Below are 230,079 nucleotides of genomic sequence, written 5' to 3' on the forward strand. Positions count from 1 at the left end.
ATGTGCTTTTTGCGCCAATAAGCCTTAATTAAGCTGAACAATTCAAGCCCATATAGAATCCGAAATTGAGTGCAACGATGTGTCATTCATCAGACCATAATTTCCACGAGAAGTGCCACTCCTCAAGGTAATCCAGCAGCATCGTCCGAGATGACAGCTCTGATTAGGCAAACTTGTAAAAGGTTCACCCCGACGCCAAAAAAATACGCAGGGTGAAGGGTGTTTTTACACAGTGGGAAGAAAGCTTGGACCAAGAAGTCTCTTCACTACTATAAGATAAGAATATTAGAATAAATGGGAATGATATTGTCAAGTGTGGTTTTGAAATATATTAGGCGCTTCAATAGGTTGAGTAAGATATTTTAGATGTCAGAGGAATTTAAAAAAATATTTATCTAATCGTTTGACTTATAATCGTGTATCAAACATGAAGCTGTAAGGATGATAGCTTGCCAAGGACTAGGTTTTTTGGCCATTCATCTGGGGCCAAACGAAGAGCGGGTTGTTCCCAAATAGACTGGGAAGAAAACATTAGAAATGATTCCAAGGAAGTTGGGACTTCATGGGAAGAGGTGAAGAGTGAAGCTTTGAGTATATTAGGGCACAGGAGGAGGGTGTCCATCTGTGTTGACCTTAGGCGGCTTGGAGCTGCAACCAGTTGCTACTAGTAGTAGTATAAATCGCTGGGAAAGCCCTTTTGTGAGATAAAATCACACTAGATTTTTACTTTATGTATCTGTCGAATAGGTCACAATTTATCTCTAATACCAAAAATGTCATATATCCTACTGCTCCTACAAACGTGTACTTCCCACTGTCTCATAACGATCTCATAACGTTCTTCATTACTAAGGACTGAAAGAAGTAGAGATTTGGGAATGGTTGGGTGACGGCAGGGATTACACGGTAATGCCCTCTTTCCACAGATTTTGTCGTTCATTGATTAAAAAAAAAACAACCTTAAATGACTTAAGAAATATCATCCAGATAACCCTAATAAATACCTCAGCTCATCTCTTCTTCTCAGTATCGCAAACGTAACATTACCGACGCAGAGTTGGCTTTCTTTTGGCCATGAATTGTAATATTTCAGTAAATCAAACTCTTTCGTAACTGATAAATATCCCAACTTGTCATATTTGGTATTAAATTGAACTAATTATCATCTAATTACTTCTGATTATACGGACTTAATTAGCTCGCTGAAAGTCGCCTATTGTCAGTGGAATGCGAACCCGATAGACTAATCTCAGAGAATTTTGAATCCAATTCCAATCAAGGTCTTGTTTCGCGAAAACCCCAGTCATGGTTTTATTGGCCAAATATCTAATCACCCAGTTTAAATTACAGTCATAAATTAGTGAATGCAAGAAGTGGTCTAATAGAATTTAATTGAACTTTAGGTGCGGCATTTAGTGCACGTAATTAGTTTCTATGTGTAACAATGTTAACATAGGCAAAAGGGGCGGAGTCAAAGAAAGGTAGGTTAGTATCGTATGGCAGCCAAAAAAACGTAAGGCTTGATGCCAAAAGCATCTTCAGAAACCGTAGTTACTTAGATTGGATCACATAGATGTTATAAGGATATACCAGAAGCGACTTCTTTTTCCAAACATGACACATATTTATTACCGCACGTATAGACCCTCAGCATACACGTCAGAACCTTAGTTCAGTTGCTACCACATAATAATCATACAGAAAACACCAATAAAACAGGTTTTCCATAAGCTCGTCGTGATGTGTACATCGGAATCGCGCGTGCACGAAGGAGAGGTATGAATCTTGTGTGGTTTTAGATCTGTGTCACATATTTTTAATGGAAAGTATAGCCTTTGTCACTACTGTATATTCTCTTTACTGTGTATTGAACCGTTTCAGCCAATAGTTTCATAGAACAACTACTACTACTACTACTACTAATAACTCACTGCAGCACCAAGCCGCCTGAGGCCAACACAGCTACGCACGCTCCTCCTCCAACCTAATCTATTTAAAGCCTCCCTCTTTACACCCTCCCAGGAAGTTCCCATTTCCTTTAAATCCTTATTTATGACATCCTCCCAACCCAGACAAGGACGACCTGCTTTCCGTGTAGCCCCAGACGGTTGGCCAAAAAGGACAATCTTCGGTAATCTGTCATCCTTCATCCGTAGAACGTGGCCTAGCCATCTCAACCTTTCTTTCATTATAGCCCCAGAAAGCGGGATTGAACCACACTTTTCGTACAACCTACTGTTTGAAATACGGTCAGTCAGCCGGGTACCCAGAACAATCCGTAGGCAATTTCTCTGGAAAACATCTAGTAAATTTTCATCTGCTTTTCGGAGTGTCCATGCTTCAGAGCCATATTTGACCACTGTCATCACTGTAGCTTCCAATATTCTAATCTTGGTTTGTAGGCTTATCTTTCATAGAACAAACGCTTAATTAACAGCCGTTAATTAACATACGTTAACAAAAGTAACAGCAACTTACAGGGTTCTGTTTTTTTCATGGAATAAAAAGAGTCCATCTACATAACAAAATAGCACAGGTCCTAGTCCCCTGATGGAGGTCATAATTATTTCTGAGGATGAGCAGAAAATGTATTTAATTTTATAGTTCTATTGGGACAATGTACCGTCAGTGATGCAAGCAGTTTGTTCTTGCTATGAAATCCTTACTAAAAAAAAAGGTCCCTTCACTATTACCAGTTTCCATGATATCTGTGACATTTTTTGTAATCCAAGGATGATTATTTAGTCACTAGACAAAAACTGATTGCCCTCCATTCACTTTTGACTCTTAAAAAGGGCATTGAAATTTCCGAATTCCAATCAAATGAATTACATCCGATTCAAAGTTTATACGACCACACATAGAAATTTTGAATGCCCCCCCAGCATAACTTGCAACCCTTTCCCACGGGCTCTAGAGGATTGTGTCCACCCTAAAAACATTGTTATATGATTTTTGGACTATTGGTAATAACTAACAAATGACTATCTTTTAACGAACAGGCATAGACGTTACCACGGTCTTAATGATTCAACAATTTTAGTTTCTGTGAGGAATATTCAGTTCTAAATGGATAAAAACGTGTCACTTACAGAAAACGTGCAATATCTGCAAAAATTTTAAAGTACGAAATACTTAAATAAGACAAACATAGTAAGACGTCCTTATAATAAGTTTATACTGGTGGGGCTGTCCAGTAGATACGATACTCAGTTATACAGATAGTTAGGTTTTCAGAGATTTAAACCAAGTGAACGACCCAATATATCAACAGAGTCATATAATTAGCTAATGAGTTTTTACAATTAGCTTTAAAATATTGGATGACGAAGATTTAAGCAATAATCATGAAGTTTCGAACACTTCAATTAGCGACAAAAATTCTGCCATGAAAGAAAAATAGACAAACATTTTTTGGGGGGTGCTAGTACCCTCATATATACAATAGTTTCGGTTGGTTTTAAGTTTTAACGTCACTTTTCTTCCGCTTCATAAAACTTATTTTTTCATTCGTCTAGAGGATGCTGTATTCGTCTTCCAGGCTGTACCCAGTAGGGCGGGAGGTTTGGTACCGGCTTTGCACTCCTCCCCCGTGAAATTTTCGCCCAACTCGTAAAATAGTAACAAAAATGCATATAAAGAAATTTTAGGTACAATCTGTAAAATTCCCTTATACCACTCCAACAAAACACCAGATATGCTATTTCGTGATTTAATAAATATAAAAGTAATAAAACAAAATAAAACATAAGTAAAAGTCATAAATCAGAGCAGTAACAAAGCACACGCTTTGGCGATTTGATTTGATTGATGCATCGGAAGTGATCTTCAACGCTTCAATGCAATTCGATGACACTGCCCGGCTTATTGATATCCTTCCACTGACGTCAATGCGATCAAAATAGTGAGAGTGGGTCTATTTATTAGACATCTATTTAAATATTTCTTTGTAAGATTCTACTAAATTTTCATCGAAATGAAGATTTATTACTGTCACGAGGCTTACTACTTGGTGGTCGAACGATGACTTGCAATTTTTGAAAAATTTGTTTTATTGACATTCGTTTAATCGAGTCGATTAATTTTAAAAAAAGACCCTTTTTTTAGCTCCCAAAATATCACTTTGCGTTATTGTTTTCACTATGATAACCAACGAATTTGGGGAGATATATACCCCTACCCTCATTCGTCTATTAAGTATGATCTACTAATTTTGGATTAGAACTTTGACATAATATCAGATCAGACATAGAAATTGTTCAAAAACATCATTGCAATTAGCTGCATAGCCTGTTGGATGACATGTATAAAAAAGAATCGTTGCGTACACTATTTTTTCAGGATCAGTGGAAAAATTTTCGATCCCTTCTACCAGCATAAAATTTGAGGTCCCCTTACACAATATATGAATTATATCAATGTATCGGTGTGATATTTAATATCTGATACTTGTTTCTTTGGTTGTAAACAAACTTTGCTGCGTTGCTGCAACAACATTTTTCGTTAGTCTGAAAGCGCTTTAGAGCGAGGTTGAGATTGAGATTGGAGGTTGGAAGCAACCGCTTCGATTGGAGGTCAACCGCTTTAGAGGTTGAGATTGGAAGCAACCATCAAATAGTGTATATAAACAATTTTTATGCATGTTTTATAGCTTTTTTTTACAAAACACCCCCCCCCACGAACCCCCCTCGAAAAGAATCCTGGATACACCCTTGGTTACAATAAAAAAAAAACATATGTTTACCGGCTAGTGTGCATCCAGGTGTCTTGCAGACTTCATTATCAGCATTATCAATCTGAATTTCTCGCCCTTTCATCTGATGGAAGCGAGCAGAGCGGGGCGATGGCAACTCTGAAATAAGGGCTTCTTCCTTTGCAACATCGGCTGTAAAATAAATAGATTTTTACAGTCTTACAATGTAAGTGGAAGGCTACCAAAACAACGTATTAGTTTTTTAACGAGTTGCAGATTTCGGAACTAACATATTTTGGAGCAGATACGCAAGATTCTGTATCGGTGGGGGATGCAAAACATAGAAAGAACTGCCAAGATATTCAAATTATCAGGGGGATACAAGGAATTATATAACTATCCATAAAAAATAAGATCGGGAGATCGGGGAATAAAAGTCCCCTTCTCTGCGTAGATGACTGTTCCGAGAACAAATTATTTTGATATATATAAACAGAGAAAAGTGGTTCTCTATCAATTTTTTTATGGGGGGGGGGCAGAGGCTACTTTGGCATTTACCTCCTCCGTAGGTCCACAACTGTTGTTACTTAGCAATTCACCTTGGGAGAAATTCCGTAATTCCATAAAGACAGCAAAAACAAGGTGACTAGTATTTAAGTTAAAGTAAAGCTTATGGCACAGCTAAGTCATAGGCTATTGCGTATGTATATCTGTATAAACTTATTACCCATCATTAATTTAAAAATCCAACGCTGATGGAGCAATAAAGAAATTTAAGAAAACTTAAGTTAGAGTCTATTTATATCTAATTAAATCTTAAAAACGGAAGATATTTCAAGAAAGTGGGCTCATTGCCCAAAATACGCGCCTATTCCTTGGCAATTATTAGCCCCTACAGGGTTACGCCCGTCCAACTTCATGTTTCTGGTTTTGATAATTATGCTTCAATACCCATTGCATTATCAATTAGTCATACTAATTTAAATTCACCGTCAGTCGTGAAGTCGCTACTATAAAGCCCAATTAGAGGATGAATTCGGCGATTGTCTAACCGCACATGACATTTAGTGGAATTAGTGATTGATAACTTTTATTGGAATCAGCAATTTCACAAAAATACTTTCCTTTTGCAGCTAATCTGGTTTAAGCAGACAACTAGAGTTTTTAAGCCCGCTCTGGAACTATAATTATCTTCTGTGTCTAGGGAGCATATTTCAGGCACCAAGGGCACCCCGTGGCGACAAATCCTGTTACAGTTGGGACAAAAGTGTGGCATAGGCAATGATGCCAAATGTTTTCGGCCGAGTATCACTTTTTTGGCCAAAAACTGTTTTTTTGTGCCATTGAAAAACTCAAAAGGGTCATATTCGACATTCCTTTAACCATGATTATGCAAAGGGGTACTGCCGTAGAGATAAAATAAGGCACAACTTTATGTTATACTCTCTTTCAGAGTTAGTTCTAGTTTAAATACACCCCAACAACCCTCTTATTCAGGGATACAGCCTTAGGCTCTATACGAAAGTTTACCAATTTTGTTGATTTTCCTCTTTCTTGAACCTATATAATAAGTTACATAAATAATATAAGTTATATATATATATATATATATATATATATATATATATATATATATATATATATATATATATATATATCTATATATATAAAAATAAGTTGTCTGTGGATCTGTGGATCTGTGGATCAGGTGACGTCATGTTTCGGCTGACGTCATGAAATTAGTTGCCATCATTTTTGTTATGACGATGCTTAGTATATTGTAAAACACATTAATTTGGTTAATAATGTACCATTTAAAACACCAAAATGAACATGCTGGAGTAGTCACTCGGTGAGAGAGGGTGTCAGAACGGAGAATGAAGGTCCCAGGTTCAAATCCTGGTTAGGCTAAAAAAGGTAAAAAACTAAAAACTAAAAAAAAAAAACTGAAAAAACTAAAAAAAGGCAAAAACTACAAAAAAAAACTAAAATCTAATAAAAAAATAAAAAAGCCGAAAAACTAAAAAAACTAAAGAAACTAAAAAAAGGAAAAAACTTAAAAAACTAAAAACTAAAAAAAAACTAAAAAAAAGGAAAAATGAAAAATAGAAGAGAAAAAGAATACTAATAAAATTAAAAATAAAAATAAAAAAAAATAAAAAAGATAAAAAGCTAAAAAAAGGTAAAAACCAATAAAAACTAAAAAGAAAAAAAGGTAAAAAACTAAAAAAAAAATTCATCTAAAAAACTAAAAAAAACTAAAAAACGTAAAAACTAAAAGAACTAAAAAAGTAAAAAAAAACTAAAAAAAGGAAAAAACTGAAAAATAAGCGGGATATAAAACAGGGGGATATAAATGACGACCGGGACATAAGGAATATAAATGAATCAGAAAATACAACTCATGTTTCCAAATGACGTCGTTTGGAGCCCAAATTGAAAATCCAGATCAATTTATGTCTACTTTCAAAGTAAAAGGGCAAATTTATCATAGAGCAGGGTCTCTTCTACCATTCTCAGGCGAGAATCATAAATTTTTACAATTGTACTTCATCAGTGATAGAAATTCTGAATTGAATGCACGTTGCGAAATTTCTCCCAACATTGAAAGGACAATCGTTTCCCAATTACAACATCTTTTCCACGAAAATAATAATTTAGTGCGTCTGTTCAAAACAGCCATCGATTTGATGCCTACTTATACGCATAAAATTGTTATTTCCGCTGACAAAACGCCTCCTGGCCAACATATGCGTAGATACAACGCTCCAACTATCGACGAAGTGGCCATCGTTATGGTCGGTGATCAGTTTTTACCTCGAGATATTATTCTCAGGGTTTCCACCACACGTGCTACAACTAAAAATAGGCCTACCAATAATACTTTTAAGAAATATAAACCCACCAAAGCTTTGCTATGGCACTCGACCTGCCGTAAAAAAAACAATGGAAAACCTAATAGAGGCCACAATCTTGACAGGGCCTTTTGAGGGTGAGGCTGTTCTTATTCCTCGCATTCCCAAGATTCCAACGGATCTGACTTTTCAATTTAAAAGATTGCAATTCCCAATTCGATTAGCATTTGCAATCACCATTAACAAAGCTCAAGGTCAATCATTAGAAAAATGTGGTATAGATCTTAATACTGATTGTTTTTACCATTGACAATTGTACGTTGCATGTTCGAGGGTCGGTAAACCTGACAATCTATTTATATGCAGCGACAATTGGACAGCGAAGAATGTTGTATATTCGCAAGTTTTACGCAGTTAATTTGTATTTTATCTATCTATCTATCTATATAAAAACGAGTTGTATGTATGCATGTTTGTTTGTTTGTAAAAAGAGCGTTTGCATATGATGTCATTATTAGTACATACGGCTTTGTATATGCAGAGACAATGGGAAAGCCAAGAATGTTGTATATTCGCAATTTTTACGTAGTTTAACTCCTGCAGACGAAATGAATGCTTGCCTAAAAAATTCTAATTTATAGGCAAACGTAAAAATATTAAAATTAACTACAAATATGCGTGTCCGATTGCAAAACGATGACTCTGGTCAAACAGTAGACTCAATTTCAGGACGTATACAACTACCTGCTGATTTCTGTAATTTAGTGACGTCCAAAAATGAATTGATTGAAAAAGTATTTCCGAATATTCTAAAAAATTATAAAAATAATAAATGGCTAAGTGAAAGAGCGATTCTCGCACCCAAAAATATAGACGTCCACGAAATCAACAATATTGTTTTGAACAAGATTCGAGACCAGGCAGTCCTTTACAAGTCAGTCGACACAGTTTTGGAACCAAGTGAAGCGGTTAATTATCCATCTGAATTTTTAAATTCCATAGATCCTTCAGGGTTTCCACCACACGTGCTACAACTAAAAATAGGCGTACCAATAATACTTTTAAGAAATATCAACCCACCAAAGCTTTGCAATGGCACGCGACTTGCCGTAAAAAAAAACAATGGAAAACCTAATTGAGGCCACAATCTTGACAGGGCCTTATGAGGGTGAGGCTGTTCTTATTCCTCGCATTCCCATGATTCCAACGGATCTGCTTTTTCAATTTAAAAGATTGCAATTCCCAATTCGATTAGTATTTGCAATCACCATTAACAAAGCTCAAGGTCAATCATTAGAAAAATGTGGTATAGATCTTAATCCTGATTGTTTTTCCCATGGACAATTGTACGTTGCATGTTCGCGGGTCGGTAAACCTGACAATGTATTTATATGCAGCGACAATTGGACAGCGAAGAATGTTGTTTATTCGCAAGTTTTACGCAGTTAATTTGTATTGTATCTATCTATACAAAAACGAGTTATGTGGATGCATGTTTGTTTGTTTGTAAAAAGAGCGTTTGTATATGACGTCATTATTAGTACATACGGCTTTGCATATGCACAGACAATGGGAAAGCCAAGAATGTTGTTTATTCGCAATTTTTGCGTAGTTTGAAACACATATATAAATCTATCTATATTCACAGGTGGGACACAGGGACACAACTACAATGGCGCATAACTAATATGGCGCGTAACGACTTACGCGCGCGGGGGGGCTTGGGGTGGCGCGAAGCGCCACCCCAACAGCTAGTATATATATATATATATATATATATATATATATATATATATATATATATATATATATATATATATATATATATATATATATATATATATATATATATATATATATATATATATATATATATATATATATATATATATATATATATATATATATATATATATATATATATATATATATATATATCTATATATATGAAAATAAGTTGTCTGTGTGTGGATCTGTGGATCAGGTGACGTCACCTGAAAAAAACTGGATCAGGTGACGTCAAAACTGAAAAAACTAAAAAAAGGCAAAAACTACAAAAAAAACTAAAAACTAATAAAAAAAATAAAAAAGCTAAAAAACTAAAAAAACTAAAAAAAGGCAAAAACTACAAAAAAACTAAAAACTAATAAAAAAGCTAAAAAACTAAAAAACTAAAAAAGGCAAAAACTACAAAAAAAACTAAAAACTAATAAAAAAAATAAAAAAGCTAAAAAACTAAAAAAACTAAAAAAAGGTAAAAAACTAAAAAAAACTAAAAACTAAAAAAAACTAAAAAAAAGGAAAAAACTGAAAAATAAGCTAAAATAAAGGTAAAAACCAATAAAAAACTAAAAAAAAAACTGATAAAACTAAAAAAAGGCAAAAACTACAAAAAAAACTAAAAACTAATAAAAAAAGTAAAAAAGCTAAAAAACTAAAAAACTAAAAAAACTAAAAAAAGATAAAAAACTAAAAAAAAATAAAAAATAAAAAAAAAATAAAAAAAGGAAAAAACTGAAAAATAAGCTAAAATAAAGGTAAAAACCAATAAAAACTAAAAAGAAAAAAAGGAAAAAACTAAAAAAAAATTTCATCTAAAAAACTAAAAAAAAAATAAAAAAGGTAAAAACTAAAAGAACTAAAAAAGAAAAAAATAAATGACGACACTCAAAGAGAAAGCGACCAGGACAAAAGGAATGTTCGATTAGCAATCAACAAAGCACCGGGACACAGGGAGTATAAATGACGACCAGGACATAAGTAAAAAAAAAACTAACAAAACTAAAAAGAAGGTAAAAACTACAATAAAACTAAAAAGAAAAAAACTAAAAAAAGGCAAAAACTACAAAAAAAAAACTAAAAACTAATAAAAAAGCTAAAAAACTAAAAAAACTAAAAAAAGGCAAAAACTACAAAAAAAAACTAAAAACTAATAAAAAAAATAAAAAAGCTAAAAAACTAAAAAAAACTAAAAAAACTAAAAAAAGGTAAAAAACTAAAAAAACTAAAAAGTAAAAAAAACTAAAAAAAGGAAAAAACTGAAAAATAAGCTAAAATAAAGGTAAAAACCAATAAAAAACTAAAAAAAAAACTGAAAAAACTAAAAAAAGGCAAAAACTACAAAAAAACTAAAAACTAATAAAAAAAGTAAAAAAGCTAAAAAACTAAAAAAAATGAAAAAACTAAAAAAAGGTAAAAAACTAAAAAAAATAAAAAATAAAAAAAAAACTAAAAAAAAGGAAAAAACTGAAAAATAAGCTAAAATAAAGGTAAAAACCAATAAAAAACTAAAAAGAAAAAAAGGAAAAAACTAAAAAAAATTTTCATCTAAAAAACTAAAAAAAACTAAAAAAGGCAAAAATTAAAAGAACTAAAAAAGAAAAAAAATAAATGACGACACTCAAAGAGAAAGCGACCAGGACAAAAGGAGAAGTAATACAGGTCTTGGCGAATTTACGAACAAACAAATAAAGGGAAAGAAAATTGTGGAGCCTTACCATCAATAAATTGTGGTGAGTTTGTCGAGTTGGCGAGTACAGCTGCTAGACTAATCGCAAGTGCAATTACAACACAGACAGCAGCCGTGGCAAAAAGTGATAAAAATTTCTCCGTGCTCGTCACTGGCTTCCACCATTGTTTCCTGGAATTATATTTCAAATTGAAAAACAAATTCTTTGAATCAATATAAATTGAAAATTTATCTCCTTAGACAATGAAAAATAGTAATTTTCTTACTCCTAAAATGAGCAGACACAACAGGTTTAAATTGCCACTGGTGCGCATAGCCGACAATTTGGGGAAAGAAGGGGCATCATTAGGTTTTAAAATTAGGGGGGACTCAAGATGGAATCAATAAATATACTCCGTGTCTGAATGGCTCAATGCTTCCTGGAAGATTAACGGTAAATTAGCGGCGTTAAACAAAATTGACCAATTCAAATTTTTGAAATTTTACTCAAGAACTATTTTTCTCTAACTGTAGGTACCCATAGATGCAATTTTGTGCAAAGTATTGCATAAAATAAACTGGATCTGACAGTTATTGCGGATATCATAATAGGGGTTCAACTAAACAATCATTATTGTCTAGATTGAAGTAACAAGAATTTTAAAAGAGCAAAATGGCGTTTTTAAGTTCTAGAAAAGCAAATCTTCAGGTGCAATTGACCCATATTCTGCCTCTAAATTGGGGTTCCTGGTTATGACCAGTACCCTATTCCTGCGGCCTCTCTAAACTCTGTAGCTGAAAGTCAAATAGTTTCTCAAAATCAACAGTTCCATCTGTTCAAGACACCCTATTTACGACATAACTTGTACGTCTTTTTTTTTCAAAGAATCTCAGATTCATGAACTTGAACGATGATTCAAAAATTGGGATCCATTTAATAAACAAAAGCTAAGAGCTCATATGGCACTTGTAACGAGGCAATAAGAGCTAAGAGCCAAGAGCTCATATGGTATGAGCTCTAACAAAATTCTAAGAATAATCTATCTATATTCATAGTTCATATAATCATCTATTCATCTATCTATATTCATCTATCTATATAATTCAGTAAAACAGAAAGCTCAAAAACTTTCTGTTTTACTAAATTTAAAATATTCTGAAATTTTTTGAATTTTATAAAATTATCATTTGAACAATCCTTTAAATAATTCACATAAAGTTTGTTTGGGCTATAAAGGCGACATCATTACGAAAATTGTAAGCAACTTGTGGCTTCGGGGAGGGATGGATACGAAGCCTTATTCTCGTATATGAGTGATTAGGAAATAAGAAACTCCAGAGTGACCTTTTAGAAGTTATACTATTGCAAACGCTTTCAGGAGTTACCAAGCTTTTATTTTTCAAGTTATTATTAAACAATTTTTATTCCGTCCTAATAGAAAATTCAGCTTAAATCTGTGTTTTCTTGAGCTAACAAAAAAAAAGAAGAAAAAAAGGCATCTACCTATGTTGTAGAACTTTAATTGTAATATTAAACATGGACAATGCAGCAAAGCAGGATGACTAGCTTTTACTACTACTGGTGCTACTCAAACAAATCACTGCAAAACACCTGCACCCGCTCCGTTTCCACCAATATCTACTCAAAACTTCACTTTTTCTCCCCCCCCCCCCGTCCATCAAGTTCAAGTTTGCTTTAAATCCTTCATCACGACCTATTCCCAGCCCGTTCAGCGAAAACCTGCTTTTCACTTAGCGCCAGAAAAATAACCATAAAGTGGAAAATTTGGCCATCTGTCATCCTTCATCCGCAAAAATCGACCTAGCCTACGCTTGAAGTATTGATAAAGAATAATAATAATAATTTATTTGTAACCCACTGTACTAGTTTAAGATAGTGGAATATGAAAGAAAAAGAAATAAAGAAAATACAACAAACAACAACTGAAAATCACTCAATGAAACAAGAGCTAAGAGCTCATGGCACTTGTGACGAGGCAAGAAGAGCTAAGAGCCAAGAGCTCATATGATATGAACTCTAACAAAATTCTAAGAATCAATAGATTGATTTAAAAGGAAAATCAGAGGCTTAATGCCGGTCGGGATTTAAAATAAGAACTCTGAGTCACGATGTCCTTCTAAATATCAAAATTCATTAAGATCCGATCACCGACTCGTAAGTTATAGATACCTCATTTTTTTCTAATTTTTCCTCTCCCTTTAGCCCCCAAATGGTCGAATCTGGGAAAACGACTTTATCAAGTCAATTTGTGCAGCTCCCTGACACACCTACCAATTTTCATCGTCCTAGCACGTCCAGAAGCACCAAACTCGCCAAATCACTGAATCCCTCCCCCAACTTCCCCAGAGAGAGCAAATCCAGTACGGTTACGTCAATCACGTATCAAGGACATTTGCTAATTCTATCCACCAAGCTTCATCCCGATTCCTCCGCTCCAAGTGCTTTCCAAGATTTCCCCCTCAACTCCCGCCAATGCCAAAAGATCTGGTCGGGATTTGAAATTAGAGCTCTGAGACATGAATTCCTTCTAAATATCAAGTTTCAGTAAGATCCGATCACCTATTCGTAAGATAAAAATACCCCAATTTTCACGTTTTCAAAGAATTCTGATTTCCCCCTCCGACTACCCCCAATGTCACAGGATCTGGTCGGAATTTAAAATTAGAGCTTTAAAGCAGAAGATCCTTCTAAATATCAAATTTCATTAATATCTTGTCACCCTTCCGTAAGTTACAAATACCTCAATTTTCAAAATCACCCCCCCCCAACTCCACCAAAGAGAGCAGATACGGTCCGGTTATGTCAGTCACGTATCTTAGACAGGTTTTTATTCTTCCCATCCAGTTTCATCCTGATCTCTCCGCTTTAAATATTTTCCAAGATTTCCGATCGCCCTCAACTGCCCCCCCCCCAATGACGCTGGATTCGGTTGAGTTTTAAAATCAGAGATATGAGTTACGAGGTCCTTCTAAATATGAAGTTTCATGAAGATTCGATCACTCCTTCGTAAGTTAAAAATACATCATTTTTTTCTAATTTTTCAGAATTAACCCCCCAATTGAGCGGATCCGTTCCAATTATGTAAATCGCGTATCTAAGACTTCCGCTTATTTTTACCAGCAATTTTCATCCCGATCCCTCCAATCTAAGCGTTTTTCATGATTTTAGCATCCCCACCCCAAACTACCCCCAATGTCACCAGATCCGGTCGGGATTTAAAATAAGAGCTTTGAGACACGATATCCTTCTAAATATCAAATTTCATTGAGATTCGATCACCCGTTCGTAAGTTAAAAATACCCCGTTTTTCTAATTTTTCAGAATTACCCCCCCCTCAACTACCACAAAGAGAGCGGATCCATTCCGATTATGTCAATCATGTATCTAGGACTTGTGCTTATTTTTCCCACCAAGTTTCATCCCAATCCCTCCACTCTAAGTGTTTTCCAAGATTTTAGTTTTCCCCCTCCCCCCCAATGTCACCAGATCCGGTCAGGATTTGAAATAACAGCTCTGAGACATGATATTCTTCTAAATATCAAATTTCATTGAGATCCGATCACCCGTTCGTAAGTTAAAAATACTTCAATTTTTCTATTTTTTCCGAATTAACGGGCCCACCCCTCCCCTCCCAGATAGTCAAACCAGGAAAACGACTATTTCTAATTTAATCTGGTCCGGTCCCTGATTTCACCAAATTTCACCGTCCTAGCTTACCTGGAAGTGCCTAAAGTAGCAAAACCGGAACCGACAGACAGACAGACCGACAGAATTTGCGATTGCTATATGTCACTTGGTTAATACTAAGTGCCATAAAAACCGGATGAGACCACGGTGCGCACCAAGGCGGGAACAACGTATCAGCGCCAATATTGGCCTGGACATTCTCCAGCGAACACAAAATTTCGGTAGCTCCGTAACGATCTACAAGGCGTCTGTTTTGAACCGATCTGGGTAAATACAAAAGGAACTTACAATAACGAAAATAATTAACCCTCATTTGCTTAAGATCAATCTTTGTAAAAAAAAGGATACACTCCGGACGCAGACAAGACGGCATGGTCACAAAAACTAAAATACAGCTTAGCCAGTCCACGTCCTTGGCTGTAAATATTTTCTAGACGGTTTGCAAATCTTTTGTTGGTTTCATAAAAATTCTTCCGAGGTAGCCTGGCCTAGAAGCTTATTTTATTTTTCAAGCTCGTTCTTGTTTGTTTAGCCTCCTTCGTTGCTGATCAGTTTTTTAGTTGACACTTGTGCTCCAACCATCTAATGAAAAATTGTCAAAATACATTGCTGGTTAACAATCGGACACCGGTCAAAATTGTTTGAGCGATCCATCCTTCATTCTCTCTCAGAACTCCAAATTCCGATTTTAGCCTTTTTAATTATATTAATCTATGTTTAAAGATATTCAACATTAATTTATATTTTATTTGCAGCGGGGATAAAAGGTTTACCACTATAAAGTAGCATTAGCATGCCTACATACTGTTGAATTTCATTCTTTTCACAAGACTTCAAATTGGCAAATTAATAGCATCATTGCGTGAAAAAGTGAGGCAGGGTGGTTAAAAGCATTTTTCAAGATCAAGGGGGAGGCATTTTTTTTTTCAATGAAAAAGACCAAAAGGGGTATTTTTGAATCAAAATATGAAAAATTTATTATTCGAATCCCCTCCCCGTTGACGCCCCTGTGATACATCATGGCCGGGTTTTCGCTGGATTAGTTTTGCGACTTGCGTATTACGGCGACTACACTAAAGAAGTGAAGTTAGGTTAACGATAATAAAATATACCGATTTGTGATGAAAATACAGCACTTTAGTAGCAAAATTATGGAAACTACAACAGAAAATTATGGAAAGCAGGCTGCCAAGAACGCTTGATATTAAATACCTAACATAACCACCTCTATATATTAAATATTTAATTAATATATACCTTAATAGATACCGTTTATCTCACTCAGGCTAAGCTGATTATATCCGATTGGACACAAAAAACCGGTTTCATTAGAGATCAAGAGCAAAGTGTGGTCGTTATAATACCTAAGTACCTTAGTTTTTTCCAATGACCCACGACGGCATATTTTTAAGGGAAGAAAATGTTTTACACAATACCTATCAACTCAACTAGCATAGTGCAGGTTAAAATCCTGTCATGGAGTTGCTATTGGTGTTATCACAGATAACAAGAGCTAAGAGCTCATATGGCACTTGTGACGAGGCGAGAAGAGCTAAGAGCCAAGAGATCATATGGTATGAGCTCTAACAAAATTCTCTGAATCAATAGATTGGTTTAAAAAGGAAAAATAAGAGGCTTAATGCCGGTCAGGATTTAAAATAAGAGCTCTGAGTCACGATGTCCTTCTAAATATCAAAATTCATTAAGATCCGATCACCCACTCGTAAGTTATAAATACCTAATTTTTTCTAATTTTTCCTCTCCCTTTAGCCCCCCAGATGGTCGAATCTGGGAAAACGACTTTATCAAGTCAAATTGTGCAGCTCCCTGACACGCCTACCAATTTTCATCGTCCTAGCACGCCAAGAAGCACCAAACTCGCCAAATCACTGAGCCCCTCCCTCCAACTCCCCGAAAGAGAGCGAATCCAGTACGATTCTGTCAATCACGTATCAAGGATATTTGTTTATTCTATCCACCAAGCTTCATCACGATTCCTCCACTCCAAGTGTTTTTCCAAGATTTCCCCCTCCAACTCCCCCCAATGTCAAAAGATCTGGTCGGGATTTGAAATAAGATCTCTGAGACATGAATTCCTTCTAAAAATAAAATTTCATTAAGATCCGATCATCTATTCGTAAGATAAAAATACCCCAATTTTCACGTTTTCCAAAAATTCCGGTTTCCCCCTCCAACTCCCCCCAATGTAACAGGATCTGGTCGGAATTTAAAATTAGAACTTTAAAGCACAAGATCCTTCTAAATATCAAATTTCATTAAGATCTGGTCACCCTTTCGTAAGTTACAAATACCTCAATTTTCAAAATTACCCCCCCCCCCCCAATTCCACCAAAGAGAATAGATCCGGTCCGGTTATGTCAGTCACCTATCTTAGACAGGTTTCTATTCTTCCCATCCAGTTTCATCCTGATCTCACCGCTTTAAGTATTTTCTAAGATTTCCAGTCCCCCCAACTGCCCTCCCCCCAATTACGCTTGATCCGGTTGAGATTTAAAATAAGAGATCTGAGTTACGAGGTCCTTCTAAATATGAAGTTTCATGAAGATCGGATCACTCCTTCGTAAGTTAAAAATACGTCATTTTTTCTTATTTTTCAGAATTAACCCCCCCCCAATAGAGCGGATCCGTTCCAATTACGTAAATCACGTATGTAAGACTTCTGATTATTTTCCCCACCAAGTTTCATCCCGATCCCTCCAATCTAAGCGTTTTCCATGGTTTTAGGTTCCCCCACCCCAAACTTCCCCCAATGTCACCAGATCCGGTCAGGATTTAAAACAATTGCTTTGAGACACGATATCCTTCTAAATATCAAATTTCATTGAGATCCGATCACCCGTTCGTAGGTTAAAAATACCTCTTTTTTCTAATTTTTCAGAATTAACCCCTCCCCCAACTACCCCAAAGAGAGCGGATCCGTTCCGTTTATGTCAATCATGTATCCAGGACTTGTGCTTATTTTTCCCACCAAGTTTCATCCCGATCCCTCCACTCTAAGTGTTTTCCAAGTTTTAGGTTTCCTCCTCCCAAACCCCCCCCCCAATGTCACCAGATCCGGTCGGGTTTTCAATAAGAGCTCTGAGCCACGATATCCTTCTAAAGATCAAATTTCATTGAGATCCGATCACTCGTTCGTAAGTTAAAAATACCTCATTTTTTCTAATTTTTCAGAAATAACCCCCCCCCCCAACTATCCCAAAGAGAGCGGATCCGTTTCGTTTATGTCAATCATGTATCTAGGACTTGTGTTTATCTTTCCCACCAAGTTTCAACCCGATCCCTCCACTCTAAGTGTTTTCCAAGTTTTAGGTTTCCCCCTCCCAACTCCCCCCCCCACTGTCACCAGATCCGGTCAAGCTTTAAAATAAGAGCTCTAAAACACGATATCCTTCTAAACATCAAATTTCATTGAGATCCAATCACCCATTCGTAGGTTAAAAACACCTCATTTTTCCTAATTTTTCAGAATTACCCCCCCCCCCCCAAATACCCCAAAGTGAGCGGATCCCTTCCGATTATGTCAATCATGTATCTGGGACTTGTGCTTATTTTTCTTATCAAGTTTCATCCCGACCCCTCCACTCTAAGTGTTTTCCAAGATTTTAGGTTCCCCCCCCCCCTCCAACTCCCCCTCCCAATGTCATTAGATCCGGTCGAGATTTAAAATAAGAGCTCTGAGACACAATATCATTCCAACATCAAATTTCATTAAAATCCCATCCCCCACTCATAAGTTAAAAATACTTCATTTTTTCTATTTTTTTCGAATTAACCGGCCCTCCACTCCCCTCCAGATGGTCAAATTGGGAAAACAACTATTTCTTATTTAAGCTGGTCATGTCCCTGATACGCCTGCCAAATTTCATCGTCCTAGCTTACCTGGAAGTGCCTAAAGTAGCAAAACCGGGACCGACAGACCGACAGAATTGGCGATTGCTATATGTCACTTGGTTAATAACAAGTGCCATAAAAAACCACACTGCTCGAACTTGAGATTGTATTCAGGAAAGCGCAAATAACGCCATGGTCTTGAAGCCTGGTCCTAGGTCCTGTCCTGGTCCTGGGCTCGGGAGGGCAGAAGCTATGCTCTTGTTTGCGGCAATTTCTGTTCGTTTTAATCTTCACATGATTAATCCTTTCAATTTTTGTCCGTTTTAGGATTCATCTATAAATCGGTAACGGCATGTTTGGTACAATTGTCTAATTTAATTTCTGTTCGTTTTGGGTTATTTTATCGATTGATAAAAACTTTTCTTCGTTTTAAGTTTAGATAACTTTATTTCTACTTGTCTTAGTTTTCAATATGACTCTTTTCTTTTCCAAGAAAAACTTTTTGCATAACAAGAGGTACTAAAATAGTATAAAAATAGTACAAACGTACTACAGGTGGTAATACCTCGTGCACACCTGGTATCTATGAAAGGAGAAAAATATCAACTTTTAAGGAGAAGGAAAAAACTAATTTTAGAACCTTTTTTGCTTGCAATAAATATGAATAATAAACAAAAAACCCAGGACGTTACTATAAATATATCATTATAAGAAGAAAAGAGATAGTTCGTAATTAACGCGATATAACACGGGCAATTGCTTCCAAAATTTCAAGGAAAACGTGAAACAGTCGATTTTTTTTATGAATTTATAATATGACCACACACTTGGGATTACAAGGACAAATATAGGGAGGAAGGGATTAGAAGGATCACTGAATTTCAGGAATTGACGGACGCTTCATCCTATGCATACGAGTCTCCCTGTGGTTACTGCTACAAGCTCATTAAAGCTCCAAGCCACCTAAGACCAGATCATTGGCGAACAGTTATTACACCGCAGGGTTGTAATAATTAAAAGGGCGATATACACCATTTTTGTATCTTTTCAGGAGAGTCAAAAACAGAAAAAAGTTTGTCAACTGTGTGATCACTCTGAAGAATGAAGCTAATGGAGGTAAAGGAAACGTACTCTAAACCAACTTTTTGTGCTCTTTTCATTGGCATACATTAGATTTGAATACTCCGAGCGAATTTCAAGTTATTCCATTTTGTTTTGTATGTTACCCTTTTCCTACAGATAAGATAATCCCCTTCTGTCAGAAATATTTTGAGGGAATTCAAAATTAAGCCATTTTTTGCGTATGACTCCTTTTTCTTTGACAAAAAAGGAGAAAAATACAAGGTCCCCATATTATAGCTCCATAAGATAATCCTCTTTTGTCAGAATAGGCGTATGTCTCTTCTTTATCTTCATAACAGTACACCATAAGACATAACATAATAACGTAACATAAGACATAATAAGACATAACATAAGACATAAGACTGCATCGTTTGACTCCTCGTTCTAATTTTACCCACGACACACACATAACTCATTTTCGACCAAAATTGCATACATCGTGCTTTTAATTATCACAACCACGCAGTTTTCAAAACATTTCCTTTTACAACTTTCCAAAAAAATCACTAAGTTATAGGGCAGTATAAACGTAATGTGGGGGCTATTCTAGGTAAGCTGCATTAAGACATACCCAACACAGCTAAGCTGCTTTTCATTGCTTCCTTTCAACGGAGAATAAGGAATAACATGTCTGAGAATCTCTGCAAGAAAACTTCGTGGAAAATCTGCATATATAAAAACTAATATCTGCATTCCTCCAACAAGCCAAACATAAAATTAATTCAATTCGTTTTAAATTAACGATATCTGAGTAATTAAATTCAATTGTTGCCCAGAAAATCATGAATATTCTCGTATATTAAAAAAAACAAGTTCAAAACTGGAAAAGAAAGACATTTGGACGGAAACATACTCCGTTTTGGAATACTGAACAATTAACTGTTGCCTAGAAAATCATGAGCCTCCTCGTATATAAAAAAACTGTTCAGTGCTCCTATATGTCGCTAAAAAATGTTCAAAAACAGAAAAAGAAAGATATTCGGACGTAAAAATACCCCATTGTCAGTTATTGCACGGTCAATGTACAGAAAATCATGAACATCTTCGTATATTAAGAAAAGATTATTCAATGCTCCTATATGTCGCTATAAAACGTTCAAAAACAGAAAAAGAAAGACATTTGGACGGAAACATACCCCATTTTGGAATACTGAACAATTAACTGTTGCCTAGAAAATCATGAGCCTCCTCGTATATAAAAAATTGTTCAATGCTCCTATATGTCGCTAAAAAACGTTCAAAAACAGAAAAAGAAAGATATTCGGACGTAAAAATACCCCATTGTCAGTTATTGCACGGTCAATGTACAGAAAATCATGAACATCTTTGTATATTAAGAAAAAATTATTCAGTGCTCCTACAAGTAGTTAAAACACTTTGAAAAACTGAAAAACAAAGACATTTGGGCGAGAATAAACACTATTTTGAATTACTGTGCCATCAATTGATGCCCAGAAAATCATAAACATCACCATGTATTAAAAAAAAAAATGCTATATTTCTCTACGTAGCTAAATAAACGTTCAAAAACCGTAAACGAAAGATATTTGGACGAAAACATACTCTAGTATGAAGTATTGCAAATCAACTGTTGCCCAGAAATCATGCATACTCGTATATTAAAAAAAATGGTACTTGTTAATTATTCAGAACACACTGAAGAATTTCGCTCTGGAAGATCTGACACAAACCTGCAGTCCTTACAAATCTGTTACTAAACTATTATATTTCCATCATATTTTGGTACATTTCATTAGGATTAACCTAACTTCTTGGGTTTACTCTGAATAATTAACAAGTACCAAAAAAACATTGGTACTTTTTGGTTATTAGAAACACACCCAAAAAGTGAAATTAGGTTAATCCTGATGAAAAATAACGAAAACGTGGGCATACGTAGCTTCTTGTCTAGAGGGGAGGGCAGCCATACTTACCCTTCTGAAAAACGTTCCGGATATTAATTGGTTAAAAAACACTGTCAAACTCGTTAAACATTTAGGTTGCTTCTTTTCATCAAATTTATTTGACATAACACGAGATAGTAGTTTGTACAGGGTTGCCACAACGGTTAGTTCATAAAGTGTTAAAACTGCCCAATTTTGCACGCTAGGCAGCGATTTTTGGTGCTACAGTAAAAACAAATTTTGCGCATGTCGCTGTACGATATCGATATCAGAATCGATACTTGGACATTTCTGTTTATTTCGAACTTTTTCAACCATTTACGTTTTGTCAACTGCTTTTTTAGCCATCTGCTTTTTCATACATATCTAGCGTAAATTTGAAGATCTAGGAGGAAGCTGTCCCCCTGCCCCTCCCCCCCCTCCGTACGCCCATGAACAAAACATGATAATAAAATATCACTTTAGAAACAAAATTATGGAAACCTAACGTAACTAACCTGAAGTAACCTAAACCTAATCCCCGCCCCTGATGTGCAAATATACAGCCCAAATTATACAAGTTCAATGTATTCTGTCAAGTCCAATGCATTGTATCATCCATTACTTGTTTTTGTAGCTATGAAACCGGTTTTCTGAGATGTAACTTAAGCGTAGCCTAATTCTTGAATGTGTTACCAAGAACTGACAAGAACCGAAACATTTACTGCTCTTACATGTATCTAAAAAACGTTGAAAAACAGAAAAAAGATTGATGTTTGGACGTAAGCATACCCTCTTTTGAGGCATTTCTCCCCCTCCATTTTTATGGCAGTTGATATTAACCAAGTGACACATAGCGATCGCAAATTCTGTTGGTCTGTCGGTCTGTCTGTCGCTCTTTCCCAGTTTTGCTACTTTAGGCACTTCCAGGTATGCTAGGACGATGAGATTTGACAGGCGTATCAGGGACTGGACCATATTAAATTAGAAATAGTCTTTTCCCGATTTGACTATCTGGGAGGGAGAGGGGGGCTGGTTAATTCGGAAAAAATAGAAAAAATGAAGTATTTTTAACTTACGAACGGGTGATGGGATCTTATGAAATTTGATGTTTGGAAGGATGTCGTGTCTCAGAGCTCTTATTTTAAATCCCGACCAGATCCGGTGACATTGAGGGAGTTAGAGGGGGGACCTAAAATCTTGGAAAACGCTTAGGGTGGAGGGATCGGGATGAAACTTGGTGGGAAAATAAACAGAAGCCATAGATACGTGATTGACATAACCGGAGCGGATCTGCTCGGTTTGGGGGAGTTGGGGGGTGGGTTAATTCTGAAAAAATAGAAAAATGATGTATTTTTAGCTTACGAAGGAGTGATCAGACCTTCATGAAACTTTATATTTAGAAAGACTTTGTAACGCAGATCTCTCATTTTAAATCCCAACCGGGTCCGATGTCATTGGGGGGGGGGGCATTTGGGAGGGGGCGGAAATCTTAGAAAATACTTAAAGCGGAGAGATCAGGATGAAACTGGGTGGGAAGAATAAAAACAAGTAAAAGATATGTTACTGACATAACCGGATCGGATCCGCTCTCTTTGGTGGAGTTGGGGGGGGGGAATAATTCGGATAAATTAGAAAAAAATGAGGCATTTGGAATTTGCGAACGGGTGATCAGATCTTAATGAAATTTGATATTTAGAAGGATCTTGTGCTTTAGAGCTCTTATTTTAAATTACGATCAGATCCCCAGACATTGGGGGGGGGGAGTTGGAGGGAGAAACCGGAATTCTTGGAAAACGTGAAAATTGGGGTATCTTTTTCTTACAAATAGGTGATCAGATCTTAATGAAACTTGATATCTAGAAGGATCACGCTTCATTTTCGACTCAAATTGAATCCGGGGACATAGGGGGAAACAGAAATCTTGGAAAACGCTTAGAGTGGAAAGATCGGGATGAAACTTGATGGGAAGAATAAGCACAAGTTCTAGATACGTGATTGGTATAATTGGAACGGATCCGTTCTCTTTGGAGGAGCTAGGGGATGTTAATTTTGAAAAATTATAAAAATTGAGGTAAACTTAAGAACGGGTGACCGTTCAAATCCCGACCTTATCTTATTTCAAATCCCGATCAGATCTGTTGACATCGGGGGGATTTGGAGGGGGAATTCAGAAATCTTGGAAAACGCTTAGAGTGGTGGAATCGGGATGAAGCTTGGTGGGTAGAATAAGGAAATGTCGTAGATACGTGATTGACGTAATCGTACTGGATTCGCTCTCTTTGCGGGATTTAGGGGTGAGGTTCAGTGCTTTGGCGAGTTTGGTGCTTCTGGACGTGCTAAGACGATGAAAGTTTGGTAGGCGTGTCAGGGAGCTGCATAAATTGACTTGATAAAGTCGTTTTCCCTGATTCAACCATCTGGGGGCTGAAGGGTGTTTTTATTTTATATCCCGACCGGCATAAAGCCTCTGATTTTCCTTTTAAATCAATCTATCGATTCTTAGAACTTTGCTAGAGCTCATACCATATTAGCTCTTGGCTCTTCCAGCCTCGTCACAAGTGCCATATGAGCTCTTAGCTCTTGTTTTTTTTTTATCTTGCCCGCATAATATTGGAAGTTTCTGTGTCGTTACTTGTGCTAGCCACTGGATGCATAGTCTTGGAAGGAAGGATAGTTTTACTATTCTAATTACGTGGACATATTTTTCACACGTCAAGTAATTCAATCTTTTTCTTCGTTTTTTTTAGAACAACATTAAAGAAAAATAACCGATGAAACTTTCACTTTCTTTTTCAGATTCATCTAAGAGGCAGAACCTGTTTCTTATAAAATCCTGATATTGTTGACCTTTGTAGCATCAATTTTGTTTTTACAGCAAAGAACAGTTAAACGAGCATCCTGTACACAGCAAAACGCTATTTCGGAAGTAATAATTGTACCTACTGTAAATTTAGGCTTACAATTAAACTTAGGCTTACAGAGGGAACTTCGTAACGTTTGGACTTTTTGGTACTTATGTGGTAGCCACCCAACACTCAAGAAATCAAGTTAGGTTGATCATAATGAAATATGCTAAAATATGATAAAATATAATACTATAGTAACTAAATTATGGAAACTACAACAAACAACTAAGTAAAACAGGCCGCCCAGAACGGATTATATTAAATACCTAAAACAACGTAGCCAAAATAGCAACTCTATACATTAAATATTTAATTAAAGTTTTGCTACTACGTAGTTTATTTCAATGAGCCTAAGCTATTCGCCTCCCAATATATAATAGTAAACCGGTTTGTAGCTGATTCAACTATGAAAAATTCTTGAGTGTTGCCGGGCTAGCACGTAAGTACCATTTTCTTTTTTTGTTTTTTTTACCCCTTACATTATCCCAGGACTTATGGGAACTTGGACAGGCCCAAGGGCAAATACATTTCCTTATTCTTGATGAAGTGTGTTTTTCCTTTGAGTCCAGAGCCAATTTTACAGGATTCCCCAAGACTTGTATGACACTAGTACCACATTACGTAACTAGGTTACCCCAAGGAAACCTCTTTAATTGTTCAATATCAAGATTACGAGCCAACTGGTATTTCGTAAAGTTCGTAGTGGTTGCTGCACCTAAACGAAATATGCAAACAAAATAAAAGTAGCGCCATTACTTCCGTACTAGCCGGTACACACTCGAGAAGTGAAGTTAGGTTAATCATAATCATAATTGCCCCAAGGAAACCTCTTTAATTGCTCAATAACGAGATTACGAGCCATCTAGTTTTTCGTTAATTGTGTTGCGGAGCAACACTACTGCTTTCGTAGTTTTTTTTTTGTTTTTTTTTTTTTTTCACCGTGATCAGCGACCTGTAGCTCCGAAGTGGTAAGAGTTAAAAATTTGAGATTTTTCAGAGGGAAGGGAAACGTGGAACAGAGTATTAAAGTTCCAGAGAAGTTCCTAAAATTTCTAACAGTTTTCCATAAAAAAAAACCGTTTTTTTCTTAGAAACTCTGCGTTCGATGTTTGGCGTCAAGTTAAGACGACCCTAGCTTCGGAAATATACTTGTTAGAAATACAGTTATGCTGAACTCATGTAGAACTTTCATTTGTCTCTTCGAGAACCGGAGCACAAAATTCCGTAGCTCTTACAGATTTCCCGGAAATAATTCCGGAAAAGTCCATCTCGTTCCGATTTTTTTGGAATTTTCTCAAATTTTCGATTTTGATGTTTCTTATATTTTTATCGAGTAGTGCTATGAAAAGTATGCAAGAAGAAGTGAAGTGTTCTATATACCAAGTTGCTTCGTTCTCTAAGAAATAATTTCCGAAGTTTCGACGTTCTAGAGGTAACTTCTGTTCTGGACCAGCTAGAATTTTTTTCCCAACGCGGTTCGACAGGTCTCGATCTCCTAACAACTGGAGCTTACAATAGTTTCTCCGAAATAAAATTCCTTCTTTGGGTTTTTCTATTTGGAAGTTTTGTCATACCCTCGGGGCAATTTAAATTTTTTGGTGAATTTGGTTTGTTTTATATTTTCCTAGCTTAGACCATCAAAAGTTAAGCAGAAAACTATAAGACGTTATTTCCGTATCTCTTTCAGATTTCCCAGAAATAATTCCCGAAATGTGCGTCTCGTAACATAATACTTCGAATTGGCGTCAAGTTAAGACGGCCCTAGTTTCCGAAGTAAACGTTTTAGAGATAAAATAATTATGAACTCATATAGAACTTTTATTGATGTTTTCGAGAACTGAAGCATGAAATTCCGTAGCTCTTACAGATCTCCTGGAAATAATTCTGGAAAAGTCAATCTCGTTCCGATTTTTTGAAATTTTCTTAAATTTTCGATTTTGATGTCTATTTTATTTTTATAACGTAAAATGGATTAAAAAGTTCCTCAGAAAGTGTGTAAAAATTCCTAATAGTTTTCCAGATAAAAAATAAAAACCGTTTTTTTATCGCGTATCATTTCCAATACACTCCAGAAGTACCAGTACGAGTTGTCGGATCTCAATCAAACTTCACAGAAAGTAAGTCTGACGGGCCTAGTTATCCTTTTGGAGTCCAAACTTGACCTTATCTCTGTGGGCGGAGGGGGGTCCAGTTATATGATATCGACATTAGTTGAACAGCGGTATTTTAGTTGTTACCGTTATAACTGTAATGAATTGAATTAAGTGTGATTTTTGATGTCATGGCCATAAAATTTGATTTCTAGTTTCAATTATTTAAAGAAATTCTGGTTTATCTTGAAATTGTAATTATCCATCCTATAAATATTCAGAATTGTCAACTGTGTTATTGTGTTATTCTCGTTTATTTCTGGACCAGCTAAACATTTTACCAAACTCAGTTTAGTAGAAGCTCGAAATAAAACCATATCAAAGATGCTTCAAGATAACAATCGAAGCCGCATTAGAAAAATGTCCTCTGAAGGACATAATGGAGACTGTTGCTCCGCAACTGTGTCCCGTAGGGCACAGTTGCAAGTGTTGCTCCGCAACTGTGCCCTAAGGAACAGGGCACAGTTGCTGCAACACTTCCCGTTGCACAGGCAACGGAGGTCTAGTTTCGTAGTAGTAACTGCACATAAACGATATATGCAAACAAAATAAAAGTAGCGCCATTACTTCCGTACTTGCCAGTACACACTCGAGGAGTGAAGTTAGGTTAATAATAATCACAGTCATAATCATAATTGCCCCAAGGAAACCTCTTTAATTGTTCAATAATGAGATTACGAGCCAGTTGGTCTTTCGTTAAGTTCGTAGTGGTTGCTGTAAGCCTACCTAAACAAAATATGCAAACAAAATAAAAGCAGTGCCATTACTTCCGTACTAGCCAGTACACACTGGAGAAGTGAAGTTAGGGTAATTAAAATGGAATATACCGACCGATGATGAAATAAATAATATTTTAGTAATAAAATTGCGGCAGTTACAACAAAGAATTATGGAAGAGGGGCTGCTCAGGATACCTTATATTAAAAACCTAGCCCAACCGAAATAACAACTATATATATTAAATATTTAATTAAAATATACCTACAACGTAAATTTCAACTGAGCCTAAGCTAATTATCTTCGAATACAGAGAGCTATTAACCGGTTATTGTCTGATCTTGCTGGTCCAAATTCTCAAGTGTGTACTGGCTAATGCGGAAGTACCGTAGTGCAATTAGGTTTCCTTATTATACGACCTTTTCGTGGTCAATTGTCTTAAAATGCACCCCACCCCCCCTGATGGTTCCAGATATAGTCCTAGGTTATATACAAAATTAAAAGAAAACACTAAAACAATGAAATTCTTCTTTTCGTTCAGTATGTTCCTATTGATCAGATTATCATCTTTCATTCCATCGTTATTCACATTTTAGGTCATTTTCAAATGTTTTTATCTGACGACTATATTGTAATGACTCAGGTGAAACCGGTTTTCACCCGGTTAAGAATGCAAGAAGACCAGTTTACAAAGACAGCATAACTTATCACGAGATGCAAAATAACGGAAAAATAAATTATTAGGGCTATATCTAGGGCCCCATCAGGAGCTCGGGGGTGGGATGCATTGTCAGAAAAGTGACCATAATGTTTGGAAAGGATATGAAATGAAAAATCTAATTCAGTGTTCCCTAAAGTGTAGTACGTGGACCCTCAGGGATACGAGAAGAAATTGGTGGGAGCACGCTATGCACCAGCGTTTGGTTGGAGATATGCACACAAGGAACAAGCTATTGGACCCGAGACTGTGTCTCAGATTAAAATTAACAGCCAGAAAACCGAAGCATAACGATCAGCCTTCTCAGCACAAACAATTTCATTTCTTTCATCGATTCAAATAATTGTTATTCATAATATGACTTTTGTGTATATATTTTTATTATAATTTCGTATATATTCCAAACAAAGAGAATTTGAACGTATTTTAATGTTATTAATACGCATCCATTTCTTTTTCAAGGGGGGTTATTCGGTATTATAAAAATTATTGAAAGGGGTACACACATGTTCAAAGTTCTGTAATAAGACCATAACGGGGAGGGGGGAGAGCCTAAGTCATAATTGTGACTTTGCATTTGGGAAGAGTTTTGAATAGGAAATCGAGTGATATTACTGTTTAGCCCTCCAGCTGGAAACAAAATTACGTAATATTCTTGAAAAAATATTAGACTTTTCGATAAAAAACCTTTACCCCTACTCAGGGCTGTATTCAGGATTTTTTTTCGGTGGGATTACAAAAGACGCATAAAAAAATATTTATTTCATTATATTTTTACGGGTCGGACAAACATTTCAGGGAGGATGGTTCAAAGTCACCTAGGTACGGTCTTGACCCTGCCACACCTAGAAAAATTTATGCGGGCGTAGGCCTACATATTAGCCCCAAAAATGATATCTTAATCTAACATGAACAAACTTATGCTATGTATTCCCAAGTCTTTACTCCCACTAGTTTGGCCAAGTCCATAGTACAAAACTGCAATTTACTAACCTTTCATTTTCTCTAGTAGAAGCCAATGTAAGCTGACTTTCCAAAACTGGGTTGGTCGGCATCCTAAGTATACACCAACCTCAGAGTATCACTTCCTAACTGATACTAACGAAGACTTTAAGTTACATCGGGTAATACTTTTCCTTTTGTCAGGGACGCGCATGCCACAGCCACAACCGAGAATAAATTACGTATTACAAATTATAACTTATTTAATTAGTATATAGTTAGTTCTGGCATACAAAAAAACCTTTGGAGAAACAATTAATTCATGCTTGGAGGATTCAATCCAAAGCAAGAAAATTAACCTGGCCCCTCGTAAGTACCCGTGTCAATTTTCAGACATTGGGGTAAAAGCAAAAATGTGTCCAAGCAAAGCATCATGCTGTTTCTAAGTGTTACAACATCTGCTAATTGTTTGTGATTTGGGCCTCCTGGAAGGAAGAAGAGGTAAGCAAATGGCTGGTTTGATCCCCCTTGTAGGCGCTCACATATTTTTTCTGTTACCCCTTTCCAGCAAAGCCGAATTGATTGGTAATTTTTCGATAACGTAGCACTTCAAGGGCTAATCTCTATCAGTTACACTTTTCATAACTCTCATGACTAGCTAAGCCTTCCAGTTTCGAGGGAACTATCTCTTTCAGCGAAAAATTTATGTTTTACGTGAAACTTTTTTTTTCTTGGAGAGAGATATACGATAAGTCTTCAGAGATAATTAGAATCTCTACATAATTTTCTTGATTTTTGGCGCTTGTGGACTCGATATTAGGCCTACAGGGACTTGAAGAAAGCATTCATTTCGGTACTTTATTCTTCAATGGTGACATGCTCACGAAAATCAAGATACGATTCAATTTTGAACATATTTATACACGCACACACACACACACACATGTGCTGCAGGCTTCTATATATGGATTCTCATTGTTGCTTACCTTCTAAGTGCAGAGAATTTGAGCCTTTTCTTGACATGATGTCACCACAGGTACGATACAACCCCCTTGTGAAAGCTACGAATTCTTTCATAAAATCCTGACTTATTTAGATCATTTTTGTGGCCAGTCATCGCTGTTCCTTGTTTTCCAACCGTAGATTTCATTGTCCATTTTGTTCATATTTATCTCAGAAAGTTATTTCATGCCGTTTGCTTTAGCGGTTTAGATTCATATAGTATCTCATTTAATTTCGTAATGAGTTATAGATAACAAACGCGTCTTTTCCAGTTTCCAACCACACATCACTGTTCAAAATTTCGTTTACAATCCAATGTGATTCTCACTGTTGTTCGTTCTATGCCTTATTCTTTAGCTGTTGCGATTCTCACTTTCACTAGTTTTCTAATCACATTCATCCGTGCTTCATTTTCGTCAATCAACCCCTTAAACATTTTAAACGACCCTAAATTAAAAATTACGATTTGATTTTTGCTATTTGACCTTTAACTTTTGCCTTGGCTTGTCTTTTGTCATTATGAAAAACATAACGCTGAACCTTTGTATTTTAACAGAGGTTGATGCAGTATCAGGTTCTTGGCTAACGTCCTTATAAACTCTAATGTTGCTATTTATAGCTATTTCGTTGCTTGGAGCTTTTATAGAATGTTGAACGTCAACTTTTGCCCCGGCTTGTCTTTTGTCACTATGAAATACATTTTGCAAAAACTTAATTTTTTAACAAAGGCTAGGTAAGCATTGATGACCTTATCCATGTCAAAATCCCAAACCCAATTTCCATAACTATCATTTTCAATTTTTGCGCGTTTTGACTCCGATGTCGCTTATCTTCTAATCCCATATTTCTTTCTTCTTTATTTTGGATTTTTGTTACTTCAGACAATTTGCCAATGCCCTTTACTTTAGCTGCCCTTATTGGTCTAGTTTTACGTGACGGTCCAGGTTATAGATTTGTTAATTGTTCAGATGGTGGGACAAAAACTTCTTTTTCTTCAAACGAATTATCGTTTGTAACGCTTGTAGATTTTCGATTTTTGGGTCTTATCTCATTTGATAAGCCAGGTTAGTGATTTCCACTCGTTGTAAATTCAATTTGTTCGGGGTGTTCTCTTGGTCTTATTACGTTTGAAATTTCAGGTGATTCCAATAAATCATCATTTTGATTCTCAAAAATACTTGATTATTCAAGCAATTTCGATTTCTAACAACGATTTCTATTAAAGTTCTGAATTGTTGTAAGGTTTCTAGTGTTTCTTTTTAATGTTTTTGAATTGGTGTAATCCCTTGTCAAAATACATATAAATATTTTTTCAATTACTAGTTTTTGCTCTTTAAGCAATTTAGTGGAAACTTCTCCATGCATTCCAAGACAAGTATGACATCGTCATTGCAATACTGCAATGATGTATACAAAAATAACGTCACTGAAATGAATTTTTTCCAAAATTAAGGCTCTTAACGAATTTTCTCAAACTTCCGGCTTCTCTACATCTTTTCTTAGGCGAGAATATCCCGGGATACCAATTTTCCCAAAAAAATATGGAGCCGTTTTCAAGGAAAAACATACAATTATTGCATTATTTTATTAACTTCTTTGTTAATTGAAGCTAGAATAACTCGATTTTTCGTTAGATTGGAACTTTGTTTGGAGAAAAATTCTCCAAATACATCTTCAAACGATGATCAGTATGACAAGATTTTTGCCACGTTGTTTTGCAACCATTTTATTTGGTGGAAAACTATGGTCAGCATTAAAAGTAGGCACAGCGCATATTTCATTAAATGCAGGGGGTTTGAACCGTCTATAATTGACATCATCTGGCACAGTGAAAATGAGCTGCACGTTTGGAAGCTGTTGTCCCAGTGAAGAAGCAAGTCGATTTGCATCATTCTCCACATCTCGCATTTTTTTTCGTAACCTTTGGCATAGACCAACGTCTAGTGTCTCGCTTTATTTCTTCCACGAAATTCATTAGATTGCGAGAGATCACATAATTTAAAGGATGTGCAGGGCACATTTTTTTGTCACTGAAAAAGGGCAATACAACTTTTCATTTCCGTTAGAATGAGCCCTCTCGCAAGATTCTAGGACCACTGGGCGATACGATCACCCATGGGGAAAAAACAACAAAAAAACAAACAAATAAACACGCATCCGTGATCTGCCTTCTGGCAAAAAATACAAAATTCCACATTTTTGTAGATAGGAGCTTGAAACTTCTACAGTAGGGTTCTCTGATACATTGAATGTGATGGTGCGATTTTCGTTAAGATTCTATGAAAATAAGGCAAAGTTTCGCAGGCTCGTTACTTTTGATGGGTAAGACTAAACTTGATGAAACTTATATATTTAAAATCAGCATTAAAATGCGATTCTTTTGATGTAACTATTGTTATAAAAATTCCGTTTTTTAGAGTTTTGGTTACTATTGAGCCAGGTCGCTCCTTACTACAGTTCGTTACCACGAACTGTTTGACTGGTTAAGGAGCTGAAAGTTTGGTCATCTTATATCGCTTAGCCTGCAGACGCGCTTATTCTTAATAAATAATGTACAGCATATGTAGCAACTAAGCTGTCCCGATCCTGGGGACTCCATGTGCATGCGTTCTTCCACCTGTTGGGGGGGGGGGTATGTACCAAGTGGTTAAAAAGTAAAGATAGACCATGCCTTCCTTAAGTCTTCAATAGGACATTTTTCTTCATTCTATTATAAAGAAAAGTTACTGTTTAGCAAAGACATTACTCGGTTAAATTAAAAAAAAAGGATAAACAATACACACGCATGAGACAAACACAAACTGAGTAGTGGGCCGAATTTTTACTAAGGCCATCTTACTAAGGCTCAAGCTCCTTTTTACTTTTACCTATGAGTTGCTGCATAATGCAGTAGTGTTACAGCAGTACAAAAGCTTTCGGGTGGATGATGGTAAGTTTAATAATCCAGGCTTATTTACCAGACTTACTTATCACAGGAGATATTAAAGACTCCCAGACCCATCACAGGAGACTAATTCTCCCAGTTAAAATACGCACTATTCCAACTGCCCCGTGCATCGCGTTATTCGGTTGCGTTTGATTTGAAAATGACCTCTTAGCAAATCATACACTCTTTAAATTGCCATTCTTGGAACCTTATACAAAAAAATTACAGCCTCTCTCGTTCAATAGCAGAACGAATCATTTTTTTACATGGGCAACAGTCAAATGTCCTCTTATTTTTCTTCGTTGCTATGGGGCACTGGAACATCATAGAGAGCTGTTTAAGAACTCATAAAAGCTAATTCTGATAACGGAAAGACTAGTCCGGACATATGGACATCATAGAGAGCTAATTACGGGCTCATTTATAAGCTAATCTTTGTATTTAATTGCTCTTTATAAATTTGACTTAATAAAGCAACCATAAAGTGCCACATGGCATCTAAAAAGTGCACTTTAGGTTGTTTATCATTTAAAAAGAAATAAAAGCGAAAAAAAATGGTGATGTCCAATGAAGAAACTCGGGGGACAAATTTCTCCCCCACCCCTGTGGGAATTCTCCTTCATGGTAAGTCCCCCTGGAAATTTTGTTATATTTGAAATAGCTTCAATATTTTTAATTTAAAGTGTTCGATAAAATGCTCGATTTATTAAATTCTTGTTGAGTATCGTTTGATAAGAATATCCAGAAAATCTGAACAATTCGGTTGAAACCTTAGATTAATTAAAGCTTGTCAGTGATGGTAATGGGATGGAAAATATTGACACCTAGAGTTTGAAAATTAGCTTCCTCTATGAATCTTTGTTTAAAAAAAAATGAAATGCAGCAAATTATTCAAAAGTTTAAATTAGGATATAGGGGATATACATTTTTGAAAGGGGGGCTGAATATTTTCTTAGATCTAAAATTCCTTTCAACAAGCGAAGCTCGGTCTCCTAGTGCTGCATGTTAAAACTGATATCAATAGATAAAAAAGTATAGGTTTCTACTATTCGGATGTGAGGATCAAACTTCTAAATTACGAGAAAAATATACATATATTGTTTTGATTCACTTTGTCCTACTTGAAGCAGACATTTTGTGCAGAATGCTGATGCAGATATAAATTTCATACAAGTAACGCTGGTGTTACGTGAAATACCGATAATAACAATAATAACCCTCGGTACATATATGTCAATTAATTTTTGGAGCTGGTTAAAAGAAATATTTAGTAAAATAAAAATAGCGAGAAGTCAGCATGGCACATAGAGGCAGTTCTATATTTATGAGTAGTATCTGAATCTAAAACGTAAGGAATAGGACATTATAAGCGCTTATTAGGTGTTTTAATTACAAATAAGAGAATTATTAACTTGGAGCTATACCGGAGTTTTAAATTACTGTAAATATTGGAAGTCAAAAATTAAAATAATTAAATGACTCCCGGAGCTGATCTCCGTACCCCCATAATTTTTATGACTAAACTACAACCGATTTGACCTATCCAGCTGCAGTATGAATATTATCATAGTAAGACATGTTTTCTTTTTCGAAGACTTCTTTTTATGTTTTTGATGAAAATTTTTCACTGTCTTAAAATGATTTTTTTTTCAATGATTCTATTTGTGTCCTGTTTGCAGATGTAGCATTTCCGTTTTTCAAGGTTTAAAAAAAATCGTATTTTGAACTGTAGATTTTCATATCTGTTTTTCAAGGTTAAAAAAAAAATCGTATTTTGAACTGTAGATTTTAGGAAGTAAAAGATCCTTAACTATAAAAAAAAATTATCGAGCAAGCGTGGCGAAAGAGGAAGCAAAGAACTTTTTCGCAATTTTTTCATTAAACTAGGCTTACCTATTTACTACTACTACTACTACTAATAACTCACTGCAGCACCAAGCCGCCTGAGGCCAACACAGCTACGCACGCTCCTCCTCCAACCTAATGTATTTAAAGCCTCCCTCTTTACACCCTCCCAGGAAGTTCCCATTTCCTTTAAATCTTTATTTATGACATCCTCCCAACCCAGACAAGGACGACCTGCTTTCCGTGTAGCCCCAGACGGTTGGCCAAAAAGGACAATCTTCGGTAATCTGTCATATTTCATCCGTAGAACGTGGCCTAGCCATCTCAACCTTTCTTTCATTATAGCCCCAGAAAGCGGGATTGAACCACACTTTTCGTACAACCTACTGTTTGAAATACGGTCAGTCAGCCGGGTACCCAGAACAATCCGTAGGCAATTTCTCTGGAAAACATCTAGTAAATTTTCATCTGCTTTTCGGAGTGCCCATGCTTCAGAGCCATATTTGACCACTGTCATCACTGTAGCTTCCAATATTCTAATCTTGGTTTGTAGGCTTATCTTTCTATACTTCCAAACTTTTTTTAACTGTGAAAAAACACCCTGAGCTTTAGCTATTCTACTTTTAACATCTTCACTGCTCCCACCATCTTTACTAATAATACTACCAAGGTAAATGAAGCTCCCAACCTGATCAATCTTTTCGTTACCTAATGTCACCTGTTCATCTTCACTTATTCCTAGCCTTAGTGACTTAGTCTTCTTAACATTAATTTTCAAGCCTATTTTAGCACCCTGAACTCGTAAAACCTCTAAAAATTCATTCATTTTGCTCACACTTTCATCTAATATGCTTAAATCATCAGCATAATCTAAGTCCAGGAGCGTTCTTCCTCCCCATTTGATTCCATGGTCTCCAATTGCCTTTCCTGTGCTCCTTAAGACGAAGTCCATCAAAATGATCCATATAAAGGGGGATAGAACACAACCCTGATTAACTCCTGATTTAATACAAAACCAGTTGCTAACCTCATTCCCTACCTTAACCACAACAGTATTATTCTCGTACATAGCGCAAATCACTTTAATGTATTTTTCTGGTATACCATATAAGGAAAAGACCTTTACTAACGCTCTTCTATCGACAGAATCAAAACCTTGCTCATAATCGATAAAACTAAGGACCAAAGGTGTTTGACAACGAAGGGACTTCTCAATTATTAACCTAAGAGTGAAAACATGGTCGACACATCCTCTACCTTTTCTAAAACCGCATTGTTCTTCCCTTAAAACTTTGTCTACAGCATGTCTCAGTCTAAAAAGTATCATATTACTCAGTAATTTGCTACCTACAGAGACCAGACTAATGCCTCGATAATTCGGACACTCACTCTTGTCACCTTTCTTATACAGTGGTTTAATTAAGGTTTTCCTAAAATCATTGGGTACTTCCCCCTTTTCAAAAATCATGTTCATAATCTTCAGTAGCTTATTCCTAACCTCAGAGCCACCATATTTAAGGAATTCATTAATCATACTATCAGCACCTGGGGCCTTATTATTTTTTAATCCTTCTAGTACTGTCGCTAATTCTTGCTCACTAAACAAATCTTCCTTCACATCCAAGGTATCACAAACATTTTCATTTTCATCTATAGCTTTTCCTGCAACTGTATCTCGGTTTAGCACATTCTCAAAATGTTTCACCCATATTTCTTTAACTTTTTCCTTATCACTAATTGTGGCCCCATTTCTATCTTTAACTGGGTCTAGTCCGGATTGGCTACTCCCTTTCAATTTATTAACATGCCAGTATAATATTTTACTATTTTGCCGTCTAGCCGCATCTTCCAGATCCTCAGCAATTTTATCCATCGCCTCCATTTCACATCTCCTTAGTTCATACTTTGATGCTTTCTCCACTTTCTTTACAATCCTTTTGTTTTCATACGACCTATCAATCAGATAATTCTTATACAAACCCCTTCTACTCTCTATTAAACCTAAAGCTTTTTTCACTATTATTCCTTGTTGCTGTCTTAGCACTCTTCCCTAGGACACCATCAGCAACTTCACAAATTGTTTTTCTGAAATTATTCCATCCATCTTCCACATTGTCAAATTTTAAACCCTCAAGTTTAGTACCCAACTGTTCCTGGAATTTTTTTTCTCAAATTTTCATCCTGAAGTCAACCAACATCATAACTTTCCGGGAGGGAGTTACCCTTCCGAAATTTCAGCTTTAAATTAACCTTAGACACTACTAGATGGTGATCTTTACTTTTAACATCAATAACGGCACTCCTATACACCCTAGTATCTTGTATTGATCCTGCTAGTCTTCTGTTTACAATAACATAATCAATATGGTTTGCTGTATTACTATCACGTGAATACCATGTCAACTTATGGGCCATTTTGTGACCAAACACCGTATTGGTTATAACTAGGTTGTTATACCTACAAAATTGCAAAAGCCTATGGCCATTACTGTTTTCTTTTCCTACACCAAATTTACCTAGGCTAGGATACCATCTATCCCTATTTCTACCAACCTGGGCATTAAAATCTCCTAGCAAAAACATCATATTTCTACCTGGTACCCTGTCTATTTGCTCCTGTAACTGTAAGTAAAATTCATCTGAGTCACTAGTATCTCCATCAGTTGGTTCAATGGGGGCATATACTACTATAACTGATACCATAAACTTTTTAGTCATAAAATGAGCAATTAGTATTCTATTATTAATACCTTCCCAGCCTAAACAAGACTTAGCAGCTTCCTTATTCATCATGAGCCCTACTCCCTGTCTATGTACCCCATCCTTCCTGCCTGAGTAAACGAATTCTATGTCACCTAATTTCATGCTTCCTACCCCTGGGATATGAGTTTCTGAAACTCCTAATAAATCCAGTTCAAACCGTCTGAATTCGTCAGTTAAAATGTCGATGCGATAGTCATTTTTTAACGTCGTAACATTCCAAGTTCCAATTTTCATGTTCTTTAAATCTTTAAAATTATTTTGGCCTCAAGAAAAGCAGTGATTCCGGATACCAGTGCAGGATGGGGACCAACATATCTTCTCAAGTCTACACCGAAGCGCTTAAGCCAGCTTAGAACCGGACAGCAAGAAGTCCCTGGGACCTCCAGTAAGTTGGAGGCTTTGTGCAATCCTGGGCCCATCTTGGTCACAACATGGTTTTCAGCACTTGGCGATGCTCTTCTATCAACAAGAGTCGAAATCCTGCACAGACAGTCTCAAGCCTATTACCTCCGATTCATTATATATTCATGCCTACAAATATTATGCTACTACGAGGAGGCAGCCCATAGTAGGTAAATTAGCTAGGAAGAGGTTTTTCAGCCCGAAAACGCCCATCAAAACAAACCGAGCCCAGAAAATTATCCAATAATCAGAATCCCGTACGAGTGCTGTGTTGTTTACTAGGCTATAATTTCCTCGAGGGGCGCCACTCCTCAAGTGGGAAAAATTGACCGCAAATTTCCCAGTAGGGCGTCTTTTTATATTAAATCTAAGGTGGATCACTTAAAAGGAAATGTCTGCTCAAAGTAAAGAACGAAGTTGAAACTTAAAACGAGCAACAATTTTAAAGTTGCTTAATAGCTTGTTCTCCCCTTTCCCCTAAACGACGTCATTGCATTTCATAACCAAAAAATATGCCAAGTAAAATATATTAAAGTTTCCCATTTCGTCTTTATATTTACTTCGTATTTGTTTTGTTTCTTTTTTGGGGGAGGATGTTCTTATATAGTCCTCTATTGACTATATTTCAGATATTCACTCGACTAATAAATCTTGGTGTATATATGCTTATTGCATTTTGCATGAAAAATATCTGGGATTAATGTGACTAGGGCTGTTAACCCTCATGGCTTTTTAAGACCAGAACATAATTTACACTTTATTGAAAAAATATACTTTTTAAATGTTTTAGCGTTTTGAACTTTAATAAATCGAAGATTATTAAAACTTCAGAAAGTTATTGGAATTAATGCATATTTCTTTTCAGTAAAATGCACATTATGTTCTGGTCTAGAGAAGGCGTAGGGGTTGTTAGAAGGGGAGAATTTCCAGCATTTTTAATAGGGGAGGGGAAAGAGGGGTCCATATCCGGTTTTTTCCTTACTACTGGGGGGGTAACTTCTCCCCCTCCCCCATCGGAGCCCCTGGTTGTCTGCCCTATTCATGTTAATTTCTGTTCATTTTGGGTTTCATTTCTTTACTGATGGTGATTTGTGACAGTTTTACGCACGGTAAAAAAAGGTAAAGGATACGGCATTAGACTTTACAGTCCCTACCGGCGGTGCTGATCTCCGTTTCTTGGCCCTTCAGCCAGGAAGTGCAATGGGGGGTTGGGGGCCAACCATCCTGTGCTTTCGCACACCCTTCCTGTTTACCTTCCTCAGATTTCTCCAGGTACCCATTTAAGCTGGGTCGACTCTGGCTAAGCTTACAGAGTCACGCCACTGACTCCCGTCCCAAACTGAACAATTGGGTACTTTATTGGGTAAGGTTTTTAAATTAATGATCTGAAAAGGTGCAGGTTCGCAGACCTGAACCTAAGGGATATATTCATAGACCTAATACAAAATGAATAAAACCTGCTTACAATACATCCATTTTTATGATTAGTGTTTTATTTTGACTCAATAAAATTTTTATGATAAAAATTAAAATTGATAAAATTAATTTTTTTATAGTGTTTAATTATGACTCATCCATTTTTATGACTCAATGTTTTTTCTTGAATGCTGTAGATTGCCTGAAAACAGAAATTTCCATTAGAGATAAACACAAATCAGAGTAAAAATTCAATAATAAGGGTTGTGGCAGAGAGGGCAATGATGAAAACATGCGCTAAACAGCCTTCTGTATCAGCACCATCAGCTACGTATTCCATTGTTCCTTTTAAGTGCCAAGAGAAGATTTCTCCAGTATTCCTTTCTCCTGTCCCAAGAGAAGAAGGAATTAAGAAAAAATAAACGTAAAAAAAATCAGATCGAAAAATGTATTATTATCATTATAAATTATTAGAAACTATATATTATTATAATATTTGCTGAGGGAAACACGTATTTATGTATTGTTACTCTTTAAAGAGTAACTTAACTAGGAAAATGTTTTGTCACCAGGCAGCCAATGCCTTTTTTTAATCTAGTTGAAAAAAATATCGATTTCCCTAGACGGTGTTTATCCTATATTGTCAATCCTACCAAAATCTTAAAACAGAATAAGGAGGACTTAAATAATTTTTGACCGACTAGCATGTAAGAAAAAGGTTGAATCTTTAAAAATGGTACGAGTTAGCATGAAATATTAATAATAAAAAATTAGAAAATGGTGGGGAACATAATAAAAATCTTGAGGTCTCAGGGCCTTACTCCCCACATATAATTCTCATATACGTCAACATTGCCCTTCCATGCCTCACTTTTTGTCGATTTTTAACTTGCTCTGACGGTATAATCTCAGAAAAGCATCCGAGTAGCTCTAGCACAAGTCCGACAAAGCAAAACTTATGGCCGCAAATACTCTTGTAGGGTGACCCTTAGGAGTGGCACCTCATGAATAAATTATAGCCTAGTCAACGACATAGCATCGCATTGGATTTGATTAAATTTTCATGGGTCTCACTGGTTTTCTAAGCTTTTTTTGACCGTTAAACTTCCTCCACTGTCCATCCTATGTTATTTAACTATAGACTGACTCCCAGTAGTTGTATAGAATAAGCAGAGATGAATATATTAGGATTCAGAGGAGACCGGTCAAGGAATGCGGACTCTCATTAATAAAATTTCCTCACTAAGTGAAAAAAACAAACCTGCATTGACCAAGATGGGTCTTGGATTGCACAAAGCCTCTATTCAACTGAAAGTGTCAGGGATCTTTTGCTGTCTGGTTCTAAGCTAACTTTAGCACTTTTCATAGACTTGAGGAGGACTTATTGGTCCCTAGGATCACTGGCGGGACCATTTGCTTTCCTTAAGACCCAATCACTTTCAAGGACTTTTACAATACGGGAATTGCGACATGGAACGTTGCGACGTTATAAGACAAAACGGTCTTGAAATTCTTACTGATGAATTGATATATTGCCAACTGAACTTATTAGGAATTCCAGAAAGTCATCTCCAAGTTGACAAGCATGAAATTAGGCGACAAAGAATCTATTTATCAAAAATTTCGTGACAAAACACTATAAGTACAGAGAAGTCGTGTTCAAAATAACAAAACTCGGAAAAAAGGAAATGTCACTGAGAATAGGCATATCCAAAGAATTTTTTTTTCATTGTGATTCCGAATATTTAATTCATTAAGTTTAAAGTTACCAATCTAAACTTATTAGCATAAAAAATTGGCGTAGCTAAGAGGAATGGGATCAACATCCCCAAGATGGTTATGATCTTAAAATAACTTTAATCCTTTGATATCTAAGTTAACTTGGACATATACATACATATTGCACAGCAGATATTCGTTCTTTATGGTTTGCTTATTGCTATGTGGATTTTGCCGGCCCCTCCTTTGGCCCTATTTGTTAATCTTAAGATAATGTAAAAATAATATAGAGTTTGAGCTAAATTACTTATTAAATTGGAAAAAAAGGATTTTAAACTGAAATTGAGAGCAACAATTAAAATTTAAAACAGCCAGAAATTAACTGATGTGTAAAGGGGGCTGCTCCGTCTTTTACTCCTTAAAGGTTTTTCCATAGTTAAACTTCAAAAAAGTTCTGTTTTTTGTACTGCGTTGATGTTTTTCGTTTGTCAATTTTTTCATGCTTTGTTTAAGATGGATTTTTTTCTTTATATTTTTTCCCTAATTTAAAAAGGCTTCAGGGATGTGAAGCCAAAATCAACGGACTTTTATTATTATTTTTTCCTGTCTAAAATTATTTGACGCATATTAATAGATTTTCGTTTGAATTGTAAATAGAAAGGCAATGTGGAATAAAAAATTATTTTATCAGACCTTTGCATGACACTGATTTTCCATGAAACTATGGCAAAAAAATTCAGAAAATTGAGGACTGAAAAAATTATATATACGTCAAAAACTGTATTCTGGTGGTTAGTAGCGTGTCGACACAAGAGTACTGTGTCGACTTACAATACTGTACTACTTACAAGAGTAAGCGGCGATGAAACTGAATGCCCTATTTATGCTGTAAATACTGTTAGTTGGCTAGTTTTGTTTCTCTGTAAAATTGGTAATCTATGGTGAACATCAAGAATATATATAAAAAAAAAAATGCTTTAGTCCATGCCAACGTCCTATATATTTCACTTAATATTTTTTTTTCGGTTATGATGAAAACGCAGTTTCGTTACAGCAATTATCGACAGGACCCATAAATTGAATTTAAACATCAGAAACAGTGCAAATAAATTCAGTGTTAGGTGAAAGAGACTATGTAAAAGATAATAAAAAAATATTCAGCACAAACAAAAAAGTGGCAGTAGTTAAATCAAATGAGACATCAGGATACTTTATTCCAAGACCAGCCATTCAGATGGAAAACACCAATACCCCGTATTAATTGAATGCAATTTTAGCCCAAAGACACTTAAACATAATGTTAGTTCTCAAAAATGACAAAGAAAAACAGCACAAGATCCCCAAAACTAAAGACAATATTTTCACCAGTTGACTGGTACACTACAAAATTAGATTCTTTATGTGCGTTCTTAAGTGTTTTACGGACCTCCTCAATTTGGCTTCTGAAACCATAGATCACATCAAAGTGTTACGATTCTTCAAGAACTCGAAGTTCTTCAATTACTCCATTTCTTCTTGATACCTTCTTCAATTGGTCTGGATCAGGATTCACCAGTTCTCCACTTTTTATTTTCTGATCAAGATTTTCAATTTCTTTTAATTTCTTCCTTAAGTTCCTTATCTTTTTCAATTTATCTGTATTTCTATCATCGATGTCCAGCTTATTCACACTGTTTGTAACATCCTCAACTGTTTCAGTGGGAGTTGTTGGTTTTGTCTTGTTTACCGAGGTTTTTGGTATAAGAATCCGATCAGCAGCCAATACTCCCTCTGATGCTACACATTTACTTTTTGAAGCCTTCCTAATTTCTGGAAAAGAAAACAAAAAGTATACAGCAAAATTAAAACCTATAACAGTCAGATGTCCTTAAATCCTTGGGCACTTGACCCAAGGATTTAAGGCTAACTATCAATCCAATCAAAAGAAAAATTTTAAGTCCTTTCTAAGGACTCTTTTCCTTTTTCCTTTTTTTTTGGGGGGGGGGGGGTCCAACCTAAATTTTGTTCGTAAGCAATCTCCTTGAACTAGGGACACACGAATGTAACTTTCAAACCGTACAAAACTCTTTATAACCACTTTCAGAAAGGGGAGGTGGGGAGACTATACTCACAAGTTAAGTTTCTCAGAGCATTGTGTATCCCTTGGCGAAAGTCAATGAGAAAAACACTTTCGGGCCATTTTCATTGGCCCTTGGCCCCAACCATAAGTTTCCGTTAAATTTTATTCCAAATCTCAAAATTTCATTTAAAGCCATTAGAAAAACAAAATCTTTGGTTTAATTAAAAAAACAAAATCTATTAAGGCCCCCATGGCCAAGTAATATGAGGATAAAACTTTCAGATTGACCAAAAAAAAGTTTTATTAGTCTTTGTAGGGACTAAAAATACCCAATTCACCACCCTAAAATTAATTTCCTGGACCTGATGACTTAAGGATACGATTTTAAGCAGATCAAAGGCAAAAAGTATTTTCACAGGTGTTTGTTCATCCTAACATCCTCCTTAAGAAAATTTGAGGTCCCTTGGGCCTGGGGAGCAATCCCCGTAAGTTTTAGTCTAAATGTACAGCAAAAAAAAAATATAGCCACCTTTAGTCTACTATGAAATCTATCTGTGAACAATCTGCAACTTTTCAATTGAGGGGTCTTGCCCCTAAGACTGCACGGGTCGTGTCATCCCCAAAAGCATATTTATTGGATTGTTCAATTATTAGCAAAATGACTATCTGAAAATTTGCCATTTTATGAAGGGTTACGGCAAGCCCAGGGGGCAAAAACGGTTAGAGAGAGGGCAGGGGGGGGCTGTTGCCCTCCGATTACTTTCAACGCTGAAAATGGGGCTAGCATTTCTAATATCTGATTGACTGAGCTCTTATCCAGGTTTCTAAGACTACTTTTTCCATACCAAATGGCAGGGGAAAAATAATATACTGGAGATACATCACTCTTTAAGCAAAGCCGTACAAAATAAAGAGGGGTAGCTAGTGGGAATATTTGTGGGTCATGAAGAAGTCGTCTTAACTATATTGCAAATGCAAAAGCTGTACAAAAAATATTGTGCCAAATCCTATTTCCATAGGATCTAATAGAGGTCTTAAACAGGCTATTAAAAGACCATCTTTTCTAGGTCAAAGAAAATGGAAAAATTTACAAGCAAACTCCAATAAATAGTGGAGTTCTACAAGGATCACCCTTGAATCCTGTATTTTTTCCCTGTCAGGTGCTTCAGCTATCAAAGGTGAATTTTCAGACACCTTTACAATATTGGGAGCTGGATTAACACAAATGAAAATACAGTATATGGTAAATATCCTCATAGAAGAACTAGAAAATGTTCAAGAAAACCTACTGCTTCAGTATCTAGCTTTAACACACAAGGAAGAATTCACCTGTAAGAAAGTAATATCACAAATAGTAATACTAAACAATAAGAAGATAGAAGTTGTTAGGTTTTCAAACTATTGAGATCAACGAGTGACAACAGGTTCAGTAGGGAAAAGCACCTTGAGGACCTAAGAAACACATATCAGTTCTAAGACTCAAAAGATTAGTTAGTACGAAATAAGATCGATCAATAAAGTTGATTTTCATTTAATCAAAAGGTGCGTCATTTAACAACTCCTGCATGGCATTGAAGCTTTAGACTCTTCCTGTAAAATATACCTAGCGCCATTAGAAGAAATTTATAATATATAATTGTGAATTACAATGGGCCTATGTCAGCACACATGAAGACAAAACACGCCGGGTCCTTCACAATTACAAAAGGGCTAAAGAGCAAGCAATAAAATAATTTAAAAAACACAATTTTTAGCGGCATCCAGTATGAGTGTATGAGGCATCCAGTACACAAGATTCCTTTTGGAAAGCATTAAAGAGAGGAAAGATACGCGTAGAAGCATGGAAGAAATCTACGTCAAATATGGTGTAATGATGATTATACATCTCAAAAATTAGATGAACGCTACCTTGGACAATCAAGCCCCCAGAAGTATGCTTATAGATGCTAGATGGCAAGAAAGACGAATGCTAGTTACACTAAATTGCAAACATATTTGCAGAAATAAGATCTATGAGAGCTAACTAGGACCCTCACCATTTCATGAACAACAGAATATAACTCAAAATCAGTAATGATAAAATTAACTTTACGCACATTGTTTTACGCTCCATCCTTTGTTTTGTTCAGTACTTTGCTTATTCTATTGGTGTTTAGTGTGTGTGCTTTTACCCTGTTAAACTGTTAAAATGCCATTAGAAAAAAAAAGACCAAGAAATATTTTTCAAATAGAAGTAAAGAATCACATTGAAACCTGAAACGAGTGATATAGAGCTATTTTATAAGCTGCAATAAAACGTAAAAAAAAAAAAAATACTATAAATGGATTAATACAATCCAAAAAAAAAAATAAAATGAACAGATGAAACCTAAAAGTGCAGAAATCACCCAAAATAAGAGCAGGGCTAACACTCCCTTAAACTATCTAGAGGCTAGAGCAGCATTTGCGCTTTACCGAGATTAACTTGTGTTTCAAACATGAAACATTTGTGTTTTTAGTTTGTTAAAAAAATATCTTAAATTAAAGACCCGATAAATTGTTCATAACCAATAAATATTTATAACGAATAAAAATTGGTTTATAACCAATTATACTACAATTTATAACCAATAAGCGTTCAATTATTATAGAACGTTCTGTGCGCTTGAAAGGAACGCGTTCAACACGAGGAAATGTATGAATACAAATTTACTGCAACTCAGAGTAAAGCAGCAAACTTTTGTTTGTTGTATTCTTGAAAGTCTTTGTTTTATTAATTCTTGAAAGTCTTTGTTTTATTAATTCTTGATAGTCTCAGCACTTTATAATGCTAAAATAATAATTATGTTATAAAATATATTATGACAATGTTATAACAAAAGAGAGTGTTCAGAATACATTGTATTTTTAGCAAAGCGCAAAGGGCACCCTGGCCTCTGGACAGTTTGTGGTAATTTCTCATCCTTTGTTTCATTAGTAGTAATTTTTTGACTTACTACATAACTTTATTTCTGTTTTTTTTTAAGTTTTAATTTGACCTTTACTTTTCTTTTAGAAAGTTTTTTTGGAAAACTTTTTTAAGCTAACTTCAGTTCGTTTTAGTTTTATTACGGGATTTCAGGGATATTTATGAAAAAAAGAAGAAATTCAATATTTCTGCTTAAGAACAAAAACATTGGATTGCAATATAAATTTAAGTAAAATTTGACTATTCAGTTAAAACGTTCGATCAGTCATAATTTTGTGCAACAGTTTTAAATAATGTTTTCAAAATGAAATTCAGGGAGGATGAGGAGGGGGATTTTTAGTAATCTAGATTGAGAAACTGCATAATTGTTGGTCTACTATAGGGCAGAACCCATTCCAACCACCATTCTGAAGACAACACTCGAGTACACACGTGTCTCAATTAACCATTTTATTAAAAGAATCTTTATACGGGCTGTTTACTGAATTCATTCATTTTTTCGATGCATGCTTGTGAAGATTATTTATCATGTTTTGTTGTCCTGAAAGAAAGGCATTTTGGAGACGCAAAATTTATGGTCCCATATAAGGGATTCACAAATTCTTTAGTCTGTTGTTCTGGGCTAAACAAAAATATTATATAGCTACAGTCGTTATACAAAAATAGTCCTAGCCAATTCGAAAAAACAAGTTTTGGCCTATTCTTAGTCATTGCAATTTTTTTTAAGTTTTTATGGGAATTCGCACCCCCTTGATCCAATCACTTACAAATACAAGTTTCAAGCTATTCAGAAAAGACTGTTGACCCATTTTTGTGGAAACCAATCTTTCGGAGATATCATTTCTAGCCCTTTTATCCTCTCCTCAAACACAAAATTTGAGGTCCTTCCCCCTTCTCACTAAAACTCTTTTGAAGTTTCATCTCAATCCCCAAGCCAGTCCTGAGATATTACAGATAAGCCATTTTGATCGCCAAGGTATGCAAAGGTCTTTCGAATCACCTTGGTGATTCATGCTCAAAAGACATAGCATAGGGCCTCATACCCCAATTTTTTTTTTTTAGACAGAATAGAGATGAGATTTTGTTTTGCATCCCATCTGTCCATCCCAAAAAAGGTAAGATTTCAAGTTTTAATTGCCCACCCCAACACTCCCTAGAAGTCTCAACCCAATTCCACAAGCCATTTGGAGATATTGTAGATACATTCACCATGTCAATAATCTAAGTTCCATAGGGCCTAATAATGCAAGATGTTTAGATGAATAAAGAGACAAAAACGCCTAAAGCCCCATCTTCCCCCTTCCTCTATGTCTAAAGTTGTAATCTGCTAGGACTCTCAAACAATCTCAGAAGTCTCAACTTGATCCAATATTTCCACACCGACCAATTTACTGTGAGATCCCATGATTTTTAAAAATCTGACAACAAAAAATTAGGTCTACCGATAAATATCGATATCCCAGTTATTACCGAATTTAAAGAATTCTTGTTTTATCAAGTTCAGAAAACTTCAAGTTATTTTATTTTAATTTGAAGAAAATAGCCCCGGCTCATTTGGCTCAAATTGCAAACCCTGAATGATTTCAAATAAAAACAGTAGTTTTTCAGGTAAAACATCACAATTTCAATAGGGCTGTACAACACAGAACAAAGCTATTGAGAAAACCAAAAATGGGATACAACAGCACATTCTGCTTATTAATACTGACGAGAACAAGGTTTAACTTGGCACCCAAAATACATTCAAGGAAAACTATAGAAAAACGTTTACCGACTTTCTTCTACTGATATCTTACTGAAATCTGCCAATTTTAGGCGACCTTTTGCCTGACTTGGAAAAAGAGAAAACAAAAGCACTGATTTAATTCCCAAGATCTTGCCGATATACTACTTTGATAGCCTGGGCATACGTAGAATTTTCTGATTGATCTTACTAATTCAACATGGTTAGAGGATAAGTTCTACAGGAACTCATAAAGCAAAAATTTTAGGCAGGCTGACAACAAACATTTTCCTAATCCCCTCTCCCATATGCTACGTTTCAAGTCACTTTTACCCCCATCCTGATGCTCTAAAAATTCCAAACAAATCTCGCAAGCTTCTCCAAGACATTGCAGATATGATATTCTGACAACACAGGTACAGATATTGTCTTCCAATTTACATCATTACGTCACTATGAATAGATTCTAACCCAAAATGGATTATAGCAACAAAGCTTTTAGGTAACTAAAGACACAAAATGTTTAGCCCTTTTAACATTTTGGATGCTCCACCCATCAATACAAAATTTTGAGTCCTCTTGCCCATACTTTCCCCAGTGCTCCCTAAAAGTTTCTACTCCATCCCTTCAGTTATTCCCGAGATATTACAACCCCCAGGTAAAAATTTAAGGTCCACTTGCCCCCCCTCATATTATTCCAAGATATTACAGACAACATATTTTGGAATTCCAGGTACACATGGTGTCTTCTGATGTACTCTGAAACAAGTGTTGTTTCAGGAGTATAACTCTTGGATTTGGAATATCGTAGCCTAACAGACAATCCCAAAGAGTTCCAAACTGAATAAATAATTAAGAGCGAACATTCATGCCTTTTCTACTAAAATCTATCAGTAAACAAGAGGCAATTACCCTGGGACTGCAGGGTCCTTGTTGACCCCAAAAGCGTACTTATTAGACCTTTTGAGTATTCTGGGCAAAAAGGCTATGACATAATTTAATTTGATACCATAGGAATTTACAGGGGTACATAGGGGAAAATGGGCGTAGAAGTGATTCTGGTTGCCCCCAAGTCCTTTTTGACCCATAAGGGCTTTAAAACTTTACAAGTCCAACTGAGCAAGACCCTCCCAAGATTCTAGCCACTTTTTATCTTTATGGTGGAAGTAGGAGCAGTTTTACTACTATACTGACAATTTACCGCAGCAACAAGCCACCTGAGGCCAACACAGCTACACGCGCTCCTTCTCCATCCTAATCTATTCAAAACCTCCTTCTTGCAACCTCCCAGGAAGTTCCCATTCCTTTAAATCTTTCTTTATGACGTCTTTCCACTCCAACCGTGGACAGTCTGTTTTCCGTTTAGCCCTAGACGATTGGCCAAAAAGGACAATCTTTGGCAATATGTCAGTTTTCATCCGCAGAACGTGCCCAGGTCATCTCAACCTTTCTCTCATTATGGCCCTAGAAAGCGATATTGAACTACACTTCTCGTACACCCTACTATTTGAAATACGTTCATTCAGCTGGGTACCAAGAACAATCCGTAGGCAATTTTTCTGGAAAACATATAGCAAATATTCATCCGCTTTTCGGAGCGCCCATGCTTCAGAGCCATATTATCACTGCAGCTTCCAATATTCTAATCTTGGTTTGCAGACTTATCTTTCTATTCTTCAAAACTTTTTTGACTGTGAAAAAACATCCTGAGTCTTTTTTGCTTGCTACTATTCACTGCTCCTACCGTCATTACTAATAATACTACCAAGGTAAGTGAATCTGTCTACCTAATCAATCTTTTCATCTTCACTTATTCCTAGCCTTAATGAATTTGTCTTCTTAATATTTATTTCAATCCCATTCTAGCATCTTGAACTCTAGAGTTTTCTCCCCATTTGATTCCCTGGTCTTCCTTTGCCTTTCTTGTGATTCATAAGACAAAATCCATCAAAATGATCCATATACAGGGGGATAGAACATAACCCTGCTTAACTCCTGATTTAATACGAAGCCAGCTACTAACCTCATTTCCTACCTTAACTGCAGCAGTTTTATTCTCGTACATAGCACTAACCACTTTAATGTATTTGTCTGGTATACCATACAAGGATAAGAGTTTTGCTAAAGCTCTTCTAATAGCAGAATCGAACGCTTGCTCATAATCTATAAAACTGAGGACCAAAGGTGTTTGATAACTCGGGCACTTCTCAATTATTAACCTAAAAGTGAAAATTTGATCAAAACATCCTCTACCTTTTCTAAAACCCTACTGTTCTTCTCTTAAAACTTTGTCTACAGCATATCTCAGTCCAAAAAGTTATCATATTACTAAGTAATTTGCAGCCTATAGAGACAATACTAATGCCTAGATAATTACAACACTACAGTACTAAAAGGATTTTTAATCTTTTTAGTACTGTCACAAATTCTTCCTCACAAAACAGATCTTCCTTCACATCCACGGTATAACAAACTGTTTCATTTTCCTCTATATCTATTCCTGCAACTTATCTCAGTTTAGCATATTCTCAAAATGTTCTGCCTATGTCTCTTTAATGCTTTCCTTATCACTAATTGTGGCCCTGTTCCTATCTTGAACTGGGATCACCCTGAATAAGTCCAATAGACATGATAAAACAATAGGATTGAGGTTGTTTTCAGCAAATCTCTTTCAACTCAGGAAATTGTAAAATACTCACAAGAAGACAGTGGATTTGAGTTACTAAAGCATGATTTAAAAGCGTTGAGTAAAAACCCCACTGGCAGTTACAAAAACATAAAAGATTCGAAAAGATGCCATTATACCTTTGCCATAGATCAAGTAAAATTCATCAGACTAAGAGCAACTGAAATAGAATGTAAGCTGCTACCTTTCATCAATGGACATGCTACAGCATGCAAAAAATGTTCTGGCTGCTTGACTAAGCACTTTGACAACCTGATAAAGAACTACTAGCAACATTAAATTATAGGAGCAATTAGCCTAAGATAGTGAGAAGGTCAGTCAGAAACCATCTGGAAAAATAAAGCCTACAATCAAGAAGAAAAGATTCTATAACATTTCATCTTCAAATGCACGACATGAGTAGCTCTCATCCCAAAGGTACAAAACACAACATTCAGACCTAGGAGTCTGAATGACATTGAAATGCTTCTCTGGGTAGATCTACGACACAATGGCCGCAATCTGCCACACATTCGGGAGACAATGAATGGAATCAGTGAGTTTAATCTTTATGAGGGTTTAAGATATGAATATTTCCCCTGGTTAAATAGTGAGAGCTTTTTTTTAGATTCTGTAAAGTGAGTGTATTTGGCGGATGTAAAGTGCAGTTCGCAAATAGTATTGAATGATTTACTGAAACAAATGGGAGCCTGAAGTATAGTTGTTAGTGCATTAATACAATGGTGAATAGCTTTTTCTATGTTGTATTTTGCATTAGCTGTGATCTATGTGTAGTAATTACTTTCAATAGTATATCATTTGGTGAATTTTAGATATTAACTGTTAAAAAAAAATTAAGGAAGTGAAAAGAGTGGAGACAAGCAGTGACAATGAAAAATGAGAAGGGCCAAGTGACAAAACTATAGAAGTTTCTAGAGGAAGGTCCATTAACACCTTTGACATAGATCAAGCTAAAATCCATCATATGTAACTCGACTTCTTTTTTATTTGGTTTGTGGTTTCAACAAGTTTATTTGTTTTACTTAAACTGTAAATTTTAACAAGGAGATTAGCTACCACCTATTCTAACCTGTAAAGAGGCTTCTAATTTAAAAACTATTTGGCCCCTACAAAACATTTGTATAATTGACTAAGTTTCAAAATTTTTTCTGAGGATACATACCAGCATTTGTTGTTTTTTTCTCTTGTTTAGCCTTTATTTGAGCTTGTAGATGAGGAGGTAAGCCAACTGGTCCAACTGGTTTTTGGGACCATTGTTTTCCCTTGCTCTCGTATCTAAAATGCAAAGATTCTGAACCTAGCAACAAAAAAAGACTACAGAAAAATACATACACTAGGAGGGATCTAGGTGTCCCCCCGGAATACTCTCCTATGGAAAGTCAGGCTTTCCAAATTTGAGAATTTTATTTTAGATTTTTTTTTCTTTTTTTATTTCTGTAGGGGGAAGGAATTTCAGTACTTATGTATTATGCGCCACTCATTCAAGTTTATGCTGCATAGAACTTGAGAACAAACCAGTTTCTTCTTTAGTTTCTTTCAGCTTAGCACAAGACAAGACAAAGACATGTGACAGAATATATGGGAAATATATAATTTGGGCTATATATTTGCATACAAGGGGGGGGGGGGGTAGAGTATTTGGACAGTTTGAAGTCAGAGAACAATTCTTACTTTATAATCTGCAGGATAATTCTACCTAAAACATTTTGCATGCAGACCTGGTATACTTGACCCCCCCTAATTTGCAAATCTATAGCCCAAATTTGTTTCTAAAGAAACAGAGAAACTAACAGAAAACCGGTTTGTTCACAAGTTTTACACACAGCATAGACTTGAGCAAGTGGCGCATAATACACAAGTACCAAAATCTCTTCCCGCCACAGAAACTAAAAAAACGAACTCCCGCCATCTGCTAGGAGAGAGAAAGTATTAACAAATGAAAAGTTCTGTCTTAGGAGATGAGCAAGTAGATGGATATTAAAACTAATCAAAAAGAACATACATTAGGAGAGAGGGGCTCTTGCACAGCATAAGAAGATGTTTCAGTTTTTCAGAAGGCTGTTACTTGTCTTGACATAGATTGTAATTTCTTATTGAAATACATTTTATGAAACATATTACAGTTTTTGGAATGTTCTCTTTTGCATAATTTATATTCAGTTTGTTTTATCCTGTAACATGTAGCCAACTCATCTACTTTGCTCATAGACAATATTTTTTTGCCTTATACATGCGAGGCTACATTTGTGATTATGAATGAATCATTAGATCATTGTTTAATTATGTCAGATTGTAAGGTTCAAAAGACTTTGATCAAGGAGATGATTACAAGAAACAGAAATTGTTGTCTTAAAAACATATATAATTTAAAAGTAGCCCTTGGTGACATAGATTGGAGTGAAGTTTTAGAAGAGAGAAATTCTAATAGATCACTAGATTTTATTTATAGAGTTTTAAATGAACATTAAGATCATCATCATCCTTATAAAAAAATACTTCGTAAAAAATTTTTATCATGAAAACTATGGAACAATGAGTCATTCCTGAGATCTGCAACCTCATAATATTATATGATTTAAAAATTATAAAAATTTGTTGGTGAAAACTCTTAGAATGAGTGAGAAAATATATTTTGAAAATTCTTTTAGGAATGCCAATTCACCTAAAAATACATGGGATCTAATTAAACACAATATTGGAAACAATTGTAATAATTTTTAACCAGAATTATTAATAGATAAAAATGGTCTTTAGTTAAAGGGACATGAAGCTATTGCAGAATCTTTTAGTGCTCATTTTGCTAGTATTGGTTCTGATGTTACTTGTGATCTTTGCTTGGCTTCAGCTCATTCATATAAAGAGTACTTTCCTCAATCAGAGGATAGAAGTATGTTTTTGGTCCCAGTTAATTTTCATGAGTTCCAAAAAAAATTAATAGATTTAAAAAAGGCAATTCATTAAGTTTGAATGGATTTTCAAATATGATAATCCTTTAGAACACCTTGGATCTGTACCTTATATATCTCTTCTTTATATTTTGAATTTGTGTTTATCTTCTGGGGTATTCACAACTAAATGGAAAAATGCCTGGTTATCCCATGGTATAAAAAAGGTGATAAAACTAATGTTAATAATTATCAACCTATTGCAATACTTTCTCCTTTGTCAAAGATTTTAGAAAAGTTATTTCAAAAAAGAATTTGATCTTATTTGGATAAAAAAATCTTTTAGCCAAAAGCCAGTTTTGTTTTAGATTGGTTTGTTCTATTGAAGAAGCAGTTGCAGCCCTTTTACTTAAAATTAATGGTTCACTGAATGATGGTAATTATGTATGATGCATTTTTTACAATATAAAAAATGCATTTGATACTCTAAATCATTCCATCTTGTTTGAAAAATTCGAATAGCTTCAAGGAAGACCATTTAATTTAATAAAGTCATATCTGCAAAATAGCAGATTCCAAGTAGAAGTCCAAGGCCATCTGTCTCAGCCTAACTCCCTGGATGATACTAGAGTGCTCTGGGGGTTTATGCTTGGACTGTTACTATTTTTTTGATATATATATATATATATATATATATATATATATATATATATATATATATATATATATATAAATGATTTCCCAAATTGTCTATCCTATAAGGATAGCCTACCAGTTATGTTTGCAGATGATATAGTGGTACCTGTTGAAGCTCAAACCCCTTCATTATTTGATCAAGAATATGGCATCTGGAATGAATTCAGTTATCTAGTGGTTTCTTGTAATGGCTTAGTCCTGAATTTGTCTAAGACATAATTTATGGTTTTTGGGGGATCTAAGCAAGGAGCTGCTAAAGATGGAATTGGTGAGTTAGTTGGTTCTGGGATTAGAATTAAAAGGGTTAAAACATATAGATATTTGGGGATCCTTCTTGATGAGCTTTTATGTTTTCATAGTCATTTTGACCATCCCCATTTAAAATTAACCCAGAATTTAGGATGGTTACATTGATTATATTAAGTTTTTCCTTTTTCAATTATTAAAATTTGGTATTATTCTTTAATAGAGTCAAACCTAAATATTGTCCCATTATCTACCTGAATACAAGTACTAATCATTTTAAGCCCCTCCAGACATTGCAAAATAAAGCTGTAAGAATCCTTGGTACTTCCTTTCATCATCCTGCACAGCTTCAAAGTCTTTCTGAAACAAAACTTTATTTTTGTTATCACTGTCCCTCTGCCATTAAATCTAATTGTAGAAAGAGCATATATATATAAATATATTTGCATATTAGAGGAAAGGGTGAAGCGAAATGATGCACTATAATAAATAATGTGTTTTAGGATTTTTAAACTTACTTATATACATATTCTGTTTTTGAGTAGGCCTAACTTTACACCAATACCTAGTTTCTTAATATGGGCTTGCTTACACACAGCATTACCTATACAGCAAAGCAAATTAGTCTATGAGCCCCGCAGGCAGCAGGGCAAGGTCTGTATTCTATATTTATTTCATAAGCCATGTTTGAGGTTTTTTAGTTTTATCACTCTTTGTTGAATAAATATAGACTACAGACCTTGCCCTGCTGCCCACAGGGCTCATTGACTAATATGCTTTGCTCTATAGGTCATGTTACCTGTAAGCAAGCCTACTTTACACATTTTTGGGCTGATTGGAGGGGAATCTAGAAAGATAGAAAATGGATGTGCTTCTCTAATAATGAGAAAGAAACAATATGCAATCATCATAATCTTGCTATAGGCAGTAATACATACTTTAGACAGCTTCTGATGAAACTAGACATCTACCCAGACAATTCATTCTCCTGATTCAACTGCTTTTTAAAATGGTAAACAGTTTCATCCAGACCTTTCCCTGATTTGGAAGCATAAAAGCCATCCACTAGCAAAACCAGGCACTTTGCTATAAAAAAGAAAATGAACCTGCACTTACAATGCTACTTCTTCTTGAGGTACATAGCCTGTCTTAACTTTCCGCTCCTTTCTCCAGGTCCCATCTGGTCGTTGAGTTGCAGGGATGATTGACATTGATGATAATGGACAAGTATTTCCAGGATTTTATCGAATCTCGGGCTCTGATTTTGAATATAGCTGCGAAGCAGCGCACAGGGTTGCCGAAACTTTTTTGACTAAAGTGTAAAATTCAGCAAATAGGGAAACTTTTAGTTTCCTATAAAATTAGCCACTATACTTTAAAAGCTGACAAAAAAGGCTTTAAATGGTTTTCTCGCAACTCCAGGGCCAGATTTATGTTCTTCTTTTCAAGTAAAAGCAAAGTGATTTTTCAAATAAGTAAAATCCCATGTAAAACCTTAAATCGCCTAATACGAGAAGAAGTAAAAGAATTCGGTACAATTTCTCGGGTTCTCTCGGAACTCGCAGTGGACTTGACCTTAACTTGGTAATACGGGACCCAGAGATCGAATCACGCTGCAGGAATGCACTGCAGGGCCGACGCAGGGACCATAGTAGTCACGAAGCATCGTTAATTCTTAAACGAAAACTGCAAAAGATACTGAATCATTTGTGCTGTGTTTGCGGTGTTACAGGAACGTAAAGAAATGCCTGACTACAACTAAGATGAATGACAAAATGTGTTGTTTAATTTTTACGTTTTCAGCCAAAATATCTACTGCTGAGTTTACACGGAGAGGAAAACTTGACAGGAATCCTGTCTCGGAGACAGGATTTATGTTTACACACAGAGGGAAAAGTGGGAAAAGATTCTTTTCCCACAAAACATCATTTTACCATAATTTTCAGTTACTTGTTCCTTTTTCGCTGTCTTTAGTTCTGAAAATGCAATTCCTGTTATTTGAGTAGAATTTGGAGCCGTATCAATGTTTTTTTGTTTTTTTTTTTAAAATTTAGGAATTGTATTTGCATATCTTTAAAACCTTATAAAATGAAATTGAGCAAAGTTATGAAGCTGAAAACAATTTTGTTGAACTTCAATTAAGCAGAAGATCTATTTTGCAAGGTTTCACTTTTATAACACACACATTTTTAAAGGTCAGGGCCCTCTAGAGGGAGAAGGAGTGGATGTAGTTGCTTGAAAATACCTTCCCAAGACATACTTTAGTCTGTAGATTCATCCCTGACCTGGTTCATTCAGCTGTTCTGAAGTCTCAGCCCAAAGCAAGTCTTTTAGCTTTGTTTTCTTGTAGTCTTGGTGAGCAGTGTCATAAATACAAGGCTTGTCCTGCACCAAACAGATTAAATCAGTAATTTTGGGATGATTCTTTACTGACATGTTATTTGTTTCTCGGCCAAAATCAACAAAACTGTAAATATTCTCGTTCTTCTTGCCTACACATCAAGCAGAATTGGTCAAAAACGGTCTCGGTGAAAGGAATCCTTGCTGGTCGCTAGACTTTTTTTCTACTCGGATTCACGAACGGAATCCTTTCAAGTGGACCAGAATTCCTCTGTCCGCGACGGGAATTCTCGTCCGTGTAAACGCCCTATACTCTGTACGGCGAGAAAACGCAAACAGCAATAAAACCTGTCTTCACTTTGAGCAATCCCAGGCGTCTCGGCCGGAAAACACCATAATGAAGACAGGACTTAAAAGTTTTGCGCCATCAGACAACAGATACGATGTCTGTCACTGCCAACGCGGCTTAATTGCCCTCGCTCCCTTTTTTTCTTCAGTAGCATATCAGATCTTCTGCAAAATTTTGTCAACCATTCCCCGCAGACTGATATCGAAAAGTAAATGAAACTTGCTTGGCTTGGAACGTGCTTCACATCCTTTTTACCTGGCTTCCGCCAACGCGTTTGGTAACGCTGCTCTCGCAAAAATACATAACCACAGCATTATTTCATCCAAACATTAATGTATTCATCAGATCATGAGATCAATTAATTAAGAGATCAAACTTGATAATGAGAGAAATAATGACAAGACAAATATCACTCGTTCTGTATAAAGCTAATTTATTCTTCAAAAAACAAAGAAATGTCAAATTCTTTGAAAATAGTGACAAGACAAATATCACATGTGCTCAATCAAATGTTGAAATAAAAAGAAAAAGCACGGAAAACCAAAGAAAAAGGCTTTTTGGTGTTAAGAATAACCATAGTTTTTCGAGGAAAATCCGTCTCTGCCCGCTCTCTTTCTACTGAGAAGAGGTCGACGGCATCTGTAAAAGACAATGGAAAGGCTAATTTAATCGCAATCCTTTTCACCAAAAGCAAAACTGGTGCAAAACAAATGTCTAAGCAAATCCGAAATATTTTGCACTAGGCTTTTGCCATCTTCGCGGCTCAAGATGGACCGAACCGAAAAACCTAGACAGCATGGAGACCTTTATAAGGGAAAGACTGTGCTGGATTTCACATACGGTGCATTCCATGTTATGAAGGCTTACGAAAAGTCAGCAGATACAGAATGAATCGGATTCTTTTCAGAAGCGTTATGCAAAGGTCCAGCCACACCCTGGGTTCAGAAAAGGCTACGTTTTTCAAGAAAGAAAGAAGAAAATTACAATAATGAGAGAATATGAAGGGAAACTTTAATGCAGAATTCCTGTACAAGAAATTTGTTCAAAGCTTCAGCTTGTGTTTAAAAAAAAGAAAAAAAAAATTCTAGTGTTTAACCCTTTTGCAGAAAAAAATTCTGCTACTGCAATATAATTTCATTTATTTGGTTGTCTGATTGGTCAGTCAAATAGGTCAGGTTCAGATTCATTCTCTATTTGCTCATCCTTGTCGTTAGCCTTGCAGTACCACGTCGAAAAGTTGTTAAGTAATATTGGCGGAATCTGCCACCAATCCACCGACGCAGCGCTACAAGTAGCCATTTGTTTTATATACATGAGGGAATCCACAGTGTTCACTTCCAACCGATTTCGCAACTTAGTTTTAATGTTTGTTAGTTGAGAAAACTGTCTTTCGGCACCAGCACTTGAGTGAGGTAAAGCGTATAAGTTCAACATAAAGTTTGATAGTTCAAAGAATTTGGAAGTGGCGTCGGGATTCTTCACATCTAACAAGAGCTTCCAAAATAAGATGGTGAGGAGACTAGCTCTTCACCACCAGACTTCAGTATCATTTCTTCTTTGCAATCTGGCAGGCTCAGCCATTGGTTTTCGAGAGTGTCTCTAGCAGACTCTATCTCGCTCTGACTTTTCCCCAAGAGTTTGCTAAATCTGCTGACCAAAGGACTAATCGTTTCAACAGTTCCATTCACGGCAACTTTCGGGTCTAAGCACTCGAGAGTAATCTTTATGATTGACCCGCTTTCCCACCTGCTTCTCCGGTTCAACGTAGATTTCCAAGCACGTCAGTTTGAACTGTTCAACAGCTTTCCCTGATGCTCCTTCTTCATTCAGATAAGCTTCTGTGTTGGGACCACACAACACATCTTTCAGATCTTTGCAGTTTCGGGGCTCAAGAGGCAACTCAAAAGCATCACTTCTGTTCAGGATTTCTAGTTTTACGAAGCATCTCATGATCGCTTTCAATGTTGATCTGAAGCTTGTTATCAAAGTGTGGATCATTGTGTCCCCATACTGAAACTGGACGTTCAATGTATTTACCTTACCAAGCACAAAAGCCGGAATGCACAGATGTGCCTTCGTTGTAGGTTCTTTCATGTCTTAGATTCGATTAGAACATGTCTTTTATGTTCTTTCGAATCTTGGATGCCTTATCTTTTGAATCCTTGTCTGCAGAGGGTTCCTTTGACTGTTTCACAAAAAAGGTAACCAGGGGAGACCACACTTCCAAAACTCGTTTGATAGCTGCCCCTAGAGAAAGCCACCGGGTATGGGTAATCTACAATAATTTGTAATGTGTAGACTGGAGGAATTCCTGTATCTGGTTAAGCTCTGTGATTTTTTTTTAAGGCTCCCTGTAACACAGTTTGTACGATCTTTCAGGAAGAGCACCAATCCGTCCGGAAGAAACTTGGATGCATAGCTAGCACATAACGCAAGTGAATGGCTTGTGCATCCAAGCATAAAAAGGTGTAGTAAAGATTCCTGAAACAACGCACCTAATCCACCATGAACCCCGGTGTTTACAGATGCATTATCATATGCAATCCCTATCAGATTAGAGACGGGAACTCCAATATCTTTGAGGTAAGTTTGTATTAACTGCGGTCCCTGGCCACCCAAAAAGGTCCTAGACCATTCTCAGGGCGATCTAAGACAACCTAGAGCGATCGTAGGGGCCCAAAAAGTATCCAGAGGACGCTCCAAGAAGCTCCAAGGCGCGGCAACCCGGGTCATTTTGCTAGCTTGAGAGCTTGCTCATATCTCTAGTATTTTTGCAAATTTGGATAGGTCCCCCCAAGCCATACGGCGTGAGAACATTATTTTCAAAGTATATTTGAAAGTTCAGATAGGTCCCCCGGTCAAACAACGTGAGAACTTGAGTGGGATTTTCAAGTATACTTGAACATTTTCAAGCATGCTTGAAAATTTCGAGAAGTTGACCTATAAAACACACAAAAAAGCCGCATAGTTTTTTTTATTGCGAGTTTGGATCGGGTCCCTTGTCAACCCCCCAAAAAACACGCAAAAAATGAAAATCGTGTGTCCATTAGGTTGACTGTGGGAAGAACCTGTTGAGGTTCACCCTCGTCCAAAAAATGATTAAGCAGAAGTAAATCAGATCAGGATCAGATAATTTGCTACTAACTACTATCCAGGCCGCACTTCTGCATATTCCTGTAGACTACAAGACATAACACACCTTAAGCTTTTACTTACCAGCAGTTATATGCTTGCTTCACTTTTTTTATCAAAAAAACTTTTTCTAAACTCTCAAGCAAGTCACATGTTTTACCACGTTTGAATTTTTCCGCTTTTGAAAAGGAAAATAGTACGGATACAATAAAAAAAAAAAAAAAAAAAAAGATCCCTAAAACGAAAACGAATCTGAAAAGCAAAAAGCACAAATTAAAAGCAGTTGTAGTTAAGAAAAACTGAAAATAAATGCATATGGTATTGATTTTGAAAAAATGCCAAAAAGTGTCCTTTTTTTTCAAAAAGTTGCCTTTTTTTCCCCCCAACAGTGGCACGGTGTCACCCAGAGTGAAAAAGTGTCAAAAAGGCACTAAAAGTGTCCTTTTGGCAACCCTGGCAGTTCTAACTATCCAAGCATAAGAAAAAATGCTTGAAAAAAAGTTAAACAAGAAAACACCACTCGTGCGTTTGAAAAAGTTTTGAATTCCACGTGTTTTTTTTTTAATTTTATTTTAACGTCATACTTATACTAAGGAAGGTGAAACTGAAGTGGCATGAAATCGGTTTATATGAACTATTCAGAGTAAATAATTCCAAACTATTCCTTTCTAATTTGTCACTGGGCCAAAGAAGAAAGTTTATTGGGAGGGAAAAGTCAAACACCGTTCCAAATTTGTGTCCTATGTGTAGAGATTTGAATGAAAATACAAGTCACTTGATGGGTGAATGTGAAGATCTGAATGATCGGTGAATTGAAGTGTTGGTAGGGAAGATTTTGAGCAGTTGGTGGGAGTGTGCGCGGATGAGTGCTTTATGGTTGTAAGAACTTGGGCACGATTCCTCCATCTTGCAATGGATCATAGAATTAGGTTTCTGTAGGACTACATTAGAATTTTTTTAATTTCTGGGTAACTGTTGTTTGCTTTAAATGTTTTGCCATGGTCTTTAGACTTTTAGCGCAAATAATTTCTATTCTTTACTAATTCCCCATAGAAATGCTCTAAATCTCGATTCTATTCTATAATTTTCCCAGATCCATCTTACAAATACGGAAGTGATCTTCCAAACTAAAGAGGTACACATTTTATTCTAATTAAAAAAAAATCATTGTTTTAAATCCTTTATTCTTACCCATTACCCTGATTCATCAAATATTGATACATCTACAATTAATACATCATACACGAACAAGAAACGTAATTGAGGCTATGAATGTGCCTAATTTGATTCTATTTCATCAATTTGACGTCGTGTTTTAAAAAGTTTAAGATAAGCTGGCAAAAACCTTCCCTGACCTTATTCCCTGTGATTTTATAATTGCAAGTCAAGGACTAGGAGAATTCATAAGGAACACTAGGGCATATAATAGACCCCGGCACCACATCGGTTTTCTTTTCGGCGACGAATAGCTGATTTTTAGGAAAAACGGCGGCGTGCCATGGAGCACCTTCGATTCTCCTCCAATTTCATGCCGCCAATTTTTATTATTAGGAAGGAGTTTCAAATCTAAAGTATTATTCGAATCCGAATAAACAGACGACTCTGTAAAACCCATTTCGAACTTCGATAGCACGTACTACATAACAACACACGTAAATTCGAGGGAAACACGACACAAGCAACAACACGCTGGGTTAAGAATCTTTTTCAGACTTTTAAATTTCTTGCTATTCAGTAAACGGTATTGTTCGCTTCCTCAGTGTCTGTATTTTCATGACACCTTTCATTATACTCAATGAAACCTAGAAATCACAGCACCACGCCTCTCAGCTCAGTTCATGTCACAATAGTGAAATGTTTTGTGTTCTTCACTTTGATCAAAATTCATAAGAAGCTAAGGTGGAGGGGGGGGGGGGAGGTCAGCATCCAAAACCTTTTGATATTCGGTAAAACTGAATCCGAGAAAAAAAAAGCAATACCCATGATCCGATAGAGAAGGTCTAAAATTCAGTAGCGCAATTTCAAAATACTGCGAAGGGAGTCTAGTAGCTATATATATATATATATATATATATATATATATATATATATATATATATATATATATATATATATATATATATATATATATATAGTTATTAAATACGGTTAAAAGTACAATCAAAATGTAAAATCATCCCGCAAAGTTGAAAAAAATTGAGGATTTTGCAGAAATTTTAATCTTATTCCTCTTTTCTTTCAGTAGTCCAACTAAATTTTCTGGAATGGATATGATAAAATACGAAATTCTTTAACTTCATGTTTTCGTAGTTTCGCCAAATCGCCCCAATTAAAAAAAAAAAAAAAAAAAAAAAAGGTATAATATATCCTCAGTTTTCAGTAGCAAAATTTGAAACAAATCAAAACTGCTAAAACTTTTTCCATACTATCATACTATTTTTTCATACTATCATGGATCCAAGCAGTTAAAATCTTTTGTTAATACACGACATTGTGAGGTTACTTTATGAAGGAAGATAATTTTTGCGGAAAAGGACCCTTTGTAATCCTCTTAATTCCAAATATTTTGCCGTTTTGCGGCATACTAATTCACTTGAATGACGGAAACTGATAACCGTTAATCCCAAGATTTATAAAACAGAAAGAATACCAAAGAAAAACGTTGTAAACGAACGCGGTAATGACAAGTTGCAGCTCAGGAATTGAGATAAATCTTAAAAGTGAGTAGGCTAATCTTAATAAATGTATAAAATCAAAATAAGATCTGCATAGAGAAATTTTTTTTTATCGCTGTGAGCCATTTAAAAAAAAGATCAAGCTATATTGCAAGAAATCAGGACGGCTGCTAAAGTGAGAGGATAAGCTCTTTAAAGGCATCTAGTGAAATTTCTAGGGTGCCGAAGCTCCACTTAAATACGACACTGCCTATTCTGTCTGTAAACTCTTATTCCCGTTTTCTGGTTAGAAACCAATATTGATAGACTTTTACAGTTACTTAGCACGCTTCCTTACTTACCACACCGAATTCAACAAATCACTGCAAAAGGATAAATATAGACAGACCGGCGGAGCGCCGATGATACCGGCGGTACGCCGAAGCGCCTTCGAAATTTTCCTCCACGCCAGCACGGCGTCTTGTATATAGAAATACTGTTAGTGATGTCAAAGTAAACATTCTTGTTGGGTTTAGAGTCACTCCAAAGCTGCAATTTAGGAAGGATACCTACCCTCCGGGTAATTAAGACGTTGATAGACTCGATGATGAGAATTTGAGAAGAACCTTCAACGAAAAATTGGATGTGAAACTGAAGAGCTTAGAATTTGAGGATATAAAAGAGATGGAATAATTTTTGGAAAATATTTTGCGAAGTACCGTTTGCGATTATTGGAAAATCTTTTTGTAAAGTACCAGATAATGTAAAAGTTAGAAAGCTTGATTTCAGTAGGAAGTAAACTACTTAACAAAATGGTGCACGTCACATTAAGAGATATCACAGAAGAAATTTTAAGATAAGAAGAGTGCGGTTTAAAGAAGGAAAGAATATGCGGCGACCTAATTATTACTCTTAGATTAACAATTGAGAAGTAACTGAATCATCAATAATTTTTAGTGCTCAGTTTTACAGATTAGGAGCGGGCATTTCATTCGGCTAAAAGAAAAGCCTCAGTGAAGGTCCTCGCCCAGTATATGATTCCAGACAATTACATTAGACTGTTAGCGTTATGTAGAAGAATAATATTGCTGTGGCTAAGGCACGAAGTGAGGTTAGTAGTTGGTTTTCTGAGGAATCAGAGGTGAAGAATAATTCTGTCCTATCCTCATTTATATGAATTGTTTTGATAGACTTTATGTTAATAAACACGACAAAGGCTAAAGAAGAAGATTGTATCAAATAGGAAGATGAAATTTTCCTAGATTTAGATTATACAAATAACTTAAGGATTGCCGATAAAAATGTTAGCGAACTAAATTAGTTCTTGGATAATTGAGAGTGAAAGAATAGGTTTGGAATTCAATGTTGAAAGGACTCAGTCGGACTGACTATGAATAAGTACGGCTGCTGAGGGGATCTTAAGAAAGAGAAAAGATCAAGTGGATAGGTTTCCTTGCCAAGCTATCAAAGAACTAAATTAGTTCTTGGATAATTGAGACTGAAAGAATAGGTTTGGAATTCAATGTTGAAAGGATTCAAGTGGATTGAAAAGATCAAGTGGATTTCCTTGCCATGATTGTATTACTAGCACAGACAGTGGATACAGTGAAGATGTAAAAAGGAGAATAGCCAAGGCGCACGGTTTTTCCGCAATTGAAAAAAGTTTTAAAGAATAGAAAGAAAAGTCTGTGAACTTGAAATAGAATAGTGGAAGCCATGGTCTTCAAAGTGGTTAAGTATGATTTTGAAACATGGCTGCTTGCCTAACCGTTGATTAGTAAGATGCACATAACAAATGGTTTGATCCCAGTTTCTACGGCTATAATGAAAAGAATGTTGAGGTGGCTAGGCCGCATTTAACAGATGAATGATGACACATTGCCAAAGGCTGTGCTTTTTGTCCGAATAAAAAGCTGGTCGTCCCCAAATGCACTACAAAGAGATCATGAGAGATGATCTCTCATGAAGAAACAGGAACTACATGAGAAGGGATAAAGAGTGAGGCTCCGAGTAAATAGAAGTACAGAGCGACCGTGTCCAGCTATGATGACCTGAGATGGTTAGATACTGTAGTGAGTTATTAATAAAGGGAAATTTTTGTTGGCATGAACTTCCAGAAAAAATTAAACACATTTAAAAAAAATTAAAATTTTCAAAAAAATTTTAATTTTTAATCTCTTAATCTTTTTTTTTTAAATAAAGCCTTTTTAAAATTATTTTTGCAGGCGAGAAAACATGAGGAATAGTATTCTCGCTGCAGGAGAGAATACTTTAGGAATAAAACAACTTAGGAGCAAAAGATTACGCCAAACAGCAAGACTTGTGTTAAATAGGGAAAGCAAATCGAACTTTTCCAAAAATTCCAAAAAGTGCCTTTTGAATCAGCACTGCTAAGCGAGAATGATGGAGGTAAACCTTATCGGTTTCGTTATAAAAAGTCCAAGCCATCCCAAATTAATTTTCCTGTCAAAAACTAAGAGCATTTCATTAAATCTTTTCATATCTGCAGCAAAAAAATTTTGACCTGCACTGCTACCTATTTACAGCTTTGGCATGTAAACATAGACGGTTCTTTACTTAGCAAAAATGAAATTCGTAGCTGCATCTGTGTTCAGAGGCAGAGGGGTCGAAAGGTTAGGTTCAATCGGGTTTCATTAAAAAAAGGAAAAAATTAACTTAAAATACACTTCTCTGTACAAAAATCACGTTTAGACCCAGAAATAAGTGTGTTCCATAATATTTTAGCCTCAATTGAAGGGGCACAACATACCGTAAAGCAAATGAATACAATCAAAACTAGTACTATCACTGTTTGACTTAGTCCAGACTGAATTTTTAGCTATACCCATTTTAGGAGCATTGTTTTAATCTTCTTAATACTATCAAATAGTAAGCAGAATGAGAACTATACTGAATTTCGGACAAATCAGTCAAAGGAAAGAGGTGTAAATATCAATGAAAATACGCATAGCACTGGAGTAACTTTAAATACTCATCATTTCCATTATTTAGTTATAAAGCTGGGGTGTTAGTTGACTAAGATAGATAGTTAATTAATGTTAATCATTAATGTTAATAGTTAATTAATTGTTTAATCATTTGGATTGTAAGAAACAGTATTTGACAACTTTAGTAGCTGAATTGAAACAATGAATTAAAAGCACTCGAATATTCTCCAACCACTCAAAACTGCAATCAAATTTCCTACGTTAAGCCCACAGTTTATAATATGTACAAATTTTAAAACAAACATTTATTATGTTGTATGAAAATTACTGAATAGTGCATCCAATAAACTTACAAACACTCAAATGCATTTTGACACTCATATTTAACGTCAACTATAATTAATAGGTACAAAAGGGGAAGTTGAAAGCCCAAAATTCGTTCAGTATGTTAACTTGGGGAGGAAAGGCTTAGTACTGATCTGAATTAAAAATGCTAACACGTAAAAGAATTGACCATTATCTTCGAGTATCTTCGCGTACCATTATCTAGCGCGTATCTTCGAAAGAAGCGGGCGAAAATCCCAGTAAATATATCGCCATCTTCTTGGGACAAGAAATTGTCAAGGGCGAAGTCAAAATAAATTTATTTTAGAAAAGGGAATAGAAACATACAGATTCCTTTATTTTAGCTCATTCCAAGAGATGATCAACATAGCAAAAAAAAGAGGTCAGGATAAATAATGTTGGAGAAAGAACGGGTATATTTGCACACAGTTGGAGAGTAGATGGATGCCCCCCTGAAGTGTCCAAGGATGAATATTCTAGGATTAAAAAAAAAAGTAAAGTTGGCCTACACCAGTGGCCAACTCAAATTAGCAAAGTTTGTCACGAGGGGACCTCTTTGAATTGTCCCAAAAATACGACCGTCAATTTTTTTTTTTCAAAAACCCAACAGTAATGTGCGATGTTATCTCTGAGCCTTAGAAATTGAAGAAAGCATCTCAAGAATCTTATCAAATTTCTTGTTTTGAATAGTCTCTACTCGAATTCGCCTTTCTTTTTCCATCCTAATTTCAGTTTGTATCGCCTCGAAAAACTTTTCAGTTTTCTCTTCTAACCTACATTGCCTTTCCTCTAGTCTGTCTAGCCTATCCAAACATTCACTTACTAGGCAACTGTCTATACTTTTCTCACTTGTCAAAGTCGAAATTTGTCGAGTAGATAGTCTAGTGGAAGTCCTGTCTATTTTACATTTCTTGAAGGACGGGTATCTCTCTTCTTCTTCTTCTACAGTGGGCGATTGATCTCTAGCTATCATTTGAGTACGAGATTGAGCTATTTGCCGTTGCTTCTGAGCCAAAGAAAGAGTTGAAGCATCAATATCACTAAAAGAAAAGTTTACCGAGCCTGAAGGATCAGGGATCTCCGTTTCTCGGGGCTCATAGCTATCAGAAATAGAAACATCACAGAAATCTGACGCTTCGTTAACACTTACTTCTGGAGAATCAGTGAAGTAAAAACCAGTGTGATCATCATCATCACTTTCTTCTTCATTCACCACAGGAAGGTCTACATCCTCGAATAATCCTTTAGGTTTTTTCTGCTGAATCTCCCATATATCCTTCATGAATGGTGGAGCATCACTAACAGACCCACCCGATGATACTCTGGTCAAAAATTTTTTGAACTTCTTCACAAGATTCTGATATTTACCATGTACTTTATCGTTAGGATTTTTACCAGCATTAAAGCCAACTTCCTGCATAGTTTGACTTATCACCACAAAACGATGTTTAACCCTATGAGTTGCTTTCAAAAGCCTCATTAGAACAATAGTCGCCATTTTATCATTTACAGGATTTAAAAGTCCATGCTTAGCATGAGTCCATATTTCACCTAGAAAAAAGAAAAATATTGATAATAATTGAAGAAAGAGATTAACGCTAATAAGATACATACGATAAGAAACAAGAATGTTTTTTATTCCTTCCGTTAGATAGTCTTGTTAATCTTTAAATGAACTCTTGATCTATTTCTTTGTATCCCACAAGATCTTAGCAGTCTGACTAACAAAAACTAAGTCTTGCATTATCCAGTTTTTTAATATTTGGATTAGCAAGCTCCCTAAATAAAGGAAAACTAAGAAAAATGTTTAATAGTTAGAAAGCTATATTAATTTATTAGGTCATTTTATAGTTTTGTTTGTTCTTAAAGTTTTTTCTTTTTTTTCAATCTTTACCAGCTTCAAAAATCAAGATTTACTGAAGAGTGATTCCAGTGGTCAACACCCGAAAAATACGAAAATTCGAAAAAAAATCTCCAAATCTTCGACTGATTATTTTTAATCTTCTAAGAACTAATAATTTCTAGAATGCAAAAAAATGGTTGTAGTAAGTAATACATAATTACGTTAAATGTAATTTATATACCATGAATCAAATAAAGATAGGCAACGGACTCACACTTCCTTAGACGTTTGTAGATTTTCAATCTATACAATTGAAGAAGCTCAGAAGGATTTTTGGCTGATTACAAATCGTAAAAAGAAGAAAAACGATATAAGAATAAAGATGATAAGATTTTACAAATATGTCAAATCTTGCTGAAATCAAGGGTTATGTGATGATTTTTCATCTGCATGATTAGAAAGCTTTAAGTACGGTCTTTGGGTCCGTACCCCCACCTCTCCAACACAAGTGAACTTGTTATACCTTTCTGACTTACCGATTCCGTTTTATTATTCAATTTAAGTTCATTCCATTTTTTTCTGGTAGTTTTAGGTTGTAAATTTGACCATTACTTTTTACTGAAAACTTTCTTATTTTTAATTTGATTGGACAAAAGAAAAGAAAAAATAGCAAAGAATTTAAAAAAAGAAAAAATAATTTAACTCCCTTTATTAGTTACAAAGAATGTGGTATCTCAGGTGGACCAGATGAGAAATTTTCACTCTTGAAAGATGATTTTTCATGCTAAATATAATTTTTGTTTCTATTCGTATCCTTAGAACCAATGTTGTGCCAAGTACTTCTTTTTTTTTTACTTAAGTACAAGTACCAAATACTCAGAGAAATTTTTACTTAAGTACAAGTATTAAGTACTTCTCTAAAAATATACTTAACTAATAAGTACTTTTGAAAAGTACTTCAGTACTCAAGTATTTCGATTTTGTTTCAGTATTTAAGTACTAATTTTTTACCTACAGTAAATAGCACGCAAAACACTTCTTTAATATTCGTCTCCTTTCCAAGTAGACAAGATAAGCAAGATTCTGACGAAAAATCGACCGCTTTTCAGAAACACCGATAGTTTTCATGAAAAAAATCAACTGATTTCACAAATAATCAAATTTTACTGCAGTTAAGATATAAAAAAAGATTTTGTAAAGAACATTAATTACGGCTTCATCATAACTTAGCTTAATTTCTTAATTGCTCCTTAACAGAAGAAGCCTTTCAAACATACTATCTCCAAGCATGTTTCTTTTTCAAGTAAAAATTCCACCACCTACCAAAAAAAGTCGTTTTGCAGGTGCAGATGAAGCAATAATACAGTTGTTCTTCCTGAAAACTTTCATTACCCTTGGGTATACCTTGAGCACATATGTTTCCTGTCGCCTCTCATTCATATATGACAAAACCTCCACCCTCACAGAATTGATTTCATGGTCACGGTTGCCAGAATTATCACAAGTAGTTTCTTCACCACTAAGATCAAAGTATTCTTCTTCAGACAAAAAGCTACCTTTATCAGCGTCGTAAGTAATTCTGAAATCTTTGACATTTTTCACTTCGTCAAACAAGAGTTGAACTGGTACATCCTTCTGGTTATCAGGAAACCACTTCAATTTGAAGAAAGAATGACTTGCCATGGCAATAACATAGTCTCTTGCATCTAGAACCCTTTGTCCACGATCGTGGGGAATCTTTTTTCAAGACCCACAAGTAAAGCATGTATCAAAGGCTGGTTGACTTTCGCTAAATTTTTCAGCTTTTTGAGCTTACTTTCAAGCGTTATGATTGTAGGATAAATAGCACCGAAGTAGCATTTATCCTCCCCCTGAAGAATGTCTAATGCCACTGATACTGGCTCCATGATTTTCATGTATTCTTCAAGAATTTCCATATCACGAGAAGTTAGTCTTGGTTTTTGCAAAGCATCACATACGTCAGTAAACTTTCCAATTTTGTGACAATCCCTCAAACGTTACCACCTGGCTACCATAGGTCTTATAAGCTGTTTGTTGTCATATACCTCTTTCACAGTATCAGCAGCTTTTGAAGTCTTATTCACGGCATCCCAGAGAGCAATACACTTCAAAAAAGCGGTATGGTACTACCTCTTAAATGCAATATCAATATCACACAGGACTTAATCAGCATCGGTGAATTCAAGCAGGTTAAGTGTGTGGGGGAAGTTAGAAATACTCAGGGTTGTCATGAAAATCGAGTATCTTTCCAACGTTTGTAAAAGAGAATGAGCCATTCTAGCCTGCTTAATCTTCATTTTCTTCATCACTGACTTGAACATCTTCATCGGAAATCATCGGATATTCCCTGAACACCTTACTAAGGTTAGAGGCATCATTGGTCAAAATCCCTCACATCTTTTTATCGGCTGCAATTTTGGACCTGGCAAATTCACCATTCAGTTTTTAATTAAGTGAGTGAGCCCTTGAACCAGGAACAAGCAACGGCACAAGATTCCTTTTCCAATCCTCATTGAGCAAGTGTGCAGTCATTCCCAAGTAGCTTTTGTTGTTGGCAGACCAAATGTCTGTTGTCAACAACATGTAGTTTTTGAGTTCAAAATCATGAACCATATCTTTCTAGACTTCAACAAACTTAGCTTCAATTTGCTCAGCTAAAGCTTTTCTTCCTGAAACTTTTGCATATGGTACAAGACCTGTTATCAAATTTTTAAACGACAGCTTCTCAATAGTGTACAGGGGTCATGTATCATCCACAATATAGTCCAGTACCAAAGAATTCACTTTTGACTGTGTCAGTTTCAACAGTCTTGCAGCAAAGAAATTTCCATTAACTTTTTAGAAGGTGAGCTATAATCAGGGCCAGTATTATCTTCATTATCTTCAGCTTCAGATGACCTCAAAAGTAAGCCTAAAAAGTTCGCTAGCCTCTTTGCTACTTGATTTCCTTTTGTTCTTACTGTTCTTGTTGAGCTCAGTAAGCTCCTGGTAAACAGAAGGATGAGCAAACCCCCCTTGAGATGTTTGTGGAAATTTGTTGTTGCATCCATGTGACTCTTCAGAATTTCGTTTGGGCAGTTTTTATATGTGGCAGATGCTTTACCATCCTTTCCCATAATGGGAAGGATGGTGCAAAAATTCCCATAAATGGTAATTTTTTCATTTATCACAAAAAACTTTCTGTTTAATATATATGGTACTTCCGCCATGATAGCATCCTTTTTTGAAACTTTAGGGCCACTTTTCCCAAAGACTAAAATCCATTCATCCACTAATATATAGACAGTTCATTTTGTCACATTGCCCTGCATCATGCCGGTATAATTTTTCTGTGCCATGAAGAAAGTACTTGAGTACTTAAGTACGCTTAAGTACTTCAATTTTGTGCTTAAGTATAAGTATTAAGTACTTTAGAAGTTTTTTACTTAAGTAGAGTACAAGTACTCAAATTTTTTACTTAAGTAATTACTTAAGTACTTTTACTTAAGTATTTCCCAACACTGCTTAGAACCCAGCAAATATCACAGCTTATCCTGTCCTTCCTTAATTTTCAGCTTTAAAAGAGGAGACTATTCTATGAGAAATCAAAAAGATTTACATATAAAAGCGAATAAAAGAAAAAACTATCTGACCCTTGACCATCTACCAATATAATCGGTAATGTCAATAGCTCTAAACATAATCGACGGTCATAAAGATTAAGACGACTTCAAAATTTATCCGAGGGGAAAGAGGAAACAATATTTATCTAATCCTGACAAGATTATACGCTAATTTTTTTTTTATACCGGTCGTCTGATATGCTTTGTTGGTAGTATTTTATAACTGTTTCTCTAGATGGGAGTCCTCACCTGTTCCGCAGCCTTAGTCAAGTAGGTACGTAGGTGAGGAGATGTCAAGAGGATCCAAAACCCTCCTCAACCGATATTACAATTTTTTTTATACAAAGAAAATTATTCCTAGCGAAAATAGTGCATAATGGTCCATATTACTATCAAAGTGTCCTCAGCCTTAATCCCTAATTCAGAATTACAAGCTATATAATTCAAACCTTTGTAAGACGAACAAGCGGCTGTCACAAATGTCTTATATTTTACGAGTTCATATTAAAAAAATGTGTTTACTTATAAAATATGCACCTAAGGGTTAAAGAGGAGGGGGAGGGAGAGGGAGTTAAAGTAAATTGACCAGTTTCCCAATTGGAGAGCAATATGCCATAGGATAGTGAGACAAAATTACCGTGGATTCCAGAAAAAATATTAAGTTTTACAATAAAAATAATATTCCTAACGTTGGATTCCCATTTACAAAATACAGTTATAACCAACCACTGCCGCATCGCGAGACTTTTGTACTGTGACAACTCGTAGTTTTGACTTCATAGTTTTAAAAGTAATAGATAATATTTACATTTTGCCGGTTCATATCCAGCTAAAGTTTTTTGGGCTATATCAACAAGATCCTCGCTCTCTACATTGTTAGCGCTTCTCAATTCGATGGAAACTTCATCATCTTCTTCTGAGTCTCTTGAAATTTGATGCATATCCCAAAAATAAGCAGGTAAATCTTTTCCTAGTTTCTCGGGTTCCATCAACTGTTTTTTATTCATTTGATACATTCGTGACAAGTTTTTAAACTTCCATTTACACTTATCTACTGACTTCAATGTCATATTGAAACCAAGAGTTGTGAGAACCCAAGCGGCTCGACTAAATCTATCTGCTTTTTTCGTTTTCTTCAGTACATTCAGAAGAATCTTTGTCGCCATTTCATCATTCTTCCACTGATTTTGGCTCTTGGGAAGTGGCGCCCATACTTCTTCTGCAAAAAGGAAAGCATACATAGTGTTTGATCACTGGATCCAAAGCGATGGGTTCAAATCTAATCACGTTCTACAACCAGGATCTACAATGGACATATCACTAGAGTAATATTTTTCTAAAATGCTTCCACGAGAGATACACGTAACAACCCAGACTAAGATGGGACGATATTTGGCGAAGATTAGCTGAAATGCTCCTACAATTTCCCTGCATGTTTTTATCTAATATTCGCATTTGCAGAGACTTCTTTTTTGGCCAATGGGGGAACACCCGTTAACCTCATATGAAGAGAGAAGAGCAGCTCTGGGGTAAAAAAAAAACACAAAATATTCTAATACCACTAGCTCAAAGACTACCAGACATAGTCTTACATAATATAGAAAAATGACAGATGAAGCCATGTGTTCAGGTAACATATTGTTGATTCCACATGTTTTCCTTATTTCAGTCCTTCAAATCCCAAGGAATGCATAAAACCTCAGTGAATTCAGCTTTTTTTTCCCTTACTTAGCTATATAGAGAATGAACATACCGTCCATAGCGCCTTTGTATACTCTTTCCGAATATACTAATCGTTTCCATTATTATTTTTATATTGAAACCTAAAAGGTTCCTTTAAGTGACACCTTGTTCCTGATTCGAAAATGTTTTCCAGAAATCGTAAAAACTACCTTAAAACAGTCATAAATACTTACTAAATACACATATAAACACATATACTAATATATAAATACTAAATACTAAAATAAAAGTACTAATATAATATAAAATACTAAATACTAATAAAAATATAATATAAATTATAAAATATGAATTATTTTATTTTAATTATTATATTATATTTTAAATAATTATTAATTAAATTATATTATATTTTAAATTATTATATAAAATATAAAATAAAAAATGTAAATTATAAATGATAAAATACTAATAATATAAAAACACTAAAATAAAAACTAACTACTATAAACAGATACATAAATACTTGCTCATTTCACCCTAAAAGCGCATTGCTTCACTTTACTTCACCACCCCCTCTACTGATAGATAAATACAACTCTGTATATTCCAACGGAATTTTTCGAAAAGGCGCAATTCTTTTCTCCTTCATTATTTTACGACTTGAATTACCAGTGAAAAAGCACATACCCCAAAAAAAACATATGGAAAAGCTCAACGCCGTGATTTGTTAATGTAAAAAATAATGGATTTTTATATGATTCCCAGTGAAAAACGGGTAAAATTCACAGATACACGCTATTCATAAAGACGTCTAATATCGCACCGTACAATTTGCAATAAAAGGCAAACAACATTATTGCCATTACGCGAAAGCCTTTACATTGCCATCACATTCAATTTGTACCATTACATGCGAAAGGGATAAATTTAAACAGTAAACTTTTGAACAGGTATTGAGTTTTTGGGTAAGATTGATTGGGGTGTAAAAAAGGGACGTTTTTCATGCATACAAACAGAAAAGCGATTATGAAGAATATACTTCACTTTTAGTTTGACGACAAGAGAAAGACATTTTAAAATGAAAAAAGGAATAGCCATAAGAACCATTATGGAAAACTTAGATCTTTTATTGGCGCGGGGAGAGCTGAGAAGGGAGGGAGGGCTATGACTTGTAAAGGGACAGTGCTTTTTATATGGTAGGTCATCGATATTTTACGACGAATGCTAATCGATTGGAGGGAGGAAAAAGAGTTGCATTTATTCTAAAAATATATTTAGAAGCTATGGGCTATCTTATTTTTTACCATAGGAAGTGATTGCACTTTCGGTACTGATATAAGTAAGTATTCATGATTGTTTTAAAGTAGTTTCTAGAATTCTTGGTAACCGTTTCCACTTGGCAAATATTAAGGAACAAGGTGTCAATTTAAGGACCTTCTTAAAGGCTAAACATAAAATTTGCAACGGAAGCAATTTGTATGTTTGAAAAGAGCATTTAAGGACCCATCGAGTAGTGTATTCACATTCTAAGAAATAGAAATAGAAAGTAGCTAAGAAATAGAATGGAAAGTAGCTAAATTGAGTAGCTAGGTGATGGAGACAACTCATAATTTACCAAAAACTTATACTTTTACACTGGACAAGACCGCCTTGTGAATAACGGCGGGAAGCAGGGTGGAGTGAAGAAGTAGTACTAGCCAGTGTGTTAGTCTCTGCTAGTAGTGTTCCGGTCAAAATTCGACTTTCTCTGTAATAAAAAACTGTTTTTTAAATAAAACAGAAATTAACATCAAGTACATCAATTTTCACAGTTGCAAAAAAAGGCATACCAAATATCAAGTAGATAAATAAACTGCTCAGAATTCAAATCGACCAAGTTAACAATACACAAAAAAAACCTCGTGAAGACACGTTCAAGCTAATTATCTAGAAAAACTGATATTACATACGTTTAAAAAATATCCATAAGCTTTTTGTATTTACTTATTACTTGTTTGTAGCAAATATATTTAAGCACATTTTAGCATGGGCTTGTGGCAATTAAGCCTAATCCTAGTTTTAGAGAATATCCTTCAAGTCACTGGTCTAAGAAGTGGCACAAAACTTTCACGATATATAAGAGGTAGACCAAATAAAAATGGCATCTGAATGGTTCAAATGGAACAAGTATTCCTTAGACTGGGGAAAACATCACACATATTGCTCCATTTTCTTTATAAATTCTAAATAAAAGCTGTAGTAATTTTAAGACTCATAAATTGGGGGGGGGGAGTATGCCATAGGAGTGGAAATACAAGAGATTTGGGGGGGGGGCAGCTGCCTCTTGACTTTCCCAGGCCTAGAACCACAACTGAATGAAAGATTGCAGTGCTGCCTGTTTTAATGTATCAAATTAAATTTGGTATATCAAGAAATATCTCAGTTTTTTCTGACAAAGAGTTTCCCTAAGTGTGAAACTAAACTGATGGAAACTTTCAAAAATAGAATATAGGGTACAAGTTCAGCTCTTAATTGACACATGGGTGTTTACACTTAATTCTTCACAGCTGTCTCAAATATTCTTTACAACAGATTCCACAAAGTTGCATAATCGACAATGAGGGTCTGCTGATTAACAATGGTAAACCATGTTTTCTTACTTTGTGTTTTAATATATTATTTATGCTACTTAGTGGAATAGTCTTTTTTTTTGTGGTGCTCTTTTATTTTTATTTTATATCCTTTTTTAACTTCTTATAGTAGTTATTTTGATAGCCATAATAGTTTGATACCAGATTCCCCAATCCTTAAGAAGTGTCATTACCATTGTGCTGTGGTCAACAGCCTATCTACAGAAAAGGTGTGGGTGGTATATAGAGCGGTTGGGAGCAGAGAACACGTTTAAATGCAGGACAACCAGACTATTATTACCTAAAATGCTGAAATTTTTTAGTGTCAACCTACCCCCTTTCCGAGGAATTATCCTTGCATGCAACATAATTCTAAGCAATGATGCAGCAATTATGAATTTGTTTTCCACATACATCCCCCAAACACTTAAACAGATGAATTATTGAAAAATTTCGGCGAACCTTGCCACACAACAAAGCATACACAATTAAAGAATAGCATTAAAGAGAAAAAGCTTTACCATCAATCGGAGTATACCCGTCGAGGATAACTTTGCACTCCTCGAGATCTTGATCATCTGTATTCTGGTCAGCAGTCACTTCAGGAGCATCAGATACATAGCCATCGCTAGCATTATCCTCATCACCAGTTCCTTTCATCTCTTCCAATAGTGGAAAATAAATCGGCAAGTCGGAAAAATGTTTTTCATTCCGCTTCAGTTTCTCTTTTAGCATTCGATAAGCCTTCATCAAAGAACTGTATTTAGCAGATGCTTTTTCAGCGGGTTTGCTGCCAAGATTGAAACCACGATTAACCATCTCTTGAGAAACCAATCCATTTTTGACCCGGGAATTGATGTGCTTCAATGAAAGCTTCAAAAATATAAGGACTGCCATGTAATCATTCTTTATTTGTTGTAGGCTTCTACTCTTTTTCAGTGACCACACTTCAACTGAAACACAAGAAACAATAAAAGTTCAATAGCTGTAAATTAGATTTATATGAGCCTACAAACACAAACAGCATGCAGAAAGACAGGGGAACTCAGAACTTAAATGAACATTTCGAGCATATGTCCAAGGGTCGTCCTCAGCAAAACAACAAATAAAAAAAAAACATAACAAAACAACATTCAAAACGACCATTAAAACTAATTTTTTAAAAACAGTTCTATCACCCTTACTTCAGGGAAGTTCAACCAGGACTGGTAAATAAAGAGAGATAAAAAGAGGGAATTCATTCAAGTGGAATAACAAGCAACTAAAAGCACGGTTCCAATGCTAATCTTACCTTTTGAGCAGCTAACCTACTTCAAACAATTCCTAGTAACAAATTCTCACTTAAGAACAACCCCCAGGCAACGGTAAACAAATCTTCTAGGCCAAAATAATGGTAATAAACAAATAAAATTCATTAAGTTTCAAGCTAAATATTATACACATGTCAAAAGTAACCAACATGAGAAGACTTGCATAGCTTTACAAGAGCCACAAAAAGGGAGAAATACTGATGAAAATTATACCATTAAATTCAGCATCTTCAAGAACTCCATATGGGATTTTTCAAGTTTCAACTAGTTTAGCACTATTGGAAATGTATGTACCTGCCTATCGAACATTCAATTTTCAAGGCTATTCTGCCACACAGTGCTGCAGTTGTTCCTAGCCTACATACAAAATATTCACACAATTGAACTGCAATTATACAGAATACAGCTATAGTGTTACTAATGGTTACACAGATTACTGTAAAAACATTGTTAGTTTGAAATATAAGACCAAATCCATCTGCTTACCAGCACCAAGGCAGAAAGGGAGACATCCCTTGCTAAGAAAATTTTGTCAAATCAATCCGCCCCTGTCAAGAAATATAGACATCACAGAATGAAAAATCATTTATGCCCCCCCCCCTGAATAAACAACAGTAAATTGACATTGCTCTTTCGGGCCCAATTTTAAATCATTATTTAGCAAAAGTAAAACTTTAGGGCAAAGATGGAAATTTGAGGGAGGCAGCAAATCCCTTAGTTTTGGCATAACCCTTGATGATATTTAAAATGAAAAATAAAACCTTTTCAAATTATCAAAGTATAAAGCTATGTTAAAGCTTCAAATGAATAGAGATTACCCCAAATATCGGATCCTACCACCCCCAACCGCCCTAAATGCATGGCTCTTTTTGACACTTTGGTATGCAACCCCAAATTCATGTCAATCAGATCGAGGAAACAAATAGTAAATAAGGAGCAACTTTCGGCAATAGCAACCAGAAATCTGAAACGACCACTTTTGATAATTAAATAAACGTAAAAGAGCCTGATTTTCATGACGATTCAAAATGCGTAAGATTAATCGTCAATAGTTATAAGCGCGGATAAGTTTGCATGAGTTCAGAACAAAGAGTACCCTTACTACAACCCCACATTACCACCACCACCATCAACACTAAAAGTGATCCAATACCGATGAAAATGTAATAGAAAAATTCTGGTAGTAGGAATTTATAGCTTCCTTGTGATCGGTGCAATATCGAAAACTGCATTCGAAAAATGTTGCTATAGTCATCGAACTAAGCTATATAAACAGTTACATCCTTCGTGATTCAGATAGATCGACACCTGTTAAAATTGCTTCCTGCTATATATCAAATCACGGACAAAAATCAATCGTTTACGCATAGTCATCATAGACGACAGGCCAAATCAGGCATAGAGGCCTGATTTTGATCATGTGATCAAATCACATTATATGCATTGTTTATCGACTGAGTTATCAACATTGTTGAATAAAAAATTAATGATGATAGTCCAATGACACACAAAGTATTCCGTCTAATGACAGTTCAATGTCTTCCATCTAAGTCTAAGCTGACCAATAATTATAACTGGAAATGTGTTGATATTCCATTGTACATTGCCACTCTTAATCCATTGCTATCTTCAACAGAAGGTCCTTACCATTTCCAGTTGCTAAGGACTTCTGATTCTGTTCAAACAAGCCGCATTGTACTAAACTCTTATTATTACAAGATATTTGACAGTTTAAAAGCTGTCATCAAAGCCACTGTGCCTGTTGAAAGATTTTGGTATGCTACCTTATCTTTCTTCTGTTAGAAATTAAGGGCTTTTTAGTCAAGACTATTTAACCGTCTTCTGTTTACTTCGTCATGATGCAGCGTGTAAGACAATTCCAGGCTCCAGCAATTTATGCATTCCTTATTAGCTCCTTGGTTCCCAGGCACTAGATTATTCCGAAATATATTTCAAGCTCAATACTCTTTGTGAGGGTTTCGCCAACCAGATATTTAGCTGAAGCTGGTAGTTGGTGGTATTTGAAGCACTTTAAAAAATTCTTCTGAAGAATTTATTTTTAATAATTTATGATTAACCTACAATAAACAACCAGACAAAAGTGGAGTAACGAATTACAAAAAAGAGGCCAAAACAAAACAATCAACAAGAACAAAAACATGGGGTAAGAACATGAAATGGCTGAAACTTTGAAATAGCAGACTTGGACAACTCCTTATGAAATAGGGACAATTTTGCCGTCATATCTGGAGCATTACAATTCTGCAAAATATTTCTATTCTTATACCATGGCAAATAAAGTGAAAATCTCAAATACCAAAAATACGCTGAGAAGAGAGCTCGGGTATCTTTTTGAGGGAAATTTGAAACGAATCAGATAAAGATAAGACGGATGGGTCATAATGGGTCGAGCACAGTTCCACTAGTGCTTTACTGCTATATTTACTCATGCTAGCAACAAATTTTGAATATCTAATCTGGATGCGTCGGAAACTGAACGCGAGCAATATGACCATAAATTATTTGCAATCAAGATTCCCTACCCTGTGATGGATTCAACGAAAGGTATAGAAAATTTTGACAACTAAATGTTGATCTAGAAGAAGCCCTAACATAGAAAGAGAGGAACTCAACCTTATCAATATTCAGAGTAAGTCCAATAGTGGTAAAAGAAGATGCAACCAAATAATTAGAACACAAGTTCGGGACATTCCAGGAACAAATCTCTATTTGTATTTATCACACGAGCCTCTGATAATCTCCGTCAGAATATATATTTTATGAGGATTAGTCTCCTACTAAGCTCATCCATGTCTAGGATTTTTTTTTTTTTACCAATTTAATCTACCCGATGATTACCCATAATACCTGACTATCTAGGAATGTACCGATGAAAAATTTTTATATAGTGTATTTGCAAGTGTTCGACAGTGACAAGGATCCGCGTCCAACTACTATTGTGAGGCCAATCCTGGAAATCAAGACTTGACAGTGAAACTGAAGAAATTATAATGCTGTTCAAATTGGATCTGAGCAGAAAATTATTAATGACATATTATAGGGTCGTATTTATGGTATTTCTTTCAGCTAACATAATACACAGGTTATCAAAAAGTCTCTCACCAATCACAATTTTAAAGGCGGGAATAACACCTTTTTGTCCATTTCTTGACCTATCAAAAAATAGAGAAATATTTTTAAAATGTAATTTTATTGGCATGCGTGTAATTGAACTGAATTAACTGAACCCATTTCGCTGAACCACCGTTTAACTCAACACCCGTTCAACAAAGCCTCATTCAACTCAACCCCGTGCAAATCACTCCTCATTCAACTGAACCTTCTTTAACTTAACCACATTTACCTGAACTCACACTCACCCTTCCCCCCCATTTAAATCCAGTCCTGTTTGACTCAACTCAGCCCAAGATATAAGAATAAGTTTGAACTAGGGCTGACTAGAAGCCCAAAAATGTCTTTCTTGCTTCGGTTGCTGATCAAATAATATAATAAACTTGTCTTAAAATGTGTAAATGGGAAGGAGGTAGAGTTGTTGAATTTAAAGTCTTAGCTTCAAAATTAGAAATGTTTTTTTTTTCTGGCCAGGTTTAAATTTTAATAGGATGTATTCTCTAATCTGAAAATGCAAAATAGCAAGAAAAACCAAAATTTAGAGGCATTGGGAAGAAACCTTTTAACAGGATGTATTCTCAAATCTATGAATGCAAAATAGCACGAAAAAATTAATATTTATAGCCATAGGGAAGAAACCAAAGTTTTACAAGCTTAAAAGTGACAGTTGCACAAAAAAGTCCTAAAAGCAGAATGCGACGGTAGCGATTATTATACTTAGAAACAGCTTTGAATAGTGAATCACTCGTCCTTTGTATTTAGAACTTTCGAGTGAAGCATGCTATATCACAAGTAACCAGTGAGTTAATGAGTGGCTTTATTGGGTGGGGAAATAAAACCATAAATCTAAAAACCTTGGAATGTTACCTTACACCCCTACGATGTTTCTGTGGATCTGCTAATGCCGGGGAAACAACGAAAGGAAAAGAACACATGCTTTTGGTGTTGAGGTAACAATAAATAACACGTATAATCAACGAATCAGCTTTGTATTTTAATTAGGGCCGATCAATATTATTGGGCTAATATGGAGGCCATACTAACCAATATTGCCTTATCAGGAGGCCATATTAGCATTATTGGATATCGGTCTTTTTTTATGCGTAACTTATCCAGAAGATGGCGCCAGATTTTCTCAAGTAATTTTTGCTTGTCTAGTCCTTGGGGGCGGAGCCACCAGCTAATCTGACCATGGCGGAGAGGACAGTAGAAGTGAGTTACATGAAGTCAAAGTGTGTTTGTTGTCAATACTTGTCAATACACTTTTGGTGCTGCTAGGTATGGAAAAAGTTCCAAAGCTACCAGTAGCAGACTGACAGAATTCCAAAAGCTGCTAACACTTTCGCAGCACAACTTGTGTTTTGACATCTTTTCTTTCAAAAAAAGTATTTTTATATGTAAAAATTATATTTTCAAACAATATCTACCAACAAATTTAAAAACTGTCAAGATGTATTGCTTCTTTTTTACCCAACTTTTTGCACGGCGGGGTGCAGCAATGTTCCATATATATGGTGAGTTGGAGACGTACAACCAGAGAAGCTATTCTTGCTTGTCTCCTAAATCCCAGATACAAGCACCAATCCCTAGACCCACAGGTACTCAGTAACACTAAAAGGTGGCTACAAGAAGAATCAAAGAGTCCATTGGAAGAAACAAAAGTTGCTACTGGAACAGAAGAGGAGGAACACCCAAAACGGAGGAGAGTAGGCACAGCGCATGTTTGATTGATTGCCTATTTGACACATGGTTGCAGCTTCAACAAGTGAGGAAGAAGAGTCAGCACATAATATTCATCAGAAAACCGAAGTATACGAGTGAGACTGTCATTGAAAGGGAAAAAAGCTGTCCCTTAAAGAGCGGTGGCGAAATAAAAGCAGTCGTTTCAAGAGCTAGCACAACTTCCTCGGAAGTATCTCTGCTGTCTACCCACTTCTATCCCAAGCAAACGAGTTTTCAGCACAGTTGGGAATATTTGTAATGACAAATGAGGGTCTCTGGAAGGGGATAATGCTGAAAAGTTGTGCTTTCTGCATTACAACTTGCTCCGGTTGGACTGGACAAGCACTGTCCAGACTAGAACTTTATTTAATTTAATCGTTTTTCTAAATCTTTCCTGGGCCTTCACACTTAAATCTTTTCTGGGCCTTTACACTCCAGATTTAACACTAAAATCACATTTTGGTGCCATAAGGCGTTTCATGATGGTGTTACTATTAAGAAAGTATAAAAAGCATGTAAATATGAGTATTAACTTTCAAATAATCTTAATTATTAGTACTGGGGAAATAAACAGGAGCTAAGAGCTCATATAGCACTTGTGAAAAAAGATCTGGTCCAGTTATGTCAATCATGCATCTAGAACTTGCGCTTATTCTCGAACTCGCCAAAGCACTAGAAATCACCCCGACTACCCCAAAGAGATCGGAACTGGCCCAGTTATGTCCATCACTTAGTTGGAACTTGTGCTTATTCTTCCCATCAAGTTTCAACCCGATCTCTCCACTCTAGGCGTTTTCCAAGATTTCTGGTTTCCAAGAGTTTCCTTTTCCCCCTCCACCCCCCAATGTTCCCGGATCCAATCCGAATTGAAAATGGAGCATGTGAGACATGACATCTTTCTATATATCAAGTTTCATTAAGATGCGATCACCCATTCGTGAGATAAACATAGCTCCATTTTCAAAAGTTCCCTTCCCTCCATCTCCCCCCAGATGGTCAAATCAGGACAACGACTGTTATCAAGTCAATTTGTGCGGGTTCCTGACACGCCTACCAATTTTCATCGTCCTAGCACGTCCAGAAGCACCAAAATCGCCAAAACATTGGAAATCCCCCCCCCGATTCCCCCAAAGAGAGCAGATCCGGTCCGGTTATGTCAATCACATATTTAAGACTTGTGCTTATTCTTCCCACCAAGTTTCTTTTCATCCCGATCTCTCCACTCTAAGTGTTTTTCAAGATTTCCGGTTTTCCCCTCCAACTCTCCCCATTATCACCGGATCCGGTCGGGATTCAAAATAAGTTCCTATCACCCGTTCGTAATTCAAAATTACCTCCTTTTTTCTATTTTTTCCGAATAAACCGTCCTTCCACCCCTCCCCCAGATCGTTGGATCGGGGAAGCGACTATTTCTAATTTAATCTGGTCTGGTCCCTGATACGCCTGCCAACTTTCAGCAATCGCTATACTGATCACGTATCTAGTTCCGGATCTTCTTCATGTAAAAATTGAGTGGTCTGGGATTCGAGCCCAAGACCTCTCGCACCCAAGCGAGAATCATACAACTAGACCAGCAAGCCACAATTGAGAACAGCAATCATTTGTTTTATCGGCAAATAGAACTCTTCTCAACTATCTCGTTCACTCACTCCCCCCCCCCAGATGGTCAAATCAGGGAAGTGACTATTTCTAATTTAATCTGGTCTGGTCCCTGATATGCCTATCAACTTTCATCGTCCTACCTTATCTGGAAGTGCCCGAACTAGCAAAACCGGGAGCGATGGACAAAAATTGCGATCGCTATATGTCACTTGGTAAATACCAAGTGCCATAAAAAGGAAAAACAAGAGCTAAGAACTCATACGACACTTGTGACGAGGCAAGAAGAGCTAAGAGCCAAGAGCTCATATGGTATGAGCTCTAACAAAATTCTAAGAATCAATACATTGATTTAAAAGGAAAATCAGAGGCTTAATGCCGGTCAGGATTTAAAATAAGAGCTCTGAGTCACGATATCCTTCTAAATATCAAAATTCATTAAGATCTGATCATCCACTCGTAAGTTATAAATACCTCATTTTTTCTAATTTTTCCTCACCCTTTAGCCCCAAAGATGGTCGAGTCTGGGAAAACGACTTTATCAAGTCAATTTGTGCAGGTCCCTGACATGCCTACCAATTTTCATTGTCCTCGTATGTCCAGAAGCACCAAACTCGCCAAATAACTGAACGCCCCCCCTAACTACCCCAAAGAGAGCGAATCCAGTACGGTTACGTCAATCACGTATCAAGGACATTTTCTTATTCTATCCACCAAGCTTCATCCCGATTCCTCCACTACAAGTGTTTTCCAAGATTTCCCCATCCAACTCCCCCCAATGTCAAAAGATCTGGTCGGGATTTGAAATAAGAGCTCTGAGACATGAATTCCTTCTAAATATCAAATTTCATTAAGATCCGATCACCTATTCGTAAGATAAAATACCCCAATGTTCACGTTTTCCAAGAATTTCGGTTTCCCCCTTCAAACTCCCCCAATGTCATAGGATCTGGTAGGAATTTAAAATTAGAGTTTTAAAGCACAAAATCCTTCTAAATATCAAATTTCATTAAGATCTGGTCACCCCTTCGTAAGTTACAAATACCTAATTTTTCCAAATTACCCCCCCCCCCCAACTCCACCAAAGAGAGCAGATCCGGTCCGGTTATGTCAGTTACGTATCTTAGACAAGTTTTTATTCTTCCCATCCAGTTTCATCCCGATCTCTCCGCTTTAAGTATTTTCTAAGATTTCCGGTCCCCCCCTCCATCCCCCCCAATGACACTGGATCCGGTTGAGATTTAAAATAAGAGATGTGAGTTACGAGGTACTTCTAAATATGAAGTTTCATGAAGATTCGATCACTTCTTCTTAAGTTAAAAATACGTCATTTTTTCTAATTTTTCAGTTTTCAGAATTAGCCCCCCCCCCGGACAGAGCGGATCCGTTCCAATTATGTAAATCACGTATCTAAGACTTCTGCTTATTTTTCCCACCAAGTTTCATCCCGATCCCTCCAATCTAAGCGTTTTCCATGATTTTAGGTCCCCCCAAACTCCCCCAATGTCAGCAGATCCGGTCGGGATTTAAAATAAGAGCTTTGAGACACGATATCCTTGTAAATATCAAATTTCATTGAGATCCGATCACCCATTCGCAAGTTAAAAATACCTCATTTTTTCTAATTTTTCAGAATTAACACCCTCCCCCCCCTTCAACTACCCCAAAGAGAGCGGATCCGTTCCGGTTAGGTCAATCATATATCTTGGACTTGTGCTTATTTTTTTCACCAAGTTTCATCCCGATCCCTCCACTAAGTGTTTTCCAAGATTTCCCCCTCCCAACTCCCCCCCCCTAATGTCACCATATCCGGTCAGGATTTAAAATAACAGCTCTGAGACACGATATCCTTCCAAACATCAAATTTCATTAAGATCTGATCAACCATTCGTAAGTTAAAAATACTTAATTTTTTCTATTTTATTCCGAATTAACGGGCCCCCCACTCCCCCCTCCAGATGGTCAAACCGGGAAAACGACTATTTCTAATTTAATCTGGTCCGGTCCATGATAGGCCTGCCAAATTTCATCGTCCTAGCTTACCTGGAAGTGCCTAAAGTAGCAAAACCGGGATGGACATACAGACCAACATAATTTGCGATTGCTATATATCCAAGTAATTTGGTAATTTGTTAATACCAAGTGCCATAAAAAACACTTATATAAGAATTAAACAATAAATAAAGATCATTTCATTCAAAACGTTAGTCACTTCCAACAAAATGGGCTGAATTACATTTTCTAGATGTAATATTAATTTGAGGATGATTGAGGTGGATAGGGTTTAGTCAGACAGTGCTCGGTTAAATGGCGGTTCAGTTACATGAGGATCGAAATGCACAGGAGTTGAGCTGCACGAGGGTTCAGTTATATGGGTTCAATTGCATAGGGGTAGAACTGAAAGAGGGTTGAGTTAAAAAGGATGGGTTGCACGAGCATTGAGTTACTCGAGGGTTCAGTTGCATGGGAACCAATTTAACCAAATTCAGTAATATTTTTTTTTGGATATACTGGAGGGACGTGAGTTATTTCTCCTGACATGGAAAATTAATTTTTATTAAAGGGATTATCCAATCTATAGGAGTGTCTGGGAGAATATGGGGGCAATCGACCCGGCTGGAAATGGGAATTTTATTTGAAAATCTCAAAATTGATGAGGAAGGCCTCTAAACATGGATGGATTTCATAGCCAATTGTGTAATGTAAATTTTTTATTAGATATTAACTTTTATTTTTGAAAAATATTTAATTAATACGACATTTCTTTTGTGGATTATGATCTAAAGCCCACTATCACTATGCAGGAGCTTATTAGTGTGGATCCCCTAAGACTGAATATAAGGTGAATTATCTAATTTTTGTAGTTCTAATTTTCTGCAAATACAATAAGCCTATAGTCAGTTTGATGTCTAAGATGGCATCTGTGAAACTACGCCCCAAGGTGTAGTCAATAGTCTTTCTATTATTCTCACTTTGCTATATTATCTCCTTAGTGTGTATTTAAAGCACTGGTGAAAATTAAGTAAGAATCTCGTATATAAGAAAGTTTATGCCATCTATGTACTTTTCACAGTGCTACTCGATTAAAATACAAGAGATATCAAATCAAAACTTTCAGGAAGCAAACGAAAAAGTACGAATTTGCCACTCTTGATTTGGTTTTCCAGGAAATCTAAACAAGATTCGAATCTTTTTTCTCTTGTTATCAGAGATATACTGCAATGTTCTGCATAATTTAATGTGCAATACACATTTTTTCTGAAAGTTTTCTTTCCCCACTAGGATAGTTTTGTTTTGAATCACATGCAACATGAGAAAAAAGTCTTTTTCTTCTGGAAAACTACTATAAATTTTACAAATTTCACAAGAGCTTTTCTGGCCTATTTCGCAATAACCATACCAATGAAAACTTTTTAGATTGCTTATTTACCACATGAAAAAAAACAAACAAACAACAAAACTTGCTGTATGAGATGAAAATTTTTCGATGATTCACAAAAAACCCTTCACAAAGGTTACTTTTTACTAGGATGAATGTATTGAGTCAGTAGTTGTAGAATAATAGGAGAGAACTCATTTGGATGGAAATAAAAATGTCTAGATAGGTCTTAGTAACAAAAAAGTTACACCATACCAGTGCTGTTTTCTGCAAATGTGTGCAGCTAACCCTAAATCCTACCGCAAACTGGGCTGAATTAACAGATAACTCATACTTCAAGATAAACCAACTGAGTTTTCATGATCTAGAAGTTTTAACTGGGGTCTACAGTTCCTCAGCTTGAAAACCAGCCCCAGATCTAAATGGGTAGCTGGAGAAACCTAAAGAAGGTAAGCAGGAAGGGTGTGCAAAAGCACAGGATGGCTGGCCCCTAGACCCCCACCATTACAATTCCTGACCAAAGGGCTACAAAATGGAGGCCAGCCCTGCCGGTTTGGACCTTAAGGGTCTAGTGCTGTCATACTTGCTTTCAGCTTGAAAACCAAGGAAAATCACATTTTAGCTAGGGTAGTACATCTGCTGTGTTTCCTGTATATTTTTTCATTAAAACACAATAGAAAAGACAGACCCTGCATGCAGGAATACCTGGTATAGGTTCATATGCTTCAGCATTATCCATTTCTTCTTTTAATTGTTTCATCATCCATGTTTTCTTTAGTTCTTCTACCTCCAGCCCATGGCTTAAGACATCTGCCTTGGTCCATTCAGATATTTGTCCTGATTCTACAAAAGCAATTTCAAATAAAAATCTGATGTACTGTAGGGTCTTACTGATCCATCATGGATTGAATTGCATACCTTTTTTCCTACAGTAAAACGTGCATATAACATAAATGCACTAGTTCTTATAAAAAAAGAAGAAGAAATATAAACAACAAAGTTGTAAAGAATCCCAAAAAATTGAACTATTATCGTGAACAAAAAAAGGAAATGATCATTTTATCTAAGCATAAATAAACTATTGACAACAGGTTGCTAATAGATGATGGAAGTTAATTTGTGTATAGCAGAGGGGGCACCAATTAACTAAAATGCAGGAACGGGTAGGGTAGAAAAGATTCCTTTTTTTGTTAATTAAGATACAATAAGTGATAATTTTCGAAATATAAATAGGAGGGAGGATTTTGGATATTTTCAGGTTTCTCAATGAAAATACCAAAAAAACTATTTTCAAAGTCTAGGGGGGCAATTGCCCTGACAGGCAATTGGCACCCCTGTATAGTGAGGTAGTTTGTTTACTCTGTCTGTAATATCTGTTTAGCATATTGATTTGTCTGTTTTTAATTCTAACCACTCCAATTTTTCCCAGTACTATCAACTGTAGTTGTCATGTTTATGACACATGATTTTTACCAACGTTCATCAAATAGTGCAAAAAGCTTTTCCCCTTATTTTCACTAGACCTTAATATGAATAATTTTTGCAAGTAAAGATTTACCACTTAGGATCATGTTGTGTAATTTGATACGCATTAGAAGTGTTTATTTTTCATTAGTGTCAATTACAGATCTGCATCACACTTCACAGACCTCACTTTTCGATAAAGTAATTTTCAACGTATTGAAACTTGTTTCATCCATAGTAAAAATGTATAGTTAAATTGTATAAATAGAAAAAATGAATATAAAGAAATGAATTTATTTTCAACCTACGTAAAATACTGTAGGGGCAATTCATGAAAGTTTGGGGGTAAATGAGGATGTAAGTATATCTTTCCAGAAAAACTCACAAATATCGAAATAACTCCACAGCCGTGGAGTAATTTGGGTGTGCATGAGTTTTGGACTTGGAGTTTTGGCCAATCAAGTTAAAAAAAAACATTAATTATATTTTACAAGTTCCTGGGGCCCATGTATACTAGAAAAAAATACTAGAAAAAAGATGTCAGCATAAAAAAATACATTGGTTTCTCAATATTCTTTGCATGTTGTTTTAATTTGTTAAATCAGCAGCATAAAAACATTTCTATGATAGGTTAAGGATTTGATGGTGCAAGGGTAATGAGCAGAATTATTGAGGGATTTTGAGTGCCTATACAGAAAACGCGTTCTAAAGTCATTTATATGCATTGCGAAAGTCTAATTAAATCTGTGTAATTCTGAAAGATGCTCTGTTCATGGTGTGCAAGATTGTATGGGCACAAATGAAAGTGTATAAAATATTTTTAACACTCCAAAAAGCCAAGCCGTTCTTACTACAAAATTGAAAGAAGAGAAAACGACAACAGAAGAAAAGAAAAGATAAAGAGAATGAACACACTAATGCCTCAAATGCCATGACTCTGAGCAGTCTTTTGCCTCACTAAATACTATCAGCTGTAGATGAAACCAAATTCTGGATTGACAACAAAGCTGCCATTGATGCTTGCTTCTCCAAAGTGTGATTGAAAAATGCAACTTTCTAGACAGCCTCTTTATAACCCAGTATGTGTTTTCTGTGACTTTGCCCATTAGGTTTTGTACTTGCAGAGAAACATCTTGACTTTTATGACACTGTAAAGTCTATAATAACTGTGAAAAAGAAGCTAGACAAGAGGCCTAAAATTAGCTGGGTTTTGTATTTTCAGTATTTTTTTTTTTTAGAAAAGCTAGTGACCTATATGGACTTAGAGGTCTCTGTTTTCAGACCACAAACAATTAAACGCAATGTTCCAGCAATTTCAGTTGAGGAATAATTCAGGAGGTCACTATTAATTCCTTTCATTGAAAACACTGTCTAAGCTTTTGCCCAAAAATTTGAAATGCACCAGAACCTACTATCCAGTGTCTGCTACAAGCCAGTCTAGAAGAAGCAAGAATCAAAACACTTTTAGAATTACCAAGTTAGCAGAATTCTACAGCATTGAAACATCAGGGGTGTATGGTGAGATGATCCTGTGGCAACAAATTATGAATAAAAAAAAAAATGCAGCATGCAATGCTTTGCAGCATTGCAATGCTGATCTCTTGCCTATGGCAAATACAATACTTTGTATTATAGCAACAATCCCCCTGTCACTAATTGCATGCTTGAAAGGTCACTGTGAAACGAAAAAGATTTCAAGCTGCTGTAATGTTTCTAGATCTAATGAAGGTTTTTGATACAGTTGATCATGGCCTAGTCCTGGAAACGTAAGGTGTACTGGATCCATGGTAAGGTTTCCAATTTTATAGAGAGTTTTTAGTAAACTTTGTGAGCTACAGAGATGGATTGCACACAAGCAAAAGTGTGCCCAGTTGTTTGTGGGATCCCACATGAATTTGTTCTTGGTCCGAATTTTTTCCTGTTCTTCATTAATGATACGTCTAAATATTTCTCCAATTGTTGTTTTAGTGCGAGTTTTATGACTAATAATGCCCACAATGATATAATGTTATCATTTGCTGATGACACTATAGCTATCAACACTGCAAAACAAAGTATTTTACTCTGGGTATCAATGAAAGATTATGTCAATATGTTACACTCTTAGATGAGGGTAAATAGGTTTAAAGTTAATACAGATAACTCAAATTCTGTCATTTTTCTTGTTCTCCTGTCGTTAGCTTTGGATTCAGGAGACTGTAGCACAGCAGAGTTTTTTAAAACAAGTTTCTTTAACTAAATATTTGGTTGCTCATATTCATGGAACTTATCATTCAAGCATCATGTACGGCCTGTTTGCAAAATTTTATCTTGTAGTTTAAGCATAATGAGAGCCTCTGTTTGTCCAATGCCTTCTTTATTTTCCCCTTATGCATCTATATATAATATACAGAGGTTGCATTTGGCTTCATACATTTCTTCTAATGTCCAGATTAAATTCCTAAGGATCAAGTGACCAAATATAGCATACCCATACATCAAAGTGAAGAAAAAAAAAAAAAAATCAGACTTTACCCTGAAAGTAGGCTACTGTTAAGCAATATTGGCCTCTTTTTATATAGAAATATTTACCAGATAGATATCAACCTTTTCTGGCCTGTATTGCTCTTTTCGTCTTGTGGTGCTACCCACTGAACTTGAAAATCCTAAATTTGGCATGTGTTGTTTGTGCCAAAAAATACAGAGAGAATAGAAAAAATAATGTTGTTGCTTATAATATACAACCCTCCCAGGATGACAGCACAGCTATTCTTTCGATCCTAGAGAATGATTTTGGAATAAAATGCAACTCAGTAACCAATGTATAAAGACTCTTGCCTTGCACCAGAGAGGGATCCACAGTGTAGCCATTGGGTAGCTGCCTACCACAAGTCATTTTCACAGTTGGTTCCTTTGCACTAAAAAAGCAAATTCTGTAGAAATCTATAGAGAAGAAAGGTGAAATACAATTTAGAAAAGACATGTCAAGGGAAGACCATGCCTGCCATAAAAGCTTGTAGAAGAGCTTATAGCCAGAACTGCCACAGGGAATATAAAACTAGCCACCTGTGACTTTCAAATTGTGTAAAAACAAAACAAAAAATAGACCAAGCCAAAGGGAAGCACCCCAATCCTAGTCGGTGCCCATGCAGCAATAAACCTGCATAATAGGGAACTTGTATATAGCGTTGTAAATAAAGTGTCCAGTTGTAGTGATCATAGTATAGGACTAAGTGAAAGTATCCAAGACCTATGGCAAAGTTCTTGTGTATTCTCGCGTGATGATGAGTTATCCCTGACTGCAGCAAATACATTCTTGACACTCACAACCACTGGTTCTGGTATCGTGTCTCAAGACTCTCAGTCGGATGCTACCCCCTTTGAGCTTATCAAAGAGGGTCAGCTGGTACCAGGTATAAACAGCAGTCAGCATATAAGTCCAGACTTTTCTTTTTTCCTATCTAACGTTGACCAACTAACAAACTATTACATGAACTTAGGAGTCTGGTATACCAAAAAGACTATGACCTGGTTTTATTAACAGAGGTGTGTCCTAAGAATTCAAGAACAAGGCTAGAAGATTCTCATATTAATATGCCTGGTTACCCAGTTGTTTCTAACCTTTCTTATACTGGATGCAAATGCAGTGTTCTGGCTCTGATCCCAGCACCAACAATATCTCAGAATTGGTTGTATATATTGAAGTCTGTCTTCACCCTCAGCCATTGAGACTGATAACACTCTCTCATTAATGTTCTGTCAAGCTATTGAAAACTTTAAAGGCAATTTTATTATTCAAGGTGACTTCAATTTCCCAGTACTGATCTGGAAAGACAGGTACCTTTACTACCCTACTGCCAAGAGCCAAATTAAAAGCTATACCATTCATTGAGATTGTATACAACCTTTCTGCCTACCAACCAATTGATCAACCCACTCGGTTTTTACCTTCCCAACAACTCATGGTATTAGGCCGGTGTTTGTAAACAGAATTGAGGTGATTCAGAAGGTAAATTATCTCCATCCAGTCAGTAAAGGCCACCATCTTGCCATATAAATAATCATCCCTAGTAGACCAGTGAAAAGTAAATGCAAAAGACATATTTACACTGAGTACAAGACAATTAGAAGGGAGCTAATACTTATTGACTGGGATGAGCTACTTCAGGGCAATGTTGATGGACAGTGGGAGAAAATCCTGACAGCTGTCACCAAGATTCAGAGTAGAAACATGATATAAAGGCTGGTTCCCATGCTGAAGACATTGCCAAACATGACCCCTAGCATTAAAAGACAAAGAAATTGCAAACTACGCCAACAGAAGAAAAGAGATAAGCCTAGTCATTATGAAAATTACATCCAAGCTCAGAACAGACTACGAAATTTAACTAAACAACCACACAAAAATTTTAAGCTTAGACTTGTCAATGAATGCAAGAGTAACCCAATTAAGTTTTGGAATTATGTGTCCAGTAAAGACCCTGCTAGAAGCTGTGTTAAACACCTCATTACTGATGATGGAAGAGAAGTGACTGACACCCAGAAACAAGCAAACTTACTAAACAACCAGTCTTCACAACATAACCAGCTAGTGAGCCTCCACCCCTCCTAAATATGACATACCATCTCCTGTGAACACAGTTGTTATCATAGTACCTATGGTGAAAAAGAGGCTAAAAAACCTTGATGCCGACAAATCAGCCAGTCCTGATGGAATCCACCCAAGGTGGCTCAAAGAAACAGCCACTGAGATTCCCCTACTTTGTGCCATCTGTTTCGGTTTTCTCTTGACAGCAGAGTTGTTCCCTCATAATGGAAGACTCCTTATATTACACCCATATTAAAAAAGGGGGCCAATCTAAAGCTGAAAACTACAGACCTATAAGCCTGACATCTGCTGTTGCTAAGGTCTTTGAGAGAATTGTCAACAACTCACTTCCCAAGCACCTTGTTTCCAACAGCATTATCTTGGACAAACAACATGGTTTTCTTCCTGGGAAGTCAATTAAAACCAACTTACTCAAAACTTACAAGATAATTACTCAGCTTCTTCACAGAGGATTTCCTGTCAACCTTATTCTACTAGATATTGCCAAAGCCTTTGACAAATTCCCTCATAGTCATTTTCACCCCAAACTTACAACCATGGGCATTAACAAAGAGCTAGCAAACTGGCTAATGGACTTCCTTGGTGGCAGAACACAAAAGGTTTGGCTCTTTACCACAAACAGAGAGAAGGTCTATTCAGCACCTTGCCAAGTTCTGAGTGGTGTCCCTCAAGGAACTGTCCTCAGATCAACCTTATTCCTCATCAACATCAATGATCTGGTAGCTGAAACAAAAAACCACCTGACTCTTTAGACTGACAATTCCAATCTATTTGGTACCACAGACAACAGTAGCCTACAAGCCAACCTTAAAACAGCGCAAATGCCTAATGGCATACTTAAGCACATGAAAAAAAAAATGAATAAATAAACACAAACAAAAGAAAAAACCGTCATTACTTTGGCTTAAACTAATTTGCACTTCATTCGGAAATCAAACTTCAACACTTACAACAGAAAATATTATGGGAGACTAGCAACATGATTTCTTGATAACTTCAGAAATTTATTTCTATCATTACAATATCTCACAGCTATTGGGATTAAATTCCAAACTTTTGGACCAATATGATGCAAACTAAATCCCAATCGCACCATTGGCCTATTTTCAAAAGAGAAATCAGAACTATGAGATGTTGGGTAATTGTGGAATTGTGAATTTGTCAGGAATAATCTTGGGAAATTTAGTGAAAGTTGTCCTTCAACATCTCAAAGTGCATCACTCTTCATTTTGGCTGTGGCACAGCACCAGTACACTATGTACAATGGCAAAACATCATCGACACTCTTGCTTCCTACTTCTAGTAGTGGAAGAGACCTAGGAGTCCTATTGGACTCCCAGTTCCTTAGCCTACTTGACACCATCAGTAGTCAATCCTACACAGTTTTTCTGAAACTATACAAAGCTCTGGTCAGGCCAATCCTGGATTTTGGAACATGTCTTGCTGGTCCTTTCTACAAGAGCAAAATCCAGCTTGTTTAGGATGTCCAAAGGAGAGCTAGCAAATGCATTGATGGTGTACACAGTCAGCCCTACTGCAGTAGATTATAATCTGCTAACCTCCCAACAATTGTTTTTTGGCATAGGTGTAATGAAATAATGCTCAACTACAGGTACCTCCAGCAAGCAGGCGACGAGCTGTTCAGCTTCTATCCCCACCAAAGATAAACACAAGGACTTTCCAAAAAGCTGTTCAAATCCACTGTTAACACTAAGGTCTGACTAGATTTTTCCAACCAGCAAGTGGTGAGTGGTTGGAACCAACTAAGCCAAGAGACAATCTCTGCAAACTTGCCTGAGGAATTCAAAACAAGGCTTGACAAGGAATGGGAGGCCACAGTAGGAAAAACCCCTCCCAGCCCTCACTACCATAACACTCTAGGAACACAATAGAGAGTCAGCTTGGAGGATGAAATAGCTTATCATACCCAACCATCTTGAACACTCAATCTGAAGTTGCTGTTGTGTGGTGGTGCCAACTCTAAATTGCTGGAGAATGTTTTTTGAACCACACTCACCATGTGATCACCATTACCAAGTGGGCTTAAATTGAATCTCTCCAGCACTCTCAAGTCCTGATGGTTTGTTGCTTGATCTTAACACAACAACAAGATCTATTGCCATTATCAACTAAGGAGCATCATAGTTCTTGCAATTAATTTGCTCTGAAGTGCAAATTAAGGTAACTAGGGTAATATGAGTTCTATAAAAAAAACTGGTTGATTGTTGGTTGCACTACAACCCTGGTATTTGGTATACAATGCCTATGAGCAGGAATAGATACTACTAGCTTCTGGATTAAGACAGTTTCATACACTTTTGTTCATTTAATGACTACAACACTATATAAATTGTTTCATTTTTGACAGTTTAACAAATTTGAGATTCTTGGTCCATGATCACAACACTCAATCTTCTGCAGAGATGATTACTTAGCTGGTTGTTTAGACCTGATCAATGTTTTCTATGCTTCATAGGGTGAATAGGGGATAGAAACATCTTGACCAGAATATAAGAAATATTTCTTTGTACATGAGTGTAATTAAAGAAATGGTTTTTAATAGCTAGGAATTTTAGTGTTTGTTTAAATAAATAAATTAATAATTATGGTCTATTAGGGTATGAGTAAACTATTACTTTTGATAATATTGTCTGTTATAACATCTGTGAAGCCAATTAGGTATTGTGTTTGCTGGCAGACACTAAATTGTCTGGCAGTCGCATACATATACAAAAGTAGTCTAGTTCCTGAGGACAAAGCACTCAAGGAACTTTCTAAAAAGTCATGAAGCTCAACATTCCTTATACAAAAAAGAAGAAGAAAATACCTGTAGAAAAAAAACTTTTGTCAACCTACTCACAATATGTCTACACTTAAAACTGCCTATTCACAATATGCTATAGATTAAAACTACATGCAAGATTCCTTAACATGGCTCATTGTCTGCATAATACATCTGTTGAGAAAAAGACATAGGTACACATGCAATAGACCCAAAATATTCTGTATTTGCCCACCCTAAAATCCCCCCAGAAGACACTTTTTGCCATAATAACAAAATAGTAGTACTGTTCAATTCCCTAATTGACACTATTTTTGAATGTGGTGGTTCTTATATAGCCCTAAACAATCTCATGATACATCATAGGTTCTTTGCTAAAATATATTTCTTCATTCAACACCAGATGATATCCAGTTTTGACTGTCACTGACTGTATAAAATTGAATAATAATATTGTTTGGAATGATTTTAAAAAAAGGATAATATTGCAAGGAAACATCAGTGGTGTAATTTCATCAAAATCCAGGGGGTGGGGCAAATTTCAAACCAATTTTTCTGAATCAAGTGAAAATGACAATAAAAACTAAAAAATAAGACACTTGGTACAATAAAAAAATATTTAGTGCTATGAAAGTACTATGAAGGAACTTTATAGCACTAAAAACTATAATCTGGGGGAGCAAACCAAGGTCTGGGAGGGGCAGTTGCCCCATGCCTCATAGCAAACTAGATCCCTGGCAAGCATGATAATCTGATTAATTGACAAATCCTGTATATTACAAAAGTAAGAATTCTATTGTTGCAGTTTTTTATATATACTAATTCCAGTAAAATTATAGCAATTCATATGACTGGCTTACCAATGAAGTGAATATACCACTTGATGCCTTTGTTTATATTCTTTATTAATATAATAGTTGCTTCTACCATAATTTCAAATTTAAGCACTTTTTGAGCAAAAAATGATTAATTTTCAAAAAATTATGACAGTTCATATTATGGACTTAATTATAAACTTACCAATAAAGTGAACATACCACTTGATGCCTTTTTTTATGTTCTTTACAAATATAATAATTGCTTCTGCTGCAAATTCAAGTCTAAGCACTTTTTGAGCTCTTAAAAATGACAAATTTTCAATTAAAGTATGAGTTATTGCTTGTTTTCTACAAAATAATACTATGTTATCTCAGTGCCATCTTTTTCCATTGTTTCCAAAAAAAAAAATGCTACATTTTCTCTATGCTAAAATTATTTATAATAATGTTAGTTTAGGTTAAGTTAAAAAGTGTTTAAATTTGAATTTATGGTAGATGCAATTATTATATGCATAAAGAACATAAAAAAGGCATTGAGTGGTATATTCACTTTATTGATAAGCCAGTTATATGAACTGCTATAATTTTTCCCTAATTCCTATGACTATATCTGGGATCATAAGAAGGGGGGGGGGATTCATTTACAGAAAAAGTGAGCATTACATTTGGAAAGTTTACAACACAGAATCTATGTATTTTATGCCATTGTACTATGCCTACTTTTATCTGTTTATCATATTTCCTTTGGAAGTGGTTAACCACTAAATATTTGCCCAATACACTTTTAGGAATGAGATAAGTGAGTGTCTAAGATTGTTGGTAAATATTTAGTGGTTCTACTTTCCGTAAAGAAATTATATACAATCCTAAAAACTGCTTTAAAACATTAAATATTTATATCAATAGGCCTATGTAGTTTTCAACATTATTTAGCCAGGACAAAAGTTAATACATCAATTGAGGTCTTCTTTTATGCTCTTCCATAATTCAATTAAACTCTAAAGGAAATTACATATTAAGCCTTTAAAGGGCTCAAGACAGCCCATAGTAACCATAAGCTCAAAAACATATTTATATAAATAAATAGCTAGTAAGAAAAATTGTCATTTGTAGCTTTTTCAGGAATGGTGATGATTTCAGTAAAATTCTAGTTAATTGACTTCTTGCTATCTCAGAAAGGGTTTAGGTTAGGAAAATGAAACTTTCAGGGATGAATCTATAGACTAAAGTATGTCCCAGGAAGATATTTTGAATTACCCACCTCTACTCCTTCTCCCTCTAGAGGGCCCTGACCTTTGATGACCTTCAAAAATATGTGTATTATAAAAGTGAAACCTTGCAAAATAGATCTTCTGCTTAATTGAAGTACAACAAAATTGTTTTCAGCTTCATAACTTTGCTCATTTCCATTTTATAAGGTTTTAAAGATATGCAAATATATTTCCTAAATTTTGAAAAAAAAAAAAATTGATGTGGCTCAAAATTCCAGCCTACTCAAATAACAGGAATTACATTTTCAGAATTAAAGGCAGAGAAAAAGCAACTAGTAACTGAAAATTAAGGTAAAATTTTGTCTTGTCAAAATTTCAATAGGTATAGACCTGAAATTTTTTAATAGTCAGAAACCCTTAAAAATGGTATCAATTTTGGTGATCAAATTTCTGAGAGGTTTAGAGATATTTTAAAAGATTACAGCAAATTTGCTTTCAAAATAACATTTTAATAGGCTATTAAGGCTAAATTTAGTTAACAAGAACTTTGAGAGATATGAGAATTCTACTGTGATAGAATCATGCCAAACCTTATTTTTTAGTCCAGGCCTAAACTAGACAAACATCAGAGGCTAAGCAAGCTTTGAAAAAATTGCTTAATCCTTCTTCCTTACCATTGACAACAGTGAATATCCCAGATTTGTATCCAATAATGTCCCAGTAGATAACCTCTACCTCTGACATGATAGCAGGCTATATAGGGCTTAACCCAGAAGGAAAATAGGCCTAAGACTGACCTTTCTATCCTCGCAAATAAAATCCAAATTAGAATGAATTTTTTGTTTTTAAAAAGTTTGCTTAAAGCTGAAGTTATAAAAAAAAACTCGATTTTAATGGTTCAGTTACTGGGTTAGACAGTGACATGAACCGAACTCTCTTGGATCAATACACAGATTAAGATATTGGCCATTGAATATCGTGCCAAAGCAAGAAGAAGAAGGATCGACATTTTAATTTACAGTCCAGATGGTGCTCTGTTTAGAAATCTAGACAATACCTGACAGATATTTTCCAATGGCGAAATCATCCCAAACAAAAGATATTTTCCCCCCTCTTAAAACCTATCTTGAGTAAAACCACCAAAGCTCCGTTTTCAACTGATGTTGAAAACATATATTTCGACAATACATGTCGAAATGTATTTTTGTCATCGAATAATGTTTTGAAAACTCCTAACACATCTTTATGATAATATTTATTTATATCAAGAGGATTTTTTCCACTTCATCCAGCTTGTCAGCAGGGGTATCTAAAATGCTTAAATCTTCCATAATTCAAACTCAGCAAAAATTTCACAACTTATCTCAGTGAGCCAATATAAATAAACAGAAAGAAATGAAAAGTAAAGAAAAAAATCAACATAAGAAGAAAACAATTAAATGAGAGTAAAAAAGAACGTAATTCTCATTTACTTTGACTATTGCCATTATCACCATCCGAAGGCGAGCACAATCTGACACGGATACTTGAGTAAAGTCACAACTTAATGGCAATCCTGAATCCAGTCAAAAAAGATAAATAATAAATCACAAATCCACACAAAAAAACTAAACGAACACTTTAATTTACTTCCGATATATTTCTCATTCATATGACTTACAAGACATTATACCAATTAAGCTTTACTTTTTTCTGATTCTAAATCAATCATACTACAGGTGGGACCACAAGAGGGATCCAGGCACTTAATCCCTTTTCTTTCAATTCTTTTTGTTTAATTTTCAGGGAATGGCGAACTCCTTTTGTCATATCTTCTGTTATATAAACAGTGGGGGATTCGTGTACTGTTCTGAACGGATTTTCACGCAATTTTTGTTTCTATATAAGCTAAAAAAGTATTGGTCCCAATACAGACCCCTGAGATACCCCCCAAAGTCCCTAGAGGAAAAATATGAGACGATTCCTCGCCAACTTGGACTTTAAATCTTCTTTCAGATAAATAGATCTCACTAAGTCGAGAGCTATTCCACAAATTCCTATGTTTTCCATCTTGTGAAGAAGAATCACATGGTCTGTTGTATCAAAACCTGTCTAATGTCAAAAAATATCGTTGCCGCTAGTTAATTATCATAAATGATGATGTGATATGATTCTAAAATTTTGATATTATTTCCACTGAAGAAACCAAACTGATTGGGAAAAAAGTTACTATTTGCCAGAAATGAAGTAAACCTACTATTTACTATCTTTTTAAAAAATTTAGAAGCAGGGGATGAAATTGTTATAGGCCTATAACTGCTTAGATTACCTTTATCACCTTTTTAAACAAAGGTATAATTTTTCACAATTCAAGACAAATTGGGAAAAATGTATTTTTATGCAAAATTAAAAATATATAAAAGTTGATTGAGAAAGTACATCAGATTAATATTTATACAAAGAAGTCGACAGACCATCCCATCCTGTCCTAAATCTGTAGAATCCCAACAATACATATTTCCATGCATTGTTTTAAGTATTAAAATAAATGATCTAATATTTTTCTCTTGTAAGTGTTTTTTCTTTTACTTTCTTTCTTTTCCTTTTTATTTATTCCGCTTGTGATGTTTATTTTTAAAGTAGAAAATAAAATTTCATTCGTTCATAAATATGATCTATCTAAGTCTAAAGCTATTCAACGAATTCTTATGTTTTCCATCTCATCAGGAAGAATTGCTTGGTCTATTTCTTCATAAGCTTTTAATATCATAAAATGTTATATATATATATATATATATATATATATATATATATATATATATATATATATATATATATATATATATATATATATAAAGAGGGAAGGGAGAGGGCATTTTTAACGGGGTACTTTCTGGGGGAACATAAATGCCGGTCACCATATATTTAATAGGCTGCGAAGTCCTAATTTTGTTTGTTTTATGTTTCACCTTCGCTCTTTACTTCCCTCTGAAAACTTTGTTTTTTAAATTAATATCCTGTAAACACAATCGTCTACTTCAAAGAACTTCAGTAGATCAGCGCCAAAACGGCACTGAGAAAACGCAGTATTATTTTGTCAAAAAAGACCGATAAATCTCATTTTAATTGAAAAACTGCCATTTTTAAGAGCTAAAAAGTTCTTAAATTTGAATTTGCGATAGAAGCGATTTTCATATTCGTAAAGAGCATAAAAGAAGGCAACGAGTGGTATGTTCACTTATTGGTAACTCAATTATATGAGCTGTGATACATTTACCAAAAACTGTGTAGTAAGTATTCAGAAAGCATTCAAAAGTATTCTGAGAATTAATCCATTTTTGGTGTATGTCTCCTTTTCCTTAAAAAAGGCCATTACAACTTCACAAGATAATCTTATTCTGTCAAAACTGGTGTATGTCTCTTTTTGTCCTCGTAACGGTACAAGACAGGACAATTGTAACTCCTCCTTCAATTCCTCGTGCTGAGTTTATCCAAGATACATACATAATTCATTTTTGACCATAATGACTTATGTCAAACTTTTAATTATCGCTAATGAAGTTCTTTAACCATGCTAAACAGCATTGTTTGTCCACAGACACTTTCAAACAGTTTGTGGTAACGAACTGTAGTAAGGAGCGACACGGCTCAATAGTAAACAAAACTCTAAAAAACGGAATTTTGAGGCTAAAATATACATAAAAAAAATAAGATTTTTATGCTGATTTTAAATATATAAGTTTCATCAAATTTAGTCTTTGCCATGAAAAGTCACGAGGCTGAAAAAATCTACCTTATTTTAGAGAATAGGGGAAAACACCCCCTAAAAGTCACAGAGTCCTAACGAAAATCACTCCATCGCATTCGGCTTATCAGAGAACCCTAGAGCAAAATTTTCAAGCTCCTATCTACAAAAATGTGGAATTTCGTATTTTTTGCCAGAAGACAAATCACTGGTGCGTTTTTATTTGTTTGTTTTTTTCCCAGGGGTCACCGTATCGACCAAGTGGTCCTAGAATGTCGCAAGAGAGCTCATTCTAACGGAAACGAAAAGTTCTAGTGCCCTTTTTAAGTGACCAAAAAAATTAGAGGGCACCTAGGCCCCCTCCCACGCTCATTTTTTCTCCAAAGTTGACAGATCAAAATTTTGAGATAGCCATTTTGTTCCGCATAGTCAAAAACATTAATAACTATGTCTTTGGGAATGACTTACTCTCCCACAGTCCCTGGGGGAGGGGCTGCAAGTTACAAACTTCGACCAGTGTTTACATATAGTAATGGTTATTGGGAAGTGTACAGTCGTTTTCCGGGGATTTTTTTTGGTTTTGGGGGTGGGGTTGAGGGGAGGGGGCTATGTGGGAGGGTCTTTCCTTGGAGAAATATCTCATGGGGGAAGATAAATTCAATGAAAAGGGCGCAGGATTTTCTAAAATTACTATAAAAAAAAACAAAGAAAAAATAAACATGGAACAGTTTTTTCAATTGAAAGAAAAGATTAGCATTGAAAATTAAAACGAACAGAGATTATTACGCATATGAGGGGTTCTAAAAGTACTTTAGCATAAAGAGCGAGGTATTTAGGAGGAGATAAATACCTCGCTCTTTATGCTATAACATTTTTAGTAATTTCAACTATTTATTCTATGGCCTTTCTGATTCAGGGGCCATTCTTAAGGAATTGGGACAAAACTTACGATTTAGTGTAAAGAACGAGGTATTAACGAGGGTACAAACCCCCTCATATACATAATAAAAATTAAAGAATATAAAAGTTTGTTACGTAAGTTAATTCTAAAGTTACGTATATTTTTTACTAATAACAAAAATTCGTTAAAAATTAAAATTAATAGTTGCCTTTTTATGTAACCGAAAAATTGCATGGCAACTGGGCCTCCTTCCCCATCCCTTATTTCTCAAAATTGTCTGATCAAAACTAAGAGAAATCCATTTAGCCAAAAAAGGAATTAATATGCAAAGTTCATTTTAATAATTTACGTGTGGAGAGTCAAAATCAAACATGCATTAATTCAAAAACGTTCAGAAATTACATAAAAAACTAGTTTTTTTAACTGAAAGTAAGGAGCGACATTAAAACTTAAAACGAACAGAAATTACTCCGTATATGAAATGGATTGTCCCCTCCGCAATCTCTCGCTCTTTACGCTAAAGTTTGACTCTTTACCACAATTTTGCTTTCTAAAAAAATTAAAAGCTTTAGCGTAAAGAGCGAGGGATTGCGGAGGGGACAATCCATTTCATATACGGAGTAATTTCTGTTCGTTTTAAGTTTTAATGTCACTCCTTACTCTCAGTTAAAAAAAACTAGTTTTTTTATGTAATCGTATTTAAAAACGGCTTTCGCTTCTTTCTGACTGTTGTCGTTATCATTCGTTTCTGGAAGAACCTTAAAATTTCTGGAGCAAGATCAATTAACAGGAAAGGTTCCCATGACAGGTCTTGTCAAGTTCTAGAGGATTTAAGACTCCATCAAAGATAGCCTGGCTGTGGTACCAATTGTGAGTACGCATTCTGTTAGACGCATCATGCCATGTAGAATATTTGTGCTTGTTACATAGAATTAAACATACCATTTAGTTCTTCATTAATCTTATCTCCAAATATAATAATTGCTGCGGTTATAGTTGCTTCCCAGGCCTCACCCCCTAAGGGGATAAATATAGTTCTAAACTAACCTTCTTACAATAGTTGTTTATTTCTTTCATCTTGGCTTTATTTGGCATTATGAACTGACTGTCAATGAGGTAACAGGGTTACATACAGTTTAGTTGACTTAATCTAAAGGAAACCTATTAATAGAAAGCCAAATTTCTAGATATTGGGCTTTGCATAGCCTACCTTGGAAAGTTGTTGAGGAATTTGAATAAACTCTCAAGCTTCAATGATCCTCAAGGGAGATATTTTGAAGTACCTGTGTCCACCAATTATCTCTTGCCATATTTAATTCCTATCTTGGAAAGTAGGCTAGTTGGTATACCTTAGATGACATTAAATTGCAGCTTAGAGCTATCTAAAGGCTTCTCCTTGTAGAGCTCCAGAGTGGACAATTTGAGTTGAATTCAGGGTTCTTTAGTGACCAGGTGTACTATGCTGATCCATAGCTTCCCAGTTGATTTTGCACTCCCTAGAGGACCACCTAGCAACTTGTCTATATAGCCAAGTAAAATTTCCAGGAATGAATCCAGGGCCAAGAATAGGCCTATAGGCCCATCCTATGTAGAGTTTGCCAAGTTGTTATATTTTACCTTTGGTTATTTGGTAAAATTCTAGTTTAGTGACTTTTGGCTATCTCAGAAAGGGGTTAGGTTAGGAAAATAAAACATTCAGGGATGGGTCTAATGGCTAAAGTATGTCCCAGGAAGGTATTTGAAGTACCTACCTCTACTCCCTCCCCCTTTAGAGGGTCCTAACCTTTGATGTCCTTTAAAAATATGTGTTTTATAAAAGTGAAACCTTACAAAATTGATCTTCTTCTTGAATGAAGTACAAAAAAATTGTTTTCAGCTTCACATGTTGTTTTGTCAAAATTTCAATAGGTATAGACCTGTCATGTAGGCAAATTTCAGGACCCTCTAGAGCAAGAAGAAGTGGATGTGGGTACTTTAAAATACCTTCCCAGGACATACTTTAGCCTATAAACCTATCCCTGAAAGTTTCATTTTCCTAGCCTAAGCCCTTGCTGAGATAGCAAGAAGTCAATTAACTAGAATTTTACCAAAGCAGCTGGTAACTGAAAATTAAGGTAATATGTTGTTTTTTCAAAATTTCAATAGGTCATGTAGACAAATTTCAGGGCCCTCTAGAGGGAGAAGGAGTAGAGGTGGGTACTTTAAAATACTTTCCCAGGATATACTTTAGCCTGTAGACCCATCCCTGAAAGTTTCATTTTCCTAACTGAACCCCTTTCCAAGATAGCCATAAGTCACTAAACTAGAATTTTACCAGTTATTTTTTACTTTCATCACAAGTTGTCAAAACTGATGACTATGCTGCAAAGCAGCATAGTCTCTATACTAAAGCACTTAGAAATGCTAATTCTAGAAGCACAACCATTTCTGGTTGTTACTACTAATAACTCACTGCAGCACCAAGCTGCCTGAGGCCAACACAGCTACACATGCTCATCCTCCAACCTAATTTATTCAAGGCACCCTCTTTACACAGTCCCAGGAAGTTCCTATTTCCTTTGAATCTTTATTTATGACATCCTCCCAACCCAGACAAGGACAACCTGCTTTCTGTTTAGCCCCAGATAGTTGGCCATAAAGGACAATCTTCAGCAATCTGTCATCCTTCATCTGCAGAATGTGGCCAAGCCATCTCAACCTTTCTTTCATTATAGCCCTAGAAAATAGAATTGACCCACATTTTTCATACAACCTACTGGAAAATAAGGCAATTTCTCTGGAAAACATCTAGTAAATTTTTGTCTGCTTTTTGAAGCACCCATGTTTCAGAGCCATATTTGACCACTGTCATCACTATAGCTTCCAATATTCTAATCTTGGTTTACAGACTTATCTTCCTATTCTTCCGAACTTTTTTTAACTGTGAAAAAAACACCCTGAGCCTAGGCTATTCTACTTTTAACATCTTCACTGCTCCCACCATCTTTACTAATAATACTCCAAGGTAAGTGAAGCTGCCAACCTGATCAATCTTTTTGTTACCCAACATCACCTTTTCTTCTTCACTTATTCCTAGCCTTAGTGACTCCTAACCTTTGATGTCCTTTAAAAATATGTGTTTTATAAAAGTGAAACCTTACAAAATTGATCTTCTTCTTGAATGAAGTACAAAAAAATTGTTTTCAGCTTCACATGTTGTTTTGTCAAAATTTCAATAGGTATAGACCTGTCATGTAGGCAAATTTCAGGACCCTCTAGAGCAAGAAGAAGTGGATGTGGGTACTTTAAAATACCTTCCCAGGACATACTTTAGCCTATAAACCTATCCCTGAAAGTTTCATTTTCCTAGCCTAAGCCCTTGCTGAGATAGCAAGAAGTCAATTAACTAGAATTTTACCAAAGCAGCTGGTAACTGAAAATTAAGGTAATATGTTGTTTTTTCAAAATTTCAATAGGTCATGTAGACAAATTTCAGGGCCCTCTAGAGGGAGAAGGAGTAGAGGTGGGTACTTTAAAATACTTTCCCAGGATATACTTTAGCCTGTAGACCCATCCCTGAAAGTTTCATTTTCCTAACTGAACCCCTTTCCAAGATAGCCATAAGTCACTAAACTAGAATTTTACCAGTTATTTTTTACTTTCATCACAAGTTGTCAAAACTGATGACTATGCTGCAAAGCAGCATAGTCTCTATACTAAAGCACTTAGAAATGCTAATTCTAGAAGCACAACCATTTCTGGTTGTTACTACTAATAACTCACTGCAGCACCAAGCTGCCTGAGGCCAACACAGCTACACATGCTCATCCTCCAACCTAATTTATTCAAGGCACCCTCTTTACACAGTCCCAGGAAGTTCCTATTTCCTTTGAATCTTTATTTATGACATCCTCCCAACCCAGACAAGGACAACCTGCTTTCTGTTTAGCCCCAGATAGTTGGCCATAAAGGACAATCTTCAGCAATCTGTCATCCTTCATCTGCAGAATGTGGCCAAGCCATCTCAACCTTTCTTTCATTATAGCCCTAGAAAATAGAATTGACCCACATTTTTCATACAACCTACTGGAAAATAAGGCAATTTCTCTGGAAAACATCTAGTAAATTTTTGTCTGCTTTTTGAAGCACCCATGTTTCAGAGCCATATTTGACCACTGTCATCACTATAGCTTCCAATATTCTAATCTTGGTTTACAGACTTATCTTCCTATTCTTCCGAACTTTTTTTAACTGTGAAAAAAACACCCTGAGCCTAGGCTATTCTACTTTTAACATCTTCACTGCTCCCACCATCTTTACTAATAATACTCCAAGGTAAGTGAAGCTGCCAACCTGATCAATCTTTTTGTTACCCAACATCACCTTTTCTTCTTCACTTATTCCTAGCCTTAGTGACTTAGTCTTCTTAACATTAATTTTCAAGTCTATTCTAGCACCCTGAACTTGCAAAACCTCTAAAAATTCATTCATTTTGCTCACACTTTTGTCTAATATGCCAAAATCATCAGCATAATCTAAGTCCAGGTGCATTTTGCCAGTAAATTTATGACTGTTCATAAAACTGACTTACTAATAAAGTGAACATACCACTTGATGCCTTTTTTTATGCTCTTCATGAATAAAATAATTGCTTCTACTGTAGACTCAAATTATGTACTTTTTAACCTAACCTTAAGTAACTTATTATAATTAATTTTAGCACTGACAAAATGAAGTATTATTTTTTCAAAAACAACTGAGAAAAGATGGTGCTGAGAAAACAGTATTATTTTGTTGAAAATGAGCAATAACTAATACTTTAATTGAAAATTTGTCATTTTTAACAGCTCAAAAAGTGCTTAAATTTGGGTTTGTGGTAGAAGCAAGATTATATTCATAAAGAACATAAAACAAAGGCATCAAGTGGTATGTTCACTTTAATGGTAAGTCAGTTATATGAACTGTCATAATTTTACTAACTTTCCTCCTCCATGGGGCAAACTAACAATGTGCAAAGTGGGCAGAGTTTTGAAGCCAAGGGAAAAGTTGGGGCTTTACAATATGAATAAAATTATATTTTAAATACTAATTCTAGTCATCACTGGTAATTTCTGTATAGTAGGAAGTTGAAAGATAATTAAAAAATTCATGGATCCATTAACACTAATATCCAATATGGTTACCTTTCACTTTTGAGTTTAAACTAGTCAGCTGTTTTTTAACAGTTGCAATAATAGCTGTTGTGACATTGGCCTGTGACAAAATTTCTTACCAGTGGCAAAGAAAGACTCAAAGTGGAGAATAGATGATAGTCTGAAATCTGGAAATAGCTGGTATTTATTTAGAAAGGTAGGCAGTACAACATCCAATTTTGCTTGCAGAAAACATTACCTATAGAATGAAGCATTTCAGTGCATGATCCCTGTGGGTAGCAGGGCAAGACCTATATTCTATATTTATTCAGTAATTATTTGGCCTTGAGCCTTGTAGAGTAAAATGGAGAAAAAGGAGCTTTTTAAACCTAGCCTAACATTGTCTACACTAACTTCAAGTTTATGTTGTCTGTGATTGGTTGATTTTGACATCACTTTTGTTGCTTATTGGTTGAACTGTTAGTTGATGTTTATGACATACTTTTTGCTGATTGGTTAAGCCTTGTTTTTTATGGTCATGATCTTTCATCATTGCAACCCTATTTTCCCCATAAACTGTGGTTAGTCAAGGGCAACCTTCTATGGTATTAAAAGTTTGAAGGGAGGATATTTTAGATTTTTGTGAGTTTTTTTTTTTTTTTGAATTGCTCAATATAGCTAGATTCTGATGACTGCATATTGTTTTTATATCATTATTCATTTATATTGCCTAGCCCCAACGTTTCCCTTGGCTTCAAAACCCCACCTGCTTTATGCATTTTTAGTTTAATTGAAGGGGGATTTTAGTAAGCTAAAAAATGGACATTTTCTCTAATAATGACAAAGAAACAATATGTAATCATGAGAACCTTGCTATATGCAGTTATACACATTTTCAAAACCTTGTGATGAAAGTAAAGTTTTACCTACTTTTTTGGTAAATTTGGTAATGTTTCTGTTACTGAGCTACAAGTTAGGCAAATACACCATTTGATGTCTTTTATTATGCTCTTTCCAATTATTATAATTACATTACTTAGAATCCAATTTTAAGCACTTAATGGAGATTTAATGGTGATACATTTTCTTTTATTTTTGGCTATTTAAAAGAGTTAAAAACAGAGATTCTTACTTTCATTATGTGAAGAATAACTGTAGTTAGCACATATCAGATGCAGCCCTACTATACTTTACCCTCTCCTCTCCTAATATTCAAATAGCCTATATATCTCAATATGTTTCTTATGTGTTTTTTGGTTCTGAGTTTTGCCACAGTCAATTCAGTTTATGGGCACATGGGTTTAAACAAGAGTCATAGTAATGGCTAAAAGTAAACACAGCAATTTTTAAAAGATTTATTCAATCAGACCATGATATATCAATGCCTGTGAATTATAGGCCTATAACATTAAGGAAATAGAATTATAATCAAAGAATAAGTTTAACCAATATTTTAACCCTTTTACATAGTAAAAATAAGAGAATAAGGTGTTGTCTTTAAGGGTCCATTAATGGCTCAAAATTGAATTTCTGATTAAAGTGATTATTATATTTGGAAACAGGCATTGAATGGTATGTTCCTCTGCTTCACTGCTCAGTAATGAGAATATTGCCAAATTTGTTTTTTTTATGGCACTTGGTATTTACCAAGTGACATATAGCAATCACAGTTTCTGTTGGTCTGTCAGTCTGTCCTGGTTTTGCTAGTTTGGGCATTTCCAGATAAGCTAAGAAGATGAAAATTGGCAGGTTTATCAGGGACCAGACCAGATTAAATTAGAAATAGTCGTTTCCCCGATTTGACCATCTGGGGGAGGGGGGGGGGGTGGGGGATGGTTAATTTGGAAAAATTAGAAAAAATGAGGTATCTTTAACTTACAAACAGTTGATCAGATCTTAATGAAATTTGATATTTAGAAGGATATCGTGTCTCAGAGCTCTTATTTTAAATCTCGACTTGATCTGGTGACATTGGGGGGAGTTGGAGGGGGAAACCTGAAATCTTGGAAAACACTTAGAGTGGAGGGATCAAGATAAATCTTGGTGGGAAAAATAAGCACAAGTCCTAGATACGTGATAAAAATTTCTGGAATGAATCCGCTCTCTTTGGGGGAGTTGGGGGGGGGTAATTTGGAAAAATTAGAAAAAAACGAGATATTTTTAATTTACAAATGAGTGATTGGATCTTAATGAAATTCGATGTTTAGAAGGATACTGTGTCTCAGAGCTTTTATTTAAAATCCCGACAAGATCTGGTGACATTGGGGGGAGTTGGAGAGGGAAACCTGAAATCTTGGAAAACGCTTATAGTGGAGGGATCAGGATGAAAGTTAGTGGGAAAATTAAGCACCAGTCTTAGATACATGAATGACATAACCGGAACAGATCTGCTCTCTTTGGGGGAGTTGGGGGGGGGGTTAATTTGGAAAAATTAAAAAAATGAGGTATTTTTAACTTATGAACAAGTGATTGGATCCTAATAAAATTTGATATTTAGAAGGATCTCTTAGCTTGGACCTCTTATCTTATATCCCGACCTGATCCAGTGTCATTGGGGGAAGCTGGTGGGGGCAGGAAATCTTGGAATATGCTTAGAGTGGAGAGATCAGGGTGAAACTTGGTGGGGAGAATAAGCACAAGTCCTAGATATGTGATTGACATAACCGGACTATATCCGCTCTCTTTGGGGGAGTTGGGGGGGGGGTGTGTTAATTCAGAAAAATAGAGGTATTTTTAACTTATGAACAGGTGACTGGATCTTAATGAAATTTGATATTTAGAAGGAATTCATGTCTCAGAGCTCTTTTTTTAAATACCGACCAGATCCGGTTACATTGCGGGGAGTTGGAGGGGGAAACCAGAAATCTTGGAAAATGCATATAGTGAAGAGATCAGGGTGAACCTTTGTGGGTAGAATCAGCAAATGTCATAGATGCATGTTTGAAATAACTGGATCTGCTCTCTTTGGGGGAGCTAGGGGGGTCCAGTACTTTTGCGAGTTTGGTGATTCTGGACACGCTAGGACAACAAAATTGGTAGGTATGTCAGGTACCTGCACAAATTGACTTGATAAAGTCGTTTTCTCCAATTTGACCATCTGGGGGGTAAAGGGAGAGGAAAAAATGAGGTATCAATGTATGAATGGGTGATTGGATCTTAATGAATTTTTATATTTAAAAGGACCTCATGTTTCAGAGCTCTGTTTAATTTCTGACCAGCATTAAGCCTCTGATTTTTCTTTTAAATCAGTCTATTGATTCTTAGAATTTTGCTAGAACTCATGCCATATGAGCTCTTGGCTCTTCTAGCCTTGTCACTAGTGCCATATGAACTCTTAGCTCTTGTTTCTTTCTAAGGCCTAGAAAATGTGTACATGACAGGTCTAGACCCATCTGAACTCTGACAAAAAAAAAATGTTTTACCTGAATTTTGAATCTCTTTTTCATAGTCTTTTGTTTTGAAAATGTGGCTCCTGCTATTTCACTAAAATGTTAAACCCTATCAAAGGCTTTTCCTAAATTAAAAATATAATTTTACATTTTGAAAAGAAAAAAACCCTGCAAATATTGGTCTCTACCATCTAAAATACTTCAAAGAAGTTGAAAGAACAATAACAAAAAGAAAAGACCATTAGCCCAAAAAATAAAAGATATATGTGAATACCACCCTGAGAGGTTCAAGAAACATAGAAAGAGACTTAGAAATTTCAATTGGAAGGTGGATAGGGACCCTGATGAGGTGATTGAAGCTGACTCAAAACTAGATCCCAAGATATTTTGATGACATGTTTTAGTAGCTAACTTATTCTGACGAGACATTGCAGACCTATTTAGGGAAAATGGTACAAAAGCTTCAGATAGCAAAGAAAAGCACTTTTCTTGAACTACAGCTTTAGTACCACTTGCTCTGCCCTATCCACAACCATCACACCACCCCTTCTGTCAGAGCAATTATTCCCAGAGCCAGTGGCCATACCAGTTAATTTTAAAGATGAAATAAAAAGGGCTTCAAAGGTTTGTGATAGCAAGAACATAGAAAGAGATTAATAAATTTTACTTAGGAGTTTGCTAAGAACCATAAAGAGGTGAATGCAGCTGACTCAAAACTAGACACAAACACATTTTGGTGCCATGTCTCAGTAGCTAACCAATCCTGAAGAGATATTTGTTTTAAGCAAAAAATATGGAATAAGCACTAGTCTTGTCCCATTACAAACTGACTATAAACAAACAACAAGTAGCAAAAAGGCAATAAGCAAGTATTGGGCCCCTGGGCATTGATTGGTACCACAATAACAAATAAACTCCAAGGCTGAGCACACAACAAAAAAAGCAAATACACCAAAATGTGCAATGAGACAAATTCATGAAACATCCCAGATCCCAATGGAATTCATATTCCCAGACCTAATGAGAGAAGATGGCAAAAAAAGCTTCAGATACACAAGAAAAGTAATTTTTTTTTTGAACTCCAGCTTTAGTACCACTTTCTCTGCACTAACCACAATCAACACACCACCCCTTCTGCCAGAGCAATTAATTCCAGTGCCAGTGACCATGCAAGTTACATTTAAAGAGGATATAAAAAATGGCTTGAAAGGCTTGTAATAACATTAAAGGAAATTGAAGGATTTTGAAATTAAAGTCATATGAATTGCACAAAGATATAGTAGCTTGGATAGAAGCCTTTCTAACTGGCAGGGGGAGGATGTTGGTGTACAACTGTAATTGTAATGCTGTCTTTTCTGAATTGCAACCAGTCAAGAGTGGAGTAGCTCAGTGGGCCATCCTAGTTCCTACATTATTGAGTATGTTAATTAACAACTCTACAACCATCCTGAAGACTCCTTTGGTACTTTATGCAGATGCTTTCAAACTTCTAGGACTGGCCCAAGACAATATAAACCAGATGAACATACAAGAAAATTGAACCACCTATTCAACTGGTCGTTGGATTGGTGCCTACAGTTCCATGCTGCAAATGCAAAGTCATACCTCTTGGGCATAACAATCCCAAACATCCATATTGTTCAGTTAATGCCCAGCCCAAGGTAGTTGGTAAGGAGAAGGTCCTGAGGCTAGTTTTGACTAAATTGAAGTTTTGTGATAATATACAAGCTCAGGTTGCAAAAGAAAATGGAACCACTGAGTTCATGAGACAAATATTTACCACCAGGAAGCTGTATGTGATAATTTTTTTTGTAAAACCATGATCTGCCCTCATTTGGACTTTGACATGAACCTAGCCTCTTTCAGCTATAAAATGAATGTGAATGCACCGGAGTGTTCAAAGAAGAGCAACATTGTCCCTCTCAAATACCACAAGAGGACAAACTAGCAAGCTGCTGCCAGGAGTGCAGCTGGGGTTTTAAGTTTAGAGGGGGATATAAAGATTGTGCCAACAAAATCATCCAGTGTGCCAACAAATACAGACACCTAAGCTAAATTTCCAAGGTAAATAGTTAGGACTTCCAGGGTGTTGACAATGCACACCAACACCTTGGAACTTAGGTGAGGGAGTACCCCCACCCCTTAGGTGCAGGTCCTTATTGCACCAAGCAAGAGCAAAATCTTTTCTCAGTCCATTCTGTCTCACTCTGGAAAAACCTGTCAGAAGCCATCTAGTCTCAATCCAGAGAAGCCTTCAAGAAAGAAGTTGATCAAGACTCGGTGAATATTGAATGCTAAACTTGGATGTTACATCATACCCTCAAAACACCACTAGCAAGATTTTGTTGATGCTCAGCACCACCTTATATTGTTGGACTTGTGACTTAAGATAAGTTTTAAACTCAAATGAAGGTATTTTTTCGTCAGAATTGACACATTTCCTCTATGCAATCTTTTAAATCCTTGAAATAAGAAAAGTGTACAGATAGTAGCTTGGCAACCCCTTCCTTGGGTACATCTTAGACCCTGGATTCAGTCCTACATGTTCTATTACCTTAATTTTATTTTATTCTAGTAGAAATTTGATTATGAGGCTAAGTGTAGTCAGCATACATCCAGATAATTAAATGCACAGAAAAGGTATTTTTTTTGTACGTATTTTAGCATAATTCTTAATGCCAGGTTATTATTATAAATGTCTAAAATAAATTAATGACAAAACATAATGTTGTAAAAAAAATGATCAAAACAATACATCATTTTAATATGTTTGGTAATCAATATTTAATATGTTTAAAATCATTTTAATATGTTTGGTAATCATAATTTGGTGTTTGGTAATCAAGAGCTTCTTTTGCACCTTTTTTTTTTACCATTTGATGATGTTTACTCCTATCCTCACTATCTAATTTGCTAATGTACTTTAAAATTGACTTGGTATTCTTCTTAATATTGGTTACTTGTAGATGTACCTAAACCATGCTTATCAGGTAACTTATGACTAGTTTCTCCTTCTTTTAGTAAATCAATAATATTTATTTTGCCTCAAAGCAATAACACCACTTTCTTATGTTTCAATGCTTTTAAGTACAGACATGATATGACAATTGAACTTATAATGTATAACTAACAATAACAAAAAAAAAAATGGATTGAAATTTCATAGTAACATGTCAAACAGGATCATTGTTTGGGGGGGCAGTTGCCCCTCCCCAATAATATGGAGAATAAAATATTATATATCCTATGCCCCTTGGCTATCGAGATATGGATCCCTCTTACCCCCTCCCCCTGACAAAAATGCTGGAGTTTTGCTCCTGATGTTACAGTAGAGTTCAATAGGCAACTAAAAAAATACAGTAACAAAGTATGTAGAGCAAGTAACAGCAGGTTTTGGGTAGGTAATAGTAGTTTGAACTTTTCCATGTATCATAGATATGACTTAAAAATGTAGTCATTTGATTAGGGCTGGTAGTCAGGATAATCATGAATTCAGACAGGATAATCCAGTTTGTACTATAGTTTGATTCCTTCTATATAGCTATTCAAATTCCCTGTTGATAAATTTGATGTGTTTGACCATATCTAAAGGAATATGCTAATAATATTAAAGTAATACCCACTGTTTATGCTATTTCTGAACGTCATGGTTCCTTTTCTGATGATGCAACCCTCACAATTGCACCTACCTGCCTTAATTTCTAATCTCCAATAAGGTGCCAAATGAGCCTTTTACACTTCAACTTCTATATTTTACCAATTTCTAAATTGATCATTTTACATATACTACATTTTTAGATTTCAATCAGCTCTAAGCTTTGTTTTTTTTGTCATTTATGTTATTTCTGGTTTTTAATATTGCACACTTTTCTGTAAGATAAAATATGGGTAGTTGCAGTGTTTTATACCTGTAATTTTCAGAGTATTAATGTGTTTTCCCCCAACAATTAAATACTTAATTTAAATTGCGCTTTTGCACAACTTGCAGCATGTGAGAACTTGGGCTGCAGTCATCAAATTCTCATTTCTGGAAAATTCTTGCACAAAGAATGCAGGATCTGCTCACAAAAAGTGCCGTATATTAGCTGAATTCCTAAAGGTCAAGTAAGCAGTGACCATAATGTTCATTCTCCTCCAATTTGTTGAGCATGTGCTGATAGCTCTTTAAATGTAACCTTTCTTTTGAGACACCTTTTGTAAGAGAAATATAAAACGAAGGAAGCAGAGAGGGTCCTTTAGACATATTTCGATGGAGGACTACCCCTTGTGAGCTATTATATTTAAAAAAAATTGTTATATTTTAAAGGAGGTGCTCTGACTCCCAAGCCCTCTCCCTCCCTATTTCACTGCTCAAAAACTAATTGTCTGCCAACCCAGAAAAAATGTCTTGAGGTATGTTTTTGTTCATAGACCTTCCTTATCTTAGAAGGTTTTGGTGGTTCTAGGGTAATTTCTCTTGCTAACAGTTGTCCCCAGGAAACCCTCCCCACATTTTTAAAAAAGGAAAAGGTAAAGGGAAGTTATGACATATATATATATATATATATATATATATATATATATATATATGCAGAATACTTGGTGTAGAATATACTTTTATTTTCTGTTCCTTTTAATTCCTTTTTTGTGTGTTTTTGTGGGCTCAGTTATTATAGCTGCAAAAGATAAAGGCTAAAAAAAATAATTTATAAATATGAAATTAGTTTGCAGAAGGGTTGGTCTGATGGAAGTGCACAGAGATACAGGCTGTGACAAAGAAGTATGAGTATGTACTTCCATTGGACTTGGTCTGGTACTAACATCTATAGTACATAATACCAGTTCCCCTTTGCAATCAAGAACATGTCCACTAGGTATACATCAGAAAGTTTTTGTGTCTGAATTACCTTAAGGGGCATTTTTTGCACTATTTAACTTCAATAACATAGAGCTGAACTCTTAAAGTCAGAACAAAGAAAATTTAAGCTGAACAGAACTCTTTGTTTCAAATAAGCAAGTAAATTATTTTCTAAAGCCTTTACCTTTATCTGCTATCATAACTCAACCCGCAGTCCATAAAAACACAAAAAAAAATGAAAAGAAACAAAAATATAAAAGCACATTATACACTATATATTCAGCTTGTATCTTGGGTTATTGGTAGCCTAGAGTATTCCTGAATCCTTCCTTTATTATTTTTATTTATCACCTTCCTTTTTGTCTGCCCAAATTTACATTTGGGAGAATTTTTCAGGGATGATTGTCTATGGGGTCTAATTGTCTGCATGGGAGGGGAATATCCAGGGTGGAGAATTTTCATGGTCGAGAATTTTCAGGGGGCGGGAGGGATTCTGCAAGGGGTTATTGACAAACAATGTTTTCGCCACTCTTTAGTTGAATCAGTGTTCATTCAATTTTGCTCATGTTGTCTCTTTCTTTTAGCTGCCAGTGACAGAATGGTTTCATTAGATACAGTACTGCTAACTGTCGCTGGAATTGTTTTGATTCCCTTTGTCCTGGTTATTTCGTTTTTGGTCTTAATTACCTCCTTTGGATGGACTACAGGATTCCGTAGAAGATATATCGAATTTTTGTTGTGGCTTTTTGAGGTAAGTTTATAGATTGAGCTAAGGGACCCTCACAAAGGGCTTGACAATATTAATTTCTAAGGATGGTAAAATAATTATTGATGTTTATTTTTTTGTAGACCTTAGATTTTTTTGCGTAAGTCTATCAAAGATTTCAGCTTCAGCTCCTCTACGAAGCAAAAATTAATTTCTTTTTTTTCTGAGTGGGGATCTTAAGAGTACGGCTTGTAGATGTGAAGCTGGGGAGCATTTTATTTTAAAGGGATCTTTTCTGACCAATTTTGCACTAAAACCGCAGTTTGGGTTTAGGTTGTGCTTCCAAGAGCACCGCATACAACCTCCCCCCATATTGTAGGTATGGACCTTATTCTTTTGGGCGTGTAAAGGAGGTTCAATGACAAATTAGAATGTTCATGTACTGTTGGCTAAGGGAAGTAAAATGGTACAGTACTCAGGCGTGGAGGCGCAACTAAACAGGGCTTTGTCATTGCATACTCTTCCAATTGCTGATATAAGAAGAAACTAATTTGTTTTACTGTTGATTATGGGCTCCTATTTGTTTTGCTTCTTCAATCCTTTGCTTATTCGTACTAAAACATAGGAAGTACTGACAAAATTGAACATCCAAAAGGCTAGCTTTTGTGGGTCTTATGTAGTTAAAGATTACCAAAGAGAGGAAAAGAAAAAGAATAGAAAAAAATACAATCCCCCCAAAAAATCCTATTTTTCAAATTGGTATTGATGTATGCTGATATTTATTGAAAGCATGAGAAAACAACATACTGTCAGTTCTGTGAAATGCAACATTAGGTATGAGTCAACACATGGTAAATTTGAAACAACATTAAATTTTAACATATTTTGAAAATGAAATTTTGTTCTGTCGTTTTATGGCACTTTAATGGCTTAAGTACTTGCTACAATTTCAAAGACTCATAATAATCAGGTATTTTTTGAAAAGAGTTTCTTTGTGCAAAGTCTTCCTTTTTTGACTGCTCACTGTTCCTCTAAAAAACTCCTTTTGGATTCTTAAAGATTCTATTTTCCTTCGAAGTCTAAGTAGCAAATTGTCTTGTCCTCTTTATATTCCCTAATATCCTCTGCATTGGCGAATATAGGTGAGAGAGTAGAGGATTTCTCCAAATAAGCCAGAGTTCTATTTTGAATTTTTAAAATTCTCTGGGTGTCCATCTAATTATCTTTATGTACCCATTAGATGACAGAACTTTTGTTTGCAACATTTTGCTGTTGCTGGAGAAAGGGTGTTAAATCCGAATTTCAAATACTGTTCTTTAGGGACATTGGCAAAATTTATGTGTACGTATTACCTAAAGAACTGCTCTCTTTTTGCGAAGCACGGTTCTTTGTACCTATATATAATTATTCTGTTTTTTCACTTCAAGCTTGCGAAAAGGAAGAGACTGGTGAGGAATATTGAGTATCCTTTGCCCGTTTAGGATTTCCACTTATCGTTAAATTTGCTTCTTCGTGTATTTGTGTTTTTTTTTGGCTTTCGTATTTTGCTTAAATATTCTTGATTTTTTCTAAAATACTCGTTGCGTCTTTGAAAATTTTTTTAATACTTTCTACGCTCTACTGAAAAAATAAAAACATTCACATGTTACCAGGATTGCCACCACGTTCACTTCCATTAGTACTAAAATTGCCCAAATTTGTGTGCTACACAACCATTTTCAGTGCTACAGTCAAAAAATTAACTGCAATAGTGCTAAAATAACACCTTCGCACAGCAGATGCCAACCCTGAACACGTGCTACTGTGCTATACATAATCTAATAGTGCAAAAATAGTACTTTTATGCTACCAGTGGCAGCCCTGCGTGTTATTTGCAATGTCTTTGGGTTGGCTTTTAAAAAGTTATTAACAAAGACTGTAGGCCGATATGTTCTGGCCCTCATATAATAATAATCTGATAAGAACCCTTCAGAATTGAAGTAAAAAAGGTAATGCGTAAATTCAATGCTTCCTGTTTTGAAGAGTCATTTTACTTTGATCCTTATAGTGAGGTAATTAGATTGACTCTTCTAGTTTGTTCTCATTGTTTGCTTACACGATAAACGATTAGAAAGATAAAGGAGCTATATTTGGACTCTTTGGCTAGAACTAGTTTCGTTAATATAATATTTAAAATATTAGTAAACCATTCCCGTGGTTTGTAAGTAAAGAGCGATTCTAGGCAGTTGGTAAAACGGGAACTCTAAAAAATTGAATTTTGAAAACAATACATACATCAGAGTTGCCTGCTATGATACGGATTCCATTTGTTTAAAATTAATCTATATAAATTTATCCATCAAGAGTATTAACATAAGAAAATACCAACAATTTTGAGAAAGGGGTCAAACAGCCCCCAGGAAAGGCTGTGATCTTGATTGGAATTGCACCATCAATTTCAATTATCACTACCTTGGTGTGTATTTATACAGATACGAAATAACGTTTTTTACAGAAAAGGATTGTCACGTATGTTCTATTTTTTTGTCCTTTTTTATCCTTTTTTATTATTTGGAGCATTTATTTGTTATTGTTTGTTTGCTTTTTTCCCTAGGGATGACTATTGAACCAGTAGTCATAGAATACTGGGAAAGGAGCTAATCAAGGAGAAATCAAAAGTTTTAGTGATCTCTGTAAGTATAAAAGAAAAATCTGCCACAACCGTATCCTAATCTCTGGCATTTTGTGCCACGATGTAATAATTTTGGACGCAAAAAGGGCTGAAATTTCGAGCGAACAGTCTGAAATAGTCAATATATTTCAACTATTAAAAAATAGTTGACCCCCCGCTTTTAAAGACTCTTTTGTACAGGTTTTTTGTTGTTGGGGGCTGCCGCCCCCCTAACCCCCCGCTCTTGGCTTCGGAAAGGCCCTCTTTTAATTAACAAAACAAAAAACCTGTACAAAAGAGTCTTTAAAAGCGGGGGGTTTGGGGGGCGGCAGCCCCCCTACTGCCTCTCCTAATTCCTCTACGTTTTAAGGTTCGACTTTGGGACGCAGCCCCTTTAACTCTTTAAGAAAACGAAGTTTTTTTCATATTATTTCTGTACGTTTTTCTGCAATCCATGGTGGATGTAATTTAATAATTCCTGTACTCCTCGTACAGGAATTAGGACTGCCTCTCCTAATTCCTGTACGTTTTAAGGTTCGACTTTGGGACGCAGCCTCTTTAACTCTTTAAGAAAACGAAGTTTTTTTCATATTTTGTGAAAAAAAACCGCCCGATAAGGGACTTGAACCCTTGACCTTAGGATTAAAAGTCCCACGCTCTACCGACTGAGCTAACCGGGCATGTTTGAAGTCGAAATACCTGCATGTGTATAAATATAACTTTTAAGAATTTCAAAAATTAACATGGGCTCTTATGGGGAAATGGGTTTTTCTAAGCTAGAAAATCGGGGCGTTAAGATTTTCCGACGAAACTTTCCAGGAAAATTACTCGGAGAATTCCGCGTCGAATGAGTCTTCGTACACCCAGATCCGATGTCGGCTGTGACCTGTAGGCGTGGCAGAAAAAAAGGGTTTCTGTCATTTTTCTCAAATAAAAATTTTACGGATTAAGACAGAATTTTTTGAAGCTTTCAGTCAGTCTCACCATGTCGAGCTGATCATTTTGATGTACTTGAATGTTGAAATTCGTAACTTTTAACAACAAAAAACTTAACATGGGCTCTTATGGGGAAATGGGGTTTTTCTAAGCTAGAAAATCGGGGGGTTAAGATTTTTCGACGAAACTTTCAAGCAAAATTACTCGGAGAATTCCGCGTCGAATGAGTCTTCGTACACCCAGATCCGATGTCGGCTGTGACCTGTAGGCGTGGCGAAAAAAAAGAACATGAACATAAAGTGGCTATGTGTGGTTTCTGAAAAACAGGGAAGGAGTTATCGGATCGAGCTGAAATTTCGCGGATAAGCTCCTGGGCCCTAGGGGACCTTAACTTGTGAACTTCAGCCCGATCGGACAACGTTAAAGGGGGGTGGGGTGGGGTTGGGTGGTCGAAACTTTCGGCCAGATTTTCCCCATGAAGGAAGAGTCGGAGGGGGATGAAATTTGGCAGGTTTCTTAGTTGGAGTTCGGGCTACGAAATGCATCCCTCCCCATCCCTCTGTGACCACTGGAACGAAGATCGCTTAACATTGTCGTGGTTCGCCTCTTTAAAGAGGCACGAGTGTGCCTCCTTGATTAGAGATTGTCTCAGTATGTTGACGTTATCAGTATGGTTTAGGATATGTGGATATATGGTTTAGGATATGCGGTAAAAAAAAAAGTCAGCTTGTTCTTCGCACACGTGCGCTCTCAAAACGTTGGAAGAATGGGCTCCGTCTGTCTATCTCTATGTTGTTTTTATTAAAAGTTTCTTGAAATAAAAAATGGCGAACTAGGCAAAAAAAAAAAGAATAATACGGATTAAAACTGAAAGTCAATTTAGATTATAATTCGTTTCTTGTAGTATGGCCGACAGAAAATTGAAAAGGCAGAAAAGGATAAACTTTCACGAACAAACAGTAAAGAAAGCGACATGGATGAAGATATTCAGCCCTCCGATGCTAAAGAGAATTCAGGAAATGGCACATCTCCATTAATTGATAGGGATGAGTTAGTCCTTGCTCCAGATCCAAATCATAACATGAGGAATGGAAGAAAGAAGAGCGAAGTTGTCTTTGACGTAAGACTTTTCATCTGTTACCTATTTTGTTGTCTTTTCTATGTGCTCTAAATGAAAAGAATAGATAACTTATAAAACTAGGAACTGGCACCAATGTCAGATAGTGTATGGCGTTTCTTGACACTTTCTTCAAGCTGTGTAATTGTATTTTTCTCAGAAATGGAGACCAGACAATTATTGCTACTCTTATTTTGTCAGTTACACTAATTATACTAATTTTGCTTGATATAAAACAGAAAAAATAAGTAAAAAGTCCAAAGGCTCTAGCCTTGGCGCTAATTTTTTTCTCCACTCTTACAAGTTATCTATATTCTTTGCTCCTAACAACCATTTTTTTTATGTAAAAAGTGGAAAGTTATATGTCGATCCACAAAAATTGTTTCCTACAATTTGTAGACATATAGTGAAATGTAAAAGAGAACCCTTATTTATCAAAAAAAATTTGGAACTGAATTTAGAGGTTTAAAACAGGCATAAAAAATGTTTAATCGCAAGATTAGATTGTATTTCTACTTCACAGTAATGTGATAATATAAATTAATAACAACTCAAGAACTCATCTTTATTATAGGCTCCCTCGTAAGGCTCCATGGCCAGGAAAGAACAGAGGAGAAAAAAAAATGCCAGCCAAAAATGTAATGTGCTAATATACGAAATATTAAAAATATAAACGAAGTACAAAATCCTGTCGGCCACCTAAAAAACAACCAAAATGCCAAGCTAGGCAGGACAGTATTGCATTATTTCATCAGCTCAAGTAACACCAAGCCCAATCCAGAAACATTAACTCCAGGGAGGACCATAAAAAAAAAAAAAAACAATGAAAAAGCTCAGTTATAAGCTAGTAATTTCCTAACATTCTTTTTGAAGATGAACAAACGTGTGGCAGCTTCTTGTAAACTCTGGGAGCGTGTAACAGATCATGTTACAAGCTATCAGAGAGTTGAAGAGCAATATAATTTTTTTTCTAAGGTATTTGTTTGCTGTGGAGGCTATTAGCATGATAATTTTCTACAGTCGTACGGAAATTGTTGCTGTTTTTTTCAGCTATTTTTATCTCTGCCGCACTATATTTTTGGAAATTGCTTTGTATTTTTTATACTGAGAATCTGTTTTTTATGTTAAAATCTTCCTCTAAGGAAAATTTTTGAGAAATATCATAATTCTGGCTCAGTCAAAGGATAGATATGAAACTAGTGAGTCTGGTGATGGAATCATCATTGTTCCAAGATAGAGCTGTAGACTTGTTGAAAAGTGGCATGTTTAACCACCGGCGGATCCAAGGAGGGTGGGGCCCTGTGCCCCTTGAGTTTTTTTCTGGCACCCTCTTTCCATGTTTTTTTTTTCTCTTTTTTCATTCTCTTTTAGAATAAATTTGTCAATTTGGTCAATTATTGGCACCTTTGTTGCATTGATCCCCCCCCCGCCCCAAGATTTTGCTCATTGGTACCCTTGTCACATTGGGCCCCACGATTTTGCTCTAGATCCGTCCCTGTTTTTCACTGGGAATATGAACCTTAAATAAATAATTGCAAGTTTTATTTTTTTACTTCAAGTTTTGTTATCTCCAGCTCAAAATTGAATAAGCTGAAAAAAACTAAAATCATATTTAAAGCTTAAATATATGCATATAGATAAAATGCGAACGTGGAAATCAAACAAGTATTCTTAAACTATTCCTTAACTCAAAGCAATTACGAATTTTATTTTTGTGCTTCGACTTTTTAATCTCGTGCTGAAAATAGTTTTCTTCAGTGATGCCTGTTTGTTTTTGAGGAAGTTTACCTGCATTTGTTTTTTAAACAATTTCCTGTAAGTTCAAAGAAACATGCTTTCTGGTTTCAGTTGTTGCCGGTAATTCTTGTTACGGCAGCGAAACACGCCCTTAAGACACGGAAGAATGGGGATTAGACTATATTATCATTTTGCGAGTTTATTAACCTTTACCTACTTACCCGCTCATGGAACCATAACATTTGATGTGAAATTTGTAAATAAGACAAAAATATAAACAAATATTTGAGACATCGTTCAGAGGTTGAAATATTCAAAATATGGAAAGTCTCTTCCTTTCCCCCTCTCTATCTTTCTCTCTCGCCCTCTCTCTCTCTCTCTCTCTCTCTCTCTTCCATCTCCTTTTTCCTGTCTCTCCATTCCACTGTTTCTTTTTTTCTTGTGAGACAGGTATAGAATTAAGTACACTTCTCTTCTTTACAATTAATAAATTAGCTTTCCTCCCTCAGGGTATGTATATCCCTAACAGTATCTTGTGATCATCTTATTATTCGGTTCTTTTTTTTTGTTAGATAATATGTGAAAAGTAATTTCTACATCGTTCCCTTTAATTGAAAAGCGATTTACTGTCCCTGTCTAAGATTATCTAAGATTATCCCTATTTTTTCTATCCCTGATTCTTTTTTAACGACATTATACTTTGTCTCCCCAAAAATCCAATCCCTCTTTATCCGAAATTTTAAAATTGAAAATTAAGCACTAATTATTGGTGTCATTATTGTCTTTTTGTCAAGAAAGGCAGTTTTTTCACCATTTGATGTGTTTTGACAATGTTATTGATAGTTATTTTTATCTATGATCTATTTATGAAATTAGACGATAATTTTAGTTGCTAGCTCAACTTTACGTTTGTCGCTTACGATGCAGTTAAAGTCTATAAAACTTATGATAATACATTAGTTTTGCGAGAATCTTTTTCTTTTGGTAAAACTCGTTTCTAAGAAATAAGTTGACTCAATCATCATGCCAAGAAATAAATATGGAAAATTTGGATTTGATTTGACAATTTCTTTTTTCATAAGGAAAGAAACGATCATTGGATGTTGATATAATTACATTTGAATTGTTTTGTCCAACAATGACACTTAATTGCTTCATTAATGTTGATGCTTTGAAGGTTTCAGTGTTTTATCAGGTGAAATAGGTGGCAGATCTGGAGGGGGGGGCCGGCTTGGTTGGAGTTTTATTTTTTGTAGACTTTGCTCATGTCTAGCAAAAAAAAAAAAAGACAAAAAAGAAGGTTGTAAGTCAAATTTTAGCTTTATGAAGGTCACTGAAACTATCCTAAAATCTGTCGACAAAATAAAGGAAAGGTAAAAACATAATCAAAATTCTAGGCAGCCTTCTGAGTTTGAAAAAAAATAAGAGATTCAGAACAGGCTGTTTCGCAATCAGTATAAATTGAAAAGAAAATGGTAGAACCCTCAACAGTCGGTGGAGTATAACTGATATAAATCAAGACCGGGAAAATATAAGTTTATTTTCAAGCCACATCGTAAAGGTAAAGGTAAAGGATACGGTACTAGAGCCTTAAAGTCCAAACCGGCGGTACCGATCTCCGTCTCAAGGCCCTTCAGCCAGGAAGTACAATGGGGGATGGGGGCCAGCTGTCCTCTGCTTTCGCATACCCTTTTATCTTCCCCAGATTTCTCCAGGTACTCTTTTAAAGATGGTTCGTCTCTGGCTAAGCTTACAGAATCACGCCACTGAACCCCGTCCCATACCAAATAATTGGATACACTAGGATTCGAAACATCGCCCTTTGGACAAAGGATTCCAAATCCAGCTCATCAACCACTGTTCTAGTACCCAACCACTCTGCTAGGACTAACCACTCTTTTTAGCCTTAGGCGAAACACAATAGCAATTATGCCTCCAGTGCCAAGGCCTTTTTAGCTGTTGCGGCAACTCTGGCTTCTTAGTAACAGCTGTGGAACAACACATGCAGGAGTGTCTCTTGGTTTGAACTCAAAACCCCTAACCACAAAACAAGTTTCAAATACTAATTCCTTTGCCCAGGTTGACTTTCGCTAACCTTTATAGTAATCAGGCTCTTAGAAAGAGATCTTGACCCCCCTCCTATATAGGTAAGGTTAGGTCTGCAGTGAAAGAAAGGTTCATTTTTGATGCTCCAATCACCTCTCTCGAAGATGTCATATTATAATTAGGCACAGTAATGAGTCTAATTCTTACTTCTCACCATGTTTAGTCTGGATATAACGCCCCCTCCTCATGGGTATACTTATGACGATAATTTAGAGCCCCACCCCTTCTTCCAAAGAGGTCTGACCAATCCTGGATGTTGAAAAGACATAGCTCAAACATTAACTATTGCATGTGAATAAGTTCGATTGAAGTCTAGAAATGCACTAATGACTAGAATCCTGTGAAAATCAGCTTTTCCTTTCCACAAGATTAGGCTGAATTTTGACAATATGTTTGGTAGGTATCCCGATTACAAGAATTTATCACACCACCCCCACCCATCCTCAAAACCCACAGAAGGAGAAATAGGCTCTTGACGAATCCTCAAAAACGCACAAGTAGAACACCCAAATGTTACTAAAATCTAGAAACCTATTCTCTTATTTGTCATGGTGACAGGAATAGAGGGACCTCTTCCCCACGCGCAGGTTGGGTTTGGTACGGACACAAATCGGGTAATAAGTGCATTATTATTTCTCTCAAGTTGGACTGAACACGCTCTGGTGGGTAGCCTGATGACAAGAATTTAGAAGCTCCCTCTGGCGTGGTTGGATCGTGCCCACAATAAAAAGCTAAACTAAAACATCAACGTCTACTTCTCGACAAACTTGGTTTGGACCCAACTCCCTCTTCTCGTAGCTGTGATGATGATGACAAACAACATAATTAGGACACTATCGATTACCCTTGGCCGCAGGAAAAGAGGCTGTAATTAGAAATAGTAAGAGTCACACCTTTCGATGAGTCTGATTGAGGTCCGATGGCTGCCTTTGCCAGATTCTTTGATGACTAGAATTTGAGGACCCGTTTCCTCCATCCTCATGGAGGAATAACTAGGACACTTGGTCTTGTTTTTCTGCAATTTTTGTTAAGATATGGCAGCCCCTTCTGTTTGATGTCCTGATGACAAGGATGTACCAACCCCTACCCACACAAATGTCGCGTCTGGCTCTGATCTCCAAAATTTGGACATCACCTGTCAGTTCTTATTGACTTTGGTCTATGTCCTGCAATCGATTCTGGAAATGCCGTGATGAAAAAACTTTAGGGATTCTCTCCCCCGTAGAGACCGATATGAGTACAGACCTCTAGAAGACCCAACTAGGACACCGACCCTTACTTCCAACCAAGTTTAGTGTTTATCTGTCCGGGTCTTTAATTGGATGCCCTGGTGAAAAGTATATAGAGATCCTTTCATTCCACCTCAAAGGTCGCATTGGGTCTAGATCTCCAAAGGTCGTTAATAAAACACTAGCTGTTACTCTCCAATAAGTTTGGTTGATATCTAACAACTTTTTATGATGTATTTCATGGTGAAATAAATTTAGGAATCTCGTCCCCATTCCCAGCAGGAGATAGACTATTTCATAAAGTCCTAAAGCTTTGACTAGGACACTTACTCCTATTTCCCATAAAAAATTTCGACAGAGATCCAGTTGGCGCCAATTTTTGTAGCCCCGGCTGATTTTGTACCTTGTATGTTAAAATATGTCATCAGTGATTTAACATTTTTTTCATTGGCCACAATTATGAACGATGCATGGAAAAAAAATATCCAGAAACGAGCAACGATTACGTCAATATATCATCAAAATGACGTCAAATCGTGAATTTTGCACAGTATACGCAGATTTTGCTTCGGTAAAAATGGTTCGTTTCGTTTCATAAAAACTTACTTACATACAAATTTGTGGAAGATTTTTCTGGGATTTGATTTGACTTGCACAATTGCTTATGGAGTATCATCTACCTTAATCTTGTAAAAATTGTCACGTTTGAGATGTGCACGTTACGGTAGGAACTTTAAAGGATTACATATTCCAGGGATGTTCAACTTTATGTGTTATGTAGAATTTGCGCGACTCGTAAGTCACGATGGGAAAGAATAACTATAAATAACGGTAGTGGGTCTTATTCAGTTAATGCGTATACAGAATGTGCTTTAATAAAATTTAGAGGAAATTCGTCATTAGTGGGAAAAGGGCTAAAGCGCATTGGGTTCCATTGCTAGTTAACCTTCCTAGTGTAATCTTAAAATAAAAGGTAAAAAAAAAATAAATAAATGACATGGTATTGGATTTTACAATCCCTTCCAGCGGTGGTAATCTCCAATTCATGGCCGTTCAGTTAGGAGTTGGAATGGGGATTGGTAACCAGTCTTCCTGTGCTTTCGCACTCCCCTCCTATTTACCTTCCCCTGATTACTCCAGGCACCCATTTAGAGCTGGATGGACTCTGACTGAGCTTACACAGTCATGCCGCTAGCCCTGTTCAAGCCAATAACCAGTGACACCAGGACTCGAACCTTAATCCTCACGGACAAAGGGTCTCAAGTCTATATCGGTAACCACTCAGCTAGGACGGCTCGGTTTTGAAAAGCTAAAATAGCTCGTTAAAAGCAAGGTTTCCGAATCTGTGTGAAGTCTAATAACCTTTTAGTAGCGAATGCTACTACTGCTACTAACAACTCACTGCAGCAGCCAGCCGTCTGAGGCCAACACAGCTGCGCTCACTCCTCCTCCATCCCAATCTATTCAAATCCCCCTCTTCTCATTCTCCCAGGAAGTCTCAATTTTTCTTCAATTTCTCCTTACGATCTCCTCCTATCCCATTAGGGGACGAACTACTTTTCGTTTGGCCATAGATGATTGGCTGACAAGGACGATCTTTGGCAATCTGTCATTCTTCATCCGCATAACGTGTCCTAGCCATCTCAACCTTTCTCTCATTAATAGGCTTAGAAAGTGGGATTGAACAACATCTTTCGTACAGCATACTGTTTGAAATATGGTCAGTCAGACGAGTCTGTCTTTCGGAGGGCCCACGCTTCAGAGTCTGTCTTTCGGAGGGCCCACGCTTCAGAACCATGATTGACCACTGTCATCACTGTAGCTTACAATATTCTGATTTTGGTTCAAAGACTTTTCTTCCTATTCTTCCAAACTTTTTTCAGCTGTGTAAAAACACCCTGGGCTTTGTCTATTCTACTTTTAGCATCTTCATTGCACCCACCGTCTTTACTAATAATTACCTAGGTAAAGTGATATTATAAGATTTACTAATGATTACCTATGTAAGTGAAGCTGTCCACTTGATCTATCTTCTCGTCCTCTTCATCAATCAAAATGGTCAGCTTAAATGGGGATAGAACACAACCGTGTTTGACTCCTGATTTGAGCTGCCAAGTTGATCATCAATCCACTGTGCTACCACAAAACTTATTTCTGGAATAATGACCTATATTTTCTTTTTGAAAAATGAAATATGGTCTTGGTGAAAATATGGTCTATGGTGGAAAATAGTGTTCGAACTTTAGAGTCTATTAATCCAACCAATAAATTTAGCCGTATTTTTCATGAGATTTGCTACTTTTTCAAAAGTCTTGTCGCAGTCATAAAAATAGTGCCATTTTGGAAAGGTCTCTACTATCTGATAATATATTTTTGCGCCAAGTGCAAAGGTAAAGTTCCATCATTAAGCCGCAAACTGTTCTTTTAAACATTCTTTTTTTCTTTAAAGTATTAATTTTATGGCTTTTTTTCGTTAGGTATGCTCTTTTGGTTTTATTTATTTTTTTCTTTTTTTCCTTCTCTAGTCTTTTCTTTTTCTCTAGTTTCATCGAGCCCGTTCTGTGGAAACATTCAAGAGAGACTATCAGCTGGGAGATATTTTAGACTATGTCAAGTCTGGAACGGAGGCGATCATTGAAGATGAAGTTACGCAGAGATTTGTTGCAGCAGAACTGAGAGTAAGATTATTTATTAAAAAAGAGGAACGAAGGTGCCTTCCCAGATTTTAGGTTTCTAGTTTCATTCCTTACAGTATACTGTGCAAAATATGTGAAATCCAATGCACTTGAATGTTTAAAAATAACAGTTGATCACAGGCAGCGCAATAGCGCTGCCTAAGTAAAGAGCGATGTGGGCACAATATATTATTTATTATTTTGTTTAGACATGCTCTTTGTATTGAAGGAGTTGTCGTAGAAACTTCGAAAATGCTTCATTCGATCGGAAATTTATAAGGGGAAGTGCTCATTTTAGTAGTCGAAAGTGATTGGAGGGCAACTAACCCCCCTCCCACGCCCACCATTTCCCCAATCACATCCAATCAAAATTTTGAGATAGCCATTTTGTTCAACGTAGTTGGAAGATCCGGAAATTATGTCTTTGAGGAGGACAACCCCCTAGAGCCCTCAGGGCAAGGGTTGTAAGTTATGGCCTGGGAGCATGTTAGGTTTATATTGAAAGTGTGATCGTATAAACTTGGGAGGGGGCTCATTGGATTGCTAGTCAGGAGTTTTGGTGCCCTTTTTTAGATTCAGAGTGATCGAATGGTGGATACCCTCCGGATATTACCTATCCGGTATTTTCCGGAAATGTATCGGCTGGAAATGTTGAGATGGACATTTGTTGTCCTAGAAATCTCGAAAAGGAGTCATTCGACTGGAAATTGAAAGAACTACCGCCCTTTTTAATAGTCGAAAGTGATTGGAGGGCAACTAACCCCCCTTACACGCCCACCATTTCCCCAATCACATCCAATCAAAATTTTGAGATAGCCATTTTGTTCAACGTAGTTGAAAGTTAAGGAAATTGTGTTTTGAGGATGACAAGCCCCCTACAGCCCTTAGGCCAAGGGTTGTAAGTTATGGGCTGGGCGCATATAAGGTTTATATAGAAAGGGTGATCGTATAAACCTCGAGGGGCGGGGTCATTGGATTAATAATTAAATGTTCTAGTGTCCTTTTTAATTTTCAGAGTGGTTGGAGGGTGAATACCCCCCCACTAAACTCTCATATTTTTCCGAAATGCGTCAGGTAGAAATTTTGAGGCGGCCTTTTGTTGTCTTAGGAATTTCGAAAAGAGCTCATTCGATTGAACATTTAAAGGGCTAGTGTCCTTTTTAACAGTCGTAAGTAATTGAAGGGCAACTAACCCCCCTCCCACGCCCACCATTTCCCCAAACCTATCTAGTCGAAATTTTTAGATAGCCATTTTGTTCAGTTTTCATTCAGCGGTCATCGGGTGAACACCGTCAAAAAAACAATATTTCAAGTGAAATACACTGTGGTGAAACTTGCATTCATTGGATAACGATAAAAGACTTCTTTGTAAAGAATTTTGTACTCATCAGATACTATGCTGGTATGTCTTTTAGTAATGACGCAATGATAGTGACTACTGATTGAAGTTTGTAATAAAGATTGAAATTTGGAATTCAAAGTTAGAAGTTATGTCAGAATCAAACAGTTCGTGGTAACGAACTGTAGTAAGGAGCGACCCGGCTCAATAGTAACCAAAACTCTAAAAAATTGAGTTTTGATATCAATAGCCACACCAAAAGAATCGCATTTTAATGCTGATTTTAAATATATAAGTTTCATCAAGTTTAGTCTTACCCATCAAAAGTTACGAGCCTGAGAAAATTTGCCTTATTTAAGAAAATAGGGGGAAACACCCCCTAAAAGTCATATGATCTTAACGAAAATCACACCATCAGATTCAGCGTATCAGAGAACCCTACTGTAGAAGTTTCAAGCTCCTATCTACAAAAATGTGGAATTTTGTATTTTTTGCCAGAAGACAAATCACGGGTGCGTGTTTATTTGTTTGTTTTTTTTTTCCCAGGGGTCATCGTATCGACCAAGTGGTCCTAGAATGTCGCAAGAGGGCTCATTCTAACGGAAATGAAAAGTTCTAGTGCCCTTTTTAAGTGACCAAAAAATTGGAGGGCATCTAGGCCCCCTCCCACGCTCATTTTTTCCCAATGTCAACGGATCAAAATTTTGAGATAGCCATTTTGTTCAGCATAGTCGAAAACCATAATAACTATGTATTTGGGGATGATTTACTCCCCCACAATCCCTGGGGGAGGGGCTGCAAGTTACAAACTTTGACCAGTGTTTACATATAGTAATGGTTATTGGGAAGTGTACAGACGTTTTCAGGGGGATTTTATTTTGTTTGGGGGTTGGGGCTGAGGGGAGGGGGCTATGTTGGAGGATCTTTCCTTGGAGGAATCTGTCATGGGGGAAGAAAAATTTAAGGAAAAGGGCGCATGATTTTCTAGCATTACAATTAGAAAACAATGAAAAATAAACATGAAAACGTTTTTTCAAATGAAAGGAAGGAGTAGCATTGAAACTTAAAACGAACAGAGATTATAACGCATATTATGGGTTCTAAAAATACTTTAGCATAAAGAGCGAGGTATTTAGGAGGAGATAAATACCTCGCTCTTTATGCTAAAGTATTTTTAGTAATTTCAACTATTTATTCTACGGCCTTTCTGATTCAGGGGTCATTCTTAAAGAATTAGGACAAAACTTAAGATTTAGTGTAAAGAGCGAGGTATTAACGAGGATACAAACCCCCTTGTATACATAATAAAAATATAAGATTATGAAAGTTTGTTACGTAAGTTGCTAATTTATAAGTTACGCATAATTTTTACTAATAAAAACGTTCGTTAAAAATTTAAAGTTCTAGTTGCCTTTTTGAGCAACCGAAAAATTGGAGGGCAACTACAAATTTCATTTTAATAATTTATGTGCGGAGAGCCAAAACCAAACATGCATTAATTCAAAAACGTTCAGAAATTAAATAAAAAAAACTAATTTTTTTAGCTGAAAGTAAGGAGCGACATTAAAACTTAAAACGAACAGAAATTACCCCGTATATAAAATGGTTTGTCCCCTCCGCAATCCCTCGCTCTTTACGCTAAAGTTTGATTCTTTGTCACAATTCTACTTTTTAAAACAATTAAAAACTTGACTCTTTGCCACAATTCTGCTTTTTAAAACAATTAAAAGCTTTAGCGTAAAGAGCGAGGCATTGCAGAGGGGACAAACCATTTTATATACGGGGTAATTTCTGTTCGTTTTAAGTTTTAATGTCGCTCCTTACTTTCAGCTTAAAAAATAAGTTTTTTTTTATTTAATTAGTGAAAAAGATTTTATCTTCGGCGGTCGTTTGTTAAAGGTTATTGCTTTTATTTCCTTAAAAATTAATTTTCTCTTGAACCGTCTATTGAAGGAGGAGCGAGCGCTCAGTTTTTAGAAGAAATTAATTTCAAGTTGGACCTAATGCCTCGCTTGAATGAGACATTGGAAAAGACGCTTCCTGAAGTTCTAACTGAAGTTACTTATGTTGAAAGCCTGAGTTGCGTTGAGAAATTGGCAGGAAATGCACAAGCTAATGAAGAGATAAAAAAGGAAATCGAGGTATTGAGAAAGTATTTAAGCGCAACTAGTCAACGTTTTGATGCTTTAGAGGAAGAACTTAGAAGGTCAAACATAGTACTCTATAACTTTCCTTCCTTTAATACGGCAGCGATTACTCTGAAATAAGAAATTCTTAAGACTCTTAATAAGTACATACCCAATTTAGGCCTTTCCTGCTATGACGTGAAAGATGTGTTTAGAATTCGTTCTGGTCCAGGAGTATTAAAACTAAATTCAGTTGAAATTTGTGGTTCTATTCTGAGATCTAACCCTCTATTAAAGCGAAATGGGATATCGACAGCTCCAGATTCCACCCAAAGGCAAAGGGAAGCGCACAAGGATTTGGAATTGGTCTCAAATGATGCCCTTTCTAAGCGCCACCAAGCAAGGCTGAGGGGAGAAAAATTGTTTATAGACGGCAAAATGTTTATTATCGACTTCTCCAAGTGCGTGAAAGAGGCAGTATCCAACAGGGAAAACGTTAAGCCAAACTGGCAGAATAGAGAAACGTTAGCAAAAAGAAATAATCCAGTTGAACCAGTGGCTGAAAGAATGGACTTTTTCGAGGCTTGTGAGGTGGTATCAGAAAATTCTGAGAGCGATTGCGAAACGGTGATGAAGCTCAATATGAAGACTAGTAAATCTCCTAGTAAAAAACTCATAAAGAATGGACTTTTTCGAGGCTTGTTAGTCGGTATCAGAAAATTCTGAGAGCGATACCGAAACGGTGATGAAGCTCAATATAAAGACTAGTAAATCTCCTAGTAAAAAACTCCTAAAGAATGGACTTTTTCGAGGCTTGTTAGTCGGTATCAGAAAATACTGAGAGCGATACCGAAACGGTGATGAAGCTCAATATTAAAACTAGTAAATCTCCTAAAGCTACGAATAATAATGAAAAAAGAGTTAGAAAAGTTAGTGAAGTCATTAGTGCAGAAGACAAGAACCGTTGTAACATTCGTAATGTTGTGAGAAGAGAAGTTAACTATAGAGGTCCATTAAAGGGTCCAACCACTGCATATACTAGTGATTACTATCGTCTTTCGTTCCCACATAGTGAAGATCCCGTCTCGCCGTACCTCCTAACAGTAGATGATGTTTTATTGCCAAGTGAATAAGGACACTACGGTCATGTCCACCCTTTGCGTATAGTTACATGGAATATCCAATGTGTAAAAAATAAGGCAGACCATATATTACAAGATTTACATGATGTGGATGTTATTGATTTAATTGAGACGTGGCACAGTAAAGATTCAGTCCCAACTTTCAGAGGTTATTCAGTAGAAAAACTTACTAGAAAAGCGGCTGGAAATATGAGATATTATGATGGTATTTTAGTGTTAATTAAGCAGGGTTGTTTACAAAATTATTTACGTATTCCTAGCAATTCAGAAAATATTTAATGGGTTTGAATTCCTCTTACAAAAGGGAAAAGATTGATGCTTGGAGTGGGATATATTGCTCCTCGGAATAGCTCATATAGTAATGAATCAACATGGGATCTGCTTGAGGAAGAGATAAAATATGACATCTAGAAGTAGCAAGGACTTTAAAAGAAAGGTTAATTGTTGGGGTAAGAGGCTTCTAGAACTATCCTCTGATAGTGCTCTTGTGGTTGGAAATGGACGATTTGGTAAGGATGCAGAGGTGGGTGAGTTTACCTGTCTGACAGGGAAAAATCCATGAATAGTTGATTATATATTGGTTGGGCTCGAGCTTGTGAAATACACAATGGGCATTGAGGCTCTAAGTATCATAGGGTCACATCATTTTCCATTGGAGGTTAAACTAAGCCTTATAACGAGAATAGAATAATACTTGGTGCAAAAGAAGTTTAAAATTATAAAAACAAGGAGCATTTAATGGAGAAATAGCATAAAATTCTGAGAATGGTTACGCGTAAGAGTAGAAGCCTTAGAAGCCTGAAATCAAGTGAACTGAGGAAGCAAGTAAAAAGGGTTGAGAAGGCACCTACAACACTAAATTAAAAACTATAAACCCTAGAAGTAGCAAGCTTAAATCTCTATATATATAAAAATGTACTGTCCGGTTGTCGGTCCGTCTGTCTGTCACTAAGTATGACGTCAATATAAAAAAAACTAATTAAAAAAAACTTAAAAGAATTAAAAACTATCCTCTATAATAACGTATATAAATAATAATATGCAATAAAGAACAGTAGATGAATATTTTTATTCTTGATTGTTGAAAATATTGTAGTGTAATAACAAATCTTTAAACGTTGCAGCAAAGTCTAGCATTTTATTCTAGGATGCTTTGCTTTCCTTTGAATTATACTTCTATCCTATTTTGTAGAATGTTATTTTGTAAAATCTGGCTTTTCTATATTTTTAATTCTTCATCCGTAATACGTGGCTTAGCCCTTCTAACCTTTCTTTCATAAATCTGATCTTAGTCTCCGTCATCACGTTTTTGTTATAGCCCTAGAAAGTGGTAACATAGCTGAGAAGAGGCTATTTAACCCAAAATCCCCCAAAACGAACAAAACCCAGAAGAAATAGACATTAACCAAGCACATTACAGTACTCTGTCGCATTATAGGCTGAGGCGCCACTCGTCAAGGCAACTGCAGCGCTGTTTACAGCGCTGCTTACGCGCTGTAAACCGTAACAGCGCTGTTTACGGTTCTGGTTCGTTAAAGGTCTATCTAGACGCCATTATGGGGCCATGCTTGCAATATTTGCCATCCTTGGATAAGAATGGAAGGAGTTAATGATAGATTGGAGCCTAAACCACAACACAAGAAGAGCTCCAGCCTTCTATACCTAGCCTATCCTCATCAGGATATTTGGTGGGGTAAAAGTACTGAATGTTGGAAGGTAGACAAGTAAATAAGATGCGTTGTTGCAAGTTTCAGTTAGCTAGAGGAGAAGATACCCTAAGATGAAATTAATCGAGTTAGAATGTTAGTAGAAGACAGCAGCAAAAGGCTTCATACTTCAGTGTCTTAAACTAGGGGGCACGGGTCCCTCCCTTGCCTTCCATGGAGCTGAACAAACACATCAAAAAATTTTCTGCTTTTTTTGTGTCTTCTCTGTGCTGAGAATGTTCTATTTTCGCACCAGCTGATAGATTGCTCAGACAAAATCATACTACGACATTTAACGACTTTTTCACAAGACTGATTTAAAAGCGGATATATTAGGGGCTTCTCTTTGAGTAAGAATAATAGTTTGTCACTCAACACCATTTTATTCGATTTAGCCCCTTTTTTCTGTTAGCTGTGCCTCCTCGTTTCTTGTGGGTTTTTTTTTTCGTTTTCATTGCCGCAGAGATATTTTTTTTTGGTAAATTTTGCTGAATTCGTGGTAAACATATGCTATTGTGTAAACAAGTGTCTGTGTGACTCAGATCTAGGCTTCTAAAAAGTTATCAAAGAAGAGATTTCTTAAAATGCAGCATTGATGCACTGTAAAAGAAATAATTTAAACATTTCTGATAACTTTGTGGACCTCCCAAGAGAGAAGTGTGCGAACGTACTGAGTAGATGCGCTTTGCACCAACGTACATATTGAATATCTACATAACAAGGCAGTTCAGTGAGATGATGAAGTTTGGCAGACCATGATAGCGATCACTCTTTCTATATAAAAATAGATAGTACTATACTGTTGTGTAAAGCTTGTGAAATAAACGGCTAGAAATTTCAATTCATGATGACTTAAAAAATGTATTGCGAAACTTGAAACGGCGAATTTTTTCCGTACATGAATGTTCTATTTCAAATTTTGTCTGAAATTTATCCCCCCTTTTTTGTAGACACGAAGCACTTGATTACTGATTTTGCGAGCTTTAACTCTTTGCTGAATCACCAAAAATCCCCTTTTTTTATTGAACAGTTTTCTTTGTGACGAAATTCAGTAAAAAATTCTCCTCAATCAATCTATGGAAATTGTATTTCCAAAAATTAGACTGAAGAAAATCCAGAAAATTGATTTATGGAAGAAGGGAACTATATTTGGCGCAAATAGCCTACATTACGCAGATATAGTCTACATTACAGAATTTTGAGTCTTTTTACACACCTTCCATGTCCTCACTTTGTGTCCACACTGAATCAAGAAGTCAGGAATTACCGGGTCTATATATTCATTAGGTATGCGTTCCCCGAAACTACACCTCATATGCTAAGATTAAACAAAAGATTTTGACATTGTAGTTATTTCTGCGCTTATAACGCAAAGAATTGTTTTTTTTTTATTATCTGGTGCTTTGTAACGCAAACAGTAGTAAGCAATTAATTATTGTTAATCATAATTACCTTCTGTAATTTATCCTAGGTCATTAATATGTATGAATTTTATTTTGGAGAATAAATCTGTTTTATTTATTTTTAGTCATGGAACTTGTTAACAAGGACGAATCATAGTTACGAGTTTATCAATATCCGTCTTACTGTCATTTGGGTTATCGGATTCTTCTTTCGGTACTTTATTTTGCTCCCTTCGAGAGTTGTTATTTGCTTCATAGGGGTAAGTTTTCTCTGTTTTTACTGAGTTATTCTCTGTTTAATATCATTGGCTGTTTGCTGGGTACATATTGTACCAGAGTTAAAAATAGTTGTGTGTCTTAAGGTAAAGGGAAACTCGAAAAATACTTTAACAAGGATAAGAGTCCCTAAAAATTTTCCAGTAGAAGAGGGGATCCATGTTTCCTGGTATGTTTAGCATTTTTTTATTGTACCTAAGGAACAAGGGCGTATTCAGGATTTGTGTTTGTTATTTTTCCAGGGGGGAGAGGGGGAGGGGTACAGAAAAATTTTAAGAAATGCATAGGAAATTTGTTTATATCGATTTTTGTTACGTTTTTACGAATAGGACAAGAATTTCGGGGGGAGGGAGAGGTTCAAACCCGGATCTCCCACCCTGGACATGTCCTTGCTAAGGAGTATTTAATTATTAAAGGATAATATAAGCTAAGATTTGTGTAATTTTAATCCGCAGTCATGTTCAGCATAAAAATGTGTCTCAGTTAGATCTTTTTTTCATCATCAACATTTTAGTGAAAAGTCTATTATAGGTTGATATTACTTTTATTTCACTAGTAATTATAACCCTTTTCTAAATTAGGTGTGGGCTTTTTATTAAAAAATCAGTTTGACTGACTCCTTGAATGTCCTGCAAAGCTTAAAAGGTGCATTCTTAAAAAAAAAAAATTGAATGTTCAGTTTTGTGAAGCGATCTACCGCGGCCATTCTAGATGTGTTGAAAAAATAAACTTAATTAAATATTTATTGAATTATTCTGATTAAATAATCTAACCCAATTAAATTATAAATTTAGTTTGTAATTTAATATCATTTGTACCTATAAGTGAGATATGACTTTTCTGTTCAAGAGTTTGAGTCATTGAATGGAAATTACTTTAAGAAATATTAAAAAGAAATGGAGGAATGAGTTCACGCTAAGCACAGTTGTAGGCTTTTATTGCTGTAAGTATTTTATCATCTTGTTAGAATTACTCTATTTTTTGTTCTAACCTAGGGTTCCCCCATAAATATCATGGGGAGAGGTAAAACTACCAAAACTTTTCCAATGGAAAGGTGGAGCCAAATGCCAAAAAAAGTTTTTTTTCCTTTAAAACTTCTTGTTTCTTCAGATTCTTGAGACTGTTGCCGCTTTTCTATATTTTCAATTTTTCAATAGAGTAAGGGGATAAATATCCAATCCTCCCTCATCTTCTGGGGTGCCGATTGACCTACCTAGTCAATGCTGGATATGGGTTTATATTACTATTATACAGCTTTGTTCTTTCTTGGGACTGGTAAAATTCATTTTTGTGCAATATCTTTCTAATTATCTATCGCATTAGGTATTTATTCTGTATATAGACAATGTGAAAAGTCTTATCGGTAATTAGACTTCCGCTACACGAGTTAATGCATGGGACGCTCTATTTTTGGTTTTGGATTTATATCAAGTCATTTTTCGTGTCCCTAGCACAGAGGTGATGACGCCGGTTCGTTTGGTTACTTCCCTTTTTTATATTATGTAATGCGTTTGTTATGTAATGTTTTTTTTTATTATGGTTATTTTATGAGTGGTAACGTAAGACTATATTTGCGCTTGGCTATATTTCATATAAATAGAAGAAAAAGGCGATTTATAATTGTTACAATGGACACCTGGTTTGGACTTGGATAGTTGAGCTTAACGTTCGAGTTCTATTTTAGGATTTCGTTCAGTTCACACTGAATGGTTTGACTGCTTGCCTAGTCTTACTATCCCGGATTTTTTAGGGTTTCCTAGGGTTCCCCCTCCTTCCCGCCAAAATGGGTTCTTCAAAATCTCATCGGAAATTAAAAGGAACCGAGATACAGTAGATTTGTGTCGTAAACAGTGTTTTTTAATGGTGAGTCATGTTCTACTATAAATTGAGGGGGGGGGGAGGACAATGTTTATAGATAAAAATATCAAAAATTATTCCTGTGTGGGGATTGGAAAAAGCAATAAACTGTTTTCTGTTTTCGGTATTTTGATATTTCTAATAAATAACTCTTGCCTACTAAATAGTATATGAAAGAAACGAAATATTCCTTTCTCCTAAAGTAAATTTCTTAAGGATCGTGCAATAATGGACGAGTGTAGATAATAGAATCGTCTGTCCTATAACTTAGGATCAAAATTATGTATCTCCAGATTTACAGGAAATAGGTATGGAAAATTCTCTCCTTTTCTATACATATGGAAAAGTTGATCCATTTGGGATCGAAAATTCGATCCCAAATTCGAAATTTTAACACAATTTAATGGAAAGCACTTCCGTAATGGGGCTTTCCAGGGATCGGAGATGATCGGATTATGTAAGGATAGGGTTACGTTCTTCTCATCTGTGTTCATGACAACAGCTTATTGAATCTTCTATAAGAAGAATGGTCTTTAACTCTTAAGGATGGAAGAGCGAGGGAGGGCTTGAGTCAGATAGCTTACAAGTATTTTGTGCGATAAGCAAGTACCATATGAATAGTAATATCTTCTTTCATTTGTTGGTTGAAGTCCTCAAATCCGTAGAATGACCCCTCTACATATGGTCCATATCTGAAGAAAATCATTGAGGGCCGTCACATAGATGATTAATACATAAAATTTACGAACTTATATATCTGTAAAATTCTATCATCAGTATATTCATTTTATCGTGGCTTTCTGTACTTTTGGAGTTTTCTAATTCCACGACAAACATGAAGCGGAACAAATGAGTTTTTGATGCGAGGGTTTCCCCGCCACTGTGGCACATGGGTTACTGTCGCTGTAGCGTTTCATGGAGCATTAGCACCAGTGTTATATTTCTTGTGTATAAAAACAACAACATAAGACTTTCCTTAATAATCTATATTATGGCTTTCAAAGTTTCTAAATAAGCTTAATTAGCAAATTTTACACAGTACCAGTGTGTCTGTCTAAGGACGATTTATTGATTACTTTGTGAGCTCTTCCTGTGGTGTTCAGGTTTAAGACATTATAAATTTCTTTTTCGTCTTTTTTTTTCGAAAAATAGGAAGTTTGGCTATTTACTTTTTTCCTTGTTCTGTAATTCGTCGTTAACACCCTCTTTAATCTTGAATGTGTCATGAGCCAATTACTGAAAATGTAGGTGCATATCGGCCAAAATCTGAGCGGACGGAAATATCAGAAAATTTTTAAAAGGGGAAGGAATTGAAAACTCGGAAGAATATTTAGGTCTAAATTTTAAAAAATCTCTTAAGTGTTGGGATAGATTTCGGCTAGTGACTCTTCTTTGTGCAGTTGCGGTTAATATCTAACTGATATAGTATCTTTAGATTTTTCTGTTTCAACAAAGTCAACGGAAAAAAAATGTCCAATAACAGTCCTGAGTGCTAGTTGCTATGAGGAAGTTGTATTTTTAATTTACACGTGTTTTTTGAATGTCAATTTCGTGGTCAGTAACAAACGAGATAATGTTTGCTAAGTAATAAAAAATTAAGCTCCTGTTACATTGGAATCTAACATTGGAAGAACATGGCTCGTAGTTCGACAAGTTTTTATGATGGTATTGCCCTCAGTTAACTCAATCAAGAAAATGTCAACCATTGACTCTCTGTTGCAATGGAACTTGCCAGTTAACTTAGGGTTTTACGGTTTTCAGAGATTTATATTCTCTTTAAAACTATGAGTTATTAATGTCATTAAATATTAAATAATCTGTCTACCTTCATTAGTTTTTTCCATTTACTTTGACTATTATGGGGATTGTATTTATTTCCTATTGATTTTTGATAATAAAAAAACTATCGTGGTCAAAATGCATATTGTTTTCAATAATATACAAATGATATTCGGCCATTTAGAGGGTTTATCAAAAAAGGAGGTCTCTGAGTCGCCCTTCCCCTGTGCACGTCCCTGCTCGAGCAAAATAATATAAACTGCATCTATAAATTCAAAAATATTTTTTGTCCCTCAGATCGTAGGACATAAAATTTCCATGCACTTATTAGCTTCAAAACTAAGAAAGTTATGTTAGAATCGCTCAAAAAGGAAATTTAAAGTTTATCTCTTAAATCTCTTAAAAGATGAAAATCAGTTTAATCGTGTTGATGAAATTAAAACAAGACATGCCTAGTAATTCTCTTTTTAACCAATTGGTAATCGTGCAAACAATGACAGGTCCAGGATTTGGGGGGGGGGTACAATTTTCCTTCGCCTTTTAATGTGTGCTCGACAAATTTGTGGAGGGGCTGGGGCTAAAGTTTATATAGAATCTAGATTCGGAACTTTAAGCATTTGTTAAAGTTTTGTTGAAGTTTAATCGAACTGTTTCCTTCGAATAAATGTAAACGAGACTTTTGACAAAAGTAACTACACTCGCAGGTTCAATTTAGAAGTCATGACCGCAATAAAGCCTCGTATAGTTCTGCCTCTGTTTGCTATAATTCAAAACTCAGTATTTTTATATGATATATTTCTGAACATCTTCGTTTTTGCATCCAATATGTTTAAGAAAGGTCTAAAGCAGTTTTCCATTCAAACTATTACTATTAGAAGGACCTCTATTTAATCATATATCTTTTTATATCTAGATGTCGTTTATGGTGGTAGCTACGGCCATTGTTGGATGCTTACCCGATTCTAAGTTTAAGCGTCATGTGTATAGCACAGTTGCTTTGATTGTATTTCGCATCCTTGGCCTTGCTCTGACTGGAACAATCACATTTCATGATAGTCAGTATAAGCCCACTAACGGTGGGATTTGTGTCGCAAATCATACTTCGCCAATAGATATTGTCATATTGGCGTCGGATCAGCCTTACGCCATGGTATGCATATGGTGGTTTATGCATTCATTTTTATTGGTGTGATTTTTTGCTTAATGGTAACCACCAGGCAGATGCTGTTATGTTTGTTCGGTTTCGCTTTATTAACTTAAATATGCCCATTTAATCAGAAGCCAGGAAAGCTAAAAGTCGTTCAATAAAGTCGTCTAATTAAAATCGATGAATATATCTTACACTTAGCTTTAAAAATCTATATTTTATTTTGTTTGTTTAATCCATTCCCGATTGTTTGGTCATGCTAGTTTGTTATTATTTTCTAAGCCTCAAAACTGGTAATTAAAAGCAAATTATTATACTTTACCACCACTCTAGTTTGCTATGCTGAAACTCCTATGCAGATTTACGTTAAGCTTATAAATGAAAGGAAGAAATGTTTCTGCTTACACGACTTATGTAATTAATTCACGGGAGAGGGTATTGGGTATATTTCTCGTGGACCAGAATGAAATCTCTCTATTGAATATCGTTGGTTTTCCTTTCTTAAGAATCTTAGCCATTAATTGACTCGGCAAACTAATCATCCCACCACCATCTGTCTCTTATTGCTTGCTACAGCATGTATGGATGCTTATGTGGAAATGTTTATTCGTACTAATATTTTTAGTGTGTTATTGTCAAGTTCATTCTTAGGTTCTCCTGCTTTGCATTGCCACAACTTATATCGGGCTTCTAGCTGAAGGTCCACTCAAAAGATCAATATACCACAAAATCAATTTGATTATCTTCAGATTCATGTCGACAGCATTGTCATGTGTGATTACCTATCACAATGAAGAGAACAGGCCTAAGAAGAAAGGACTTTGTGTGGCCAATCACACTTCACCTATTGATGTTCTTGTTCTAACTTGTGATAACTCGTATGCATTGGTATGTTCTTTAGTTTAAATTTTCTTATACAAGGATTAATTATTTATATTTACGCCAATGGAGGACTTGTTATGTCCTGGTCGTAGGGATTTAGTCACATCTTTTTATTAAAAAATAACTTAAATTGAACCCTTAAGTAAGTATGCAACCTTATAGCATGACCTTCAGCGGTGTCAGTTCACGAAAGTAGAGCTGGAGGGGGGGGGGCAGTTTTGTCGACTATACAATTCTTTCAATTAAAGTGCAAAAAAAAGATCTTTTTTTTCAATGAAAATACCGAAAAAAAGGTTTTCTTCAAAATCTGAAGAGGGGCAAAAGATATTGGCGGGCCAGTCCCCCCCCTTCAGAATTGATGCAACTGATGATCTCCTTCTCTAGAAGGAGCTATGAAATTTTTAGTAAAATATAAATTCAAATATTTATGCCATATTATCTAACCATATGGAAATCCTTTTTAAAGTCAGCTTTAGGAATCTTTTCATATCCTTAGTAAAAAAAAAGATCCGTGTAAGTTTAAGCATCTAGATTCCCCATGCCTGTAACCTATGAGCATTTATAGATAGAAAGGATATTATTTTTTAGGCTGCCTGTATTGAAGCAACACAAAAAGATACTCGTATTTATATTTACAATTAAAAAAAAATAAAATTATTAGGTGTAACTCGTTTTATCATTTGTCTGAAAGTCGTTAGTATCGTCGGTATGGAGTTTTTCTAAATAATGTTTAGTGTTTAATATCATAATAATGTAAAATTTTGTAGACACCATGAAATTAAACAGCTAGTTAAAGTTCTGTCCATCAGGAGATAAGTCCAAAAAAGAAATGGATCTTGCATGGACTTGCAAGTTCTGTCCACCAGGAGATAAGTTCAAAAAAGAAATGGATCTCGCATGGACTTGCAAGTGCTGTCCATCAGGAGATAATTTCAAAAAAGAAATGGATCTTGCATGGACTTGCAAGTTCTGTCCATCAGGAGATAAGTCCAAAAAAGAAATGGATCTTGCATGGACTTGCAAGTTCTGTCCATCAGGAGATAAGTCCAAAAAAGAAATGGATCTTGCATGGACTTGCAAGTTCTGTCCATCAGGAGATAAGTCCAAAAAAGAAATGGATCTTGCATGGACTTGCAAGTTCTGTCCACCAGGAGATAAGTCCAAAATTGAAATGGATCTTGCATGGACTTGCAAGTTCTGTCTATCAGGAGATAAGTCCAAAAAAGAAATGGATCTTGGATGGACTTGCAAGTTCTGTCCATCAGGAGATAAGTTCAAAAAAGAAATGGATCTTGCATGGACTTGCAAGTTCTGTCCACCAGCAGATAAGTCCAAAATTGAAATGGATCTCGCATGGACTTGCAAGTTCTGTCCATCAGGAGATAAGTCCAAAAAAGAAATGGATCTTGCATGGACTTGCAAGTTCTATCCATCAGGAGATAAGTTCAAAAAAGAAATGGATCTTGCATGGACTTGCAAGTTCTGTCCACCAGGAGATAAGTCCAAAATTGAAATGGATCTTGCATGGACTTGCAAGTTCTATCCATCAGGAGATAAGTTCAAAAAAGAAATGGATCTTGCATGGACTTGCAAGTTCTGTCCATCAGGAGATAAGTCCAAAAAAGAAATGGATCTTGCATGGACTTGCAAGTTCTGTCCACCAGGAGATAAATCCAAAATTGAAATGGATCTTGCACGGACTTGTAAGTTCTGTCCATCAGGAGATAAGTCCAAAAAAGAAATGGATCTTGCATGGACTTGCAAGTTCTGTCCATCAGGAGATAAGTCCAAAAAAGAAATGGATCTTGCATGGACTTGCAAGTTCTGTCCATCAGGAGATAAGTCCAAAAAAGAAATGGATCTTTCCAGCAATACCAATTTTATCGATAGGCTGTCCAATTAATAGAGGTAATTGTTAGGAAGTTGAAGTAGGTAATTTTGTATGGTGCTTGAAACAGTTCAAATAGCCTTTAACCCAAAACTGAGAGAAACCCTTAAAAACCTGTTGAAAAAGTTTATTAATTAAAAAGTTTATTAATTATAAAGCACAAAAGAAGGAAGGGGCGGAAGTCTGAGCATTCATTTCCTTTAGTTAAATGTTTTCTGTCTAATGAAATGTTTATGTGTAATGTTTAATGTTTTTTAGTTTTCGGGGCTCTAGGCTGCAAAAGTTGTAATTTTTAACGAAATTTTGGTAATTTTTCGGCTTCTTATGTAATTATGTACTAATTGAAATTTTGTTATTGTGTTTGTCTGCATGATTGTGTTATACGCAGGATTTCAGCTTTTAAATACCCCTTAACTAGTTTTCGTTTTCATTTTTTCGCTTCTTGCTGTTCATTTTCATTTTGTTCGCTTCATTTATGTTTCGCATTGCATAAATGTCTAGAGTGATTTGAACGGAAGTAAAAAGAAATGAAGTTTCTGTCTAAATTTTTCTTCCTTGAAATCAGTCCTGTGATTAAATAAAGTTCGGTAAAACATAAAGTGCCTATTTCCTTATAAAGTTAAAAGAAACATCTTTGTTGATCAGGCGCATACATAAGATGTTCATTTTGGAATGGGGTTGGTACAAATCCAAACAGTCTAATCTGTGAATCATGTGGAAAATACGAGACGTTGTCGTGAAAATCGCTAACAGCTTAAAACTGGTGGATGGGACAGAGGGACGAAACCACACTTCCAAAAATATGCGAACAGGCCTAATGGCAATATTAGCTATTGTAGTTGATCATTCTGAAAAAAATTATGACTTTTTTTCGAAAGATTTCTTTTTGCCAAAAAAAAAAAAGAAAAAGTGTGTTTACTGTTGAAAAGAAAAAAAAGAAAGAAAAAAAAATTAAAAAAAGATCGTTCTAGCATAGAGTAATTGTAACGAACTGTGATTGTTCACTTTTATTTTTTGAACATCTTTCATTTAAGTAGAGAAACAATATTCTATATTTCCGAGGGGAGTTGGCATGCATTCAAACAGTCTAAACTATGAATCAAGTGGAAAATATTTAAAGAACGTTCCTACCCAATTTCAGGTGTTTGATTGGCCTCTTTTTCCTTTTAGTTTTTACTTAAAACCCTAGTCATTCTCCAAACGAGAAATCATCAATACCACCCCGCCTCTCTGACCAAAATTCTAAAAGGTATTATAAGAACTTAAGCTTAGATATTTGTTGTATTTAATCTTTGTGTTAAATATTTACGGACTTATATCAAAGAAATAAAATCTATAAAATAAATAGGATAAATAGTTTTGAGTAATGTTTTAAGCTTTCAAATTGGAATAGAGATGGTATTTCCCTTGTCGAATCGTTTTCTTGGCGCCTACCTCAGTATCGGCTCAAGATATTTTAGACAATACCTATTTAAACAGGTGTGAACACAAGGGACTGACTATTGCTCCTCCCAAACTATCTAGATTTTGCCGAGTTTGGTGTTTAATTTGCTTATTTTTGGTAGGCTTCGATCGCCCCTCCTTCCCAGGATTATGTGTTTGTATGTGTCGGTAGCTTACCCAAATAGCAGATTAGAATCTTATTGGCCTGGTGGTAGAGTACATGCCTAATGATTGAAGTGCTCTTGGTTGAGCCTACGAGAGTTTTTTTTTCGTGTGTTATTATTTGAATCGAAAAACAAAATTATTTCATCTTTTCAAAGACTGAATGAATTTTACTTCATTCCGCCTTGTCTTATTTTTTTTAGCTCAAATTGTTAACGGCATGTCGTAAATGGTGCAAGTTATTTTTTTGCAAAAATTTATTATCATCACTTTCTAATATTCCAAAATCCGCTAAGGTCAACTTTCATTGTTTTCGACCGTACATATTTTTTTACGTATACTTTGAATATGAACATGATTTGTTCAGATCTTATCGTAACATTTTTTGAATAAAAACTTATTTAATTTTGTTTAATAAATAATAAATAAGCAATGCGGTTAACAGTAGTCAAGGCTTTTTGGGTTCCATGACCATAGCAACTGATTTCAGGTCCCTAGAAACCAGCAGATGTTACTGATTTTCTTCGAGATGCAGACGTTTGTTACGCAATAGGGGTTGCTTTTACGTAATTGTTTATCTATGTTGTGGATGACGTAATCTCGCTTGGCTTGTTTGAGCTCAGGGCCCGCTAGTCAAATGGGGAACCTACGGTTGTAGTTTAGGGTGATGTAATTTCACGTGACTTGTTCTGCTAGAACTGACGGGACCCTAGTTAAGTGAGGAATCCCCGGCGGTAACTGAGAACGACGGAAAAGTGGAATGTTACGTAATACTTTAAGAGATGTTTTTTTTTCAACACGTTTTTTTCAAGACGTTTTTTCCTCGAGGCTTTTTTCTTCGACTTTTTTTCTTCAAGATTTTACTTTTTTCTGCAAGATATTTTTCTTCAGGATATTTTAATCGATATTTTTTCCTCAATGAATCTTTATAATCCGATGACAACGGGGTTTTTGTCCGCTATATGGATTGAACTTAAGACCAGAGATTTCTCTAATGTAACAACGCTTTATCCACCTAGACCAGCAAACTATTCCTAATGTTATGTTCCGAGAAATAAATTCTACACGATAGGCTGTTTCCAACTCGGGGAATTCTCCGCACAGTTTCTAGATCGATAAGCTATGGATTGCCTGTCTCATATCTCAGGAAATATTTTCCATGGAAAGTAGGAAATCTATGTGTAGAAATAGGTCCAAGGGATATTATTGTTAAAGAGATGACACACAAGTGAATGTTACATCATGGTTGTGTAAATGGTCGGATCGGTAACCTCTCTTTTGCTTTTCTGTGTTACCAGGGCTAAGCAAACAACACAAGTGAATTATTATGTAGACATAATAGCGAAAAGATTTTTAACGAGGGTATTGCTGAGGACCAATGAACTCTAAAAAAAAACCGGACCATGCAATTACTTCTTGGTGATAAGATCATGACAGTTTTTTTTTTTTTTGGGGGGGGGGCTTCCACCTGAAAGAGCGATTTCTACTTCTACTAGCAAAAATAAGGAAATACAGAAATAAACACGGAAAAACAGGATATAAAAAAGGGAGGAACATGGAAAAATGCAGGAATGAAAGATAAGAAAAAATACTCCCTATAGTACCGCATATTGAAGGTTCTTTTTTGGAAAAAAAATCTAGAAGGTGAAGACTTTTTATTGTACATACAAGTTTTATTAATAAACAAATTTTAAACATCACAGAAACACTTTATCCTAGGGCACTGCAATCAATATCATACAGCTAGGAAAGGGTTATTTTCCACTGAAAAGTTGTTCAATCAAGAATTGTCTACATAAACGCTGTGAAATTCACCGAAGTATACCCACAACACCAAAAATATGACTGCCTGAAAACCAAAGCTTTTAATTGATAAATCTTATGCTCGCTTTCCAATTTGGTCTGAGAAACTTAGTAATCTGACGAGAATGAGTATAAAACATATTGTGTATTCAACATTTTCTTGAATATGTCTTTTTTTGAATCCCCAGCCAGGGGTTTTATACATTTCCTCGTGTAAAATTAAAGCCTTCTAAAACATACAGAAAGTATCTTCTAAAAACAGAGCAACCCTCTCGTTTCATTTAAATATAGCTCTTATTTTTAACATCGCTTCTTACTTTTGGCAAAATATTTTATCTGTTTCAGTATGTTTTGGTTTTAAATTTTATATTTCCTTATTTTTAAAAAACGCATCGAGCTTAAATTTTTTTTGTGAATAAGCCTTTTCCTTACCCCCTTCAACCAATGGTTTTATATATTTTCACCTGTAAAATCAAAACCTTATAAAACATACAGAAACTACGTTCTAAAAATAGGGCGACCCCCTCCTTGCATTCTAGATATGGTACTTAAGTTTTGACGTAGCCTCTTACTTCTAGCTAAACATATCTCTTCGTTTTTAATTTTATGTTTCTTTGATTTGTATATTTTCATCGATTTTCGAGCATCAATGCAGATCATGCCCCACCGTGAAAATGTTTGGCAAGCCGCTTAGATCCCTGTGATACATATTATCATTCCTAAGGCATTTCAGAAATTTTTTGGATGTAAATCAGGCTTTAAATGTTTTTTTTTCTTACTCAGTACTCATTAAAAACGAGTTAATTTTTGTTGGTATTATTTTCTGGCAATTCCCGACCTTTGCCACTCTATGACTGGTCTCTGGCACCTTCTGGCACCCCTCATCATTCCTAAAGGATTCTCAGATATTTTCTTGATAAAATTTCGCTTTAAGTTCATTGTTTTGTGTTTTCAAAAATTATCCCATCGTGACATACCATGTCAACTCACGCCACCGTGACAATATGTGGCCGCCCTGTGACATCCCTGTGATACGTATTATCATTCCTAAGGCATTTTTCAGGTATTTTCTTTACAAAAATCATCCTTTAAATCCATTGGTTCATGTTTTTGCGAGCCAACCCCCTCGTGATACACCGTGTCAATTCATGCCACCGTGGCAATATGTGACTACCCCTTGACATCCGTGTGATAAATATCATTCCTATAGTATTTTCAGAAATCTTCGTGATAAAAATTTTGCTTTAAATCCATTGGTCTAATTTTTTCGTAAATCGTCCCCTTGTGACACACCATGTCAATTAACGTCACCATGGTAATATGTGCCTAGCCCGTGGTATCCCTGTGATACAGATTATCATTCCTAATGCATTTTTTAGATGTTCATGTTCCTTATTGTTAAAAAGGGCATATAATTTGAAACATTTTCTTAAATATGTCTTCTTAAATATGTCCCTGTTAAATTAAAACCTTCGAAAACATACATATATTTCCTTTTAAAAACAGGGCAATCCCCTCCTTGCATTTTAGATATCTTAGGTTTTAACATCGCTCCTTACTTTTAGGAAAACATTTGATCTACTTCAATATTATTTTTCTTTAATTTTATCTTTCCTGATGGTTGTTTGAATGCCCTGAAAGATTTTTTATTCAAATAGTTGGAATATATCAATTCATTATTTGGTCGTGATACTCTATGGCAATTCCCAAGCTGTGCTGCTCTTTGACTGGCCTGTAGCACCTTATGGTACCTGTTAACATTCCTAAAGCATTTTCAGGCATTTTCTTGATGTAAACCACGCTTTAAATCCATTACTTTGTGTTTTTACAAGCCAATCATTACCCCCCTTCCCTCCTTCCAATGCGTTTTCGGGATTTTTCTTAATAAAATGATATCTAATTCTGCTTCCTTCGCTTCTGGTCCCACTTACAGCGATTCCAGTTCTGATGCTGCTGCTACTGACTCCGATTCCCTTCTCAGTCCCGATTCCAGCCATTCTGGGTTTGTCAGTTCCGGTTCCGCCACTTCTGGTACTCTATGGCTGGTCAACAGCACTTGCTAATTTATTGTATTTGGAGGGTCATTTTGACTAAGGACATACTAGGCGTGTCGAGGAACCACCAGAGCAACGCGAAACCAGATTTGCAACTGACAGAGAAAGTAAAAAAAGAAGGCGTATCGAAGAACCACCAGAGCAACGCGAAACTAGGCTTGCGGCTCAAAGAGAAAGTACCGAAAGAAGGCGTGCCGATGTATTACAAAAGCAACGCGTGTATAATCGCTTGGCATTCAAGTACTGCCCTTCCGGTGATTATAGCTTGAGTCGAGATGTTGAAATCGGTACTATGTCCGAAATTTGTCCCTATTGCAAGGCTTTGAAATTTAATGGCGAAACAATGGGAATGTGTTGCGCCTCAGGAAAAGTTAAGCTTCCTAAACTGGCTGCATCACCAGAGCCATTGAAGACTTTGCTTAGTGGATATACATCTGAATCAAAGCGCTTTTATCAAAAATCAGGAAATATAATTCATGTTTCCAAATAACTTCGTTTGGTGCCCAAATGGAAGATCAAGATCATTTTATGCCTACTTTCAAAGTAAAAGGGCAAATTTATCATAGAGCAGGCTCCCTTCTACCAGTCTCAGGTGAGCATCACAAATTTTTGCAACTGTACTTCATCAGTGATAGCAATGCTGAATTGAATGCACGTTGCATAATTTCTCCAGACGTTGAAAGGACTATCGTTTCCCAGTTGCAACATCTATTCCACAAAAATAATAATTAAATGCGTCTCAGCTATCGATTCGATGCCCACTGATACGCTTAAGATTGTTATTTTCGCTGATAAAACTCCTACTGGTGAACATGTGCGTAGATACAATGCTCCAACTATCAGCGAAGTGGCAATCGTTATGGTCGGTGATCAGTTCTTACCTCAAGATATTATTCTTCATAGGTGAAACGCTTAGTTGACAAGAATAGCTGAAACTCATCGATGCTACGATGCCCTACAATATCCTATCATTTTTTGTGATGGAGCCGACGGCTATCACTTTAATATTAAGTTGATAAATCTTGCCACTAAAAAAGAAATTGATAAGAAATGCAGCGCAATGAACTATTATGCCTAATGATTCGTCAGGATGAAGAGAATTATACTTTAAAATGCCGTCAATTGCTTCACCAATACATTGTTCATATGTATGCAAAGATTGAATCAGAACGTTTGCTATTCATCTGTCTGAATCAGACCAATCTCCGCTCTGAACAATACATTCATTTGCGAGATGCAGTTGTAAATGACGGTAATACCACTAACATTGGAAGAGTAACGATTTTACCTTCGTCATATGCTGGCAGTCCGCGCTAGCTGACACTCCACGTGTTGCTGTGGCCTGCAGCGCCACAGCAATGCGTGGTAGGGGTCAGCTAGCACTTTATATACATCCAAAGCACTTCGAACAGAATAAAACATAGTTACTGCAAAATACAAATATTTGTCACAAAACACAATAAGTTCAAACGAAATCCAAAATAGTTTCTACGAAACAAATAATTCTTACAAAATACAAAAAGTTCTGTCAAAATACAAAATAGTTCTAACAAAATAAAAATAGCTGTTCCAAAACACAAAATACGTGTTACAAAACACAAAATTTTTAACAACATCCAAAATATTTCTTACATAGTACAGAAAGTTCAAACTAAATCCAAAGTAGTTCAAACAGAATATAAAGTAGCTGCTGCAAAATACAAGATACTTGTTCCAAAAAATTCTAACAACATGCAAAATAGTTCTTACAGAATATACGATTTAATTTCTCAGCAATTATGTAGACAATCCTCGATTGAGTGACTTTACAGTGGAAAATAACCCTTTCCTAGATAACAATAGTGATTTCAGTGCCCTAAGAATAAATTATTTCAATAATGTTTGTAAATTTGTTTATTAATAAAACTTGTATGTACAATAAAAAGTCTCAATCTTTTAGATTTTTTGTTCCAGGATGAATCTTCAATATATAATACTATAGGGAATACTTCTTCTTATCTTTCATTCCTGCATTTTTCCGTGCTCCTTGCATTTTTTTATATTCTGTTTTCCTGTGTTTATCTTTGTATTTCCTCATTTTTGCTAGTAGAAGTGAAAGAAAATGCCACCCCTCAAATATGTCAGAACCATATCGCCAAAAAGTAATTGCCTTGTGTGGGTTTTTATGGCACTTGGTATTAACCAAGTGACATATAGCAATCGCAAATTCTGTCGGTCTGTCGGTCCCGGTTTTGCTACTTTAGACACTTCCAGGTAAGCTAGGACGATGAAATTTGGCGGTCGTATCAGAGACCGGACCAGATTAAATTAGAAATAGTCGTTTTTCCTATTTGACCATCTGGGGGGAGTGGGGGGCCCGTTAATTCGGAAAAAATAGAAAAAATGAAGTATTTTTAACTTACGAACGGTTGATCAGATCTTAATGAAATTTGATTTTTGGAAGGATATCGTGTCTCAGAGCTGTATTTTAAATCCCGACCGGATCTGGTGACACTGGGGGGAGTGGGGAGGGGAAACCTAAAATCATGGAAAACACTTAGAGTGGAGGGATCGGGATGAAACTTGTTGAGAAAAATAAGCACAAGTCCTAGATACATGATTGACATAACCGGAACGGATCCGCTCTCTTTGGGGTAGTTGGGGTGGTGGTGGTTAATTCTAAAAAATTAGAAAAAATGAGGTATTTTTAACTTACGAACGGGTGATCGGATGTCGTGTCTCAAAGCTCTTATTTTAAATCCCGATCGGATCTGGTGACATTGGGGGGAGTTTAGAAAAGGGGCCTAAAATCATGGAAAACGCTTAGATTGGAGGGATCGGGATGAAACTTGGTGGGAAAAATAAGCAGAATTCTTAGGTACGGGATTTACATAATTGGAGCGGATCCCCTCTATCGGGTGGGGGGTTTAATTCTGAAAAATTAGAAAAAATTAGGTATTTTTAACTTACGAAGGAGTGATCGGATCCTCATGAAATTTGGCAGGCGTATCAGGGACCGGACAAGATTAAATTAGAAATAGTCGTTTTCCCAATTTGACCATCTGGGGGGGGGAGTGGGGGGCCCGTTAATTCAAAAAAAAATAGAAAAGTGAAGTATTTTTAACTTACGAACGGTTGATCAGATCTTAATGAAATTTGGTGTTTGGAAGGATATCGTGTCTCACAGCTTTGATTTTAAATCCCGACCGGATCTGTTGACATTGGGGGGGGGGGTTGGGAGGAGGGAAACCTAAAATCTTGGAAAACACTTAGAGTGGAAGGAATGGGATGAAACTTGGTGAGAAAAATAAGCACAAGTCCTAGATACATGATTGACATAATCGGAACGGATCCGTTCTCTTTGGGATAGTTGGGGGAGAGGTTAATTCTGAAAAATTAGAAAAAATGAGGTATTTATAACTTACTTACCGGGTGATCAGATCACAATGAAATTTGATATTTAGACGGATATCATGTCTCAAAGCTCTTATTTTAAATCCCGACCGGATCTGGTGACATTGGGGGGAGTTTGGGGGGAGACCTAAAATCATGGAAAACGCTTAGATTGGAGGGATCGGGATGATACTTTATGGGAAAAATAAGCAGAAGTCTTATATATGTGATTTACATAATTGGAATGGATCCACTCTATCGGGGGGGGGGGGGTTAGTTCCGAAAAATTAGAAAAAGTGACGTATTCTTAACTTACGAAGGAGTGATCGGATCTTCATGAAACTTCATATTTAGAAGGACCTCGTAACTCAGATCTCTCATTTTAAATCTCAAACGGATCCAGCGTCATTGGGGGGAAGTGGGGGGGGGGGAACCGGAAATCCTAGAAAATACTTAAAGCGGAGAGATCAGGACGAAACTTGATGGGAAGAATAAAAACCTGTATAAGATACGTGACTGACATAACCGGACCGGATCTGCTCTCTTTGGTGGAGTTGGGGGGGATAATTTTGAAAAATGAGGTATTTGTAACTTACGATATGGTGACAAGATATTGATGAAATTTGATATTTAGAAGGATATTGTGCTTTAAAGCTCCAATTTTAAATTCCGACCAGATCCTGTGACATGGGGGGGAGTTGGAGGGGGAAACCGGAATTCTTGGAAAACGTGAAAATTGGGGTATTTTCATCTTACGAATAGGTGATCAGATCTTAATGAAATTTGATATTTAGAAGGAATTCATGTCTCAGAGCTCTTATTTCTAATCCCGACCAGATTTTTTGACATTGGGGGGAGTTGGAGGGGGATATTTTGGAAAACACTTGGAGTGGAGTAATCGGGATGAAGCTTGGTGGATAGAATAAGCAAATCTCCTTGATACGTGATTGACGTAACCGTACTGGATTCGCTCTCTTTGGGGGAGTTGGGGGGAGGGGTTCAGTGATTTGGCGAGTTTGGTGCTTCTGGACGTGCTAGGAAGATGAAAATTGGTAGGCGTGTCAGGGACCTGCACAAATTGACTTGATAAAGTCGTTTTCCCAGATTTGACCATCTGGGGGGCTTGAAGAAAAAAAAGCCTTTAGAAAAACAACGCCTTGACGAAAAAAAACACCTTGAAGGGAAAAAAAAACGCCTTGAAAGAAAGAAACTCTTTAAAAAAACGCCTTGAAGAAAAAAACGTGTTGAAGAAAAAAATGTATTGAAGAAAAAAACATCTCATAGTATTACATAATATCCCAAGTGTGCGCCGTCATCAGTTACAACCGGGGGTTCTCGACTTGATTTGGGTCCCGTGAGCTCTAGCAAAACAAGTCACGTGAGATTACGTTATCCTCAGTCACAACTGGGAGTTCTCCACTTGACTAGCGGGTCTTTAGCTCTAGCAAAACAAGTCACGCGAGATAACGTCAGCCTCAACGTAGGCAAACAATTACGTAAAAAGCAACTTCTATTGTGTAGCAAACACCTGCATTTCGAAGAAAATTTGCAACACTTGCTGGTTGCTAGGAACCTGGTATCGGTTGCTATGATCGTGGAATCCAAAAAGCCCTCACTACTGTTAAAAATTCTTAAAGTTAAAATTAAAGATATTGTCACCATATGTTTTGACAAGTTCAAATTGAGGCTTTTTAGTTTTGTTTTGTTGATTTATCTGTGATGCATCACTAATTATTGATGAGAAGGGAATTTTTTAATTCTTCTTTAGATCTAAAAAAAAGTCAGAAATAAGCTATATTTTCAAGATGACACAATATTTACTTTGATAATCACTCAACCAAGAATTATAACACTTGCTCAGGAGGTGCAAGCCCAATCATCAAATTTGTATTAACACTAAATAAGGATGTCACCCCGTTTGTTTAGTCCGAAAAGGAAATCTTTTATGTTGTGTTTTAGCTATCAAATGTTACGGATCGATAATCGAACAAACGTTCGTGATTACACAAAGATTAGGAAACACTATTCTAATAGATTGGTCAAACAAATTTGATGGCGAATAGTTGCTGATTTTAGAACATTACTAGCTTTATTTTTTTTTATTTTTTGTGTTAAGTTTTGGTTTTATCAATGTAATTCGGCTGATAAAAGAAAGTGGATCAACACAAAAGCTAGCTTATTTACACTAAATCTACATGCGAAAAATGCCAAGTTTAAATAATAGAAAAAATTTGCAAATTGAACTTACTTTTGCTTTGCTGGCCACTTTTGCAAAAAGGTCGCTTTTCTGTAAGAGTGAAGCCTACGAGTTCAAATTTCTCGGGAGGGCGTGATGACGCTTTTGAAGAGGCCTTCATTAATAACTAATTCATTCAAACTGTATTTTTGTATATTTTTTTAACATTTAGGGGGGAGGTCTCTTGAAGTTTTACTACTTTTACTTTTCCTTTTCTTAATGACTATTTGTGATTGTCACTACTTGGCTGTTTATTTGCTAGATTGGCCAGCGTCATGGAGGATTTTTGGGTATTATCCAACGTGCGTTGGCTCGAGCCTCATCTCATATTTGGTTTGAGCGCGCAGAAGCGAAGGATAGAGTGGCAGTCGCAAAAAGGTAAGCCCATCATCAAAACACTACCACTTATGCTCAATTTTTACGTCTTAGATTTATGATCGCATCTAGCTTTGATTACTTTTCTTCTTATTAGGATTTTACTTCCTGTATTTTGATTAAAAATTATATTTTCGTATTTTCTTTTATTTCCCAAGTAAATGGGGTACACCATGCTGTGTTTTACTTCTGTCTCGACTCGTATTTTGTTTTCTGGTTGTTACTGTATTTTTTGCAGTGCCTCAGGTATTGAGTATTGTCTATTATAAGCCTTAAAAATTTTTGAAAAATACCGTTATATACCGCTATGTTTTTGACCGTGTTTCTTCGAGTCAAGTAAGATGTTAACCAGTGACTTATGAATGATTTAACTATCGACTTCATGGAAAAAGATGTTTACACGACAATTATACAATATAACAAAGAGACAAATATTTGATATAACTTTCCTCATTTTCATGTTTCAAATTTTACAAGTTTGGTAATGTGGCCTGATTTGTAAACTGTAGTATGTTTTGTAGGTTGATATTATCTTACATAGATTTGACTGATATAGATATTTAGGCTGATATATACTGTCGTTTATGAATTTTTATAAGTGAAGTATGAATGTCGTCTTAGGATAAAATACCTTTAATTTACCTGAAAATAAGCGAAGATGTGATTAAAAAAACATGAAGATAAAAAAAAACATAGTCAACATGTGAAAATTATCAGACAAGATAGAATAGAATCAGACAATAAGATAAAAACACATAAAGATAATACAAGCTGGTATCAAAACGTGTCGCACTCTTTTCTTGTTCTATTGACTTCATTATATTTTTCTTAAATGGGACAATTTCATATAACTTGTAGTAGTTAAATTTTAGTTTCGTAGTCTAATTTTTAAAAATTTGCTGGGGAATGTCTCATGTTTCTTTCTTATTTTTTTTCTTTTAATTTGTTTTTCAAGTCAGAAACCAGCACAAATTAAATAGCTGGTGTAATACCTTATGAATATTTAGTCATAATCTTTAGTTTTCAGGATTGCAAACTCTGACCCTAATTGCTTTTGAATATGATAGAGGTTATATATGAAAGAGTTACGGTCTCAAGCGCAAACAGGAAATAAATTTAAATATTTGAAAAGGATGTTCAAGATTTGACAAAAGAACATTGATACAAAAGTTTCTAATAAAAGAAGAATTCAAACGGGAAAAGGTCTTTTTTATTGATAAGCCAACGTTAGGGCGTACCCTTGCATGATTGTCAAGTCTTAAAGGAAAATAACGTTTCGTGGGTCAGCCTTTAAATTATCTGATTACCTAGCAATTTTCCATAATAAACAACATGGCTTTCTCTACATTTTATGAGCCCTAGACGAAATTAATGATCTATAAATGGTAATGTCAAACTATTTCCAGGTTCCCAGGTCTTGTAATTAAATTTTGGTTGTGCTTCCTGACATAGGTGTCTGCATAGCATAAAAGAGTGAATATTAAGATGTTCCAAAATATCAACAGAAAAACAGCTTCTTCCCCTGGACCCGTCTTAGGTCTATACATACACGAAAACTGCAATTTTCCAAGATCTTTTTTCTGGTTGTTTCAAGATCGTGAAGTTCTTAGGGCAGTATTACGTTTTCGTCAGTGTTGCCGCTTTGAACCATGAAAACAGATAAGCACAGCTAATTAGTTGTATTTGACAACACTTTTCGTCTTTAAAAGTTCAAACAATAACAGTGTGCTAATTCCAAAAGAGAACTACACCTTTGCAGGAAAGCTACGCATTCTTAACCTGTTTGATTAACTGTATAATTTCGTATGGATGTCGTTTACATTAAATTTCTGATTTTTTCTAACTTTTTAAGATATTCGTGGTTGGGTAAGTTTCCACTTAATCAATTCAATTTATCAGATTTCATTTTTGCTGTCCTTGGTAGTTATAAGGCTTTTGTTAAATCAAAAAAATAATATTACATATAACAAATATTACAAGCTAAATATTATTTATGTTCAAGTCACTTTTTAGTCTCTTTTTTCAAGTGGTTTGCGGTTTTCAGTGGTTAGTCCTCTTTCCTTCTTTATACTGGCATGCAAGGAATTGATTTTAGGTATCAGGTTTTATTCTGTAGTTTGTGAAACTCAAAAACACCCTTTCATGAAGACGGTAAACTGTACTACCTTTGAAACAGTGTTCTATGCTGCGAAACGGTAAATTTTATAGCCTAGAAGAGTAAGAATGTCTGGTTATGTTTGGTTTTTATGATGATCTAGGTTTTAATCTGTGAAATTTTGGTTTATATTTTTTTTCTAAACTAAGAATTCTTTAAACCATAAAGTAGAAAAAAAGTACATTTCATGAGATAACTTTCAAATAAATCTATGTTGATCTTGGGTAGAGGAGAGGGAAGGGTCTTGCGGATAATGGCACATTTTTGATTAAACTATTTTCTAAACATTTTCTGTTTTTTTGTTCAAAGATTTTTGAAAGAGGTGGATGCAAATAATGACATAAACTGGAATTGATAGTTCATAAACGTTGATTGTGTTAGCGCATATTTGACATCCATGGCCATCAATAACATTAGGAGATTGCAATATGTAGAATATAAATTTACCCTTTTGTTGTTAATAGTAAAATATAGTCCATCCCTTATCGGCTACGCCACCAGGACTTTTTTTTTTTTTATATGCATCAATAATTACAGTGAGCTATTTTAGCAAAGATCTTATCCAGCACCCTTTTCAAAATATTGGAAAAATAGTTTACCATTTTCGGTAGATTTACTTTAAACTCCGTAATTTGAATTGTTTATTTTTTCCTAATGAAATACAGAAAACCTTGAAAAAAAACTATGGAATAATTTTTTTTTACATAGCCCCAGCTAAGGCAATTCCTGGGCTGTCTGATTTCTTTCTGTTAAAGAATCTATTTTGATTGAAGTCTGGAAATTTTCCTTTTTATGGCACTTGTTATTAACCAAGTGACATATAGCAATCGCAAATTCTGTCGGTCCCGGTTTTGCTACTTTAGGCACTTTCAGTAAGCTAGGACGATGAAATTTGGCAGGCGTATCAGGGACCGGACCAGATTAAGTTAGAAATAGTCGTTTTCCTGATTTGACCATCTGGGGGGGGGGAGTGAGGGGCCCGTTAATTCGAAAAAAATAGAAAAAATGAAGTATTTTTAACTTACAAGCGGTTGATCAGATCTTAATGAAATTTGATGTTTGGAAGGATATCGTGTCTCAGAGCTGTTATGTTAAATCCCGACAAAATCTGGTGACATTAGTGGGGGGAGTTGGGAGGGGGAAACCTAAAATCTTGGAAAACACTTAGAGTGGAGGGATCGGGATGAAACTTGGTGGGAAAAATAAGCACAAGTCCTAGATACATGATTTAAATAACCAGAACGTATCCGCTCTCTTTGGTATAGTTGAGGGGGGTTAATTCTGAAAAATTAGAAAAAATGAGGTATTTTTAACTTTCGAACGGGTGGTCGGATCTCAATGAAATCTGATATTTAGAAGGATATCGTGTCTCAAAGCTCTTATTTTAAATCCCGACCGGATCTGGTGACATTGGGGGGGAGTTTGGGGTGGGGGAACCAACCTAAAATCTTGGAAAACGCTTAGATTGGAGGGGTCGGGATGCAACTTGGTGGGAAAAATAAGCAGAAGTCTTAGATACGTGATTTAAATAATTGGAACGGATCCACTCTATTGGGGGGGGGGGGTAATTCTGAAAAATTAGGATAAATGACGTATTTTTAACTTACGAAGGAGTGATCGAATCTTCATGAAACTTCATATTCTGATCGAATCTTCATGAAAATTCATATTTAGAAGGACCTCGTAACTCAGATCTCTTATTTTAAATCTAACCGGATCCAGCGTCACTGGGGGGGGGCAGTTGGGGGGGACCGGAAATCTTAGAAAATACTTAAAGCAGAGAAATAAGGATAAAACAGGATGGGAAGAATAAAAACCTGTCTAAGATACCTGACTGACATAACCGGACTTGATCTATTCTCTTTGGTGGAGTTTGGGGGGGGGGTAATTTGGAAAAATGAGGTATTTGTAACTTACGAGAGGGTGACCAGATCATAATGAAATTTGATATTTAGACGGATCTTGTGCTTTAAAGCTCTAATTTTAAATTCCGACCAGATCCTTTGATAGTGGGGGAGTTGGAGGGGGAAACCGGAATTCTTCGAAAACGTGAAAATTGGGGTATTTTTATCTTACGAATAGGTGATCAGATATTAATGAAATTGGATATTTAGAAGGAATTCATGTCTCAGAGCTCTTATTTCAAATCCCCACCAGATCTTTTGACATTGGGGGGAGTTGGAGGGGGAAATCCTGGAAAACACTTGGAGTAGAGGCATCGGGATGAAGCTTGGTCGATAGAATAAGCAAATGTCCTTGATACGTGATTGACGTAACCGTACCGGATTCGCTCTCTTTGGGGGAGTTGGGGGGAGGGGTTCAGTTATTTGGCGATTTTGGTGCTTCTGGACGTGCTAGGATGATGAAAATTGGTAGGCGTGTCAGGGAGCTGCACAAGTTGACTTGATAAAGTCGTTTTCCCAGATTCGACGATCTGGTGGGGGCTATTAAGCCTCTGATTTTCCTTGAGTCTGATTTTCATTTTCCAGAATCTTGGATTCTGGCATTAAGCCTCTGATTTTCCTTTTAAATCAATCTATCGATTCTTAGAATTTCGTTAGAGCTCATACCATATGAGCTCTTGGCTCTTAGCTCTTTTTGCCTCGTCACAAGTGCCATATGAGCTCTTAGCTCTTGTTTCTATAGTTTCTTTCTTTTTATTTTGTTCTTGTCTTACTTATTTTGATTTTCGTATTGCCGTTGTAAAAGGATCCCGTAGGCAGCGGCGTAATTTCTTCAGAATCCTGGGGGGGGGGGTTGGAGCTAATTTTCTCAAGTCAAGTGAAAATGACAGTAAGAAAACTGACCTGTTTCTCTTGATACTTGAATTATTCAGACTTATCTTAATTTTGACAAGATTTTTAGCAGAAACTAAATTTCAGCTTGGAGGGGGGTAAACTTGGGTCTGGAGGGAGTAGTTGCCCCCTGGCCCATAGCAAATTAAGTACCTGTCCATAGGTGGTACTGAAATATTCATTTTTTGTTTTGTAATTTTTAACTGTTATCAGTAAAAATATACCGTTGTTAGTATTTTTTAATTAGATTTTAAATATTTTCAGGGTTTTTCTACATTCTAAGATCTACTTTTTATCCTTTTTTTTATGGCACTTGGTATTAACCAAGTGACATATAGCAATCGCAAATTCTGTCGGTCTGTCTGTCGGCCCCGGTTTGGTACTTTAGGCACTTCCAGGTAAGCTAGGACGATGAAATTTGGCAGACGTATCAGGGACCGAACCAGATTAAATGAGAAATAGTTTTCCCGAAAATCGTTTTCCCAATTGGACCCTCTGGGGGGGAGGGAGTGGGGGCCCCGTCAATTCGGAAGAAATAGAAAGATTGAAGTATTTTTAATTTACGAACGGTTGATGAAATTTGATTTTTGGAAGGATAGCGTGTCTCAGAGCTGTTATTTTAAATCCTGACCGGATCTGGTGACATTGGGGGGAGTTGGGAGGGGGAAACCTAAAACTTGGAAAACACTTAGAGTGGAGGGATCGGGATGAAACTTGGTGGAGAAAATAAGCACAAGTCGTAGATACGTGATTGACATAACCGGAACGGATCCGCTATTCTTGGGGTAGTTGGGGGGGGGGGGTAATTCTGAAAAATTAGAAAAAATGAGGTATTTTTAACTTACGAACGGGTGATCGGATCTCAATGAAATTTGATATTTAGAAGGATATCGTGTCTCAGAGCTCTTATTTTAAATCCCGACCGGATCTGGTGACATTGGGGGGAAGTTGGGAGGGGGAAACCTAAAACTTGGAAAACACTTAGAGTGGAGGGATCGGGATTAAACTTGGTGGGAAAAATAAGCACAAGTCCTAGATATATGATTGACATAACTGGAACGGATCCGCTCTCTTTGGGGTAGTTGGGGGGGGGGGTTAATTCTGAAAACTTAGAAAAAATGAGGTATTTTTAACTTATGAACGGGTGATCGGATCTCAATGAAATTTGATATTTAGAAGGACCTCGTAACTCAGATCTCTTATTTTAAATCTCAACCGGATCCAGCGTCATTGGGGGGGCAGTTGGGGGACACCGTTAATCTTAGAAAATATTTAAAGCGGAGAGATCAGGATGAAACTGGATGGGAAGAATAAAAACCTGTCTAAGATACGTGACTGACATAACCGGATCTGCTCTCTATGGTGGAGTTGGGGGGGGGATGACGTATTTTTAACTTACGAAGGAGTGATCGAATCTTCATGAAACTTCATATTCTGATCGAATCTTCATGAAACTTCATATTTAGAAGGATCTGGTAACTCAGATCTCTTATTTTAAATGTCAACCGGATCTAGCGTCATTTGGGGGGGGGAATCTTAGAAAATAATTAAAGCGGAGAGATCAGGATGAAACTGGATGGGAAGAGTAAAAACCTGTTAAGATACGTGACTGACATAACCGGACCGGATCTGCTCTCTTTGGTGGAGTTGGGGGGGGGGGGTAATTTTGAAAATTGAGGTATTTGTAACTTACGAAAGGGTGACCAGATCTTAATGAAATTTGATATTTAGAAGGATCTTGTGCTTTAAAGCTCTAATTTTAAATTCCGACCAGATCCTGTGATATTGGTGGGAGTTGGAGGGGGAAACCGGAGGAGTTGGAGAGGAAAATTCTTGGAGAACGTGAAAATTGGGCATTTTTATCTTCCGAATAGGTGATCGGATCTTAATGAAATTTGATATTTAGAAGGAATTCGTGTCTCAGAGCTCTTATTTCAAATCCCGGCCAGATCTTTTGGCATTGGGGGGAGCTGGAGTTTTCCCAGATTCGACCATCTGGGGGGCTAAAGGGAGAGGAAAATTAGAAAAAATTAGGTATTTATAACTTACGAGTGGGTGATTGGATCTTAATGAATTTTGATATTTAGAAGGACATCGCGACTCAGAGCTCTTATTTTAAATCCTGACCGGCATTAAGCCTCTGATTTTCCTTTTAAATCAACCTATTGATTCTTGAAATTTTGTTAGAGCTCATACCATATGAGCTCTTGGCTCTTCTTGCCTCGTCACAAGTGCCATATGAGCTCTTAGCTCTTGTTTGAACTTACGAACGGGTGATCGGATCTTAATGACATTTGATATATAGAAGGATATTGTGTCTCAGAGCCTTCATGCATAGAGTGGAGAGATCAGAATGAAACTTGGTGGGAAGAATAAGCACAAGTCCTAGATACGTGATTGACATAACCGGACTGAATCCATTTTCTTTTTTGGTAGTTGTCTAGGGATCGGAATGAAACTTGGTTGGAAAAATAAGCACAAGTCCTAGGTACGTAATGGACATAACTGGAACAGATTCGCTCTCTTTGGGGGAGCTGGGGGGGAGGAGGGTTAATCCTGAAAAATTAGAAAAAATGAGGTATTTTTAACTTTCAAAGGAGTGATCGGATCTTAATGAAATTCCATATTTAGAAGGACCTCGTAACTCAGATCTCTTATTTCAAATCCCGACCGGATCCAGTGTCATTGGGGAAAGTTGGGGGGGGGGAGGAACCGGAAATCTTGGAACACGCTTAGAGTGGAGAGATCAGGATGAAACTTGGTGGGTAGAATAAGCAAATGCCGTAGATACGTGATTGACGTAACCGAACTGGATTCACTCTCTTTAGGGGAGTTAGGGGGGGGTCCATTGCTTTGGCAAGTTCGGTGCTTCTGGACTTGCTGGGACGATGAAAATTGGTAGACGTGTCAGGGCATAAATTGAGTGGATAAAGTCGTTTTCCTCGATTCGCCCATCTGGGGGGGGGGCTGAAGGAAGAGGAAAAATTAGAAAAAATGATACATTTTTAACTCACGAGTGGTTGATCGGATCTTAATGAATTTTTATATTTAGAAGGACATCGTGTCTCAGAGCTCTTATTTTAAATCCCGACCGGCATTAACCCTCTATTTTCGTTTAAAATTAGTTTTTAAATCAACTCATTAACTGTAAATATTAAACAGTTAATAACCCAATTAACTGTAAAAGAATATCATATAGCTTGGTAAGGCTGTTTACATAGTTGTAATTTTACACACATCAGACTTTACAGTTCATCCATTCGTTATTTTTTTTTTTCTTATAATAATCAACTAAATTCCAAACATAAATACAAAAATACTTTGGGTTTCCTTTTTTCATCTAGGTTGCAATTGATTTCTTCCGATTAGTTATATACCTACACCAATCTTCCTGTATATAGGGTAATCTCTATAGCGCTAAGATTTAACGTCGCTCTTTACTATTGTTTAAAAAATAAAAACTAGCTATTAGGTCAAAGCAACACTGGCCAGTAGCGTAGGCCCTTGGCTATGCCAAAATAATACTCTCTATATTCCAATCAAAACTGGGTTCTTTGGATGTTGTTAATGTACCTCTACGTCACTGGGGTAAGATTTCGGATCAATAGCAATATGGGACTAGACCCTTACCTTCCCCCAGATGGAAATTAAGTCTTTAGAATTTTTTAATATGGTTTCCTTATACATGGTGACTAGAAAGTGCTGAATTTCTTGATATTAGCCATATTCTAGTTTGGTTTTAGAACCGACCTGGTTCAGAAACTCCAATTGATTATTCTGAGATTCTTACATAAGAAATGGCTACCATTAATTTTAGAGCTATATGAGCCATTAAAACCCCCACATAATAAATTATAGCGAAGGCCGCCATAGAAAAATATGCTGCTTCACCCTACGACACCTGATTAGTGCTTTCTTTTCTTGCTTGTCCATCTTTATGTGGAAACTAGTATTGATAAGCTATATTTGGCAAGTTTATCGAAGCTAATTTTCGTCCAGAATATTCATATCCCTTTGACAAAATATTTTTCAACATTCCCCGCTAGATCAGAGCCAAGATCAAACTGGAACACTATAGTAGTTTCACACTACTTACTCAATTACTTCCACTACTGCTAATAACTCATTTTTCCACCAAGTCACCTCATACCCTGCAAATCACCTGATGAAGATAGGCTAGTTATAAACGGTTCCTCCGTCCCTGTTGTTGGACGGGAAATCCTAACTGTTTAGCTTCAAATTAACATCAAAATGAGTCTTTCAAGAGTTTACCTAACCAAAATCATTAGTACATATATAACAGAAAAGAAATTCACTAAAAAATGGATTTTTCATTGAATAAAATATTGGTACGTATCTTTTTGGGTCGCCCTGTTATCTTTGCTCTCTAGTCCCCTGTGCCAAACTATAGGGACCGATTTATATTTCGATTAAAGTCGATTGGAGATCCAAAGTGCACCTTCCTCGTTTGTTCTGATCGCTGTGCTATATCGAAATATTACCTTTTTGGGTTTTGAATTGTCCATCTGTATATTTATATTATTAAAAGTATTTGAACATATTCTTAGATAAATCAAAAGTTTTAATACCTTGTGACAGCGTAGTGGTTAAGACTGTGACTCTTGATCAAGAGTTTTCAGGTTCGACCCCGCGTTTCGCAAGGAAGAAATATCTTTCAATTGCCATTTATAATTTTTTTCTTTTGTCGAAACCTCGCAATATTAAAAATATTTCAAACCATTTTTTTTTGTTCTCGAGTCAATTTTTCGCATGTCTTTTCCTTCAGGTAATTTATAAGGCGATTTTTCTTACGTAAATAAATAAAACGCAATCAAGTGCTTCTAAAAATTTCTGTATTAATCCCTTTATCGGGAAAAATTCCAATTTTTATGTCTTATTTTTATTTAGCTACGGACGACTGATCACACGAAGAAAAAATACTTTGAAAGCAATATTGTTGCTTTGCAAAATAATTATCGACACTGTTTCAAATTAGAATTGTAACATTCTAAAAAAATTTAAGATTGTTTAACTGTTTAGCATCAAATTAACATCAAAATGAGTCTTTCAAGAGTTTACCTAACCAAAATCATTAGTACATATAGCTCCATGGGGTGAATTTCATTATGTAGTATGCACTCTCCTCCGTCCCTGTTGTTGGACGGGAAACCCTAATTGTTTAGCTTCAAATTAACATCAAATGAGTTTGATGTTGATTTAAAAACAAAATTCTTAGAATTTTGCTAGAGCTCATGCCAGATGGGCGCTTGGCTCTTCCGAACTCGTCACAAGTGCCATATGAGTTCTTAGTTCTTGTTTTTTTTTTTTCAAATTTATGGGTATGTTCAAATCCGACTATGGATGGAATTATCAAGGAAAAATGTATTTTAGGGGTATTTTGAATATATTCAATTCGAATGAATATGATACTAATGTCATTTGGTTACAGACTAAAAGAGCACGTTGAAGATCCTGACAAATTGCCCATTTTGATATTTCCCGAAGGAACTTGTATCAACAATACATCTGTAATGCAGTTCAAGAAAGGAAGTTTTGAAGTGGGTGGTACCATTTATCCAGTTGCAATTAAGGTTAGTCTAGCTCGTTGTTTTAGTAATCCCTAACTAATTTATAACTGTAATCCCTAGTTCAGCTGCAGATGGGTATGAATGCTGGCCACTTCGCTTTACAGTTTTGTTACTCTGAATAGTTACTCTGAGTACATCAGTACTCTTGTAAAGGGAGTAAAACCTTAGAATATAATAATACTGTCATGATATTTACAAAAGACGAACCAATATATTTAGCACTTATTTAATTATGTGCTTTGCAAAGTTTAACCAGATTATATTAATTATTCTAATTGAATAGGCAACTGTAATAATAGATACTAGAAGAAGTATTTAAAATCACGTAACAATTAATAACCAGGTAACTACCCGTGTAACAGAGTATGATGCAGGGGTGCAACTGTGTAGTTAACTCTTAACCACGAAGAACTTCATTTTATTCTACTTATTCACTGAAACTGACCTGAAACTGATCAGCAAGGCATCAGGCAACAGGTAAATTGCACAAAAAGTTGTCTTCCTGAAAACACGGACAATCCTACAAATATTGCCCTAATTTAGTTAATTTAATGTCAACTATTAGCAAAAAACTTAACATAGCCACATCCCTTCCAAATTCCATGGGATGATATGGAGGAGGGATAATCAAACAAACTAAAAAAAAGGAGCTATAAAAAAAAATGCACAATTGCAACATCATGTACCCTGCTACCACTCATTTAACACTCGACTTCTTCCTTAAGACACAGCAGTCGAATTAGATCAGTAATTTTAGTTATTTAATACTATTTTATGCTATCAATTGTGTATCCTATTTATTTAATAATTAAAAAATATTTAGAAAACAATCCATTCTTCAACAGCCTTTTAAATCCACTTGTATCACAACTACTTTTAATATCCCCATCAAGCGACTTCCGTTATGAATACATTTTCATTCTTTTTTTTTACTTTTATTTAACATAATAAACAAAAATATAGAAGTCGCTAGGCTAGGGAAACAAATTTAACTTTTACTAACACGTGGGTCTACATAAAAAAAATGATTCAAGTAATATCTGGTCCTGTGTTCCTGAGATGCAATCCTAATAACATTTTGTAATAGGATTCTAACACAAATTATAAAGCAAGTAGACATATTAAAGTAAAAGTAAAAACCTTTGAAATGTTTGAAGTAAAAAATTAAAGTAGTTTAATATTCAAAATAATGTACCAACTAAAAACGGTAGGAAAGTAGTAAGAGGAAACTGGGATTTTTAAATTGTAGAGCCAGAGAACAAAAATTAGTACCCTAGTCTTCAAAAAAATGACAGGGCCAAGGCAAAAATCACAAAAACAAATATTTCTAAAAGTCTCATCTTCATTATACTTCTAGTAAAATGACTGGCAATATTAGTAAAGACTGGCAAAAAGTTTGGAACTATTCTGTGTTGTTTTTTTTAGAAGCTATTTCAAAGGCAAAATTCTGCATAATAGTCAAGCAAAAATGGGTTTGACCTCAAACAGATTAAAATATACAAATGATCGTTTTACTATCCGACTGGAAAATTTGTGCCGATTCCGAATCCAAAAGTTTACCGCTTTTACAAATTTCAGTTTTTGAGGTTGAATTTGAGGTTGAGGCAAAAAATGTAGATTGAGTAAATACCAGCAAATATGATTTGATATGTCATTTCTACGCTCTTTTTATGCGTTCTTAAAAGTTAAATTTGTTTCCCTAGCGTAGCGATTTTTATATTTTTATTTATTATGTTAAATTAAAGTAAAAAAAGTAAGAATATATTCATTACGGAACTCGTTAGATGGGGATATTAAAAGTAGTTGAGATACAAGTGGATTTAAAAGGCTGTTGAAGAATGGATTGTTTTCTAAATATGATTTTAACTATTAAATAAATAGGATACATAATTGATAGGACAAAATGGCATTAAATAATTGAAATTACTAATTTAATTCGATTGCTGTGTGTTAAGGAAGGAGTTAAGTGTTAAATTGGTGGTAGTAGGGTACATGATGTTGTATTTATGCTTTTTTTAACCTTCTGAGGTTAATTAGATATGTCATTCTACGTTCTTTTTATACTGACAAACATAATTAAATTTTAAAAGTCAAAAGAATTGTTTGGGGCTTAAAGCTTTAAGAGAGAGTGAGGTTGGTGGAGAGGTTCTAGAAAAATTGTGAAAAAAGGGGTCAACCTAAAAAAAAATGCTATACAAATGATTCTTTTACCATCCGGCTAAAAAATGTGTGTTGATTTCAAATCCGAAAAGTTTGCCGCTCTAGTTCTTTCACAAATTTGAGTTTTTGAGGTTGAGGTTGAGGCAAAAAATGTTGATTGAGTAAATAGCAGCATAATATGATTTGATATGTCATTTCTACGCTCTTTTTATGCGTTCTTAAAAGTTAAATTTGTTTCCCTAGCGTAGCGATTTTTATATTTTTATTTATTATGTTAAATTAGAGTAAAAAAAAAAGTAAGAATGTATTCATTACGGAACTCGTTAGATGGGGATATTAAAAGTAGTTGAGATACAAGTGGATTTAAAAGGCTGTTGAAGAATGGATTGTTTTCTAAATATGATTTTAACTATGAAATAAATAGGATTCATAATTGATAGGACAAAATGGCATTAAATAATTGAAATTACTTATTTAATTCGATTGCTGTGTGTCAAGGAAGGAGTTAAGTGTTAAATTGGTGGTAGTAGGGTACATGATGTTGTAGTTATGCTTTGTTTTTTTATACTCCTTCTGAGGTTAATTAGATATGTCATTTCTACGTTCTTTTTGTACTGACGAACCTGAAATTAAATGTTTAAAGTCAAAAGAATTCTTTGGGGCGTAAATCTTTAAGAGAGTGAGGTCGGCGGAGAGGTCCTAGGAGAATTGTGAAAAAAGGGGTCAACCTCAAACAAATTACTATACAAATGATTATTTTACTATACGACTAAAAAATTTGTGCTGATTTCAAATCCGAAAAGTTTGCCACTCTAGCTCTTTCACAAATTTGAGTTTTTGAGGTTGAATTCGAGGGTGAATTTTTTAATGTAAAGAATGCCGTCCTGAAAAGACAATTCCGAATTTAGGAAGTGGTTTAGAGGGTTTGATTTAACATCCCGGTAAAATTCTAGTTAATTGACTTCTTGCTATCTTGGAAAGGGTTAAGGTTAGGAAAATGAAACTTTCAGGGATAAGTCTACAGGCTAAAGTATGTCCCGGGAAGGTATTTTAAAGCACCCACCTCCACTCCTTCTCCCTCTAGAGGGCACTGAAATTTGCCTGCATGACAGGTCTATGCCTATTGAAATTTTGACAAAACAACATTTTACCTTAATTTTTAGTTACTAGTTGCTTTTTCTCTGCCTTTAGTTCTGAAAATGCAATTCCTGTTATTTGAGTAGAATTTTGAGCCATATCAATGTTGTTTTTTTTTATTTAGGAAATGTATTTGCATATTTTTAAAACCTTATAAAATGGAATTGAGCAAAGTTATGAAGCTGAAAACAATTTTGTTGTACTTCAATTAAGCAGAAGATCTATTTTGCAAAGTTTCACTTTTATAACACACATATTTTTAAAGGTCATCAAAGGTCAGGGCCCTCGAGAGGGAGAAGGAGTGGAGGTAGTTGCTTCAAAATACCTTCCCAGGACATAGTTTAGTCTGTGGATTCATCCCTGAAAGTTTCATTTTCCTAACCTAAACCCTTTCTGAGATAGCAAGAAGTCAATTAACTAGAATTTTACCAACATCCCTAATACATCATAACATTATAGCAATTTCGGTTTAGGATGGAGAGGGTGAAGTAGTCTCTGAGGCAAATTTGAGGTACATAAAAGTTGACTTTTTCGAAAATCGTCATCGTCCACGAGTTTCGAAGGATTTTCACGTCTCCAATTCTTTGTCTAAAAATTCTACTTTCTAACTGATGCTGGTAAAGGCTTGCGGTAGATACAGAGGTAGATTTGAGGTACAAGAAAAAACTAAATTTCTGATTTGCCAATTGGAACTAGAATATTTCCTAAAAATTTTAACAGAATTGCTAAAGTTATTATGTAAACTGCAAAATATTTTCGGTACCTGAGTGATAATCTTAATTTGTTAATTCTAACTAGAAAAATACATGAAAATTTGAAACTAGGTTGTTTTTCCTTTCGCTTAAAGTGAGTCGTTACTTCACTTTATGGGGTGGAATTCTAATTTAGAATGATGATTTGTTTAATCTGTAAGAAAGAAATACTCGAAGCGAACAAGCAATTTGTTGTGACTGAAGTAGGAGCGAGAACCATAAACGAATCAAATAAAAAGCGAAAACGAACTAATGTGACGGCTGTTGTGGGTGATTGTTTTCACAAGTCATGCCGAAGTTCTTACACAGATGCAAGGGCCATTGGTCAGCACTTGCGATTCTTAGTCAAGCAAACTGAGTCCCAGAGGAGTAGTTCAAATCGCCTGATAGAACAATTTGATTTTAAAACTGACTGTTTATTTTATTCGAGCAGAGTGGTTTTTAAGAAGACTCACAAGAAGTAAAACAGATTTTGCATCCGCAAAACAAAGTTCGGTGAGACACTGATGGGACTTTGTCAAAAGCGAAATGATCACTGGTCTGGGAAAGTTCACGACCGAATTCTAGTAGCGAATTTGGATCTGCATGCAGCAGGTGTTTTATGCTACAAAATACGTTACTGCAACTTTGCATCTGGCAAGAATCGCCCTTTGAAACATGCAGGAAATCCGACTGACAGACCCGAAAAAAAGAGAGGTAGGAAATTAAAACTGAGTCAAAAGCAAGCATTTGAAGAGGTGATGCGGTTTTTTGAAGGGAATGATGACAAACAGCTAACAGTTCGTGATTTGGTCAGCATGATGAGTCAGTTTCTTGGTGATTTGGAAGAGCCTGTGTATAGCCAATTTTACATGAAGAAGCTTGTCAAGGAGAGGCTTGGTGATAGAGTAGTGACTGCAGAGACCGACGGTAAGGCTAGTGTTGTCACATTAAGACCCACGGCTCATACTATACTGCGAAACTTTTACGAACAACCAAATGATAGCGACGAAAACCAGAAGAAAATGAACATTATTAGTGCGTCTGCTGAGTTGTTAAAGAGCGACATAAAATCTATCACCCAAGATATGAATGAATATGTTAAGATGGATGACTTGAAAATTCTCGAAGAAAATTTGAACTAAGAAAATTTGAACGACGTGACGCATGGGAGGAGGAACAGGTCTAAAAGCTGTCCTAAGATCAGCTTTCAGTCGCAGATGCCTTGTTTAATAAAAAAAAGGGACTTCCTTGGCAACGCAGAAAACAAGCAGACAATCATCAGCGTCCTGTCTGGCTACCTTAATGATGCGGGACGTAAATTGTACCAGTCACCAGCCGATGCTGACCTGATGATTGTGACGACTGCGGTCGAGTCGGCAGAACGCCAACCCACTGTCTTATTAGGATAAGATACGACATACTAGTCCTTTAACTGTACCACACGAAGAGAGACTGTAAACCGATATTTTTCCATTCCGAGTCAAAGTCCTAGAAAACTGGAGGCCGTATGTGAAATGTATTGGCAGCTAAACTGATACTTTGTGACACTTTGCGACCGAATTCTTTTCTTCCATGCTTTTCTCGGATGCGATTTGACTTCGCGGATTTGTGACATAGGGAAATCCTCATCACCTAACCACGTAAAAAAGAAGAAAAACTTCCATGACATCGCCGGACTGTTCCTAGATTCAGTTTCTACAAAAGACGACGTTAAAAAAGCTGGAGAGAAGGCCATGCTTACCTTATTTAAGGCTGCAGAAAATGAAACATGTCTTGGCCAGGTCCGCTATAAGAAATTCCTCTACAAAGTTGGAAATTCCGGGAAGTATGTAGAGGCAAAAAGACTCCCACCAACAAGCGTGGAAAAATGTTGAGCGTTGACTGGATCCTTTGGAGTATGGCTGGATTGTGCGGAAAGGGGAATTACGACCTGTGCATTCAGATAGATTACCGGCAACCCCTTCCCTTCTCTCAGTGTTTCACTGTAATTGCAAGAGCGAGTGTTCGACGCTGTGACGTTCTTGGAAAAAGCAGGGCTTAAAATGTACATGAGCTTTTGGCAATTGTAATGGAACAGGCTGTTCTAACTGCGAAACGTTTGGTGCCGGAAACCAATAAGACGATGCTAGCGAAGAAGACCAAATTTTTGAATAGCTTTGCCAAGCTTAAGCCCCAAGCAATTCTTTTGACCTTAAACATTTAGTATCATGTTTATCAGCAAAAAAAGAGCGCAGAGATGACATCTAATCACATTTGCTGGTATTTACTAAATCAACATTTTTTGCCTCAACCTAAAATTCAACCTCAAAAAACTCAAATTTGTGAAAAAGCTAGAGCGGTAAACTTTTCGGATTCGGAATCAGCACATATTTTTGGGTCGGGTAGTGAAAGAATCATTTTTGTTGCAATTTGTTTGAGGTTGACTCCTTTTTTTCACAATTTTCTTAGACTATAGCCTAAAAATGCATACAAAGTATAAAAAATCTGAAGATCTCCCAACTAGATCAGGCGTGGATCTCCCAGTGGATCAGGCGAATAAATTGTCAAAAACTGAACAGGAAGGAAAATCATCAGCAGTTAAAAATAGCGAAAAGCAACTAGGGACAACACCCTGGTTTCAAACTCAAACTTATCGCCAAGAGAAAAGAAACGAACACCCTCCGGCCATTCTCAGTTAGGCTGTGATACTATGGCTAGGACATTTTCTTTTATTCACGTTTTTCGGGCTCTTTTCTAAGTCAACTATGCGTGAATGTAATCCATGTAGAGCTTTTTTTTTAGCCATAAAAATCTATTTTAAGTTTTGGTCTTCTCAAACATTTCATGTTTGTTTACGAATTTCCCACCTAAATTTTAGTAAGAGCTAAAATTTGCGCTTCCAGAAAGTTCGGCGTTACATTTTTGGTCTATAATTTGTGGATTTTTTTTTATTCGTTTTGTTGTGGAACCTAGAGTCATTTGAATGATATTTATTTATGAAAATTTCCGATCTTGATTCGAATTTATGGAAAGCTGTGACCTCATTCAATTCTTGACTCCACTCTTGACTACTCAATAATATCGATGCCTAATTTTCTTTTTCACTAGGCTAATGTTCGATTTCATTATTTCATGATGTCAGTGGATCATTTTGTCTTTAAATTTAGATTTCTCAAGACCCTTTGTTGCTTTTTTAAAGAATAAATATGTAATCTATTTGTATCATCTTTTGCCTCTTTTTCTACATAATTTTCAGATATATTTCCTTTCTTTATATATATATATGTGTGTATGAATTTCTTTTTAGTATGATGCTAGATTCGGCGATGCGTTTTGGAATAGCAGTCGGTACTCAATGATGCAGCATTTGTATTTGATGATGACCAGCTGGGCCATTGTCTGTGATGTGTGGTATCTTCCTCCAATGACCAGAAACGAAGGAGAAAGTGCCATCGACTTCGCTAGTCGGGTTAAAGCAGCCATTGCTAGACAAGGTGGACTGGTAGATCTCATGTGGTAAGTTGCATATTCACTACTAGTGGTTTTGACTACGCGAAGTAGAAAGCTAAAGTTAGTTTTTAAACGTGTTTACTATAACCTTTACAATTATTTTCACTGCTAGCAACTCACTGCAACGCTAAGCCGCTTGATGTGAACACAGCTGCGAACACTCCTCTTCCCCTCCTTCGAACACTCCTATGTTCAAAGCCTCACTCTGTACTCCCTTTATTCCTTTACTCTTTACCCTTCACTCTTTGCCTTTTCAAACTTCATATCTATGAGAAGTTGCTCTCTTACAGCATTTAATTAAGTAGTGCAAAAGAAAGTCGAAAAAAAAAAACAGGCTATTGGATGTGAAACCGCATCTTAGTTTAAAATCAAAAACCAGAATAACAAAATATAATGATGTGTCATCTACTGCCACTTCTATTATCAACTCGCTGCAGAACCAAGCTGCTTTAGGCAAACACAGCTGCCTCCTCCATCCCAAAGCTTACCTCTTTAACTCCTTCCAAGAAGTTGCAATTTCCTTTAAACTCCCATGAAGTTTGTTTCTCATTAATCTTTTTTGTGACCTCTTTCCCCCCCCCCTGTTTGGGGACGACCTGCTTTTTTTTTGGCCTCGAATGGATCATTAAGAAGCGCAGTCTTGGGAAATATATCATGCTTCATTCTAAAAACGTGGTCTAACATTTTTGACCTTTATTTCATTATAGCCCGAGAAAATAGAGTTTAACTGCACTTTTTGCACAATTTATTGTCACAGCTAATGTAAAAACACCCAGTATTTTTTTTTATTGCCCAAAAGTTAGGCAATAGGGCATAGCCAATATTCCCCTTGAAGGATAGAATAAATAATAGGCTTCCGTTAGTCTTTCGGCCCTTGAATAAGCCAACTAAATAAGCCCAAGCCTGATACACACCATGTATGTATCAGGCACGCAGTGTCAAAGGCCTCATAACAGAGGGCACATTAGTGAATTTTTCAAGCACCACATTAAACTCTCAAAGCGATTTCGGTAAAAATTGATAAGGGATCTTAAATTTGTCAACGGTTCGAAAGGCTTATGAGATGCTAGTTTGAAATAAGTAAAACGAATGATCTCTTACTCATTATTAAGCAAAGTGCTATCTATTCAGTGTACATACAACATAAATAATACGCATCCTGCGTCTGCAAGGTGTTCAATCAAGGCGGGTAGCACAAAAGGGAACTCCCATAGCTGTCAAAATACCCAAAAGATACTACGTTTGAGCTGATTTTTTAATGTTTTCTAAGCAGGTGTGTTAGATTATTTTTAGGGACTGCACTTTCCTGAACAAGAAAATTCTGCTCTGTTCAGTCGAAAAAAAAATTCAGACTTTTTAATTATGTAAGTTTCATTAACCTTGATATCTCTATCTCTGGAACAAAAGGGGAGAAGTATAATTGTTTTCTAAGATTTCGGGGAAAGTAGTTGTTGGCTTTAATTTTCTGTGTCGGCGTCTTAGTTCTACAAGTTATGGCATGATTGTCCAATCAATTCTAAATAGTTTGGCCACACAAATTAAAAAAGTTTATAGCGTACAAGATAGGGAGATCCTTTAAGGTAGCGAATCCCCTTAAAAGTATGCACCCAAGATGTGATATATAGATAGACAAAGGCTATTATGAATCCTCGGTTAATTTGCCACATTTAGCATCATTCCTGGTGATTTAAATAAGTGTGAGGGGCGCAGTAACGAAATTGATTCCTAAAGCTACAATTTCTCACATATCCATAACAAATAAAAGACTACATGAATAAACTTGAAATCAGTAATTACTTGACGGGTAATAACCTTTTTTTTTATTTCCTTTTATTTATTATTACTTTTTTCAATGTTGTTGCTAACAAAAGAATTTCACACCGATGAGCCCAGGATAGATTCTGGATGATAAGCAAGGTAGGTGGCTACGTATAATTCATTGGATTCATGGTTCACCCCCTTCATCTAGTGTAAAATTAAATACAAAAACACGTATTTTCATCATGTAATACTAAAAAGGCCATTTGGAAGGACTGAAGGTCCGAGCTACCGCCCAAGCAAATCAACGATAATTTGCAATCTTTCCCGATTTATGATAATGAAGTGAAGAATATCAAAAAAGCTCACTAAGCGGGCTGTTTAATATATATATATATATATATATATATATATATATATATATATATATATATATATATATACATATATATATATACATATATATATATATATATATATATTTATATATATATATATATATATATATATTTATATATATATATATATATATATATATATATATATATATTTATATATATATATATATATATATTTTATGGCACTTGGTATTAACCAAGTGACATATAGCAATCGCCAATTCTGTCGGTCTGTCGGTCCCGGTTTTGCTACTTTAGACACTTCCAGGTAAGCTAGGACGATGAAATTTGGCAGGCGTATCAGGGTTATGACCAGCTTAAATTAGAAATAGTCGTTTTCCCAATTTGACCATCTGGGGGGAGTGGGGGGCCGGTTAATTCGTAAAAAATAAAAAAAGAAATATTTTTAGCTTATGAGCGGCTGATGGGATCTTAATGAAATTTGATGTTTGAAATTATATTGTGTCTCAGAGCTCTTATTTTAAATCCCGACCGGATCTGATGACATTGGGGGGAGTTGGAGGGGGAGAAACCTAAAATCTTGGAAAACACTTAGAGTGGAGGAATCGGGATGAAACTTGATGGGAAAAATAAGCACAAGTCTCAGATACATGATTGACGTAATCGGAACGGATCCGCTCTCTTTGGGGGGGGGGGTAATTCTGAAAAATTAGAGAAAATGAGGTATTTTTAACTTACGAACGGGTGATCGGATCTCAATGAAATTTGATATTTAGAAGGATATCGTGTCTTAGAGCTCTTATTTTAAAGCTTGACCGGATCTGGTGACATTTGGGGGGGGGGGAGTTGTGAGGGGGAAACCTAAAACTTGGAAAACACTTAGGGTGGAGGGATCGGGAGGAAACTTGGTGGGAAAAATAAGCACAAGTCCTGCATACATGATTGACATAATCGGAACGGATCCGCTCTCTTTGGGGTAGTTGGGGGAGGGGTTAATTCTGAAAAATTAGAAAAAATGAGGTATTTTTAACTTACGAACGGGTGATCGGATCTCAATGAAATTTGATATTTAGAAGGATATCGTGTCTCAAAGCAATTATTTTAAATCCTGACCGGATCTGGTGACATTGGGGGAAGTTTGGGGTGGGGGAACCTAAAATCATGGAAAACGCTTAGATTGGAGGGATCGGGATGAAACTTGGTGGGGAAAATAATCAGAAGTCTTACATACGTGATTTACATAATTGGAACGGATCCACTCTATTGGGGGGGGGGGGGGGGTTAATTCTGAAAAATAAGAAAAAATGTCGTATTTTTAACTTACGAAGGAGTTATCGGATCTTCATGAAACTTCATATTTAGAAGGACCTCGTAACTAAGATCTTTTATTTTAAATCTCAATCGGATCAAGTGTAATTGGGGGGGGGGCAGTTGGGGGGACCGGAAATCTTAGAAAATACTTAAAGCGGTGAGATCAGGATGAAACTGGATGGGAAGAATAGAACCTGTCTAAGATACGTGACTGACATAACCGGACCGGATCTGCTCTCTTTGGTGGAATTGGGGGGGGGTAATTTTGAAAATTGAGGTATTTGTAACTTACCAAAGGGTGACCAGATCTTAATGAAATTTGATATTTAGAAGGATCTTGTGCTTTAAAGTTCTAATTTTAAATTCCGACCAGATCCTTTGACATTGGGGGGGGGGGGGAGTTGGAGGGGAAAACCGGAATTCTTGGAAAACGTGAAAATTGGGGTATTTTTATCTTACGAATAGATGATCGGATCTTAATGAAATTTGATTTTTAGAAGGAATTCATGTCTCAGAGCTCTTATTTCAAATCCCGACCAGATCTTTTGACATTGGGGGAGTTGGTGGGGGAAATCTTGGAAAAACACTTGGAGTGGAGGAATCGGGATGAAGCTTGGTGGATAGGATAAACAAATGTCCTTGATACGTGATTGACAGAATCGTACTGGATTCGCTCTCTTTGGGGGGTTGGAAGGAGGGGTTCAGTGAATTGGCGAGTTTGGTGCTTCTGGGAGTGCTAGGACGATGAAAATTGGTAGGCGTGTCAGGGAGCTGTACAATTTGACTTGATAAAGTCGTTTTTCCAGATTCGACCATCTGGGGGGGCTAAAGGGAGAGGAAAAATTAGAAAAAATTAGGTATTTATAACTTACGAGTGGGTGATCGGATCTTAATGAGTTTTGATATTTAGAAGGACATCGTGACTCAGAGCTCTTATTTTAAATCCTGACCGGCATTAAGCCTCTTATTTTCCTTTTTAAATCAATCTATTGATTCATAGAATTTTGTTAGAGCTCATACCATATGATCTCTTCCCTCTTAGCTCTTCTCGCCTCGTCACAAGTGCCATATGAGCTCTTAGCTCTTGTTATATATATATATATATATATATATATATATATATATATATATATATATATATATATATATATATATATATATATATATATATATATATAAATACAGGATTGAATTATTCATGTAAAGTAATATTTGTAGTTATCTATTGTTTAGTTGAAAAGGCTCATTAACGTTCTATGACCATAACTTAAAACCGAAGCCAAGCTGTAAATTTCAATGTCATTTTCAAATTCAAGAACTAATATCTCTGAGCCAGTCTCATTTCCACTAAGTTTTGTGTGTTGGACAGCATGATTCATGATATAATATTTCTTCTATAATCCTTGCTCTATTGTCTAAATCCGTATTTTTCAACAGATTAATCTTTTATTTTTCATCTATACCTACTTTCTATCTATGACCTGTTTCGTGACAACAGGATAGAAAGATAAATTTGAAAGTTTGAAATTTGAAGTGTGGAAAGCTATCTATCTTTCCCACGAAATTGAAGCTTTTTGGAAAAGAGCAGTAGCAATCATAACTGGAAGTAGAGTAGTAGACTATATCCAAGAACTGGAAAATCTGAGAATTGGATCATTACAAGATAGGTGCGATCACTTAATAATCTCTTTTGGGAAAACGTTGATTTCTTCACCTAAGCACTGCCACATCTTACCAAAAGATGCTGCAGTGAATGCACGAATCAAGTCAAAGCTTAAACTAGACCCCGTGAAATTCAACACAAATCGGCATCGACACTCCTTCGTCCTCTATTATGTGGATGTACATGTATTTTTGTAAAGAGTACGCAAATGAGTAGTGTAGTAAGGTGTATGTCGAAATAAATCTACGTCTAAATCTAGTATTTTGCTGATTTTGTGAGTTAACGTTGCTTTTTGAACTTAATTTTCTTCAAAGTTGGTTCAAATTTCCATAAAAAAAGAAAGGTCAACTTTTTTTGCTTAGTCTAGGGCTATATCCAAACATTAAAGGAGGAAGGGGTTGCTGGGATGCAGCCAAATTGGAAGGGACTCTAAAAATCTAATTGCACAAAATTTCCTGACTGTAGCAAAGTAAGAATTTTGTTATTTTTGATATTTCAGAAGAGTGGATAAACTGTACTCTTATAAAATACTAAAAATTTATGCTTGAAATCGTAATCAAAAGAAATTGACAGGAAGTAGGAAGAAACATAGCAATAAGCTGAAATGTGATAATTGGTCATATTGTACCAAATAAGTTGCTTGGATTATTTCAAAGGTGCCACTCTTTCAGGTTGCTTAAAAAAACTGCTAAAATCTTGACTCCTTGGAAGCTACTTTTTTCTATTTATCTTTTTTTTCTAATATGCTATTATTTTATTGGAATCTATTTAGTCTACTCAATTAATTTAGTCTATTCAATCTATTTATTTTTTGTTTTCTATAGTTTTACTTTATTGGTATTTATATATTTATTATTATTGCTGTTTTTCCCCTTTTTGCTCTTCTCTGTGTAAGTAAATGATATTTTTTCTTCTCTGAGTAAGTGATTCTTTGTCTTCCCCCTTCTTTACTGGCCAATGAGCCTTTGGGGGAATAGTAAAATATAATCTTGTATGTGTGTTTTATAATTAAATCTTATCTTAGTAATGTGAATTTAGCTTCTATCAGGGAGTGTTAAATCTTTTATCACTAAGCTGTGTACTGAACAGTTAAAGAAAGAATATCAATGGACCATATTGAATACCAGTTACTTCCATTCTAAGCACGTATGCCAGGACACGTGTTGAGGGTGTGGGGGAGTACTATACAAATTTTTATAATTATGTTGACAATATAAGAAATTATATACTGGAGATTTTGGGAGGGAGCCTGGAACCTGTGCATGAAGAAACTACCTGTTTGCATGAGGAAAGAGTCACACTTCACTCATAAATGTTTCACAGTGCTTGATTACTACTAGTAACTGCTGCTAACAACTCACCGCAGCAACAAGCCGCCTGAGGGCAACACAGCTACGCACGCTCCTCTTTTATCCCAATCTATTCAAAGCCTCCCTTTTTACACCCTCCCAAGAAGTTCCCTTTTCCCTTAAATCTTTCTGTATGACTTCCTCCCATCCCAACCGCGGACGACCTGCTTTCCAGTTAGCCCTAGACGGTTAGGAGAAAAGGACAAACTCGGCAATCTGTCATCCTTCATCCGTAGAACATACCCTAGCCATTTCAATCTTTCTCTCATTATAGCTCTAGAAAGCGGGATGGAATTACACCTTTCTTACAGCTTACTGTTTGAAATAAGGTCAGTCAGTCGGGCACCCAAAACAATCCGTAGGCAACATCTCTGGAAAACATCTAGCAAATCTTCCTTGGTTTTTGGAGCGCATACGCTTCAGAACCATACTTGACCACTGTCAACACTGTAGCTACCAATATTCTAACCTTGGTTTGCAGACTTATCTTCCTATTCTTCCAAACTTTTTTTAACTGTGGAAAAAATCTGGGCCTTGTCTATTCTACTTTTAACATCTTCACTACACCCACTGTCTTTTCTAAAAATACTACCTAGCAGAGTCAAGCTGTCCACTTGATCAATCTTTTCTGAAGATTCGAAAAGTCTCTCATAGAGCCGAGTTCATTTTAGTCTCTCAGAGAGCTGTTCATTTGCTTATAGTTTTCCTGCTTTTACTGTCCTTTTTTTCAGTAATATAGAGGATATGTATCAGAGATTGTTTTCTATGTTTTCTCAAATCCTTTTCACAGTCCTTTTCCCCGATTATCAGCTCCTGGCCAGAAATTAGTTTTCTGTCTAGTTGCTTTTGGTTTCTATCTCAAAGGAAATGAGTGTCGGACTTGCTTTTCTTGGCTGAGTATTTGTCTGAATGAGAAAAAGCAAACATCCTTGTGAAAATTCTACAAGGAAACTCAATTAATTCTTTATTGACAAGTCTCTTAAGAAGATGAAAAAGATGCCTTTGTATCTGTGGGAACAAACATACTAAAAAACGCGTAGTTTAAGATTGAAAGTTGCAGTCGCATAGGATTAAAATCTATAAGGCCAGCTCTCATACTTTATAACGAATTTGCTTTGAGAAATATACAAGTATGAAATAGTTGCATATGATATGAGCTTGATATGAGAAATATCAAGCGAAGAACAGTTGTCCTTGGCGGGAGTGGGGTAAAAAAAAAAAAATGCGTTTTCAGCCGGTATATTTTAATTGTTCCGGGGGAGGTCCTTCAGACAAATCCTCCACTCTTGTGTGTAAGTGTGGCCCATTATCTGTTTTTATTTATCATTATCATTTTGTTGTTTCTGACTCTACTTTCTCACTCTTTTGTTTTTGAAGAGTGAGTGGCGCGAATTGGCCGCTGTTTTGAATTTACATATCCATTTCTCCCTCCTCTACGGTAACTACACGGTAGCTTTTCGCTTACTCAGAAGAATGCTTTACTTGGGAAAGAATGTTCTAAGGAATGGATATACCGCCAAATTTAATGTATAGAAAAGGGGTTTTAGTGTGTCGGTCACCCAGAAGCGCAGTTTTCAGATTTAGCATAAAGCTGCTGTTCTGCTATTATACCATATTTTTATTATTTTATCTTTATATTTTAGGGATGGACAGCTGAAACGCTGCAAACCTAAACTTGAATGGAAGCAGAAGCAGCAGGAGGAATTCAGTAAAAGATTGAAGGTGAATTAAACTATTTCGTGCTAGTCAGTCATCAATAATCCGCGATAGTACCATTTCCTTCTGATGAGACTTTATTTGTTGTCACCAGTATTTGCTGTTGAACAAGTGATCATACAAAGTTACAGACATATTGAAAGAGGGATCATTTGCATACAAGCTTACTGTTGATGGTATAGTTCAGAACTACGAGTTTTCAATTGGTTATTTTTAGAAATTTATAAATTATCAGTTCTCTTGAGGAAATGATGATAAATATTATAGATTTGGTGTTTAAAACAAGGAATTTGCTTTATAGGTTTCTGTTGCTGTGGGAACTAACTAATAATGCTTTAGCTCAGAACTGTTTTCGATCAGATGTTATCTCCAGGAAGTTTCAGATTGCCAGTTTTTTTTAGTGAGTGAGGATAAAACGTGTTACAGCTATCGATTTAGAAATCTGTAGTTTCGATTTCAAAATGAATTTACTAATTGTGAAGTTCTATAGAACTTTGGTTTAGAATTGAATTTTACGTTGGGATTTCAAATTGCCGTTTTTTTTTTAGCAAGGAATGATGCACGTTACAGGCCTAGGTATTGAAATGGGGGGGGGAATAACTGGTTTTTGGGGTGTGTACTAAATTAGGTACTACCAGATTCCCAGTTCAGTGTAATAAGTGCTGATGCACGTTAATAACCTTGACAGTAAAATGGGAGGGACTCAATATCAATCGGATATTGCATCTGTTGAAAGTTTTGAAATCACCAGGTTGTTTCTTTTCTGATAATTACGCTTGATTTATTAGGTCGACTTTCGTTGAAGAGTTTGCTTGTCGATTTTGTATTTATTTTCTAACTTGTGAAAATTTTGAAATGGGGGGTTATGGATACATCTTTTTTCACTCTTACTAAGTGTATTTACATATAGTTATACAGTTTTTGACGTTTAGATTATCATATAGGTGTTCTATCTCTTGAAGGCATGAAATTGTCTGTTAGGTTTTTTTTAAATATGCTGGTTAACAAAAGAATTTTATCTTAAGTAAAATTAAAATTTGGCATTTTCTTTTTTTGGTTTTAGACATTTTAAGGTTGATTTTGTGTTTAAGAAAACTTATATGATTCTTGTGGGGGTGAGGGTGTTTAATGTTGTCGATTCTAAAAGTGACGTATTAATAGCATCGATTTATTTTGTTGTATATCTAAATACATTAAACTAAAGGTAGTATACGGACTGGGAAGTACACATGATATTTTTTTTTGGGTGGAAGGGTGTAAATTTTAGACTTGAGAGCGAGGTACGTTCCCAGGTAACAAGAAAAATGCCGTAATAGATATTTGGTGTACATTTTCAAGTGTTAGTATTTCTGTACGACATTGAATATCTCTCTTTACCTTTTTTTTACTTAAAAAAAGGAACACGCTCTACTATATATCTTTTTGAGTTAAAAAAAATCAGCAAGCAATCTAATATTTGAAGAAAAATTCGTTTAAAAATGTATATAAAAATACTGTAATCTGTACTAAAAACGGCCATGACAAAATTTACAAAAATTATGCTTGCATGCAGTGGGTTTCAAATTTAAATAGTAGAATATTCTAGTGTGAATCGACATGAATAAAAATAGCGCCATATTTTTTTGATGCCTATAATTTACTTTTCTCTTTCAAGCCCTGGAATTGAACTGTCTTGAGGCAATTCGGCTAAATCTGTTACAGGAGCAAAAATCCGAAAAAAAAATATTTGTTATTGTTTTTCTTTTGACTGCGCTAATTTTTTGTTGGGAAATTGGGGAAATGTCCTTGAGTATACGGCAACTAAATTTGTTTGTACTTTTTTTTATTTGTACTTATTTTAGTGATAATACATGTTAGTGAAATGTATAAAGTTAAAGAGCCGTTTGGGTTCTTCAACGATAATCTGTGCAAGAACGTGAAATTGGTCAGGTTGATCATAGTCAAAGGCTTAAAAGTTGATTTGTAGAAGATGGCGGCAAAAATGTTAAAAGCTGGTATTAGTGTTTAGAATTTTGCGATGAAGTTAGCATCGAAAAATACCTTATATAAGAATAATACGAATAAAATCCACACTTGGTAATGCGGTGTTGCCGTGTCCGAATATTATTTAGAAGGTCTGTGGGAAATTTTTCTGTATCTGCAACGGGGCTCAGAATTTTATGCTGAAATTGTTTAAAAAAAGGAAAAGAATGCTGAAGTTTAAATGCGTTATCTATGAATTAGGGTAAAATTTACAACTTGGGATTCTAAGGATGGACTGGGGCGAAAAAATGACAACGCAAAAAAAGTGTAGTATGTGCATGATGCTGTCGTTTTCTTTTTTTTAGCGTGTAAATATGTTTTTTTTTGTTTTCATTTTTTTTCTTGCCTTGAACATAAAAATAGGAAATATAAACTTAAAAAAACACAAGTTGTTTTGCTATCTAATGGGCGAAGATTGTCTAAAGTCAGTAATAATCGTTTAATAACAATTTGTCTTTGTCTCAGTATTTCAACATGAATATGAATAAAAAATTTAAATGTACATTGATTTTTTTTTATTTAAATTATTTCAAGGCTAGATATTTTCTTTTGGGCAATATGTTTTAAAACATCAATAATATATTGGTAAACTTAAAAGCGCAAAAGCCTTAATGACCAAGGTGTACAAAAACGTGACATAAACACTAGCACTTAAAGTTTAAAGACAAGAGTGAATACTCAAATAACAAACAGATATAAAATTATAAATTTTAAAGAAGTAAAGTGTATAAAAGCATACTATAAGTACTGAAATATGCGTTTACCTGTCAGTTAAGGAGAGCTCGCTCTCTGTCATGTACCAATCCACATATGTTAATCGGCATTTCTAATGTCAACGTGGAAGTTTCTAATAGCCTTGGGGTTTTTATCAACCAATCAGTACCACCTGCATCTACCCCAAAAAGGTTCCGGAAATAATGACAATGTCAAAACATGATGCTTGTGATGTTCTAATTAAGCGCTCATTAGATCAAAGTGTATGCCATTCTATAATTCTTTCAGGTATGGAGTAATTTAAACAACGGGATAAAGTATGGGAATAAAATAATTTGAAAATGGGATCAACAGAAAAATAAATAATGGAAAAGATTGGTGGAATAATTTAGAACGTTAAGTAGGCAAGAGTGCTGGGGGCAAAAATCGAAAGAAAACTGTTTGAATGCTCAATAGTCAATGATATAACAATTTTTGTCAAATTTTAATACGGCCTTCTTTTCTTTCTTTCTTCATTATTGTTTTCTTCTGTAAATATTCATTCGAAATATGCTTAGAAAGTATTTTTTTCCAAATATGTTTTCTGATTGTTATCTTTTATCGAGTTTATAAACAGATAAGATAAAAAAAATCCAAATTCTTAGTCTTGCATACAAGGGGGCTTACTTCCTCCAAAGCCACTAAAAATGACTCACTAGAAAAAATTGTTCGTACAAGTAGATTGTTCGAGTGTTTCAGGTGCTTAGAATTAACACTCAATGATGTTTGCTCTGTGTATCTATTCTAGCGGTGTGCATAAAAAAAGAGAAACAAATCCTATTCATTAACATGTGGGACACCTATTTCAGGGGCATCTTACCGTTATTTAGTCTAAGAAGTCTTTAAAACAACACTTTTTGTAAGGATATTTTTTTTGTCAAATATTGTTTTTACACATTTAATGGAAAGCTAGACAAACCTCCCCTCCCCCTCCAAAAATCTAGTGAATAAAGAGCAAATCTGAACGAGGTAAATTTTCCACATTTTACTGGCTGAAAACTTGACTTGTTTGAATTAGCTTTTTCTTCTCAATAGATTTTCGTCTAATGTGCCTAGCCAGTGGGGGTATTAGAAATTATTTCCATGTAAAATCACTGGGAAAGTGAAACTCTTAACTTCTTTTAAGAAAATTGAGTCTGTAATACCGGCGCGGGTTGACACAAGGCCGAATTCAGGGGGAATGAGGCTTGTACCCCCCCCCCCCGAAATGTTAGTCCGACTTGTAAAAACAAAACAAAAACGAAGATAGAAAATTTTAATGCGTTTTTTAAAGTTTTTCTTGTGTTAACACCCCCCCCCCCCCACACCCAGAAAAAAATCTGTAAACTCTGGAATTGTCCCGGAATTGAATCTACTATGACTTTTCACGACTATGCAGAGCAAACATTAACCTAGAAAACAAATGCAAAGTATTAAAACATGACCTCAATTGTAATAACAAAACATGCAAAACAGTGTTGCCAATAATAACAGATAGAAATAACGGGCTTTTCAAATCCGGTGCTCTTTTTAGACAGCGTTTAGTTCTTTGGTCCAGGGATAATTTAAATCCCTTCGTGTCAAAGGTCCATAGCTTTGGGAACTGAAAGAAGCGGATTTTAGGCGTACTTTAGTATTTTCCTGCTGAATTAGAAAGATAAAAATGCCTACAAAATTCTGTCAAGCACCAGCAGTCCTACTACTGGCGCTCCCACTGGTACTAAGCAAAATTAAAAGACATAAGTTAGTTATAATTTTGCTAATTAATTTCTTAGCTTTCTTCTTTTTTATTCTTTGATTCTTTTTGAGTAGCTAAATATGTCTCACAGAAGTTGTATAAAAGGCTTATTAATGAAGTATTGAAAGAATAAAGAGGAACTATAATAGTATTTGGATATAAAAAGAGTAAGAACGGAATTAGTAAGATTTTTGTCCAAATTTACTAAGTAGCTAACCTTGAGGTGCCCTTAGACAGTGGCGTCGATTCACGGAAATTAAGGGGAGTGGGCAAAAATGTATTTTCTAGAATCTAAGGATGGCGATTTTGTTGTTTGTTTAATTTTTCTTCATGGAAATACCAAAAAGTAAGTCGTTTTCAAAATCTCGGGGGAACCTCCCCCTCAATTGACGCTACTGCTCCTAGAACAGAATATGTTATGTACACGTGGTGCATTTTGAAATCTCAGGTACCCTACAGATTAAAGTGCTCAAATCAATATTTTCTTTTGTTTGCCTTTTGCTTGTTTTTTATGGGATAGTTTCTAGGGTATGTATTTGGGGCATAAATATTTGATGTGATAGTTATTCCAGTTCTTTTTATATTTATTTTTGTTTGATGTGCAAGTAGTGGCTGAAAGTAATTGATGCGATTTTGTTATGAATTTCTCTTTTTTTCAGATAAAAAGCTTTTCCTAGATTTATAGAGTTTGTTTTAGGAGATAGGGAACTAGATTAAGGCTCATTAATCAAAGTGCCTGCGTTAATTTAAAAGACGCCCAGCTATAAAAATCTGGCCTTAGTGGGGCTGGAACCCTTGAACTCCTTTGTATTAAGACTGGCCCACGATTGCATATTCGTTTACATGACATTCAGGCAAGTGTTACTGCATCCCAAGGATGTAGACTGATGTTGTTTTTTAATTTAACTTTGATTTGAAATTAATGTAACTTGGAAACTGTCTTTTTAAAGTGACTTTAATAAAAGAAAAAGTACGGAGCAGCATAAAACATACAGCGTATTGTTAAATAAAAAGAATTAAATAAAAATAATAGTGTTCGTATATGTTGAAATTTTTTAACATCAGGTTTTGATATATGATATTAAAAAAAGTTTTTCTTGGCATTTAAACTGTGGCGATTCTTTTGTCGATGATCTTCGGTATAGCAAACTTGGATTGAAAATGTCTTTTACTTTAACTTTGAATTGAGACTAGTGTAACTTCGCAACTCTGTTTTAAAGCAACTTTGATGCAAAGGGTGTGGAGTGCCCTGAAACAGACCGGGTATCTCCCTTAGAATTAAACAAGAAAAAAACATGTTGCTTTAAGTCGAAATTGTTTCGATAAATAACCAAATCTTTAATATTTGATTTAAAGAAAGTTCTTATTAATATTTGAATCGTAAGGATAAATTTATCTATTACCTTTCATAAAGAAAAAATATACTTTTATAAATGTAAAGTAATTCTTAAATAAACGGATTACTACAAATTTACGGACACAGAACCTTAACATGGATACAGAATTTAAGGTAAAATTATAGTTAGTTGACTAGGAAAATGAAACTTTCAGGGATGAATCTACAGACTATAGTATGTCCCGGGAAGGTATCTTGAAGCAACCACCTCCCCTTCTCCACCTTCTCCCTCTGGAGGGCCCTGACCCTTGATGACCTTTAAAAATATGTGTGTTATAAAAGTGAAACCTTGCAAAATAGATCTTCTGCTTAATTGAAGTACAACAAAATTGTTTTCAGCTTCACAACTTTGCTCAATTCCATTTTATAAAGTTTTAAAGATATGCAAATATATTTCTTAAATTTTGAAGAAAAAAAAAACATTGATATGGCTCAAAATTCTATTCAAATAACAGGAATTGCATTTACAGAACTAAAGGCAGAGAAAAACCAACTAGTAACTGAAAACTAAGGTAAAATGTTGTTTTGTCAAAATTTCAATAGGTAGGCAATACCTGTTATGTAGGCAAATTTCAGGGCCCTCTAGAGGGAGAAGGAGTGGATCCGGGTACTTTAAAATACCTTCCCGGGACATACTTTAGCCTGTAGACCTATCCCTGAAAGTTTTATTTTCCTAACCTAAACCCTTTCTGAGATAGCAAGAAGTCAATTAACTAGAATTTTACCGAATTTAATACAGTACGGACGGAGGAACCTAACACAGGAACCCGCAGGATCTACAATAAATATTTTCCTTTATTCGATGGGTATCTTTAATCTAGCTTAGGAAGAAGAACTTTTAATTAAAACTTATGTAATTTTGAATGTGTGTTCAGTGCAGCTCTACTGCAAACAGCATGGGAAACTAATAGGTGAGAAAATACCTGCGATTCAACAGGAGTTAAATATGAATTGTCAGTAATTATTAAGGAACTAATTATTAATTTATTCAGTATTATCAATTGTTATTGTTAATTTATTAAAATTATTGATTATTATTTATATTTTTAAATCATTAATATTGATTATTAGTATTATTATCGTAAATTTATATTGTTATTACCAATAATAAATATTAATTCTGAACTAAATGGGAAAATTTAACTTGCGTTACTGACTGAAAATGATTTTTGTCAAACCTGCTCGAAACTGCTTCAAACCCGGTGCCTGAAAACACAGCTCAGGAGTTTGGCCTTAGACGGTCAATTGATGTTGTTGCTGCGTTTAAACTGGCTTCGTTTTGAAATGTACAAGATCCACGAATAATGATTTCTTTTTGGAATTGGTTTGATATTATCGGAAGATTGCTGCTAAATTTTAAATAGGCAACATCCTTCAACTCCAGAACGTCCAGAATTCCAGCAATTGTTTCTGTTATATTTTCTGTGCTGTTTACTAGACGGTAACTTGATTTTATCCTTTCTGATGTATTAGGACCTCCTTCTTCAGTGTCTTGTATTTGTTGAGTTATGTTATTAGTACATACAAATTTAGCACCAGTAGGGGGTACAACCTGAATCTTGTTCTGACTTTGAATCTGATTTTACATCTTCATCGGTTTTATCTTTTTTATTTTTTTTTTTTTATTTTTTTTTTAAGTATGATTCCATTCTTACTCTAGATTTCAGGGTTTCTTTTTCCGATTCTGGGACCAGCTTATTTTTTTTCCTGGCGTTTACATGGCCTAAATAAAATGTAATATTTAGCAAATTCTTTAAGATATTACTTTTAGATAAAAAATCAATGAGTAAAATAAAAAAAAAGTGAATAGAATGATAATATTACAGAGGACATCAGGAAGTTGAAAAAAAAAATGCTTGTTAAGGATTTTAAATACATAATTGTATACACTTAATTAAATTATTTTTTCCAGAAATCAATCATAATGAAATTGGCGCCTTTTGGCACCCCTTTGTGGATAGTATCTAGGGGATAATACATCCCCCCTTTGCCCCCATCGCTCCACAACTGGAAACCATGAATATTAGTAGAAAGAAAGGTCTGTAGCTACAACGTGTTTCTTAAACTGAGGATTACCGTTAGAGAAAGACTAATTGAGGAACAAAATTTTTAAATTTTGCGGTAGCAGAATTTGGCTATTTCAAATGGGAAGACAGTGAAGGATAAGGGAGTGGGGGATTTTACTTGCTTTCTGGGTAAACCTCCGAGTGTTATAGATTATGGGGTATTTAGCCAGGTGTTTCTGCCTTGTGTGGATTTTCAAGTGATGGAGTTGGTTGGATCAAATCACATGCCAATGAGAATTGCATTAGGAAAAGGAGAGTGGGTCAAAAATTGGAATGGGAATTTCATAGTTAGGATAAAGGTTGATAACAAGATTGGACATTGAAACGGCTTAAGATTTGATAAGGATTGTGAACAAATATTGAAAAAAGTACTTGCAGAAGATGCAGGGCTAGATGTATTCATTCAGACGAGTGAGGAGGTCATAAGACATGGTGGTATAGAATACTCAGTTGATCTTTTGAACGGAGTTTTGTAGGAGATAAGGGGTAAGGTTTTACCGAGGAGAAAAAAAATAGTAGGATAACTAGATAGGTAGTCATTTTTTACAGGGAATGCGAGGAAAAGAAGAAGAAAGTTTTTGAAGCTTTTGGATTGATTAAGGTGCCCAGCACAGCTGACCTTGAAGAAAAGCTGCTGATATTCAGGAAGAAACGAAGAAAATATAAAAGGCTACTTAAGGCAAGGGAAACACGTTTTGAAGAGGGAGGGTGCCAAAAAGACGTGAAAACTTTTTGTCAATTATGCCACGGAGTTCTTGAAGCTAGTTAGGAAATCAACAGCAAACAGAAAATTGGCCCCTTAAAAAAGAGCCCCTTACACCGACACCTGGCCAAAATACTTAGAAAAAAAATAAAAAGAGAAATGTACCAATAGGGACGAAAAAGAAGCTGATGGGGATATCGATGACTTAAAAGAAACAGCAAATGCGGACTTGGATGTGGAAGCCACTGAACTACCAGGCAAACCTTAAAAAGCATGAGAGGGAACTCTGCACCGGGAATAGATGGCTTATCAAGTAATTTTTTGAAATAGTCAGGAGCATGGATAATGCATGTGGTCGTATTGATTTTCTTGACAATCATAAATACACCAATGTGGCCAAATAATTGGCAGATATCAGTTATAATTGTATTTAGTAACTTACGCAAGAATTTCAGAGGAATAAGTCTTTGAAGTTCTATTAGTAAGTTTTCTTGTTGAGTGGTTTGTATTAGGATGGATAAATGGTCAAACAGTTCGTGGTAACGAACTGTAGTAAGGAGCGACCCGGCTCAATAGTAACCAAAAGTAAAAAAAATTAAGTAAAAAAATAAAGTAAAAATTTTGATATCAATAGCTACATCAAAAGAATCGCATTTTAATGCTGATTTTAAATATATAAGTTTCATCAAGTTTAGCCTTACCCATCAAAAGTTACGAGCCTGAGAAAATTTGCCTTATTTAGGAAAATAGGGGAAAACACCCCCTAAAAGTCGTAAGATCTTAACGAAAATGACACCATCAGATTCAGCGTATCCTAGAACCCTACTGTAGAAGTTTCAAGCTCCTATCTTCAAAATATGGAATTTTGTATTTTTTGCCAGAAGACAAATCACAGGTGCGTGTTTATTTGTTTTTTTTTTCTTTTCCCCAGGGGTCATCGTATCGACCAAGTGGTTCTAGAATGTCGCAAGAGGGCTCATTCTAACGGAAATGAAAAGTTCTAGTGCCCTTTTTAAGTGACCAAAAAAATTGGAGGGCATCTAGGCCCCCTCCCACGCTCATTTTTTTCCCAAAGTCAACGGATCAAAATTTTGAGATAGCCATTTTGTTCAACATAGTCGACAACCATAATAACTATGTCTTTGGGGATGACTTACTCCCCCACAATCCCTGGCGGAGAGGCTGCAAGTTACAAACTTTGACCAGTGTTTACATATAGTAATGGTTATTGGGAAGTGTACAGACGTTTTCAGGGGGATTTTATTTTGTTTGGGGGTGGGGCTGAGGAGAGGGGGCTATGTTGGAGGATATTTCCTTGGAGGAACCTGTCATGGGGGAAGAAAAATTCAATGAAAAGTGCGCAGGATTATCTAGCATTACTATAAGAAAACAATGAAAAATAAACATGAAAACGTTTTTTCAAATGAAAGGAAGAAGTAGCACTGAAACTTAAAACGAACAGAGATTATTACGCATATGAGGGGTTCTAAAAATACTTTAGCATAAAGAGCGAGGTATTTAGGAGGAGATAAATACCTTGCTCTTAATGCTAAAGTATTTTTAGTAATTTCAACTATTTATTCTAAGGCCTTTCTGATTCAGGGGTCATTCTTAAAGAATTGGGACAGAACTTACGATTTAGTGTAAAGAGCGAGGTATTAACGAGGGTACAAACCCCCTCGTATACATAATAAAAATATAAGGTTATGAAAGTTTGTTACGTAACTTAATTCTTAAGTTACGTATATTTTTTCCTAATAAAAACGTTCGTTAAAAATTAAAAGTTCTAGTTGGCTTTTTAAGTAACCGAAAAATTGGAGGGCAACTAGGCCTGCTTCTCCACCCCTTATTTCTCAAAATCGTCGGATCAAAACTAAGAGAAAGCCATTTAGCCAAAAAAAAAGAATTAATATACAAATTTCATTTTAATAATTTATGTGCGGAGAGCCAAAACCAAACATGCATTAATTCAAAAACGTTCAGAAATTAAATTAAAAAAAAAACAAATTTTTTTAGCTGAAAGTAAGGAGCGACATTAAAACTTAAAACGAACAGAAATTACTCCGTATAGGAAATGGGTTGTCCCCTCTGCAATCCCTCGCTCTTTACGCTAAAGTTTGACTCTTTGCCACAATTCTACTTTTTAAAACAATTAAAAGCTTTAGCGTAAAGAGCGAGGGATTGCGGAGGGGACAACCCATTTCATATACGGAGTAATTTCTGTTCGTTTTAAGTTTTACTGTCGCTCCTTACTTTCAGCTAAAAAAATTATTTTTTTTTTATTTTGCAACAAAAAAGGAAGTTGATTTATAGCACAATCAAGACTGGATTTAAAGTTTTGACACTCCTTGGTCCAAACGTTTTTACCACTCCATTTTTGCAAGACTTTTGGGGAAATTCCTGAAAATTAGGGGGCAGTGGAAGCACTGAGCAGAACTCAACTGATGAGTCAAAAGTAATGAAAGAGAGAGGTGATACCGAACTCTCAGCTGCCATTCTTGGGTGAAATCTGATAGTTTATAAGTGGCCATGGAATTCCTGTGTTGTTTTAAATCACTTTTTTGTGAATAGGCTGCATGGCAGCGTAGAACACATGACACTTTGACGATAAATAACATTGGTCCAGTTTTTGACGAGGAAAAAATTCACTCAGTGATAATTTATTGCGCCCCCTGGCATTGTGCGCCCCTAGGCCCAGGCCTAGGGGGCCTAATGGTAAATTCAGGCCTTAGAACAGTAGACCAAATTTTTCAGCTTACAGGTTTTAATTTAAAGAGTACGTTGTGTAAAGAAAATAGGTCATATACGTAGTTTTTAGAAATTAGAGAAGAATTCAATGAAGTTCTAAAAAGCTTGTTGAAAGGAGCGTTTAAAAAAATTGGAAATGCCAAATATGTTAGTACAAGCTATAGTGAAAACGTACAGTGGATTTTAAGAAGTAATGAAGGTTAGTATCTATTATTCTAAGCCATTTTTAGGCAATGTGGGACTTAACCTGTGGTGTGCTCTATCACTGCGGTTGCTTTCTCTTTTTGTAGCACTTGGTATTTACCAAGTGACATATAGCGATCGCAAATTCTATCGGTCTGTCTGTCGGTCCCGGTTTTGCTAGTTTAGGCACTTCCAGATAAGCTAGGACGATGAAATTTGGCAGGTGTACCAGAGACAAGATTAATTAGAAATAGTTGTTTCCTGGATTTGACCATCTGGGGGGGGGGGAGTGGGGACAGTTAATTTGAAAAAAACAGAAAAAATGAGGCATTTACAGATCTTAATGAAATTTGATATTTAAAAATAGATCGTTCAGAGCTCTTATTTTGAATCCTGACCGGATCTGGTGAAATTGGGGAGAGTTGGAGGGGGAAACCTAAAGTCTTGGAAAATGCCTAGAGTGGAGGGATTGGAATGAAACTTGGTGGGAAAAATGAGCACAAGTCCTAGATACGTGATTGTCATAACTGCAACGGATCTGCTCTCTTTGGGGGAGTTGGGGGTAGGGTTAATTCTAAAAAATGGAAAAAATGAGGCACTTTTAACTTACGAAGGAGTGATCGGATCTTAATGAAATTTTATATTTAGAAGGACCTCGTAACTCAGATCTCTTATTTTAAATGCCAACAGGATCCAGTGTCATTGGGGGGGGGGAGTTGCAGGGGGGAACCGGAAACCTTGGAAAACGCTCAAAGTGGAGAGATCAGGATGAAACTTGGTGGGAAGAATAAGCACAAGTACAAGATACGTGAATGACATAACCATACTTATCCACTCTCTTTGGGGGAGTTTGGGGGGGAGGGTAATTCAGAAAAATTAGAAAAAATGAGGTATTTGTAACTTACGAATGGGTGATCAAATCTTAATGAAATTTGATATTTTGAAGGATGTTGTGCTTCAGAGCTCTCATTTTAAATCCCGACCAGATCCAGTGACACTGGGGAGAGTTGGAAGGGGAAATCGGAAATCTTGGAAAACGCGAAAATTGAGGTATCTTTATCTTACGAGTGAGTGATCGGATCTTAATGAAACTTGATATATAGAAAGATCTTATGTCTCAGATGCTCCATTTTCAATTTGAATAGGATCTGGGGACATAGGGGGCTGGAGGGGGGAAACACAAATCTTGGAAACCAGAAATCTTGGAAAACGCTTAGAGTGGAGAGATCAGGATTAAACTTGATGGGAAGAATAAGCACAAGTTCTAGATACTTGATTAACATAATTGGAAGGGATCCGCTCTCTTCGGGGACTTGGAGAAATTTCCAGTGCTTTGGCGAGTTCGATGCTTCTGGACGTGTTAGGACGATGAAAATTGGTAGGCGTGTCAGGCACCATCACACGTTGACTTGATAACAGTCGTTTCCCCGATTCGACCATCTGGGGGCTGGAGGGAGAGGAAAAATTGAAAAAATGAGGTATTTTTAACTTACGAATGGGTGATCGGATCTTAATGAAATTTGATGTTTAAAAGGACTTCGTGTCTCAGAATTATCATTGTAAATCCCGACCGTATCCGGTGATATTGGGGAGTTTGAGGGGGAAACGGGAAATCTTGGAAAACGCTTAGAGTGGAGAGCTTGAGATGAAACTTGGTAGGACGAATAAGCACAAGTCTTAGATATGTGATTAACATAACCAGACTGAATCCGCTCTCTTTGGGGCAGTTGGGGAGGGTGTCAATTCGGAAAAAATACAAAAAATTGAGGTAATTTAACTTAAGAACGGTGACGGAATCGTAATGAAATTTGATATCTAGAAGGAACTCATGTCTCAGAGCTCTTATTTTAAATCTTGAACAGATCTTATGATATCGGGGGAGTTGGAGGGGAAAACTGGAAATCTAGGAAAGCGCTTAGAGTGGAGAGATCGGAGAGATGAAACTTAGTGGGTAGAATAAGCAAATGTCGTAGACACGGACTGGATCTGCTCTCTTTGGGGGAGTTAGGGGGTCCAGTGCTTTGGGGAATTCATTGCTTCTGAACGTTCTAGGACAATAAAAATTGGTAGGCGTGTCAGGGACCTGCACAAATTTACTTGATAAAGTCGTTTTCCCTGATTCGACCATCTGGGGGACTGAAGGAAGAGGAAAATTTAGAAAAAATGAGGTAGTTTTAGCTTACGAGTAGGTGATCGGATCTTAATGCATTTTCATATTCAGAAGGACCTTGTGTCTCAGAGCTATTATTTTAAATCTCAATTGGCATTAAGCCTCTAATTTTCCTTTTAAATCAATCTATTGATTCTTAGAATTTTGCTAGAGCTCATCCCATATGAGTTCTTGGCTCTTCCGACCTCGTCATAAGTACCTTATGAGCTCTTAGCTCTTGCTATTACTAATATTACGCCATACTGTCACTGATACAAGACGGACATGAAACTAGGTGGAGTCCAAGTCAACAAGCTCGCCTGTGCTGACGACATCGATCAACTCTCTACAACGGCCGTTGATCACCAAAGACAAGTAGACTGTCTCAATGAAGCCACAAAACTTTTCGGCATGCAAATTAACGGCAAAAAACAAAGAGTTATGGTCACGTCACGCCAAAAACAAGCAGCTACTACTTCCATAATGATTGACGGATAGCCAGCAGAAACGGTCAACCAATTTGTCTACCTTGGCAGTCTTCTCACAGCAGACAATTGTCATACCTCTGATATCAAACGCCGCATAGTTCTTATAGCTCCAGTTTTATACTGCTAACTCCATATATTTGTGAGAGACCCACAAATATCTGGAAATGTAGAAACCTGTCGAACCAACTGAAAGTTCAAGTTTTCTACAGCCTGATTGTGCCAATTGCTATATATTGGTGTGAGATCTGGACCCTGAAGATCGAAAATGACCGCAACCTACTTGCATTCGAGATGAGATGTCTCCAGTGCATCGCAAGAATCACCTACACTGAACACGTGACCAATGAGGAGGTGCAAAGACGGCTGAAGTCTTCCGACACAATCCTATATAAAATCAAAAGACAACAACTGCGATAGCTCGGGGATGTCAAGATAATGGACCTCGACCGTCTACCAAACATCTCACTAGAAGGAACCATAGATGGATCTCGACCACGAGGAAGACCTCGCAAGAGGTGGATTGAAAACTTTGACCGAAAGCGCATCGTAGAGTTGAGTCGAACTGCACACGATAGAACAACGCACCGAGCTCTAGTTCATGTCCTTTCAAAAGGACTGGTCCCCAAAATGTCCCACGAGGATGGGCGGGACTTAAGTAAGTAAGTATTAATAATGTTGACGAGTCTTTAGAAACAGAAATGTCCCGACGTTAAAATCAATATCGCTTGATCTGTTTTTTGTTAATTGCAGTTGATATAGTACTGCTAGTGAATTTGGATCTGGATTTGCAAACAAATACTAGATATTTTGGATAGTTATTTGTAATGCAAAATTATATTTTTAAATATGGATAAATTCGATGTATTAATATTTGGAAAAGATGAATGGGAAAAGGATAAGTTTTGTTATAAAGGGAGAGAGATGAATAATGTAAAAGATTTTATTTACTTGGGCTGTAACTTCATTAACTCAGGAAGGTGGATTTACCAGGTGTAACTGGCGAGTTGAAAGGGTAAGAAGACTTCATGGATTTTACTGAAGCGTCCCCTTACGTATTTAGCACCAGCAGATATTTTTAAGACAAATACAGTGCCCATTTTGAGCTATTGTGCGGATGTTTGGGGATTTGATAAAGGAAAGAAAACAAAAAGAGATTATTTAGGACATTTTAGGAGACTATTAGGCTTAAATATAAAACTCAATAGTAAGGGCATATAGCCCTTGCTATTGTTTTTTTTGTATGAATAAAAATTTTATATGAATAAATTAAGGTTTTTTTGCATGAATAAATGCGGAGACAAATGAAATGTTTTAAATGTATGGTTTGTACAGAATACCGCATGGGAATTGATTTGAAAATGGCTATGTCGTAGTGTAAAAAAAACGTTCTAATGTTTTGTTTAAGATTGAATTGAGAAACATTCCCATGGGCCTAATCAAAGCCATTCGGTGAAAGGCAGTCCTTGTGGAAAATTGCACTACTTTTTATGTGAATCAGGTGACACAAAGTTATATGACGTTAAGAAGAAATACCGACATTATTGCCAACAATAGTACCAACTATCCATGCAGTGTCATATCTAGGAAAGGGCTCGGGTCTCAACCGGCCCGTGCCGGCTGAGACCCGAGCGAGAAAAGAGGATAAAATATAAATTCAAAATAATTTTTATTTGACAATGATTCCAAATTAGACCCCTCCTCTCGTTTAATATACTCTCCCCCTCAAAAATGAAATCCTGGCTATAATCTATATTCAAGAAGTATCCTTTGTTTATTGATAGCTGATATATTTGAAAACAAAAAATCAAAATGATATCTGAACACCAACTCTATTTTTTTTTTTTCATTTTGCTATATACCTAAAATTGACTAATTACAGTATTACAGTTCTATGCAACAATCTGCTTTTGCGAAACTATGTACTTTGCGCATGGGGCACAATTGAAAATACTTTTCTACCCAAGTGGTGTCTTTTCTTCTTGGTTTTTACGTGAGTAATTAAAATAAAAGTGCTATTTTATAGTAAACTGTACAATCCATAATGAAGTTTATTCTATGCACATGAAAAGCGGGAAAAAATGCTTGAAATGCTCAAAATTCAGCAAAATACAATTACTTATTTTAAATGACTATATAACAATCTGTTGAAGAAATAGTTGCGAAATGGAAAGCTTCCTCCTGTAAGTCTTAAATCTATGGGTTCGGGTTCCAAAATTTGTCAGTTTTTTGCCTTAGATTATTGAAATTTGGTACATAACGACAACTATGAATGACAGAGAAACAGTACCTTTAAATTACCAAGGACATCAAAATAAAAACATTAATCACCATTTGGAACCATATTAGGTGTATTCATTCTGGAAAATCATGGTTTTCTGATTTTTTATCTATTGGTTGTTTCAAAATTGGGAGGTTTTTAGAGCAGTACAGCATTATTGCCAGTGTTGCCACATTGAAATGCGAATATAAGTAAGCAAAACTAATTAGTTAGATTTGAACTTTATTTCGTCTATAGCAGTGGTTCTCAACCTTTTTTTTACCCATGGACCCCTTTTCTCTTCTTTTTATCTTGGTGGACCCCTTCATAGCTATTGGACAAAAGAACAGTTTTCTATTCTTCACTAAAATAAATTTTAAGGTTTTAATTATCAAAGAAATCGTATACGATTAAGCTTTATTTTTAAATGAAAACTAGTTTAATGCAAATGAAATATTCTACTATAATAGTAATTATTATTGTTATTATTACTATTATTGTAATAATAACTACAATATTACATTGTTTCTTCCATGGGCAAGCGACTCAAAATCATGTAGAGTAGAGCTCCTCAGGTAGTTTAATTCACTCCAACATTATTTTTGTAGACTGAATACAAAAAGGAGTTGAAATTAAGTGTGTGATTAAAAAAAGAAGGAAAAGGCATGTTTATTCAATGAGATCCCTGTGGTTGAGACCCGTCTCGACGAGTTTCTTTATATTTGGCTCTATCGATGTTAGTGATAGTCGAAGATCGCCCCTTTTCACAATGTCAAATCTATTGAGAGCTTTTGATAACATTTGAGAATCACGACTAAATCCCGCTTCAACAAGATAAGATAGGAAAAGCAATAACGTAGAACTGCGCTTTATCCCAGAGCAAAGGGTACTTTGTAGCAACATCATTTGCTTTCCATATATTGTACTTTCCATCTTTGAATTTTGCACGCATTATTTCATCACTTTGTAATTCGATGAGGGGCTCTTGCAAAGATAATTCTATTTTGGCAACATTAACTTCGAAAGGAATCGAAACCCAAATCGGTATATCCATCCCGAGTAGGTCACCAACCCGAGTTTGCATATCTTCATGTATATTTTCCAAATATTCACCATATAATGCAAGATCTTCATCTTGCAAATCACTCCTAACACAGGCCAAACAAGGAAACTGTTCAAATGCACGACGCCTGATATTATTCTTATACAGCTGTAGTTTTCTTAGAAAAGTAGCAATAGCACTTTTACTAGATGTCAGATCAGAATCTTTTCCTTGGAGCTGTTTATTAAGTGTATTAAGTTTTTCAAATATATCTGATAAGTAAAACACGTCATTTTTATTTGCAAGCAGTTTCGCTCCAAGTTGTGTGTCAGCAAGAAAGGAAACAATAGAATCCAAAGTGCAATGAAATGCTTAAGACAATTCCCCTTTGATAGCCATCTCACCTCTGTATGTAATACAAGCCACTCAAACTCTTCTCCATTTTGCTTACAGAATTCATGAAAAAGGCGGTCTTGGAGAGAGTTTGATTTAATGTGGTTTACTACTTTTATTACAACAGAAAGGGCATCATGCAGACGTGCACTCATTTTCTTTGTAACTAAGTGTTGACGGTGTATCACACAGTGAGTACAATATACTTCTAGGACTGTTTTTTTTTTTAATGTGCAATAAAACCTTTGTATCTGCCTGTCATAGATGGTGCACCATCAGTAGCACAAGCAATTATATTTTTAAGTGGGATATTGTTTTCCTTGAAATAAGTAACATCTTCATTAAAAATTGTTTCACCTTTTGTGTCTGTCGTAAGACTTCTAGCAAAAAGCATTTCCTCTTTGGGTCCCTCATTGTTAAATCTAACATATGCTAATAAAAGGGCCTCATTATCTCTTAAAGTTGATTAATCAAGTTGAAGGGCAAACTGTTTCACTTGCAAATGAGCTATCAATTTTTCTACGTCCTCTACCATTTCATCAATACGTCGTGACACAGAAGAGTTGCTTAAAGGGATGGAATTAGTAACTTCAATTGCATTTTGTTTCATAACTGACGAAATTATAGCAGAAATTGCGGGTAGAATTACTGTTTCACCAATATTATGGAGTTTTCCGACCTTTACAATTATTTTGCTTATTACATATGATGCCAGGAAACCATCATTTCCTAAGATCTGTTGAAAGATTATGATCTTTGCTCTTGCCACTGACCGACGGGTAATAGATAAGTCGTTGAAGATCTATGGTTAGGTACCGGGCATTGGGAAGGAAATATCTGCTTAAAAGTAAAGATCAGAGCTCACCGCCTACTTCATGAGAGAAGTTAAAAGATTTTCACCTTCACTTGTTCTTGCCACTGACTGATGGGTGAATATTTAAGTCAAAAGATTGTACAAAAAAATAATGAAAGAATTATTAATATATATTTTTCAAAATAATGTAAAGTACTGCAGAAATTGAATTTTTTAAAATAAAGAGCGTTCTGAGTTGGTTTTCTTCATGGACCCCCAAAATATCATTGTGGACCCCCATTTTGTTGTGTTTTGCCTGTGGACCCCCAGGAATATTACATGGACCCCTAGGGGTCCATGTGGACCCAGGTTGAGAACCACTGGTCTATAGTATTAAGGCAAATCTAACTGTTGATTTCTAAAACCATTGCAGATTCAAAGGATACATACACATTCTGAAACTGTTTGGTGTCATATGTTTTATCAGATCTTTTTGATGATTTTTCAGCCAGGTACCTTTTATAATTTGGCACCGCCTACTACTCAAAACTACATAGCTGTATATTGAGGTCTTTTCACCAAAAATTGAATTCTAGATTTCTTTGATGGTTTTTTAAAATATTTATGGCTTAGTAAGTTTCTAATTTATCCGTTCAAGCATCCAATTCTCGTTTTGGCTATTTTTAATACTTTATATTCCAGACTGTCAATATTATCCGAAATGTTGGAATACCGTCATTGGAGGCAATCACTCAGAATAAAAATCACAAAAGAGACTTAATGGTGTCTTAGCAAGGCAGCATCAAGGGGGGGGGGGGTTACTGGGCTTAAACCGCTCTCCAAAATTTTCGTCTGACCTGTAAAAAAGTATGCATACAAAATAATTTTTAACGCGTTTTATAAAGTTTTTTTTGAACACCCACCCCTTCCCGAACGAAAATAACTCTCTTCGAACAAAATCCTGGATATGCCTTTGTACCTTAGGACATGGACTCGGCTTCGATGTAACTTTGTGCTTATCCGTAGTAAGGATTTGAAGGGAATAAGAGAAAGTCTGGAAGTCATCTTCTTGAGATAGGGGGGAAGGGTTATTTCTTCTTCTGATATTGGCAGCTTTCTCATTTAAGAGAGTGAACTTATGATGATGTAGGAGATAGGCAGCTTCGTGGGTGGTGAGGTCTACAAAACCTTTTGTATAATTTTTTTTTATAACAGTATCGGAGACTTCGTGTTAAAGGGAATCAGGGTAAATAAAGCATAATAACTTTAAAAATGGACTACACATCCCCGTTGTAATACTTCATTTATATATATATATATATATATATATATATATATATATATATATATATATATATATATATATATATATATATATATATATATATGGCTTTTGAAAAGTTTTTTGTCAGTATAGACTTGAAGTTTAAGTTTTTTTTTTTAATTTGGGTACAAAAACACAAACAAACACTCACTCCCCCAGCGGGCTCTATGGTCAAAAAGCAAGAGGTAATAAATCAAAGAATCTAAAGGAAAAAGTGTAATACAACGCCATTTATACCCATTAATCAATTGAAATCAGGGGATACGGGGCTTTTCAAACCTAGCAAAAAGGAAAAGAAAAAAAAGAAAAGTGACGTAGCCCTTTTACAACAAACCCAAAATAAAATTGTAATTTATTTAAAAAATCAATCATTGCACCTATGGGAAAGAAAAAAAGATTCCGCATCAGACTTTAACCATAGTAAATGGAAGAATAATACGACAATAAATAAAATTATTGATCGCTATTAATAATCAATTGCTATTTACAGTTGGACTTTACCTTTGAGAATTTATGCCCCCAGCCATGCATTGTACTCCCGGCCGAAGGTAAAGAATCAGGAGATCTGTATCTGTACTGCCCATGCTTTACTCAGTATGCAAAAATGTGTGTCTTTGTTTGTTCCAGGATTAAACCAAAAGAAATTTGAAAGTACCAAAAGAATGAAAGCCCCCCATTTTGCACCTTTTAAATTGGCAACAGCATATTATTTGTAGGTGCCGTTTTAATAAAGTCTAAAACTGATCTATTGCAGATATTTCCAAAATACATTGCTCGATTCATCTTAGCATTGTGTTACTTTTCCATTTCTTCAAATCCAAAATACCAATATTGTAATTACCTTTCGAATTGAGATGTGTTACATTAAATCAAGTGAAAGTCGGTTTAAATTCCCAGCTTAAATTTATTCAAGACGCGACACGCGCGATTGATCTTTTTCCCGCGCTGCGCGGTGGGATAGACCACAATTTATCCTGAAAGTTTTTCAATGAAAAAGTAGTTAGTTATAGCTCGTGAAAACATGGATAAAAAAGGACTATAAAGCAGCGTGTTAAATTGAAATCAAAGTAATTGATTTGTTATAGGTAATAATTAATGTTTTATTTTACAGGTTTAAAAAGAAATAATTCATCATGGACTTGATAAAGTTAAAAAAAGGATACTTATTTAAACCCCCAGTTGGGATATAGCATGCAGGGGCTAAAATCCCACATTTTAGAAAACCAAATTTAATTATAAGAGAAAATCATTAGAATACTTGCATGATTTTATCCAGGTTAGGGGGTTCAGGGTTTGAGCCCCCCCAGAAATTTTTCTTTGGCTCCTAAAAACGTAACAAAAATGCATATAAATAAATTTTGAAGGGTTTTCCTGAGGTTTTTGTACCCCCCCCCCACTCCAAAAAAAACCGGACAAATTCCTGAATGTGCCCTTGCATGTTTGTAAATGGCAAGATATTCCAAAAGAAAATTGATGAATAGAAAATAGAAAAGGATTAAAAGAGAATAATTAAACGGATATGGAGTGATTCAATAGAAAAGATATAATGAAAAGAAAATCACTAATGCAACAGCACAAACACAGAAACAAACACACACCACAAAACCGAACATAAAAAATATAAACTATAAAAAATAATAAATATTAAATAATAATATTTAATAAATAATTTATCAAAATAATAAATAATATATAATATATATATATATATAATATAAATATATAAATATAAGCTATAAAAAATAATAAATATTAAATAATAATATTTAATAAATAATTTATCAAATATAATAAATAATATATAATATAATATATAATACTAGCTGTTGGGGTGGCGCTTCGCGCCACCCCAACACCTAGTTGGTGGGGGCGCTTCGCGCCCCCCCCCCCAAGCCCCCCCGCGCGCGTAAGTCGTTACGCGCCATAATAGTTACGCGCCATTGTAGTTGTGTCCCTATGTCCCACCTGTGAATATAGATAGATATATATATATATATATATATATATATATATATATATATATATATATATATATATATATATATATATATATATATATATGGTTTTAACTACGTAAAACTTGCGAATATACAACATTCTTTGCTGTCCCATTGTCTTTGCATATAAATAGATTGTCAGGTTTACCGACTCTTGAACATGCAACATATAATGGTCCATGGGAAAACAATCTGTATTCAGATCTATACCTCATGATTCTAATGATTGCCCTTGAGCTTTGTTGATGGTGATTGCTAATCGACCATTCCCTGTCCCGGTGTCCCGGTCGTCATTTATATCCCCCTGTTTCCCCCGGTGTCCCCGTTGTAGTTGTGTCCCTGTGTCCCGGTCGTCATTTATATTCCCTGTGTCCCGGTCGTCATTTGTATCCCGGTGTCCCGGTCTGTATATACATTCGTTTTTTAGTTTTGTTTTTCTCCTTTATTTTTTTCCTTTTTTTTCTTTTTTAGTTTATTTAGATTTTTAGATTTTTTAGTTTTTTTATTAGTTTTTAGTTTTTTTTTCTTTTTAGTTTTTTTGTAGTTTTTACCTTCATTTTAGTTTTGTTTGTTTTTTTTTAACTTATGTCCTGGTCGTCATTTATACTCCCTGTGTCCCGGTGCTTTGTTGATTGCTAATCGAACATTCCTTTTGTCTCGTCATTTATTTTTTTCTTTTTTAGTTCTTTTAGTTTTTACCTTTTTTAGTTTTTTTTAGTTTTTTAGATGAAAATTTTTTTTAGTTTTTTCCTTTTTTCTTTTTAGTTTTTTATTGGTTTTTACCTTTATTTTAGCTTATTTTTCAGTTTTTTCCTTTTTTTTAGTTTTTTTTTATTTTTTATTTTTTTTAGTTTTTTACCTTTTTTTAGTTTTTTTATTTTTTTTAGTTTTTTAGCTTTTTTACTTTTTTTATTAGTTTTTAGTTTTTTTTGTAGTTTTTGCCTTTTTTTAGTTTTTTCAGTTTTTTTTAGTTTTTTATTGGTTTTTACCTTTATTTTAGCTTATTTTTCAGTTTTTTCCTTTTTTTTGTTTTTTTTTAGTTTTTAGTTTTTTTAGTTTTTTACCTTTTTTTAGTTTTTTTAGTTTTTTTAGTTTTTTAGCTTTTTTATTTTTTTTATTAGTTTTTAGTTTTTTTTGTAGTTTTTGCCTTTTTTTTAGTTTTTTTAGTTTTTTAGCTTTTTTATTAGTTTTTAGTTTTTTTTGTAGTTTTTGCCTTTTTTTAGTTTTTTTCTTTTTAGTTTTTTTGTAGTTTTTACTTTCTTTTTAGTTTTGTTAGTTTTTTTTTTACTTATGTCCTGGTCGTCATTTATACTCCCTGTGTCCCGGTGCTTTGTTGATTGCTAATCGAACATTCCTTTTGTCCTGGTCGCTTTCTCTTTGAGTGTCGTCATTTATTTTTTTCTTTTTTAGTTCTTTTAGTTTTTACCTTTTTTAGTTTTTTTTAGTTTTTTAGATGAAAATTTTTTTTAGTTTTTTCCTTTTTTTCTTTTTAGTTTTTTATTGGTTTTTACCTTTATTTTAGCTTATTTTTCAGTTTTTTCCTTTTTTTATTTTTTTTTTATTTTTTATTTTTTTTTAGTTTTTTACCTTTTTTTAGTTTTTTTTAGTTTTTTAGTTTTTTAGCTTTTTTACTTTTTTTATTAGTTTTTAGTTTTTTTGTAGTTTTTGCCTTTTTTTAGTTTTTTCAGTTTTTTTTTTTAGTTTTTTATTGGTTTTTACCTTTATTTTAGCTTATTTTTCAGTTTTTTCCTTTTTTTTAGTTTTTTTTAGTTTTTAGTTTTTTTAGTTTTTTACCTTTTTTTAGTTTTTTTAGTTTTTTAGCTTTTTTATTAGTTTTTAGTTTTTTTTTGTAGTTTTTGCCTTTTTTTAGTTTTTTTAGTTTTTTAGCTTTTTTATTTTTTTTATTAGTTTTTAGTTTTTTTTGTAGTTTTTGCCTTTTTTTAGTTTTTTCAGTTTTGACGTCACCTGATCCAGTTTTTTCAGGTGACGTCACCTGATCCATCCACAGACAGACAACTTATTTTTATATATATAGATATATATATATATATATATATATATATATATATATATATATATATATATATATATATATATATATATATATATATATATATATATATATATATATATATATATATATATATATATATATATATATATATATATATATATATATATATATATATATATATATATATATATATATATATATATATATATATATATATATATATATATATATATATATATATATATATATATATATTATACTAGCTGTTGGGGTGGCGCTTCGCGCCACCCCAACACCTAGTTGGTGGGGGCGCTTCGCGCCCCCCCCCCCCAAGCCCCCCCGCGCGCGTAAGTCGTTACGCGCCATATTAGTTACGCGCCATATTAGTTACGCGCCATTGTAGTTGTGTCCCTGTGTCCCACCTGTGAATATAGATAGATTTATATATGTGTTTCAAACTACGTAAAAATTGCGAATATACAACATTCTTGGCTTTCCCATTGTCTGTCCATATACAAAGCCGTATGTACTAATAATGACGTCATATGCAAACGCTCTTTTTACAAACAAACAAACATGCATACGCACAACTCGTTTTTATATAGATAGATAGATAGATAGATACAATACAAATTAACTACGTAAAACTTGTGAATATACAACAGTCTTCGCTGTCCCATTGTCTGTGCGTATAAATAGATTGTCAGGTTTACCGACCCTCCAAGATGCAACATACAATTGTACATTGGTAAAGCAATCTGTATTAAGATCTATACCGCATTTTTCTAGTGATTGCCCTTGAGCTTTGTTGATGGTGGTTGCAAATGCTAATCGAATTGGGAATTGCAATCTTTTAAATTGAAAAAGCAGATCCGTTGGAATCATGGGAATGCGAGGAATAAGAACAGCCTCACCCTCATAAGGCCCTGTCAAGATTGTGGCATCTATTAGGTTTTCCATTGTTTTTTTTTTACGGCAAGTCGCGTGCCATTGCAAAGCTTTGGTGGGTTGATATTTCTTAAAAGTATTATTGGTACGCCTATTTTTAGTTGTAGCAGGTGTGGTGGACACCCTGAAGGATCTATGGAATTTAAAAATGCAGATGGATAATTAACCGCTTCATTTGGTTCCGAAATACAAATTAACTGCGTAAAACTTGCGAATATACGACATTCTTCGCTGTCCAATTCTCGCTGCATATAAATAGATTGTCAGGTTTACCGACCCTCGAACATGCAACGTACAATTGTCCATGGGAAAAACAATCAGTATTAAGATCAATACCACATTTTTCTAATGATTGACCTTGAGCTTTGTTAATGGTGATTGCAAATGCTAATCGAATTGGGAATTGCAATCTTTTAAATTGAAAAGGCAGATCTGTTGGAATCATGGGAATGCGAGGAATAAGAACAGCCTCACACTCAAAAGGCCCTGTCAGGATTGTGGCCTCTATTAGGTTTTCCATTGTTTTTTTTACGGCAAGTCGAGTGCCATTGCAAAGCTTTGGTGGGTTTATGTTACGTAACAATATTATTGGTACGCCTATTTTTAGTTGTAGCACGTGTGGTGGAAACCCTGAAAGATCTATGGAATTTAAAAATTCAGATGGATAATTAACCGCTTCATTTGGTTCCAAAACTGTGTCGACTGACTTGTAAAGGACTGCCTGGTCTTGAATCTTGGTCAAAACAATATTGTTGATTTCGTGGACGTCTATATTTTTGGGTGCGAGAATCGCTCTTTCACTTAGCCATTTATTATTTTTATAATTTTTTAGAATATTCGGAAATACTTTTTCAATCAATTCATTTTTGGACGTCACTAAATTACAGAAATCAGCAGGTAGTTGTATACGTCCTGAAATTGAGTCTACTGGGAGCTTTCCGTTTCCCATTGCCAGCAATTGATCTGAAAATGTTTGACCAGAGTCATCGTTTTGCAATCGGACACGCATATTTGTAGTTAATTTTAATGTTTTTACGTGTGCCCATAAATTAGAATTTTTCAGGCAAGCATTCATTTCGTCTGCAGGAGTTGATCTAGGTATTATAGGTAATGTTTGCCTGAAATCTCCCGCAAGCAATATTAAGGTGCTGCCAAAGGGTTTCGACTTCCCTCGCAAATCTTTCAAGCATTGATCCAGAGCCTCGAGCGATTTTTTGTGTGCCATTGTGCACTCATCCCAAATAATAAGTTTGCATTGCTGCAATACTTTACCCATCCCAGATGATTTGGAAATATTGCACGTGGGAGTTTCTGTAGAATGCAAGTTCAGAGGCAATTTCAAAGCGGAATGAGCAGTTCTTCCACCAGGCAGCAATGTTGCGGCTATTCCGGACGACGCAATTGCCAACGCTATATCATTTTTAGATCGAATTGATGCCAGAATCAGTTTTATCACAAACGTTTTACCAGTACCTCCTGGCGCATCCAAAAAGAAAATTTCTCCAACGTTGTTATCGACACAATGCATTATCGTATCATAAATGTCTTTTTATTCCGACGTTAACTTGGAAATGTTATTTTGTACATACGACAATAGATCACTCGTACTGTAACTTTGTTCACGATCCAATTCTACACATGTCGAAACAGCAGCGATACGGTTAGGTGAAGGCATTCCCAAACCCTGAAGAGGTTTGTTTGCCATACTTATGCAAAAATCTTCTATAACAACTAAAGTGTAGTTATAAATTTCTGGTGTAAAATCAAAAGTCATGTCTGACGTCTCTAACTGTTTTCGATGAAGTATATCTTCGGACATTTTTGACTTATATTTTTCCCATAAATCTGTAGGAGCTGATGGAGAGCAAGTTGTTAAAATGATGCCAAACAATGCACGAATTTGACTTGGGGTTGACGTTTCGCACGCGTCATTGATGCAGTTATCCCAGTGTTGGTCATTCTCCAATAAATTCAGAGCTTGGCATGCACTACGGTAAGTGTCATGTATAGTACCATTTACAGTCCTCAAATACTCAAAGGATGTCGGACCGGGTACATTCACCAAAAGCAGGCGTAGAAAGAAGCATTCATGTTGATTGGGGTGAACGGTGTAGAGTCTTCCTATCGTGGTATCTTTGAAGATGGTAGGTTGGCCGTCGACTGACGGATTCAGGACTCTTTGTTGCACGTTGGTTTCCGTGAAATAAATACGTTGACCATTCTGTAAATGTACCGCTAAGTGAACAACAGCTGGACTACGTTCATGTATCGGAAATGAAAGAATTCGCCAAACAGCTTCATTACTGCTTATGTATCTTCCAGCCTGATATTCTACGATTTCATCGAAATCTTTGATTTCGGACTGCAAGCCAAAAACTGCCATGTCACTGCCTTTGTTGACGTATTTACATATGTATTTGATTGCCTTTACGGAGTTACAGTATTCAACGTTTATGTGTGCATTAAATGTTTTTGATAATAAAGGGGAATATGGAACAACCCACTGGTTATCTACTTCGATGGTGGTACCGTTACGCTTCTTTATTATTGCTGTTTTACCGCCATCTTCAGTAGATCTTCTTCTATATTGTGGGTAACCATCATTGCCAGTAATTGTTTTGGGTACTAAAAGTCGAGGATATTGCTTTGTGCACCTTCCTTTGGCCATGCGTGGTGAATTATCGACTGGGTTGTACCTGAATGCCAGGCGATAACTTTCAGATTGCTCTGATTCCTCGGCACGCTTTCTTTTCTTACTTTCTCTATCAGCAGCAAGCCTGTTTCACTGCTGGTCTTTTGATTCCTCGGCACGCCTTCTTTTTTCACTTTCTCTTTTAGCAGCAAGTCCGCTTCTGCGTTGCTCTAGTAGTTCCTCGGCACGCCTTCTTTTTTCACTTTCTCTTTTAGCAGCAAGTCTGCTTCTGCGTTGCTCTGGTAGTTCCTCGGCATGCTTTCTGTTCTTTCTTTCTCTATCAGCCTCAAGCCTGTTTCCCTGCTGGTCTTTTGATTCCTCGGCACGCCTTCTTTTTTCACTTTCTCTTTTAGCAGCAAGTCTGCTTCTGCGTTGCTCTAGTAGTTCCTCGGCACGCCTTCTTTTTTCACTTTCTCTTTTAGCAGCAAGTCTGCTTTCGCGTTGCTCTGGTAGTTCCTCGGCACGCTTTCTTTTCTGACTTTCTCTATCAGCAGCAAGTTTTTTGGCATAGACTCTTTGAGCATCTTCATCAGTCATTATAAACTTAAGCATTAATAGAATTCTACGCGAACATACGTCTTATATAACTTGAATGACGTCACGCCTTCAAAGCAAAAATGATGGCAACTAATTTCATGACGTCAGCCGAAACATGACGGCGAACATATGTCTTATATAACTTGAATGACGTCACCTTCAAAGCAAAAATGATGGCAACTAATTTCATGACGTCAGCCGAAACATGACGTCACCTGATCCATCCACAGATCCACACACAGACAACTTATTTTTATATATATAGATATAGTCTTCCAGAAAGGAAGACTGTTTTCCTACTTTATTAATTAATATAGATTAGTACTATAATTATTCATATTTTAATTCATCCTGAACTTAGTTTCCAAGAGACTGCAACTTTGTTTCAACAGTTTGACTTAATAATAGAAACAGGTACACTTAATGTCAGCTATTTTCACCGTGTGAAAGCATTCAACCTAAAATAACTAAAAATTTCCCTGGGCCGCAGAAAAAGTGGAACATCTGGAATAAGGGAGTATCTACCGTTGCGTAAGTCTGCTACCTCTCGCATTTATAAAAATTTTATTTTGACTGAAAGATGCCCAGTGGCTATACTTTTTGGTATCTGAAACAGAAAACACAAAAAAAAAACTTGGAAATGGCAAATATAGTGGCATTTCAATAACTATAATTTGTTCTTTAAGACTCCTCGCTTTGAGGTTTGTCAAATGACAGCCCTTTGCGAAGCTACGCTTTTTTACGCATAGCAGAAACCTCCTTTTTTATGGAAGAGACATGAACTTTAAGCCCAGATTGTTGTCAAAACTCAAGGGAAGGTAGTCCTAAGGGGAAAACCGACAGTCCAAGAAATATCGCTGCAACACCGACAAAAAGGGTACGACATATTTATGGAAAGATTAGCCAAAAATGTGTTTGTTTTTTTCTTTTATTGCTTCTTTAGCCCGTTGTGTTAAGCCTTTATTAAACTGTCTATTCACACGAATAATTTTTTTCAGCCAAAAGAAGTTATGTGCAAAATGAAACAAATTTAGACGATTTTCTTCTCTGCCCAAAATAAAGAAAACCTTTTGATTGGATTGATTGAGTATTCTTAATTGGATTAATTAAATTTTTTATTGTTATCTATCGATAAAACTAAAGCCACAATTTGGTTTTCGTTTCACATTACACTATATGGCTTCCGTTAATAAACACCGTATTGTAGCCTCTGCTGCCTATGCTATTTTGACGATGCTGATGAGGTATAAAATTGGATTCCTAAGTTATCAAAATTGATCTTTTTCAAAATACACTTTTCAGCACTACTTTTTAGTAACGTCAAGTTAAACCTTGAACTTGGTTTTTAACGTACGACATTTTGATACTGAAAAATTCTTTAAGCTCTTATTGTCTTTTCTTGAAGTTTTTGAAGCCATCCTTTTCAATTCTCTAAAGTTAAGAATTTCATTTTGAAAGCAAAACAATAAGAAATTTTTTTTAGCCTTAGTATAAATTAAAGAATTAATAAAATAACTCTATTATTATGGCTGGTAAACATATTTCTTTTGAAAATCCGAAAGACTTTTTTTCTAGCTAGAATAGCTAATTCCGTGTCAAAAATTTTTGTATCCCGACCCTCTATAACGCATACATACTTTACCTGACTAGATAGAGACTTTCATATCTCTTTAAAAAACTTCATCGGGGGCCAGTATTATCCAAGTAACAATATACTCAGAAGGGGTGGGGTTAAAGTTTGAGGGAAACCAAGTTTTTCAAAACCATGAAAGCCCTGATTTTAGGGAAATCTGGACAATTCTGGGAGAGAGAGAAGAAATAATTCATTCAATCATTTAGCCTATTCCTATGGATACATTGCTTTAAATTTCAAACAGCTTGTGGTAGTGAATTGTAAGTAAAGTCGGCTCAATAGTAACCGAATCGCTGAAAACACACTTTTGACAACAATATACAAATCATGTGAATCGATGTTGATTCTAAATATATATAGTTCATTAAGTTTAACATAAGCCATCAATATAACCAGATGCCAGGAAAGACCTGATTGAAGATTTTGCGACCAGATAACTTACCCTGAGTTAACTCAGCAAACATTCAATAATTTAAAGTCACGTGTCCCAATTAGTACAACCTTTATTAATCTAAAATATCAGTCAGTAATCAATTACTTAGACAAGGAAGATCCAAAAGGGGAAGGGCTTAAAAGACGACTTTGACAAAACAATATTACTACAACTATTATCAACAACTCACTGCGGTATCAAGCGACCCAAGGTCAATACAGCTACATACACTCTTCCCCCCAATTTATTTAGAGTTTCTCCAAAATGCCGGTTATTTTTTTCCGGATTTTTCACTATTCCATCTTTTGCTGTTTGCCCCTTTTGTCTGTTTTGAAGAATCTGATCCCCCTCTTTTTCTCTGCACTCTCGCTTTGTGTCGAAGTTCCTAAAAGTGAGTACTTCTGTTAAGTGGGAAAAGTAATAACCAAGAATGACGTTTCGTAGACGATGACGTTTCAGCAAAACGAGCGAAAGTACCTATCAAGCATTTCCTTAACCGAACTTTATAAAATCAACTTTGAAACTTTTTAACGTTATCATTTTTATGATGAACGGGTCATTAAATTAATGATAAGGATTTAAGTGCCAAGTTACATTTTATCTTAAGCCATCCTAGTGCAGCAGTATCATCCATGGGTACTCGATCAGGTCATTTATATGTCAAAAACTGTACCAGTTGCCTTTCTTAATATATACAGCATTAAATTCTAAGGGGAAATCATTTTTTTTTTGAAATATTCCAAATGAAACTCGATAGTCAGAGGTTTGATGTAGCCTCCATGCTGTTCTTTACAAGCATAAAAACTTACCTCCTTCTCTAGAGCTTTCTCGTATTATATCTCCCCCAATTTTTCACCCGACAAGACAGACACAAAGGAACAAAGTTCGGTCAAGTTATCTTGATGCTGGCAAGTTGAGAACAGAGTATTTGAAGAATAGCGTCATTTGACTTGGCACTTCAATATGGAGTGATGCTCTTGAGGAAGCTATTCCTAAGAGTTTCACTGATGACTTTTTCAACAGAAGACTCAACCTCAGAATTAAAACCTCATTGAAAAACTAGCAACAAAACGGATATTTAATTATACTTGACGCCGCAAATTTAGGATTGAGAAAAAAGGAGAAAAAACCTCGTTTTTATGCCCACATTTTCGACTTTGGACTGGAGGCCCTTTTCGCCAATCTTAGGAGCAAATTTCCCTTATCTCCCCTGCGTTACTACATGCAAAAGTTTATTTCTACGCATAGTAATAATTCCTCCGAAGAATTTCTGGAAATGTATTTGGAAATTTTTGACTATTTCAGCCAAAAACCGTATTTAGTTCGCGAGTATAATTATAGAGAATGTAATTCGCAAATTTAATCGGTTTGATCAGTTATACTTCTTCTAGTTTTTGCACTTATTTTGTAATGGTCATGGAAGTATTTTATTAGTTTCAATCCAATGAATGGACTGAAAAAATAAATCAAACACAGGATCAACGCTAAAGAAATGTAAATGGAAGTATACCACGAGGATCCAGCACTGCACGACCGGCAAGTCTGAGGTCAGTGCTGTCTATAACAGAACTACAAAGAATTAGCATAAAAAGCCAATGCTTTTGATGAACTAATTGTTAACAAATTTTTTTTTTAAGTTTTGGTTATTATTGCCATGAATCACCCTTTGCTCACAATTCGTTACTAGGAACTATTTCGTTCTACACTATATATTCTCCATCTATTTTAAGAATCCAGGTAGAATATTCAGAATCCCTTCTTTTCTTTATTCTTTTTGTTGGTATTAAGTTCCCTTTAGCTTCTCAACTTTACAGGTGGGAAGAATTGTCCAGGAGAAAATAATCCCGGAAGTTTGTTCGGGGGAGAAATTTCCACGGTCAGGAATTTGGTGGAGAGAATTTTGCATGCAAGATGGGGGGATTTCTGCAGTCGTGAATTTTTAAGTGAATTCGCTGGAGCCTACAATAGACGCTATGAAAAAAAATTCTTAGTGTGCTGGATGGTCTAGTGGTAAATGTTTTGGCCAATTATTGAATATTCATGGTTTTAACTCTTCGTTGATGGTGATTTTTTATTATGAATTGTTGCTCAAGTGCTTTTGGTCCTTATGCTGCTTTGTGAGTTTCTCTCCTGATTTATCAAATTTCGTGGCCATTCTCATATATGGTGTATGTTCATGAAGTAAACGAATTTAAATTTGCTGCTGAAAAGCTATCAATAAATTTAAGAAACAAAGACTGTTATCTAAAGTAATGACAACTAATAAAGGTATAAACTGACCTTTTTTGGCTCTTTACTTTTTCAATAGATTTTTAATAGAAAACAAACCTGATTTAATTTCTGATTCAAGTTTTCTGATTCAAACCTTTAATTTAAGTTCTTAATAGAACTGACAAGAACCTGAATGTTTTTAGAAATTCATTCACGTCACGTTTTTTCGCAAAACCCATTTTTTCAGATTATATATGACATTCGCGTGTACCATGAACGACGTGGTTCTGCTGTTGACATAAAACAAAAAATATACAATAATTGGTATTTGTTAAATATCCCAAAACACTCAAGAACTGAAATTAGGTAAAGGTATAAAAGTAAATTATAACCTCTAATTTTGGATTTGTAAGTTTAATCTGGTGTAAGTTCCAAGCTTACATTTGGGTTATTAACTGTTGTCTATTAAACTTTGTTTAGCCAAATGGATTGGTGCGCGTGTTTTAGGACCCGAATCCTAGTGTACACAATTATTTGGTTTGGGACGGGGGTCAGTGGTGTGACTCTGTAAGCGCAGCCAGAGTCGAACCAGCTCTTTGGTACCTGGAGAAGGTAAACAGGAAGGGTGTGCGAAGGCACAGGATGGTTGGCCCCAAGCCCCCCATTGCACTTCCCGGCTGAAGGGCTAAGAAACGGAGATCAGCACCACCGGCAGGGACTGTAAAGCCCAGTGTCGTACTCTTTACCTTACCTTTTTTAGCTTTATTAAACATGTTGTTTTAATTACTAAACGATAACATGATTTTAATTATGTCAGTGTCTAAAAACTGTCAGTGTCTTTCTTGCTAACCATCCGTCAATTCTGCTTTTATTTGGTTTATTTATTTGGTGTATTCCTTAAAGATAACATTCAAAAGTCGAAAATAACTATTGTGTACTTGTTAAATATTCCCAAAAGACTCGAGAAGTTGATCTATGTGATCTCAGAAAAACTGGTTTGTCTATTTCATTCAGTTATAATTAGCTTAGTCCAGTGAGAAAAACTACGATGCATGTATATTTTAATTAATGTAAAGAGGTGGTTAGGTCTTCAACATAATGTGTTCTGGGCGGCTTGCTTTCCATAATTTTTCTCTGTAGTTTCCATAATTTTGGTATTAAAGTATTATATTTCCATCATGTTTTTGGTATATTTCATTATGATTAACCTAACTAATTATTATGATTAACCTAATTTCAGTTCTTGAGTGTTTTTGGGATATTTAACAAATACCAATTATTGCATAATTTTTTTTATGTCAACAGCAGAACCACGTCGTTCATGGTACACGCGAATGTCATATATAATCTGAAAAAATGGGTTTTGCGAAAAAACGTGACGTGAATGAATTTCTAAAAACATTCAGGTTCTTGTCAGTTAAAATCTATTAAAAAAAAGTAAGAGCCCATGCAATTTTTAGGTTGAGTGTTTTTGGGATATTTACCAAGTACCTATTATTGCATAAGATTTTTTTTAAGTCAACAGAAGAACCGCATCGTTCACGGTATATGCGAATGTCATATATAATCTGAAAGAATGGGTTTTGCGAAAAAATGTGACGTGATTGAATTCCTAAAAACATTCAGGTTCTTGTCAGTTAAAATCTATTAGAAAAAGTAACGAGCTCATGCAATTTTTTGGTTGTAGACCTATTACGATTATTTCCACGGAAGCATGACCATAAATTGCTTAACTCTGCATTATTCATCCTGTTTTGTGGTTTGGTTGAGGTAATTTACAATAAAAACCTATTAAATATTAATGTCTCGTACGTAGTCGTGATGACATTGAAATAAAACCTAAAGCAACGAAATCACCAGATTTTATAAAGGATGCAGTACTTTATGAAAGCTTGGCTGATCGTGGACGAAGAACGAGGTCAAGGTAAAACCGGGTTTATATCCTATCTCCTTTAAGCCTATTATACAAATCAATATTTTTGCCCGTGTTTTAAAGAAGAATATATTTATTTTTATTATCTAGAGCCACAGCTACGTCTTGTCGCGAAGCCATTTGCATTGCACCATATTACCAAAAGAACCTGAAGAAAATGTTGTATTTTCTTCACTTACTTTCATATTTTTGAGACCCCCCCCCCTGCTAAAAATTTATTTTTTAAGCATATACTATAATACAAATATTTATATTCATTACGGGTATCTCTAGGGCCCAAACTTAGCTGTCAACGGCCCTGTATTCTTTATTATTATAACTTTGTCCACAAATTTCGTTTGCTTCATCTTGACATGGTCCAAACATCTCGAGCAAATAGTGAAACTAGTTATGCAGTAAGGCTAGTATTGGTGGCTAAGACTGCACACTGTTTGGAAAGACTGCACAATGGAAAGGCAGAAATAATGAAAGAATGTAACAGTTACACGGGGAATTCCGTACGGGCCGAAAAACGGGACTAATTTATTTTTATAAATTTAATATCGTTTCATTGTTATTGCAATAGCTTTGTTTTGGGTTCTATTCACTTTTGCTCGTTTTTATGCATATTTGAGACCCATAAATTGCTTTACCTTAAATTTAGGAGATTACCAGAAAAAATAAACATTGCAAGGGATTTTGACATTAGAATGCCATTATGATTTACTAACAACACCAATCTGGACTTCATTTTCATTGGGAGTGAGGTTGCATCATATCAAACGAACGGAAATCAGCTGTCAGTTTAACGACTGTTAATTTAATGACTACCATAAAAAAAGAAAAGAAAAACTTACTAAACAAAAAGGTTCTTGGGTGTGTTCCCTTATTTATTATTAACGATTAAGAGCTTTATATTTATTATAATTAGCGTTATTTGAGAATAATTTTGATTATAGTTATAATTTTCAGCCTAAATAAGAGATGGCAGCAAACTTAACCCCTAAAATGTGTATAATACATAATAGATTTGAACAGAGATGCAGGTGAAATCGGCTTAAATTAAATTTTGTGATAATTTACTGCAGTCAAATAAAATAAATTTATTTTTTCTCAACACCATTGACCTTTGTTTATCTGATAATGGAGCTTCACATAAAAATCAAGTCAAATGACCGAAAACTGGGTACTCGAAGAGATTAACACCTGTAACTGCTTTGAAAAAATGACAGGGTTAATCAATATGTAATTAATTCGTTGTTTCGTATAAATGTTGGTGTTTCATTTGTATAGTTTTCGATTATCTGCTGCTGACTGCCACTGTGTATGTGACCGAGACATCCAGGGATTTTTTGTTATTTCACTGTGAAATAAAAGAATTATCCCCTATTGATCAGTTTAACACCTGTAACTGCTTCGAAAAAATGACAGGGTTAAACAGTATGTAATTAATTCGTTGTTTTGTATAAATGTTGGTGTTTCATTTGTATAATTTTCGATTATCTGCTGCTGACTGCCACTGTGTATGTGACCGAAACATCCAGGGATTTTTTGTTATTTCACTGTGAAATAAAAGAATTATCCCCTATTCATCAGTTTTTTGTACAAGACAAAAGTCTCTCATACCTCCCTTCTTCCAAGAGTTGAGGAATGGACCTCAGACTTGAGGAAAGGACAACAAAATTTGCTTACATTTGACCAATAGTCTCCATAATCCCAGCCAAATATCTCTTTTTCCTGTTCATTATCTCTAGACCTTGTTTCCCTCTACCTCTCTACCTTAATACAAATCTCCATTATTCCTCTAACAGAATATTCCACAGGTGGATATGGAATATCTTCCCCCTATGTAATCAAAGTGTTAAAAAGTGGATCCCACCCCTTTCTCATTTTTACCCCTCTTTTTATGGCACTTGTGCCAAGTGACATATAGCGATCGCAAATTCTGTCGGTCGGTCTGTCTGCCTGTCCCGGTTTTGCTAGTTTAGGCGCTTCCAGGTAAGCTAGGACGATGAAATTTGGCAGGAGTATCAGGAACTAGACCAGACTAAATTAGAAATTGTCTTTTCCATGATTCGACCCTCTGGGGGGAGTGGGAGGACGGTTAAATTGGAAAAATTAGAAACAATGAGGTATTTTTAACTTACGAACGGGTGATTGGATCTAAATGAAATTTGATGTTTGAAAGGATATCGTGTCTCAAAGCTCTTATTTTAAATCCTGACTGGATCTGGTGACATTGAGGGGAGTTAAGAGGGGGAACCTAAAATCTTGGAAAACGCTTAGAGTGGAGGGATCGGGAGGAAACTTGGTAAGAAAAATCAGCACAAGTCCTAGATACGTGACTGACATAACCGGAACGGATCCGCTTTCTTTGGTGGAGTTAGGGGGAGGGATTAATTCGGAAAAATTAGAAAAAAGAGGTATTTGTAACTTACGAACAGGTGATTAGATCTTAATGAAATTTGATATTTAGAAGGATCTTGTGCTTTAGAGCTCTCATTTTAAATACCGTCTAGATCCGGTGACATTGGGGGGAGTTGGAGGGAAAAACCGGAATTCTTTGAAAACGTGAGAATTGAGGTATCTTTATCTTACGAATGGGTGATCGGATCTTAATGAAACTTATATATAGAAGTATATATAGATATGATATATAGAAGGATCTTATGTCTCAGATGCTCCATTTTCAATTCGAATCGAATCCGGGGACATAGGGGATTGGAGGGTGGAAACAGAGATCTTGGAAACCTGAAATCTTGGAAAACGCTTGGAGTGTAGAGATCAGGATGAAACTCGATCCGTTGATTTTTGAATTTAAAAAAGAGGGAATTTCAGGATTTTGAACAACTGAAATCAGAGGCAACGCTATAGCTTTACCTGTTGTAACCCACGCCTTCTTTTCACCATATGCACCGCATCAGAATTATGAAAAAGAAATTTTGTTCAACATAGTTTAAATAGCCTATCACATAAAAGTGCCTCCTGGGCCAAAAAATCCCCCCCCACAGAGCCTAGGGGCAAGTATTGTAAATTATTCCCCAGGAGCATATAAAGTTTGAATGGAAGGGGAAGCCGTGTAAACTTTGAAGGAGGATGATTTGATTGGAAATTGAAAGTTATATTTCCCAAGTGATCAGAGGGCAACTAGCCTATCCCACGGCTTCTTTCCCTATAAATCTGACCAGAATATTGAGATATCCATTTTGTTCAAAATAGTCCAAAGATGACATAACAATAACTCCGTGGTTGACATAACCCCTTGAAACCCAGGGGTAGCAGTTGTAAGTTATGCTCAATGGGCATATAGGGTTCTTTTGGAAAGGATGACCGTACAAACTTTGGAGGGGGCTCATTTGATCGGGAATCGAGAATTACAGCTCCATTTTCAAGAGGCAAAGCTGGTCGGAGGTTAGGTAGCCCCCAAAACCCTATTTTCCACAAATATATCCGATCACAGTTTTGAGATTGCCATGCTGTTCAAATTTGTCCATTGATCAAATAGCTCTACTTCCAGGGCCGACATAACCCTCCAGACTCTGAGGGCAAGAGTTGCGATTAGGAGCGCGGGGGCAAATAAGGATGTATTGAAAGAGTGGTCGTAATGACCTTAGATTATGCTTATTTGATTGGAAATTGAAAGTTCCTGTTCTTAATAGTCCAAATATCATATAACAGTGCCTCCTTTGGACTATTTTGAACAAAATGGCTATCTCAACATTCTGGTCAGATTTATAGGGAAAGACGCCGTGGGATAGGCTAGTTGCCCTCTGATCACTTTTGACTCTGATCACTTGGAAACTATAACTTTCAACTTCCAATCAAATCATCCTCCTTCAAAGTTTACACGGCTGCCCCTTCCATTCCAACTTTATATGCCCCTGGGGAATAACTTACAATACTTGCCCCTAGGCTCTGGGGGGATTTTTTGGAGGGTAGGTAGCCCCCTTCCCTATTTTATACAAATGAATCCGATCACAGTGTTGAGAATACCGTGCTGTTCAAATTTGTCCATGGATCATATAACTCTATTTCCAGGGCTGACATACCCCTCCAGACCCTGAGGGCAAGAGTTGCGATTAAGAACGTGGGAGAAAATAATGATGTATTGAAAGAGTGGTCGTATAAATATTAGATTATGCTTATTTGATTGGAAATAGAAATTTCTTGTTCATAATAGTCCAAAGATCATATAACACTGCCTCCGGTGATGGCAAAACCCATCAGAACCTGGGGGGTAGGGGTTTTAAGTTATGTCCTGGGGCTTATAAGTTTCTTATGGAAGGGGTGGCTGTATGAACTTTGGAGGAGGTTCATTTGATTGGAAGTTGAAATTTATAGTTCCCTTTGTAAAACTTAAAATTGATTGAAGATCAACTAGCCCCTTCCACGCCCTTTTTTCCCCAAATGTATCCGACTGAAATTTTGATGTAGCCATTTTGTTCAACATTCTCTAAAGATTCTATAACCATGCTTTCAGGGTTGACACAACCCCCCGAAACCCATATACAAGGGCTGAAAGTTATACCTAGGGGGTATATAAGATTCTTATGGAAAGTGTAGTCGTGTAAACTTTGGAGGAGGGTCATTTGATATTAAAATTGAAACTTTTAATTATTCAAGCTATTGTAGCTATTCAATTATTCAAGAGCTAAAAGTGGTCGGAGGGGAACTAGCCCTCTCCCCCAATGCTCTCTTTTACTCAAATGCATCCGATCGGAATTTGAGATAGCCATTTTGTTAAAAATAGTCCAAATTTCAAATAGCAATGCCACCGGGGTTGACACAACCTACCAGAGCTCAAAGTTATGGTTTTAAGCTATGCCCCTCAGCATACTTGATTAGAAATCAAATTCCCCCGCAGCCCCCAGGGGAAAGAATTTAAATTATCTGATTTTTACATTTTTAACATGAAGGATTTATTATTGGGAAAGGGGGAATGTTTGATCCTGAGTGCGTCCGAAAAGTCTATGGGTATTGAGGTAAAATTTTGCGGAATGTTGTGGGGCATGGTAAGCTAAGTAAAAAGATACTACCTGTATCGAAGTTATCAATAGCACACCTACAATATTTTAGGAACAGGTAAGGGTAAACTTTCAGAGCCATTTCTACTGCTACTATGGCTGCAAATGCGACTAGTTGCGACTGCAACAGGGACTTCTTCTGACTGCGAGGACTTATGACTGCGATGCGACTGCTCGCAGCTGAATACTACACTTGCTTGTGACTACTTTCAGAGAATGTCAGACGATATTGAAAAGACCAAAACACATTATGTGCATGCTGACGGTCAAAAGGGTGCATCAACAATATCTCAGGGTTGGCTGAGGATATTAAGTTGAAAATTTCAATGCATGTAGAACCTCCAGGGTTAGTTGAAACTTTAAAAGTTTTCATTTTTTCTCAAAGGTACTTTTTTGAGAATGAGATTAACGGTATAAATCTCTACCCACCTTAAATAGAGGTTATCGTTAACCTAATACCTGATAATAAAGAACGAAGAGAAATTAATTAAAAAAAACTTTCTGAAAAAGAAGTTTTCAAAGAAAAGTAGAGGCTATATTAAACTTGAGATCATCAGAAATAAACTCCTATAATAATTCAAACTCAAAAGGACCAGGAATCACTATTAAAGGTTAAATAAAACGCAAAACGAACATAAAAAACAATCATAGCAAACAAACAATCAACAGGTACTAATAAACGAATAAATAAATCTTAAAGCAAGTAAAGCTTAAACGGAATGGTCAAACCAAGCTTAAAACGAACAAGAATTGCTATAAGCTAGAGTTTGGCTACTGCTCCCTTCCCTAACTGTAAAAGTTCAAAATGCGTCATTTGCGCATTATTGAAAGCTATATGTGTCTTGAACAGTTTTGTAAAGAACTAGTAAAATCAAACTAAACATTTGGTATTTAGTGAAATTAATTGCTGAAAGCTCAGTAATTCAAGATTTTGTTTCACTGTAATTTTTATTTTGTTTTCAGTGTTGCAAGTACAAAAGAGTTGCCTTTACCTTTCTTTGAAAAACTTTTTTTTTGTTTTTTTTTTGTTAATAGCTCTTCAGGATCAGGCTACAACCAAGTCCAGAATATTTATAATAAGTCCATAATTTCATATTTAGTAGAATAAACATGTATTAATTTTGTAGAACAAGCGAACTGAAAAATTAGAACTATGTTTTCTCTTTCATTTCAAAAGAAACAGAAATAGATGGAGGTTGTAATGATTATTCATATTTCTATTTCAGAGTTTAATACCAAGATATTAAGTTGGAAATAACTCCCGGATACATTCGTGTGAATAGCCGGTGCACGAACGTGTCTCGTATTTGCTTGAGAGGGGGGGGATTTCTTTTCAGATGAAGGATTCCCAAAAAAACTCCAAAATACGCATCAAAAATGTGTTTTTATGCTTTTTATTACGTTTTTACGAGTTGGACAAACATTAATTTGGGGGAAGGGTTCAAAACCCATAGCCCCTCCCCTGATCACGGCCTTGAGCCGAGGATTAAATTTCTTATTTGTTGTCTGTTGAACAGGTATTTATATTAATAAATACCTGTTTTTTAGTTTTTAGTTTGAATTTAGTTTTTAGTTTAGTTTTAATAGTTTTTTTTTCGGCTACTGAGCCCTCTGAGATTTTTGGACTCTACTTTTCGATTGGCGTTTTAATACGGGCATGAACTTTGAAAAAGTTGTTAAGGCATCTTACTTCACAAAGAAAACACACTCATGCGGTTATAATGCTAGTGCATTAATCTGAGCTAAATTGCATGGGTTGTGTGACACGAGGAATACTTAAATACGATAGAGATGTCTACATTCTAATTCCATGGGGATTGAGTCTCACGAAAGTTGAGTTCAAAGGCTGAACGTGGTTGAGTTGCATGGTCGCCGTTTTTGTTTTAATGTGGAAATATGTCTAACGTGACAGACGTAAAGTGAATGAAAAAGGCACACCCTTTCCATTACATCTATTGGGGAATTCTTTATTTAGAAAATGCATAACGCGTTGAAGGCCTGACGTAAATATGTATCTGGAGATCACTGTATCTTCTATTATTTGTAATTTTAACTTAAACGTTAATTTAAAATTATATACGCAAGGCATTTTAATACATTTTTACATTTTTTTTTAGCCTAAAAGACGTTTTTAAAGTGTTTTACTTTAAAAATATTTGTGTTTACCTATTTATAATATATAATATAAAAGTGATTTATCTAATTATAATTTGTTATATTATATATAGGCTAAGGTATAATTTGCCAGCTGGAAGCTTATCAATAAACGCCAGACAATCTTTCAAACACTTACTTAAAGTTACTATTACAATTTGTTTTTTTTTTTGTGTGCGTGGCTTTTAAGATATACAAGATGAATAAAGCATGCCTAGATCTATATTAACCATATGGGTAGTAACGTCAAAACTGGCAATCTAATTATTTTTTCTTTTAGATTATGAGCTCTAAATGTGAATCTCGTCCAACTGTGAGCGTGTCGGCACCTAGTGTAAATCAACGGGTCTTGCGGTCGCCAAGCCGTGAATCTATTGTAACAGAATTTTCTCTTTTGAATCTCTCTGCCGTTGGCACCGATGCCAAGACATCAAGTCTCCGTGTACGAGACATCCCACACAGAGGGCCAAGTCCCAATGCAGGAAGGCATCGATTTCTTCGAGTTTCCGGAGAAATATCTCAAGCTATCCCTGAGCTTTGGTTTGAAGAGGAAAATGATTTAATTAAAAGTTGTGGGGCTTTAAGCTCAGCTTTAGGACTTCAAAAAAGTTTCAGCACTAGTGATGTGACCCAGCTTGCTGCTATGGAAATTTCAGCAGCAGCAAATGCATTAAGACCTTCGGTGTCAGACTTTGTTATTAATTGTTGTCGGTATGACCTTCCACCTGGAAGACTTGATGCTACGTCTAGATCGTGTTCTACTTGGGTTGCTGTTGGTGATATGGGAACAGCTACATCTCAGTTACCCTCACCACAAGGGCGTCCACCGGGTTTAGTTTCAACACATGAGCACGATTTATTGCCTATGTTCACAACTGCAGATTTAGTGCGCTCCGTTAACAAAACAGTAAGGCAGAATTACATTCGCAGGAGGCTGTTTACTACTTACAGAGCCTTAGAAAGGATGGCTCAGAGCCAATTTGATTTAGACAGATTAGAAAGCATAGCAGCTAATGCAATCCGCCTGGCAAGTGCACCAAGTAGACTTTTAAAAACTTTTAAACCTGAATCGCCTTTAGTTACGAGGAAAGGTGTGAAAGATCCAAAACTAGCGCTGACAGTAAAGGATGTTGAGCGAGATCGTGGTAAACCTCTATCTCGATATGACAGAAATATAATGATATTTAATTGGTTACATACCCTTGATGAACCAGATTTAAGCGGTGAGCTGTGTGAAATCAAACAGCCTTAATGGATTTTGGTGACTGTTTTCGTGGGAAAATAGTTGGCTCATAACTATTGCTCTCAAGGTTTTTTATTTAGTAGATCACTGTGGTAGACTTCTAGTCTCGTTAAGTTGAAGCATTTTATTTTGATGAAAGAAAATTTTATTATAAACATTATAGAACTTTATGGAGGCTTTGTTATACTTATTTTTCTAAACCGTTTCTAGTGATGCTCTTGTGAGTTACTTTAATATATAGAAGAATTTTATTCGTCTTTTATTCTAACTTTTATAATCTTAATTTAAATGAAGTCATTGCGATGTTCCTAATAGTTATTTTAGTTCGGAAAGTTTTTTTGTTTTTTTTTAACAAAAAACCCTAGAAGGGCAAATAAAAGAAATAATAGTTTGAAGACGCAGCGAAAATTTTTGACAACTGCCGTATCTAGTCCAAAAGAAAACTATACTAGGTCTAAATTTAATTAGACTTAACTTAATTCTAAATTTAATTGACAACACTTCTTACTGTTAACAATAAATTCCCGGCTTTAAGAGATACTTTGACCTTGGGTACTGTTCTAAGCGAAGTGTTCCAGTAAATTACCCGTTCTCGTGAACAAGTGTGCCTCCGCTGCCTCTGTACATATCTTGTGGTGCCTTTAAAGACAAATTCCTCTCCTCCTTGAATTTTCAAACTCCCATGGAGGTTCTCTATATCAACGTAACAGAAATTCATCCCTAGTCCTTTTGGTATACCTGTAATTTTGCTAAGTAATGAAAATAACTTTTTTTTCGGATTGCGTATTATAAAAATAACTAGCTGTTGGGGTGGCGCTTCGCGCCACCCCAACACCTAGTTGGTGGGGCGCTTCGCGCCCCCCCCCAAGCCCCCCCGCGCGCGTAAGTCGTTACGCGCCATATTAGTTACGCGCCATTGTAGTTGTGCCCCTGTGTCCCACCTGTGAATAGAGATAGATATAAATATATGTTTTTAACTACGTAAAACATGCGAATATACAACATTCTTCGCTGTCCCATTGTCTGTGCATATAAATAGATTGTCAGGTTTACTGACTCTTGAACATGCAACATATAATTGTCCATGGGAAAAACAATCCGTATTCAGATCTATACCTCATTATTCTAATGATGTGTCCCTGTGTCCCGGTCGTCATTTATATTCCCTGTGTCCCGGTCGTCATTTGTGTCCCGGTGTCCCAGTTTGTAATTTCTCTTTGAGTGTCCCGGTCGTCATTTATATTCCCTGTGTCCCGGTGTCCCGGTCGTCATTTGTGTCCCGGTGTCCCAGTCTGTAATTTCTATTCAAACAATCCCTGTGTCCCGGTCGTCATTTATATATCCCGCCTGTGCCCCGGCGTCCCCGTTGTAGTTGTGTCCCTGTGTCCCGGTCGTCATTTATATTCCCTGTGTCCCGGTCGTGATTTGTGTCCGGGTGTCCCAGTCTGTAATTTCTCTTTGAGGTTCCCGGTCGTCACTTATATTCCCTCTGTCTCGGTCGTCATTTGTGTCCCGGTCTGTAATTTCTCTTTGAGTGTTTTTTCTTTTTAGTTTTTTTTTAGTTTTTTACCTTTTTTCTTTTTTCAGTTTTCTTTTTCTTCTTTATTTTTCAGCGTCACTATAAAGTACATATCGACGAACCTTTGTTTTTTTAACTTAAATCTGGTAGGCATTGATGACCTTATCCAAGTCAAAATCCCAAACCCAATCATTATCGCTATCATTTTCAGTTTTGATATGTTTTGACTCTCGCTGTCCATGTGGATTTTCATCTAACTGCGCGGTTTTGCGTTCTTTATCCGCAAGCCTGTTTTCTTGCTGTTCTTGTGATTCCTCGGAACGCTTTCTTTTCTTACTTTCTCTATCAGCAGCAAGTTTTTTGGCATAAACTCTTTGAGCAGCTTCCTCGGCTGTTGCCATTGTAGGTTCTTCAGTCATTTTACAATTAAACATTTTTCCGTGAACAAATGTCTTAAATACCGTTAATGACGTCACCGTCAAAGCAAAAATGACGACAACTAATTTCATGACGTCAGTCAACACAGAAACATGACGTCACCTGATCCACAGACAGACACACAGACAGACAACTTATTTTTATATATATAGATTGAAAGGTTTTAAAATGTCGTTTTTTTCACTTGTTCTGAAGCCCAATTTAATAACAATTTTTTTAAAGTTTTGTTTCTGATTGTAACACAAGGCACTTTATTATCGAGATGATAACAATTAATGCCGTAAATTGACATCATCCATTATGACCATTGAACAACATAGAAGCCAACCCAGAATATTGCTTCAGAAAACCATCAAATCAATCTTATTTTGGATTGTCTGTATTTTCTTTATGCTATGAGCTGAATCAATTTGGCTTCTTAATAGATTTCTTTATGAAGATGCATGGGCCTCCAGATTGGCCCATATGACTTAAATTTTAACATAAATAACGTGGAAGACATACTACTCTTACTACCATTACTACTACTACTACTACTACTACTACTACTACTACTACTACTAGCACTGCTACTACTACTACTACTGCTACTACTAATACTACTAATAACTCACTACATCACTAAGCCGCCTGAAACCAACACAGCTATACGCGCTCCTTTTTCACCCCAATCTATTTAAAGCCTGTCTCTTTACACCCTCCTAAGAAGTTCTCATTTCCCCTTGACCTGATTTCTGTTTGGTCTGTGAAGGTTGGCCGACAAAGACAATATTTGGCAATCCGCCGTCCTTCATCCGAAGAATGCTTCCTATCTATCTCATCCTTTCTCATAGTATACCAAGAAAGTGGGACTGAACCGTATTTTTCGTATAGCTTACTATTTGAGATACGGTCAGTCGGTCGGGTACCCGAAACAATCCGTAGACAATTGCTCTGAAAAACTTCTAGCAACTCAAGCTCTGTTTTTTTTTTGGAGCGCCCTTGCTTCAGAACCATACTTGACCACTGTCGTCACTGTGGCATCCAATATTCTAATCAGCTGTAAAAAAAAGCACTAGTCTATTTTTAACATCTTCACTACACCCGGATATAGAGCATAACATGTTTTTCTGAATTATTAAATAAAAAACAATAGGTTTCTTTTTTAACTGCAATTAAGGAGCGACATTAAAACTTAAAACAAACAGAAATTATTCCATATATAAAAGAGGTTGATCCCTCCTCAACGCCTTGCTCTTTACGCTAAAGTTTGACCTTTTCTTACAACACTACTTTTTAAAACAATAAAAAACTTTAGCGTAGAGAGCGAGGCGTTGAGAAGGGGTCAACCCCTTTACGGAATAATTTCTGTTCGTTTTAAGTTTTAATGTCACTCCTTATTTGCAATTAAAAAAACGTGTTTTTTATTTAATATCTGAACAATTTTTAATTAATTCATGTTTTGATTTTGGCTGAGAATGAAATTTGATGAGAATGAAATTTACATATTTATTTTTTTGGCTAAATCCGTGATCTGTCTTCTGGCGAGAAATACAAAATTCCGCATTTTTGTTGATAAAAGCTTGAAGCTTCTATAGTAGGTTAGGTTAGGTTTAGCACTAGCACTAGAACTTTTCATTTCCGTTAGAATGAGCCCTCTCGCAACATTCTAGGACCACTAGGTCGATACGATCACCCCTGGGAAAAAAACAAACAAACAAACAAATAAACACGCATCCGTGATCTGCCTTCTGGCAAAAAATACAAAATTCCACATTTTTGTAGATAGGAGCTTGAAACTTCTACAATAGGGTTCTCTGATACGCTAAATCTGATGACGTGATTTTCGTTAATATTCTATGACTTTTAGAGGGTGTTTACCCCTATTTACTAAAATAAGAGAAATTTTCTCAGGCTCGCGACTTTTGATGGGTAAGACCAAAATTGATGAAACTTATATATTTAAGATCAACATTAAAATGCAATTCTTTTGATATAGCTATTTGTACCAAAACTCCGTTTTTTAGAGTTTCGGTTACTATCGAGCCGGATCACTCCTTACTACAGTTCGTTACCACGAACTGTTTGATAAAATTTTCAACCACATGAAACCTTTATGACAGTTTACTAGAAAAAAAATAATAAGATCCTACAGGAGACACATGTTCATTTTCTCTTACGTAGGTGGCATTAGGAATGACCAGGTTTTCAAACAGTTCGTGGTAACGAACTGTAGTAAGGAGCGACCCGGCTCAATAGTAACCCAAACTCTAAAAAATGAATTTTGATACCAATAGTTACATAAAAAGAATTGCATTTTAATGCTGATTTTAAATATATAAGTTTCATCAAGATTGGTCGTACCCATCAAAAGTTACGAGCCTGAGAAAATTTGCCTCATTTTAGAAAATAGGGAAAAACATCCCCTAAAAGTCATACCATCTTAACGAAAATGACACCATCAGATTCAACATATCAGAGAACCCTACTGTAGAAGTTTCAAGCCCCTATCTACAAAAATGTGGAATTTCCCATTTTTTGCCAGAAGACAAATCACGGATGCGTGTTTATTTGTTTTTTTGTTTTTTTTCCCAGGGGTGATCGTATCGACTCAGTGGTCCTAGAATGCCGCGAAAGGGCTCATTCTAACGGAAATTAAAAGTTCTAGTGCCCTTTTTAAGTGACCAAAAAATTGGAGGGCACCTAGCTCTCCTCCCACGCTCATTTCCCCCCCCCCCCCAAAGTCCCCGGATCAAAATTCTGAGATAGCCATTTTATTCACCATAGTCGAAAAGCTTAATAACTATGTCTTTGGGGATGACTTCCTCCCCCACAGCCCCTGGGGGAGGGGCTGCAAGTTACAAATCTTGACCTGTTTTTACCTATAGTAATGGCTACTGGGAAGTGTACAGACGTTTTCAGGGGGATTTTTTGGCTTGGGGGGAGAGTTGAAGGGGAGGCTATGTGGGAAGATCTTTCCATGGAGGAACTTCTCATGGGGGAAGAGACTTTCAATGGAGGGGGGCGCAGGATTTTCTAGCATTATTTAAAAAACAATGAAAAATAAATATGAAAAGATTTTTCTACTGAAAGTGAGGAGCAGCATTAAAACTTAAAACGAACAGAAATTATTACGCAT

At 35.7% G+C, this 230,079-nt stretch overlaps 5 protein-coding genes across 19 annotated transcripts in view; 2 read left to right on the forward strand and 3 right to left on the reverse strand.

Moving 5' to 3' along the window:
* Nucleotides 1-29,225, reverse strand: part of LOC136030066 (neprilysin-2-like) — an 83,990-nt gene extending 54,765 nt beyond the window's left edge. Inside the window, exons 1-3 of the mRNA XM_065708692.1 lie at nucleotides 29,053-29,225; nucleotides 11,046-11,188; nucleotides 4,745-4,885 (exon numbers count right to left, since the gene is read on the reverse strand). Coding sequence (XP_065564764.1) covers nucleotides 4,745-4,885; nucleotides 11,046-11,188; nucleotides 29,053-29,114 — 346 coding nt within the window. The 5' untranslated portion in view covers nucleotides 29,115-29,225. The remainder of the gene's footprint in view (nucleotides 1-4,744; nucleotides 4,886-11,045; nucleotides 11,189-29,052) is intronic.
* A 10,189-nt stretch (nucleotides 29,226-39,414) lies between these two features.
* LOC136030067 (partner of Y14 and mago-like) lies at nucleotides 39,415-55,609 on the reverse strand. 2 transcript variants are annotated; one of them, XM_065708694.1, is made up of 4 exons: nucleotides 55,433-55,609; nucleotides 51,652-51,764; nucleotides 42,501-42,883; nucleotides 39,415-39,557 (listed from the first exon to the last, which is right to left on the reverse strand). In XM_065708694.1, exons 1-3 carry the CDS (start codon nucleotides 55,525-55,527, stop codon nucleotides 42,543-42,545), a joined length of 549 nt encoding a protein of 182 aa, XP_065564766.1. In that variant the 5' UTR covers nucleotides 55,528-55,609; the 3' UTR covers nucleotides 39,415-39,557; nucleotides 42,501-42,542. The 2 variants fall into 2 exon arrangements, with proteins under 2 accessions (XP_065564766.1, XP_065564765.1); XM_065708693.1 differs by lacking the exon at nucleotides 39,415-39,557 and having other exon boundaries at nucleotides 42,269-42,883.
* A 10,420-nt stretch (nucleotides 55,610-66,029) lies between these two features.
* On the reverse strand, nucleotides 66,030-99,009 carry LOC136030068 (uncharacterized). 5 transcript variants are annotated; one of them, XM_065708699.1, is made up of 5 exons: nucleotides 98,908-99,009; nucleotides 87,693-87,830; nucleotides 76,367-76,798; nucleotides 72,359-72,769; nucleotides 66,030-67,635 (listed from the first exon to the last, which is right to left on the reverse strand). In XM_065708699.1, the coding sequence occupies exons 2-5, from the start codon at nucleotides 87,748-87,750 to the stop codon at nucleotides 66,707-66,709; spliced, it is 1,830 nt and encodes a 609-aa protein (XP_065564771.1). In that variant the 5' UTR covers nucleotides 87,751-87,830; nucleotides 98,908-99,009; the 3' UTR covers nucleotides 66,030-66,706. The 5 variants fall into 5 exon arrangements, with proteins under 5 accessions (XP_065564771.1, XP_065564769.1, XP_065564767.1 ...); XM_065708697.1 differs by lacking the exon at nucleotides 98,908-99,009 and adding an exon at nucleotides 98,648-98,842; XM_065708695.1 differs by lacking the exon at nucleotides 98,908-99,009 and adding an exon at nucleotides 98,525-98,842.
* Nucleotides 99,010-103,215: 4,206 nt separating this feature from the next.
* On the forward strand, nucleotides 103,216-187,342 carry LOC136030069 (glycerol-3-phosphate acyltransferase 3-like). 4 transcript variants are annotated; one of them, XM_065708702.1, is made up of 10 exons: nucleotides 103,216-103,345; nucleotides 116,397-116,563; nucleotides 121,009-121,224; nucleotides 128,837-128,971; nucleotides 136,810-136,944; nucleotides 141,510-141,746; nucleotides 155,846-155,961; nucleotides 166,358-166,499; nucleotides 173,814-174,022; nucleotides 182,100-185,098. In XM_065708702.1, the coding sequence occupies exons 2-10, from the start codon at nucleotides 116,411-116,413 to the stop codon at nucleotides 182,185-182,187; spliced, it is 1,431 nt and encodes a 476-aa protein (XP_065564774.1). In that variant the 5' UTR covers nucleotides 103,216-103,345; nucleotides 116,397-116,410; the 3' UTR covers nucleotides 182,188-185,098. The 4 variants fall into 4 exon arrangements, with proteins under 4 accessions (XP_065564774.1, XP_065564773.1, XP_065564776.1 ...); XM_065708701.1 differs by lacking the exon at nucleotides 141,510-141,746 and adding an exon at nucleotides 142,395-142,631; XM_065708704.1 differs by having other exon boundaries at nucleotides 103,228-103,349; nucleotides 182,100-187,342.
* Nucleotides 187,343-203,155: 15,813 nt separating this feature from the next.
* LOC136030072 (uncharacterized) lies at nucleotides 203,156-225,179 on the forward strand. Of its 7 annotated transcripts, none has more exons than XM_065708714.1 (3): nucleotides 203,156-203,291; nucleotides 214,275-214,728; nucleotides 224,042-225,179. In XM_065708714.1, exon 3 carries the CDS (start codon nucleotides 224,045-224,047, stop codon nucleotides 225,011-225,013), a length of 969 nt encoding a protein of 322 aa, XP_065564786.1. In that variant the 5' UTR covers nucleotides 203,156-203,291; nucleotides 214,275-214,728; nucleotides 224,042-224,044; the 3' UTR covers nucleotides 225,014-225,179. The 7 variants fall into 7 exon arrangements, with proteins under 7 accessions (XP_065564786.1, XP_065564783.1, XP_065564787.1 ...); XM_065708711.1 differs by having other exon boundaries at nucleotides 214,275-214,577; XM_065708715.1 differs by having other exon boundaries at nucleotides 214,275-214,470.
* The last annotated feature ends 4,900 nt before the right edge of the window (nucleotides 225,180-230,079 follow it).

The sequence above is a fragment of the Artemia franciscana genome, chromosome 8 (genome assembly GCF_032884065.1).
Source record: "Artemia franciscana chromosome 8, ASM3288406v1, whole genome shotgun sequence".
Taxonomy (NCBI): Eukaryota; Metazoa; Arthropoda; class Branchiopoda; order Anostraca; family Artemiidae; genus Artemia; species Artemia franciscana.

Bases quoted from the DNA above. Each gene is read 5' to 3' on its own strand.
- LOC136030067 (XM_065708694.1), bottom strand. From the start codon at position 55,527: ATGTCAATCATCCCTGCAACTCAACGACCAGATGGGACCTGGAGAAAG. The intron at 51,765-55,432 runs GTAAGTGCAGGT...TTTGCATTTTAG, and splicing joins CCTCAAGAAGAAGTAGCATT to ATACGAGAGCAAGGGAAAAC. The intron at 42,884-51,651 runs GTATGTATCCTC...TTTCTTTTCCAG, and splicing joins GAAAAAAACAACAAATGCTG to AAATTAGGAAGGCTTCAAAA.
- LOC136030068 (XM_065708695.1), bottom strand. From the start codon at position 98,594: ATGTCAGAGGTAGAGGTTATCTACTGGGACATTATTGGATACAAATCT. The intron at 87,831-98,524 runs GTAAGGAAGAAG...TTGCTTTTGTAG, and splicing joins GATATTCACTGTTGTCAATG to AATCAGGACAAATATCTGAA. The intron at 72,770-76,366 runs GTAAAGCTTTTT...TCCTTTTTGCAG, and splicing joins CGGGTATACTCCGATTGATG to AAGAAGTATGGGCGCCACTT.
- LOC136030069 (XM_065708702.1), top strand. From the start codon at position 116,411: ATGGTTTCATTAGATACAGTACTGCTAACTGTCGCTGGAATTGTTTTG. The intron at 128,972-136,809 runs GTAAGATTATTT...ATTTATTTTTAG, and splicing joins TTGTTGCAGCAGAACTGAGA to TCATGGAACTTGTTAACAAG. The intron at 136,945-141,509 runs GTAAGTTTTCTC...TTTTATATCTAG, and splicing joins TTGTTATTTGCTTCATAGGG to ATGTCGTTTATGGTGGTAGC.
- LOC136030072 (XM_065708711.1), top strand. From the start codon at position 214,521: ATGGTGATTTTTTATTATGAATTGTTGCTCAAGTGCTTTTGGTCCTTA. The intron at 214,578-224,041 runs GTGAGTTTCTCT...TTTTTCTTTTAG, and splicing joins TTTGGTCCTTATGCTGCTTT to ATTATGAGCTCTAAATGTGA.